The sequence below is a fragment of the Peromyscus leucopus genome, chromosome 8a, assembly GCF_004664715.2.
Source record: "Peromyscus leucopus breed LL Stock chromosome 8a, UCI_PerLeu_2.1, whole genome shotgun sequence".
In the NCBI taxonomy this organism is placed as follows: domain Eukaryota; kingdom Metazoa; phylum Chordata; class Mammalia; order Rodentia; family Cricetidae; genus Peromyscus; species Peromyscus leucopus.
In genome coordinates, this window is record NC_051085.1 from 12,136,549 (window position 1) to 12,416,072 (window position 279,524).

At 40.7% G+C, this 279,524-nt stretch overlaps 1 protein-coding gene across 2 annotated transcripts; it reads right to left on the reverse strand.

The window, feature by feature from the left end:
* Positions 1-17,865: 17,865 nt before the first annotated feature.
* Positions 17,866-194,518, reverse strand: Hs3st5 (heparan sulfate-glucosamine 3-sulfotransferase 5). Of its 2 annotated transcripts, none has more exons than XM_028855550.2 (4): positions 193,643-194,518; positions 129,370-129,476; positions 23,541-23,679; positions 17,866-19,666 (listed from the first exon to the last, which is right to left on the reverse strand). In XM_028855550.2, the coding sequence occupies exons 3-4, from the start codon at positions 23,645-23,647 to the stop codon at positions 18,733-18,735; spliced, it is 1,041 nt and encodes a 346-aa protein (XP_028711383.1). In that variant the 5' UTR covers positions 23,648-23,679; positions 129,370-129,476; positions 193,643-194,518; the 3' UTR covers positions 17,866-18,732. The 2 variants fall into 2 exon arrangements, with proteins under 2 accessions (XP_028711383.1, XP_037056192.1); XM_037200297.1 differs by having other exon boundaries at positions 129,366-129,476; positions 193,643-194,516.
* Positions 194,519-279,524: the final 85,006 nt, after the last annotated feature.

Here is a 279,524-nt window from a genome sequence, read left to right on the forward strand (position 1 = left end):
GGGCCCGAGGAACTGAGTCTGCTGGGGGAACAGAGAGGTACAGAGAATGTCTTCAGGCAGCCTACCTTGTCTTCTGGCACTTGTTTCCTGTGGTTGAGGGTTTCTGTTCTCTCTCTGAGCTGGAGCTGGGGCACAGCAACAACGAGGGAAGGGAGGTCAGGAGGGGATGGTCATGGAGAGGGGGAAGGGAGTCTGCAGCTGGTATTCTGTTCCAGTGCGAAGGGACAAGCCTGAGGGGTTGAATCTGCTGGGGGAACAGAGAGAATGGAGGTCTGTGGACAGGCTCTCTGTAATCCTTTTAAACAAAACAAATATGTTAAGTAAAATGGAATATCTCTTCCCCCCATCTACCATCCTTTTGCCATTGATTTCTATTCTCAGAAACCTTTGCCCATTCCCAACAGGCAGTGGGAAGTGATGTCAGCATAAGACAGCCTTACCTGATCACATCCAAATAACATTTTATTTATTTATTTATTTTTGAGAGACTTGCTGTGTAGCCCTAGCTGGCCTCAAACTTATGACCATCCTCCTGCCTCAGTGTCCCTGTGATAAGAATATGGTTGTGTGTTGCCACACCTGGTTTACACCAAACTATTTAAGCCTCTGGTTTTAGGATGAGCAAAAGGGGTGTAAACAAGGTGTTTAGATAGTCTTGACTCAACTTGCTCTGTTACTGTGTATTTTTTGCTCACTTCAGACTGCCTCTATTTCATTACAAAAATCAAAATGAACCCACCAACCAAACCCCACCCAAGCCCTTTATACCATAGTGCGTTAGGAAGAACACAGGTAGAGGATAGAGTGGGAGTCGAAGCTCAATGTGCAAAAGCACTGGCTGGGTAAGTATGAGTCCCTGAGATCAAACACCCAGCACCCAGGCAAAAAGCTAGCCATAGCCACGGGCAGTAACTCCAGTGGTGTGGAGGGCAGGGACAGCAGGCTCTCTGGGGCTTGCCATCTACCAGCCTAGCTCCTGGCTCAGGGAGAGACCCTTTCTCCAGAAAACAAGGCCAAGAGGGATAGAGCACAACAGTTGACATCTTCCTCTGCGCTCCGCACATGTGCACACACATGTAGCCACTCACACATGTTCACAAAAGCCACACCCATGCATTTTACTCTCTTTTCTCCCTGCGTGCAGAATAAGGGATCCCTGGTCCTTTCCCAGTGTGCCTTGTCTATCCCTTTAGTCACGACTTATTTCCTCAGCTCCTATGATGTGTTGGGCACTGCGACCAAAGACAAGTGTCCATGTTACTTTCTGATTTCCCTCAACTCCCTTGCTGGGGGACAGAAGAGAAAGGGAGGAAATGGGAGAATCCACAAGAAAACGGAAGAAAATAACTAATGGTCGGGACCACCGAAGCAGAACTCCGAGGCTGAGCGGAGGTATAGTCAATACCGGTTCAGGTTTCTAGATGAGGGGCTCACCATTCTTCACACCTTCCCATACAGTCCCCCTAAACAAACAGATCGAAGCGCAAACATCCTGCATTGATGTTGTAATTAAAAGTAATAGATTCCATTCATTCCCAAACCACAAATTACTCTATGAAAAAGCATATGAGAATAATTTTACCAACCAGCTCTAGAGGAAATGATTTTCCATTGTCTTGTGTAGCTGTTTCTTCTGAATTGAAATGATCTTTCCTGGAGGGAAGAGGGGGGGCACTAGCTTATAAGACTCAGGAAGCTCAGACTGTCACAGGAGTCAAGAGGTCCCTTTCCAAGGTTCACATGCAGTGACCAGTGTTGGGTGACAGGCGGCTGTCTTCAGTGGGGCCTGCACCGTGGACAGGGAGGTCCATGGATACATTTGTGAGCCATCACTCATGCTGGATGGGCCTTTCAGAGAAGCAGCTGCCTTTGAGTTACTCATGCCCTGCAAGTAACCCCAATAAACTGGTTGGCTCACCAAGCTAAATTTGGGTGGAGTCATTTCTTTGGTCTGTCCTTGGTGCCTTACCTGTGGTGAAGAGGCTTTTGTTCACATCTCCCCAGGGAAAGTCACACTACCCACAGCAGTATCGATACTCTTAAAAAACAAACCCACAAACAAACAAAACCCCACTGTTGCTCAAAGTAGATGACAGGAGTCAGTTTTAGCATCTTCTTGTAGGGCTGAACACTCAGGATTGCTCACAATGGCCATTAAGTCATTGGGAAGACTATGTAAAGCACTAAATATTATCTAATAAGTATCCACAATACTTGAATTATAAAATGTATTTATTCATGAGCTGTCCATATTTTTGGAAAAATGTATTACTAATTTAAAAAATTAAAATTTAAGCAATTTTGAAATGGGGCTGGAGAGACGGCTCACTCAGAACAGTGACTGTGCAGAAGCACGAGAGCTGAGTTTAATCTCTAGTGTTATTATATGAACAGTTAGGTGCAGTGGCAGGGGCATGCAATCCTAGAGCTGGAGGGCGAGGTGGAGGCAGGTGGATCACCGGGGCTCAATGGCCAGCCAGTCCAGTCCAATTGATAATCTCCAGGTCCCTGAAAAAAAACTCCTTTAACAACAAACAAAATAACAAACAAGGCTGGGTTGGTGGTATTCTTAGGTAGAAGCCAACAAGTGCCCTCCCACAAAAGGTGGAGACCGCCCAAGGAATACTACCTATGGTTTCCACATCCGTGTATGAATGCATTTGGACACACACACACACACACACACACACACACACACACACACTCACACACGAGCTCACACATTTTGCTGTTGCACTGAGTGACCTCTCTTCTAACTTTGTGGTGGTGGTGCTTATTAGAAAGAAAATGCCATGTTTTGTTGTAAGAAGAAACAATAACTCTGACTCACAAAATTACATCACCAATGGTATGGAAATAGTAGTTGAAATGTTACAGGACAAATTCCTTTGGCTTATTGTTCAAAAACTTTACTTGCTTACAATGACAGTAGTTTTCCTTCCTTCCTTCCTTCCTTCCTTTCTTTCTTTCTTTCTTTCTTCTGATCAAAGCACTTGGAAGACAATGGGTGACAATCAGTCATGCCTTGTAACTGGCTCACACAAGCTCTTACAACACGGCTGATAAATAGGAATTTTAAAAGCCAGTTGTTAAACACATAAATTAACATTTAAATCACACAATGATAATTAAATACAATATGTTAAATTTAACCCTAAACACAATCACTAATAATTTTTTCCCTGTTACTGTTATCTACACTTCAAGGCTACTCCAATTGCTGTGTAGTAGGATAGACTTATGGTGTAGTATAAAATTCTTTTGGATGTTTCCCTGAAGCTCTGTGGGCAGGGACTGTAGGGTGAAGCTTGAAACTATGGTACCTGGAACATTTACACCACAGGTATCAGCAAATGTCCCAAATCTGGTCTATTTACCCTCAAGACAAAAGGTGTCATGTACTCAGCACCATGCCGCTCAAGCAAGTAAACAAAAACACAAACCAACACTCTCCCTTCCTCCTGTGTGGAAAGTACTGGCTAAAGAGATGCACAGAGTATTTCTGGAGGAATACAAATCCACTTTCATTTGAAGTGGGTTAATTAGACTCTTACATAAGGAGAAAGAGCCTTAGGTACAAATCCTGTGGATGCCCCAGGGAGGCGCTGTCTTAGTCAAGGTCATTCCTGCTAGTTGGGGACAGCTTGTTATGGTTTGAATGTGAAGCAAGCCCTACAGGCTCCTGGGTTTTAATGCTTGGTCCCCAGTTGATGGTGCTGTTTGGGTGGTCTTAGGCAGTGGGGCCTAGCTGGAGGAAGTCAGTCACTGGGAGGGGGTGGGCCCAACTTCTAGTACCTCCCTCTGCTTCCAGATTCAGTGGGACGTGAAGAAAAATAGGGATTTCCTCGTCTTTGTCTAATTAATTTTTTTTTTTTTTTGAGATAGGTTCTTGGTAGGTCTCAGCCTCACCCAGTCTGATATCAAACTCCAGATCCATCTGTCTCTACCTTCCAAACGCTGGGGTCACAAGGGTGCCATGACCCTCAGCATCTCTGGGGATCTTTATGGAGAAGCATCGGAGATTTTCTACGATGTATGGAATGCTCTTCCATTGCTGTTTCTTGAGGCTGCTGTAATAGAACACCTTAGCAGAAATGTGTTTCTCATGTTCCAAAGTGAAGGCTGCAGCATGTTAGGTCTCCCGGTCTGCGGCGCTCTTTCTCTGCCATCTTGTTCTGTTCTCAACATGACGCACACAGAAAGGCAGCCTATCTGGGTTCTTTCATAGGATACTGACTCCCAGTCTCCTCCGGAAGTCAGTACCTTGTAACACATCACACCGGCGGCAGGTTTCAACAGACGAATTTTACCCATTTGCCAACGAGCATCTATCAAGTCTTCATGGTCCAGCTGCTTCATGGATTATTCAAGAGCAGATGGTAACATACTGAAATCCACAGACGAGGTTCTGCTCCAGCGAACTGCTTTCCTTTCAGAAACTTCAACCGCCATACGGCCATGTCCGTTTGTGTCTCTACTGACGGATTGCCCTCAGACAATGCTGAGCAGTTCTCACAAAGGCTACATGGAATACAGAGCCTACAATATTCACTATCTACCCATTATAGAAAAGAATGTGATGGTACCTGAAAGAGACCCCTGGACAGTGGGGGTTTTCTCCTGGACCCCGGATTTGGCAAAAACCACACCCAAACACTTATTTTCACAGAGAGATTCTCTATTAAGTTGGGAAGAAAGGTTAAAGTGGTTACTGTCTGACTCAGCAGCAAATGATCTTGCAGATGTGATTTTTAGGAGGAGGAAAAAGGGAGTTCTGTGTTAGAGTGGGCTAGGATGCAGTAGTAAAGGAGATAGGGGATGAGGGAGAAGGGGGCAAGGGAAAGGGTGCAGGGGTATTTGTCCTCGAGGGACAAAGGACTGCCTCTGGATAGAGGGGAGACAGACATGGCACAGAGACAAATGGTGGTTTATAAAAGTAACGGGGGAACCCCGTGTTAGGATGAGATGTTTAATTTTAATTGGGCATGTTAATTAGGTGAGCCAAAAGAGGCTTCTGATTCAGACTTTGGTAGTCAGTCTCCGGAGGAGGAAGTGGCCAAATAAGGGAATAGACCTTGGCGGCTAGTTTTAGGAAAGTATTCTAACCATTTTTTAGCAAGGCAGAGGGAATGGGGGAGAAGGGCAAGGCCTGCCAGAGCCACATGCGCCAGTGAGCTAGTGTCCCTTAAGTAGCTGTTCTAGACCCTGCAAGGGACACCTGTGACTTCCCTTCAGGCAAGCGTAGATGTGACAGAGAGGCTGCACAAAGACAGCACGAGGAAGCCACAGGCCAGCGTCACCCTTGAATATTGATGCAGACATTTAAGTAGAAGATTAGCGAGTAAGTACTTCCCCAGAACCCCATTCCCAGTTTTCGGACAGAAATGTAGTCACTGATTCAATGCCGCATACTTCTTTGCTGTCCTTGCTGACTGGATTTTGTTGTCTGGAGGTCACGATGTTTAGGGTAAGAGATGCAAATAGAAATTGTAACTGATGCTCTCACCAGGCTGGTAGTCAGTGGTAGAGGTCGGCACTGAAAATAGCTTAGCTCCTGAGGCTTGGTATTGATTAGGGTATCAGTGAGGCTCTGGAAGTAATTGTGAGGCAGGGGCTCCCGAGGGCTGCTTCTTGAGGGCTAAGTTCCTTGCCTTGGACATCATCATTTTGCCCACGTGGAGCCTAGTCCATGGGTACTTATGAGGAGGAGTTTTGTGCTGTGTACTGTCACATTTCTTAGGTCTACCAGATGGCCTTACCATCAGCCTCTTTGGGGTTGGCATTCTGTTGACTGCTGTCTTTTGCATCCTTAGCAGTGAGTCTAGCAATGACTGCTTTTGATGATAGGAATTGTGCACTGTGATCTTTGTGATTCTTGGGGTCAGCACTGGGTATAGTCTCAACAGTAAATGGACTGATTACTCGCTGAGCATCCAACAGTCAGCAGGGTTTACTCAGGCAAAAAAAAAGGGACCCAAAGGATTATGGGTAAAGTGAGTAGCCTGCAAAAGGTGTGGATATAATTGTTGAGACTTATGGTCACACCTCATATTCTTACCTCCCAGTTTTCCATTATGATTATGATTAAATTATTATTTACTGTTCTTGAGAAATGGGTCATGGAAGTATGTTGCTGGCAACAGTTTCTGCTTCCCACTTCGGAGTCCTCTGTTTTCTGTTGATTTATTTAAATACCTGATAAGGAGCACCTTCTAAACAGAGGTGTATTTAACTCGCAGTTCTGGAAGGTCAAGGACATGACACTGATGTTAGTTTTACCCCAGTGCAGTCGTTAAGTTAGGCGGGCTCGCAATGGTGGGACTCTGGGCAGTAGCAAGAGATCGCACTGACGGGCGCTGAAAGAATGGCTCGCCTCGTAACAACTTGCTTTTGCAACATTTAACTTTGAGTCCCATGAGAACTGCCTTAAAACCTTCAGAGGGTAGCATCTCCTTTGGTCTAAGTCCATTCGTTCAGGCCCCACCACTTAAAGGGCCATCAGCCATCACCTAGGATCAAATTTCCGGTGTAGGTGCCCCTGGAAGACAAGACACATTTAAGCACAGCAGGACCTCGTTCCTCCCACAGTAGGATGTGTCTCTTGCTAATTTTCCTTAGACACAGCTCAAGCCACCTTCATGGAGGTGACTCTGTTAACCCAAGAAGCAGCAGTACCGAAGCAACGTACTTTAACTCGCTTTCACACTTTCTCCCTGTTCTAGCTGGAGAGAGATTTTTGTTATTTCATGGTTTGGGGATGAAAGATGCCATGGGTGGGAAAATCTTCAGCAACCCTGAAAGTGTCGGAAACTTTCAAAGAGGAAGGAGTACATGCTTTGAAAGCTGAGTTAAAGCCCTTCTCTTCCGAGCACCCTCCACAGCCTCAGGTCTGGTCTTTTCAATTTGGCTTTTGAAGTTCTGTTATCTTTCAAGCTTAATTCCTCTTGGAGTGTGACCAACTTACCAGAGAAGCTACATTTTTCAAAAGGAATATCGAAGCCCAAGCATTCCATGGGAATATGGATTAGCAACCCTGCACTTTTTCTCTTGTTTGCTCTGTTCAAAAGTGGATTCTCTTGCTGGTCTGTGCTTCTCATGCTTTTGTTTCTCAAAAGAATTGATCAGGATGAGCAAGGTGAACTCATTGAAAGCACTCCTTGACATTCTGATGTGAAAGAATTTATGTCAAGAGGTGAAATTATGTATTCTCAGAGGTCAAAAGGCATGTGCCACTACAAGGTCAACAACACCTTGTATCCCAGGAAGGCTTTGAACTTTCAGTCCCCCAGCCTTCCAGCTCTCTGTGATTACTGAGCTGCTTCAGTAGGCAAGTTACATTTGGTTTCAGTGCTGAGGCTTGATCCCAGGACCTGGCATGTGCAGGACAAGCACCTTCCTCCTGAGCTGCATCTCTGGAGTGTCTACCACCAGTTTCTGAAGTCCCAAAGTGTTCAGAGTGGGATGTGTCAAGATATGTGCTATGTGCCAGAGTTTGCAGGAATAGCCATTGAACTTGACTTGCAAACAGTGTCAGTAGCCAAAGTCTGGCCTCTTATGTTAATGTGAGGCTTTCCTTATCTTCCCCACAGTAGACCACATGCTACATGGGCATATCAAATACCATCCTTAGCTGCTGGCCTCTGAATGCATTGTGCATCAGGTACAGCTTTTCTGAAAGCAGTGAATTTTAGAGATTGTTGGCACCATTTAATAAGTAGGTGACATTTTTATTTGAAATTTTATCATCTACTGTGATCTAAATTATGCATCAACCAAGGAAAAGGGGATATAGATGACATATTTGCTTATAATACAGAAGAAATGTCAAAGACATCATTTCACCAATTATGGTAAAATTACACAGCAGTAATGTCAATACTTACATTTTAGGACCTAGCTTTCAACCCAAGCTGTATATCAGAATTACTTTGGGAGATTTAGAAATAAACATCAAAATGCCTAGGCTTTTTCCCAGAGATCAAGTATATTGGGTCTCTGAAAATGTACTTGAGAAATCAGTTTCCAACATTCCATACAGCCAGTATCAAAAACCCATGTCTTGACCATCAAGGAGTCAAAGAAAAGAATTCACCCTTGTCTGAGCATCTTAAAGCCTGTATTTCTGAACTGTTTGCAAACCAAGAACCCCCTTCTAGTTTCCCACCTTTAAATATGTTTTTCCTCCTTGATACCCTCTTTAGAGAAGAACAGTGGGAGACAAGGAGCTATTGCATTTTTATTTGTCACATTTAATTCAAATAAGTAAAGGAATATTCATAATACAACAGTTTTTCATGTTTGACATGTTCTCTAGGTTTCTAAAGAATTATTATCATGTTGTACACATGTGACACTGGAGAGCTTGAGAAGCTCCATTCTTTGCCTTGTGCTGTAAAGCTGGGTTCTCAGGGTTCCTGCCTAGCACTTTGAGGTTATGAATGTGGCCTTCCTCCATGCTTGCTACCTTTCTCACCCCAAGAATTTCCATGAAAACAGTTCTTTCTGAGTGCAGTTGTGGCCATGCGATAAAAACAAATAGAGCTGGGCATCGTGGATGGTAGGGGTCCGCATTGTGAGATCTGGCCTCTGCCTTGTCACTGACCACTGTCTGTCATCAAGCTTTCTGCCCCTCAGCTCTCTTTTCTACCCATGGGGGGTAGAGACTGATTCAAGCACCTCCTGCTTCTCTGAGAGAATTATCTACAAGACACTGAAACAGTTCAATGAATAGATGCCAGTCTTGCCTGCCAGTCTGCCTTGCTGGATAGATGTAGCTCTAGCGGCTTATGTAGCTAGAAGTCAAAAGCTTTTCATGTATTTATAGCTGTTGCTTCTTTATTTGGTGGTTGTTCAAAATCATTCACACATCAAGATGTGTTCCTAAAAAATGTACCTGTGTCTATATTGTCCAGTCAGTGTCTAGGAGGCACTCATCAACTAGATTGATTCAGAGAATAACATTTTTAATTTGCAGCCGGCTCTGCCATTAAAAAAATAGGAAAGAGTGGATCGTCCTTAGTCTGTTTATTTGCACACTCAGAACTTTACTCAAGCAACAAGCTTCTGTCATTCTTTAATTAGTATGTAATAGTAATGATTTCCCAAATGTGTCAAATTGAATATGAATGAAGGTTTTTCCTAATCAATACTGGGGGAATGGTTTATCTGTAGATTGCTGTCATTCTCTGGAGTCCCTGTCTTAGGAACTGCCCACTTCATATCCACCATATTGTGTCTGGCACTTTCCCAGGATAAGAGGCATTAACATGCAACAGAGGTAGAATTCAAGTATAATTAACAACAAAAATGAGCTCTAATTTCTATGCCATTAGTGAACTAAGACTTTCACTTGTAAAATTATAAAACAATGAATATTCAAAGCATTGATTTAATGGGATGATAATGGCAATTACTTTATTGTTTTGGTCATTGTTTTTGAAACTTACAATTTCAACACATGCTTAATTAAGTATAAAACTGAGTAGCTTAATAGGGAGAATTTAAGGACCCACATTACCTAGGGCCAACAGCTCTAACATAAGTAGGTGTCGACATTTGCTGACTTACTAATATATATTACAAAGCATAGAGGACAGTGCCATTTGGTAGCTGACATAAGAGGGTCTTGAAGACTTGACTTTGAAGTTAGCCTTCAGTGCTTAGAATTTGCACCTTGCAATTTAAAGTATAGTGGGCATTTTGGAGTCCAGCGAAATCCTGCACTGCATCTAACACTGGGGACCATGTCTGTCTGGTGAATTGACCTTCAAAGGCCAATTTCCATAAAGGATCTTAGAGTCTTTTGGCTGAGAACCCACTACAGTAGAAGAAAAAAAAAAGAAGATAAATTTAAAACATCAGTAAAACTCACATCATAATGAAATAGTGATTCATTCATTCAATTGATCATTGCTTATTAGACATCTATCAGTGTCTGAGTGTTGCGTACTGTCTATTGCCTGGATGTGTCTTTTGCTACAGCCTGGTGCTACTCTGAGAGGATTATGACTACTGACATGGAGTGAGTTTCTTTGTTGAGTCTTCTTTGGATGGCTGTGCTACAAAAAGGGAATATAAAACAAGGAAAGATGGGTTTGTGGGTTCTCTCTCTCTCTCTCTCTGTGTGTGTGTGTGTGTCTCTTTTTCTCACTCTATGTGTGTGTATGTGACACATACACGTGCAAATGATTATCTACCCCTCCCATTGTAATATCTCTTTGGACATTTGGAAGCTGGTGTGTCAACAGAGCTAAAAAGTTTCCAGGGGGTTCTTGGGAATGTTTTGGAAGCCCATTGCAGGGGCTGGGCCTACATAGTTATGAACCAGACAAAGAGAGTAAAATACACTTAATGTAAATAAAGAATTTTTATTGTATATTTTACTATTTTAAAAGAGTTTGAAAGAAAAATTGGAAAGTAATCTTTTAGTGTAGCCACAAAGTACACAATAATTTGGCCCTTAATAAACTCCACCCAAAATAATGGCTTGTTAGGTTGCAGGTGTAGGCACAGGTACTATCACTGGGCATGTGTTCAGCTCTCCCACTGTAATTGTGAGCCCTCACTTCAAGTACTTTTTTTGTCTGGTAATATTTAGATCTTCAGTTAGAGTTCCCAAGGCTATTCCAGGATCCCACAGGGAGCTATCCATTCCACATTTTCAGAATTTAAAATTGTCAGTTTTTGTCCTGAATAGTTAAATACCATTTTAACATTAATGACAGAAGCTCAAACATGAAAGATAGAGACAATCACAGCAGATAAACAACTGGCTTGTTTTTAAATATCATTGTGCTTTCAGAGAAACCTGATACAATTCCAAGATGAAAAACTTCTTCAGGTCAAGACAAATGTAATGTAAGAGTCACCAATGAGCCACTGTTAGGGAATTAATGACAATCACACACACACACACACACACACACACACACACACACACACACACACACAAAATCGTATGTCCATGTGCTCAACCACACAATGATTGTGCCTTCCTATGCACAGTGGGTCAGCATCTTTGTATTGCAGGGCACATATCTATTCACTAGTGATATTTCTTGTATTATATGGATTGAAACTTTAGGCAAGCTGTGCTGTTTTCCTTTTTATTCATTTGTTTGTTTATTTGTTTGTTTTCAGATGCATAGTCTCTGCTGGCCTTGAACTTGAGATTCTCCTGCATTAGCCTTCATAATGCTGGGATGACAGGAGCACACAACTCACTCTGGCTTGCAGGTTGTGTTCTGTTATCAAACTGTTTCCAGGCTGGTTGATATGGTTTTGAAATATTAATGAACTGAGTGTGTCTTTTCTTTTGCTTGTGCTCATAGTTTGGCTGGACAACAGCTTTGGAATTAGCATTTAAAAGTCAGCTGCGCAAATTTGACCCATTACCATTATCAGAAGAAAGTCTTGAATTAGCCCCATAGTGAACTGTTACCATTAGCTTCTTTCAACAGGCTTTCAAACACAAATACATATGTCAGTAAGTGTTACCTGTAGATTAAATATGTGCCTACTCTAGCCTTAATGGTAATTCATATTTTTGTGTGCACTCAATACATGTTAGTATTTAAAGTTGATTAAGTACAAGAAGTTGAAATGCATCCAGAAGAACAAGATTAAAAACAAAATTTAACAAGAAAATTGCCACTTGAAATCCTTTTAAGAACTAGGTGGATATGTACAATAAAAAGGACCAATTATAAAGCTTTTCTTGACAAGTGGTCCTGAACTGCAATTCTGGAGGGATGCTTTCTGTTCCCATCCTCAACTCTTAGCTTTCCTTGGTGCCTTTCCTAGTAACTGATAGGTCCTTCAGAAACTAGGAACATAGTAGATGATCAATAAGTGCTCTTTAATTCCATTAGCCTTAGGGGAGAGAATGTACTATGCTTTCCTGCAGAACAGGTTTTCTGAGGCCTTTTGAGTGGAACCTGGGATAAATGGAACAGCACCAAGGCTCCTGGCCTTTGGGTACATCTGATATTCTAGATCGAGTCTGGAGTCCACAGATTTGAAAAGAGAAAGGATTTTTATTTTTTGTCTTTTCAGCATTGAAAATAATACTTTTAAATGTATTTAAAAATATTGGGCTGGGGAGATTGTTCAATGGGTAGTGTACTTGCTGCACAAGCGTGAGGACTTGGGTCCAGATGCCCAGGACCCACATAAACATTGAAAGGTTATTGTGGTAAACCTATGATCTCTGTGTTGGGTGTGGTGGTTTGAAAGAAAATGACTCCTGGAGGTAGTGGCACTATTAGGAGGTGTGGCTTTGTTGGAGTGGATGCGGCCTTGTTGGAGGAAGTATGTCACTGTAGGGGTGGGCTTTGAGATCTCATATATGCTCAAGCCATACCCAGTATCTCAGTTCATTTCACATTGCCTGCAAAATGTAGAACTCTTAGCTCCATCTCCAGCACCATGTCTACCTGCACACTGCCATGTCCTGCAGTGATGACAATGGACTGAACCTCTGAAACTGTAAGTTAGTCCCATTGAAATGTTTTCTTTTATAAGAGTTGCCGTGGCCATGGTGTCTCTTCATAGCAATAGAAACCCTAACTAAGACACTTGGGTTGAAGGAGATAGGAAACCTTGAAAGCAAGATGGCTTTCAAGTCAGCCTAGCAAATGGGTAGGCTCTGGGTTCAAGGGAAAGTTCCTGTCTCAATGTATAGGTGGAGAATGAGCACGAAATTCACCCGAGATCAATTTCTGGCCTCCAAATGTGGGTACTTACATGTGGTCTCATACACTTGGGAATGTGAACACACATGTGCACACATATGTGCGCGCACACACACACATACACACACACACACACACACACACACAAAAGGTTATATGAACAGTACTTGGCCACAGAATTCAGTGGCAGTTCCCACTATAACTATGTTTATAAACTTTGAGACTTAATTGAGAGGTCCATAAGAAATAAAGTCTTTCTTTTTATTTTTACCACAGGACAATGTCTCTAGAAGGGTTCCTGTGTGCATTTAATAGGCCTGGCCAACCTAGGAAGTGTGCAGGGTTCCTTTTTTTTTTCTCTCTTCAGAACTGCTGTCTGCCACATGTGGAGATGCCCTTGGGATCCGTGTCTGTGGCCTCATCAGTTGTTTATGACTGCAGAGCACAGAATGATCAAACACAACCACATTTTGCGAGCGCTTCACTTTCCCTTATGGTCTGGGTCAGTTTCATATGGCCGCTATAACATATCACCACAGTTAGTGCCTGAGAATCACATAAACGTGTTATCTTATATTTCCCTAGGTTTGTAAGTTCAACACAGATCTCATTAGGCCGAAATCAAATTATTGTCTGAGCTGGGCTTCCCTGTGTTGCCTCCAAAGTAAATTAATTTTCTTCCCCCCCCTCCCCCAGCTTTTAGCTGCTGAGCATATGCCTTGACTTGTGGCCCCCTTCCCCAACATCAAAGTCTACAATTTTACATTTCTCTATTATCATTCCTACCTCTCCTGCTGTCCTCCTCTGCCTGGATCTTTGATTCTCAAGAACGCTTTTGATTCTGTGAGGATGGCTGAGGGACTCTAGGACAGCATCTCCATGTAACCCTTTCCCAGCTTTCCTGCTTCTGCTAGACTCATTCATCCCCTAAATTTTGCTCAGCTGTTTTCTTCATTCTGCTGTGCTCACATCCTGGAGAGACATACCATCTTCCAGCATGGCCTCCTTTGTGCCTTTTTGTTCTTCTCTTCCGAAGCTGTTTCTTCTCCTAGAGCTTCTCAATTTTGACTCACCCATTAACACTATGAACTCTGGTGGCCACACTGTCACCAGGTGTGACCAGAAGGTTTTACTCTTAAAGAGCTGTATTAAAACTACGATCAAGATCAGGGTTCTCTCCTCTGACAAGCAATCATTACACGTTTTCTTTTTTTCCCTCCTGTTTTATATCTAAACTTCAGTGCTAATTGATGAAAGGGACAGGTAGTTTTGTCTGACCAGATTGTTCTCTGATGTCGTGAATGGGAAGGGAGTACAAAGTTAAGGCATGTTCATTCATAAATGTACATGGTCAGCTTATTCTTCAAAATGGCACCACTTGTCAATTTGAGTCCCCTGTCCAGAGGCTGCTTTTGAGGACTAAGTCCTTTCACCACGGCTCTGGGAAAGTCGGCAGGCTAACGTGGCTCACAGACTGGTGATAGAACTAGCCTGGAAAGACCAAGCATGCTTACTTTGTGGGACTGGAAGGACTTGCCTTTTCAACCAAGCTGCTTCCAAGAGACACACTGGTAATCGGGGTCTGGGGCTTTCTATGGGACATGCACAGTGCTGTCCACCTTTGCAAGGCTCTACGGCGTTTCTCATTATTATGAACTTGTGCTAGGATTCATAGAAGGGATGATACAGTTTAATTGTATGCCAATTTAAAAACTTGAAAATAGTGTGGCCGGAGAGGTGATTCAGCGGTTAAGAGCGCTTGCCACTCTTCCAAAGGACCCAGGTTCGGTTCTCAACACCCACATGGTGTCCTCACGTGCACCTGTAACTCTAGCTTCAGGGGGTCTGATACCTTCTGCTGACTTTTGAGGAAGCCAGGCATGCACATGGTGACACACACATTTATGAAGGCAAAATATGAAGGCAAAAATTATGAAAGCAAAATAAAAATTAAAAAAAAAACACTAAAAATTGAAATGTAAAGGAACTATATGATGTATAGTAAGGCATCACTAATTAGAACATTATCAAAAGATCCTACTTGGCTACATTTCACTTTTGCACTAGCTATTAAAGAAAGGTTTACTAGTAAAAATGCATCAACAGACACAAGGAGATCTAAGTCTTTTCTTAAGAAGACACAGTGGTTTGAAATACCTAAGTAATATCAATTTGAATTTTTTTTTTTTTTACTACACTGCTGTATATCTTGACTCTCTCTGGCAAGATCTGCTCTATATTTATTTGAAACTATTCTGCATTTCTACCTCTCTATCTCATGTTGCTAAGACTTTGAGGTATTTTGTCGTTTTTAGGAGGGGTGTTTCTGCAGTTTTCAATTTTGCTTACACTGGAGACTCTTCTCCATAGTGAGAAATAGCTGGCAAGTGTGTAAAAAAAAAGAGTGCAAAAGATTCCAGCAGCAAGACACTAGGATCAAAATCCTGGCATGAGGCTGATGAAGGCAACCTGATTTAGCAAGTACCTAATGGGACAAATCAAAAGCTTGTCAGCAGAGCTAGAATTTGGACTGTACTTGGTCACTACCCTCGATTGAAGTGTCTACAGTGTCTCTGATTCTCTGTGCTTCTCCTCTAGGATGATCCTGGTATCATGTTAAACACCCTGGGCCATGTTCCCAGAAGGTTACATTGGCCTTATGAGTAACACACTGCCTGGCAAAAGACCATTCTTCATAGTCCATCAACATAAATTCAGTAAATGTAAGGTCATACATGATTATGAGGGATCTATAACCCTTTGAGTAAACATTGTTAAGTGTGGATTAAAGTATCTTAGACATCTCTTGTATTGTGTGGCACTTAGTGAGAACTTTCAGTCCTTGAATCAAGTATGGCTTTATGTGTGGTGATTTTAGGTGGGCGAGGAATCGACTTGGGATTTTAAGATGTCCATCTTCAGGTCTGGGCACCTCCTGCTCTCTCTCTCTACCTTGGGTTCTATGTATAATTATAATTGAAATTCCTTTGGTTCCAAAATGGTGCTCCAACTTTACGATCCATTGGAAATGTTATCATTGCTAAACTCCCATTCTGTTTCCAGCTGCAACTATATGACAAAGCTATGCAATGCCGCCAAGGCTCTGGGAGAAATGCAAGGTGTTCATGCTGGAAAAGCAATCACTCATTAAAGAGAGCTCTAGTGGAGTGACCGTAATGAGCTGTGGATTTTTCTAGTCACCTGCTCCCTGTCTGATGATAACAGGACACCTTTTTCTAAACAGGGGGCCTTCCAGTCCGCAGTGGAAGTTTGCTCTTAAGTCACATGTTCTTTACTTCTCTACCTGGCTTACTTGGTACTGCTGTGATTGCTTTTCCAGTGAAATGAAGCATACTATCCCCAAGTTCTGCCATCTGAGGCCCCGGCTCTGAAAGCTTTGAATTAACTCATTCACAAAGTGCAGCAACTGGAAATCATGACGCCTTTGGTTTCCTGAACTTGTTGAGCTAAAACTGAAAGCATAAAGGTTGGCTGAAGTCAAATGGAATCTTAGACTAAAGTCTGATTATTCCACGTGAAGCATTTTAAACCTCCCTTAGGAGGAAAAGTCTGTTTGCTTGTTTGTTTGTTTGTTTGTTTGTTTTTTCAGATCAAGTACAGCATGCATCTGATCATTGACTCCTGAATGTTAGAACATCACTAAGAGTACATTTCTAATTTCTCATGGCATAATTAGTAAGAATTTGAGGTGATAGATATGTTAATTAGCTTAGTTTGATCATTTTTCATGGCACTACAAAATCACATTATTGTTTCATATGTCCTAAGTATAACTCACCAAAGTTTGCCAATATATGATGATGAGAAACAAATAAAAAAGAAAATATATAATGGAACACATTAGTATTGAGGCATTTCAAATCATTGGCTGAGGCTTAATCTTAGAAATACCAGTGTTCCCATGGGGTATAATTCAATAGTTACTGGTACAGGTCCATATTATTGGTATGGTGCTCTTGTAGTACCTGTGTGAGATTAATACTAATCCAGTGATTATGTCTTGGAAGGTAAGATTCAGAGAGCATGCTCGGATGGTTAGCTGAGAGTTGAGACACCAGGAAGAATGAAGCAGGGTTGTGTATTGGCTTCTTTCCTGCCTTGGAGAGAAGTGACTGACATTTAGACCTCAGACATGCCTTCCAAAGTCATTCACTGCACAGTGAGGACCTGCTGGCCTGCCAGTGTCCTGCTGGGGGATGAGTGTCCTGGTAACTCAGACAGAAGAGGTGATGGCCAAAGTTGTGGCTGGAGAGACCATCCACACTGATATTGGTAAAGAAAGGGCTATTTATTTAGGAAAGATGACCATCGAATCACCAGACAGGAGAAAGTTGAGAAAACAGACCCTCATGACCACAAGAGGAAATCACTGTGATTCTCTATGCAGCCTAGTGTTCAGCAGGGCCTTCTCAAACATTTCCCCCTTGCTAAGCATCTACAGTTGCAGATGAACCATTGCTGGTGTTGTAATAACTCTTTCTCCCCTTTTCTGAATGGCATTCAGGCCAGAGTCTCTGATGTTCTGAAGGCACCCAATTTAGTGCTACATTCTCTGGGCGGGAATGTGGGTCATCTGTCTGTTTATGGCAGGCAATGCTGTGCGATTTGATCTCATAGCTGAGCAGATGAAGACATTTTCCTGTCAAAGAGAGTTCTGGAACCATTATTGCATCTGTCCAGCACCAGCAGCTCTCAGTACAGCGATCACACATGTGTTCTAATCTTATTTTATTTTATTTCCTGGTATGACTGTGATTAGAGGTTCAAAGACAATTGTGAGTCTTCTGTGGTGCTTCCCCTTTCTCCTTTTCTCTCTGGCACAGCGGCCTGGGAATTCTATGTACATACCTGGAGTTAGAACAGCACTGGAGTTCTCTGACGTGGCTGTCCTTCCTTGATTTCCAGAAGGGTGAGACGTTTGTAGAGTGTTCCCAACCTCCCCTTTAAAGTACACTTTCTCAGGGGCTTGGAAATCTTATGGTGAAGTGAAGCTCTCCACATTCCCTCTAAAGGACACAGCTTCTACTCTGGAGGCCAACAGGGGGTGTACCCACAGCGCGCGCGCGCACACACACACACACACACACACACACACACACACACACACACAGAGCTTCCACGATGAAGGCCAGTGGGGGGGTGCACACAGTAAAAGGAGTTTTTAAGAAAAGTTGCACATAGTGTAATTTTAATCCATTCCATTTTAAATACCACAATAAATTTAATTTTCACAATAAATTAAATAGCCATATTCAGTTTACAAAATAGAATTACTTAGTGTGAAACTGATATTTACATCATTTACAGTATGTACAGGACATTTCTCTTTGCTGACATACACGTGGAAGTGAAAGGACTGGACTTGCCGGCACATGATTGACATGCTACAGATGATACCATGGTCCAAACAAGGAAACAAGAGTGCAAAATCACCATAGGAACTTTGGAACAACGTCCATTTTATGAGATAAGACAGTCTTTTAAATAAAAAGAAAATAGTGTATTCTGTTTTCATGGCACCAATCCAGTATCTGGATTAAAAAGCCAGCTTCACCTTAGGACAAAACAAAAACAAAAACAAAAACAAAACAGAAATGCAAAACCATAAAACTGAACCGTCTACTTCCTGAAGCTTTGTAGCCACTGGTACATTTTCACACATTCATCTTTTGGCTTAAACCTATGAAAACGGCGGGTGACACGTTCCGAATCAAAGGAAGACTAACTCTTGAGAATATCTGAAGTCACTTTCCCCCAGTCCCACCACCTCCTCTTCTCATTTGTCAATAGCTTAAAAGATGCAACTATGCAGGCAGCCACTTAGTATTTATTTTATTTTTTGTAAAGTTTCAGTAGAAATTAAAAAGAATTGATCTTATATTTGGTCACACACTGCATATGTACAAGTATTCATGGAGAAATGAACTGGGGAGCTGCGTCTGGGAAAGTGCGTATTTTAATTGAGAGGAGATGCCATGTGTCTCCAGGTACAACACATGGTGTTGTACAATGTGATATTTTAGGGCCAGTTCAATGTCCTCCCAGTGATCTGGTAAAATTTTTGATTAAAAGGATGAAAGAATTTGCGCAATTTGGTAATGACGGAGGGGTCTACCTCTGGATGGATGCGCCCCTTGCTGCCCGCCAGGCACTTATTAAAGATAATGTTAAATCGCAAACAGTAAAACCCTCTGGTAGCATTGAAATATAAATTGTACTGACTTATCCTCGGAGGAAGGTTTAAGAACTTCTCCACGAGCTGTAGTTCAGGCAGAGGCTCGGTGATGAGGCGGTCTCCGTCCACGACGTGGAACTGTTCAATCGGAAAATACTTGAGCCAGCGCTCTAGATGTTTGGTGTAGATGCTGGTCCTAACCGCTTTGTATTTTGTGTTCACCTCGCAGGTGTTAGGGTCTATGGCTAGCTTTTCGAACTTATAGTATGTTTTGTTTTTCCTTTCCTTCCCCTCTAGCACCTGAGTGTAATCAGAAATCGCTCGTGTGGTCGGCTCCCTGACAATGATCAACAGCTTGATAGATGAGTTCATTTTGTAAATCCTTTCTGGAACCTCTTCCGTGATGAAATAGGCCGGGCTCTTTTCAATTGTGATTTGCTGAGGGTAGGAAAAAGGCATCTTTTTCCTGTACCACTCAATGCCTTTAGCATAGTTCTCATCATTGTCGAAGAAGTGGATCTCTTGAGAAGCTTTGACCACTGCAGGATGGAGGTTCAGCATCTCTAGCAGGGCCCTGGTGCCCCCTTTCCGCACCCCAATGATAATGGCTTTGGGGAGCTGCTGTACCAGGTCATGGAGGCGAACCTGCTCCTTGGAAGTGTTGCCTTTCCGGAACTCATGCAGCAGACCTCTCTTAAACTGTAGAGCCCGGAGTGGGAACTCAGCCTGACTGTGGGCGCCACCAAATCGGCTTTCAACAGGGCAAATGGGCTGGAGCCTGAAAGAAAAGAGAGACATTGTAAAAAACTCATTGCCGCTTAACTTACTGTTTTGCATCTGCACCCAGACTCAGAGTCTACATGCATAAATAAAGCCACTGGGTCCCAGGCTGCTGCAATCCGTAATGAACATATGTTTGGGAAATTTTATGTTAAGCAACCCTGTATTCAGTGGAGCACACATAATTGATGGGATTTTTTTTTATTAGTGCTCCTTAAAATTTTTATTCACCAAGCACTTAATTGACTACGGCGTGTACTTATGCTCACAGTACAGGATAGACAAGTGACACCTGCCATACTAATAGCTTTTTAACAGCTCACCAGTTAAAATCATTTAGAAAATCGGGAAGGCAGAAGATTATCATCTTTAGCTAGGGTGCTGAAGGGCAAAGAGGAGACCATTTACTTCAGGCATTGGGTGCTATTGTTTCTTTCTCTCCTTTTTTCCCCTTCTCCTTTGGCAGTCTAGCCCCATTCACATGGCAGTTTAGCCTTCTTGAGATATAATCTGAGACGGGGGCTCCAATCCCTGCCCTTAGCTCTTTGAATCACCATCATGCAGAACTCCAGTCTTGGTCCTTGCTGAACTTTTTATTCTGTAAGAATTTCTGCCCTGTGGCCTTGGGGGACAGGTAGAGGAGTGCTCTACTTAAGATTCTCTTTCCATTTCTATCTAAAAAGGTCAAGAGTATGCTTTCATTTTGCTGATTTTAGGAACAATCTCAAGCATCAATGTTCTGCATATGACCCACCACACCTGAGACCAGAAATCTGAAAGAAAGACTTTGATGGGGCCATAAATCCCAGATTCTCATCATCATACAATTTAAGTCAGGAACTAGAATTTATAAGATAAGGAATGCAATGGACAGAGCCAGGAAGAATGGACAACTATTTATACTTTTCTGAGAGAGAAAGATGTGGTAATAGCCACAATGATATCAGAAAAAAGTGACTAATATATATATGTATGTATATAGTTAGAAAATTGTGTTACTTTTGTACATAATCTGATGATAAACTGAAAATTCACTGTAATTAATGAGTCAACTAGGTTGACTTAGGAAGTCCTTTCAGGTTTCTTGGTCAAAGTGGATAATACTAATCAAAATGGCTATTAAATTATTCCTTCCAGATGAAATTTTCCTGTGACTCCAGCAACTTGCAGCCTCTCTCCTTCTCTGTGGCAATGAGACAGTCTCTTGCTTCTCCAAGAGGCCCATTGTATCTTCAAGCCATGCTCAACTGACTTTGTTGAACTTAGGGGGATGGTGTTGAATTTGCTCTGTTAATCTAGGTCTCTATTAATTTTAGAGTCTTTATTAATTTTTGTAACATTTATTCTGTGATTCTTGAAACAACTCACACTCATTTCAGAAAGTTGAAAACAATGGAAATCTATTGTAAAAACAGGGCTTACCACTGTTTTTGCTGTGATAAAACACCCATGGCCAAAGGCAAACTTGGGGAGGAAAGGATTTATTTCAGCTTACAGTCCCATATCACAGTCCTTTCCATCATGGAAGGAAATCAGGGTGGGAGCCCATGGCAGGACCTTGGAGGCAGGCACTAAAGCAGAAGCCTTGGAGGAAAGCAGCTCACTGGCTTGCACTCATGGCTTGCTCACTCTGCTTTCTTAGGACCAGCTGCCGAGGGGTGGCGCTGTCCACAATGGGCTGGGTCCTCCACATCAATCATCAATCAAGAAAACGAACTATAGGCTTGCCTACCGGCAAATCTGATGGAGGCATTTTCTCAGTTGAGAGTCCCTCATCCCAATGGAGTTTAGCTTGTGTCAAGTTGACAAAACAAAAGAAAGCAAATGAACCAGGACAACTACAGTTAAAAATTTAGGAGAGTGTGAATTGATAAATTTTTGGGATTATTATGCTAAGATTCTAATTGGATGTTACAAAGTTGTCAACAGATACCTAGTTAAAAGTGTTTTTGATTATGCCACCCATGAAGATATTATACATTATCCTTTTTGCCCTACTTGGGTTCTGTCTTTGGAGCTAGCCCTAATTCACTGAGGTATTCATTGACAGATTTATCTCCTAGGCATGTAGAATGGTGCTAGTACTGTTTCTGTGGGCACGGCAGCAATGTCTCTCAAGTGTTTTCCTGTAAGATTTCATTCTCTTGCCCGACCCTGGGTGAAAATGTCGACAAGGGCATCTCTAGAAGTGACTGTGCCAGGATGGAATTCCCTCTGTCTGGAAAGGGCTGCCTTCCTTCTGAACTTCCTCCTTCTCCCTACTTCCTACCCTGGAAGATTAAACTCTACAGGACAATTGCTTTGTGGACTCCCCAAGTCAAGAGTACATGTAACACTAGGAGAAAATGTCCCACTGCCCTTCTTCCCAAAGAGCAGTTCTAAGACTGCTAGACCCCAAATAGAATTTTAGCATTGGAAGAGACAAGGGAAGTAACCTCAGGCTTCCACCAAGAAAGCAGTCTCCAGTTACTAAGGGTAAGCCTAAAGAAGCATGTGTCATCTTCAGACATAGTCTGTTCAAATCTTAAGCAAGGGATTGTGAGAAAGGCCACCAAACGATGGAATTTCTTATACAAGCCCTCCCACCAATGAACTGAGAACACTAAAGATGGGAACTGCTATCAGCTGATTAATAAATGTGTTCATAACTATAAGACCATTTGCTCAATAAAATGTCAATGATTGGCAACTGAAGGTGTTGGGAAGACTTCATATGAAAGTTCTGTTATTGACATAGGTCAAATGTTGTTACCTCAAGGCTTTTTACTATTAAATGGCATGTCAAGAGTAAGCATTGGAATGTCAGCACTGAGTGATAAGCTCTCAGCTACGCCAGTCACAGTTACAAAGTGGGAGGAATTTTAAACTGAGAAACATCAAAGGGGGATTAATGTTTCCCAGTTAAGATGGACACTGGCTGAAGCAAAGCAAAGGCCATTGCTGTCTTGTAAAACATTGGAACGATAGGATACTGAGAAGAAAACGCATGCTATTTTCACTTCAAAACGTGGATGCATTTTCATCAACTTTGGGGACTAAATCCAGTCTGTCACCACAGGAATTGGTTTAAAAATAGCAGCTCCTTATTTCGGAAATTAAGTCCTCAGTATTTACCTGTCACCCCAACTATGGAACTATTAAGGTACATCTTAGGGACACTCAACTGTCATGACAGGGACTCTAGCAGCGCCCAGCACCTCTCAACAGTTTGTCTATTAAAAGCCAAACCCCAACTCTGTAATTTCCTCTTCATGGGTTTTCCAGTGCCTTCTGGGCAATCATTCTGTATGACAGCATCCTTGTCTGGTACCCGAAAGCCAGAGCTAATTAACAGAGTTAAAAATCCATGCCTGTAGCCATCTTTCCAGGGCAGGGGACTGTAAACTCGATGAGCTTCTTTACTGGTGCATACATAATTGTTCACGGCATCAATTTCAAAACGAAGAGACATAGTCCTATCTCTACCGTGCTTAATGGCTGAAGGTCAGCACCAGATACACACAGGTCATATTGGGTTCTAGTCAGTGACAGCATTATTTATCTATCTATCTATCTATCTATCTATCTATCTATTTATTTATTTATATTTTATTCATTTATTTTTAAGTACTCAGCTTTATGCCTTCTCTGAGAACAAGTGTCAGCGCTCACAGAATACAGATGGATTTGGATGAAGCATCTTGATTTGAGCTGTGTGGAACTTGTACCTTTGAGGTCCTAATGAGTCAAAATCAACAGCACAGCCAAGTGTGTTTCTTGAGAGTCTTGAGGGACAAAATAACAAATGTATCAACTTAAAGTTATAGCCCAAGGAAGGTCACATCAGGGGATATGTAAGATTACATGAGTAGAGCGTAGACTTAACCACCTACCTATCCAAGCTCCCAACTCTGGCAACTAGATACAGCAGGCTCCCAACGGCAAGGCTTCCCAGCACCAGGAGCTTCTGTCTCAGCCACACCTGCTGTTTGAATAGCATGGCCCTCCATCAACCTTCAGGACTGCCACGGCCTGAGAGCAGAGAGAAGGCACCTGTCAGCAGTTGTCATAACACCAGCCAGAGGTGGAGACAGGGGATTAAGCAACAAAGAGATCAAACACCAACATTGGCAGGTTTCACAGTGTAATTGATTTTAGCCAAACTTACCTCTTTAAAAAAAAAAAAAAAAAAACTGGCCCATGCTATATGATCAACTATTAATTCTGTGGGAGAATTATGCAGATTTGGTCAGTCTTCAAGAATTTCTGAAGTGCATAAACACACACACACACACACACACACACACACACACACACACACACAGACACAGGCAGATAGAGTGTAGGTCATCCAAAGAATATTGAAAAAAATGAGCAGCCTGAGCTTTATCAGTAAAGCAACAAATTGATAAGCTGCAGTTAGAATAACAGGATGAATGCTGAACTTCTGGCTTACTGGTCATTTTGGGCATAACAGTAGCATCCTTAGCTCATACCTTTTTGCTTGGCTTTGGTTGTGAACGGAGCAAAAGGGTGGGACTCAAAGTGACTGCTTCCTGCGTTCATCAGTGGTGAGTGTCCAGCCTGCCTGCATTTGAAGACACTGGCTCCAAGGAGCTTTCTGATTGCCTTCCTGTCTCCTCCCAGTCCAGGATGCCGGAAACACACTTTGACTAAGTGGTCCTACTGTGTGGCCTCCCAAAGATCCCAGGGGAATGGAATAGGCTGGGTTGCATCAGGCTTGTTTTTACCTCACCAAAGATGTTTACCTGGAAGATTTGTTCTCTCATACATGAGAAGTGTAGTGTAGTAAGGCTTTACTTCTGCCATTATTACATTCTGGAATATATATATATATATATATATATATATATATATATATTATATATATATATATTCCCAATTCAGATTCCTTATTGAAAATAAATCTAATCCCTTTCAAGATGCGATTTTTTGCTTCTTATTGAAACTTAAAATAGTAACCTGAGAAAATGGAAGGAGAGCTCTGGCTGGAAAAGATCTCTCTGCAAAGGTATCTTCACCGTCTGTTATGTGAAGATTCCTGCCATACAGAAGGAGAAGGTTGGGGTTGTCAGGCTGACCTCTACTTTCATTTATCAAGAGACTGCTGAGTGCCAATAGCATTTTCTACTATTAGAGTAGGTACACAGAGATTTCAAAAATGTTCCAAAAGACTTTCAGTCCTTCGGCAACTGATCATGTGATTAGAGAATCGGTGGAATGACCAGAGAACACCACCCATGTCTCAATAATGTGTGAATAAATGTTGGGGAAGGAAATTTAAGGAAAATACCAGAGAATGTAGGCTCCATAAACATTCAGTTTTTATTTATCAAGGAGACTGTAGGAAGTCATCCAAAGAAAGGCCATAAGAGCAGATAGAGGATACCCATGTGCTTGGCTCTGTGCTGGGTGCTACAGAGAATCATGAGCAATTAAACAGGCACAGTCCTTGCCCTCTGGGGATCTATACTCTAGCGTAAAAGTCACATGGTAAGTCAACACACCGACACAGGATTAAAAGATACTGGCAAATTATATTACATGTTACAAAAGAAAATTATAGGAGGAAGGAAGTAGCAGGGAGCTTATGTTCTCCCTGCAGGAGGGAGAGTTGAGTGACACTGAGGAGGAGAGCAAGGAGGCAGGAGGCAAGGTGGGTGAGAGGCAGAAGAACCATCAAGCGTGGGAGCTGGGGTCGGAAATGCTTGGCTCTCGTGAAAGGGGAGGTAGGTGAGGCGGGCACAGGGGTTAAGGAGGGGAAGGAGAAGGGTGTCTGTTGGGGAATGAACGGATGCACCTGTAGTTTTGACTTATCAGGCTTGCCCCGTAGGCAAGAGCATAGAGAAGAGAAAGAGGATAAAAGGAGGTTTACTGGGGTGGTAAGCGCATTGTCAAGATGCTAGTTCAGGAAACCCCAAAGAAGGAAAAAACAAACCTGTGAAGTAGATGGAGTTTCACAGACAGGTAAAGGGAAGCTCACAGTTTTGTCTCACTTCCTCTGGCCACAAAACTGCCAGCTATCAGGAAAGTAGAGGCAGTACCCACGGCATGTGATTCAGAACTTTCCTGAAAGAACTACCAGCCTCTCTCTGGGATGATTCCCAAGTGCCTCAGAGCCACAGCTTCAAGCACGGAGCTTCGGCCCATGCTCAAATGTGAACACTGCTTGCTGAAAGACAGATGCACAGCCAGGTGAGAACCAGCAATGCGGTCCTGAGGTTAGAATCTCTGGTGCTATGCGATGTCTTTCTGTACGCTGTCAATATGTGTTGCTCCAAATGGTTAATAAATAAAGCTGCATTGGTCTATGGCAGGGCAGGATGGAGCTGGGTAGGAAAATCCAAGAGAGAGAGAGTGAGAGAAGAACGAAGAGTGGGAGGAGACGCCAACCCACCATCCAAGGATCAACACATAATGGGACACAGGTAAAGCCAGGGAACATGTGGCAATACATAGATTAATAATTATGGGTTGAATTAAGCTGTAAGAGCTGGCTAGCAAGAAGCCTGAGCCATAGGCCATATAGTTTGTACTTAATATTAAGTCTCTGAGTGATTATTTTGTAAATGGGACCGTGGGGCCAGGTTGGACCTGAGAAACTTCCAGCTACACTCTGGACCTTCCTTTCCTTAGCCCACAAGATAGGATGGCTTGTGACCTCCCCATATGCTGTGGTTTGAATGAGAAATGTCCTCCATAGGCACAAGCATCTGAATACTTGGTCATCAGCTGGTGGCAGTGTTCGAGACAGTTATGGAACATGTATGAGGTGGAGCCTTGCTGGAGGATATATGTCACTCTGGCTTTGGGTTTGTATGGCCTGGCTCCACTAAGTTGCCATGTTATCCCCACCTTGATGGTCTCTATGCCTCTGAAACAGTAAGCCAAAATAAATCCCCTTTTCTCCTAAGTTGCTTTTGGACAACTGACTTTTATCACAGCAACAGAAAAGAAGGAAAACATCATGCCGTAGTAAGAAGGAAGTAAGGGTTCTCTAAGTAGCAACACCCCTCCAAGGCTTATTGGCTTTCCTCACTAAAGGATTACACATCCTTTGTGCTTTAGTGTGAATGAATTATATGTGCATTCACTGAAAAACAGTGAGAGCTAAGGAGGGCAGCTGTAAATGGGACTGATGGGAAAATGGCCTCAGTGGAAGTCACCAGCCTTCTACAGAGGACCAAGAGAGCAGGCTGTGGAAGTAGTTTGGCTTTCCCAGGTATTTATACATGGTACCCACACCATCCTGCTCAAAAGTGTATGACACAATGCTTCATCTACTGTCACAGCTCCTCACTCCACCTGTCTGTCTTCAAGTCCACTCCTCCTAACCTTTAAAATTCAGGATACATCCTGGATCCTGCAGGAAGCATTCTCCAGTGGCGGCTCCTGTCCAGGTTCCTCCTTGAGTAACACTGCTCTCTCCTTCCTGCGCTCAAACCACACAGACACCTCACTGTTCTTAAATATTTGATTGTTGTTAACCATCGCCATCTCTGGGTTTTACCACCACGTCTCAGCAATGGGCTAAGCCAACTGGTGGAATTTACGATCATTGGAAAGCTAACTGAAAGGACTTGAGCCTGATTCAGTCTGTTTTGCTGTCTGGGCCTGATGGAGACACCTCAGAGACGCACCCATCCCCATCCTCAGAGGCGCCAGGCGGATGGGTCTGCACTAGCTTGCATTTGTAATCCCAGGTGAGAAAACCACCTCATGTAATGTTACTTTCTACTACCATGTCTGGCCACCCTTGCCAGTGAATTCCTTCTTGACTTGTTCTGTCCAGGCACTCGGCTGTCCTCACACACCTGCATTATTTTTTTAACACACAGATGTGTTCTCTGTATTCTTTTCCTATAGGATTACAGGGCCCAGTTAACCTTCCTAATTTAAGCTGTTTTGTCCCTGCCCTGTTTGAAGGTTGTTTACTGGACCAAGTCGAGTAGCCCAGGCCTTTCTTCCCAAGGGTTTAGTGTGATGGCCAGCATCTTTCCCTTCTGTGAGTTGTCTACACTCACCTCTGTGCCCACTCAGCCACTTCCTTATTTCTCTCCATCCCTTTTAGCTCAATGCTCCTGTTAGTGTCCTCACTGGCCTGGGGTATCTTTCCTATGTCTCTCCTTTCAGCATTCCCAAGTCTCATGGATTGTTTTTAGAAGGGGTGATCATGAGGGAAATATTTCAACACGGTTCCCACAAGTTGGTAGGAATGGATGTGGTCCACTCTTTTGGCAATTAGAGGGCCAAAGGGGAATCTCTAGGCCTGGGAGTAGAGCTTGGAAAGTATTTGCTTATGTGGGTGAGTGAGGTACTGAAGTGACCTTGTGGTTGGACTCGGCTTAAGAATGGCAAGGAAGGAAAAGTGAGAGAGAATGTAAAGGCTGCTGAGGAGGTGGTCCAGGTCTTAGGGACTATAACATATTACATTTACTCCTTGCCTGTAGGAAGGCTTATGCAAGCCTGTATGCATTAGGCTGTTAAGCCTGACTGACCCCTGAGGTTATTTTTTCTATGACCCCTGAGGGTCTTTCAATCTCACCCTGGTCCAAGCACCTCAACTCTAGACTCTGATCTCTGGACAAGCCCAGATGTTATCATTTGGATTTTTCTCTGTGGGGTGTGCTGATACTCCCAATCTACGTTCCAGTTCAGCTTTCCTGTGTGCAAGATGCCTTAAACACGACTGCTAGGATTTTTCTCTAGGCTTCTGTTTGACGAGCAGGTCTACTCCTCATACTGATTCCTCTCATGCTATATCTGGCCCTTCACACCATTCAAACACCTTCGTGTCTGCTGTGGCAGTGAGGGTGTCTGAATGTGACATCTCAGCTGCTGTGGAGCTGCCAGTGACGCAGTGCAGACACCACAGTCAGGTGTCTGCCAGGAGCACTTGTGAACATCTTGGTTTAGTTTTGTCGTGGGAACCTTCTGAATTTCTTTTTCCTCACCTGTAGAGTGAAGATGATCATGTCTGTCTCACAGGGTTATCAGGACATGGACCCCAGGAGAGAACTTTGTAAGTGTCTTAGCACTTTACAAAAATGAATCTTAATTAATATCTTGAGGAGGCAAATCAATTAGTTCTTGCAATGCATTTTAAAAAGAAAAGGATAGAATAAGTGTAGTTCTCATGAATAGTATAATTGGATTATGAAAAACATAGGCCTATTTTAAGCATAAATAATTCTTAATGGGATCTCCTATTAAATATTTAAATACTAATACTGGAGTTTCTATTCATGCAAGATGGTGGGCATGGACACATGTTCATGCACATATACCACACAGTCAATGCTCATCTTGGTGAGCTAAACCCTTTTTGAACTTTTGAGGGATGGAGAGGTCTCACCAACATGTCCCAATGAGGGTATTCAGGAGAAAAACAGTGACATCATCTTCTACTTTATAGCCAGTAACAGGGATGATATGAGAGCAGTCCTAGAATAAAATTTCCTCAATAAAAAAAGATACTGGCTTATGAGTCAGGATTCCTTTATGTTTTTCTATACTATGTTTTTCTATAGTATCACAAAGTGTTCAAGAGTCTATAAAAGTTGGGATCTCGAAAACTAGGAGTTGTCCCTCTTAGTCTGGGAATATGACAAAGTGGTATAGATTCCATCTTTATGGGCAATGGTATTAAACTAGGTAGACAATTAATGATATTTTAATAATAGTTTATCAGAGCAGTTGTGATGGCTAATTGTGATTGTCAGCTTGATTGGATCTGATTTTAACTAAGAGACGAGGTTCTAGCAGATGTGGGAGGACATTTCTTGGAAGGATTGACAGACGGGGAGGGAAGATTCCCCCTTTAGAGAAGGCATCACCTTCTGGCAGCAGTCCAGATAGAAAGGGGTCTGAGGGAACTGCAGGGCTGTTTTTGCCTGCCTGCCTTCACTCCTGATGGCAAGTGCCTCTACTTTGTCACTGCTGTGGCCAACTTCACTAACATACAGCTTCTTCAGCCTTCTGGTTTTGACTGAAGGCAAGTGTCTCTCCAGGACTCCTTTAGACCATCAGCACCAGAGTGAGAATCTGAGGCATCCAGCCTCATGGTCAGAGCAGCTCCCAGGACCCTATTACAGATCTTCCTTGCCGTAAGGGCTGAAGGTTCTCAGCCACTCTAGTGTGCAGACTGGTGTTGTTGTGATACCCAATTTGTATTGTGCAAGCCAGCCTAATATGCTCCTTTTATAATAATCTGCATTCATTCTAACAGTGACATTCCTCTAGAGAACTCTGGCTAACACCCTGTTACATTGGTAACAGGTCATTTATAAATATTTTTAAATGTTTGTAATGTATTTTTATGGGCCTACAGTGAAATTGAAGTCCTTACTTCTCTCTTGTTTTTAATCTCTCAGTATCTCATTTTGTGTGTCAAGAACAGCACAGTTACAGTTTCTCCCGATCCAGTAAAACTTCCACAGACATGGTGTATTAGCTGAACACCACTGAGTATCTGCCAGAGAGTACGTGGCCAGAAATGACAAGCTGCAGAGACATCTGGCTGTTTCAGTAAAACAGCACTCAGCAAAGAAAGACAATTCCCAAGCTGCACCAAAGATATGAGGGGATTCAGAAATAATAATGATACAGATATGTTCAAGTATTGCTCAAAGGCTTGTAGACACGGGTCCCGTAAGCCCCTGGTAGCAGTAACAACAATAATGGGAATAATAGCAACAGAGTTCATTAAAACAGCTGAACTTCTACAGCAGAATTACTACTGGAAAATCATAGCCCTCTTTTGAGTACCAGCTTAGTCGTCCCAGGAAACAGCCTTCAGAGGCAGAAGAGACGTGTGTCTATGGGCACCAGGCTCTGTTCTGTTCACGTTTATTGTCTGTCGTAATGCAACAGACTTGTAAAGTACAAGCTGTTTTATTTTATTTTTTTGGTTGGATAATGAGGAACAGAGAGATGTGCAGATTACTTACCCAGGGGCATGTGCTAGCACATGCAGAAGGAGAATTTAAATTCTGAGTTCTGTGACCTCAAAGGACAGGGCTCCTTGACTGTGGCACCACTTAACTCTCCAGATGCTCACCCGGGAGACTCTTGGAAAACACTTATTCATGGACGGACCAGTGCAGACAACAAAAGAACTCCCCTAGTAATAATATAAGTTGTCCTTGAAACTTGAGGTAGAAGATGAAGAGATGGAAAAAACCAAGAAGAAAAAGTTTCTATGGAAAAGAGAACCAGAAAGGGAAACAATTGTGTGGTTTCAACCCTATTAAAGAAGGAGGAACGTTGGTAAGCTATGGCAATCAGTTTAAAGGGGGAGGAATGTTGCTAAGCAAGAGCAGTCAAATCAGTGGAAGACAGCACTTCACAGCTGTTAGGCACCCCCTCTTTCACCACGCCGCTCAGAATGCAGACTCCCCAGAACCGCGAGATAACTTGCGCTCCAGCTCGTCCCTATGTAAGATTTTATAGTTGATGATGAAAATGCTGGTTTTGACTGCCATCTGTCACTGACTCGGGCTATCACATGCTGGTCTCCAGAAGACCCTAGTGAAATCTGGTGAGTACCTTATATCATCACCGTGTCCCATTGTGCCCCGCCTCCAGCCCTTCCCCTGAGTACTGTAGTCCATGGCTCCCCATCTGCCCACCAGCTTGTCCTAGAGGAAGCCTTGGAGTGCACCAGCCTTGGTCTTTAGCTCAGCACACTTGGTCCCATCTTTAGTGCACTGTTATTTATCAGGGCTGTGGCTCAGGTCACTGTCTCTCTTAAACTAACCATTACGGGCTTCTAAGTGGCCGCCTCCTATTAGTTTTGCTTCTGCCTCAATTTATTCTCCACTTTGATGCCAGATGGACCTTTGGAAATGGAAACCTGATCTCGTTGCCTCCAGGCTTAATACTCTTTAATGGGTCCCCCTCAGTGAGGAGGTTTGAAAGGGTCCTTTACCCCTTTCCACCTCACCCCATCCCCCAAATCTACACTTGGTAACTTCAGCACAAAGGACAGCGTGCCATTCTTCTCAATTGGGCGTGGTTCATGTGGTTTCAACACTTTTCTTTTGAGGTTCTTACAGCCCCTAAACTGTAACTCAGAGCTCTGTGAGGAGAGCACGAGCCTTCACTGCCCGGCTAATGCTCCCTCTGTCTCTGTCTCCCCTAGGAGTCTTTCTGGTAACCTAGGCGTGGCTGAGATGGTCTTTCCGTGGGCCACTACAGCATCCGCCACAGGATTCTACTTAACCCCCAACGGCTGACCTGTGTGTCCTTCCGTAACATCAGTGTTGTCAGATTAAGAGTGTGTCTTTCCATTATTGAATTATCACCAGCACTTAGGGTCGCAGATGCTCAGCAAACAATCGCTGAATAATCAAATCAGTCAGATGGGATGGACTTTAATATCCTGAAAGCTGTGACACCTGGACGCCACCTGTCTTTAACTGAATTGAAACACTTTATCTTTGCATGGTCCTTGCAGGCTCATCAAGTGCCGTGTGTCTGAAAGTGACCTCGTGTTCCTGCCATTTGGAGAAAACCTGGGTACTTATACATCCTTTGTCCGGATTGTTGTTAACATTTGGGTATGTATTTGCTTTATGGCCCTCTTCTGGCTATGCGACCACATAGTAATTTTACTGAGCCATTTGAAAGTAAGTGGCAGATGCCAGCCTTGCAGCATCAGAAGGCCCCCTACGAAGGTCCCCAGACCTGGGATAGAGGGAGGACAGTGGCATTTGTGTTTCAGAGGCTTGGGAGGTGACGTGGTCCTGTCAGAGTCTCGAACTACCTCATCTGATTGTAAGCTGCCAGCCGTAGGCTTCCCACAGCACCGCTCTGCCTTTCAGGGAAAGTTGAGAGCTTTATAGATCCCACCAGTGGAAACTGATGTAGCCCCACCTTTCCCTAAATTCAGTATGTGAAGTTTGAGGAGCTGTGTAACAAAAACAAATCAAACAAATAGACAAACAAACAAAAAAGGAAGAAAGAAGCCAGACTGACAGAAGGAGGCAGAGAAAGTATTCCCACAAGAGTTCATGTCACATGTACTTTACCCCCACTCTAAATTTATTTAAAGAAAGAAAGCTGAGAAAGCAACTCGTTATTCTAACATGAGTGGTGGAGGCTGGGTAATCCCATCCACTGGCATGCTACAATTGCTCTTATTGCAAGCCAGTTGCCGTGTGTGTGTGTGTGTGTGTGTGTGTGTGTGTGTGTGTGTGTGTGTGTCCATGTGTACTCATATCTCTCTGTGTGTATGTGTCTCTGTCTGTATGTCTCTGTCTGTGTCTCTCTGTGTGTCTGTTTGTCTTTTTCTGTGTGTGTGTCTGTGTCCATGTGTACTCATGTTTCTCTGTGTGTATGCATCTCTGTCTGTCTGTATGTCTCTGTCTGTGTCTATGTTTGTCTTTGTCTCTCTGTGTGTGTGTCTGTGTCCATGTGTACTCATGTCTCTCTCTCTCTGTATGCGTCTCTGTCTGTATGTATGTCTCTGTCTGTGTGTGTCTATGTTTGTCTTTGTCTCTCTGTGTGTGCGTGTGTGTGTCTGTCTGTCTGTGTCTGTGTGTGTATCTGTGTGTATGCATGTCTGTATGTGTGTGTTTGTGTGTGTGCATGTGTGTGTGTGCATGTCTGTGCATATGCAGGTCAGATGCAGATGTTAGGTGTCTCAGCTATTCTACATGCTATTTTTCTTGGACAAGGTCTCTCACTAAACCCAGAACTCACTGATTCAGCTAGACTAGCAGGCCAGAAAGCCCTGGGCATCCTCCTGTCTCTGCCTCCTCAGCGCTGCTGAGATTATAGATGTGTTTTGCTCCACTTGGCTGTTTGACTTGGTGCCCAAGACCAAACTCGGGTCCTCATCCTTGAGCACTTTGCTGACATAGCCCCATTTCCTGCCCCTTTCAGCCACTCTTAAAAATTAGGTGATAGCCTGGTGGGATGGCATACAGCTGTGACCTTAGCTTTCACGAGGCAGAGGGGGGAGGACTGGCAATTAAAGTCCAGCCGAGGCTACATGTATTTAAAATTAAATAAATTGTAGACGGCAATACGCACTAAAATCTCACCGTTCCCTGATTGTCTTGGTGCATCTCACAACTATGTGTGCTTTGGAGGTTAAGCCAATTGTTCTGTATGGTAGGAATGCTGCACATCTCTTCCCAGTCCCTCATCCAGTAAATCCATCTTCACAGCTTAAAATTCCATATTAGTCCATTAATGTTTGCAGCTTAAAAAGAGCAGCAATAGGGTGCTTCCTGTAGCAGAGACTTGTAGACACTCAAGCTCTCCACCCTCACTGAGGTCAGCTTGAGTGTTTCCCAGCGAACACTACTTCTGTCTCTCGTTACTTAGGCCTTTTTGAAGACCTGATTTCCAAACATGTACAGTGATATGATCCTGTTCGTGTGAAAATCAGGCTGGGTGTCATCTCTTCCCTCCCCCCTTACCCACGTCCCCATTCTCCTGACTTTCTCTCAGACCCACTTTCATTTCCAAGTCTCTGTGACCCTTTCCTCCTGTCCCCTGTGGTCCTTGTCCCTGTCTTTCTCTGCCTCCTTCTATTTCCCCATACACTGCCAATAAGTATGTTTTCTAAATAAAGAGTTCAAAGAGCAGACAATGAAGAAAGACTTTTTTAAATAACATTTACAGCAAAATATAAATAAATTCATTATAAAACCTGTAATTAATAAAACTATAATATAATCTACACTTAGTTTGCATGCAAAATGATACTAAATCTATTTATAATATAGCAGGCTAATATTTCTTAAATTGAAATATTCAGTTTAGTATTGTTAATATGCTTCAAACCTGGGGAGATAACTCATTGGATAAGAGTGCTTACTGAGAGTTTAGAGGACCTAGGTTTGGTTTCCAGCACCCACAGGGTGGCTCATTTCCACCTCTAGCTCTAGGGTGTCTGCTGCCCTCTTCTGGCCTCCACAGGCACCAGGTATGCATAGGATGCACATACATACATGAAAGGGAACATCCACACACCCATAAAAACACAAAATAACAACAAAAAACCAAAACCCACAAAGAAATCCTTCCCCAACCCTTTTCTTTCTTTCTTTCTTTCTTTCTTTCTTTCTTTCTTTCTTTCTTTCTTTCTTTCTTTCTTTCTTTCTTTCTTTCTTTCTTTCTTTCTTTCTTTCCTTCCTTCCTTCCTTCCTTCCTTCCTTCCTTCCTTCCTTCCTTCCTTCCTTCCTTCTCTCTCTCTCTCTCTCTCTCTCTCTCTCTCTCTCTCTTTTTATTACCAGGAACACCTTTCACTGAATGCCAGATCTCCCCTGAGAACTGGGAGAACTCCATCAAATACTGATCTAGGATAACCTCTTATGTTTGCAGTCACCAGGAAGCACCTACTGAGTACCTACTATGTGTCAGGCACTGCAGCTGATCAATGGGTAAAGTGCTTGCTACATAAGCATGAGGGAGTCCGGCTCCCCAGCATCCACGCATGTGCTATCTATCTGTAATACCACTCTGCAAAATCACTGCAGTGCTGGGGAGGCAAAGCCAGGCAGATTCCAGGGCCTTGATGGCCGCCAGCAAGTTTGTCCTAGACAGTGAGCTGTGGGTTAAGTGAGAAAACTGTGCTTCAAACCACAAGGTCGACAGTGACAGGGGAAGCCCCAGAAGGCAATCTCTGTCCTCTTTGTGTGTGCCTGCACATACAAGTGCACTCGTGTGTGGACCCACGCTTTCCCCCCGAGAAATGGAGAATAAGAGAATGCTGTATTCTTCCTCTCCAAGGTCAATTCTTGATGAAAGTGTGAGGAAGCGGCATCTTTGGCTACATGCAGACCCAGACCCTTTTAGGCTGGCAATGAAGGAAGCTCACTGGTCAGGGGCTGCTGGATCTGCACCTTACCTCCTCTTCGGAGAGGCATGGCCTCTTCCCCAAGCAGCTACAATCACACCACTGTCCACAACTACTGCTCTTCCCTCAGCTAGACTCTTGAAAGCTTCTTATGAAGAGTAGGCTGGGCGCCGTTAGACAAGGTTGTGACAACTGGCAGACACGGGCTGTGACCTGGGCATGCACAGGGGATTCTCAGCTGTGCGAAGGGTGGCATGCTTGGTGCCATGCCTTGTGGGCACTGTCTCCCACTAGTGTTTCTGGAACAAGGATGTCAGTGTTTTCAATTTGCCCCATGTCCATCCTGCTGCAGTCCCCAGCGTGTGGGGTTCAGCTTTTTCACAGTGATGCTTCCTTCTTTTTCTCCCATGTGACTTTAAAAGGCACACACTGTCATAACTCTAGCACACAGGTACACAACCGCCTGCTTCCTCTTACAGAACTGGAATCCCCTCCCCCAGTGTTTCTCTACCTGAGTTCTGTGATCTTCCCTGGGGCTCACTGCTTCTTTGGGTAACTAACGGTGGCAGTGGTGCTGGAATCTGCCCATAGGAACAGAAGTAGTTAAGTTTCCCGTGTGCACTCTTTACGGTAGACTCTGTGCCCATGAGGTTAGTGTACACACACACACACACACACACACACACACACACACACACACACCTTCAGAGTTTCATTGCCACAAATTACTGTGAGAGACCAGGGACATATCTATTAGATAAATAAGAAACAAGAGGAAGCTATCTCTGGAATTGCTGTTTTCTTAAAAAAAAAAAAAAAAAAAAAAAAACAACCACCCAGAAAGCTGGAGCTGTACCATCCACTTCCTGTGTGATTTTGAATAAGTCCCTTCTCTCCTTTACCCTTTCTGATTTTTCACATAAGAAACACAGGACTTGGAAAAGAGGGTCACATTCAGCAATTGCTTCTTGGCCGAAAATTCTTTGATTTCAAGATATTTTATCTGCTTCGGTTGCACCGCCTGTTCCCATAATGAGACTGGGATCCACTAGAATGTTAACAACTGCAAAGTGAGGGGTGGAATTCATGCCTGAGGTCATTTTCAATTTTTAATATCTTATTACCCCTCAGTTTTAAACAGAAGTAGCCTCGTTAGAGATGGCTCCACCACATCACACTGCCTATTACTGTGGGAAGTAATTGTCTGCGGCTAAGACGGGGACTCTCTTTGAAAAGATACCGACACTTGAGAAAGATCGCTGATTAGCTTTCAATTTGTCCTGCTGTCAGGAGCCCACTGGAAGCACATTCTGAGGAAATTAACTGAGGGCAGTTAGGAAAGGCTGTCATAAAGAATTTGCTTTTATTCTATTGTGAAAATCAAATAAGGGTGCAGTGATGAGAAGAAATGTGTGCTCCAGAGCATCAGAGCAGCCCTGGGGGGCTGTGTTTGGTATCAAGGCCATGTACAGGTCCCTGTGGGTATCCATGGGTAATAGCTGAAGCAGAAAACGCCTCAGTGAGGATGTTCATAGTTGCTCTATCAAATGGCCAAGGAGACTTCCAGCTCTTTCTTCAGTTAACCATGGAGGGGTCAAAGTTAGAAATGAAAAGGAAAAAGATTTCCACCATAACACAGACTGCAAGTTAGTGCTGTACTGTGTGGAACAGCTCTGAGCCTCTTCCGACTTTTCAAAAGGTTCTCAATTCCATTCACTGTCTGATATGGCACATCCATTATTTATCTCATTTCCCATCATCGTGTTGTCTGCGGGCTCTGTCTGTAGCAGGATCCTCAGGTTGCATCTGTTATGACCAAGCTGAAAGGGGGCCAGTTATTTGTGCAGGAATCTCATTTAGTAGAAAGGCAGGGAAACTGAACTCCATCTTGGCCTGGAATCCCCATCGTTCTCAATCTCAGGGGTTCATTGGCATATGCAACGGATGTCTGGGTCACCTTTAAAGCTGCATTTTACTGGACTTTAACAACAAAGAAATGATGGGCATAAGACCTTGTATTCTTCATCCTGTAGATGAAGCAGCGCAGGCTGGCTTGAGTGTAGCACTTATGTCCACACAGCTAATACCTGGCAGAGCTCATGCGACAATATGGCTATTTTTACTATTAGTTTCTGAGCTGGAAAAACAAATCGTTTTTCTATGAAGATTTGGCCTTAATTTTTAATTCTGGGATTCAGACACCTATTAGTGCAAATTTAATCCTGGGATAATGTAAGTTTTGAGAGAGCACTAAAATAAATTTTATTAATATATAGAGCTTAGAAAAGATGAAAGACGTGTAAACTAATTTTGAATTATCAAGTGTTGTGTGTGTTTTTTCTTCTTCTTCTCTCTCTCTCTCTGGCTGGATTAACAGTTTCTTTCAGAGAGATATCCTCATAGAATGAGAAGGATTATAATACACTACTGAGTACAACAAGAGAAATAAACCAGTTAACTGAACAGTTTCCTAGAATGAGAGTATGAGGTCAGAGTACTAATTTCCCCTCCCACCTAATACAGTTTTGTCTGGTTTTTATTTTGGACTGACTTTGTAAGTTTTCCTAAGTTAGATATTGTTATTTTAGCTGATAATCATTCAGATTTTTCACATTTACTGATATTGCCTCTCACTATGATGCTTTCCATTCTACTGTTATCCGGTTCATTGGGATATCATCCACAGGGAGTACACCCTTCCAAAGGTGCAGTTGGATAGGTTTTAATTTATTCACAGAAATGGAGCTGTGTGGTCCTCAAAACACTAAGTTTAGATACTTCCATCTCTCCAGGAGAGACCCTGTACCTCTTGGCTGTCCAGGCATCCCTGTCTCCTGCTCCCAGGCCCAGGCAACAGTGGCCTGCTCTTGCTTTCACTATTCTGTCTCGTACTGAAACCCTTCCATTTTCCTTCTGCCAGAAGTTTCCACCTGAGCTCTTCTATTTCTCGTCCAACAAACAAAGGCTTTGCCATTTGAAATCAAATGCAGAACCATTTCCCTAAATTTCTTTCCCTCCCTCTAAGTCCAAAGGACTTTGGATAGTCTTTAGCAGATGATCTAATTCCTGAAGGGCTTGTTAGCTGTTGAGAATAACAGGGAGACGAAAAGAGTAGTTTAAAAGAAGAGAGACCTGACGAAGTTTTCCTCCTTAGGAAATTAGTCTTGCTGTGTTACTTCAGCACAGATTGGCTGTTAAGATGGTTCATATTCAGTGAAAATGTGTTAAACTGGTAAGAACCTGGAATGTGAGGAGGAGTTCATGGAGACAGTGCCCAGGAGGCAAGCTCTCACTCACTGAGTGTCAAGCACAAAGCTGGATTACTGCCAAAGGCGGTGAAGATTTTTTTTTTTTTTTTTTAACTATAACACAGGCCAGAGGGATTGCAGTACTCCAATTGTGTAGAGGCGACTGGGTGTTTCAGGAGGAAACTAGGGATGTGTGATGTCAAGCAGGCTGGTATTCCAGCAGTCAGGGAATGGAGAACGACAGAGAGCGAGAAGGGGGTGTTAAGAGTGATTTGTCTGTCTGGCTTTATTAATATCACCTATCCTAAGGATAAACACACTTCTCATATATTCAAGACGGAAAGTAGATTTGCAAATTGGAGAAGAAATCCATAGAAATTAGGCCCTTGCCTTGCCTCTCAAGTAAGGAGAGAGAGAGGGAGGGAGGGAGGGAGGCAAAGAAAAACTTGCTACAGATCCCTCCCCGAGGTTCACATTTGAGACAGCTCCAGGTACTTGAGGAGACACTTGTGAGTGGTAGAAGATTTGTGTCTTGAACGAGCAGAGAGAGGATCTCGCATTGCAAATTTCCCGAAATAACCACTCAAAGTTGGGGCTCAGGGGCCTATTGTCAGTCAGAAACTCCTTTGGAGGCATCCAGCTGTCTCAGGCAGGCATTTTAAACAAGGCTTATGTCATCCCGAGACAAGGGCTTCAGCTAGTAGAAGCACGCCAGACTGAAGTAATAGCTGTTCAATGTCCTGTGCCCCAATCCTCTATTTGAAAACTCAGGGGTCTGGGCTTTCGTTTGCTGTTTGTTTTGTGGTCTGTGACTTCACACACAGTGACCTTCTTGTTTGTGATCTGTCTAGATTCTTATTTTATCAAGAACTGCACTGTTTGCATTCTTTGAACCCAGGGTTCAACTTTAGTCCTCAATGCTGATACCAATTGTTAGGCCACAAAATGCCACTCCCCTACCCACCCTGCACCCCCTTTGCCACGCCCCCCTACACCCCACCATTGGTAATGCTGTGGACTGCGTTCTAAGGGGAAGCAGGGGAAGCCGGCCCAAACCAGGCTGGATTCTTCTCAACTGAATAACAGAAGGACTGTTTTCTGGTAAACAGAATCCCAAACTCAGCTTTCTTCTGGAATCTCCTGAGGCAGGTTTCTGTTTGTGGGAAAAGCCACTGCTTCCCTTATCTGCCTCCAACAGCCAATATCTCTGGCAAAGGGCATTTAGTTCCCGATTAACCAGAGCAGCCTACAGCAGTTCCAAGTTCCCATACCACTTCCGGCCCCTGCCTTCCTTCCTACAAAGCTGACAAGGCTTCTTCTGTCCGGTGCTGTTTTCTTTAAAACCATCCCCCAGTCAACTCTTTCTGCTCACGGAAGTGGTCTGGTTTGGTGGTTTCGGTGTGCCTCACTTAGACGAATTTTTTTTCTGTCAGTTGTTATAGACCGTGATCACCTGGGGTCACGTGGGAGGCACGGAGAGGGCACTTAAAGCCCAGGAGCTGGAGTCACAGGCAGTTGCAAGCTGACTGAAGAAGGTGCTGGGAACCGAACTTGGGTCATTTGCGAGAGTAGTACTCACTCTTAGCTGCTGAGCCATCTCTGCAGACTCCGCCCCCTTTTAAAAGATCTACTTTTATTTTTCTGATGATATGTAAGTGTCTCCGGGTGGGTATGTGCATGAGGGCCTGGTTTCCATGGAGGCCAGAGGCTTTGAACCCCCTGAAGTTTAGTTACTGGCAGTTGTGAGCCACGCATGTGGATGTGAGCAACTGAATTTAGGTCCTCTGCAAGAACAATCTCAAATGCGAGTCATCTCTCCAGGCATCTTTGCATCATTTTAATCTTTTTATTGCATTTACTTATTTATGTGTGTTGGGGGAGTTGTTGATACAGATTTTAAATATGTTGGGGGGTTGTTGATACAGATGTCAAATGTGTTGGGGTTGTTGGTACAGATGTCAATGTGTTGGGGTTGTTGATACAGATGTCAATGTGTTGGGGTTGTTGGTACAGATGTCAAATGTGTTGGGGTTGTTGATACAGATGTCAAATGTGTTGGGGTTGTTGATACAGATGTCAAATGTGTTGGGGTTGTTGTACAGATGTCAAATGTGTTGGGGTTGTTGATACAGATGTCAAATGTGTTGGGGGTTGTTGGTACAGATGTCAGATGTGTTGGGGTTGTTGATACAGATGTCAAATGTGTTGGGGGTTGTTGGTACAAATGTCAGATGTGTTGGGGTTGATACAGATGTCAGATGTGTTAGGGTTGCTGATACAGATGTCAGATGTGTTGGGGGTTGTTGATACAGATGTCAAATGTGTTGTTGATACAGATGTTAAATGTGTTGGGGTTGTTGATACAGATGTCAAAATGTGTTGGGGTTGTTGATACAGATGTCAGATGTGTTAGGGTTGTTGATACAGATGTCAGATTGTTGGGGGTTGTTGATACAGATGTCAAATGTGTTGGGGGGTTGTTGGTATTGATGTCAAATGACAACTGTCAGGTGTCTTTCCTTTCCCCCCACCTTGTGGTTACAGGTTACAGGTGGTCAGGTTTGCTGCCAAGGACCTTTAACTTGAGGTCTCTCACTGGTCCCTTTGTTCCATTTTTATAGAGTGGCAACTGCTTCTTTTAATTTACAAGGAAGAATGAAATGGCTCTGGCCATTTGAAACCTATGCTGCCGTGATAGTGAAGGGCTCCACAGGGAAGGCACAATTCTGTATGTCCCTTGTAAACATTGCCCTTGGTCTTATTATTGTCAACATGATACATTATAAAGCAAAGGAGTGTGTGTGTGTGTGTGTGTGTGTGTGTGTGTGTGTGTGTGTGTCTGTGTTATTTGAGATAGGTTCTCAATATGTAGCCCTGGGCTAGCCTGGAACCTCCAGAGATTTGCCTGCCTGTGTCCCCTGAGTGCTGAGATTGAAGTTGTTTGCCGCCACACTGGGCAAGGCAAAAGGATTTTGAAGACTGCAACTGAGGTTACTGATGAGTTGACTTTAAGACAGAGAGATCATCCAGGTGGAACCAGAGTAACCAGAGGAGCCCTTTAAGAGCAGGGTACTTTCTCTAGCTTGTAGCAGACACGGTTAGATGTAAATAAGCTAAGGCTAGACATGCCTGCCAGCGCAGTGAGGCCAAGATGTGGAGAGCTGCTCAAGGGGCCAAGAGTAACCTCTGCCTGGCTAACTGCCTGCAAGAGAACCAGGATCCCAATCTTTAGCCACAAGGAACTGGATTGCATTCATTACGACAAGAGCCTGAAAGCATATTCTACCCTGGTGTCTCCAGTGAACCTAAAACTGGACTCCAGCCTTGTGAGGCTCCCAGCCCAGCATCCACCTGTTGCTGGACCTCCCCACCCACAGAATAATGATAAGCTCTTGGATGACGGTTATATTAAACTGATATGGTTGTGGGCATTTTTTTTTTCTCCAGCAATAGATAATGAACACAGACCTATTCATTAGTCATCTGTAGCTTTAAAGAGAAAATAAAAGTGCCTTTTTCCCCTTGAATCTTTTCCATAGAATACTAAGTGTGGAAAATAAAGCAAAAGCTCACCTTCAAGAGATAAATTGTACCCACAACAACACGAGCTCTTATGCTTAAACTTCGAACAGAGAGGATAATGCAATTGAGCGAGTTATTGGCAGGCAAAGGTCAATTCACTGAAATGTCAAATACTTTTCAGTGAACAGGCAGATCATTATATCTGACAAGTCAGTCCTCGCAGTTATAATTTGCAAGTCACTGTCTTCTCTGTTCCTCTCTCAACAATTGACCCCTCCACATCTCTTCTCTAGCCGGACCCACATTCCTCAGGGCCGACCTGTGGGCTCAGAAAGGGCTACCCTGCCACATGATGCTCCAGGTCTCTGTCCCAAAGTGGAGACCCTGTGCATGTAGCTAACTGTTGACATCCCCACACCTTTAGTTTCTTCATAATTTCCTATCCAGCTTCATATTTGTTTTCATTTTCATAATCTTGAACATTTTTACTTTGAGACAGGGTCTCTAGTAGTCCAGGCTGGCCTTAAATTCACTATGTAGCTGAGGATGACCTTGAACTTCTGATGCTCTGGCCTCTATCTCTTGACCCCAGGCTGTAGATGTTCCATGCTTGAGAGGTGTACATCTCCACTCTGCATTCTATGCTCAGTGAGAACTGGTGCATAGAGACCAATGATCATTGGCTGAATGAGTGAGTGAGGGAGTGAACAGTGAACTCACACCAGGTTACATTTTGCTTCATCAAGTAGCAACATTTTCATTTGAGTGTACTTAGCGGGAAGGGAGTTTGGGGAGCAACTGGTAATACTATTCAGAATAGTATTGCAATCACTTATTTAACTCACCTTTAACAGAACTCTTAGCATTGGTATCGAGGCACACGTGGGTTTCAAGATAACACTTGCCCTTCTGCCCAGTCTCTCCACTTCCCTCACCGCCCTTCTCTGTGCAGAACAAAGCACAGCATGCATCCAGTAATCTTCCTAATAGCAGTGATGGGTTTTTATTGATTTCCCCTTTCTCTCATGGCCTGGCCCCCTTCATGAGTTTATTTATTGCTTGGTATTTTATGGAGCACTCTGCACACAGATATATCATTGGATTCTCAGAGTAAACTGAGTTTTAATTGGCACCCCTACTTTGAAACATGGAAACACTCAGAGGAGTTAACATGCACTGCTCTAACATCTTGAAATGAGGAAAAAACAAACAAACAAACAAAAAATGCCAAGAAATGTGGAAGTTGTAGTTTCTTCTGTATTATTTCCAAGTGTTAGGACGGCTAAAAGCAATCCTAGTTAGGGGTTTCTATTGCTATGGTAAAACACCACAACCGAAACCAAGTTGGCAGGAGATGGTTTTCTTCACCTTGCAGTTCCATGTCAGAGTTCATTCCTGAGGGAAGTCAGAGTGGGGAACTCAAACAGAACAGGAACTGGGAGGCAGGAACCTGGAGGCCAGAACTGATGCACAGACCACAGAGGAGTGCTGCTTACTGGCTTGCTCCTCTTGGCTCAATGGACTTGTTTATTTATATACAACAGGTCCACCACTGAGGGCTAGTACCAACCACAGTAGAGCAGTCCCCACACATCAATCCATCAAGAAAAAGCCCCTCAGGCAGATCTTACAAAGGCAGTTTCTCAACTGAAGTTCCCTCCCCTCCCCTAGCTTCTGTCCAGTTGATAAAAAACTGGCCAGCGCAAGTCATTGCCTCCCATTTTATTATTGAGTAAGAACACGCATTCATCATAGCCGAGCGAGTGGGAATGACATCTGGCCCTTGCACAGAGGGAAGTCATGGGTTAATGGCATGATCTTAGTCCTCAGCTAATTCCTTATCCTCCTGGCTATTTTCTTAAAACATCACTTTTGAGGTTTAGTATCTATGGAAAGAAAAAACCTTTTAGTGATTTCATTAGAAATAATACTAACCAGAATAATTGCTAAATTGCTATGTTTGCTGGATAACTCTCGATGAATTTATAGGATTCCAGTGGTAGAAATGTTGTTCACACACACCCACACATGCATGTGCATACTGCTGAGGTACTTTGTGTCACTCCTAACACGCGCAGTTGATTCCATCCCTCCGGTAACATATGGTCTTTGCCTTAATGACCTTCAGCAGTACTTTGAAAATAAGAAATGAGATATATATATATATATATATAGAGAGAGAGAGAGAGAAGAAACTCCAATGCTGGTTGGATGGACACTGTTATTTGTTTGGAAACCCAGTACATGTAGAGTCCATCCTCTGCCAAAGATCAGGAGACTTGATGATTTTGAAATGGGAGTCATACTTGGGTTTCAAAGATTTTTCTCTTCTAAATAAAAGGTGAAAAGAATGCCATCTGCGATTTTAAACAGAACAAATAAATAGGGAAAAATTAATCAATAGTTTTAGTGGAGGTTGCTTACAGAGATGTGAGCATCTCCCACACTTTCCATCTGGATGAGGACATTGGCTTGTTGTTATTTAGATGTGATTGACATTATAATCTGACAGTCTGGGCTATTAGTAGATCTGGTAACTAGTTGTATGCAAAGTCACAGCAGTATTTCCCCAGCTGAAGCTTAACAGAGGGACTTAACTATGAAGTCAGAAACTAATGATGTAAGGTTGACTCCTAATGTGGGAGAGAATTCTTGGGTAAAGTCAGGTTTATTAACAGTGAGAATAAAGTACACTCATGACATAGGACAGAGCTGAGACACTGCCCCTGATTCCGTTGTCAAGTCCTGCTGTTCTGTCCAGGGCAGATGGGGACCAACCGCAAGCTGCTTCATGTTGCCTGATCTGGTCCTTACTCGCCTCCCAAGAGAGCGCATGACGACTCTCCCTCAGCTCTTAAGGGGTCATATGTGCAGACAAAGCCACGTCCTAGGGCTTGTACCCCAAAGTCATTGACTGAATGGAACAAATTCCCACAACAATCTCCTTTTCTCTCTACATTTGCCCTTAATTCACTGATGAACGTGAAACATTGAGAGAACTTACATTGATGGGCATGTTAACTGTGGAAATGCTGAATTCTATTTTCCAGTTTTAGGAAGCTTAATACCTGTCCCCAGTTCCCTGTTGAGTTGCTCTGCTCCTCCCTTTCCTGTTTCCTCTTGTATGCGATGAGCAGATTAAAAATAAGAACAAATGAAATAAAATGAGGAAGTTCCAAGATAACCAGACACTGACCAGGAGATCCCTGTTGTCAAAAGCAAATCCATGTTCATAAAGAATTATTAAATGAGTAACAAGTAAATAATGATGAAGTCACCTTGCTAATTAACTTCAGGAATACAGTTGTGGCCTCAGCCGTGCCCTCCTGAATTAGTCTCTTGCTTCTCCACCAGCCATGTAACTATTTCAAGAATGTTTATGCAAACATATTACTAACACTTCGTTATTTAGGAAAAATAAAGTGGTGAATACTTCCCTTGTAGAGTGAGAATAATGCTTTCGCTTCAGGGGGGGCCTAATGAGAACACCACTTTCTCTTTTAGTCCCTATTTATTTTCCAATTCTTTGGGGACTAGGTGGTATTTAACAATGAAACAAGCAGTGTTCTCATGTCTAATTAAGATTTTCTTGTAGGATTAATAAGTCATGTCTCATTAGCCCACTGAACTGGCGGTGTTAATCTTCACCTTGGCATGCTAATCTTGAAATGAGTTTGTGGATCAGTATTGAAGGACGTTGAACAAACAGTTTGATGTGAACCAATCTGAGTCAATTGAAATGTATCTCCACCCACAAATGGGTCCTTCCAGGTATAGTAAGCACTGGTCTGGAGTGGCCACCAGAGGCAGCCACCATCTTTTCCCTTTCCAGCAAAGAAAGCTGAAAGCATCCTTGTCTTCTTCTTCCTCGGTGACTTGCTCTTCCTTCTGTGATGACATTTTTTTTTCCCTCGCACATTGGAGAACTCATAACGTGGCCAGCACACAGGAATCTTGTTGGGTTTCTGATGGAGACTGGCAGGATGCTGTGCTGTTTATACTTGGGGCTAACTTTCTCTGAGAGGAATAGGCTTGAGTTTCGTGGCACAGTGGAAGGTAAAAACAATGTACTTCAAAGTTTTATTCACCTGAAAATATCCTAGATTCTTCTCCCATTTTTTTTAAGATGACACCAATTCAACAGGCCAAAAATTGGAGAGGGAAGTAAAACAAGGTGTTCTTTCTCTGATTCTAACCAGACCTTCCTAAAATTGAAGAACAGCGCCAGATCATCTCTTAAGGACATTCCCTTTTTAGAATAGTCTTGCTTTAGTGAAATAATTTGTGCCTACCTCCAGGAAACCAAGTTTCTTTTCTTTGCGGTTCCATCCCCAGTGCATTGCATATGGTGGGTTCTTCCCACGTATTTGTTGAGTGCGTGAACAGAGCAATAAAGGCTTTGTAATTGTCAGCACCAGCTGAGTCCTTCCAATGAGCTCAGTCCTAGGAAAGTGCTCCTTAAGGAGTTAATGCTATCATTTGGGAAATTAAAATAAATAACCTGAAATGTAGCGTGCCTGCTCATCCTGTGTTAAATGAGTGATGAATGAAACAGATTTGGGGGATCCTAGGAGGTTGAGGCAGTCATGCAGACCTCATGATAGGTTGACCTATAGGAATGTGGTGGTTATATAATAAAAGTCTTAATTTGGTAGCCATTTTGGTTTTGACAGCTGGAAAAATATAAACACAAATAAAACCAAAAAAAAATCAATATATATGTTATATTCTTACCAGCTGCCTGGCGTTTCATATGCCTATAATGACATTTTGCTTTTTGTAACCTCATGAGAGTGATGTGACTATCCACTTTTGACAAAGCTAAGGCCCTGACAAGCTTACCAATGGGTCTAATGTCTTGTAGTAAGCACAAGGTGGAACTGGATTTGAACTCTAATCTGACTGGCATCAACTGCTGTGACCCTCCACATAGACCGTGATGCCTAAACAAAAAATATGCTGCATGACCGGAGAGCCTGGGTCTCAGGCTGGATGCTGAATGCTCTTGGCACACATGTGTCTGTCGGCCTTGCTCCTCTCACAGAGCTGAGAACATCCCACGTGGAACACTGGGCTTCTTTTGCTTTCTAGGATTGTGTGTTCACAGATGCTTTGTCTTACCTCTTTGTATGGCCCCTTTATATTTGTCTGAGCTAACACTCCCTAGGGTCAATTCTGACTTCTGTTATAACGTCCTTGCTCATTTTCCCCCAACTTCCTCCCGACTTCTGGCTCTGCCTTGCCTGCTGCTTTTGTGTATAGCTATGGATCTGTCTTGTGCTTCCCCTTTTCTGCTGTGCTTCTTTAATTCCTTTTATTCTTGGTGTAGCCTCCTGGTTCTACTGTATCCATACCTTGTAGCTCAAGCCACCCATGACAAAAGGGACACAGGCAACCCAAGCTGGGGTATGAGCTGAGCCAAGCTAAGGAAACAGAAATGAGCTTTTCTTTGCTAGGAGATGACTATGTGGTTTGGTTTGTGGTAAAGAATGGACATAGGTTACAGAGATGGCTCGGGTGGTTGCTGACCTCTGAAATCCCAGTGCTGGGTGACGAAGAATAAACAGACAGATCCTGGAGGCTCTCTGGCCATCCAGTTTAGACAAAACAGTAAGTTCCAATTCCAGTGAGAGATTGTGTCTCAACAAATAAGATAGAAAGTTATTGAGGAACAAACCCAGTGCCAAGGTCTGAACTTCATACATGTGAGCATGGGCAAGCACACCCTTGTCTCCACATGAATATGCTAAACACAAGTACAAACACACACACACACACACACACACACACACACACACACACACAGAGAGAGAGAGAGAGAGAGAGAGAGAGAGAGAGAGAGAGAGAGAGAGAGAGAGAGAGAGAGAAAGTTCTGGCCATCTAGAGGTTTGGGTGGAAGGACTGACATTGAGTTCAAGGCCAGGCTGGACAGCATTGTTACAGGCCAGTCAGGGCTGCAGAGTGAGGCCTCATTTCAAAAGAAAACACACAAAAAGGAAGGAGTATTTAAAAGGCAATTACATTAGACAATAGACCTTGGGGAAAGACAGACTTGAATGTATGGATGACAACGTAGGAAATGGAGCCCAAGCACAAATGAATGAATGAATGAAAGCTCATCAAAAAAAAAAAAAAAAGCTATTTATGTTGAAGGAAATGTAGGTCCTAAACAGCACTGACAGAGACGGAAGGTACCAGTATCTTTACAGAAGATGAGCGTAAGGACACCAGGCAGGGCACTGCTATTGATTCATCCAGACCAGACACACCAACAGCTTGCTTAAGCAACAGCGAGTGGAGAGATGTGGCAACGGAGGAAAGGAGATGAGCGGAGAGCTATTTTTAAGAAAAAGTCATTGGGACTATTATAAGGACAATGAAATATGTACAGTTTTAGGATTCCTTCTAACCTTGAAATGATCTTAGTTCTTTGGCAGTGCAGGAAGAGGTGTATAAGGAAAGACAAGCCAGTTGGAGCGTTCCACTCAGTGTTCTCAGCAAGTCAGACTTCACGGGTGGGAGACGATAATAAGGAGTTGTACATGTGGTTACAGTGTTATTTGGGGTTAATCATTCTTGGATTTTCTTCTTTTTAGTTTTAAAACCATGAGCTGAGATTTCTCAGAGGTGTATGAAATGCTTGAAGACAAATTTCTATGGAAAACATGTGACAGAACACTTTCTGAATTGGTATTAAATGTAAAATGTAATAAAAGAATCGGGGTTATTTTTTTACTCCTTTTCCTGAGATGGCTAGATGATATATCTTAAGGCATATACATTTTTACTGTAATAATCTTGAACATGTGTAATGATGGTCCATATTAAATATATAATCCTTCTCCTTTTTTTTTTTGTATAATCCCCATCCCTTGAGTATGGGCATGACCTATGACTGTACCTGGCCGATAGAATGTGGTAAAGGTGATTGGGTATCACTAGTCATTTTATGACATTGTGTATAATTGTGTCTCTAGTAGGCTTGAGTGATTCTTTTTTTTTTTTTTTTATTCCTGGCTGTGCAGAAGAAAGTTTAAATGGACCTGTAGCTACTGGAAACTAAACGCTGACAACAACCACATGAGCACAGAAGGATGTCTTCACGATAGTTTGGATGAGAACGAAGCCCTGGCTAATGCCTGGCTGGCAGTCCTGTGACACCCTGAAGCAGAAACCAACTAGACCATGTCTAGGGTTGTTTCAAACTCAATATCTTCTTGTCTCTGCCTCCTAAGTTCTGATGACAGGTGTGTGTGTGTGTGTGTGTGTGTGTGTGTGTGTGTGTGTGTGTTTATCCACACCCAGCTATGCATGTCTCTTGGCTGTAACATGTGTGGAGATTTCTTATTCGGGATAGAGGATCAGTACAATTCAGTTTGGTTCCCTCTTCTGTTGCCTCTATAAACAGTGAGAAGAGCTGTCATGCTAAGATCTATGTCATTCTGGACTCCTGACTGTCTCTTAGGATGAACACACAGCATCTAAGTGCTCTGCATACTCCCAGGCCCCACTCCTTGTCATTTCTTCTTTTCCATGCTTCATACCCTCCAAAGAAGTGAAACGCAGAGCTCACAACCCAAGCCTTTCTTCAAGGCCGAAAGCTATCAGCAATCACATGAACCCACTTAGGGAGACAGAGAGAAGACGCTGTTTTGTCAAGGACAGGGACAGATATCGAAGGAGGGCAGGATGGATGGGGTGCTGAGCTGAGGTGGGGAAGTGCGTGGGCCTTTGCTCAGCCCCCAGTTAATTCCGTTGTTGTGCCTGGCGTGAGTGGTCCACAACTTACCCCATCTAATTGCAGATGCACTTGTATAACTTGCTTATCACTTCCCACCTGAACTAAATGTTAACCCAGGCTTGGAGCTTATTTCCTCTCCCTTATCCTCTACTCATGTCCCACACTATCTCCCTAAAATGCAAATCAGACTGATCGCACAGCATTTCCTAGTAGCATCCAGAATCCACCCTGGTGCAGCACTCAGCGGTTTTCTTTAGTCTGGCTGGCCCTTGTTACACCTCTCAGGAGACCCCCTCTGCTATGCCGCTACCGCTCACTCTCTGTTTCACTAAGGTGCAGTGAAAATTCACGCTGTTTCCAGATTTCTATTTTTGCCAAAGCTGTTCTCCCCATGAGGCTTGCCCTCACTCACCATGCATTGGGCTAAGTTCGCCTTACTCTTTATGATCCAGTGGGCATACAGCAAGCCTCGGGAAGCCTCCACAGACCTTTTAAAGAGGATTGTAAGGGGTGGAGCCAGAGGTGGGATGGGGATCCAACTGGGAGAGCATCAGAACTACTGAATATCACTCATTTTCTCCAAATGGGCAACACTTTTCAGCTTGTCATCCAATTGTGACTTTAGTGAATATGAATGTGAAGAAGTTCTAAAGCTTGTTTCTGGCCTCCTCAGCAATAACATTGTGAAAATAATATGTAAATTTTTCCTCTGGGAACATCTAATTCCCCATGCAAGTCTCCACATGACTTCTGAGATGGCTAGAAATACCGAAAAATTAAAAGGGATCACAAAGAGTTTAGCATCTGAACATTTGCCCAGCTGCAGATGTTATGGTTGTATTCCTGTTGCCACGGTCTTGTTAATATGTGTGAGATGTAAAGAAAGTCAGCTTGGGCTGGGTAACTAGAGAAAAAAAAACATCGGACTATGTTTAGACATCAAAACTGGTCTAACTAATTAGTAAGGAAAAGAATCAACCAAGTTTGGAAATTTACTAGGAACATGGGTGCCACTAGGGGGCTCCCTTACATCCCACAATCGTTGAAGGCCTGACCAACACGGGGGTGGGGTGGGGGGTGGGGACGGACGGACAAAATAATGACTAAAGCCGCTCTGTCACCGAGGGTATATGCCTTGTTCACATAAAGCCTGAAAATAGGACTTTATTATTTTAAGGTTTGCCGGAGTTAAAAATGCATTTATGATAAATAATTTAGCAGCACAATGTAAATATGCACCTGACAGGGAATGGCACACTCTGTTTCATTGTACCCAGTCTCTTCAGCATCATAATAATAAATAAAAAACCCCAAACTTTCATCTAGCTTCTGATTACTTCTCTTTCCGAGTAACACAAAGTAAAATGATTAAAAAAATTCCCTCTGGGATAATTCTGTCATATCGATGAGTCATCATTTGGAGCACTGTTTACTGGTGTGAAATATTTATACATCTGTGCATTGAGACACATAGATACATATACAATTGGGGGTGAAGTTAGTTAACAAACGCACAGAATGAATTTTTAAGACTGTTAGAGCACCAGTCAAAGAAGCCCGTGCCAAGCTTGGGCCTGTGCAGATGTGTTTGCTGTTGGAGTATTCCTTATTCGCTGTTCTTAAGCAGCTAAAATGAAAAATGTGTTTGACAACTTTCCTCCCTAAAACATTTAGCCACATCTATGACATTCTTGATTACTAAGGAATGAAATATTGCTTTTTTATTTTCCTTTATAGGTTGTGATTTATCATTGTTTCCACAGGTTTTCAAATTATAAGAATAATTCACTATTGTTTCTATTCTCATCTGATGTTATGGCATAAATATTTTGCACTAAAAAGTGTGAGCCCTTTACGCTGAGGAAATCAAGATTATTTAAAGCCAGGAGATATGGGAGATGCAAAAGAGATGGCAATTTCCCTTTGTTTTCCTTTTTCAAAATTCTTTTTCTCTTTTTCTTCTTTATCATAGTATCTAGTTATGTTCTTTTTTGAGTTTGTTAATTACTAACAATTTAAATATTGAGTTTAACTATTCACAATGGACAAAAAACAAGACCTGGAGCAAATTGTTTGGTTTTGTAAATGATTCTCTTTTTTTGTATATGTGTGGTTGTATGATGTGTATGGCGTGTGACTGTTCACATGTGTGATTGTGTGTGCATGTTCATATGTGCTAGTGTGTGGGTGTATGTTCACATGTATAGATGTGTGTGGTGTGCATGTGTGTGCATGTTCACATATGTGGGTATGTTTGTGTGTGATGTGTGTATGTTCACATGTTTGAGTATGTGGTGTGTGTGTGTTAACATGTGTTAACTGTGTGAGTATATGGTGTGCTTTTGTATGTATACATTCACATGTGTGAGTAGGGGTGTGTGCATGTTCACTTGCCTGAGTGTGTGTGCATGTGTGAATTCATGTTTATATGTGCAAGTTTGTGTGTGTGGTATGTGTTTGTGAGTATGTATGTTCACTAGTAAGTGTGCGTGTGTGTGTGTGTGTGTGTGTGTGGTGTATTCATGTTCACATGTGTGAGTGTGGTGTGTGTGCATGTTCATACATATGAATGTGTGTGTGTGTGTGTGTGTGTGTGTATGTGAGTATATGCATACTCACATGTAGGAGTGTCTCTGTGTTCGTGCATGTATGCCCATGCATGTGGAGACCAGAGGTAGATGTTGGGTACCCTCCTTGACCGTTCCTCATTTTATTTACTGAGGTAGGGTAAAACTTGATTCTTGAGTAAATTTTGGTCTAGCCAGCCCAGCCTCCCCAGGGATTCCGTCTCTGGCTTTGAGCAAAGCAACTACAGGGACTCCTAGCATGTGTGTAGGTGATTAGGATCTGTGCTCTGGTTATAACTGGGTTTATACTCACGTAGTTGGTTTTAGTTTTACAAAGACCAATGCATGGCTTGCTTGTGTGCTGCCTTCTCTAGCACTGTAAACACGCATCTGCACCCTAGAAAGGAATGCTGGGAATTCTTAAGACTGTCTTATCAGTCAAATAAAGAACACACTAAAATGCTTAAGGTAGTTCACAGGTGGAGTTACAGGCTTTTGTTTAAGCAGGAGGTTTTGTTTTTTGACAGTTCTCTTGATAAAATTTGAATATGATTGCATCAGACAGACAGACAAACTGCGCAGTCAAACAGAAACTTTCAACTTGGTAACATAAGGTCTAAATGAAAGATGAGGAAAGCACAGGATGGGCATCCCATGTGGTGGCAGAAACAAACGTGTGACCAGTGATTGATACTGTGTCACACATATGGTATTATACGCATTGCAGACTTCACGTACACTGTCACACATATATTATATGCATTGCAGACTTCACGTACACTGTCACACATATATTATACGCATTGCATTGCAGACTTCACGTACACTGTCAAATAATTTTCACCCATTGTCTCAGGAACGTCTGCACACAATATTTTGAAATGATATTTGTATTCTGAGCATAAGAAAAAGACAACTAGGAATTTCTTGATGAATGGGCATATTAAACAGCTATGCCAATTATAACACGAAAGGTAAAGTATTTATTTCTATCCTGAACAGTATTTTCTGAGTTAACTTGAGTCTATCCTGGAATGAGTAATTATTTAATGACATTGATATTTATATTGGTGGTTTCAGTACAAAGAGTGACTACAGAAGTTAGTGTTCCAGGAAGGCTAATTCATCTTGCATTTATGTACACACACATATATATAAGTGTATACTCACACACATATGTGTATGTATTATATGGGTGCATTTCTCCTTGAGCAGCTATGAAGTCATGTACTTCTGATAACGCAGTGGACTGCAATCCACAGTCTCTGTCGTATCAGAGCTGATCATGCTGTAGGCGTTGTTAACAGCTATGTGTCTGAAACCAGCGATAGCAAAGATAGCAGTCCAGTGAATGACAGGAGTCAGAGATGCCAAGAGCTGGTCTGTGGTGATATTTTATTTGTATATTAATAAATAAAGTTTGCCTGTAGATCAGAGGACATAGATAGCCATTCATAAACAAAAGTCAGGCAATGGTAGCACATGCCCTTAATCCGATCACATGGCAGGCAGAGCCTCTGTGTATTCAAGGACACAGCCACGCTGCGTGACACATGCCTTTAATCCTAGTACCAACCATAGAGAGCTGGAGGTCTGTATAGACAGGCAGTGATGAGGAAGTGAGGTGGCTGGGCCTTAGCCAATGAGAAGGCAGAACAGCAAGGCAATAAAGGCGTAGGTTAAACAGGAAGAAGCTACATTGGCGTGGTGAGTAAGGTTAGCTGTGTCTATCACTATTTCCCTGATCTCTATGACTTTCGCCCCCATATTTGGCTCTGTGTTTCTTATTTAATAAGACCGTTTAGAAACTTGTCCACACTGGTCTAGACTTCACAGGCAAAAGGCGTTGGTTTTGGCCTGGTTCCCTTTGCTGCAGAATGACCCTCATTCTAGCCCCAGGAACACCCTGAAGAAAACCTCTGATATGTTAGTTAAGCTCCAGGCCAAGCAAGTTCTGCTTGTTTTAAGAGCTATAGGCTAATTGGAAGTATTTTCAGAGCGGGAGATGGCTTACTGGTTAAGAGCACTGGTTGCTCTGCCAGAGGTCCTGAACTGAATTTTCAGCAACCACATGGTGGCTCACAACCATCTATAATAGTATCTAATGCCCTCTTCTAGGCACTAATATGTAAAATATAAATAAATTTTAAAAAATAAAAAAGAAAGAGATGGGGGGGGGAACCTAATCTAAAAGTTCCATCTGCTTAGGTCATGGGGCACATCATTTGTTTTCCCTGCTTCTAGAAATGAACTATCTTCTGAAAATGCCTCCTGCACATTCAGGACATCTAGTCTAGAATCCTCTCACCCCAGCAGCCCCACTCCCATAAATTTTGTTTCAGGTCACTCTTTCATCTTTAATCCTATGAACAAAATTTACAGATCATAAAATTGAGACTATTACCAAGATCCTTCACTAATCAAGAACAACAAAAAACAGCATATTCACAAAATGATGTTTTCTTTATGAGTCTGTGCCTAAGGTCACCGAATCAAACTAAATGGATGTAGGTTTCCATGCTACTGCGGAGGAGATAGCCAGGCCCATTATCGGTTTATTAGGGTTTTCTCTAATCCCAATAGTTATTATAAATAATCCACACATATTGGCAGGTGATGGCCCCTCTCCCTTTCCACACTAATTTCCTATTCTAATTGCCTAATATTGGAGAGACCATCTTGCCCAGCCTTGCCTATGCAGTAGAAATCCCCACAGATGTGACCCAAAGCTCCATGATTATTACAACTCCTGGCCTTTACTTATATTGTTAGTCAATATTTGCAAGCGTCATAATCTATGAATAAGAAAGGCACAGCTCGGAAAAGTTCTATAATTTAAGGGGAAATGTGGCTGGCCTTTTTGTAGGCTAAAGGAGAGGAAAGACCACATCACGCTTCCTAACGTATATTTCCTTTTGTCCTTTATTTTGGTTATCTGTGAACCACAGCCTCTAAAAGTAAACTGATTCTTTTATAATAGTTTTGGGGCATGAGATGGAAGTTCTTATATTAAGGAAAACATATATCATGAGCTTGAAACAACAGGTTAATCTGCAGGCAGGTCACACGCATCCATCCTCACATCCCCCGTCATGTACACAATCTTCTCCTTTTCTCCCGTGTTTCTCCCAAACCTGGGTACTCTGGGCCATTTTCTTCAAGCAGAGACTGCGGACGACGGACTGACATTCTACCACACCTCCGTTAAAGAGAACATTGTTGATGTCTGGACATGTGTAGTCTTGTGGAAAAGAGCCTTATTTCCCTCATAGACAAGAGCAGCCGTGTGGCTAGCAGTATTTCCCCAGAGATAGTCTGATTTTAAAAAAAAAAAATCGATATCAACTCTTGACACATTTTCATTTACATCAGCACATGACTTTCAGTCAGGGTCCAAATCAATAGGCAGCTTTTAACACTGCCTGGCTCTTTCTTCCCATCGGGCGGCAGGCAGGCCATTTGCCTTAGCGTACCATGTTTCTTCAGGACGAAGTTTAACTGTTTTTTTTCTGTGACTAATCACAACAGCCTAAACTGCAACATTAATCACATGACCATTTCCTTACCACCACTTACAGCCAATTGACTTTTTACTTAGCGAAACCATTTGCCGAAGGTGACAGTCATTCTGAAGGGGTCAGAGGTCAACGGGGGGAAAAGAAATATCTAGCTCTAAAACTTCTTAGGGTAACACTATGCTGGACCGTCGTTACAAGCCTCAGACTTTGTGGGAACTATCTGTAGACGAGGTAGAGACTGAGTTATTTGAAATGGAAGTGTTGCTGAGGGTCCTGGTATGTGGTCTGGAGACTTAACCTGCCCCTCTCTTTAAGCTACAAGTCATAGAGTCACTAGTGATTGGCAATTTGCTTTCTCTGACTTTTGAAAGTGGACTTTTTCTTTTGATTTTTCAAACTAGCTTGGAAATTCAGTTAGATCTTATGGCCCACGAGTTTGGCAACCTCTGCAGTACTGGCAGCCTTCAGTAGATGTAACACGTAGTTCATTACTGCAGTAACTCGGATTTCTAAATAATGAATCAAATTCGTACATTATTTAGAACCCACACAGGGGTTATTCAGCTGAATAAGCAGAGACTTGCAGAGGTGTACAGCATATTTTTCTAGGGCAGTTCACCAGCAACAGAGTAACATGCTTTAAAAGTACATGAAAAGGCAACCTCCTGTATGACGTCACATTCTATTTATAACACCCTCAGACAGCAATAGCATCTTTTTCAGACTGCTGCTCGGTGAGATGCCAGTAGCTTCTGATGCTCCCCCAGAGCGTCCTGTTGATGAGTGCTGAGTGTGGAATACCCCCACCCCCGCCCCGTGATTTACAGGGAAGTAAGTATGTAAAAGGAACAACACTATTTTTAGGAGAGAAAGTTGTGGGGTGTCTCCTCTACTGCCTCCACATTCTGGTATATGCATGAACTTCTAGGCTTGCGTATAGCTGCACCTAGCCCATCCTTCATCAGGTTTGGAACGTTCCCAGGACATGAGCTAGGTGGAGCCTCTGACATATGGCATTGAGGTAGAGCAGATCTGTTGATATGGGGGTGTCCACTGCTGCTCCGAATCTCTCTTCCTGTCTTTCCCACTTTAGAGCACAAGGGCTGATGTTTCAGATGTTTGGGGCATCACATGACAGGTACCCCATGCCTGGGAAGAATCTTGCCTCCATGAAGGAAGATGATGGCAGAGATAACAGAAGGTGATAAACCTTAACTGAAGTAAGTACTCCCCAGGAAGCAAGCTCTAGACATCTGGCCTCAGGATTTATGTAGTATTTATCTCCCCATTTAGAAAGCTCAGTTTATGGTACTGAATGCATGTGTCTAAAAGTCACACACTATACCCTTTCTTCAACTCAATCATTAAAGTTGTATCATCATGCTGGCCTGTTTTATTGCAACTGGGGCTCTGTGTAAGAAGTCTAAAGTCTGCCCTCTTAAATAGGCATTTCAAAAAATTTCTCACCTTCAGAAAGTGGGAGGCTCCCCTTCCTCTGGGAAACATGAGTAGTCAGCCTAAGATAGATGTTTTTTAAAAAGTCCCAAATCAAGTTTTTCTTGGGATTGCACTCTTCCAGAGATGCCTCGAGATATTCTAAAGCATTTTCAAAACAGTCTTGCAGCTCACCTTAACAACCAGTGCTGCCCTGGTAGGCAGAGTGAGCGTACTTGGAAAAGAACCAAATTGAATTTACTACACCCTCAGCCTCTGATGGCTTCTATTCTTATGCCCGAGCGAGTCTCAGAACTTGTTTCTCTTTTAAGGCTTTCTTATGGAGCAATATTTATGAGGCATCATATAAAGAATTTTTTTAGACATTTAATAAATATGCATTCATTTTTAATATACTTTGAAGTTACATAATAAATATAACAAGCTATGATTTTATGAATACTAGATTTTGGATGAGACTGAAATGGTTCCAAAGGGAAAGGCAATTGAGCTGATTTATCTTACGTGTGTGTGTGTGTGTGTGTGTGTGTGTGTGTGTGTTTTGCCTGTAGTCATTGCACCATATGCTTGCAATGATTATAGCAGGCAGAAGAGGGAGCTAGAAACCTTGGAACTGAAGGTACAGGTGGTTATGAGCTATCATATAGTTACCGGTAATTGAACTCCTGTCCTCTGGAAGAGCAACAAGTGCAGGCCCATCTCTGCAGCCCCCAAGAGGAATTATTATTTCAATAGGGTCTAGAGGGCAAGAAAATACCCAAACATTCTTGGCCACTGAATGTAAAGTGCATTCAGAGGAACCAGCATTCTGTTTTTTGGATGTGTATACACACACACACACACACACACACACACACACACACACACATATATATATATATATATATATATATATATATATATATATAGAGAGAGAGAGAGAGAGAGATAGCGCCTATGTAGCCTTAGCTGTTCTGGAACTCACTTTGTAGAGCAGACTGGCTTCAAACTCACAGAGATCTACCTCCCTCTGTCTCTCCAGGGTTGGGATTAAAGGCATCACATCCCTGCCTGGCTTGTATTTTCAATGTCGTGTATGGTGCTCCAATTTCTAGAGAATACTTAACTATTTTATCTTTTTAAATATTGAAAAATCCTGCTGTGCAAAACAGGGTGGAGTTTGACTTTTACTTTAAAGATATCTCAACTACAGGGATTTCTTTATGCTAGTTAAAACATATGACGAGGGGTCGGGGATTTAGCTCAGTGGTAGAGTGCTTGCCTAGCAAGCGCAAGGACCTGGGTTCAGTCCTCAGCTCCAACAAACAAACAAACAAACAAAACATGACGAGCAAGTGACAGGGCTTGGAATTGTACTCCATGTCTCTAACCCTTACTAACACCAGGAAAATGTGTGCATTCAGATATCCAGTGAACAAACGCATTTCCCCATTCCCTCCAGTGAACAGCTGTACTTGGAAGTTAGGTTTTGTGATAAGAGAATTCACTGGTCTCTTCCCTGGGAAGAAGAGTATTAAATTAGCATTGTCCGTGTCTTAGCTCCAGCCCCACAGCTATTACCATGGGCATTTGTTCAAGTTCGCCAGCTCCGGGATTTCCCAGCCTTGCTCTCAGTTCCACCACTCTCCTGGGCCTGCACTTGGCCTCATCTCAACAGATATCTTCAGCCCTCATAGACAGGGCTGGTTTTATTTTAGTTCTTCACTGGATTTTGTTTGGCTGTATAGAAGTCAGAGCATATATGCAGGTGCTCACCTGGAAAAGTCAATACTACTTCTCCGACAGCCACTGACCTTTTGACGAATGTATGTGCAAAGCAAATGGACCATACTTTTCAATCAGATTACTCACAGACTGAAGTTCATGTCACCAGACCATTTTTTTTTTGTGGCTTTGAAGATTATCTTCCCTGGGTCAGGCTTAATTTACACCCAAACCTTATTTTCAACCTTTTAATCCATGCTCTTTGAAACTGTAACAGATCTCAGAACACATTCTCTGGGATCCCATTAATCTCCATGGTCTCCAAGAGCATTTCCCCAAAGCTCCATGGCTGAGACAAGAAGAGTGAGTCTGTGTGACCAACTCAGCAAGCATTCTGCTTTGGGGGAAATGTGATCTCTCTTGGTTGTCAACAAAAACTTCAAGTGACTAGTGGCTATTTTATTTTGAGGGGATTCAAGGTCAACAGAATAATTGTGAGTGAAAAGCTTGATCTGCAAGATGGACACATGTATTAGGATAATAAGAGGGGCTCGAATGCTGACAGACAGCTCAGGAGAGCTGAAATGCTGTGTCCTCCCTCCAGAGGCAAGAGCTCAGACTGAGATTTTCATGCAAACATACTTTGGTGGATGTGCTACTTTCAGGTTACTCCCAAGGGTTTGGTACTTTTAGGGAGTTGTATGCATAAATAACCAGTGCACTTACGCTGTTTCTTATGATTCTAGTATAATTCTACTAAATCAGTTCACTAAAAATTGGTATTTATTAAATTTTTGATACCACAATATAATATGGGTCATATTTTGTGTATTTGATACTGCGTTTTTATTCAAAGAAATATAGCCATAAGCAACACTTTTCCTTTGTTACCATAGGAACAACGTCAGAAAACAAGATTCAGTGAGCTGTGGGGACTTATCCTCATGGTCACTACTGAACAGACCTCCTTTTCGGGTGACTGTATAAATTTGACACAACCGCTAGCCGAGGTGGCTTTTAAAGTTACATGATTTTATATGTAAGAGTGTTTCTCCTGAATGTATAAAGGTGTACCATATTTGTGCCTGGTGCCCAGAGAAGGCCACAAGAGGGCACTGGATCCCCTGGAACTGAAATTACAGATGTTTGTGAGCTATGGATGCTGGGAACTGAATGCCGGTTCTCTGGAAGAGCAGAAGTGCTCCTAACAACTGAGCTGTCCCTGTAGTCCTATCACTGTGTAGCCCTGGCTGGCCTTGAACTCACTATGCAGACCAGGCTGGGCTTCAACTTACAACAGACCTCTTTGCTGCTGTCTCCTGAGTGCTGGGATGACAGGTGTGTGGTATCATACCTGGCTTGTTTTAAATTTATAAAAATACCCCAGGAGTATTTTGCACTAAAAAAAAAATTTCCGTATGATTCTGCACAGGTCTGCTGCCCTACCTGGAACACAATACATCCTACACAATTGGATTTTCCTGGGACACTATTCTGCTGGTATCACAACTGCCTAAGTGAGAGAGCAAACTCTCACTAAACAGACAATGCAGATCTGTGAAATAGGTTGCATACATGTTCTTTTACAAGTAGGCTTGGTTACTTATGGCATTAGCAAAATTTACATTGATTAACCAGTAAGCCGTAATGTTGTTTTCGATCTGGTCTGAACAAATCAATTTTACTTAACACTTTAAGTTTTTTTTTTGGCTTTGAGGTATTTAGGGTAAGTAGGTATTATATTGCCGGTGGGAAAACGCTACACTTGTAATTAAGCAAAGGAGGTAATTTCACCCAAAGAAGAGAGATTGAGTAAAGTTTTCTAGATAATGGGATTCTCTGAAACACAAGGACTGTGTCCGCTTGAAGGAAATCAATTACATTGTCATCTCCAATGCGGCTAATCTAAGTGCAGTCATCTCTCTGTTGAAGTCAGTCATGAGACAAAAAAAGAGCATTCCATCATGTAGAAGAGAGAAAAGACCCCAAAAAGACCGCTAGTGAGAGAGCCTGGCATGGAGTCAGATTCCCATAACATTCCTTGTCCAAATGAACAAAAAAAGGCCCGTGTAAAACTCTCCTTTCTCCACTTAAAATACACTGCACTTTTCTATAACCAACAATACAGTTCAAAAACTTCATATAATGGGTGTATTCTGCATTTCCACATACATCCATAGCAATCTCTCTCTCTCTCTCTCTCTCTCTCTCTCTCTCTCTCTCTCTCTCTCTCGTGTGTGTATAGAGGACAGAGATCAAACTTAAGTGCTATTCCTCAGGTACCCATGGTATATCTTTCTTTTGTGACAGGGTCCCTTACTGGCCAATATCTCACTAAACAGGATAGGTTCATTGGTCTGTAAGCTCCAGAGATCCACCTCTCTTCATTTCCTCTGGGCTGGCATTACATGCATGAGCCATCATGTCTTGGCTTTGCTTTTGGTGTGTGTTTGTATGTATGCATGCACTGTACATAGAGGTCCATGTCTGGTGTATTTCTAAATTGTTCTCCACCCTAATTTTTGAGGCAAAATCCTTACGGAGCCTGGGCTCACCAGTTCTGCTAGTCTGGCCAGCCAGCAAGTGCCAGGGACCCTCTTATGTCTCTTCCTAGGGCTGAGAGTACAGGTGTACATTGCTACCCCTGGCTTTTTCATGGGATCCAAACTCAGGCTCTTCTGCTTGCACAGTAAGCAGCTGACCTGCTGAGCCATCTCCCTGGCTCTATAGCCAGCCTCCTTCTTTTATGCAGTTGTATTGGTTTGGGGGCCACTGGAGAATAACTGCGTAGGAGTGAGTGTTGTCAGTATGGGAGAGCATTTGGGATAGAGTTGAAACCTTCGCTTTGGCAACAACTTCTACCTTGCTGGCTTAGAGCTGGCACTTCGCTTACAGTGTGAATGAAATCACTGCTATGGCTGTTTTGAAGGGCCGGGCACTGTGGAGAATTAGAAAGCCAAGACACGCTTCCATTCCTACACATGACTACTGAGGAGGAAGTGCCTGGACAGCATTTCTGCTGGAGAAAGGTTATCATGTATGATACACATTCTATAATGCATTTTTGCCAAACTTTGGCTTTTGTTATGAGTGCTAAAATCAGAAGGCCAGTAGATAATATGCTGAAAAAAATTCCATTAAGCACATCTCAGAAATTATACAAATAAGACTCACACCAAAAATGGCACTAAAAACAAATGGGAAGCAAACAGAAGTTTCATACTTTCTCTAAATCAGGCCACTTAAATAAGGAACTCTACAGAAGTATTACTATATTTTCATGTCTATGTTTTCCTTGAGTTTGAAATCCTGCTTTAAAAAAGATTTTTAAGCTGGGCAGTGGTGGCACATACCTTTAATCCCAGCACTTGGGAGGCAGAGGCAGGCAGATCTTTGGGAGTTTGAAGCCAGCTTGGTCTACAGAGTGAGTTCCAGGACAGCCAGAGCTATGGCGAGAAACCTTGTCTCGAAAAACCAAAGAAAAAAAATGATATTAAAAAACAATGCTTCTTGAGCAAGTGAAAGAATTTTGACATTTTAAAACCAAATAGTGTACCTGCCAGAGAAATAGGCTAAAAAAAGAGAAACCATATGATTCACTTCAGTAGGTAGCATGAAAAGCATCTGACAAAATTCAGTGCTTGTTCCTCGTAAAAACATTAGCCAAGTGAGGAACTGAAGGATATTTTCTACTCTTAAATTTTACTGCTATTTTTAATTTTCTTTTATGTGTATGGATGCTTTGCCTGCATGTATGTCTGGGCACCACACATGGCCTGGTGCCTGTGGATGTAAGAAGTCATTGCATCTCCTGGAACTGAAATTACAGATGGTAATGGGCTGCCATGCAGTGCTGAGGATTGAACTCCAGTCTTCTGGAAGAGCAGCCAGTGGCCTTAACTGCTGAGCTACCTCTCTAGCTCCCTGAATGAGAGTTTCTTGACTTGATACATTTCACCCACAAAATGCCAACGGTAAGGAAAGGCTGCCAAGTCTGATGACTAGAGTTCCATCCCTGGGTTTCACTGGTGAAAGGCGAAAACTCCTACAACATATCCTTTTACCTTTCCCAGTTCACTGGAGCATAAGTGAGTCTCCAGAGATGACTGACTGACTGATTGACTGACAGACTGACTGATTTAATGAATAAATATAATAAAAAGCTTAAAAAACCCAACTAACATTATACATATTAATAATTTCCTGCTGTGGGATGGTCTGTATGTCAAATCTGTTGCTCTGATTGGTCAATAAATAAAACACTGATTGGCCAGTGGCCAGGCAGGAGGAAGTATAGGCGGGACAAGGAAAAGAATTCTGGGAAGTGGAAGGCTGAGTCAGAGAAACTGCCAGCTGCCACCATGACAAGCCGCATGTGAAGACACAGGTAAGCCACAAGCCACATGACAAGGTATTGATTTATGGAAATGGATTAATTAAGCTATAAGAACAGTTAGCAAGAAGCCTGCCATGGCCATACAGTTTGTAAGCAATATAAGTCTCTGTGTTTACTTGGTTAGGTCTGAGCGGCTGTGGGACTGGTGGGTGACAAAGATTTGTCCTGACTGTGGACAAGGCAGGAAAACTCTAGCTATAATTTCCCTCTAACATCGGGAATAAGACTAGTACAGCTATCTTTATCACGTCTACTGAACATTGTGTTGGGATTCATAGCTAGTGAAATGGGCAAGAAAAAGGAAAGGCAGATGGGGAAAACAGAAGTAAACTGTCTTTCTTTGAAGATGATGGGATTATCTATGTAGACGGCAGATGAAACGGAGAAAAATGGTCTTAGAACAAGAGACTAGTGGTGTTGCGGAATTTGAGTTCAACAATCAATGTGACATCAACGGCATTCAAATAGTAGAAAAATATGGAATACTTGGGAAATAATTCTTAACAAATATTTACAAAACTTATCCAATAGTCCCAAGACACTGCTGAGAGAAGCTGAAGAAGAGTCAATAATAAGAGAAGTGATGTAACCTTGGGGAGGTTTTCTTTCGATTGTCAGCTTCTCTGAATAGAGAGTCAACCAGGAGAGTAACCTTTGAGTGCATTTCCAGGAGTGATTAGACTATGGGGGTGGTTACAGATCTGTATACTTTTAATTGATTTTTATTTTATGTGTGAGTGATTTGCCTGCATGTATGTGTGTGTACTATGTGAATGTCAGGCACCTGCGAAGACCAGAAGATGGTGTCAGATTCCTGGAAATGGAGTTACAGATGGACCTGAGCTAACACGTGGGTGTTGGAAACTGAAGCTGGGTCCTCTGTAAGACCAGCAAGGCCCCTTAACCATTCAGCCATCTTCCTTGTCCCATTCATGCTTTAGTTCATTGATGACTTTGAACTTTGAATAGAGAGGTTGTGGAAGCATGGAGAGCAGAGCCTCATTGGAGAAAGGAGGAATGAGTTTGGAAGTTGTATCTTGGTCCTCTCCTGTCCCGTGACTCCTCTTTGTTTCCTGGAAGCCATGAAGGAAACCGTTTTCTTCTATCGTCTCCTTCCACCTTGCCAGGGGCTCAAAAACAAGGAAGGCAGCTGAAAACGGGCTAAAGGATTTGAAACTTAAAGCCAAAATAAATATCACCTCCTTTTAAACTCTCTCTCAGGCATTTGTCATGGAGATGAAATTCTGATTAACACAGGCTGGAAAACTCAATATTGTCAGTCCATAGGTTCTATGTAAACTAACTTATAGACACAATAGCATCTGAATTTATATTCTGCAATCTTTTTTTCCTCTTTATTTTTGGTAGAAATTGGCAAAGGAGATTTGAAATTTTATAGAGCCTACAACAAACAAAAGAGATTTGAGAAAGAAAAAAGTTGGATAATTATATTTAATTTTAAGATATATTTATTCAGCTGTTCATTGATAATAAATACATAATTGAGCATATCATCCATGTGAGGATGAGCAAGTAGATAAATACAGCAGAAAAGGGAGTCCAGAAAAGAACACACAGCTATCTGGTCAACTACTCTTTGATGAAGGAATTCAATGGAGCAATGATGGTCCTAGAAATACTGGATATCCACATGTAAAGCAAAACAGAGCAATGTCTTGTAATATATGTAAATGTTAGCTCAGAATGTACCAGAGAGCTAATGGACAACCCAAAGTTATAAAACACGAAGAACACAGAGGAGAAAAATCTTTGGGTAGATAATGCTTTCTAATATATTTACAGTTAGTAGTCAGTGTGTGTGTGTGTGTGTGTGTGTGTGTGTGTGTGTGTGTGTGTGTGTGTGTGTGTGTGTGTGAAAGATGTGAGGGGCAGGGAGGCAAGAAGGGGTAAATGGGAAAGTGTATATGTGTGTGCAGGAAGGTAACATGTGTATATGTGCAACATGCAGGTTTTCCTATACATATATTTAATGTACCTGGATATATAAAATATGCAGAAAAGTAAATATACAGATAAGCTGGATCCATTCAAGATAGGGGAAAACACAGAGTCACGTAAATAGAGAAATCTTAATATAAGGAATGACTAAAATTGAGATTGGAGAAATCAGGGATTGGTTAAAAGTGCTAAAGAGAAAGCCACAGAATCATTTGACATAAGGGACAGGTAGCACCCCAAATGCTGAGAGAGAACACACAAGAAAATTCTCTCTTGTCACCTGCCCAACTCTAAGAGGGTGAGATACAGATTTTGTCAGAGAAGGCATAGCCTTGGCTCAAGGGAGGTGGCCTTGGTCCAGCAATGGCACTAGCTGTCTGCAGTCAACTCTGTAGAGTAGTAGGGGAGTCAATCATAAAATCATAGTAGTCACAGGAAATGTTCCTATGTCAGCCATCAGAGGATACTCTAAGAACCGCCTGTACCTGTAGATGCTGACCTTGCCGGAGCAGGGTGCTGGAGGAGCATCAGTACTGAGCGTGCCTGTTTAGTGCACGCAGCAGAGCCCGGAAGTACCGCCTACCGTCCCCCCCCCCCCCCCCCCCCCCCCCCGCCGTTATACCTGCACAGTACCTTCCTCTGACAGAGCTCGGTGTGCTGCTGGTGAGAAGTGTTAAAGAGCCTAGGTCGACTCTCATAGAGCAGGCAGAAAGTGTGACGATATTGGACCCAGGTCCACTCTCATGGAGCAGGCAGAAAGCGTGACGACATTGGATTTGGAACTAGCACAGAGACGACACAGGACTCAGGAAATTTCAGGTGGCAAAGCAGGGTAGATGTGTCTTGATTGTGGTAATGGCTCCACAGACATATGCATATATAACTTACCCAAACCAGTGTGTGAAATAGACAGAGTTTCTTTATGTCAACTATACCTCAACAGAGCTGTGAAAACATTTATAGAGTCCCTCTTGTTCTTTTTGAATAGAAGTAACTTTTATATGGATGGGGCACCTATGTGGAAGATAGTTGTATCCCTGTGTCTAAGTGTGAATGTACATATAGATGCATGTGTGTATGTGTTTCAAGTGACAAGCAAGTGGCAAATTTGCTGAGTATTAAGTAGCCCTCTCCTTACTCAGAGTGAAATCTCCTAGGGATCTTGCCAGTGGATCTACATCAATTACCACATAGGAGCACAGGTTGAGGAAGTTGACTTTACCTGTCTGTCCAGTGGGGCAGGAACTAAGCTTCCCTTGTTAAAACTGTTTCAGGAGCCTTCCATGAGACCCTGTGTTCACAGGTGCCAACTGTCTGGCTACATCACAGAACCTCTTTCCTGCCATGAGCCATGACCTGCTTCCTGGCTTGACTGGACATCTCTAGACACTAGTTCTCCTCTGTTAGGAGAACTGACTCAAGGTTGCTGCTCACGGGGACGTTTAGATTTCATGCTGGGCTATAGCTCCATTTGCTAACCATTTCAGTTTAGAAAGCAGTGACAGCCCTTTCTGTCACCTCTAGTTCCTGCATGGTGGTAATTTTACATCAATTTGATAACTACCTAGTGCTTATGATATGCAGGCATTCTATTAGTTATTAAGCCTTCAACAATAGACACTGCAAACAGTCTTTAACTTTGTGGTACATACACTTTTGTTAAAAAAAATAGCTGAAGAAAATATAAGCACAATCCCTAACATAGCTCCTATAATGATCACTTATCATAATGTGGAGATTCCTCTCCCAACATGCCGTGTTTATCTTCAGCCAGGATCATTCTAAGCTCCTGAGGGCAGAGACTCAGAAATGATACCCTGTGGTCTTACCATTCACATGAGAACACTTAACTCTTCAGATAAGCTCTGGAGAGATGAGCGCTTGTCAGAGATTTGGTTTGTTTTTCCTTTGGCCTAATTTAAATTAATCGGTTTAAAAGTAATTGGCATTGTTTGTGAGCTACGTAACTGTAGCCTAGAGCCCACACATTCTTATAGCCCCCCATCACCGTTCCCACTGCTCACAAAAGAGATGAAGCTCCTTGTGGGGTCAAGGATGGACTGGGTGGGCAGAGATGGGGAAGGGGATTAAGGCATGCATCAGTCATCAGTGTAATCAACCAATCAACCAATCAAACGTGTTTGTGTGTGTGGTGTATGTGTGTGCAAGTGTATTTGTGTGTGTGTGTTGCACATGTCTGTGTAAACACATGTGGAAGTCAGAGGAAGGTATTAAGTGTCTTCCATTTGTTGTTTTTCAACTTATTCCCTTGAGGCGGGGTCTCTCACTGAACCTAAAGATCTTTGTTTTAGCAATGCTAGATGGCCAGTGAGTTCCTGAGTGATCTACTTGTCTCTCCCTCCCAATGCTGTGGATGCAGGCATGCAGCATGCCTAGCTTTTATTTGGGTGCTAAGGACTTGAACTCAGGTCTTCATGTTTATATAGCCATCACTCTTTCTCACTGATCCATCTCTCCAGCTAAAAACACGTTTTTGAACATGACTTTGTTCTTAGAATAAAGCCAGTCCTGTAGGGAGATGGAAGAGCCTTGTACAAATTCAGCTTGTCCTTACAGGCCTTGGCTTGAAAAACTCCTGGAGAGAGACCTCCTGCCTTTGGAACAGTGCTAGTAGCCTTGAGACCAAAACAAAATCATAAATGAGTTGTGTGTTGGTCTCATAGTTAGTGAAGGCTCTGAAGAGCTATGCTTCCCAGGATGTTCAAGAAATTGAAAATCTGAAAAGAAGGATTTGAGGGAAAGTGGCTACAAATATGTGAAGATGTGATGTGATATGATCTATGGCAGACCATTAGAAAGTTCATGAAAGTAACAATAATTTTAAGCAATTGCCCCTTAAATTTACACATTCTAAAATACAACAGCTTCTACTCTCTTAGTAAAACATTTAAAGGGGATGTACACCTTGAGTACAAATTTGTAACTACTAAAGGAGCTGAACATTTTGGTAAACTCTTTTAAAAAGGAATGTGCAAAGTCCTTGCTGTCAATATTATTTTTCAAAAATTTCATAGCAGCAATTACATTCAGTTAATAATTGAGCTAAAACACATAAAACATCAATTTGTTGATTCTCTGTTTTTACTCAGTAAGTTTATAACGTAGCCTACCTTCACTCCAAATTACAGAGAACATGAAAAACTGGCTGCTTGTGTTTAGTAAAGTGTCATTTTGTACTAACTTGGAAAAGAGGACATGCATGGGTCTGGAAGAAAATAATATTTGGTAATGCAGCATGGAAGCAGTGTGCCTCTCAGACAATTCTGTAATGGTTTTGATAGAGCAGAACTAATTCAGTGCTTTCTGGGCACAGTGCACCAAAGAGAAATCTCTCAATGAACACTGCAAGGAGATGACCCATATTTGTATTGGAAAATAAAGCATGAAACAGTTTCAGGTTCATAACAGAAACATCCTTAGGAAATTAGATACACAATGTTCCTCAGGTATTAAAAAGTCATTTCAGATAACTGGCACACCTTAGCGAAATCATTTACACATCATTTTCTAAGTCATTTATTGGTCTGCAAACAGAATGGCCTGTCCCCACACAGAGCATCTGTCTTCTGGCTCCCATACAGCTCCTCGACCATCACCTTCCCCCTCTCTCCATGACACCATCCAGGTCAGAATGGAGGAGAGCTTCCCCCAAGACAGGTCCAGGGGTCAAATCCTATCGAAGCATGGCTTGTGATCCAAAACTGATCAGCGACCCTTTCCTTCTTTCTTTCTTTCTTTCTTTCTTTCTTTCTTTCTTTCTTTCTTTCTTTCTTTCTTTCTTTCTTTCTTTCTTTCTTTCTTTCTTTCATTCTTCTTTCTGTCTCCCTTCCTTCCCTCCTTCCTTCCTTCCATCCATCCTTTCTTTTCTTTTTTTTAAAAGAAGCCTGTGTTTTAATCTTATTTCAGTCTTAAACCCAAGAAACTCCCTGAAAGGGTACAAACATTCAACACAACATTGTCTCGGTACATTTATCACTTAAAAACGCTATCAAGAATTTTATTATTTTATTCTACATTATATACAGGTCATAAAAGGCCACAGCAGTTTTTCAACATATAAACCCTTTAAAAGCAGAGGGCACTATGAAGGATAGACAAGTATCAAAATGAAGTCCAGTAATGAGGGCGTATGCTCAGTGTAGTGTTTTTGAGGCATACCAATGCAGATACCAAGCTACCCACGTTTAGTTTATAACTATTCTGTAGTTCTTCATGCCTAGTCATTTATGGCACCACATGAGAGAGCTTCCCACTGCCAATGTCAGTGACAGAAAAGTAAGCCAAAGAGACTGTTGCTGGTTCTTTCACTTGGAACTCTCCATTCTGAGGGATTTTCTTAGAGTATGGTTTAGTAGCTTCAGATTCTTAAGCATGTAATACTGTACTGTCCTTGAATAATAACTCCAAAGACATTGGTTTCCACTCTGAAAACACAATCTTTAAACCTATAACTGGTATCAGCAGATCAATATAAAAAAATACAGTACCAAGCTACATTGGTATATTTCCATATTAAGAACTTCAAAATATACTTATCACTGAGACTATAGTCCTTGCATTAATTTTCAGTCCACTATGAAAAATTATCTGCTGCATGTAAACATGTCTAAATAACTATAGGTAAAATACAATCATAAATTACTGTAAAAGATAATAAAATATCTTCTTTTAAAAAACAAAACAATAATAAGCTATTACTGCATTGTTTCTAATTTTATGAAAATGGAACAACCATGTGGTTGTTGCCAGTCCTGAGTTCATTTGTAATAAAAATGGCCCTAGTTCCTGGTTAAAGTCAGCAACCAATTCTTCTGCTGTACCAGTACACTTACTTTCTTAAAAGTAAATATACTAGATCTTTACTACTTAACTATAACTTTGGGACCAATTATAGGTGTTCAGTGTATGTGTGTGCAAGTGCATGGGAGCATGTATGTGTGTATTGTGTGTGTGTGTTTGTGGTATGTATGGATGTCTGCATGTGTGTGGCACATGAAGATATGTGGGTCCATGTATATGTGTGTGAAGACCAGAATTTGACATCAGTTGTCTTTTTTTCCCATTTTCTCCACCTCATATTGAGGCAGTATCTCTCACTTGAATGCAGCATTTACTGATGTGGCTAACCTAGTCAGCCAGCTTTCTCTGGGACACAATCTCAACTTCCTAAGTACTGAGATTACAGGTAGGGCCACCTGGCTGCCTACATTTCCATGGGTTATGCAGACCCAAACTCCGATTCTGAGTTTGTACAGCAAGTGCTTCACCACCGAGGCACCTCCCTCGCTTCAGAATCTTAGTGTGAAAATTCATGAACCTTTCTGTCTCCAACAACTGCCATAACTCTTTAAGCTCATTTTAGAGAAATACATATTTAGTTTACGTGTATATGTGTGTGCCTGAGTTTGTGTGCACCACAAAAGTGCCATAGTAGATGGAGGCCAGAAAAGGGCATCTGATTCCTTGGAACTGGAGTTATGCAGTTGTTAGTCACTAGATGGGTGCTGGAAACTGAATCTGGGTTTTTTTCTTGCAAGAGCAGTAAGCACTTTTAAATGTTAAACTACTGTCCAGCATTCCCAAAACCCATTTTAAAATCTGTCTGTAGCTCTGACTTCCTTTTTCTTCCTCACCAAGTTCAATATTACAATTCCAGAAACAACTTTTTCTCCAATTTGCAAAAAGTATTTATTTATTTACTTTTTTTTTAGACAGAGTTTCATGATGTAGCCCCGGATGGCTTGGAACTTGTTATGAAGACCAGGCCAGACTTGAACGCACATAGATTCTCCTGCTTCTACTTCCTGCATGAGAATTAAGAGCATGCTTTACCACTCACAGAAGGAATTATTTTAAATTTTATTATATTTTTATTTATGTCTCTGTGCGTCTGTGGGACGTGTGGGACATATGCACATGTGTTGGGGCAGGGGACATAAGAGAGAGTTCCTGGAGTTAGAATTACTGGTGCTTGTGAGCTGCCTGATGTGGATTCTGGGACCTGAACTCAGGTCCTCTGTAAGAGGAGCAAATGTTCTCAAAAATCCAGAACTTCTCACTAAAACCCCCATTCTTTGTCATGTTAATTGACCCTCTAACTGTTCCCGCATCTTGCCTTATGGCTTAAAGTACATTGTCAGCTCTGTGGTTCAGCTCTGTGATCAGGCCTTGGAAACACTCAACACCTTCTTCTTCTCATTTGCCTTGTTCTACTTTATCTGGCAAACCCCCGGCCCTGACACTGTAGGCAGAATGCCAGATCTCTAAATCTGTTCCTTGGTGATCCTTAGATGCCAGCCCACATGGTGAGGGAACTTAAAGCTGCAGGTAAGACTAACGATGACATTGGGCTGCCCTGGGGATGGAGAATGCCCTGGGTTATCCAGATGATGCCGGTGTCACACAGGAGGCGAGAGAAGGAGCAGCGTCCTGGCAACCTCAGCTAGCTCAGAAGAAGAGCAGGATGCTGGAAGAGGCAGAGAACGGACTCTTACCCAGAACACCCAGAAGCGGGCAGCACTGCTGACACTTAGGCTTTTGCCCAGTGGCGTCCATCCTGGACTTCCGGCCTCCAGCAATGTAAAACAACACGCTTGTGTTGTCTCAAGTTCTGTGTCTGAAGTGCTTTCCAAGTAACACAACACCACTGCCCATTGTGAAACTCAGTTACCAACTTAGGCCATGCCAGAACTCGGAGAGCTTATCATGGGAAAACATACAAGCATGCTAATTTAAGGCCTCCCTTCAAGATGACCACACTTTCAGGCAATCTTATCACATGTCTCCACAAACCCAAATTTCTCCATTTGCTGAGATGATTATTTCACAGCTTCTTTGCTCAAATTTTTAGCTCTGCCTTTCCACAATTTACTCTTGGCTTGTGCTAGTTACTTCACAGAAAACAAACAAACAAACAAACAAAAACAAAAAACTCAAAAGGGACTGTCTCATGTTCCTGCCTTTTCCTTTGTCTACTTCTGGTGCTACATATGTGCTCAGTTTTCCACACTTTCCAGTGGATGGACTGTTTATGAGGCAATGGAGAGACAATCCCTTCCACTGCATGTTTGAATGCATCCCTTGCTGTGGATGATTGATTGATAAATAAAACGCTGATTGGCCACTAGCCAGGCAGGAAGTCTAGGCAGAACAAAGGGAGAGAAGTCTGGTAAGTGGAAGGCTGAGAGGAGGAGACGCCAGCCTGCCATCCAGGGAGCAACATGTAAAGCCATGGAACACGTGGTGGCATATAGATTAACAGAAATGGGCTGAGATTAAGTGTAAGAGCTAGACAGTGGTAGGCCTGAGCTAATGGCCAAACAGTTTAATTAATATGAGCTTCTGAGTGATTATTTTATAAGCAGTTGTGGGGTCCGTGGAGCTGGGCAGGACTGGAGAAAACCCCAAATACAATCCCTCTTACTTAGTACTTCCCAGGAGCTCCCCTAACGGCAGTGACCTTTACTTAGCAGCTCAGAAAAAAATGTGCTAATGTCTTACTTCTAGTATTCCTTTCACCTGCCATGTCCAAAATATACAGGTAACTGTCTTCATACCAGGGTGCCCTGCCTCCAGTACCCTGTGTCCTCAAGAGATTAGATCACCTCAGTGTAGTCCAGTTATCCTTCATCTCTCAGCTGGAGGGTGCAAGGACCTTTCTGCCAGCAGATTCATGATTCTTAAGGCTTCATAATCTTTTTGTCTAAAGTAACGATAAGAGTTAGCTATTGTCTTATTTACTCTTCTATTTCTGTGATGAAATACCATAACCAAGGCAACTTAACAAAAGAAGCATTTAACTGGGGCCTTGCTTACAGTTTTAAAGGGTAAGTCCATGACTATCATGGTGGGGAATGTAGAGGCAGGCAGGCAGGCAGGGATGGCACTGGAGGAGTAACTGAGAACTTGTATCCTGATCTGCAGGCAGGAGGCAGAGAGAAAGAGACTGGGTCTAGCCTGAGGTTTTGAAACCTCAAAGCACATTTCCAGGGACACACCTCCTCCAACAAGGGTGCACCTCCTAATTCTTCCTAAGCACTCCCCTACATGGGAGCCAAGCATTCAAGTATATGAGCCTGTGCTGGCCATTCTCATTCGAACCAGCACAACTACGTTCTCCTTTGCGGTTAAAAACAAATATCTCCTACGACAAGAAGAAAGTCCAGACTGGTGTGTGGGCGCCAGACACCTACATCCTTGACCACTGACCAGGTTGGCCCACCTTTTACTATTTCCCCTTTCATTTACTCTAGCCACTGCCAGGTTTGTCTTTGTCTCTCCCTGATAAAAGCTTCTGTCCAGCTCGGGACATGGCTGGCCCTTCTGACTGAAAGGCTCTTCTTTCACTTCTGTTTGGCTGTCTCTTCTCCTCATAGATATTTCAATTAACGTGTCATCTTTCGTGAGAAGGCTTCACTTGGTCACCAAACAAGCCTGAAGTTATTCTATTATATTACTCATGAAAGTTATTCATGACACCTATCAGTACTGACATTTCATTTCTCACTCACTCATCCATTCATCTATTTATTTTATGCTGTCCTACCAGAATGCATATCAGCATACATTTTAATGGATTTTTATGAATAATCCTTCTCTTTGTAAGCCAGCTTTCCTGTCACTACAATAGAATGTATGATATAAACAGCCTAGAAGGAGGCTTTTATCTCATGTTTTTAGAACTTTCAGTCCATTATAGCCAACCTGGACTCTTGGTCCATGGTAAGCACTATGTGGTTGTTTCCTCTAAACTGAAATATTCCCTCATGGAGGGAGGAAGGAGGCTCAGAAAGCTGTTGAAGCTTACAAGGTTCAGGAAACTCAGAAAACTTACAAGAATCAGGAAGCTCAGACATAAGATTCATAAGGACCCTCTTCAAAGGCTATGCAAGCAGTAACCCTTGCTGGGGCAGAGTTCAGTGGAAGTGCCTGCAAGTTGGTCACAAATCCAGGTATGCGGCTTTTATGAGTCATCACTCATGCTGAAATGGGCTTTTGGGTGACACCATTGGCTTTAAGTCACTCATGTTCCTGTAGGTAACCAGTAAATTCTTTGGCTCACCAAGCTAGATTGGGTGGGATTGTTTCTTTGGTCTATCATCAGTTTCCTATCTGGGGTAAATAAACATTTGTTCATGTCTCCTTGGGAAATACTATACAAAAATGATGTATAACATCATGGTAGTGGGAGTGTGTGGGAGAAGATTGTTACCATATGACCAATAGGGAAAAGAGTGAACACATAAAAAGGGATCAGGGCAAGATATGTGCCCCACCTCCAAGACAGCACCAGTGACATTTCCCTTGACCAGACCCCACCTACCACAGTTTTCTCCACCTTCTGACAGTCTATTCAAAATCTAAAGATCTTTTATTATCTAGTATCTAGAAACAAGCACACACACACCCTTTAGTATGCTTTACCAGTCTGGCTGATTTTCAATCTAATCAAGTTGACAACACTGACCATGACTAGTTAGCTTTGTTGAGGCAGATTGTGGGAAAGATTCCCGTCAAAGTCAGGTTTATATGATCACTTCCTTGTCCTTGGAAATAGTTTGGCTTTAGGAGTCCTGTAACCTTTGCTCTCTGCCCAAAGTTGATGCTCTTGGAAAAGAGGTGGGGCACCTGCAGCAGCCATCTGTATTGAACCTATGTCAGGACTAATGCTGGTAATAAGTACCCTGGAGGAGCAGCTTGTATCCTCCTGAGAATTCCTGCTTTTGCACTTTTGTCCTGTGGTTATGGGGGCAGGCTGTGAGTTTTCTCTGCACTTGCTGCATATGCATTTGATTGGTTGCTCAGACTGAAATAGAATAATCTCCACGGTGAACAAAATACACTTAGTTCTTTAAATTACCATCACACCAAGCATGTAGTCGGTTCTCTATAATAGTTTGATTTGCTGATGGGCTTTCTAAGGAGTCGTGAATATTTTTCGTCTTACTGGATTTTCCTTTCCTCTGTGTATTACAACACACTCACTTTCCACCTTATTCATCACACTGTGATTGTTAAGTGCTGGCAGAGAGCAAGGGGGATAATCATTCCCATTTCTGATTTATGGAGAACGTTCCTGAAGTTTCCTCAATGGTAGATGGTAATAGCATGAACTCTGAGAGCTTTTCCACAGAGTCTTGGCTGCTGAAGATCCAGCGGGACCCCATAATAAAGTGATCTCCCATGGCAAGGTTGCTGGATGAACGCTGCGGGCTTCAGTATGCCCTTGGCATTAGAATCATATGTTTTCAGGAAACTGCTTTCGTGAAACCTGACTACGTGTAAGTAATAGGTCTATTTTACTATTAGACACATGTTTTCCTGATTGGTGCAATATTTGTGTTGTGATATTTCTTTTCTTGACTGAGTTCATTGTATATTATATAAATGAAGCAATAGATATTATTGAGGTGACAAAAAAGATTTTAAAAAAGCTGCAGTTGAAACACAACCCTTTGAAAAGAGGTCTTACTGACCCCTCTAATTTAGTTTTGGCCCCAGGAACACACGCTCCTTCTGTATTAAGTGGGTACGTGAACGCAGAGGCCTTTGAGTCATAGACTCATTCTGCAGATTGCTTTTTGCTATTGTTCTTGCAAGTTTTATAAATGCAAGAAGGGTGTCGCACAGCTCAGGACTGTCTCTCTAGTGTGCTGCAGTGTCTATGCAAATGCCAAACACTTACATGCCATGGAAAATGTGAACTTTCAGTCATTATCCATTCACAAACCAAGAATCTCAGCATTTGGACTTAGGATACACACACACACACACACACACACACACACACACACACACACACTCACACACATTTAAAAAGCCCTCTTAAACGTCCCTCTTCTCACCTGAAAAAGATGTGAAATAGCGCATGAGTGTTAGCATGGTTGAAGCGTGGTATGTATATTCATGCCCCAAGGATAAATTTTTCCTCAATTCTGATTTTTCTGACTAGACTAGAAGAGTGCCTCGTATCTACATTCAGAACCAGGAACAATGGCTTCAATTAAAGTTTGGGAATGAGTGTCCACAGCGAGTGTGTGTCACGGGAAGCTGGAGGCTTTGAAGCCCTTCGTGAATCACACTGCTTCCTTTCTCTTAAAAGCTAGCCAAGTCTCCATCATCTCGGGCTAGTTCTCTGATAAAGAGGAGGGTAATGTCCTTTGTCTGTCCTGCCATTGTAGTGATGATACAGTGCTAATGGCTTAGGCACCGGGATGAAGCGAGGCAGGGGCCACATTGCCATCCACTGGCCCACAGCCCCAAACTTGCTCTTAAGCCGAAATCCTCTGATACACCCGAAACCACCCTGTGCCATACTGTGATCTTATTGAAATCATTTCATACGTCCAAAGATGCTAGATAACCCTAGAAGTGGCTCTCTTTCAAAGAGGAACTTCTATTTTTTGTGTTTGAAATTCTGCTAAGCAGTGAAGCCGGCCTCGGTGACTGTAGGTAGTAAATGACAGATAGGGTGGAATAGCAGCGCTCCATGGTGAAGGCTGGATGTTTTAGTGTCTGTGACCCGATCCAAGGGCTATTTCTAGCAGTTTGTCATTTAGTGCAGGGAAGGTTAGTGAGGTCGAGGTGATATATGATCTCCCATGCTCTGAACTTCTCATTGTTCTTGCCCCTACAAGTCTCATTAAGAGCGAGCCTTTGTCTTGATGCTGGAGAGTACAATAAAACAACTTTCTTTTTGCGTGTGTGGCTTTACCCTTCAAACTGCAATATAAAGAAAAGCCAAACTTGAAGCTTAAAGTATTTAGCTAGTGGAATTTAGGGCATCTTTATTTTTACCCACAGAAGGAGAAAGGAGCTTTAGAATTCTCAGGAGAAAATCAAATGAGCTCCTGTGTTTGGGACTTTCAGAGAGAAGTGTCTCAGCTCTAATATCATGATAAATATTTGGTTCTAGCAGGGAATGAGGTTATCTTTAAAAATGTCTTAGTCTCTCAGCACACGTTCCTAAGGCAATACAATTTGCAAAAGGATGGAAAAGCTGAGGAGACAGAGGACAGCGGAAGGGAGGAAAAACTTTTCAGTTTAGGAACTGGCGGTCCTGAGCTCCAGCTTTGCCCTGGATGGGCTAAGCACAGTAGGCCAAGATAAAAACAGCTCTTAATCTGGTCCTTTCGCTACCTGGATTTTCTTGCTTCAATTTCGCTAACAACCTTCACAAATACTTCTGCATCTCAGGTATTTCTGAATGCTAAAATACTAAGTGCAGCCAAAATACCAGATCTTCAAGTCTGCCTGTGCCTAAGGCTTTTCTAAGTTGGTCAGCCACTCCAGCATTATGAAAAGCTTTCATAAGCGGTGTTGTGGGTTTTCAGGGTTGAGTTCCCCTTCCCTCCTACCTTGCTCATCTCCACCTACTCCCCAGCTCTTCCTCCATTCACTCAACACCAGAACTACTGGAGGAGCATCTTAATTGGCAGCACTCCATTTCCCCTTCTAGCCTGACTAACCTTTCTCAAGCCTAAATAACAGCTTACTTCACCTTAATGGATGCCTTTCATTCTGGGTTTGATGCTGTGTGTTTTTATATTTTAGTACTTCTTGTATGATAATTACCTATTTACTTATTTGTCCTCCTCTCCCATTTGGTGAGTGAAAACTTTTCAACGGAAGATGGTAAATGAATGCACAATGAATGAACTGTGATGTGAAACCCATCCTTTGGTATTCCCATTGTTTCGGGGAAGGGCAGATAGAGCTGAATGGTTGGCTGCTATCATCATCAGGATGTCAAGTCATCATTTTACTGGGAATTAAGAATACCTATCCCAAATGATTGGAAGAGAATAACTGACTAACTGAAATGATTTTAATTATCAGAACACTCAAATTAATCTTGAAGGAACCATTTCTTTCTAGTTCTAAACAAAATAATTTTAAACGTGGCTTCATGTGAGAGTTCCTTTATAATTGTATTATATAGGAATGTCTCTCCTTTGCTACTGATGCTTGTTCCCACCCCACATGGTTCACACCTGAGTGTCCTCTCTTTCTATTGGACAGCACAAAGGGACCCTGGAATGGAAGAATCAAATACTGCTTCACACAAGATCAGCGAAGATGAGTTTGAGCTTGTCACATCTTAGTGAGCTATCTCTGGACAGCATGGTGGTGCCCTTTGATCCTGTCATCTCTAAATTATTAGTTCCTTTCCTTACAAAGCCACAGGGAAGTCTCAAATAAGATGACATGTAATGTGAAATTCTTTTGTTTTGCTAAATTTTAATTTGAATTTATTATTATTCTGTGTGTATGGCGTGAGTTTGGGTACAAGGCTGTGGCAGGCATGCAGAGGTCAGAGGGCAACTTTCAAGAGTCTTTTTTTTGCACTGGGCGGTGGTGGCGCATGCCTTTAATCCCAGAAGTCGGGAGGCAGAGCCAGGCAGATCTCTGTGAGTTCGAGGCCAGCCTGGTTTACAGAGCGAGTTGCAGGACAGGCTCCAAAACTACACAGAGAAACCCTGTCTTGAAAAACCAGAACCAAACCAAAACAAAAAACAAACAACAACCAAAAAAGAGGACTGGAGAGATGGCTCAGAGGTTAAGAGCACTGACTGTTCTTCCAGAGGTCCTGAGTTCGATTCCCAGCAACCACATGGCGGCTCACAACCATCTGTAATGAGATCTGGTGCCCTCTTCTGGTCTGCAGTCATACTTTTTTTTTTTGCTCCCTCCACTATGGGTTCTAGGGATCAAACTTGGGATATCAGATCTGTGGAGCTAGCACCTTCACCTGCTTGCTGGGTTCTCTTGCCAACTTTTGAACAGCTAGATGCTAAACAAATATACTACTAAATGTGCTAGTAAGGGCAGACAAGCAGTAATCTCAAAGTATCAATATTATTAATAACTGGTTCATCAGACAAACACTTTCCATGAGATGCGATACCAAACACAAAAGGATCAGTCACTCTTTTATCTCCTTGGCTAACTTGGCGGAATGGAAAATAGAAAAATGTCTGAAGAAAGAGTGAATGCCAGTGTACCCAGCGGCTGCTTGGGTGCAATCAAAACAGGAGTGGTTGAGTCGGGCTGGTTGGGGTTTTAGGAATAGCTGTCTCTGCACTAAGTAACTGTGCCCCAGTTCACAAGTGTCTCACTTTACATAGATAGTTATCTCTAGGAGTGGAACTAAAGGCAATACAGGGGACTCGGACAGCATCCAATGCCTCTTCAGTGTCCCATATCCCGAAAATGCCTAGGCAATCAATTCCGCACATTATGCCTTACAGGGAACTAGGGGAATATATTAATATTATTGTTGGATCAGAAAAGAAAGACAGCTAGCAATTAAGATCACAGAGGCACCTAACGATGCTATTAGCATTCAGAAAGCCCTCTCAGTGAGCCAAGGCCTGCCTCCTTTATTCCTTAAGTGACAGGCTGCCCACATGGTGACCAGATTAACCAGTCACTAGGCGGGTGACCTTGAGGCACAAACTTCAGAAGAGAAGCATGCAGGGAGAAATTGAACTGTAGTCATGTAGGAAAAAAAACAAATAAGAGACAGACCTACGCTTTGCTTTGGAAGTTTCATGTTCTTTCTAGAAGGTTGGTGGCTGCAAACAATTCCCGTATCTCTTAAGAATCAGAGCTAACTGAATTAAAAACAATCTACATATGAAAAGCAATTTTAGAAGGGTTAGGGACTTTATTTACCATTGTCTTAACTACTGATTTCCAGTATTCTGATCAAGAATGTATGGCCAATACAGTAAGTAAACTCATTTTTTTTTTTTAAAGCTTGAGGACAATTTCATGAGCATAAACTCAAGGTTTTAAATCATCTCGTAGATGGGACAGAAATGAGATGGTAGAATGCTGTGTCTCGGGCACGAACCTTTTGATGAGCTATTTCTGGTTCTTCTCTGCCCAGGTGGTGGGAGGGTGCTTCCCATTCCTTTGAAAGCAGGCATGAAGGGAGACAGTGCCCCGGCTAGAGATACAATACGTGGTAGAGGCTTGCCTAGCCCACGTTCGACCATGAGTTCTATTCTTGGTGTCACATGAGAAGTTAATGTCTCAGAGGCAGGGGTTTCAGACCCAGGAGATAGCTGCCAGTAACATCCTTGCTGTGGAAGTGTAATGACCTGAGTTTGGATCCCCAGCAGGCAAATAAAAGCTGGGCAGGCATTGAAATCCTCATGCTGAGGCATTGGAGGAAAGGCAGGCAGGACTCTGGAGACCATTGGTTATACCGTCTAGCTGAATCAGTGGGCTTCAGGCTCAGTGAGATACCTTGTCCCACTGACAAGGTTGGGAGTGATAGAGAAGTCAACGTCCATCCACCTCTGGCCTCCACACACTTGCTCATGTACCCACGTGAATATCTACAGACACCACACACTGAAAGCACAAAAGAAGAGGAGGGCCAAGTATATACAGAAGCAGATGGGGAGTGGATGGCCAAAAACTTAAAGGAGGAAGCAGAATGTAGAACATCTGAGGGAAAAAATCTGTGAGAGGCAGTCTCACGGACCGTAGCTGTAAAAAGCTTTCTTAGCATGCCCAGTCCATCTGGATTGACAGTTAGCCATATCAGGAGACATTGCCCATCTGATGGATGTCAAACATTGTAGAATGTGATGATTTAAGGGTCTGTCCAGAAAATAATGTGATATTTCTTTCCAGTGTTACTATGTAGACTTTGAGAAACTTTAGAGACAGTGAAAGGATCTATAAATTAGAATTCAGTTGGTCCAATAGGAACAACTGCTTAATGTTGAAAACATCATGGACAATCTGGGAGAGTAAATAACCACCAAAACAGGGAACACTGGTTATAAAAGTATACTCTGAGATTTAGGGATGTTCATTCAAAAGATTGAGGAATGAATAAATTATTTATTATCATAAAGTCACAAAAGATCCTGAGCACCTCAATGTAATCAGAGGCTAAACTATTCCACAAGTTCACCCAGCAGATGTTTATTGGCTACTGGCAGCTAGGATTTGTGCTAAAATGTTAGGAGTGCACAGTGTGCTGAACAGATTAAACAAAAACAAATAAACGCTTACCTAACTTCATTATGAATTTATTTGTAGCGGTTATGACATACAGTTAACTCTCACTTTCACAAGATTCCTACACAGGGGCAGTGATCTTAGGTTTAACTAGGGAGATAACAAAGCCCAGAAAGATAAGACATCCACAAGTCAACACTATGATTCTCATCAAATTTCCGTGAGCTGAACCATACACTGATGGCTTTCATATGTATTTCTAAGTTTGCATGATACTGTTTTAGTGTGTGTGTGTGTGAGTGTGTGTGTGTGTGTGTGTGTGTGTGTGTGTGTGTGTGTGTGTGTGTGTGTTACATGGACAATGGATTTGTGGCACAGGATAATATATGTTCATGTGATGACAGTTCGGTCATTTTAAGTTCAGTTGGTTTCAGAAACCATGGGACATTAATGATTGATCCAACATTCTGAGAATATTACTAGCAAGTTACATAAGAAGTATACATTTTCTTACCAGCAAAGTTTTGAAAAGGGATATTCAGAGAAACATGAGAGCAGACATTTTCAGCAGGAAATCATATTGTTCTTTTTCTTCAGGATTGGAATTCTAAGACTTAAAAAGGGAGGTCTTACATGCTTTTCTCGGGAACCCAGTAATGTACACCCATAATTGGAGGAATTTTGGCTGCTGGGAATATAACTTACCATTTATTATAAGCCAGAGGAGAAAATTGATTTTAGCATTCTGGAAGAAAAATTGCACCTTTGGTTCTGAATTACTTCCCCACCAGCACAGAGCCAAATATTAATGTAGATTTAAAAGGAAGAAAGAAGTGCTCCAAGCCTAATGTACTTCAAGCTTATAAACTGAAATTTACTCACCTTAAAGTACGTGGGATTTCCTGGAGCAAAACTACTGCTATTATTTTTGTCTTGCTGCTCTGACCACAGTTTATGTAGCACAGAGGAATGTTCTAAGCTGTTTGGGTGTAATCAGAACTGCAACTTCTATGAGAGGTTGTCAGTAATGCTCGCTCACTCTAGCCCACACCCCACACCCCACACCAGAGTGCTACCCCATGACTTAGGATTTCTGGAAACACCATGATCCATGGAGTCTTTTCTGTGACTTGGTGCTTCAAACAATCATTTATTGTCCATGAATTCTTTAAAGATTTTTTTTTTTTAATGACAGCTGGGGGAGGGAAGCATTATTTTCCTTTGGAGCTGTGGCCTTTGGTAGGTTGCCCATGCTCCAGTGCCAACCCAACACAATTGCACACAGGTAACACAAACTGGAATCTGCATTTTTTTTTTTAAATAAAAGGCTTGCAGTCCGAAGGTGGACATGCTGGGAGGGATCTGGTGGGAGTTGTGGGGGGAAGGAAGGGAGGAGCTTAGGTTAAAAACACAATTTGTATATTCATGAAATTTATAAGAATAAATAAAAGCACTATGGAAAAGAGAAAATGCAAATGGGAGAGAGCAATCTAGTCTAACAATGGCAACATCCTGGGTCGTGCTTTTTGAACCTTTTTCTTTGCTGATAATGAAAATTTATTATTATGAAAAATCCAGTGCCAGTAATTTATTCCTTTACTTTTTAATTTAATAAGACATTATTTTAGTTTTCTTTCTGCTGCTGTGATGGACACAGTGACCAAAAGCAACTCGGGGTAAAAAGACTTATTTTAGCCTGTAGCATATAGTCTGTCACTGAGGGAAGCCACAGCAGGAACTCAAGGCAGGAGCTGGAAGCAGAAACCAAGAGAGAAGTGCTTCTCACTTTGCCTCCAGGCTCATATCCAGTTCTTATCCAACTCAGAGCCCCCTGCCCAGGGGTGGCATGGTCCACAGTGGGCTGAGACCTCTTACATCAATTATCCATGAAGAAAATGCCTCACAGATATGTCCACCAGCCAGCTGGATGGAAGCAATTCCGCTGTTCAGATTCCCTCTTTCTAGGTGACTCTATAGATTTGTGTCAAGCTGACAGCTGAAGTACACTATGACACCTGTTAAGAGAATATTTATAAATAAATAATTTATCCTATCCATAGGATGTCAGTGCATGATTATACAGTTTTTAAACTGACCATTACATTTGAATATTTAAGTCATTTCCAATGTTTGGTAACTATTACATCATTCCTTAGAGATATTGCCATAAGTTGTGGAAAGTGACTGTGTATTTTTAAAACACAGGTATACAGTGTTTTGAAGTATCACATGGTATCCTACAAATCGTCCAATTTTTTATGTCAGGTAAAGAAGAGAAATAAGTGCAAGTTTAAAGTTATTGTTTATCTTATATTTGCTTGCTCAGCATTAGAAATTGTATGTTGGGGTGGGACATGATTCTAGCTGATGAATAAAGACAGAGTTAGTTTTAAACCTTAGCTCCTACTTCACTTCTGCCTGCTGGAAGTCCCATCCCAATCCCAGGACTGCCACTGTCTTCCTTTGTTTCTCTAAGTATTGAGACCACTTTTTCCTCTAGCTCAGTTCAAGCACCAAGCCTTGTGTGTAGAATGAGTCTAGCTTGCATTGTGCTGAAGAAGACAGCCAGGGGGGACTCCCTGACACCCTTCTTAGCTGGATTTGCTAATGTCGGGTTCTTGATGTTCTGCTGAACCCTCAGGGCCATGCTTTGGCCTAGAGAAAGTCTGTTGGACCCATGCTGTCCCCCAAGGAAACAGCTCACTGTGCACATGCATGGCTTCCCATTCCTTGACGAACAGTTGACTCTCAGCATTCATTGCCTGTACTGGGAGAGAGAACTTTACATAACATCTTCTGTCTTCATAGGTGGAGGCTACATTTCAGAACAGGACACAAGTCTGTGTCAGGAAAGAAATCGCCAAAGCACACAGTAGGAACTAATCCTTGTTATCCAGTTTCAATGAGCTGGGTACTTGGAACTGTGTGCTGTTTAGGTATTTGTAATGTCTTCAGTCCTGTGTGCTTCTATGATTTCCCCTTCTAAACCTATGATATTTCTGTCAGCTCAAGATTGGATGAGGATAAAGCACCTAAGATGTTTAAACTATGCTTTCATTCATATATATCACAAATACATCATAAAATGAAGAACCACCCGAGTGCCTCCCATATCTGAACCCACTTCTTTTGGAGGGGTGTATCAAGGGTAAAGTATAATGATGAGTTGAGGGTCATAATAGTACCACTGTACCCACAAGGTTGCATCATGGATGTGCACATCACCCAATCAGCAGTGGTATTTGCTCTAGCATTTTTTCTTCTTTTTTTTTCTTTGGTTTTTCGAGACAGGGTTTCTCTGTGTAGCTTTGCGCCTCTCCTGGAACTCACTTGGTAGCCCAGGCTGGCCTCGAACTCACAGAGATCCGCCTGGCTCTGCCTCCCAAGTGCTGGGATTAAAGGCGTGCGCCACCACCGCCCGGCCTGCTCTAGCATTTTATATACATAATCATTAAGTCAGTAAAACAATATGTTGTTCCACTTCATACAAGTATATGTTTAGAGAATTTTATTTATGTCACCCAGATTAAAATGCCAAATCTGAAGGCACCTCAGAAATTGTGTTGCCTGTGATATTCACCATAGAAATGAGAAAATTGAGGCAAGGTTAAGTGACTTGACTTCCTTCATTTTATATATATATTTTAATATCCGAAAGCAATTAATAATTTGGATTAAAACGTAAATAGGATCTTTGTCTAAAAGAAAAATTATCTAAAAAGTGTCATGAAGAGGAAAATAAAGCTAATGACTATTGTTTAACTGAAAACATCCCAAAGTCTTGGGCCTGGCACCCAAAGTCCTGGCTTGTTCATTTGTTCTTAATGTGAGGTTTCCATTTTAGCTTCTAGCCTGGTCAAGTTCAAATATAACTAACATGTTTCTATGATCATGTACATATACCATGTGTTCAGGCATGCTAACCCGTGGTGTGACTGTCACACTGGGCTCTGAAATTGAGTCCCAGTTTCTTCCAGACAGATAGGCACTTCCCAGACTATGCATCCCTGGCTCACATGGACTCTGGGAGGTGCATGAATGCATTTTTTTCCAGTACAGAATGCTACTTTATAAATGTAAGTCTGCTGCATTTTTTTTCCAGTACAGAATGCTACTTTATAAATGTAAGTCACTGCCTTTGTCAGTATTGGGTAACTCAAAAATGCTTTGAGCGCCTGCCTCAAGATGCCGTAAGTCTGCTCAAACTGCAGAGATGTCCCAGAGGGGAGCTGCTGCTGTTGATGTGTTCAATAATAGGTACAGAATGCTAGCTGCTTACTTCAGTCTTTTCTACGGTTCCCACCTCAGCTACCCTCCGAGGCTGAGGTAGAAACTGGCAGGGCCCTTAACGTTTCCACTTAAAGACAGTTGGCCAGACAGCCCCACTTCCCACTTCCAGAGTTTGCCTCTGGAATGCTTTCTGAGCCCACACCTTAGCTTTGATTTCCCATGGCTACCCAAATCATTCCATTCAGCAGTTAGTGTAAATGATGGCCACTGTGGATTCATACTAGAGCTCTTACCGCTCTTGGTGTTCAGCACTGAACTAGACCATGACCCTTGACAATCCTAAGACCCCAGCACAGGTCAGGCCTCCCTCCAATCTGGAAGGAGTGAGAACCTGGGCCAGATGCATACACATCTGTGGCTGGTTTATCAAATCTTTATTCTCTCAGTCAACAGCATCTTATGCTCCAAATGTTTCCAGTGATCATACCCACTTCCTGATGCTAACCACGCATGTCACAGTTAACATGTTTCCATTACTATGATCAGTAATTGGACAAGCAAGTCTGTCCAGGATCAGCTCTTTATAATTGGTGTGTTGAGGGGAAGCACATCCAGACAGCAGGGGAATATACTCAGTAGGAGAATATCGGCCTCTCTTTCCTGGTGAGACAGGGTGACAACTCTTAACAGACAAGGGGCCATTTTATTAACAGTTATCTATTGCTTTTCATATTTACATTGTTTTGGGCCATTTGATATGTTCTTCCCCAGAAAATTGCTTGTTTATAGTAAAGAAATAGTCTCTGAAATGACTAAATTCGATGGAATATTTCACAGCTTGGTCTACAGGGTGAGTCTAGTCCATGAAATAAGCGTTTTGCTGTAGTGGCCACTTTTGCTGGAGATATAAATTCATATATCTCAAATTTTCATTAAACTCAGTCTGGGAAAAGCAAATGAAATGTACTTATTTTTTTCTCTGGAAGATACAGTGTTCCACTGAAACATGTAAAAGGAACATAACTAATAACCCTATGATTTTATTTTCCTTTTTTTACAAGTAGAAAATATATTTTAAAATATGAAGATATTTTTAAAGTTAAAATCTCTTCAGAAGCAATTGCTATTTTAGATTTGTGGCATTTCATACAAAGAGCAGTTTCAGTTGATACCTTTAAAATGGAAAAAGCATGCACAATTTGGAAACTTGATTTTTTTTTTTCAGTGGGAGGGTAGAATTTCCATTGCCTTTGCAGATAATTCTAGAGTTGTTGAATAAACCGAGAAATCCAGCTCTAAAATTTAGGGTGACATACCACACAATTGTAGGTATATAAAACTTGACTTTTGTCTGGATAGAAATCACTGGATTCTAGAAAACAAGGCTTTACATTTGCTAGCACTTTGTGAAGGGCGTTAAATATTCAGATCAAAGGGCACTCTATTTCTGGCATTGTCTGTCACCTCGGTGACCATGGCAGCTGATTTACTTGCTTGTTTTTTAGTTAAATTAGTCCTTTGACAATGTCATACTTGTATGTAATACATTCTGGTGACTTTGTTCCCTGCTCTCTCATCTCGCTCTCACCCCTACCAAACCTACCCTTGCCTGTCTCCTTCCAATACATCAATTTTGGTTTTGTTGTGTGACCCATTCCATTTAATCAGGACCGTCTGTGGCACTGCTGGATTGGGACTATCTGTTGTATCTTGGGAGGGTCACCAGTGGGTACATTACTAAAGGTAATGACACCTCCCCCATTCCTGGAATCTTTCCCTGAGTCCCTCTTCCATCCTTTCCTGGCTGCTGATGCTGATGCTGCCTGGTCTGCTTGTGCAGACCCTATCCAGTCATCCATAGTTGGTAAGAGTATGTGTCTGCAATGTCTGGCATGGTCCAGAAGCTGGCACTTTGTGGTCCTCCCTATATTCCAGCTCCTCCAATCTTGATGTCCCCTCTGCTGAAATATTGCTTGAGTCTTGTTCAGGGAAGACAACTCAGCCACCACTTAGTGTAAACATCTTGTACAGACATAAGACTCCATCAAAGGCAGGTATTCAGAAATTAATAATCTGGTCTTATATACGTTCCTAGTTAAGGCAACAACATAATGAACGCATATCAGGAACTCTAAGTGGTACTCCTCCCAATTAATCAATGTGCACAGCTTAGGCAGAGCACTCAGCTGAGGCACAGATGAAACAGCTCAGCTTGGTCTCCATCTAGCCTTTACTGTGGACTCCAGTGAGCACTTGGGAACCCGCTTGGCATTGTTTGACTCTGCTATTAGAGCCAGCTATGTGCTGGTTACTCAGCCCCCAACCCCATTTTTTAAAAATCATATGCACATAGCCAAGAAGCTGACAATACTAGTCTATATACTAGAAAACTTCCCCCATCCCGAGACTGCTCAGAATAATATCTCTAGGAAGACACTGAAACGACATAGCTTTATAGGAATAGCTCTATCAAGAAGCTCCAATCAAAGAGCCTAGTGAACCGTATGTTCTTGCCTTTTTTTCAGCACAGTTTAGTCAGTTCCTTAAGACACTCAGCAAGAAGCTACATCTCAGAAACATTCTCCGGTTGGATCAGGAAAAGAGGCCCAGCACACATTCTGCCTGAGCAAAGTTTGAGGTCTGGAGGAAGGCATGTTTACAAAATCAAATACAAATAAGAAACAGAGGACTTCGTGTGCTTTCCTGAGAGAGCCATTCATAAGCTGCAATTCAAGCTAGCTCTAGTAAACTTAGGCAAAGGTCTAAGCGGTCTTTCTTGCCCAGCTCCTTGCCTCCAGGTGTCTTCCTGCCTGTCTTGTCCTCTGTTCAGGGTCCAACAATGAGAAACACTGTCTGCATAGCCAAGTAGAGTTGGGGTGAAAACAAAGTCGCCTTCACTTACTCTCTCTGTAACTTTGGGCATGTCACTTAAACTTTCTCAGCCTCACTTTATTAATCTGTAATGTGGGCATAATATCAACTTTGAGATTTTTCTCAAGTATGCGATCTATGTAAGGATCATGCACAGAACTGAGACATGGTGGATTCAATACTTGACAGTTGCTCTGTTGATACCAGTGTCCCTGGATGAGCAGGGGCAGTAACTCATCCCTAGAGCATTTCCCTTTCACAAGACATTTCTTCAGAACAGCAGAACTCTCCTGGCTCAAGTTGCCCATTTACTTGAAGCATCATTCGGGGCATCCTGACAGGCTGCTGGCTGAACCCCTATCTTCCATGGGAGCACTCCTTCTGCCCTTCAGATGAATGCACAGGAAGCTGTGAGCACTGAGCATGGCCTAGAAGAATTGGGTTCAAAGGAAGGTTTTGCCAGTTGTCAGCTGTGTTCCCTGGGGCACATCACTGTTTAATCTATCTTAGTCCAGGCTTTCTATTGCTAAGGTGGGGACTTAGGATATATCAACGGGTTCTCAAGAGGATTATATGGTACAAGGTCTGCAAATGGTGGCTGTTAACAGTCAGCACTATAAAACTTAAGTTATTACTCTGATCCATTCTTGGCCCTTGTCATGGAGCATGCCCCCAAAATGATAGAAATTTCTTAGCATGAAGCTACAAATAATAATTCATTTGGCCAACAACAAGTCAGAGAAAGAGAAAACACACACACACACACACACACACACACACACACACACACACACACAAAATAGGACACAGGGACATTTTGATTGAAATGCAGGTGTTTGGCATTCCTTTGGCTAGCCCAGAGTGAGCATCATCGAAATTATCAAAATAACACAGACAGCATGGAACAGGATGGTGAATCTGTGAGACATGAGGCCGCCGAGTGAGAGAAGATAAGCACCTAAGTTCCCACAGAAAGATGAGTGGCTAAACTAACATGGCATGTACACTTAGCAGAATATTACCCAGTCTTTAGAAAGAAAGGACATTTAGACAGAATGCAAATGATGACTCCTGAGTACATTATGGTACGTGATATAAATCAGTTGCAAAGGAGCTTGTAGTACAGTACTCAGAGTCATGATAGAATTGTGGGTGATGGGCTGTGGGAAGAAAAGAGAGGAAAGTAATGTTGATTGAGTAATGGTGTCTTAGCTATAGAAAGTGAGAGTTCTGGAGATGATAGCGCCCATACAACAGCATGCATGTGCTTAAAACTATAAGACTGCATGCCCAAATGCAGTTAAAATGGTAAATTTTAATTACCATTAAAAACAAAAGCAACAGTACCAACAACGGTAACGAAGTAGGCACAAGTAGCCATCCTGTATAATTAACCTAATTTATGGAAAGTGCTAAAACAGAGCAATAGTCTATTACAATGTAAAGCCATCAACAGTTACAAAAGATCAAGAGAGAACTTTTAAATGAATTATTTTCTCAAATGTTTGTGTCTGTGTGTGTTCATGTGTGTTTATGTGGGTACGGTGTGTCACTGTGCACGTCTGGAGATCTGAGGATACCCCCAGGTGTCTGTCCCTACCTTCTCTGTGTTTGAGACAGAGCCTCTCTTGTGGTCTGCTGTTATATTCACCAGGCTGGGGAGCTCCTGTCTCTGCCTCTGTGTTCCTTTAGAAGTGCTGGAGTCATAGACCTGGCTTGTGTGCTTTGATGTGGTGTCTGGGGATTTCCATTCAGGTTCTAACACTGTGTGGCAAGCACTTTGTCTACTGAGTCATGTCCAAAGCTCGACAAAGAAATTTTGGAGGTGAAATGAATTTCTGGTATTTCAGAACATTTCCTATATCTTGAAATATTTTGCAGTGTTTCTCTAACCATGTGTCTTAATTAGGTATATTTTATTATATGCAAATTTTATTTGACATTGACAGTTAATTTTTAATTTTTTTGGTTTTTTGAGACAGGGTTTCTCTGTGTAGCTTTGGAGCCTTTTCTGGAACTCACTCTGTAACCCAGGCTGGCATCGAACTCACAGGGATCTGCCTGCCTCTGCTTCCCAAGTTCTGGGATTAAAGGTGTGCACCACCACTGCCCAGTGACAGTTAATTTTATGTGATGACCTAGCTAGGCTGTGGTAACAGATTGTTTCACCAAATTCCAGTTTAGACGTTACTGTGTGTGTTTTTTCTTTTGTTTATTTGTTTGTTTTTATTTTTGTGATGAATATGTAAATGAGTAGGTTTTGTATAAAGGAGATTATCTACGCAGTGTTTAATTTTATGTTTACATTTTTTTTTTTTTTAGGATCTAGGACAACCAGACATTCGGTCAAAACTCAATGTTTAGTGGGTTGTTTTCTAGATTACTGTAGAAATAACCATCTTATTCAATAAGAAACACAGAACCAATGCAAAAAAGAAAGCCAAGAGGTCAGAGCAATAGCTAAGAGCTAAAACCTTACCCTTTCTCTCTCGGTGTCTACTTCTAAAGAGACTATTCTGTGTGTCTGTTTTATAAAGACTCTTCTGCTCTTCTCATTGGTTGTAAACAACCTATATGACTGCCTCATCACTGCCTGTCTGTATAGACTCCAGATTTCTAGGTTGGTATGATATAAGCGTGTGTTCAATGCTGGCTGTATCTTGAACCACGAGATCTACCGCTCTGCCTACCAGTGCTGGATTAAAGGCGTGCACCACCACCGCCCAGCTTCTGTGATGGCTTGCTATTAACCTCTACACCACGCCTCAGTTATAATGTGGATGGACCTTTAATTAACATACAAACAACATTTTAGTACAAATAAAAATCACATAGATTAAAAATTGTTAATGTTTATTGCAAAAAAAACTGATTATTGGGTGGACCTCATCCAACTAGTTGAAGACCTGAGTACAAGAGGTTGAAGGAACTCAGCATGCTGCACTTCCCAAGGTTGGTAAGGTCTAGCCTTTGCACAATTACACTCTGTACTAGCCTTTTGTTGGGTCACCAGCTTTCCAAATGGAGCTCATACTGTTACTTCCCTGAGGCCTTTGGAGTTGCATGAGAATTACAACACCAGCTATTCTGAGTCTCCAGACTGCTGAGTATAAATCTTGGAACTTTTCAGCTTCTAATCATGTGGACCAATTTTTAAAAGTCAATCTCTTGCTCCCTTCTTCTTCTTCTTCTTCTTCTTCATCATTAGAAAGTGAAAGCTTGTGCATGCACATAAAAGTATGTGTTGTGATGTGTGTGTGTGTGTGTGTGTGTGTGTGTGTTTGTGTGTGTGTGTGTGTGTGTATGGTGTCCTTTACTCCCAGAGACATATGTCTCCTTGGTTCCTCTCTCTTGTAATACTGACTATCCACCCTCTACAGTGTGGATGGGCTTCATGAAATCAGTTGAAGAGCTTCAGAGAAAAGAAAGGAATTCTGTTTTCAGACCACCTTTCCAATCAATACCACAGCATCAACTCTTGTTGGAATTTCCCACCTGCTAGTTTTCCCTGGAGGTTTAGGACTTGCCAGGCCCCCAGTTGCATAAACTTTCCAATCACCCCAGCCCCCTAAGCAGGCACAATACTTTTGATTGGTTCTGCTCTCTTCTTGGGAATCCCAACTAAAACATCCATGAAGTTGCTTGAAATTACCTGGGAGACTTTATGAAAATCTAGACTCTCAGTTTGCATTCTGGTCTCACTGAGTCAGAATGTCTAGGAATAAGATCTGACCATGAATAGTTTTCAAAGGCTTATTTCTGCCATGAATTAGAGAGATCCTGCAACAATGTCTTAATCTGGTTAGACAACCTAATTAAAAGACACAAGCCTTTTTTTGTCCTTATTCCTGAGCATTTTATATAAGTAATGAAACAGTTAAAAGCAGGCAGACTTGTCGAAATATAAGTGTCACAGAGGACCATAGGGTACTGATCTGAACATGGAGGACCCCAGTCATCAACAAATTCTGATTTTGTACCTATAGCAAGTGTTGTTCTATATCATACAGATAAGGACACATGCCTGAAAAATTTGCCCCAACGAGCTGACACTGGAGCTGGAGGAGCTCAGTGAACAACCAACTCGACACAAACCTTCAGTTCACATTCTCTCTCTCTCTCTCTCTCTCTCTCTCTCTCTCTCTCTCTCTCTCTCTCTCTCTCTCACACACACACACACACACACACACACACACACACACACACACACACAAGCTGTTTAGCTGATCACTCGTTGGACTCCAGCCAGTAGGTTAAAAACAAATCCAAACAAAATAAACCTGTAGGTCGTATGTGTGCTTTTGTACATATAATTCACTGTTCCAAAGTTGAACAGTGTGCTGGTTGACTAAGACAGCTGCTGAGAATAAAACGTACTAGAAAACAAAATAAGCAATTAGCTCCAGTCTGCTGTGAATGCCAATGAATGATTCTGGGCTCTTCGAGACACTCAGCCTTGCTCTCAGTGACCACAAATATTAGGTAGTCATGGGTGTTTCAATGAGGAAAAAGTGTGGCTAAGGGCTCATTGTTGTAGAAATGGCTGCTGATCAATTCTTTTTGTCCTTTATAGGACAGACTCCAGGAAAGAACAAGTCAAGATTCCAACTTGCTTCCTTGCCCACTCACCAGACATTCATTAAACAGGGATTTTACCGGTATCTGTCTCATAGATTCTGTCAGAGGCAAATGGAAATCTAAATTCCTCAGCACAATGACAGTCACGGGGCCAATTCTCAGGCATGCCAACCAACATCATAAGTATGTGGCACCATCATTGACCAGGCGTTTCTCCAGCAACTGAAATGCAAGACAAAGGAGACTCTGCCATGGAGCTGCAATCCTAAGGTATGTCGGGAAAAAGGAGCATTCAAAGATGCAATGCGCAGTTCTTAATATTGGGAGAAGGCCTAGGGGGTGCCTCTGACAGGAGTCCTCTGGGGTGAAGAAATGAAGGAGCCATCAAGGAGGATGTTTGGTGTGATTGCAATCTCCCAAAGGCAGTTTCAGGACAAAATATTTGATAATTATAGTAGTAATATTAAATTCATATAACAATATCTGTGTGAAAAGTAGCTATGATAATATTGATCATCAAAACCTTTGTACAAGATTCAAATGTGTGAGATTATTCCTGCTAATATCATTAATAGCTCATAGGAGTTTGCCGTTCCATTCTTTGGTGGAGGTAAAACTGTGAAGCGTGTATGATTTTGAGAAGGATGGAGAGTTATGTCAGGTGAGGCTGCAGAGGAGTCATATAGATTCTCCTCTCCTAGGTGAGGAGGAAAAGGTGCATGTGGCATCAGTAGAAATAGCAATAGGCTCTTCGAAATGTAATCAAAAATATGTATAGCTATCCAGCAGCACCTGTCTCATGTTGTCCAATATGGTAGCCACAGGCTATTTAAATAGAAAATAACTACAACTGGGAAAATTTTAATTTACTTTACTTGGTTGAACAAACAAAATTTCAAGTGCTTAATATGACTGTTGTAGAAGAATATTATTTTAAGATGTGTTACATTTGTTTATACATGGAATATTTGTTGTAATGATGCAAAGATGTGTTGCATTCTTTTATGTTGCATTTGTTTAACTCTGTGAAGCCAAGTTAGTTTGCTTGTCTAAAACACCTGATGGTCTAATAAAGAGCTGAATGTCCAATAGCAAGGCAGGAGAAAGGATGGCAGGGCTGGCAGGCAGAGAGAAGAAACAGAAGGAGCAATCTGGGAGGAGAAAAAAGGAGCAAGAGAACAAGGAGAGGAGGATGCCAGGGGCCAGCTACACAGCCACCCAGCCACCCAGCCACACAGAGAGCTACATAGTGAGAGTGAAAGTAATATATACAGAAGTAAGAGAAAGGTAAAAGCCCAGAGGCAAAAGGTAGATGGGATAATTTAAAGTTAAGGAAAACTGGCAAGAAACAAGCCAAGCTGAGGCCAGGCATTCATAAGAAAGAATAAGCCTCTGTGTGTGATTTATTTGGGAGTTGGGTGGTGGGCCCCCCAAATGAGCAAAAGCAACAACATTTTGGCATTCCAAAGTGAGGCCGTAGAAAGCTGAACATTTGACAATTACTTCTTTGTACATCAGCCACTCACATACGAATGTTCTCACTATCCTAAGACATTTTATTGCAATGCACCTTTTGTTTTACATAGTATCTTTCCATTCCACTTAAAAGCACTTCACAGTGGAAAAAAACAAAGCAAAACCAGACAAATAACGAACGAAAACCTTGTTTAACACTCTGCTGAAATGTTTGAAATCTACTTCTATAATTATCCAGGTAATTGCTGGCCTATGAAGAACTCTAATTCAGTGCACAAATGTTTCACAGAGAAATTTAGGCCTCATCCTAGAACACACCCATTTATGCATCAAAGTTCTGCAAGTGATTTTGGAAGTGAAACCTGGAGCCATGTTAATGTTCCAATTGTCTCACATTTCAGGAAGAGCTGAAGGCAAATGTCTACTTCCACAGATTTCCAGAAAGAAGGTTGAAGGAAATGAAATTTGAGTAGACAATATTTGAGGAGTGAATTCAGAAACACAGGAAACAAAGGTGGGAGTAGTCTTTGTTGTATAAACTCGACGAAAGTGACCTTTCAGGGCTGGAGAGCTGGCTCAGAGGTTTAGAGCACTGGCCGCTCTTCCAGAGGAGCTGTGTTCAGGTCCTAGCACCCACATAGTAGCTCATAACAGCATGTAACCCCAGTTCAGAGGATCCTGTGGTCTCTGTTAGCCTCAGTTTCAAGGCAACCATTAACACACATGCAAGAAAAACCCACATAAAAAGAAAAAAAGTGACTTTTATAAATTTAGGGCATAAAAAATACACTCTTCATCTTTTGACAATTTTTTAATATGTTAAAATACATAACATACTGATCTTAAAGAGATATTTTGAAAGAGCACGAAGCACAACGAAAACTGTTTTAAGCAAAGAGCATGGTGTTTACATGACCCTTAGAAGCTGGGAGGGGACAAGTTGAGATCTAAATAAAAAATACTTTTTTTCCCAGGGAAGTGGGAGGTGGCCTCAGTGTTTAGGTGCTTTTTGTACCACATGGGGACCTGTGTGTGGGAAAGCCTGGCACATAGGGTGGGCTTGTGGTTCCGTGGCTGAGAAGGCAAGCAGGTGACTCTCCAGGGCATGCTAGGCAGCCAGTTAGCTGACCCCTACCTAGCCAGCTGAGCTGATCATACACAGTTTCTCAAAAACAACGTGTGAGGGGCAGCACCAGACTTCTGGACTCCCTACACATAAGTACAGGTGTGCAACCCCCTACATACACATACTCACATATACACTTGGGCATACGTACACTCACTTATATACACAAGCATACGTCCTGCCCACATGCACACATATACATAGACACTTGAGCATACATGAATTCACATATACACACACACACACACACACACACACCCCTACCTTGAACATAAATACTTGAACACACATGCAGCACATAAACACACACATACACACATGCACCCACATATGCACACACACATATACATTTGAACACATATCACATACACACGTGCACGCACTCACAACACCCCCCCCCACACACACACATGCACATACACAATTGTTTCGGGAAGCTCACTCTTGAAGAGCTCATATTTTATTTCTGAGTTTGCTCAAGCCCCAGACAACTATCAGCTATGACTGATTTTCTTTTCCTATAAAAATGTATGAATTTTGCTTCTACAAAATTATTCTCCGTTGGTTTTTTCTCTATTTTTTTCATTCTGTTGAATAAAATTCATAGCCAGTTGTCACTGTAAGACTTGAATATAATCAGGTGAGCCTTCAACAATAGTCTGGTGTGCCCTTTCATTGACGCCAGGACCACTGGATGTGAATCCCACCTGGAATTCTTCTATTGGCATTTAGTATGTTTTCTTCTTTTGTTTAATCTATTACATGTTATGTTACCTTATAAATATTTTGTATTTTGTTATATTTATGTTCTAATTTAAAATTTTTGCATATTTAAGTGTCATTTTCAATCTTCTCATTGCTCTTAACCTCGTGAAGAAATTCTCAAATATCATCTACTAACAGACACTAAAAATGGTAAAATGAGAACAATGAATGGCCTTCAGTGGCCCTGAAAGTGTGTGGATGGCCAAAGAGGCCTTAATTTCTCCATTACACTTTGTAACAAGTCTGTTAAAAAGACTCGAGTTCCTGCTAAGATTTCTTAATGAAAAAGACTCTACGTTTTGTTTCTTGCTCCCTCAATGAATTACAACTTTTTGACAAATGCGGTTTTGTTTTTAAACAGTACATCGACTCTTGCTACTTATTTATACACAGCGCACAACATAATGCCTGTCATATCTTATTATGCCACAGAAATGCTGGCAATGAAAAAGATCACACTCGTGTTTGCAAAGCTGTTCATTAGCCAAGGTGGTCAGAAAGGCAGCTATTCCAAACTCAGGCAGACACTGGCAGGCAGGCCTTTTCCAGGCCCGTCCCAATCAGAGCACTTACAGGCTGCCTACCTCAGCCTAAGAACAGCGGTAAACAGGAGTGCTGTGGCCTGAAGCAGTGGAGAGGGCCTGGCCCACATACAGAAACAGCTTTGGCCGGGTCCAAGGAAAAGGCACACTGATAAATAGTTAGGGACTCTGTAAATATTAAACAAGTCTGCATGGAGCCATATGTGCACTTGCTGAGAACAAAGGCTAGGCTCTGCTGGATCTGAAAGGCAGATGGAATGCTGGGGCCTGGGGTGCCGCCTCCTTCACTACCGGAAGCCCAAGCTCCCTTTCACGCCGGGTCTGAGTTCAGAGTTTGATTTTCTTTCAGGAACTTTTCAGGGAGAGTAGAATGTGACCTACATGACGTCCTGTTCTGGCTTGACTCTTTTCTCCATAGTTCTTGTCGTCCTGATCTCTGGCTGGTTCTCAAATATCGTCTTCTCTCTCTAAACGCAATTACACTTTCCATGGGCCAGTCTCTTCACCCTCTCAATACACCCTCATCTTTCCCAACTCTGCATTTCCTGGGTCTGGCCTCCACACCTCCCTCCTCCTGAGCTCTGCCTCCAAGTTCTCTATCTTCCCCCTTCAACATTAGCTTCGCAAAACTTCTCAAGACCTGAGCCCATACCATGAGTCCTGGAATTCAAGCGATCCTGAGAGTTTCTGTAATCCATGATTCCACTGCTCATCTGAGAACACAGATTGACAAGGAGAGAGGCCCAAGCTGGCTTCAAAAGATAGGCTTTTGTTCTTCTATGGTTATCTTCTCTCCCATTTCTCTCTCTCCCAAGCCCTCTCTCAGAGCACAACTTGGTTGTATTTAAACTATATGATTTTTTGCAATCTGTGTATTTAAAAAAAAATTTATCCCAAAGAAATGACTCTTAGTAGAATTCTAGTCTGAGAGGAGGAAAATGGGGGATCTTATAGGATCCCAGGAAAGTTATTTTAAAGTTATTACTCAGTCAATACTTATTGAGTACTTATTGTATATTATTTACTATTTTAAGTAGCAAGCATGTAAGTCAAAGGCTTGGCGGGGTCTACTGCTGTTGTGTTTTCAGATAGACATGGCGTCCAGCTTACTGCCTTCTGACTACTCATGTTGATATCTATAGATCTGGGCTGCTCACAGCCTTGGTCAGAGAAGCTTCTGCAGTGAGCGGCAGTCAGTGCAGAAACTCATAACTATTCAAAGTGCTGAGAAAGAGTGACCGTTGAATGCTCAGCTATGAAGGGGACATTTATATCTGTCCCTGTCCCCAAAGGCTCAAGGAAGATTTTTGGAAGAAAGTGTGAAAAGAATGTAAGAGCCAGAGGATGGGGAGTTATACTATGAAATGCTTTAATTTGGATAGTACGTGTCCGTTGCACCCATGAACTAGTAGCAGCTGTGGTTACCTGCACGAGATTGGTACAAGACAGAGCCCATCATCGTTCCGGCATGGATGCGGGAGGGGCACAGGAGGGTCAACCTCCAGCTGAAGAACTGTTGTTAGTTACTGCTTGCTGTGGGAGGTGGGATTATTTTATTCAATGGGGTAGCCATTGAAAGGTTGCCCACACTACAATAGAAAACCTCATGGTCCTATTCATGAAGGAAGTCCTAATTAGCTCTTTGCATCATAAAATGAAACACAAAGACACAGACGCTTAAGAGAAACTTCCTGGGAGGGAGAAGGGTTTCCTTAGGGAGGTAGAAAGTGATAGGAATTGAGGTAAAAATGACCAAACCCCATTATATACATGTAGGACATTATCAAATCAAAAAATACAAATGTCCAATAAATATTTACTTGAAGAAAAAAAAGAAACAGAAATGTATATAGGATTTTCAGCAGCACCAAAGAAGGGATTCTCCATGGGATAAAGTTGAGGTATTCAAGGGACTTTCCAGGAAAGAGGTTATGAGATGAGTCTGGAGTGCTCACAGGGGTTCTTACAGGCTGTTGGTTGAGGGGAGAGAGCATACAAGCTTAGGATATGAGAAACAAAGGGGGATGGGTGAAGGGGTGGGGTACAGATGTTTAAGGATGCATCAAACCAAGAAACTGACATATCCTGAGGCTGGAGAGTTCCGCAAGGACTTGAACAAGGCCAGGTCAGACTTGCCATACCAACAGTGTACAGCAGCTCCCACTGAGGCCAGCCGGGCGCTCTGTGAGCATCACAGTCATGGTCCTGTGGTTTGGTTAGGGCTATCACAGCTGTCTATGTACAGGTGAAGGAACTGAAGCTGTAAATTAAAACAACTCCATGCAGGCCTGGTTCCTAGGTCTGACCCAAGGTTCTTTACATAAATAGGTATGTCTTAATAATATCGCTCCCCCCCATTCATAAAGGCCTCTGGTTAGAACCCAGTTTGGGAGACTCAGGGAAGCCAGGAATCCTGTGTTCAGCTGCAGGCAAGGAGAGTTCTTCAGTGAAAGGAGGCCATTCTGATCCCACTTCAGTGCTTTACAGCCCTGGCCGGAGGTGAAATCACCGGGAAACGCCTACCTGGGTCTCACATCAGACATAGGCCTTAATTGGGTCTGCACATTAAGTTTTTAAAAAGTACCTTAGGTAATTGTAGCATGTGGTCAAGCTCTGCAGAGACCGCTAGTGTTTGGGGAATGTGTCATTATTCTACAAGTTTCCTTCTCCCTGGCCTTTGTCAGTCTCTCTTCCTGAGTGTTGGGTGACTTTAGTTCCTCACCACCATCATGGCCCACTTATAACTCTGATATTCACACAAACTCTCCAGGCATCTGCATCCAGGCATCCATATGAAAAGGTGGTGGGCTGAACTAGGCAGGAAAGCTCAGAAACCTAGAATGGGACGGGGGCTGACAGAGGCGAGCCTGGAGACATGATCTGTCAGTGTTGTTAGCCTGGGGAACTGAAGTGGGGGACCATGAGAGGTAGAGAGCCTAGGCCACTGAAAAGATTAATGTGGGGAGGATACCGTGGGCTTGTTTATTAAGCCCTGGGGAAAGGTTATAGACTACAGTAGCCTGGGTCCACTCTTGCAGAGTGTGCCTCCTGATTTCCTACCGTCAGCCATTCCTTCCTCAGGTCACAGCACTGCAGAATCTAGCTTCGATCATGACTCAGATACCAGCCTGGGGACACCAAGAGCAGATCCTATCCAGCCATTTAATGTCTTTTCCTTCTGCTGCTGGGATCAAAGCTTACATAGGGGTAAGCATTCTACCACCCAGCTACAACCCCAGTCTAAGCCGAGTGTTCTATATCAGGAAACTGAAGTCGGAAGAAAATAGATGTTGCCTGGGAACAAGGATTGTGCTTAAGTGAGGAGGAGGCGGGATGTTGATCAGGGCACTCCCCAGACAAAGGGAAGTCAAACAAGGGGGCGGCCCAGGCATCTGGGAGCGGTTGAGGAGGTAATGGACACCAGTCATCCACTGGAACCTGAGCAGACCCAGGTGGGCAGACATGGAAAGCCCCTCCGCGGCTCTCCCTTGCTCACACAGGGGCTCCTGTCTGGTGCTGCGAACCTGCTAGCCTCCCTCTCCTCGCCGCTGGGACTGCCACCTAAGTCTCAGCCAGTTCTCAGGCACCCGATGCCATCCTTGCTGGGCCACTGCCTCCTCTTTCACAGTCTAGGGTTCATTTCTTCTTTCTTGTACAGCAACTTATTGATGGGCATTTCTTGCACACGCCAGACATGCTTTTTACTTTGACTTCATTTTTCTGCCCTTGTCTGGAAGGCCCTCCCTCATAGCCCGTGCCTTCCTTTCTTGCTGGCTTCATCTTAATCCATGTGCTGCTTTTTCAGTGAGGACTCCCCTGATGGATCACCGCGGCCAGCCCTGCCAGCAGCTCCCGTTTCTTTGTCTTTCTCCACGTGATTCATCTTCTTTCTAAAATCCCTCAAGTTGGTCTCCCCCACCACAACAGCAGAGACTTCTACCCTTCACTTTGTCTCCAGAACCTCACATTGAGACTGATACACAGTAGGTGCGCGGTGCATATGAAGTCAATCCTGCCTTCCGTGTGATTGATTGCTAGGGCAGCTGTGTGAGTATCTCATTCCGTCTCTGCCTGCCCCCCACCTCCGGTTCTTGCCTTTGTATCTCTCACAACGTCTTATGATGTAACATTTCTGTTGTAGTAAAGGAAATTGGGCATTAACTGGAAGCCCTTCAGCTTCTTCCCCAGGGCCACTTCATTTTTTTGGTTGGTGGACTGTTGGCTGCAGGAATGTGCAGCCCTTATGTTGTGTTTTTGGCACCGGATAGCTTCGTGTTACAAATCAAAGCATTTCTGGCCGTTGGAAGCCTTGTTTAGTTCAAGCGCAGACTGCAGCAGGAAATCCCCCTTTCATTTGCATATAAGGCCCGGGGACATTTTTCACACTTGGCTCTCACCACCTTTTGCTTATTTTAATTATGTTATTTATGGAGTCCCGAAAGTTCTGGTATTTTTTTTTTTTTTTTTATGAAGGACTGTTGGGAGAGAGAATATCTTTTTTCAATATTTCGCCGTTTCGATTTTATTTACTAGGAGAGGATAATGTACTCTGCTGAGGAACTATTACCAAAGTGTCTTTTACCTAAATGGGGATGTGGGTGTGGCAGTGAAGAGCACCTCTGCTCTCTACTCCAACACCTCTGATAACAGCATCCTGAATAGAAACCTGACTACTCTCTTCCTGAACAGGCTCTCTGGAAAAGTTTTTTTTCCCCTCTTAATAGTAAAATTTCACTTCTCCTTTCATCTCTCAAGCATCCCGTTTACAATTTAAAAGTACAGAAGCCACAGTGGGTGAACTCAGCTCCGGGGTGCTAAGAAACGGCGCTGCTTGTGGAATACCACTCAGCTAAGGTAATCAAGAGGCGCACACACTTACACATGGTGCAGAAAGATCTTCCGAGATTCCAGATTGAAGTGACACACTGTTCTGTTGCCGGAGTACCAAGTATTGGGCTAGGGGTTGCACTGTTCCATTCATATAACCCCTGCCAGATTGGCCCAGCAGTATAAAATTGACCATACAGAAGTATGAAATGCCACACAGTAACAAAGAATGAGAAGGCTTTCCCATGCGACTCTGGCGATCTCCCACCAAGGAAAAGAGGTCATTTTCCAAGGTGAAAGATGAGCTTTCACCTGAACAAAGTTCTAGCCAGACACTGGATCGTTTTCTTTGTTTGTTTGTAATATGTGGGGAATAGACAAGACTAGAGTTTCTCATGTGTGTTAGTTAGTCTTGATTGTCAACTAGATTGTATTGAGAATTGCTTAGGAGATCAACACAGCACCTTTCCCGGGGTGTCTGTGGGTGTTTCCAGGGATGGCTGACTAAGGAAGGAAGAGCTGCCTTGAGTGTGGGCAGCACCTTGCTATAGCATGGAGGAGGAGGAGGAGGAAGCCCCCTAGTCCAGGCACTCTGTCCCTGGTCACCATCGTGTGAACAACTTTGTTCTGCTGGACTGTCTGTCATTAAGGGCTGAAACCTCTGCCACTACCTGCCCAGCAAACTGCTCCTGCTTTATACTGCTCAGGTGTTTTGTTATGTGACACAAAGATTGATGAATACATCAAAAGACACAAAGCAGTGGTTACTATAAACAGTGGTAACTGTAACAGCGTGGCATTGGGCAACACTGAATCACCCCAGGACAGCTTGCCCCCCCCTCCCCTCCCTTCCTCCCTCCCTCCAGTTCTCTTTAAACTCTATTCATTCAGAGGGGTAGCCTCACTTGGATGCTACTGGTCTCTAACACCTTCCAAATGTTTTTTTAATATGCATCACAGTAAGACCCAGATTGCATTTTCTGACATTAGCCTGGAATTCAATGACTTTAGTTTCTTTTATATGTTTTTCTTTTGGAGGTAGGGTCTTACTATGTTGCTCAGGGTACGCTGAAACAACCCTCCTGCCTGCATCTCCTGGTTGCTAGGAATACAGATTTCTTTCAAGGTTATTTTGAATTTATGGAAAGGATTACTGACTTTCACCTTTAATAGTGTCGTACACATTCACATCTAATAAATGCATTTAGGTAAGAAGGTTATTTGCACGGCATATTAAATAAATATAAAAATACATGTTGATCTGGCTGAAGTCAGGAAGTGGGTGCTTGATTGGCTATAATTTGAGATGTAGGGGATGTATGCGATGAATCAGAAGATGTCTGAGGTCCATGCACCCTGTTATAAGACTCACTTGTGAATCTAATGATGACTTAGGGAGCCAGGGACTTTGCTGACTCCCTGTACCCTTCTCTTGGCTGTGACTCCACCACGCGGCACCTGTATCTTGTTCAGATCTGCTCCAAGTGCGTGTAGACAGAGAGGTGGCAATCAGAAATGCAGAGAGGTTACTTTGTGTGACAATGGCTGCTCTTGGCTTCCTAACAGGAAGTGCAGGACAGAGGAAGAAAGGAGAATTGGGGAACTAGGCAATTCTACATTAACTAGGTGTATGATTCATGCAAGGTATTTAATTTTTGTTTGTTTTAGTTTTCTCAACTGCAACCCCTCAGATTGCTATAAGAATTAAATGAGATATTCATAAATAATTACATAACATAGGATGAACAATCATCCCCAGAACATATAAATTATTTCTTGATAAGTAGTACCTCCAATTCCTAGAGAAACATAAAAAGCGTTTTGCAAATGATCAGATGGATAATCTGGCTTCATTACCTCATCAAATGGACAAGTCAACGACACCACAGGACCAGGGCCTGTGTCCCTCCACCTCCCTGGCCTCTGGGAATCTCCACTTACCAGAAACCAACTGCAGGAAGCTGGACTGATTCTAAATCCATTCTTTTTTCCTGTCATTGGAGGATCAAGCTGTAATCAGGGCATTGTCATGCACAGCTAGGGACAGTCTGGTACATTAACTGAAAAGTTTTATCATGTAAATATAGACACTAAATTTGTTCTCCAGCATATCAGTAAATCAATGATGAAGAAGTTATTTTTCAGATCTCCAAATTCCATGTAATATTTATAGCCTCTGAATCTATTTAAAGCTAAGCATGGCAGGGATAAGAAAGGGTTCCATAAGGAGAGAAATAAATATGCTAAATGTGTGCAGTATATCTGTCCTAGGAGGCTCAAGTATGCGTTATGTAGTGGTGAGGGCCTGGGCGTGAGAGCTAGGCAGCATTTCCCTGGTTGTTCTTTTTAACTATAAAGGAAGGTGATAAATTATAAATGTGCCTGAGCCAGGCAAGTATGACAGTTTTAATTTTCATTTTAACAATATGTACAATGCCGAATGTATGAAACGCAGTTGGAATATGACAAGATCACAGCACAGTGGAAAAGCTGAGCTGGGAAAGTCAGCTTGCCCTACCTGCCTATTAGCCCCTGTCCTGTGGAGACCGTTTAGGGACTGCCAATATTCTCAGTGTCTTGCCACTTTGCTGTCTAGGCTCCATCTAACATAAAGGCTCATTTGTGTTTCTAAACACAAGTTTGCTATGCATTCCAATGGCCACTAGAATGTATGAGTAGATTACAGGTCCTTATCATTGAATAAAACAGATATTTTCTTGCTCCTTTTCTATCATGTGTTGTCTCCCTCATTTCCTATCGCTGGCTGAGTATAATGTTTTGGAATCTCCACTTTTCCCCGTTTAGCTCTCTCAGAATACTGTATTGACCTTTAAATTTTTCAAGACTTACCCTACGTCCCTCTTTTCATTATCCCTGATCCTTAAGCTTTTCTGCTTTGAGGCATCATGATTTGGTTATTTCAAGGGTGACCATATTCTATCTTTATAGAGGATTATGAGCCGAGGGTGTGAGGATCAAGCCACTTAGTGGGCTTGTATAATTATAGCTAGGATTTAAGAAAAGCAAAAAAAAAAAAAAAAAAATCCTGGATAAATAAGATCTAAAGTTAAAGCAGGCAAACCATAAAGGAATGAGCAGACTAGAGTAGCATCAGAAAAGAACGGTTGCCTTGCCTTGTTCGTCCGACACCTATCCCATATGGAGACTGAAAGTGGCCATGTGGCTGGCACTCGGTTCCTGGGAGGTGAGGACGGTTGACAGGAGGGAGGATGGAGAATGTGTGAGGGTGGGTGGAGACAATATACACGGAGCCAAATGAAGCTTTTGCTTTCTGCAATAAAGAAAGAAATAGATTTCAACCTTGGGGCTTTCTTTGTTAAGTTAGTGGATGGTCCCACCCAAGGACCTTGGATGACACTCAGTGTTCTATGGTATGAAAAAACACAGCCCTCTAGCGACAGAGCCCATCTAGAAGACAGTGATCAGACATATGCCTTAGCAGTGTTGGGGTGGATAATGTTCATTTACAGCTTGACTAGACTGAGAAGTGCATAGAAGACATATTGCTGGTGTGGCCATGAGGGTGCTTCCAGGGAGGTTGACCCGAGGAAGGAAGACCCAGCCTGAATGTGGCAGGCACCGTCACCTAGGCTGGGGTGCCTGACATAATAAAAAGGTGATATTAGGTCGAACTGTACCATTTATCTCCCTCTGCTTCTTGATTGTGGACTCAGTGTGGCCAGCTGTCTCAACTCTTGCTGTCATATCTTTGGTGAGCCAAAGTGACCCTTCTATCCTTGAGTTTTTTTTTCTTCAGGTATTTTTGTAACAGCAACAGGGAAAGTAACTAATAGAGACACATAAGCAGAGAAATGGACATGGTAGGTGGCAGGTTCAGAAAGTCCACAGACTATTTTCAGCCCATGATGACCCCATGCCAGATGAAGGACAAAGTCTCTGGCATCATGGAGGGCTGAGAACTCAGCACAACTCTGGCATTACTCAGTTTCCTCATGGGTAAGCTAAGAGGTGATGCCTCCTCCCAAGTGCTATGACAGCATTTGTACAGTATCTGTGACAGTGCCTGGCACATAGCAGCTGTTCAGTAAATACTTGTGTCCGTCTTACCCACTGCTCTGCCATTAGTCATGCTCTAAATAGTGGGAGCGGTTAGAGGCAAAGGTTTACTTGTGGGAGTGGACCCTGTGCCCTTCCAACACTCTTATGGACATTGCTGCTGGCACTGGTGGAGATGACGATTATCTGCTCATCCCTTGCTTACCTCCATCTCTCTAAGATCTTGATTTTTGCCTCTGATCTACCTTTCGCTTCTTGACATCCATTGTTATTTATCCCGAGACTTTTGATTTTAAACCTGACATTATTCTTCTAGACAAACTGTGCTATTGCATTCTATCTGTGTTCCTTCAAATTTTAGACTCAGAATCGATGTGTGCATACTTCTAGATCAGTGGTTCTCAACTTGTAGGTCATGACCCCTTTGGGGATTGAATGATCCTTTCATAGGAATTGCCTAAGACCATTGGAAAACACAGATATTTACATAATGATTCATAACAGCAGCAAAATTACATGTATAAAGTAGCAAAGAAAATAGTTTTATGGTTGCGGGGGGTCACCACAACATGAGGAACTGTATTAAAGGGTGGCAGCAGTAGGAAGGTTGAGAACCACTGTTCTAGATGATTCTTGGAGTACCTTCCAGTCACGTGTTGTTCAAACCCCACCTCTCCAAAACAGGGCAAAGCACTTTGTGCTGACTTTTCATCATCCTTTCAGGAACAGAGTTCCATTGTTATGAATGATTCACTCTCAAATGATTTAGTGTTTCATATTTCCTTACAAGTGTGATTTTCGATGCATTCAGCAGTGAACCTGTACCTAGTCTAAGTCAAAAGCTGAAATGCAATGACAACATCCAGGCATCCTCAAATCAGGACAATATCCAGGCATCCCCAAATCAGGACCATATCCAGGCATCCCCAAATCAGGATTGGGCATGGTGGCAATAGTCACTTAGGGACACAGGCTTCTGGATTAGAGGGAGGATACAGTAGAGAGAGGTCAGAATGACTCACATGGTTAGGAATGAGAGGCACTCACCCGAGAGAGGTCTCATGGGAGGTCTCAAGTTAGTAGTGCAGGTGGGGTCAAGAACAGGACATTCACAACATAGCAGCAGATGCAACAGTGAGAAAGCAGTCTCAAGATGTCTGAGAATTGCAGATGAGAGGGTGTGCTCATGTGGGTACTACAGGAAAGGTCACATGACATTAATATGGCTGTCTGCCACCAAGCCACAGCCCTATCTTCTGGGCTCCTCCTCATTCTGACTATGGTGCTGTATCAGTCCTAGTTGAGTTATAAGAAGTGGTGGAATGTGATCTTGGTGGGGATGTTGCACTATGCTTCAAGCCCTTAAATCAACAGTCACCTGAAAGGAAGGTAGATTTTCTAAAGGGTTATATTTATTCAGATTATGGTGGTTCTAAAAACCTCATCATTTTCCACGAGGAAAATTCATCTGATTTGGATATGAAAATTTCTTTCAGAATTTACATTAAAATTGAAAAGGAAAGTCAGAACAGGTTGCATCTATAGATACTTCTTTTTCTAAGACAGTTCCGCATGATGCACTCTTTATTATTACAAAGTTTCTCCCGCTGACTAACCACTAAGATGGCTAAGTAAGACATCTGACATAGAGAGTGATTAGCACAATTTAAAGAACCATCTCTTTAAACAATAAAATTAAACAAATGTGATCACCTTTGTCTCCTACAGAGAGATTACTAACTGTCTTAAGTTGACAAAATTCTGAGGGAATCATGTTTTTAAAGAGTGTGCAAAGTTGGGTGATGAAACCCCTAAACTAGTCCTCAAAGAACGTGTTTCTCTCTGTTTTAACTTGGATGGGGCCAAAGAGAAATATGGGTAATAAAAGATCTATAAGAGTGGAGAGTCAGAGGCCATGGGCACCAATTGTTCAGAGGATCCTGTAGGGGGTAAGCAACGACCCAATTCCCCCAAAAGGCAGAAAGCACTTGAAATTCCAGAGGAATAGTTTCATCACTACTCTTCATCATGGACTGATAAGTATGTCTTATTATTTCTTTTGTATGTGATAGATTTTTATTATAGTTATTATATTTATACATCAATACTATACAGTAGGTATTAGGACCACATAGGAAGAGATGAACGACTGTTTATACATCATTGGCATATGGAAGTTATCTCTTCCTCCTGGTGTATAATATGGTAAAGAATTTGCACTCACACTGGATGGCAAGTGTGGAGAGGTTTTTGAAAGCATATTATTTGACTACTCAGAGACGTAGGCTCATATGGAGACTGCCAAAGAATACTTTCATGCCTCCCTTGCAGCTATTTGTGGTCATGTGACTGAATTAGTACTAATAAAATATGAACTGAGGTGATGTATGTAACTCCACTTAAAACAAAGTTGTTTCTTTCGTTGTTGTTATTCCTGTTGCCAGATCAGTGAATACGCTTCAATCCTGAAGATGAAGACTTTGGCTGAAGATAATATGGAGGGAATAATGTTGGGATCAACCAATGAAGTGCAGCTGCACCACCAGCCTGGGCTGCTCATTCTAAATTGCTAGGTAACTGATAAATCAACTTCTATAGGCTGAGCACCCTAATTTAGAAATCCACAATCCAGTATATTCCCAAACCCAAGCTATTCTGAGTGACAGCATGATGCCTTACTGGAAAAATATGCACGATAAAAGTCTTAAGCTTGCCTAAAAGATATAATATGCAAGATTACCACCTAACTTTGTGGATAACAAAACAGATGGATTATATATCTCATTATAATATGCAAGTATTCCCAAATGAAAACGGCCCTGAAATCCCAATCTTATTCCAAGCATTTCATATAAGTAATACTCAACCTGGCTGGATATAGCTCAGTGTTAGAATGCTTGCCTAGCAAGGACGAGGCCCTGGGGCTAATCCCCAATAGCCCTGATACCTCTCTCTAGTATATTTAATCTGTTGTCACAATGTGGCTGTATTGTGGCAAATGTACCCACTTTTATCCCGATGCATGACATCATTATTCTAGAATACAAGCATATCCTTAGGATGTTTCAGTTTTAAATTTCAGTTCTACATAACCCAAAGTCACTTTTCTAGACACAAATTCTTAGGTCAGGAAATTCTCCAAAAACCGTATTTTAGGAGGCAGAGTCTGTCATGTTACAGCCTGGTGTGGCTTCAACTCATTCAATTGTCCTGCCTCAGCCTTCCAAGAGCTTGGATTATAGATGTGAGCTGCCCTGCTTGGCTAAGAGATGTTTTAGAAACTGAGCTATAACTTCTAAAATCATATGTAAAAAGCTTAATACACATGTAGAAAGGGGTAATTGTTTTTTAGATAGGGTTTCACACTGTAGCCCAAGCTGTCCTAGAAATTACGACAATCCTCTTACCACCCTGCCCCCATCCACATGTCGGGATTACAGGAGGCCATGCTCTGCCACCCCTACCCCTAACCACATGTGAGGGTGACAAGTATGAGTCACCATGCTCTACTTCAAAGTTCAATTTTGTTTTGCTATATGACTATGGCTGACCTGGTACTTAAGAGCTAGATCAGGCTGGCCTTAAACGTTCTGAGATTGTCATTTGTCTGTGTCTCGAAGGCTGGGATTATAGGCAAGCACCATCACATCTTGCTAAAGTTTAATTTTATCAGTTGCTCAGAGGCCGTCCTGAGTGAATTAAAACACTGTTCTCAAATTGTGGTAAATCCACATCATCTATGGGATCCAGGTTTAGGAAGCTGTTAGTAGTAAAAAGAGGCGGTCTTGAGGTACAGCTCCTCTTCTTTGTTTAGGTCATCATGCCAGAGATAAAGATATAATGAGACTGTCCATGCTGAAAAAGTATTTGGACACTTTTGGCTAGTGTCACTTTTAGATATGACAATTTGTGATCTATAAGGAACAGAAAATGGCCAATTAAGTTTTTCTTGGCTGTTATCAAGAATTTTTACTGAAAACTAGTCTTTTGATTAATAAATCAATAAACAGAGTTGATTTAATAATATATTTTCAATACAATGATTTGCTTGGAAAACTCTATGGAGTGTGTTTGAACCTGTGCCATTATTGGTTAATTCTGTGGTATTTTCATTATTGTAGGTGTCACATAGCCTACATGCATATAACATTCAACATAAAGGACACAATTCAGCCCTCCTAACACCGAGTTGTGCACAGCATAGAAGGACTTGCTCAGGGTGACTTAACATCTTTCTAAGAAGGCAATACCATAAGTAAATATGTGAGATCCAGCTGCTGTTTTGACTAAGTACATCAAAACAAGTAGTTATTTAATACACAAGTAAGCACACAAACACAGTCTGCAGGTAAGAGCCCCCAAGAAAGCTCCTATACTTGGACTTCAACAGACTGCATGAAACAGTCCTGGGCTGTTTTCACTCAAGAGAAATGTGGGGGTCTAGGAGTGGTGGCACAGGCCTTTCATACCAGCACTGGTGTGTGTGTGTGTGTGTGTGTGTGTGTGTGTGTGTGTGTGTGTGTGTGTGCGCGTGCGTGCGCGCGCGAGCATATGTGTATGGCAGAGGTAGGTGAATCTGTGTGAGTTTGAGGCCAGCCTACTCTACACAGTGAACACCAAGACATCCAGTGCTATGAGATCCTGAATAGAGGGGAGTGAAGGAGAAAAAGGGAGGGAGAAAAGAAGGGACAGAGGGAAGAAGGAAGAAAGGGAGAGAGAGAGAGAAAGAGAGAGAGAGAGAGAGAGAGAGAGAGAGAGAGAGAGAGAGAGAGAGAGAGAGAATACAAAGGAAGACTACTGAGGTCTAGGAGATGTCTCTAGTAACTGCAACAGAACCCTGAAAGAATAATTTTGGTCATACTTGTTTATTCACTATAAACATGACAGAGAAGAACCTAGAAGGGACAACCGAGATGTCTTGTACAAAAAAGGTCTTGGGCATTTTTCACAGCTCAAAATATTTTGCTTTTTTTTGAAAGTGGAAATGCCAATGTAACTAAGAATCCAAACATCCTTAACGCCCTTTACCTCATGTTGTAATTGCCTGTTTAAATCATGACTAAGAAAACAGAAAGCACTTATTGTTTTGCCTCTAAAAATCACAAAAGGCCATTTTTAAAAGTTGTTTAAAACCAAGCTGATTTTGGTCAATGAAGCGCCTACGCATCTTGCTGCTGGAGGAATGATACACACTTTACTCACTGATGATATCAAGGAAAGATTTTTGGTATTGTTTATTTTGGCCCCATGATTTAATCCATAGAGTAGCTGTCTGAAACCTCATAATAGCAATCCTTTCTATGACAGGGTTCCACTGTGCTCGCTTTCAGATCAAATGTCAGCGTTCTTTGATCTTTGTTGCTCAGATGTTCTCATTACATGCAACAAAATCCAGCAGGTGTTTGATTGTTTAGCCAGCATTAGGGAAGGTGAGCTGGGATTAAATTGTTATGACATAGCTTTGTTTTTAGGCCCGCTGACTCGGGCTGAATTTGGAATAATTGTGTTGTGGCAATAGCAATCTTGCTAAGTACAATAGGACTCTGGAAAGCTTGGCTCGAAGCTAATGGACTGCAGCTACCATCTGCAGGATGGAAACTAAATGCCTCTAAAAGAAATACTCATAAATGTAACTAGCCATCTTGTTGATTAGCTTTCTGGTGGGTAGGATTCCAGTTGCCTCAGTGAACCGGCCCAGCCTCTCTCCCGAAGGCAATTGTGGCTGAACAAACACTTGTTTCTGAATACACATTTGCCCTCTAAGTTCCAATGCATTCAAAGCTCCTTTAAAAGAAGATACAATCAAATTATGCAAAAATGTAGAAAATTATGTCAACATTTCTCCAACTGTAAATTAAAAGAGGGTAACATAAGCTCTTGTGCCAGCGTTTATTATAAGGTCACATTTTCTAATCCAGTGCACTTAGCATAATCATGTATCCTGTTCTCTGGGGCTGGAAATTTCAAATGTACATTTCTTAATTTATTCAAAATACAATTTTAGCATCAAGTCTCAATATTAGCACACAGTTTCCTATTTTTTTAACATTCAATCTTTGTGAGCATATTCTATGTTTCATTCATCCTGTTTATCCATACAGAACATAACATGCTAACCACATATCTTGTTAAAGATTCACTAGCTGGGGCTGGGATGTGGCTCAAGAGGTAAGTCACTTGCCTACCATGTATGAGTTCTTGGGGTCAATCTCCAGCACCATGTGCATGCAAACACACACACACACACACACACACACGCACGCACGCACGCACGCACGCACGCACGCACGCACGCACGCACGCTTCCTCCTTATTAACACTTCCACATTCTTAAATTTGGATGAATGTTTGGCTTCAGAATTTTAAGTTTTGAAGACTTCATTCTTTTCTGAAATTCTGTGACAGGTAAAATTTTAGGTAATTAGGAATTAGTCTATTACTACCTGAGCCGAACTCAGACTAGATTTTTATGAAGAGGGAGGAATCTAAAACCCTCAGGCAATTTCCAGGTTGACTTTTCCCATCGTTCTCTTCAGGATTTCATCTTGCAGCTCAGAGAAATCCAGAGGCAAGGATGGATTTGCAGAGAGTGCCCAGGGGTCCGGGGTCAGCAAGGTTGTTCTCCACCTTTATATACCTTTTCCGTTCCTGGTCCATTCTCCCTGTGTAGGAGCTGTCCTCACAGCCTGCTCCTTGACCAGTCAGTTCCCATCTCAGCAGAGACAGGCACAGCGACTCCGCATCACCGTCTTGGCCGCTGCACATTTCAGCCAGTGCTGGGAGCTGTGCTAGCCACACTTCTGTGTCGCTGTAACTCACTGGGGTCCAGTTCAGCTGACTCTGGGGATCTGCCTAATAGCCTCGCCACCTTGGCTGCTTTCCATTAGCTATGGTATGCTTATCTCTCTTTCCTTCTTCTTGAGACACGGTCTCACGTATCCTACCTAATCTGGCCTTAAATTCGCTATGCAGCTGGAAGATGACATGGGATTCCGATCTTTCTGATTCCACTTCCCGAGTGCTGGAATCCCAGGGACGTGCCACCAGGGGCTTTAATCAGTGCCGGAACTCAACGCTAGGACTTGGTGTTTGCTAGGCCAGCACGCTAGCGACTGAGCTGCACAGCCAGCGTCTGCCATAGCCATCTAACCCCAGCTCAGCCGGTGCTGCATAGTTTTTTCCCTCCCTCCTGACTCTGATAAACTGAAACCTTGTCCTTCTGCTCTGGCCAGTGTGTGGGATCCTGCACATCTGCTGGAATATTCCAGGAGCTGTAGTTGACTTGTTCTGTCAAATACCTCCTCCTTGCCCCAGCTCACTTACTTAATAGTCATAATGTGGCCACTGCTGCTAAGATAGTAGGCTCCACCCCTGGGTTTACATTTCCTTAGGGTAGCTGGGACATATGTTCTGGTATGTCTCATATTGGTGAGGAGTGTCAGGTCCCAGCCTCAAGTCTGCCCTTTATACATAACGAACTGAATGGTGCTCAGCAACCCCATTAAGTAAAATAGGTTGGAAAATCAAAATGTTCTATCTGAATTGATTATACTTCCAAGCACTCCAACTGTCTGTTTCTACATTTCCATTGATAATATTTTTTCTCTCCCACCCATCCATTGAAAAAATCCATTTCCTTACATGGCTAAGTTTGCCTGTGGATTATTTTCATATTTGTATTTACAACTAGACAGATTCCATCATGGCATTTTGGTGGATGCATTAAGGTTCTGTTCTGGTCTGTCATGCTTTGCTTTATGTAGATCTGATCAACTCTTTCACACCCAGGTAGGTAGGTAACATAGAAGCTAAAACTATTGGCTTAGTTCCAAATTTAAATGCCTGTCACTCATTTCTTCTGCTTCAAATTCCTTGAGTCCACTCCTTTGAACTTTTATTTGGTCATATCAATAACTCATCAATAACTGCTTTACAAATAGTTAGCGTCTCCCTAGTACTCCAAGCAATCCTCCAGCCTGAGCAGGACCATTTTACAGACGAGTAAACTAAGATCCAGAAAGGCTCAGATTAGTTTGCAACCAGATCATGTTTTAAGTGGCTAAGAGGAAATAGAGAGTTATTTAGGAGACTCATGGGCACTAGATGAATGAAATGCCAGGGGCCATTCATTGGGGAGCAGGCATGATTTCAGGGAGGCTGGACAGGAGGTGGACAGATGCATAGACAAATCCAGATGCTGAGACATTAGCTTTTGGATGGTACTCTCAGTAAACAGCTGGGAGGCAGAAGGGGATGGTGACATCCAAGTGTTAAATGTTATGTCTGGGACGGTGCCTCTCTTGCTCAGCTCTGACCTTTTACAGTGTGACCAGAGACATCTGTGATCAATTATTGCTGCCTGCCTCAGGAGGCAGGAGGGTGGGGGGTGAAGTGGAGCACGCTTGTTTTCTTATCCAGCTCATCTTGGTTTCAGATCAAGTCCTTCCGTGACTTTTTATAACTGAAGGGAAACTTTAAGAAGGAATGAGCTGGGAAAATGTGGCTAGGATGTGTCACAGCAAGGCAAATCGTAAATATGACTTGCTGACTATACTTGGCCAAAGACTGAGTGGCTGACATGATCATCCTGTGCCCTGACATCTGATTTAGTCTCTGGCTGTTAATCCTTTCTCTGACTCATGCCACTGTTCCCCTTGTTGGGGAAGGCAGGGGTAGCAACACTCCGCAGGTTGGCATTCCTGCTTCAGATCCTTACCGGGCATGTATCGTCTTCCCAAAGTCCACTTCATGTAGGGATAGGCGCGGATTCCTTGATTTCCTCTGCCAAGTATCATCTCACAGGTGTCTTCCACACTATTAACCCATCTTCCCCCTTCCCAAGCACCTTCTGTCCTCTTAATTCTCAACCCTCTCATTTTTCCCCTTAAGGAACAAATTTATGCTAATTATTTTGTAGCAGTGTGTTTCTGTTGTAACACGAATATAGTTATTATTAGTTATATTTTATTATAATGCTAAATTTTGATGGCTACTTTATCTTGTGGCTTAATAAAGTATCTTTCCCCTCAAACCGTTGCCAGATTTTAAGTATCTCATAGAGTTGTAAATAATAGAATGTAAATAAATACAAAGGAGAAAGGAGAAAATAAGTGAGAAAAGTAAAGCTTGTTGTATTATTAAAGAAGACAAGAATATTGACTGTGTATTAACCAAATCAGTGGACTCTAGTCAAAAGGAAAAAGAAAAACACACAAGCACATTCATCCAGTTCTACTAAGCCACTGCAGGACAATATGGATGGATTCGAATCCCTGCTTTGGTTCTTACTAGATGAACCCTTAGACAATATATCTAATTTTTCAGATTCTGACTGTCACTCTTTTGTCAAATGGATGCCATCAGAGTGTTACTCTCCTGCCTGTAATGAGGATTAAATGGGACCAGAATTCATGAAGGTCCTGATGCCAGTGTCTGGATCATCCTGAGACCTGCTGATCCTGATGCGGATAGGTGTGATGTGGGAAGTGGGAGGCAGGGTGAGAGGCATTATGCATCACTCTACTATGGACCAGGCCATGCCAAGTGCTCCTTAGCCCTTCCCTGAAGCAACCAAGCCATTATGGGGAGATGCAGAGTTCCCCAAAGGACCCCATCTATCATGTACCTAAGTGATGTTAAACACTCTTGAAAGGAGACTTCCCCAAACATGATCATCTTCAGATCTCTTTTAAACACAAATGTCATATTCTAAACTGGCCTTGGGCTTAGTGTGAAATGAAATGATGAACACTCATAGATTGAAGTGGAGACTGAGATTTCACAGGGAGTTCTTATAACCCCCTCAACTAATCTGCTGCGTTTTACCCTGGTGTACCAGTGTGAACTGCCTGTAGAAATGAATGAGCTAGTCTGAGTGGACGATAGTAAATAACAGCCGCCAGGAAAAAAAAAAATTCCCGAGGAAAATTAATTTTCAGCAGTGGAAGAGAGCAGGGCACAGGACTATGCTGCTCCTGATTCTGATTTATAGCGCGTCCCCTCTTCACTCACAGTAATGAATCACCGGCTCTCCCTCCTCAGTCTGCTCCGAGTTTGACTCCACAGATGTAGATGCAGGCGCATGAACTTCTTTCCAGTTAGGAATTTCTCTTTGCTATGCTTCACCATTGCCTTTTCTCAATGTTAAAAAAAAAGTACCAGAAAGTAATTGTTTAATGATGAAAAACCCATTGTGATCCAATGTAATGTTGATACCTATTCTGGTTTGTTTTCTGCGGCTGTGATAAAATGCTAACCAAAATAATTTGGAGAAGGATGGGATTTTTTTTTGTCTTGGCTTAAACTTCCATGTCACAATACATCATGGATGAAGGCTGAGGGAAAAACATGGAGGCAGGAGCTGAAACAAGACCTTGAAGGGATACTGCTCACTGGCTTGCTCCTCAAGTCTTGTTCAGCCTTGTATAACCCAGGACCTCTGCCCAAAAGTGACACTCCAAATGTGGGCTAGATCCTTTTATATCAATCAATCAAGAAGATGTCCCCCACCCTTGCCTACAGGCCAGTATGATGAAAGCAATTCTCCAGTTGAGATCCCCTCTCCCCTGGAGACTCTAGTCTGTGTCAAGTTGACAAAAACTAATCAACACATTATTGTATTGTGATAAGCTTAAAATGTATATTTTCACAGGTGGAAAAATCATGTAATTATCTTAATACTATGTTTATAGAATGTGCTGCTGGGCCATCATGTTTCCCGGGAATTGGACTCTTGTAGTTTTCTTTTCTTTGCACTCGGGCTTGGTTAATGCTGGCCTCTCGCTATGAAAATTTTCACAGATCTTGTTGTCAAGTACAGAGGTTACACTCTCAATGTTCAGACTATTTCGCCATGTTGCAGCATCTGACATTATTGGCTGTAGCTGTTCAACTGTTTCTTGTGAAATGTCTTTCTCCATTGGTCACCATGCTAAGCATTCTTCCCATCTTCCCACCACCCTGATGTTGTTGCTTCTCAGGCTCCTGTGAGGTTCTTTTTCTTCTATGGGTTTCTTCTATGGGTTTTTTCACTGTGGGTCTGACTCTTCCCACAGTGCGCTCCGCTTTGGTCGCCTACCCTATGGCCCTGACTGCTGCCCTTGCTAAATGAGTCACGTCTTCACCTAAGACTTCTTTTCTGAATTCCTAGCCAGTTCCTTAGGGCTTCTACAGGTTCAGCATTTAGACATCTTTCCTGTCTCATCTTCTCCCTCTTATCTTTCTTTCCTTCAGAGAGGACATTCGGATTACAGGACCGTTCTAGATCACTGCGTGTGATGTTCTCTATCCATCATCTCCCTATTTCTACTGCTAAGATTCAAAATCAATCCTGTGTTAGCTTTTATTTGGCTTATTGCTCAAGTCTTCTAACCATTCCAGGTTTTTTTTTTTTTTTTTTTTTTTTTTTTTTGTATTTCTATCCAATTCATCATCATATTGCACCAAGAATGGCTTTATTTTTAATTAATTAACTAATTAGCTAATTAATTAATTAATTTTGTGATAGAATTTCATGCATCTCAGGCTGGCCTCAAACTAACCATGTCACCAAGAATGCCCTTGAATTGCTTATCTTCCTGCTTCCAACTCCCAAGTGCTGGGATTAAAGACAGGTGAACTATACCTGGTTTATGCCATGCTGAGATTAAGCTCAGTACCTCATAGATCCTAAACAAGCATATTACCAATTGAGCTACAGCCCCAGGCTAAGAGTGACTTTTCTAATGTACAAATTTGATGAAGGCACTTAAATTAAAAACCATCCAATGGCTTTTCAACAAGCATTATGGTGGTTTTCAGGAGCTGGAAGGCTGAGAATGGAAGGAAGGGAGAAGATTATATTTAATGGTAATGTGTTATAAATTTCAAATTTCCTGAGGGAGCTTGATTTTTCTATTTTACATTACAATTCATATATCAAACCCTTATGTTGTACATACACACATGTATATGTATATATAATTTTATTTGTCCACTATGCATTAATAGAAAACAATTATAAAATAAGGATATTTGATGACTGCTAATTATTCTGATAAAGTCCCAAGTACAGAATATGAGTCTTAATAGACCAGTCACTGCTTACCTTTGCAACATTCTCTCTTTTTTAATTTTAGTTTAATTATTTATCTTAATAGCTATTTAGTATTACCCTTATTGGGGTATATTAGTTATTCAAATTAATGGGTTTGACATTTCCAGATGTGCAGACATCACACTGTCCTAGCTCTTGATTCTTGATGTGTTTCCATTTTTTTTCTTACTCTAGTCTTCTAAGATTCCAGCATCACAAGGTAGGTCTAAACCTTCCAATGCTGTCTCTTGTGCATGGTACATCCTGTTATGTACATTACTTCCCCCTCCTTTATCTCTTGATTCCTATGTATCTACTTGCCAAACTGTCCCTTCCTCCAAGAAGCCTTCCTGGGGTGAACTCCATCTCCTGTACAATCCCACGGTGCCTGAACTTTCCCTCCATGTTTGATGCCATGTTTGTTTATCTGGGTTTCATTCAACAGCTTCATGTTTCCTGGGATAGCATCTGGATTATTTGTGATAGAGTTCTCGTGTCTTGCCCAGTGAATAATATGTAGAGGACACTCAAGTCTTGGGGCCCAAAGAGGACCCCTACATTAAAATAAGTAAAAGGAAGAATAAAATTTGTCAAGTTCTAATTTACTTCCAAGCATGTGTGCTTGCTTGTTCGTACTGAGAACAGAAGCTTTACTCTCCTGAGGTAGAAGTACTCAGCCAAATGACACACCTCTCATAATGGAACACTATCACTTGCAGACTGTGTTGACTACTTTTAACCTGTGAAGCACGTTACATGCACCATGCCATTTTGTCGTCAGTGATTTGTAAGGCAGGGAATATAAATTTCTGCATGCAGCAGATGAGGAAAACAAGGTTAGAGGAGGGGAATTATTTGGCCCAGGCCAGTTGATGGAGCTAGGATTGCATGCAATATTCAAAGTTTATAAACAGCCATTCAGTCAGGTGGATTAGTGAGTTTAACAAAGTGTATTCTGATGGATGCATGCACAGCTGTTCAATTTCAGTAAACAGTGATAGGAGCCATTTTACATTTGGCCAGGCATTACTCTCAGCCTGGCAAAGTGTCCTGTATTACATGGGAGTCTGTGATTGGGCCACACAGAACGTTTTCTAGCTTTTCCTCACAAGATGCTGGAATTTCACTTTTCAGTGGCAAGAGGACAGAGCACAGCATATGGGTGATCTCAAACACCTTACCTTGAACAAAAGAAGTCACAGTTTTATGACTGTAAAGTTCAAAAGACAACCTGAACTCATCGACTGTGTCTTGTTGGGAGACTGGACTGGGGTGGAGACACAGGGTGATTAGTGGAATGTTTGTGACTTTTCCATAACGTCCAACCCATGCTCTCACCACCTCCAACACCCCTGAAAAACTGACAATCACTTTATCAGAATAAAAATCTGGCCCAACTGGAAAAAATTTGTGAAACATTTTGAATCATAACACTGCAAAAATTAACATTTGCTCCAGTCATATCAGTAAAATAAATATTGCAAAATGGAAAATATTTGCTGAAGAAACAAATATGTTTGAGGAGAAAACAAAATTTCCTTTGGCAGCATTTACTGGGTTGGAGGTGGCAGTGTGACAACTACTGAAATGTAACCAAATTTATTTATGAGCTTGGTTTATAAAAGAGCCGGATTTTTGATGTTGTATTACTTTAAAAAGAAACCTACAGAAAAAAATTGTGTCAGAAATAAAAAGGTTGAGTCTTTACATTGTTGTCTTAAATGTCTCAACTGTTGTAAAAATGTCTGCCCCATAATGGTATTCAAAATATATGTGATAGGAGTGGGTGGGGAGTGGAGTATGATATTATCAAAATATGTGATATTATTATAGGAAATTCTCAAAGGCTAAATATATTCAGAATGCATTTGTTTTTTCCTATCTTCTTCCATTATCAATAAGTTATTGTTTGCTTTATGTATATCTATAATATCTTTTAAAATAGCTTTTAGAAGTATTAATTCCTACTCCAGATAATTGGAAAAGACACCTGGGTGGGTGGGTAATATTTTTTACAGGATTGCTTTGTCAGGACCTGAGATTGAGATATATCTATCTGCTATATGAATGTATAACATGTATTAGATACTATTTGGAGTATTTCTGATCAATCTTATCATGTGGAAGTACAATGAATATTTTTTAATATCTGATTAAATGAGAAATTATGTATTCTTACTATCTTAGTACATACACAGCAGGGAAGAATGTCTAAAGGGGAGAAATCTCTATCAACATTTTAATATATCACTTTACAAACTATCTGTAGGTTATTGAATATTCCTAAATGACTATATGAAGTAACAAATCATTTGTGATGAAGGCATTTAGTTTTAAAAGAAGACTTGAAAGTTATTAGGATTTAGAAAACAACTTAAAAAAACCTCTCCTCCCCCACTACATTTAGGGAAAACATTGAAATCAAAGTATTATTCTCTCTGAAGAAGTAGCTATACATTTAACTGGTGTCAAGAAACCTTAGGAAATATTAGCTTTTAGGGAAAAACACTTTCAGTTCATATTTTGTACTTTTAAGTAATATATTCCTAGTATGGCTCTGAAGCCTGTCTAAACCACCATTAACATTTGAAAAGAAACTTCTCTGGTTCTTACCAAACAGAAATAAATAATGCCTGACAACGGCATTAGGGAACATAAACATAAAATTACCCGTTATTAAAAACTGAGCACATTTTTCTCGAAGAAATATATGACTCAGCTATAAAATAGTATGTTTGCCATTCACACTAATGTGTCTACATTATGTTCAATCTTCTAAAAAGCTGACATGGAAAATAATGGTGTAATAAACTAATTCATCATAATGTGCAAAAGAAACGGCTGGAATAAATTGTAATAACCTTTCAAAAACTAGCAGCTTTTAAAAGTATTAATTCCTACTCCAGATAATTGGAAAAGACACCTGGGTGGGTGGGTAATATTTTTTACAGGATTGCTCTGTCAGGACCTGAGATTGTCTTTGGACTCAGCACCGATCATTTAGTACTAAATGACAGTGAATCTTGCAAATGGGTCTTCCTAGATGGTGTTCGCCATAAATTACCAGACCCAACTCCCCTCAAGGTCAGCTGCACGAAAGGGCAGGTATCAAACGGCCTTTGTGGAGGCCCAGAGCGGTCCTTGGGTTTCTCATAAATGGACAATAGTTGTGTTGGCTGCCATAAAATCAACTTAATGGACTGACGACATAAATTACCATCAAACTTTGACAACATTCCCCTCTGTAAGAGGATGGAAGCATGCTTTTATATCAAAGGTGAGGAAAATGGATAACAATATGTTAGCATTTTTATTATAATCATAAATATTTTAACAATGCTAAGTGGGGAATGAATTAATACTAGAAGCAACCATTTGTCCTACCCGATGCATTAAAAGAGTACCCAGGTAACACTGAAGTTACTGCCTGTGTGTAGTGTCAAAGGAAAGTTCCATTGACCTGACAACGTTTCTACTAAACACGGATAATTAGAGCTAACACTCCTTGCTTTCTAGTCTATTTTATTCATGTCATCTGTGGGGCTTGAATGGAAGAGCCAGAGTCCCGAATCCTCACTACTTCGGCTAACTCATTAATTCACCTTCCCTACAGCTCTTGCTTCCTATCTGCAGAAGTAAAATAATTGTTACACTGAGACATTTTGAAGACAATTGAATTAACCTTGAGAAGAAAGCACTGTGAAACCCTCATATCAGGTAGAATACCTTATCAATGTATCTGTAAAAATGAGCTGCTCTACCCTTAATTCACGGTTGTAAAAAGTCAATTGATAGAAACTATAACAACAGGTCAACTAAGAAGCAGGAAACTGAAGGTAAATGGAACTGTTTGGGTTAGTTATTTTTTTTACTCATCCACTTATCCCGCCATCCTGCAACAGTATTTATTAAGAGATATTATGCTAGAACAAAGCTTAACTTCCCGCCTCAGCTAGTTTTAAGAGCATTCATTTTCTCTTGAAATGCAGGAATTTAACTGAAGATTTGGCCAAAATAAATGATGCATTAAAATTATCTTCCATAATGGTACTTACTATTCTGAATAGTGTATATAATGCTTCATTGTAAAGTACACAATCCACAAGGGGAGTGTGCTTTACATCCTCATAGCTAGTCACAGGGTGGCTGGTCTTTCTTTTTGCCATCCTGTCTGTTTATTTCTTTTTCTCTGTCGCTATTGCCACGTCTGTCCAGAACCCGGTCGCCTTAGGCCTGAGTTATTGCAGCAGCTTTGTGCTCTGATCTTTTCCCACCAATCCATCCCGCCTTGTCCTGCCAAATTAATCTTTTTAAAAGCACTACTTTAATTAGGCCACTCTCCTGCTCAAAAATTTTCAATAACTGCCACCACATGGAGGCCAGAGGACAGGGTTTGGGGAGACTAATGCCTTTGGGTGTCTGGCTTTACCTCCCTTTCCAGCTATGTTTCCTGGAGTTTTCCCTGTATAAAAACTCCAGGACAAGGTTTTTATTGTCTTACAACCTCTACAAGAACCTCCCTGGCCAGTGCCTTCATGTTCTCTTCAGATGTAGGAAGGTTTTTTTCCCCCCTGTCAACAGACAACCCCTCTAGCAACAAAAAAATGGATAACAATATGTTAGCATTTTTATTATATTTATTTTATTATATATTCTGTTTGTTTTGTTGTTTGGTATTAACTTTAACTTATTTTGCTATTATAATATTATAAAATTTTGTGTCATGTGATTGCTCACTCATTAATTGGCAATGATCTTGGAAGGCAGGGGTTTCTGAGTTCTCATTATCTGCCAATGGCCCCATCATGGAGTTAGGGAGTAGCAACACCCAGTAGACACGTGCAATGAAGGAATGCAAAGGGCTGCCCTAGGCCTCTCTTAAGATCAGGGTGGAAGTCATTAAGTTAGGTCACATTGTAACTTGGGATGTTTCAGAACAACTGTTTATACTTGTGAGACAGTTTTCTCCAGTTTAACAAATCTACTTGCATGGTTTGGTTCCTTGTGAAAGTTTAGATGATGAGGCACAAGCTGAGCACATGGATTTGCAACCTCAAAATCTAACTTTGAGGCAAATCATGGGCAACAATAACATAAACAAAAACTAGTATAGAGTAACTGAATAAAGGGTAAGTTTATGAAAGTTTTCTGCAGCCATAAAGCACACTCACTTCTAAAAAAAAACTGAAATCAATGAAAAAATAAATTAAGAGAAAAAAGGTATGAATTACTTAGTCTGAAATCTTTTTTTGTTTTTATTTTGTTTTGTTTTATTTTTTGAGACAAGGTTTCTCTGTGTAACCCTGGCTGACCCTGGCTGTCCTGGAACTCACTCTGTAGACCAGGCTGGCCTCGAACTCAGAGATCCTCCTGCCTCTACCTCCCAAGTCCTGGGATTAAAGCCATGGGCCACCACCACCTGGCCTGGAGGTTTTATTCAGACTATAATATTCTATAGTAAATGGAATAGGTAGTATAGATCAGCAAGACCTAACTGGCCAGTAACGCTGTACCTTATGTAGTATATTTTCTTGTACTCACAGTTCAATGTCCTTGAACCTTAAAATTCTCTAAGGTGAATGGAACCCACATTAACTTTGAATTCATCTGGAAAAGATGGGATGAATGGACCCTTTTGAATTGCTTCTTAAGATGATGAATTTAAATCTCCTAGGTATGGTATCTAGCCCAGCACCTGGCATATTAATAAATAGTAGCTATTTTTATTGTTTTTATTTTGAACGTGTCTCTTTCACTCATCACTTCATGGCTTACCTAAGAATTACAGAGCATAAATACTGGAATCAAAACAAGCATGTGTCTGAATCACAGCTTTAGCATTTATTATCTTATTATTTATGAAACTATCTGAGCCTCAATTTCCTTCCTGTCTAAGATGGTGAAATATCTCTATGCAGTAATATTTTGAACATGCACAACATACACACACACACACACACACACACACACACACACACACACACACACCATACCACAAAATAAAAAATCATAGAAACAAAAACAAACAAAATACACCAAACCAAACGAAACCAACAAACATTTAAAAGTGTCACGCATTGTGCTTACTAGTTTTATATCAGCTTGTCCCATGCTAAAATCGTTTCGGAAGAAGGAACCTCAGTTGAGAAAACGCCCCTACCCGATTGGTCTATAAGCAAGCCTGTGGTGCATTTTCTTGGATGATAATGGATGTGGGAGGGGCAATCTCATTGTGAGTGGTGCCACTCCTGAGCTGGTGGTCTTGGGTTGTATAAGGAGGTAGGCTGAGTAACTTTTAAGGAACAAGCTAGTGAGCAGCACTCTTCTATGACCTCCTCATCAGCTACAGCTTCCAGCTTCCTGCCCTGACTTTCCTCAGCAAGGAATGTGACCTCAGAGCTGTAAGCTGACATAAACCCTGTCCTTCCCAAGTTGATTTTGGTCATAGTTTTTTTTTTTTTTTTACCAGAGCTATAGAAACACTAAGACAGTCATGGAGCAGGCACCCATGAATAGCAGATGCAATACCTGAGTGTTTTCAGATAATGCTGTTCTGTTGTGTGTAGAAGAGCACATGCTTATGAGCACTTTGAGTAAAAGAGGAAGGAAAACTTTCTCCATTCTGTCTTAATTCTTTGTAATAGTACCACAGATTGGTTTTGTAAACACCTGTTTTTGGGAAAGAGTACTTGTATAGATACTTAAAATTTACAAAAAAGTTTTGTAATTGAGGGCTGTATCCCCCCAATATGCCCCAGAATGACTATTTGTTGTTATATTCCTGTAATCATTATCTTTGCATCCGACTCTTCCATCAAGATGCTTAATATGTAGTAATAATGATCAATGCCACCTCCTAAGGAGGCTATTAAAAACCTCAAATGGATTGCTGGCATTCTAAGTTGGTATTTTTAGAACTGCTTGACAGTCAGACTTGGACAGATGGAATTGAGCCATTGATTATAGATTCTCCATCTCATCCTTAGATCTCAGGAGCAGAGATCTCCTTTGGGTAAGCTTTTACAGTGGACACATTAAAACTATTTCCTCATTTCTCTGGTTTCTAAGATATTGGTGAAGATTATCTTTGAGGTTGCCTGTTCTCACATAGGCTAAAATACAGCTTTGTAAAAACAATCTAGGAACAGGCATCTGAAACAATGGACAAATAAAAGGATATGAAGAAACAATGGTAACTCTATTAAATCTAAATAAAAGCATTATGCCATATGTTGAGATTAATGAGCTCTTATCTTAATTCAGTAGGAATGCAATTAAGTGCTAAGAAACAGAAAGCATCTCACAGTTTTCTGAAATTGAGATGGTTTTAGTATCAGAATAACTGAAGTTTATGCTTAATCGTTCACCAAATATATTCACTTCCCTACAGCATCTACAAGGTCAAACCCCAGACTAACATAATAGAAGATCTTAGGGTGTTTCCAGGCATGCTGGGCAGTGCACATGTACTATCTATTTATGGGTTGTTTTACTCGTAAGGTTCCAAATGAATAGTTTGCCAAATAACAACTTATTAAATAAGATTCCATATGTTATTTGAGTTCCGATGTTTTTACTCATTGATTTAGGTTGGTTAAGCAAGGAGTTAGACACAGAGTAACCAAGACAACTCCATATGTTTCTCACGACAGTTAAAAAAATACAAGTCAGTGGTTAAACATCCTTGAAGCTGCAGCTAAGTTCTCCCCGTTCTCCAAGGAGCTAAGGTAAGGGGAGGACTTTGTGAGCTGGAACACAGGTATCTTGAAAAGCCAGGTTGGTACCCTTAAAGGACTCTGGCTTCATTAAAGTATCATGAGCATTTGATGGTCTTCTCTAGTGGGCCTTTAAGTGGAACTCAGGAAGAAAAAACCCTCAAAGGGAGATCTGTTTTTCCATGATTTGTCATAAGAAAAAAGAGTCACAAACTTATGAACATGCCACCCTACTTTATAAATATACACAAAAGCTTTGTATAAAAATAGCAAACCCGAGATCACTCAGAGCTCTAACTTTTTCCATTTGTATATCACTAGAGTATACTCGGATTGCTCTAACTGTAAAGCAAATCTAAGTTTTGTGTCTCTTCTGCATCTGCTGTTGAATTCTTTCCCCAGAAAACCAAGAACCTCCTGTGTTCTTGGTCCAATGACACTGTCAAGTTCCTAGTTTATAGATTATAGCCATGTAGTTACATTTTAAAACACAAATTTTAAAACAAACAAAAACCCAAGAAATAGCATATTCTGGGTCTCTGACATTTAAGAACTGAGAACTGAACAGCATTGGATCAGAACTGGTACTGACTCTTTCCTACATCTGTTCCCAGAATCTCTACACAGTGTGGTGTTTCTGTATCTTTGGTCTTTGGTTTTCTTTTATAATGTCTGTATCTTGACCATTGTCTTCCAATAGTTTTGGACCATTTGTGGACGTCTTAGCTTCACCAGTATTTATATATATCTAACTTATAACTGTAAGTTGTTATAGGAGCTCTGATAATTTTAATTCCATTTGCAGAAGATATTTTGATTCTCATAATAATGTCATGTGGGATAAGGAAACCAAGGTGTGAGGGCATATGATATGCCTTAGACTACTTAAAATTAGTGATTAAATAGAGAATCTGAATCTAGGGCTCACTTGTCCCCATGACTACATAGAGGCAAAGTTGAATTTAAGCTGATTTATCTACAACAAAGTTGATTTCTCTACTACAAGCCAGTGTAATTGCTGCAGAAGCATAGATCCAATGTATGACTTCCTAGACAAAAAGTGATTCCAAGATGGACTACTCAGCCATGTTGCAGAGAACTTTGTAAATTCTCCAAAAATAATTTCAAAAATCTCTCATCTAAATTTTATAGTTATTTTCTGAAATAGCATATCCCCCTAAATTTTACAGGTTAACATTTAGCTTGGAATACCATGTACAACCTGCACCACTGCATGGGATACAGGGTAAAAGGCAGAAGGCAGAGGGCTGCCTCTTAGGGGATAAGAAGAGATGAAAATGTGTTAACTAGGGCTGGAGGGATGCTTCAGAAGTCAAAAGCACTTGCTGTTCTTCCAGAGGACTTGAGTTGTTTTCCTAATGCCCATATCAGGCAGCTCACCACTGTCTGTTATTCCAGCTCTGGGGGATCAGATGTCTCTGACCTCCACAGGCACCTGCTGTACAGACATATATACCAACACATAATTAAAAATAATAAAAATCAACATTAAAAAGGAATGTGTTAAGTATTTCTGCTGTTTACATTACTTGAGTTGTCCTAATTATAGAATGACCCAGAGTATAAAATATATTTTATTCAATGTCTCAAACCAGAAATGTGTGAGATAAATTTTAGTCTCTGGACCAAACCAAAAAATAAAACAAAAGGAAAACAAACAAACACAATCAAAATAATCCAGTAGTTATATTTATCCCATCCAAGGTAATCCATTAATAAAATGTATTTACCATCAACTAAGCATTTTTCACATTCTTGAGGCTAGAGAGATGACTCAGCAAAATCCTTGTAAATCCCAAATTCAACCCTCAGCATCCTTGTGAGAAAGCCAGGAGGATGGCATCTGATTAAAACCTCAGTGCTGGAGAGGCAGAGTGAAAGACGAGGCTATCTGAAGCTTGCTGGCCATCCAGTCTAGCCAGATTGGCAGGTTCTAGAAACAGTGAGAGATCCTGCCTCAAAAGCTACAGTGGAGCATGATCAATGAAGACACTCATTGTCGATCTCTTGCCTACAGACACATCCACTACATGCATACACATCTGTACACAAGCAAGCACATACACAAATTTACATTCCGATTCTGTCTTTTTGAGGAGTGGGGGATTTAACCCAGGGCCTTGTATACACTAGACAATCCTTCTACCATTAAGCTACAGACCATCAACATGTCTTTTGAAGAGTCAGATCTTGTATAATTCCATAATACTTTAGTTTAAAAGTTCATGAATGGAGGAGAAAATGTTTCATCATTACGATATCAACTAATAAGTAGGAATCTATTGTGTCCATTGATTTGAAGCCTAGTCCCTACGTCAGACACTTTCCTGCTGATTTTGCCTCTCTCTGTGTTTTCAGACAGTAATCTAACCTTCTAGGGCCATAATGCTCTTATTTTGAAAAATAATGAAATAAAGATATGTCATCTACTTTCTAGTATATAATCTAAGAATTGACCGTAATAATTGTTGATGGTTTAATATGTCTTAAACCCTCTTGTAAACCTTTCCCCCAAAACCTTACTTAGTCTTAAGAGCAATTCAACAACATGCATAGCATTTGTCATTTTTTTCATAGTATGTGTCCCCTCAAGACTCATGCGTTAAGGCTTGCTCTCAGCTGGTAGGCTCATAACTTTGAGGTGATTGGACTGTGTAGGCTTTCACTCAACCACAAACAAATCCTTTAATGGATTAATTATATTATGTAATGTTGGGAAGTATTTGGAAAGTAGAGTCAGGCTGGGGAAAGTAGGTCATGGAGGGTGTATCTTTAAAGGATTCATCTTGTCCTCCTGGACCCTTCCTTCCATGCTTTCTGATTTCGGCCTGCCATGAGCTGCTAAACTTCTCCTTACCAAAACTTTCTGCTATAGTGGTTACCACAGACTCAGAAACATGGAGTAAACTGACCATGAACCATAATCACTGAGGCTATGAGCCCAAATTACATTTTCTTCATGAAGTTGTTTATCTTTGGTATCAGTCACAGTGGTAAAAGCCTACCAAGAGTCTTATTATCCTCAGTTTTGGAGACAAGAAAATTAAAGTTAGAATGTTTTAACATAAAGTCTTACCAAGGGCCCCCAACTAGAGATTGGCTGAGTAGGTACTCAAACTTACATACTTCAAATGTATACATTCATAATCGGTTCACCTTCCCTATCATAGGAGAACTAAGATGAGCAGAGTTATTTGGGAAAGTATTGTAGATAGTACAGACATCAAAGACAAAGGATTTCTGTAATCAAAAAAGTAATGATATGCTTCAGTAAGAAGGTAATGAGAATATTAAAACTAGAGAGTGGGGGGAGATTAACAACCATGTTGTAGAATGTTTTAAACACTCAAAAGACCAGGAAGACATCATGCTGGAGGCCCATCAGGAGTTTCTGCACGGACACTTCTGTGTCCATGCAAGCCTGCCTTCAGAGTGCTGGTGAGGTAGCCAGTGTGACTGACCATACATAGTTGAAGTTAAGAAGGTTAGAGAGAGGGCCTCTACATACATACCTACATTCAGACACTTCTCAGTTACTCCAGTGAAGATTATCTGGCTAGTGGGTGTCCCATGGCCTCACCTCACCTGCTGGTTGTCTTGGGAGTTTTTCTCCTTTTGAACACCTGGAAAGTAATTATTTCAATCAATTTTTGAAAAAAAAAATTGTTTTTCTTAGTAGCTGTGGTTAAACGTTTGTTATGGAAAGAGACATAACCTTAATGTTAGAAAACATTTTCCCTTACGGTTATTCTAGTCCTTTTGTTAAACATTTTTTTTGATAAGAGCCATAAATCACAATGTGCACCTTGACCCCAGAATACAATACACAATTATTCATTCTACTTGATTGGGAGAGTTTTAAAAATGGGGACTCTCACACACTTTCAAATAATGTTCTCAAACAGAACTTTGTTTCTTATCTGTACTCTGAGAACTTGATGTGAGCATGGCTAAATGTATTCTCTTTAAACATGCTACATTTTGTGCATCTCTGTGCTGACCTTTTTTTTAATAGATATGATGATTCTCCATATCAATCATTCTTACCTTTGGCTACAGGCTGCCAGGAGACAAAAGAATTCTCTAGCTTCAGAGTACATGTTTGAATCAAAACTAAAGTGTTACATGAGAGAGAATACGGACAAGACAATATGGGGCAGGTGACATAGACTAGACTGGAAAACCCTTTGAAGGTGACAATTACTATATCAGGTTACTACTTAGAGCATGTGTGACTTGTACATAGATTGTAGGAAATTAACATATCATTATCACTAGCATGGGTCAATAAGAGTAGACACAAATCTGAAGTGGCCCAGAAATCCATCTTCATTTGAGTACAGGAGATTCTAATATAATTAAAACACAAAGCAAACACATACACTTGAATACACATAGACAGACAGACAGACAGACAGACAGACAGACAGACAGACACACACACAAAATACATTCACAGGTTCCTTTTATGAGTGTTTTATTTTATTTCATTAATTGCTTGAGAGCTTAGTATAACATGTTTTTGAATATATTCACTTCCCCTTCCCACTACACTTCTAAGATCCATGCCCCTTCCCTACCCACCCAACTTTGTGTCCTATTTTTTTAAAAAAAATCTTTCAAGACTACTTTAGGCTGCCCAAATTCTTGGATGTGTAATCTTCCACTGGGGAGTGGACAGCTTGCTGTGGGTACACACTTAGTAAAAATTGTCTCTCCTTCTCCCAGCAGCTAACAATTGCCAACAGGAACCTATGGCTAAACGCAGAAATTCTTTTTCTTTTTTTCAAGACAGGGTTTCTCTGTGTAGCTTTGTGCCTTTCCTGGAACTCGCTTTGTAGACCAGGCTGGCCTCGAACTCACAGAGATCCGCCTGCCTCTGCCTCCTGAGTGCTGGGATTAAAGGCGTGCACCACCACCCAGCAAAAATGCAGACGTTCTTTAAGAAAATCCACGAGTCTAAAAAAAAAAAAATTACTGTAACCTCGGCTAATATCAGCAATTGACCTTATTGAATTCCTTCATTTATTACCATATTGCCATAAATTATGTACAGTTCTTCACTTGAGGTCTTGTCAATCCTCTGCCTCACATTCCCAGGGGAGGCCAGAATTCTAAAGCAATCAGGGAGGAACAGGTGTACTCTGTTACTCCAGGGCCGGTCATATGTCCACTATGACTGCCCAATAGCTAGGAAAACAGGTCAGTGCTTGTGAGAAGCTGGCATATGCCCAGGCCCGCTGACCTCAATGAGAAACAAAGCAAAGCCCCATCACCCAGCTTCTCACTTTGTTTAATAAGCTAGAATTATTTTTCAAAGATCTCAGATAAACAGAAATAATTATAATTATGAATAATTAAAACACTAAACTGAAGAGGGCTCTCCACATTCATTGCACGGTGCGCTGGGCCCCTGAGGGCAGCATCTTCAATTAGCTTAGTTTTACAACAAAAGATAAATGTGACAATCAGTGATTGCAGGTATTCAGTTCAAGTAAGAAAACAAGTTAATTCACTGTAAAATCACCTCTCTCAAATCGTGGGGGCCCTACACTCTTTGGCGTTCAGCATCTGTTCTAATTCTAGGGTAGAGAAAAACAACAGATGATGGAGGGAAGAAGAGAGTCTGCCTTAGAAGCTGTGAGTAGAAGCATGCGGGCTTCATCAGTTATTCCTATTAGGCAGCAAAGCAAGTAACCGATAACAAAAAATGGTTGTGGACAGCCAGGCGTGGGCCAGGGAGATGGTTCGGTAATGAAAACACTTGCTGTGTAGATGTGAGGATCTGGGTTGGGTCCTTGGAATGCACATACCCTGGACACAGTAGCCTGGGAGACAGAGACAAGAGAATCTCCAGGAGCTCACAGGTCGGTCATCCCTGAGTACACAGCAGGGCAGCACAAAGTGATCCTGTCTCAAACAAGGTGAAGGGTGAGGACAAACACTCCAGGCTGCCTGTCCTCTCACTTCCACCGGCATACCAGAGCACATATGTGCCTCCACCTCAAGTTCTGGAATTCCAGTCACCATGTTCTTCCCTACAAGCACTTATTGTTAGTTTATGCTAGGTGATCGTTGCATTGCATTGTAAGAACTAGCAGATTCAAAAATAAAAACTACACACAAATGTATTTCTGTAGTCTCTCAGATATAATCTTTAGACTATGGATGCCTACATTTTATGAAGTGAAATTTTGTGTGTGTGCTATTTCTCACTATTCTCAATTGTAATGGAACTTTCTTAAAAAATTTGAAGCACAAATTTAGATATCTTTCTGTTCAGAGCTCTTTCTGTAAATGTATATATACTACATACATAATTTTAGTAAAATGTATCTGTTTTCTTTTTGCAGTATTAAATTGTATTTATTACTGATTTTTTTCTTAGATATTTACGGGACTAGAATAAATTGCAAGTTGTAAGAGCATTAGCAAAGCAGAAAACAAAGCTTTGCATCCAAGTTTCTAGTAAACAGATGTCTTCACTCAGATTCAACACATCTGGCTACCATGACCCCACAAGGGCCATCACTTACTGTATGTCACACTGGGGAGGGACCTTCAGCCTTTCATTCAGCAGAGGAAAAACTCATTAGACACTCAGTACCAGTGGCTTCCGAACAACAAACCTGGAGGGTTTTTTTTTTTTATTCTGATTTTAATGATTAGTTGTCTGTGCCTTGTATTTAACTGAAATGGTTATTTAGATATTATATTTAACTTACACACAATTAGCTGGAGTTTGGTGCTACTGTGTCATCCGTTGGGAAACTAATTAATGATTAAGGCCACTCAAGCAGGGCAGTGAAGGGTGGTAGTAAATGTATCAGAATCCATCTGCATCCATTGTTGATTTCAGCTGGGCACTCACAGTTTGCATTGAATGCTGACGTGCCCTTGACACTTCAGTTTCATTCAGGAGATATACAATAATATTGCAGGCAGTCTATGGCTAAGATGAAAACTATGTCAATTATAAAGGGTATAAGCTTTAGATATTAATTTGGTCTTAATACATTGAGGAGGACCTGCTGGCCATAGCAAATGATTTATAACAACAGCATAAACAGAAAATATTTTCAAGGACATTATTTTTTTATGGGACTTTCCTTGGAGTGTGGTCAATATACCCAATGTCACTCCATTGAAGAAAGCTGATTCAACATCTCCTAGCATTTATCAGTTGCAATAGCTTCTTGGCCAGGAGTGGGACATTTGTTCCCATTTCCCCTTCTCCATGCTTGGATTTTGTCTAGCTTGAGCTTGGACCAATTTTGAATTTAAGTTATGTAAACAAATAGAATGGTCTACACATATGGGAACTTGGAGATCATGGGTCATGAAGCAGAACAAGTTTCCCAGTCTATAAACTCTGAGGATCATCTAAGCCACTCCAGTAGCCAGCTGGAAGGGTTTCTTGCTGTATTTGAAAACTACAGTTCTGACTGTGTTGGGAATAAAAATCTGTGAAGCTGTGTGTGCACCTGACCATTTATAGCTCTTGGTACTGTTTATTAGGTTCTGAATATGAATAGGGCACTGAGTTCAATAAATACTTAATGAGGTCATATTAGGCTCATTTTCCAGATGGATGGGTCAAAGCCTGGAGGAGGTAAGGCATTCCTCTGGGATCTTGAAATCAGTAAGGTGTAGAGGTGGGTGTGGTGATATTTTATTTGTACACCCCAATAAAACTTATCTGAGGATCAGAGGAAAAAGCCAGCCACTATATGAAACATAGAGGTCAGGCACTGGTAGCACACGCCTTTAATCCTAGCTTTCAGGAGGCAGAGATTTATCTGGATCTCTGTTGAGTTCAAGGCCACACTGGGAACAGAGCCAGATGTGGTGGCACACACCTTTAATTCCTAACACTAGTTAACCATAGAGGTCTGGAGGTCTGTACAGACAGACAGGAAGTGATAGAGCTGGACAGAAAGAGGAAGTGATGTAGCTGGGTGGAGAGAGGAAGTGAGATGACAAGGCACAGAAAGGATATAGGTGTGAATATACAGGAAGTACTCTCTCTGGAGGCCAAGGAGTTGGTAAGGTGAGGTTGGCTATGGCTTGTCCTATTCCACTGATCTCTCAGTTTTCATCCCAATATCTGGCTCTGGGTATTTTTTATTAATGAGACCTTTTAAGATTAATGTTACCGGTGGGAGTCAAAGTCTCATTCCAGAGCTCACTGGCCCCAGGTTCTACTTCACAGGGCTGAGAAAGCACTCTCAATGGGAGGAATTCCAAAGGCTAACATCACTACCTCCTCAGCTTCTGTCACCTCTTCCACAGCAAAATGCATCTCTCTGGCTGTAATAGTGCAAGTTAACGAAGACTAAAGTTAATGAAGACTAAAGGTATCTTTTTTTTTTTTTTTAGCATTCACCACTAAGATTTGTTACTACAATAATTTTAGTACAGTAGCTGTTACTGATAGAAAATACTGACCAAAACCAAGTTGTCGAGGAAAGGGTTTATTTCAGCTTAAAGTTACAGTCCATCATTGACTGAAGCCAGGATAGGAACTCAGCTGGAACCTGGTCACAAGGCCTGAAGCAGAGACTGTCTGCTGCTTACTGGCTTCTTGCTTCCAGGTCCACATTTAGCTACCTTTCTTATAACTTCCGGGACCACCTGCCCAGGGAGGCGTGGCACCACTCGCCCTTGGCTGGCCCTTTCCACATCAGTCAGTAATCAATAAAACGCCCCACAGTCCTGTCCATAGGGCAATCTCAGCTGAGTTTCCTTCTGCTAGGGATTTCAAGTTGGCTGCCGTCACAAGTTCACTTCTTGTCAAACTCCACACACCAACACATCCTTCATTAAAGCCATAGCCTTTCCTTGTTCTCAAGATCTCGCGTTAATATCATAATATAAAACACAGTATCGCTTTTAAAAGTCCCACAGTCTTCCAAGAATTTTAGTAGTGTAAACATTCCATGGCCTTTAACAAATTCTGATAACAGGAATCGGAATGTGGTGGTTTGAATGAGAAATGGCCCCCATAGGCTCACAGATCCCAACACTTGATTCCCAGTTGGTGGCGCTGTTTTTGGGGGTGTGGTGGAACCTTGGTGAGGTGTAATCTTGCGGCATGAAGTCCATCACTGGCAGCAGGCTTTGAGATGTTATTTATAGCCACATCTGGCCTCCAGTTTGCTCTCTCTGCTTTGTGTTTTCAACTGAAGATGTGATCTCTGAGCTTCCTGCTCCTGCATTCATGCCTGGGGCTTGCTGCCAGGCTTCCCCTGCCGTGACGGACTCTTATCCCTCTGGAACAGGAAGCCCAAATAAATTCTTTCTTCTCTGAGTTGCTTTTGGTTATAGCATTTTATCTCAGCCACAAAAAAAAGGAACACACATGCCTTCCATGCCCATATCTGCAGAATTTTCTAACGTTTTACTAAAACCTGTGTTCTCTATTTTTTAAAATGAATCTTTATTGATGGGGGCGGGGCCTTTGTTCTCACCATTCCCTGGCAGTCGTTCAAGCCTTTGCACAATCCTTACCTCCCCCAATAACCCTGTGGGTATGGTAATTGAGAGCAGGCAGCAGTCAAGTGCATCCCTTCTCTTTTCCACTAGTGCTATTGTGCGGCATCCCAGGGTATCTTTGAACTCTACTGCACCGCCATGACCTCAGCTACCATCTGTTTCCGTTGCCTCCCTTTGTTCCCTCGGCTTCCTACCTGGGCCCATTCTCTGCACAGAATGTGGGTGGCAGGTAGAAATTCCCCTCCTAGGTAGAGAATTCCGTTGAGATCAAAGACAGTAAGCTATTGATTTTCAGCTTAACATTTCAAATATCAACCATTATCTTAACTCGGACATCCTTAAAAGGCCTGGAGAATTGGAACCACCGCAGAGAGCACCTGCAACAGGGGCCCCACTGAGGACAAGAAGAGACTGGCATGCAGGCACATCTGTCTTACTGATCTTGTTCTTCTCCTCCTTTCCTGGCTACCATCTTACCAGAGGCAAAAAGGTTTTTAAATGACTGGAGGAGGACACTTCCTGAGAAAGCAGTGTGAGATTTTTAGTTCTGTGTTTCATCTATGGACAGTGCTGTGAGCTGCAGCAGATGCTCCTCACCGATAGGGGAGTGGGTGCTACCCAGACCATCACACCGAGCCCAATGGTAGACACAGCCAACTGTATCATCACTGTCATACTAGAAGTGTTAGCAAGCCCAAAGAGAGTCCATTTGGAGGAGAGTCGGGGCTACTTCTATTTCGCATCAAATTAGAATTATCGTGCAATAAAACTGATCATTCTTTGAGGAAACAGTTGTACGGAGTCCAAGAAACAACAGAACAGAGTAAAGGATAGATGAAGTTGACTGTAGTATCCCACAGTAAACTCAGGCATTTTGTGTCCTTTTGTGTTTGCTTTGGAATGTTAAGCAGGTTGGATTCTTTTTAAAAGAAAACATTTTATTCAGAACATTCTCCCATGAAAGCTCTCTTTGACAAAGTGTCATTTTTTGATGTATTAGTACATGTCTGCCTACATTTTATATTCAAAAATGGCAAGCAATGTTTTAACAACTTTTGACAAGCCCAGGGAATTAAAGCTCCACAGAGGCAACTCTTTTAATGTAATGCTATAGCCTATTTTGTACTTTCTATGTTGTACGTTAAGTCAAGCTCTGGCATTTTCAATTACGTCAACTTACACTTGAAAAAATACAGAGCAATTAGAGATGAATAATGAGAAGGCAAAGTCACCTCACCTGCAAAATAGTTTTAAGTACATAATTCTGAAATTTGTTGAGAAGGAGAGCCATGGATATAATATGAATGAGTGAATTGTAAATGAGTAGAAAGAAAGAATTCAAAGATGTTTGAAATAAAGCACTCAGGGAATCAGGGATTTCAGCTACCTCTTAAATGCATCTATCTACTAAACTATAACATTTCCAAACAAGATCCTCCATTGTTGACACAATTCATTCCTACCAGAAACCTGAGAGGGAAGCTCACAGGTATCCCAAACCAGCACGTACAGGATCTGTTGCTCCAATGGTCCCTCCTGTGTCCTCCTTTGGTGAACCTATAGAATGGACATCCAGATTCCTCCCCTGTCTCCTCTGTCCTCATGTCACCTGACCTTGCTCACTCTCCTACCTGGCTTCCTCTCACTTCTTGACTTCTTTCTCCACCCAGAGCAATCAGCTGATCAGCAGAAGATTTGTCACTTGTTTGGTGACAGCTGGATGTCCCTTGTCCTTAGATCTCTCTGTCAATTCTTTCACTTCATGCCCCTCCTCTAGATCTTCACTGTTTTGCTCCTGCCCATCAAAGTCCAGATCATACCATGATGTGACTGCCTCTTTTCTAGGGTATATCCTCCACAGACCCTAGGCTCCGTGATGGCTGACCATGTTGACCTTTACTGCACTGTTTGGAACAGTTCTTGGATTATTTGAGAGATTCTTCAACACTTTTTAAGAGGACCAATGAACCATGGGAAGGAGAAGTTTATGTGTGACATATATTTTTATATTTTTCCCTTTTTGGTGATAGTACAGATTACTAAATATAACCACATTAAAAAGTGGTTATACTTGGGTTTTCACCTGTTAACATTCCCAATTGTCTATTTCATTTAGTTAGAAAAAGTTCCACATTTTAGTGCATGAGCATTCTTATAGCCCCCTTCTACAAAGAAAAGCACAAGCAGGATGATCTAAGCACAAAGGGTAGAGACAACAGGATAGATTGAAAACACCAGAAAAAATTGATGGAAGCCAAAGGCTAACACCTCGAGTTACTAAAAGTCCTGCTTTAAATGATCAAGTCATTATAATCTGAGAACTTTCCCATGAATCTTGTGACAAGAAAAGGAGAAAATGAAACACGCACCCATTAGTAGGTCAAGGAAATGGAGCCGGAGAATAGACAGTTGTGCACACTGTTACCAGATGATGAGGAGTTGCAGTAATCAATATTCTCTTGAAAGGCCTCAAATCTAATGAGGCAGCTGTGGATAACTAAATTAGGAGCATGACAAATTCAGAGAATCAGTTCAGGGCCCTTAGCATCCAAAATTCAAATAAGCAGTCAAAGTGGGATTGCATTAGCTGACCTCTGTAGACTGCCTCTGAAATACAGAAGGCATTAGGAAGAATACCTAAAGTAATGCCCACCACAGCCTAACAGCTTCTAGGTTTCACCGATGCCTTTGATGAGGAGGAGTATAGACCCAGGCCCATGGGGAATCTGGCTGTGTGAGGCATGGGGGTGGGGATTGGTGGACAATCCTTGGAGGAGGTTAGCACAGCACTTAACTTTTAAATTCAGCTCAAAAGTGCTTTTCTTAAGCTGCAACGTACAATGGGTTTACAGAATGCTACCCTCCGCAGCAAACATATTCTAAAAACAACTTTTATCCCCACATAAATCACTTACCACAGCTGCTCTTACTTAGCTTTGTAGGTTTGTGTTGCGTGGATGGTCTGCCTCTACATAGAGGAGATTCATTTTCTGCGCTTTTAGTCTTTCATGTTTGTCTCTTAAGCAAACCTTCTGTTTTGAAACACATTCGAATATTTTACTGGGAGCACACGGGAATCGGATTTCCTTTGCTCTTTTCTGGGCTTCCAGGGGCCAGCATGTGGTGCACAGTGTGTGCTTCCAGGAGCACAAGGTTGGGAGTCATGGCTAGTGAACTAAGCACACTGTATCCAGTCCCTACTGAGGAGGACATTTCTGTCATTAGACTACACTTTCATCATCACAAGGACTGTCCTTCCCACCTCCACCCCTTTCTAATTGGTTGAGAGCAATTCTCGTTTCAAATGGGTTTGGTGGAATCCAAGGTCTCCACACTTTTTCGGACAATATGTCTTTTATCAGATCAGCAGAAACAATATGAAAATACCTGTCACAGTAATTTCAAACCTCTGTCAACGCCAAATTATACACAAATGATCCATAGTTGCAAAATGCCCTTGAACAAAGATCTTTTTTTTTTATTTTCTTTCTTTCTTTTTAAAATCATGACTGATATTTAATTTGGAAGTTTATGGCTCAAGCGTTTGATCCCAGCACTTGGGAGGCAGAGGCAGGAGGATCTCTGTGAGTTTGAGGCCAAAGCATAGTGAGACCTTGTTTCAATAAATAAAGATATAAATTTGAAGGTTTATTTGACACACAAAAGCAAAGAGGAAGTTTTAAGTGAGTGTGACTGGACACAGGACACACACCCAAGACTGGTGACAGAAGGGGTGGGTGGGTGGGTGGGGGTGGGGTGGGGACCTTCCCTGACTGGGTGAAACTATAGGGAAAGGCCAGTGTAGGGAAAGCCAGGTTTCAGGAAGAACTTTTTCAAGAAAGACAGCAAATGCTGTTGAGAATGTGAATTAGAGATTTTGTGAGGAAAAGCCTCTTGTGTCTTGTGCAGAAACTTAGTTTTTATTTTTATCTTTAATCGGAACCAAAAGAACAGTTTTGAAAGAGCTAACACTGCTTTCCATTCACGCAGAGCATTCAGTATAGACGGACGCCTACTCACAGGTATAGACAACATTTCATCTAACTCCACAGGGATTGAGGATGGAAATGAGTCAGGCTGGCACCAAAGCAGTCACCGAATGCCTACTTAAGGCAAAGGATGAAACACATCCCCTCATCCCATACCATCCCCCAAAGCAAGAAAAGATAGACTTTTGAACATATATGGGTTTTTCAAAAGGCATTGAAAAACCTATTTATAACCTGCATTAGGAACTCATTTTTTGTACCTATGTCCCAATTCTTTTCTGTGCTCTTCAATTATATGCTAGTCACTTTCAAGAAGCTGTGGTTCCCTGGGTGAGTGAATTTAAAAGTTAAGTGCTTCCATACCTCCAGAGTTGAGGATTCTATTCCCAAACCTTCCTCTGTTCCTTAGCCTCTCATTTGTAGCCATCCAGGCCACCCCTCAGAACCCAAGTTCTTTCCTGAGAGCTTGAACCTTCTCCTGTGTTTTCCTACCAGATGCTGGCTCCTGACCCCACACCTACAATCCTCTCCTAGCTTTACTGTGAATTACTGCACACATAACACCCATATTCAAGGAAACAAGTATGTATCATAATAGTGTTCACATTTTTATGTGAAAGAAGAACGCTTGAAATAACTAGTAATAGGAATGCATGTTCTGATATCCAGATACTTTCCTTTTGAATTCTTCATATTTCAGACTTAATCTATGATAACATAATGAGGTAGCATTATAGTCACTCAGGGATTCCTAAAATTGGGACATTTTAAAGTGTTTGTAATGTTCAAGTAGGTCTCCGATAGATGTGAGTACGGTGCTGCCACTGATGAAGAGCCTCACGCAGTATAGCTAAGGTTAGCAGTATTCTACCTTCAAAGAAACAGGGCAGAGGTTTTTACTGGGTCCTAACTGTAGGGGCCACACTGTAGCACTCTTTGTCAGCACCTTATGGGTTTCTCAGCAATCAAAACAGACACGGAGGAGGTCTCAACTCAGATCCGTTTCCAGAACTTACCTTGCCAGCAAAGGACTTAGTCCAGTGAGAGGGCTCCTGTTGGCAAAGGGGTCTGTCTTCGGTAAGAGCTGCTTGACACTTGAAAGGCTGTATTTATTTGGCATTTGAAATTATAAGCATGCACTGAAAGCAGCAAACTGTGAACTTACACTTCTGCAATGATCCATGGGATAAACACAAAAGAAGGAAATTTCCTGAAATGATGCCTGTCTGTAGACAGCCAAAGTCATGCATTTGTGCATTCATGTTGGAAATAAAAGGACGTACAAAACATTGTTTCAAATAAGAAGAAAAAATGGAATAAGTCCAGTTTGTCTCTAACTTCAGCATTGTCTCTAGCAGTAATTTATTTACCATAATTACTTATTTACTCAAAGTTATGCTGTGAAAAACATTTACTTTTACTTTAATTTTTTTTATTCAAGTATACAATGATAGGCAGCTGGTACAAGTGGCTCACATAGTTATTTTGATTTTGAATTTTATATGCAAGAACATAGGTTGCCCAAAAACAATAATGGAAAATAAGGTTTATTTGTAAACAACAAAAGACCAATTTACTTTGCTACATGTACTATAGAGACATCCATTTATGAATGGATTTTTAGATTATGAAAAATGATTTCTAAAAGTGGGACATTTTTAAAGTGTGTGTATTATGCAAGTAGGTCTCCAATTTGGCATTTAGTCTGGAAGTTTATGACTCAAGCCTTTGACCCTAGCACCTGGGAGGCAGAGCCCAGCAAAATCTATCGGCCGATCAACCTTGTGTGTGGCTAATAAGAATGACAAAAATCCCCAAGCAAGGAAAGCAATCATGAAAAAAAATTCTCCAATTATTTATGCAGAAGAATTTACTATTTGAACTTGCCTCCTAAATTAGGAGAGAAAATGCATGGAGACAAGAGGAGGTATAAAGTCTCCCTTCCCTGGAGGTGTAGCCATTCCCTCAGAGATTGCAACATTCTGTCCTGCAGGGAAGTTCGGTAAGAATGAAGTAAATAACTCAAAATAGCTTTAAGAAGTCCCTGCAACTGACCAGATGTACTAGCCTCCTCCCACCCCAAGAGTATATAATCAGTAAAGACTGAAGAGCGTCATTCTCAGATAGGTGAAGCTGAGAAGACTCTCAGATAAGACAAACTGAAAAAACAAAACAACAACAACAATAACAATAACAAAAGAACTGCTTAGCAAAAGCTCCAACTGAGTGGCCTGGAAGAAGCCAAGAGATGAGCCAAACTGCCTAGAAGAAACCAAACCTAACTGTCTGGGAGAGGCTCAGACCAACTGAGCTACCTAGAAAGGACACCCTCCAAGTGGTTGAGTGGCCAGCAGGCTGTGCAGTGTGCTCCAGGTTTCCAGCTTGTGTGAGCTGTCACCCCTGGGGCTGGGCTTGGGGATGCAGCTGTCTTTGAGTCATTTCTGTTCCTGTAAGTTCCTCTCACCCACAGTCCTGGAACCCCAACACAGCTCATTGGTTCACCAAGTGGAATTTTGGTGCTATTCTGCACTTCAGTTAAGTTCTGCCCACTCCACTCCCCCCCCCCCCCGCCGCCATCTCTCCAGGAACAGTGTCACACAACAAACACCATTAGAAGACTCTGAAACTGCCCAGTGCAGGCTTCTAGGAACACCAAGAGAGTAATCATTGGATACAAATGAGTCATGGTGGATTTTCACTTTTCTTTTCTTTCTTTTCCATGCCTAATTCTCTCTCTCTCTCTCTCTCTCTCTCTCTCTCCCCTCTCCTCTCCTTTCTCCCCCCTTTCTCCCCTTCTTCCCTGTGTGTATATGTATGCACACACACAAACATGCCACAGCATATGTGTGGAGATCAGAGGACAACTTGTGGGAGTCCTTTATGTCTACCAAATGGGGCCTTGGAATCAAACTTGGATCCCCAAGGCTTGGCAGCAAGTGATTTTACTTTTACCTTGCTGAGCCATCTCACCAGCCCTTCAGTTTATTCTAAGATCCTCCCTATCCCACACAGGCTGAAATCTTTGAGAGGTAAGGCTTCGGAAAGATATTGGAGAACGATATATTAAGAAAAATTTATTTTATTCTAATAGTTTTGGTTTTTACATAAGACTGTCTTTCAAAATTATTAGTTATTTTATGTTGCATATGTTTTCGCTCCACGTCTTTGCATCACGCATGTGCAGTACCAGTGGAGGTCAGAAGAAGTCATCACATTCCCTGGGATTGAAGAGCACTGTGAGCCATCAAGTAGCTGCAGGGAATCAAACCCTGGTTCTCTGGAAGAGCAGCCACTGCTCTTAACAGCGGATCTATCTCTCCAGCTCCAAGGCTCTTGGTCATTTTAAAGATGATGAAAAAGTCTTTTAGAGAATAAAGTTGATTGATACCTTTGTACAAAATGCTGTGACCCACAAGAATCTTTTGGCACCTTTGAAAAAGAAGTAATATTTACCAAGTATGTGACAAGCTCTTTGATAGTAGGCATTTCTCTTGTTTCCAGTACTTGCCAACTTCATACTAGGAGCTGTGTGAGTTACTTGGAAGATGACCTGGACATTGAGTATGGGGAATGTCTGGGAGCCTGTCTTCTCTTGATTTTTTCATCTGAGCTTCATATGTCCAGGATGGAAGTTCAGTGAAAGAAAGTATTCCCCCCCCCCCGATTTGCTGAAGTGTGTCACTGTATTTGGGGTGTGAATACATGAGTTCAGACCCCATATCCACTAACGTCGGCATCGACTTTACTTTCACTGGTTCACTGAGATGTTGGCATGTGCCAAATAGTAACCACTGAAGATATAACCGGCTAATTCTCAAACTCTATGCAATGGAGGCATTACCAGATTGGTAGTATTCTAGTTAGGATGAGGAATTGAGCAACATACCTTTTTGCCTGAGTGACTACTCCTATTATATTAAATACTGGCTTGACTGTGCTTAGGAGTCCTGCTCCATCACAGTCAAATAATTTCCCTGGTGTCTGACCCAGATCTCATCTACACCCTGCTCTCATCCCAAGTTTAGAGGTCCTGTTTGCAAGCCTTGCTTCCGTACTAAAGCACATCTTTCTTTTGATTTCTCAGTGTGAGCTGCCATCATGAATTGCCATGGATTTGGTAGCTCTTTTTTTCTCATGTTCTTGGAGGGTGGAAAGTTCCAAACCAGGGTGCCAGGATGGTCAGATTCTAGGGACCGTTCTCTTCTTGGCTTGAAGACTACCACCTATTTTTAGTGTACTCATATAGCCTTACCTTGGTGTAGGTTCATAGGCAGATCTCTCTCCCCCCTCTTCATGCCCCTTCTCTCCTTTTCTCCCCCCACTCTTCCCCTCCCTCCTCCTTCTACTCCTGCTTTCCTTCTTTCTCCTCCTTCTTCCTTCTCTATCTTAACTATCTCCTAAAAAGTTCAGTCTCTTACACTGAGAGATGTAGCATTTTGACATATGATTTCACATTTTAGTGTGTAATTGGTGTAAGGACACAATACATCACACTTTTCCGATCACGTGATTCACTGACACACTTGCAGGAACACTTCTTTGCTATCCTGTTTCCTGCAGTGTTTTGACTTCAGTCATTTAGGGGTTAAATATGCACATCTAGGGCCAATGTGTATTGGACTGGAAGTACTGTTAGAATCTTTGTAGACAAGCCATTCTGCTGATGGGTTTTCCCATGAAAATCTTTCCCGCATCGCTAGGTTTCTCAGAACATTCATCCTTGCCAGCCATGATTGATCAGAGTTAACACTGCATAGCAGAATACAAACTTAGAATCATATACACAAACCTTTCTACCTGTGTGACTTGGAGAACTTTTGAAATTCATACAATAGATGCATACAATTATTGTTTTCCTCTGTTCACTGAATCTTTGATATACAACATTTCCTGAGGAGAAATTTTATAGATACTATGTGACCTTGCAGAGTGTCCAGTAACCATTACATTTGTATGGTGGTTCCTTACAGGTAACTCTGGGAGTCATTATTTTGATTAAGCAATGAGCCGTAGTTAGTAACATTCTGAATTATTCCTTGGGTTATCACAAGTATTCCTTAAAAATTTCCAGTTGAACCTTAGAATAAAAAATATATTTTCTAACTTGTTTACTACAAATGCCACAACAAAATCCCTTCACTATCAGTGGCCCTTGTGTTACAAACAAGTTGCTAGGAGTGTGATAGTGAATCTTGTAGGACAAGATACCCTGATTTGTACCAACATCCAGAAGATAGACTTGTCTACTGCAGACTTGATTAAAATAAGTCCCAGGATAACAACAATGTGAACATTTTAAGAGGGCTTCCTTATTAATGAAAATATAGACTTCCTGACTCAAGGACATCTTTCCTCTGGAAACTTAAGAAATTCTGATTGTGTACACACTCGCGTGTGTACATGGTATGTGAGTGCCTGTCTGTATGTGCATGTATATGTGTGTGTGTGTATGTATGTATGTGTGCATATGTGTATGTTACTGTTTTCCTCAGACCACTGAAAATGATATCCAACATTCCCAAGGAGAAATTTTATTTATACTCTGTAACTTTGTAGAATCTCTAATACATAGTTATATGTATATATACTTATACATATATCTAGTTATATGGTATTTACTTATATGTAACTCTGGGAGTGTGTGTGTGTGAGTGTGTGTGTGTGTGTGTGTGTGTGTGTGTGTGTGTGTGTTTTGCTATCTTGGATTCCATTGTTCCTATTGTAGAGAGTTTTTTTTTAAATGTGCTTCATTTGTTTTACATTTTAAGAGAAAATAGTGAACTTTATTTTATAGAACTACTAATATATAAATAACATTGTAAATGCAAGGCCACATTTAAAACAAATTCAGAGCAGGTCCATAGGAACTTCTTGGAAATAATATAATAGGTTATCATTGTTAGATTTCACATTATTTATGAGTACAAAATATAAATTATTTAGACATGCCACCCTTAAGCTGCTAACAGGCACACATTTAGATTACATGCATAATTCACTAATTCAGTGTGAACAGATATTTTCACTAAATGACTAAAAAGTAATCACTTTTTGCAATACTTCTTTCATCACTAAAGTTTTCTGTTGCTGGGGAAAAACTGTGTCAAGTAGTTTAATTTAATTATTTTTATTTTCTTTTTTTCTAATAAGGTCAACCTCTGTGGGGGAAAAATGGTAGAGAAATGTCTGAGGTCAGGCACAGGGATGTGAGTTCCTGCTTTGCTCTGGTATTAAGGAGCTCCGAGAACTGAGCAGGTTGCTTAACCCCAGGAACAAGCTTTCTTATCTTTAAAAGGAAAGGCTAATGTAAAATTAGATGGCTCAGCCGGGCAGTGGTGGCGCACGCCTTTAATCCCAGCACTCGGGAGGCAGAGCCAGGCGGATCTCTGTGAGTTCGAGGCCAGCCTGGGCTACCAAGTGAGTCCCAGGAAAGGTGCAAAGCTACACAGAGAAACCCTGTCTCGAAAAAACAAAAAAAAAAAAAAAAAAAAAATTAGATGGCTCCTAAGTTCTTAGAGGTCCACTCACTTTGTGACTGTAAGCGGTTCTTCCTATACTAGACTCAAAAAAAAAAAAAAAATTAGTCCCCATGAGAAAGGAAGACAGGAAAGGTTATTCAAGATGAATATTATCTTTCCTATGGTTCCAGCAGCCAAACCTTGTCATTATTAAGCACACTCCAGGTCACATGCTGCAGTTATCCCGGCTTTGATGACTAACTTTTTTTTTGTCATCTCCCCTGGGCCCCAGGGTCCTCACATCAAATGTTGTTTTTTATGTGTCTCTTAGGGTCTTTCCAAATGAGTTTAGCGTTCAAGTAGATAGACCCAGTAAAGGAGATTAGCCTCCATGAAGGGAACAGAAAGCAGAAGTGGGGATTTGTTCCCTTTGCATCTGTTTGCTTGAGCAGGGGCACTGACTCTCTCCTGCTCCTAGACTTTTATACTGATCATCTTCCCTGGTTCTGAGTCATCTGGACTCGTTCTGGAATTAAACTTCCAGCTTCCCTGAGTTTCCAACTTGACTATTAGGGCACTTCTGTCCTTATAATTGCACAAGCCATTTCGTGTTTGTGTGTGTGTGTGTATGTGTGTGTGTGTGTGTGTGTGTGTGTGTGTGTGTGTGTTGTGTGTACATGGTCTCTTCCTGGTTCCAACTCTGTAGTAGAACCTCATACACAAATCTGTCCTGAGAACCCGAGTGCTGCTATAACAAATATGTCCAAATGCAAAAGTGCTTTCTGAGCTAAGGAAAGTGTTGTGAGTGAGTACAGGTTGGGAGAATTTTGAAATACTTACTGGGAGAGTTAAAATTGTTAATATGGAATTTTTTAAGGTGATCCCTGTGAGGACTCAGGAAGAGAGAATAGAGAAATGTAGAGGAGCCTCCTTCTTAACAGAGAATATAGAAATATAAAATAGCGCAAAAATATGGATGAAAAGGCCATCTGACAACCCAGCAGGTAGAAATAAGAGACACATCTCTGGACCACAGGGAACAAGCAACCCATGCTATAAGGTGGCAAAGAAGCTCTCTAATTGTATTCATGTTCAAGTATTTTGTACAAGACAAAATTTTCAAGCAATGAAATTTGATAATTAGCTGGAAATTTTCTTTTCTCCCTTTTATAAAAGAAAGATTTTTTCCTCACATATTATATCCTGATTAGTTTCCCCTCCCTCCACTCCCCCCAGTTCCTCTCCATCTCTCCTTCTACCTAGATCCATCCTCTTTCTGTCTCTCATTAAAAGAGAAACAGGATTCTATAGGATAATAATAAAATAAAATATAATAAGATAAAACATAGGCAGTTATAGAGACAGAGATCATTCACACACTGAAGAATCCCATAAAAACACTAAATAAAATAAATGACAGCCCATGCTGTTGAGGATGTAGAGTGGGGGGGACACTCATCTGTTGCTAGATGGGAGTACCATCTTGTACACCCACTATGTAAATCAATGTGTCAGTCCCCTAGGAAGATGGGACTCGATCTACCTCAAGATCCAACTATACTACTCTTGGGTATATACATAAAGGATGCTTCTTCTTACCGCAGAGACACTTACTCAACTACATTTATTGCTTCTCTATTCATAATAGCCAGAAATTGTAAACAACCTAGAAGTCCCTCAACAGAAGGATGGATACAGAGAATTTGGGACATTTACATAATGGAGTATTACTCAGCTGTTAAAAAATGATATCATGACACTCACAGGTAAATGGATGGACCTAGAAAAAGTTATCCTGAGTGATGTAACGAAGACTCAGTAAGACAAATATGGTATGTATTTGCTTCCATGTGGATATCAGCTGTTAGGTCACTGATAGCCAAGGTACAACCCACAGAACTACAGTGGTTAGATATAGATTAAAAGACTGGGCAGATAGAACTTATTAGGAAAGGGAAATAGAGCAGATAGCTTTGGGTGGGTGGGGGGCAATAGAACAGGGGGATCAAGTGGGAGGGAGAGTCAAGAGGGGACAAGGAAGGGAACACAGGGATAGATAGCCAAATTTAAGTAGCATTTGAGGGGTAGTAAGGAAATCTAATACAGTAGAAACTTCTCAAAATGTATACATAAATGAAGGCAAACTAAATGAAACCACCAAAGAATGGAGGAGACCGAGCCTCAACTGGCCATCTCTTGTCACCAAATGAAGCTTCCAGTACCAGGATTGTGTTACATCTAATTGCATTTTTGGCCAAAGGGGTCCTGTGGGAACCCCCAAACGACCCAGGTTGTTGCCAAGACTATACATTGCTCTCCATAAACAGGGGAGCTTTCTAAACAAAGTACATAAGTAATAGCTTGGATCATCCTACCTGCTCATATAGTAAGACACAAGATAAGAGAAATGACTTGAAGATATAATTATTAACCAAAAGGAAATCAAACCTAAACATTTGCTAAATCCTCTATCTCTGCATATTGCAGGCGGGGGGGGGAGAGAGAGAGAGAGAGAGAGAGAGAGAGAGAGAGAGAGAGAGAGAGAGAGAGAGAGAGAGAAGAGAGCACCATAGTATGGCCAAGCGTCTGTTTCAGAATAGGATAATGAAGGGGGTCTGGTTTATAGCACCCAAGAGGCTGAGGTGATGGATGACAGCTCAGTGCACACAGCATTATTTTATATCAGAAAAAAGGTATGTGTGGTTTCTGTGGCTGAGTTCAATTGTAAAGAGGTTGCTTCATATGCACAAAGCCCCGGATGGGTTCATTTCCTAGCATAGACTGAAGTGGGTGTTTTGGCCTATGCACATAACCTCCAGCACTGGGGAGGTGGAAGCTGGGATTGAGAAGTTCCAAGTTCAATTCAAGGCCAGCCTAGGCTACATGAAACCATATAGCCTAGACTATGGACTTAAATCAGTATCTATCTAAGTGGGAGAGCTGCCAGCTGCACTGGAGGATAAGAAGACAGAAGGAGGGTGCTTAGACATCTTCAATTTTAGAGGCAGTGGCTAAAGATTACATTGAACTATGAGTCTATGAGCACAGCCTGTTCGTTAGTGGGTGAAGGTAACCCCAAAGGTAACAAAGAGATGCTCAAGATTCCCCTTTCATTAAAATAGTTTACTCGTACTGACACATTATTTCTATTCAGATGTGGGGTACATAAGCAATTTTTAAAATGCTCCTATTTCATTTCCCACCTTTCTATCATTTCACTATATTTGCCTTTCATTTCATTTTAACTCATTGTATTATAATTTTAGTTTACAGACATAGTTCCTGCTCTCTAAATGTGCATCTGTTATTTATTTTTTCCTTCTCATTGACACAATGTTTTATTTTTCATCTCATCTCTATTATCTAGAACATGTTACTCTTTGTTTTTGTGTCTCTTCAGCTAGATTCATTCTTGAAACATGTGTGATCTGTTGTTGTCTTCTGATTAGAGAGTTTACAACTATGTAAGAAAAGACTCAATTAGCCTTTCCTTCTAGTGTGATCTGGCTGGGTTGTTACTTTAGGAAACCCTGGTATTAGTGCCCTTAGGTTCTTCTTTGAGGGTGATTAAATTTCCAAAAGAAGATTCTTTGAATATATTTACCAGAAAAGCTAATTATGGATTTTTTCAACCTATTGGGGAGTCTGAACATTTTGTAGAGAAACTTCTCAATTAATTCTTTGCAATTGGGCTCCTCTATTCTACCCTCTGCTGTATGGTCCCAAGTCCCCTGGCTTTGCTCTTCATGGCCTTTGAACAGAACTTCATTTTGCTGGTTGCAGGAAGCACAGGCATGTCATGGCTCTTGGTCAGTCTTCCTACCATCATGGGAGCATTTACCTCTCAATTCTAGAGACATATAACCATTTCCAGCGGCTTTGATAAGTTGTTGGTAGAAAGCGGCTTGCTTCTGGAATTTTTCTGGATTCACGTTCTCACAAATCAGCATTCCTGAACTTGCTATATTTTCTTCCACAATTGCACCGTTTCCAGATTGAATGATGTGCTGAAGTTGTTTGCAGTCCCATGCTTTTTGGTCTTCAATTTTTTTTTTACTAAGCTTTGCAAAAATAGTGATTATAGCACAACTACCTTGTTCCCAATGAAATCTTCAGCAGGCAGAGCTGTGTCAGGCATTTTAGAGGGTACGAGCAACTAGGAGGGAAGGAATCATTACTATGTGAACAAGGCTCCACCAACTAAGCAAAGTCACTGTTGATCCTATTCAATGACTCAACAAAATTCTTAAGTATTGTTTTCTATCTTAGTGCAAAGTTATCTGTGGAACTCTGTGGTGTCCTAGAACTTTTGAGGATATCTTATTGATATAAATACACCATCTAGGCTAGAACAGAGTGCCAGCCTCTACAAATGACAAAAAGCTCATCTGCGGCCGATACTGCCATCTGCCCGTTTCCACTTAACATGTATATTAGTCCTCTGAATAGATTATTAGATGTTGAAGGTCACTTTATGGTGACCCTTTGAGTATGGGGTCATCACAAATAACCTCAGTCTGCAGCTGTGACCAAAAGGGAAAATGACTTCAACTGCTGACACATGCCCTTGGTCCAGATACAATAGGGACTAATAATATTAAATATAGAAAACAGGGACAAAAGAAAACACGGACTCACAAAATGATCCATTGCATAGATCCTAATATGTTTCCTGTGATGGGGAGGCCTTCAAAATGTTCATGCCAGAGGCTTGTACATCTCCCATTCATTTTCTCTTGATTTGTGTGGTTACCAATCACAGAGTAATAATTACTGTAAAGTAAAACTGTGGTTAAAATTGGTAATGTTTTTACTCAACCCTGCTTTAATGGTTACTTGCACATAGTACTGTATAATTAGGCTTTTTACTCTGCTTGAAGGGAAGATACACAAAACCAGGACCCTTGCTTTATTAGCGAAATGCTTGAAAAGGTAACTACAAACTACAATTACATGTCTTGAAATGAAAGTTTAAAATAATACTCATTATGATCCAGGGGGCGGTGATACATGTCTTTAATGCCAGCACTCAGGAGGCAGAGGCTGGCAGGTCTCTGAGAGTTCAAGGCCAGCTTAGTCTACAGAGGGAGTCCCAGGACAGTCAGGGCTACCCAGAGCCCTGTCTTGAAAAACAACAACAACAATAGTAATAATAATAATAATAATAATAATAATAATAATAATAATAATTAGGTTACATGATAGTCACTGTGTTGTCTCTTATGTAATCATTACATGACAAATCAGTTTTAAAGTTAACTCCAAAAAGAAATCTCTCTTGATGAAGAGCAAACACTTATTTCTGTAAAACACTGAAGGACAGCATGAGAGTAAAATTCTATAGAATCAGTGGTGCAGAGGCAGGTGATGCCTAGTTTTTGAAAATAAAATAGTGGCTGCTGGCTAAAGGGTTGAGATTCTGTGCTTCCTTTTATATTAGCTCCATGAATGATGGCATCATAGCTTGCACTCTCTCAGTGGTTTCTTTTCATTTTATTTAACTGAAAAAAATTGAGTCTCATGTAGTTGAGGCTGCTCTCCAGTTTACTACATAGTCAAGGATGACCACAGACTTCTGATCCTCCTGAACCCATCTCCTTAGTGTTGGGATTCCAGGCATATGCCACCAGGTCTAGTTTTATCATTGCTTGCATTGACAATCTATCTACCTAGGGCTTCATTCATGTCAGACAAGCAAGCTCTACTCACTGAGCTCACCCTCAATCCTCCATCTTCATTTCAATGGCTGCACTAAGACAAATGGGAGACTATTCAAACACCTCCAGACACTCCACCACTCAGTGTCTTGCAGTGCCAAGAGCTGGGGCTTCTGATAGGTCTGGTCCATGGTGGTCCTCTGCTTACTTTACTGCTAGGATCCAGTGATCATCTTGAAGCATGCTTTCTAATTAGATTCCTTAACTACTGCAGGAATAAAATTGACCATATTTTTATTTGATGGATTATGAACACATCTGAATCACAGCAGCCCAGGAGCTTAGTTTTCAGGGTCTTTCAAAGGTTTGTGTTGGCAAATTCTCCTCCAGAGTGAACGCTTTTATTTTACTGTTTGGTGTCCTATAGAAACAATTGTTTTCAAAAGAAAGAGAAAAATTTCATTATCAACTTTAAAATTGATTTTTGTCATGCAATCTTTACATAATAAACAATGAATTTTTAGGAACATGATAAATGTTATTTGGAACAAGGGTTTAAAAACTTGGAGAAATTATTTTATATTATCTTCATATCATATTCAGTTAGTGGTGGACCCAGAATTATAAAAGTTTTGAAAGGAACACTTTATTTTTTTAAGATTTATTTATATTTATTATGTATATAATGTTCTGCCTGTGGGTGTCCCTGAAAACCAGAAGAGGATACCAGCTCTTCTTATAGATGGTTGTGAGCCACCATGTGGCTGCTGGGGATTGAACTCAGGAAGAGCAGCCAGTGCTCTTAACCTCTGAGCCATCTCTTCAGCCTGAAAGGACCACTTTAAATTTAATATGTGCATATGGTTTCCTAAACAGCATGGTAGTAACTGTAATTATGCAAATTGCACTCAGGAGTCAGATGCTGTTCCAAGCATTCTGTATATAACCTGTTTCTTCCTCCGGATCACTTGTAGAAGCATGTCTACTTCCACCATATTTTACAGATGAGGGAAGTCTATCCTGAAGAAGACAGTGTCTTTAAGTGGCAAGAAAGCAAGACTGGTCTTATGTAAGGTACACTCTCTGCCAGCTACCTTGTTTTTAAATATAACTCCTTCCACTTAGGAATCTGAGAAATATTTAACAGTGACACACTCAAAACCACATTCCAAAACAAGGGCTCATTGTCCTAGGATTCTGAAGTGTCAATTCAACAAACAGCACCCAAAATCCAGAGTGACATTCACTGTGAAAGTTTAGGGGTTGGACTGCAGCCTCAGAGGGAGGGCCTCAGATCATCTATGTAAGGCCACAGCCCCATATACCTTGTGGAAAAGTGATCCCAGGATCCTGTCTTTTAACCTTGCGTTACAAAGTAAAGAGAAACAAGTTGCACCAGTGTTTGAGAAATAGCCTGCCATGGTCTCCCCTCCAGGTATCATACCACAAGCTCCTATGCCAACTGCGGTTTCTATGAAGACATAGCACAATTGTTACATTCTAAGTTCTTTCTTTTGTATTTCCTTAAAAAAGATTCTCTCTCACACATATACATACACACACATACATATATACATACACACACACACATATAAATATATAATGAATATTGCATTCATGCACTGTTCCCAGGGATGAACCCACATGGATGGGTAGGGAATGAAGAATGACAGACAGATGGACATATGAACAGAAAGCTAGAATTGGGTGGTCTGAGACCTCTAATGGAGAAACTCCTACATCTCAGAAACTCCATGTGGTGCTACTGGCTGAACAAATAAATAGGGTTATTGCATACAGATGAACAAGGAGGCAGGGTTATTGCATGCAGAAATATTAGGTGGTGGGGTTATTATATACAGCTGGATCAAGAAGACAAGTTTAGCCAATCTTGGTTGGAGCAATTTTTGTAGGGGAACAGTCTTCAGACCATAAATATCTGGTGGGAGAAAGTGATGGTGGACATTTTCTGCACACACTATCAACATTCACACATGGACCAAAGGAAGGCTTTGCTATTTCCCTCTGATCCTCACCTCCCAGGGGTAGGCAAGACTTCACCATTCCTCCATGGGTCTGAGGCTCTGCGGTCCTTGACATGGCCATGCTTATATCAACAGTATACATTCATTCACACCAGGACTCCATTCATTCAGGCCTTATATTCAGAATGTACTTGGAATCATCCTGCAGTGGAGCAACAGTGCCCCTATGAGACAGCACAGCCTAACAGATACAAAGCCCAGAGCTAGTAATGACGTACCTCTTTGAAAGATATTGGCCAATGGATCCCACAGACCCCCAAACAATACAAGCTATTGCCATTGCTCCTGGTGACCCTCTAGAACTTGACAGTCAAACCCAATTGCTATATACATATACATATATATTTCAGTCACAGAACATGGAGAAATCAAGTCAGTACTGCCTTGGAAGCTTCACTACTGAATAGTATTCATGGTGCTTGAAGGTGCTTTGCAGCTTACTATGGGGGAACTATAATCACCAGGCTTACCCACCTGTAACTCTGCAGCTACAATAACAACTAACCTGGCAAGATATGTTCACGGGTGTAGTAGTGGCACAAAGACCATGGGAGTAACTAACCACCTTCTGATGATGAGATTTCTTATAAGAAAGCCTGCTCTGTAACATGGAACACATAGCTGGTACCATTATTAGAGCCAAGCAATGTTTCTAGATAGGTTATAGGTGTTAGGGAAGAACATAGTACTATTGTTTTGCTAAATAGACACAGTATCAAACTGACTCCTTATGACTTATAGTTACAGCCATAGATTAGTGCATCTCTCAACCTTCATCAGAGAAACTTCTTTTTGTAGTAGATGACTATTACCAAAGAGGCCCACAACTGATCAAGAGGCAGAAAATAAGAGACAGGAGTGTTCAGCCTTAAATGGGACATCTATGTCACACACACCCTCCTCTAAAGCCTTGGGGACCATTGTGGAAGAGAGAGCAGAAAGATTGCAAGATCCAAGGATAGGGACCCTCTTCAAAGAAACAATACTTTATATACACGATAGTGCTGTGGGACACATTAATTCACACTGCTTGTGGCAGTATGCGTAAGACCTGCACAAGCTGAAGCCAGACAGAATCCCAGCCTGAAGTAAAGAGTTAGCAACTCCATCCCATTCTTAGTGGGACACTATTGCAATTGATGCTTTCTGGGAGAGGGAGAGTCAGTTTTCTTAAGGGTGTGGCCCTTGGCAAGTTGACTACGTTATATAGATGGCCTCATACCCAAGAGTATATGGGCAGCACAGATTGGACTTGGTAGTTTGTCTAAAAATATTAAAAAGAGGACATTACCTGTGGAAGTGGAGTGAATCTCCAAATATAAGCAAATACATCATAAGAAATCCACAAAGAATTAACATTTAAAAATAACAATAGTAGCATGTATGATGTTGCGGAGTTTTACTGTAGATTTTGCTTTGTTTTTATTTCAGATGATATTCTGCTACCAGCTAGTAGTCTTGGTTGAAAAAGACAAAAAAAAAAAAAAAAAAAAAAAAAAAAGCCCTACTTGCCCAATCACAGGATATATTAAACCAGCAAGCTTCTGTTAATAAGTAACGTGTGAGATCTTGGAGGCCACAGTTGCATCCATCTGCTTTTTGATGTAGGGATCAGTGGTGTAAGAATACACACACACACACACACACACACACACACACACACACACACACACACCTTAGATCTCTAGATGGAAAAAAAATCTATAATTGTGCTTGAAAATGTTCAGGAAGTGTTTGTAGATGAAGTGATACATGAATCACATGTTGAAGATAAGTAACAACTTACAAGATCAATTTGGTGAATTATTTTGAGTAAAAAGAAATCTTTACAAAATATAATATGTCTAGTTATGTTTGAGGTTTGGGGGTCAGCAACGACTGTGACATATATAATATGTGTGTGAATAGGTGTTGAGTAGGGATGTTATATGGACTCACATCATTCTGTCTAGTTTAAATACAGGCATTAACCTTGTGAAATTCATTATTAGTTTCACTGTGCCTTAATTTTGTAATGTATATAGTAGAATAGGGTTTCTCAGTGGTAAATTAAATATTACAAATCTCTCAGTAGAATGAACACGTAAATGCTATTAGTGGAGATCCATAAGTGTTAATAATTGTTACTTCCCCAATGAGTCATCTCAATTCCAAATAATAAATATCATCATTTGACTGACATTTTACATACCTATGACATAATAATAACAGTAAGAAATATGGAATTATGTTCCTGTGTCCTTTTGGTCAGTTACTCTCTTCTGTAAATAAGAAAGCTATTCCTATAGGGTTATATCCCAGCATAGACATCATTTCTGAAGACATTCTGCCCAGTCCAAGGAAGCATTCTTATTACCTAATTAGACAGTTGATGGAAACACCCCAAACATAACTGAAATAGATACTTATTGTCACTGGAGTCCATGTGTCTATGCTTTAGAAGAAAAAATGCAAAGCATATTCTTGGAGAGAAAAATCATATTGCTGGAAACAAATTCCATTGGAAGGGATAGCTTAAAACCCAACTCTTAATTTTAATTGAATTCATTTAGACATTTTATCATTTCATTAACAAAATCTGTAATGCCTTAAATAATTAATTCTTTAAAAGCTGGCTCCCATTAGCTGGATAATATTAAATCATCATTTTGAGAGAGTAAGTGCAGACACACAATCTTCACAGTTAGATTGCAAAACAAACCACATTCCACCTAAAATTTTGAAAGAATTATGAAGTCTTGCAAACCTCTAGAGGACTGTGTGTTAAAGGTTGAGGTAGGGTTTTTTGTTTGTGTTGCTGGAGGGCTTCTCTCCAGGTTCCCCAAGCCCCGCAGTCCCACAATCCACTTATAAAATAATCACTCAGACGCTTATATCACTTATAAACTGTATGGCCGTGGCAGGCTTCTTGCTAACTGCTCTTTTATCTTAAATTAACCCATTTCTATAAATCTATACCTTGCCACGTGGCTGGTCTTACCAGAGTCTCTACATGCTGCTTGTCCTGGTGGTGGCTGCAGTCTCTCCCCTCCTTCTTCCTGTTTCCCCAATTCTCCTCTCTCTTTGTCCCGCCTATACTTCCTGCCTGGTCATTAGCCATCAGTGTTTTATTTACATAGAGTGATATCCACAGCACTTCCCCTTTCTTCTTTTTTTAAAAAGGAAGGTTTTAACTTTAACATGGTAAAATTACATATAACAAAACAATTACCGAGCAAGAATTATAGTTACAATATTAAAGAACATGTCTTATCTATCTTATATTTGTGAGTTTAAGGTTTTATAGCTAACTTATCTTTTATCATAACTGAGGAAATTACGACTATCTAGTCTTCAACCACATCAAAGACCTGAGAAGGAGCATAATGGTACCTGAGAAATGGTAGATGGATGCAAGCAACTTTCGGGAATCTTGCAAGAGTAGACCAAGACAGCTGGCAGCCTGGACAGTCACCTAATGTTTCTCAGCATTGTTGGTGCATTCAAATTGGCTACAGGCCTAGAGTATCTGACAGACCATTTTTAGAAGCAGGAATTTTAAGAGACCATCTTACCCTGTCTTGGCAGAGTACAGTAGTCGCTTTCCTTGTGTCCCGCTTGTCCAGAAAGGACAGCATTGCATTTGTACTGTCAGCTATCAAGGCAAGGGCAGTTCTTTGCCCAGTAGGCCATTTTGTGCCAAAAAGACAAACTTCCAAATGGAAATGTCTTAGAAGCCCAACATTCTCTCGGGATCAAATTGGTGCAGCCAGGAGCAATTGTGTCTCACGTCAACAGAATTCTAAGTTATTTAAATGCCATATTCTCCAGGTCTATGAAGTGTTTGAAGATTACCTATCTATCTGAAATATATCTATGTATACCTAGAAGACTTAACTAACATGGCTACAGATATGATTATCATAGATGACTAATTATTAATCTATTTTTTAATTATCCATTACAATTTTAAATGAGTTATATAAACATAATACCTCAAACAAGAATAGAAATATATATATATATATACAGTATAACAAAATTAACTTCAAGTTTGTATCAATGAACTAAAATTTATACCAATGTAAAACATTTTAAACATAAACTAAAATCTATACCAATGTAAAACATTTTTAAACAAGTTGTTCTTTAAAAGTAGGTTCATTAATCTACCCTTTTATCTTATCATCTCCATATCCTCCTATATATCATATCCCCTTTTCTTTTTTAGAAAGAGATCACATTTATAATCAACCTGTTTTAAATAAAAATATTGGTTTTTCTCTGTCCCACACCAGAGGGCTCTTCTGATTTGGGACACAAGAATCCCTTAATCATTTTTTTTTTAAAGCAATATGTCTGGGTTTAGAGGGGGAGTGAGCCAATTCCACCTCTAAAGCCAGCTTGGTATATTTGGGAATTTGGGCGTAGCATCTCTTACTACTTCCTGCTGGAGGGGGGCGCTGTATCTTATGGGGACGCAAAGAAAATTTTAGACCTATGGGGTAGTCCGTGAGGCTGTATTGTGTGAACCAGTTGCCTTGAAACCGATCTGGATGTTGGATCATCTGGGCCATGGTGTCATCGGAGTCCTTTCAGGGGGTCTTGGCTGGTGAAACCTGATGTATCTTAATCTGGAACAAGTCCACAGCCTCTGGCTTTCTGTGGAAACAAAAGCAGAACCTCTTTTCCAAAGTAACATATCCTTATATCCAAATTTTGAAGTCAAGGTACCTTTAAAATATACATTTTGGCATAACTCAACAGCTTTTGTAATCAAATGTTTTTCTTTAGTTATGAATATCAAAGAGAACATAATCCAGATTCTCTGTGTGGTAGCCATCTTTATGTGGCTTATGTTTTATATTACCTTGAGCCTTGAGCCTATTGCTTTAAACTGCACCATTATAAGCCTGAAACGGCGCTGTGGCTGCTGGCTCTGCCCATTTCAGCTTCCCAACATGGCAGTGGTACGTTTTCCGCCAGCTCTGGGAGTCATCAAGTCTCAGAAATAGTGGGTCTAAGCTTTTATCAAAGCAGCGTGTAGCCCAGAAACCTTTTTTTTTTTTTTTTTTTTTTTTTTAAATAATAGTAAAGACTAAATCTACCACACAGCTTAATGTGCCGCTGGCAGACGCCTCATTTCCGCCATACTGTGGGTCAAACACACACGCCAGGAACCCGCCAGTGTTCAAACCCGCGTTTTGCAGAGTCTAGCTGCCCGTATGAGACAAGAAGCAGGAACCTGGTTTTGGCTCTGTTTAGAATTGGTTATTAAATATTCTCAGGTTTAAGGTGGAAACTTGAGCTGTTGGGCGCCATTTTGTTGCTGGAGGGCTTCTCTCCAGGTTCCCCAAGCCCCGCAGTCCCACAATCCACTTATAAAATAATCACTCAGACGCTTATATCACTTATAAACTGTATGGCCGTGGCAGGCTTCTTGCTAACTGCTCTTTTATCTTAAATTAACCCATTTCTATAAATCTATACCTTGCCACGTGGCTGGTGGCTTACCAGAGTCTCTACATGCTGCTTGTCCTGGCGGTGGCTGCAGTCTCTCCCCTCCTTCTTCCTGTTTCCCCAATTCTCCTCTCTCTTTGTCCCGCCTATACTTCCTGCCTGGTCATTAGCCATCAGTGTTTTATTTACATAGAGTGATATCCACAGCAGTTTGTTTGTTTGTTTGTTTTGTTTTTGTTTTCCAATTGGAATTTAATAGCACAGACTGAGTTCCATGATCGGCAGATCTTTCCTGGGTCCCTAAAACAGACTATCTTGGAAAAGGAAAGCAGTCATGTTGGTAGAGGGAACTAGTAGCCAAAAGGAAAGAAACTTGATGTACTAGGGGAAATGAGGTAGAAAAGGAATGAGTTTAATGCATGGCTAGACAGACAGACCAGACCCACTGGCAGTGCCACAGAATACATTGTATGTGAATTCACCAATAGGGAGTGGTAAGGTCAGATCTGTCAATTTCTCCAGCCAAAGCTTGCAGATTTTAAAATATGTGAATCCCTTGTACAAGCCAAAGTCTGCAGGAATAACAGAGATTCTGTTTTCTTGATGATTCTGTGGGTCTGTGCTCTCTGGCCTGTGCTAAAATGAAGAAACCACAGTGTGTGCCAGAAGCAGTCATGTGTAATAATTTGTTAATAATATGGGAGGTTGAGTAGATTAACCGAGAGTGTAGTATTTCTGATTGTATACCCTTGTTTCCAGGACAAAGTGAAATTTAGTTGGTGAGATCCATATTAAATTATGTTATGTCATGCTCTTCATGAGTTGGGATGGGTTGGGAGAACACAGGACTATGACAATCTTTCCACCCTGGCCCACCACTATATGAACTTTTGAGGGAGAATGAAACATTGCATCTTCTAAGATGATTCGCTGAACTGGTTTTATTTATCTTTGACTTTACTCTTAAACGGTAGAGAAGATAGAATCCAAATTCCAATGGCAGCAGCTAAGAATGAAGAAGTGGCCCTTGAGAAGTCCCTTCTTCAGTGGCCCCGAGCTCAGCAATTCTATTAATCCGATTCCCACTACCAAGTAGCCAGGTTGGGCTCCACAGAGAGACCCCAAGTTTGTAAGAGTCTAGTCTGAGCATACACACCAACAGGCACTCGGTGCAATTGTACTATGTGGCAATGATAAGTCACTATATGGCTATTTTTAAAACTTACTGTTTTTTTTTTTTTTTAAATAGAGTTGTGATGTTTTTCTATTAAGAGGGAATTTGAGGTCATTGGGAGAGTGTTCTGAAAATCTTGAAAGGTTTAGTAATGAAGTAGAGCTACTCCACAATGGGAAGAGAGAGTACCAATAAAGCAGAGCATTATTTTAAAGGAGAAAAAGTAAAATCATCAACTTTTTCTCTTTTTGTTTGTGGGTGCCTTGAAATGAGGTAGTTACAGCTTTAGAAAGCAGACAGCCTGAGGCCTCAGGACTTCACCCAGCTGGCCAAGAGGCAACAATTAGACTGAATGGAGAAAGGCAAGACCGGGTTTCAGGAACAATTAGCACCTTTCCCTACACAGCACAAATAAAGGAGTGGCTGAGCAGCTGTGTGAGGAAATCCTGGCACAGCCCTGCAGATGCCCAGATTACAAAGCATAATTATGTGACTGGAGAAACCACCGAGGTTACTTGGACAGCATTCTGTTCTCATTGTGGACTTCATCTGACTTTATAAATCATAGTCAGAAAATTAGTAACTAATGAAAATAACTGTTATTTGCGCACATACATTTAACAATGCGTTAATGGCACAATTACAGGTTGTATACCTCGTTGTCATGGTGGTTAATGTCTACGGAAAGCCAAACACCTGTCCATGGGATATGTGCCCATGATACTACTCCCTGGTAAAGCTTCAGTACTGTATAGCCATGGAGTAGTCTATAAATTGTTGTTTTAAATCACAAATGTTTTTCAGACTTAAAACATCATGTGTGGTTTCAAGCATATATCTAGGGTAGCTGCCCAGGTATGGAACCAAGGGAATAATGATGGATAAAATTAGGAACCTTTGTGAGTGGGAGATCTGCTTTTGACCCCCACCAGCTTTAACTCCCAGAAAAGCAAGCCCTGCACCTTGCCTGGGCAGCACAATAGAGCCAACCCCATTGGCAGAGGTGTGGATGGGCCAGCCCTGAAGTTGTGACCTTGAGAGAGCTGTCCCCATTACTCATCTGACATGTGGTGGCATGGGCTTGGGAGAGATGCCATCCCATCCCCTGCCTGTTAACACTCGAAGCAAGTGGGAGAACTGGCCCTGAAGTTATAAGGGCAGGAGAGATCTGGCATGAAATCCTCTTTCCTGAGGACTAGCTTTCATAATACTGGAAGGTGCTATGCAGGATGCCAGGAAAGGAAAGCATTCAACAATCCTACAAACTTCAATGGGACAAGCAAGGTATGATATCCCCAAGGGTGCAATAGTGGTACTCAATGTCTTGTCAGTAAACAGCAGTTCTCTGCTTAGACTTAAGGACCATATAACAGAAGGGAAATTATGCCTGGTACTGGAAACCCAGTCAATTACTCAGGGCTAGTGAGGTCAGGGAGTTTCAAGGAGAAACTAGTGCTGCCATTTTATTAAAGCAACATAATTTTTAACTGCATTTAAAGTCTTTATCTTTATGCTCACAGATAAGTGTAACTCTCAGCTTTCATTAAAAAAAATCTTTACTTTGGAACAGATGGAGACCATTAGAGAAAAACCACAAGTGGTCAAAATGCAGGAAATAACTGGTTGCGAGTTGTCTAGCCCAAATAAAAACACGAACAACAAGACCCCTACACCTAAGGCTCAAGGAATATCACGGAAGAGGGGAAGAAGGACTGTAAGAGCCAGAGGACCAAGAAATTTGCTATAAGATTTTATGTTCTAGATACAGTAGACACTACACCCATGAAATCTCAACAATGGCTGCTTAAACAAGCCCTGAACAGTGGCAACACCAGTTGATATGCCAACACTGATGGAAGAAGTCTCATGGGGCCCCACCCATAGATGAAGAGCTATAGGTAATTAAAGACTGCTGAGAAACAAAGAATTAGCCTTCCCCAGGGATGAGCCCCCAAGAGGTTGTCCAGTCCCAAGTGATCATCCCTAAAAAACACATACATACATGTAACACTAAACAAATATACAGATTGGGCATATATTTATGTAACAGTAACTAAAGAATAAAAGGCCATTAAGTTCTCGAGGAGGGGAATAAGAGAGATTGGAGGGAGGAAAGGGAGGGGGGAGATGTTGTAATTATGTTTTAGTTAAATAAAAAAAAAGTATGCAGTCTTTGTTTTTTTTTTTTTGTTTTTTTTTTTTTTCAGCTATAGGACCCAGGAATGTCTTTTTTTTTTTTTTTTTCAAGGACTTAGGAGATTTTTCTTTTTAAGGCAAACATAAAAAAATAAGGACAGTAGTTCCTGTCCAAATGAATGATTCTAACTAAAGGAAGTATCCTTTTCTAGCTCCCCGGGAAGGTAGACTTAACTAGTGAGTCTCTTGTTTCAGTGTGCAGCAGCCTTTGTTACAAAGACATGAGAATGTTTTTTTTTTTTTTTTTTTTTTTTTTCCTTTCTGGATAAATCCAATGAATTAATCCAGAGGGTCACTCCAATTATCACACTGTAAATGACCAAAGTGCCACAAAGCCCTCTCATTTGAACACTAGTTATTATTTACCACGAAACACACATGTAATAAGTTGTATAGGATTGGCTGTAGGAATGGTGAGACTCCTCTGTCTGCATAGCCCAACTTCTCTGCGATGTGCATGACCATTCCATGTGGTGACTATTTCGTGATTAAAACATCCTCCACATCCTTGATAGAGAAGATTTCTATACAATGACAGAAATGTTCTCTGCTGCCTTGATACAGAAGATTTCCACACAATGATAGAAATGTTCTCTGCTGCCTTTCTACAGAAGATTACTGGGCTGTGGGAAGATTTAGTTTTATTAGATTTTTCCAACACCACCCATATTCCCTTTTTGGAATAAAAATTAAATTTGTATATAATTGGGAAACATTTGTTTTCAGTGTTTTGCTTCAGGTTTAAAACTAACTCAAAAATGTTTTTAAACTCCCAATGATCTTACAAAAAGGATTTGAGAAATTTTGCCTCAAAAAGAAGGAAGGAGCTGATGTCTTTCATGCTCCACATGGGCTTCCTCATTTCTTCTTATCTGAACCACGGAATTAAAACATTCTCGATTCTCTCAAGAATGCCGTACAACCAATGTCACCCTGTATACCCAGGAGAGAGGCTGAGGACCGGGAACAGGTGTTTTAAGGCTCTGGGGCTCAATTTCCTCATGAAAATCCAGTTGAGAAAGACTGCTGGTTAATAAGAATAGAGGCGATGATGCTGATGGTTCTCCCTCCAAACTTCCCTCCAAATCAGACTCACAGATGCAATAGTAACCTGCCATTCCCACTTAGATGTTTAATAAAGACCTCAACTCAATGTGCTCAGCATTAAATTTATTTTTTTCCCCTCTGGCAACCAGCTTCTCAAAATGTGCGTACTATGCAAGTTGATGGCAGGTCACCCTATTGTTCTACTTGTCATATAAACAAAACAGCAAAACCTGACAGTCATTCTTGATGCTTTTTCACCTATGAGAGGGCAATCTCATTGGCTCTCCCTTTCTCCCTTGTAATTATATCCAACACTCTGTACTCTTCACTCCTCCGCTGCTGTCACTCAAAAGTATATATATATATATTTGCAGTGGATTTTTACTAGTCTCTCTGCTCTGCCTATTGGTCCCATCCTGTCAAGTCATCGTGACAGGGCAACTTGGAATATCTGGCCTCATCTGGGCACACTTCCCTCCCTACGACTCACAAATATCACATGCTATAGCCTAAGGTCAAAACAGCCCTTGGTCCGGATGTTTCTTCATGGTATGTGGCTCACTTTCTTTAACTTTGTTCAAATGTGTACTTCTCAATGAGATGATCTTGAACTCCCCATTCAAAACTGCAACCCATTTTTCAATCCCTGGTCTCCATCCTGTCATTCCCTTCTATAGTACTAATTGATTTCTAATGCACTAGATAATTTGCTTATTTATAATGTTTCTTACTATTTTATGACTCTTGCATTTCAAGTTCTTGGTTACACAGGAAATAGTGGATGAATACTTGAACATGTGAAATGAATGGAGTTTGAAACAAGCAACATGATGGAGGTTGTATGCTTGGGGAAAATGCCCAACTAGGTTCATTTTGAGGTCAGTGAGCAAAAAAATTACAAAATCCTCTCCTAGGAAATCCCAAGTCCAGAGTATAGTCACAGATGGCTTAAGATTGTTAGTGGAGTCAGCATCAACGGAGAACAATGAAGCTAGTGTCAGACAGATTCAGAGAACCTTATTTTAAGGAAGAGAAGGAGAGAAAAAAAATTGAAGGCCATGTTCTTCCTTTCAAATAAATATGGATGGTATCTAGCAATGAGAAATTCTATTGTCCTTAGTGAAAAAAACCATCAAAACTCTACCAACAAGGTTCCAAGGGCTGTGCCACTGCCAAGGCCATCTGATCTGAGGGGCCTGTACTCTTAACCTGGGCCATGGTGTGGTCTGGTCCAGGGCTGCTGCTGAGGGCCATGTCTGGGTCCATGGTGCTACCACATTCGGGTTCTGTGTTGATGTCTGTGGTCCATGATACCACCAAAGGCCACACAGTGCTTTGGCTATGTTGGTGTACAAGGGCCATGCCGCCACTGGGGCCATGCTGATCTGGGTGGCCTGTGTTGCCACATGCAGTCATGGTGTCCTCTGGGTCCAAGCTGCTGCTGCAGGCCATGTCTGGGTCCTTGGCCCAGCAGCAGTCAGGGTCTGGGTTGATGTCCGTGGTTTCTATTGCCACTGTGGGAATGAGCCTGGGCCTTGGGCTGACCCACCTTAACATCCAACCCATCTATGAACTACTGGATTGGATGAAGGGACTGGTCCTATGGAACAATAATCACAGGATCTCCCTGACTAGTGGCAATGGCAGAACAGCCGAGAAGAGTTTCAGTGAGAGCCCATTGATGATGGTGTGCCTGAGGCCTTGCAATGAACACTTTGTAGATGATGCTGATTGGACAAAAGGATAGACTGCTTGGCACACCCGATACCACTAGGATGAATGGAGAGGTGTTAGAATGATTGAGGAGTGGTGTGTTTTTTTCCCAATTAACCTTTTGGGGGTTTTCTTGGGGGACATGCTAAAAGTGTGAGGGGTGGATATGGAGGGACTGGGTGGTGAATGGGATTGGGTGTATGATGTGAAATCCCCAAAGAATCAATAAAGGATTATGTTAAAAAGAATCCCCACCAACGTGTTTGGAGAGATGGTTCAGTGGTTAAGAGTACTGATTGATGTTCCAGAGGACCAGGGTTCAATTCCCAGTACAATATGTCTCTCACAGCATGTGGCTCACACAGCATGTGGCTCACTTTCTTTAACCTTGTTCAAATGTTTATTTCTCGAGGTGATTTTGAACTCAGAGTGTTTCATAACTATTTGTAGCTCCAGTTCCAAGGGAAGTGACACCCTCTTCTGGATTCTGAACACATACATGATGTGCAGACATATACATAGGCAAATCATCCAGTTATAAATAAATAGACAAATGGTAAACATTTTAAGCCTTCACTAACAAAGTGGTAATGCAAATAACTTAAATTCTGACATTATCTTCCAGTTTTACAAGTGATATCTTCACTTTCTTAACCAAACTTGAAAGAATAGTTGAGGTGTGGTAGTGATGCATTTTGTAATGAGAAAGAATGTGAGACATGTGTGACTGATGTACATTTTAACTTTAGCCTTTTGTTTATCCTTTGAGGAAGAATCACAATCTTTTTCTGAGTATGCATCTGATGACTGGGCTCCTTATTTTCTTTCTTGCTAAGCTATAGCCAGTATTTTAATATCTATAAATCACAGTCCATATCCTTGGTGTTGTGCCTGAAAATTTTGTGAGTAGAGATTCTTTGTGTGTGTGTGTGTGTGTGTGTGTGTGTGTGTGTGTGTGTGTGTGTGTATGTGTGTGATACTGGGGACCAAATCCAGGGTTCCCTGCACAACAGGGCCGCTATAGTCCTAACTTCTAATATGTATTTTGAATTATTTTTTTTTTTAAATTAGAATACAAGTAGTAGATTTCATTATGACACTTCATAGATGTAACATGCTCCTTCCTACCGTTCAGCCCTGTGCTCTTTTAAGGCTGTCCTTCTCCCCAAAGAGGTCTTCAGTCTTCATATCACATGGATTTTTATCCTTTTTTTCTCTGCCACCCTTAAAGCCTGCTCCTTTCCTCCCATGACCCCCTTTTTAGTTTCATCACACACACACACACAGTACACATGCATACATGAATACACACACAACAAGCATATATATATTTCAATTTAAATTTAGAATGTAGGTTTTATATACTAGAGATAACATGTGGAATGTGTATTTCTGAGTCTGGGTTGCTTTGCTTATTACATGATTTCTATTTCCATTCACTTTCCAACACATGTCAAGATTTATTTTTAGTTTATAGCTGGATAACGTTCTGTCGTCTGCATGTGCTGCAGTGTCGTCTTTGTTCCTGTGCTGATAGGCGTTTAAACTGGGCTCATTTCCTAGCTATTGTGAATAATGGAACAATAAACACGTATAAGCAGATATCTGGCTTAGAGTCCTTCAGATATGGCTTGTATGGACATGTGATAGTTGTAGGAGTAATCTTCACACTGATTTCTGTAGTGACTACGTGATTTCCACAGAAGCTTCATAAGTGTACATTCCCAGCATTCAAGGGTAATGGCTCTTCTTCCCTTATGTCTTCACCAGCCGCTGTTGTCGTGATTTTTCTTACGGCAGTCATTCTCGCGAGGGTGCAACGGTACCTCAAATATGTTTGAATTTGTATGTCCCTTATAACGTTGAACATTTTCTCAAGCATTTATTGGCCGCCTGGCATTCCTGTTTTTGAGAACCGTTTTTCAGTTTGTTAGTCTGTCTATTGATTGTATGATTTGTTTATTCTGTGTTTAATGCAGTTTTATGCAGTTCTTCATATTTTCTAGAAATCAATTGCCTGCATGTCCTGTGGTTGTCAAAGGTCTTCCCCCCCATTCTGTAGAATGACTTTTTATTCTAGGGATTGTATCATTTGCTATGAAGAAAGTTTTTAATTTCATGTAATCCCATTTGTCAAGTTTTGGGATTATTTCCTGTGCTGTTGGAATCATTTTTAGAAGTCCTTGCTAATGTCTATGTCTATAAGTATTTGACCTATGTTCTTCCCAGCAGCTTAAACGTTGCAAATCTATGAGGGCTCTGATCCACCTGGAGTTGACTTTTGTACAGCATGAGAGAGATGGGTCTGATTTCACTGTTCTGCATGTGAATATCTGATTCTTCAGCACCATTTGTTGAAGTAATTTTTTTCCCTCCAATGTATTTTGAAACCTTTGACAAAATTATGCAACTATAACTGTGTGAATTTATTATATTCTATTTTTCTACATGTCTTTTTTCTGCTGATATCATAGTAGTATTTCCATGATGCTCAGCTTCTACTATTGCTTTAAATTTTAGATCTATGGTTTCAATATTATAATTTACACTGAAGTTAAGCTTTAAAACAGGATTTCATGTCAGTCTTGGAGACAGTTCTTGGATAATTTTGTACTATAAGGATGGAGACACACAATTTTTAATCTTTGAAAAATGATTTTCTTTCATCTTTAAGAGTCATTCATGTCACTTGGATAGAGCTTTCTGGAATTTTGCCTTAATTTTTTTCAAAGAACCAAACTTCGTTTTCATAGAAATGACTCTTTTATTTCAGTTAAGTTTATAAGAGTTAGTAGCCATTTCCTTAAAATACATAACCACGTCGAAAATACAACTGGTACAAATAGTTTGGGTACAGAGCTGGAATTTTAGCTCTAATATTGTTCTTAGGGTTAAGGATCACCAGTTTATTATAAATGCTGTAACTACTTGGGAATAACGAGGTGAAAGACATTCACAGGGCAGGGGACTTGAGGTGCAGAGTTTCCTTTCCTTTCCAGTCATGAACTATCCAGGCACGCCCTTGCCAACTCGTCACGTTCCTGCACCAGAGGTCTTTAGTCTTGTTAAAGACGTCTAAATTTGAGCTTCATTACACAGGTGTGAGTGATCAAATCATCTGTCTTTGGCAATGTAGATCAATCTCTAGCTTCTTCCTCCTCTCTGGGTGTTTGTAGGCAGTGTCTAAAGTTTTATGTCCATTAATCTCATAATTGTTTCTTCATAACTTTCCTTCTCATCCCCTCTCAACACCCAGTCATTACCAGACAATAGAAAGTCTTATGATCTAGCATATTATGATGTTCTTAGGAGTTTTGGGTGGCGGGAGGGGAAAGAGTAAATATATGTTGTATTAAAGTGGAAATCGCTGTGGTACTCTTAATGAATACGTTTCTTTCTCTGCTTTCTCCTTTGAACTATTTATTATTTGAAGGCTGCTTTGCATTTGTTTGTTTATTTTAATCTTTATTCACAAAGCAATGTTCAGATATTTTTAATAAGTGAGGCTGTCTGGATGCAGAAAGATAGTCGCATGTCTTATTCTATAGTGCTGTTCAGCTATAAAAATGTTCTAGCCACAGAACTAGACATTCAGAAATAAAACTACTTGTAAGTTGTAGTAACTCATACAATGAAATTCTTATTAACTGAATTTTGGGGTGTATAAACCAATCACCCAGCCACAGACTAGCCACTTTTGTTATAAGTGATTGGGGAAGTTACATAACACTCTAAACCAGCATTATTTTTTTTTAACATAACACACTAGGTAGATAATACCATATCTTAACACAAACCAATACTGTGAGATTAAAATAAGATAATGCACTAAAGCATTTGTAACTTTAAATCAGCAGTCAAAAAGTCATAATTCAGATGAGAGTAAATGTGTAATATTAATAAGGGAACAAAAGGTTTCTGCATAACAAAAGAATCTTAATAAACATACATAGAGAGAAGTGTTAGCTGGAGGTTTTATTTCATCCTGAAGGATGTTGGGAGGCTGGGAGCATTCACACACAGCTCATCCTTCTCTTCCAACTCCAGTGGAGAAGGTTATGGCTTAGGAACACGAGGGACACTGTGAAGTCCATTAAAAATTACCCCATTTCTGTTCACAAGCTCCTAACGCTGTCAGCAAGGGGGAATTTTCTTGTACAAAGGCGGGCGGGTTCAGTATATCACATCCAACCCTTTCCAATAAGGTTATTTACGGCAATTCAACTCACAGCTTCCCGAGGTTTTGGCAAGATCATAGAATTGATTCCCCCGGCAGAAGCCAGCCGTGTAAATCACGTCACACACTTCCATTGTCACGACTGTTCTTGCACAACACCAGTGGCTCTATTTCTTTGTGTCTCAGAGTGTCTTACCATTTAGTTGTATGGCCTTTCTTTTTATAATTCTACCATTTTATATTACTGTATTCTTTCTAATATTTTTTAATAATTTTTTTTAAAGTAGAGTGACTCAGAAAATGTTCAACAGTGAAACCAGGGGCAAGGTGATAAATGCTGATAAAACCAGGGACAAGGTGATGAGTGCTGTAGATGAAACACTTTTTTCTTTCTTATACACAAAAGGTACCAGCTGATATTAAAAGGAAAAATAATTCAGTCTTTGCTTCGAGGCCTCAGAGCACTTCATTAGAAATAGAGAGAGATAAGAAGCTGTGTTAGAGCAGCTGAGAGGGCTTGCGGAAGGACCGCCTCGATGGTGGTGACCACTTCTTGCAATGGACTAAGTGAAAAGCCCAAGCCCCAGAGACAGATCCAGGCTACAGTGCACTGCAGCTTACTGGCTTTTCGTCTTTTAATTGACTTTGGTAGAGAGTTTTTTTTTTTGGTAGGAAAATAAAACACTCTGTCATTTGTTATATCATTTATTCACACTTTCCTACAGGCCAAAATATTCAAATATTATATCATACCATATCATATTTTATGAAACCATCACTGCAAAAATAGTGTTCTAAACCATGCAATTCAGTACTATGTTTACAATAAGATACTGGATGGTGTTACAAGTAGTTTTAGAAGTAGAAACTGCATATATATATATATATATATATATATATATATATATATATATATACTTTGTGCTGCCTTGGTGTAGGGAGGAGGGGCTTGGATCTGCCTCAACTGAATGTACCAGGCTCTGCTGACTCTCCATGGGAGACCTTGCCTTGGAGGAGGGGGGAATAAGAGGTGGGTTGGGGGGATGGGGCTGGAGGACAGGAGGAGGGAGGAGATGGGAATCTGTGGTTGGTATGTAAAATGAATAGAAAATCTCTTAATAATAATAAAAAAGAAAAAAAGAATTCCTGTTTCTAAAAAATGGTCTGTCAAATATTCTAGACCTATAGCCAAAATGGATGCCCCAACAGTGCTGAGAATCTTTAGGTGACTGTCCAGGCTGCAGGTTGTCTCTGTCTATTTTTGAAATTTTTTAGAAATTGATATTTACATTTCCTGTTTTCTCAGGTAATATTATTTTCCTTATTAGGTCTTTGATGGAGTTGAAGAGTAGATAGTTACAGTTATAATCCTCTCATATATCTTAGATGAGAATATTTCAGACAATAAAATTAGATTCTTTAGGATAGAATAGCTATTTGGAGCAATCTCTGTAACATGCCATTAACTATGTTCTGGACATTTCTGGATTTTAGTGTCTCTTGTTTGATGTTGTTCTTTCTGGTTGTATTTCTGGGTTTGTTTATGTTATTACCTTTCCCCTTTCCTGGACAATACTTGATAATTGTTCCTATTATGTATAGTTTTGTATTAGGTTAGAACTTTCTTATTTAGACAAAAGGGGGAGATGTAATGGATAGCTGTTCTGTCTATGACCTTAAAACACCACCCCTAGAGATGTAGCAGGTAACTGTCCTACCTACCTATGACCTTGAAGTACCTATCCCTGGGGCATGGCTCGGAGCTACCCTTAAGACCTGTGATGCAGGAAGGCTGCTCTCTTCTCTTCCTGATGGGACTTGGATGCTGGGACTGTCTCAGGCAGAAGAACAGCATGGGACCATTCCTTGCCTTTCCAGGACCCTGTAACAATTCTCCGTTCTGTCTTGTGAATTTTCCTTTCTTAATAAATCCCTTTGCTCTTTAAATAGACTCCATGGATTTCTCGCTTTAGTAGAGGGTGACAGACAGACACCCAGCGTTTACCACTGGCCTCCACACTTCTGAGCTACACACACACACACACACACACACACACACACACACACACACACACACACACACACAATTTAGCAAAAAGGGGATTACAGTTTGATGCTGCGGGGGGGGGGGGGGCGGCGGGTGAATTGAAGGCTTACACAGGCTAAGCACACATTCTAGCTCTGAGCCAGCTCTCCTAAGCCCAGTTTCCAGTTTTCAGCAGGAGTTAATAATGCAGTTACATTTCCTTCATACCATTTTATGTGAAGTGTTTTATAAACTGTAAAGCAAAAGGCAGAGAGATATTAATCTTCTTAGGTTTTTTTTTGCTTAAGATCAGAGGTGTCTCAGATGACAAGTTCATCCTCAGATATGATGGTTACAGGGTTACACCTGTAAGAGAGCATTCATTGTTCCCGAGCACCAAACGCAATGAATATAGTGAAGACAGGCTAGGCAGGGCGAGAGATGAAATCCAGGAGGGACCACAGCAATGTCTGGCATGAGACTAGCAGACATCAGGCAAGTCTAGTTCACTGGAATTATGGGTAGCAAGCAGGATTTTCAACATCATTTCATTCTTGTTAAAATGAATGAACATTAGGGTCCCACATTTTGGGTTGCCATTGAAACCTCTGCTGTCAATTTGGGTCAATTAAGAAGTTTCACAGGGAGATTCTGTCACTACTTTTGTTTTGAGAATTATTAATTACATATCTGAACCTTTTCCTTACTTCGTTATTTACGTTTGCATCCACTCCTCCTCCATTTCTATTCAGAAAAGAGCAGATCTCCCACAGATATCAACAAATCATGGCAAATCAAGTTGTAGTAAGACTAGGCACTTCCTCATATTAAGGCTGGGCAAGGCAACCCAGTATGAGGAGTGGGGTCCCAAAAGCCAGCGAAAAAGTCAGAGACAACCCTGCTTCCACTGTTCGGCATCCCACAAGAAGACAAAGCTACACAACACAGTCACATATATGCGGAGGGCCTAGTTCAGTCCCATGCAGGCTCCTTGATTGTTGGTTCAGTCTCTGTGAGCCCCTCAGAGCCTAGGTTAGTTGATTCTGTGGATTTTCTTTACTCCTCTGACTCCTACAATCCTACAACTCCTCTTTGGTAGGATTCCCCCAGCTGTTTCCATCAGCTGCTGGATGAAGCCTCTCTGATGACCATTGGGCTAGGCACCAGTCTATGAGTATAGTGGAAGATCCTTAGGCATCATTACATTGACTTTTTTTTCCCAGTTGTGTTAGGTTCTATCTTAGGCCTGGGCTGGGCCTTGGTCGGTAAGCAAGGACCTCTGTCTGAAACACTGTCTGGATACAGTTCTGTATGTGCTTATAACCCCACCACTGTAGGGGGTGAGGGGAGAAAGCAGGCTTGCTGGACACTACTGGCTTCCAGGCTAGCTTCAGGTTCAATAAAAAGAACACTCTGTCTTGAGGAAACATGATAAAAAGTGATAGAACAACCCACCTGAAATCCTTCTGTGGCCTTTTCACATACTTGTACATATTCCACATGCATATACCACACATTGGCATGTGTACACATGTGTACCTGCACTCATACAAAAGTAAAAATATGCATGTCTAGTTTTCATTTTATTACTAAAAATAGTTTTCTGCTTTATATTAAAAAGTTCTGTGCATAAATTTAAGATTTTCCCCTCTGACCCAATTTTCTCATTTAAAAAGATTTCTCTTCCTACATTTTCTTTTTTGTGTTGTTTCAGCTTTTCTATTGAGCATTGTTTTTCTTTTGCCACTCACTAAGTGGTCCTAGAATAAACAATTTGGTATTCAAATTCTGCATCCTCGTTGTAATAAAAAGAGAGTTGTTAAGCAGAAAACGAACACTGATCCATTCCTGGTTCCATTTTTATTTTCAATTGTTTAGAGAAATAGTGATATGTGCTCAGATTTAAGTGGATTCAAATTAACTATGCCTGCATCAGTTTAAGAATCATGAGTAAATTGGGTGTAAGGCATAAGGGTAAAATGGGTAGGGAGATGATGGGGAAAAGTTAAGAAAATAGAGAAAAAAATCTAATACCACTTGGTGTGTGTGTGTGTGTGTGTGTGTGTGTGTGTGTGTGTGTGTGTGTGTGTATGGTGGACAGTGGCTTGACTTCAAGTTTATTCCATTTTTAAGGTACTAGAAAATTCTCAGGCAATAGCATAGGGCAAGCTTCCAGTGTGTCTGGAACTTTAAAACAAAATCCACGAAGTTCATGCTTACACTAGACATTTGAGAGTCATACAGAACATGTCTGGCCTTTGACTTTTATGCCAGGTGGCAAAATTGATGTCGTTCAAGGCAAAAACCATCAATATCGCACTGTGAATAGACCAGGTGGAAAAAAGCAGGAAGGTTGCTAGCATGCTTAGATAAAATATTCATTACTAGCAGTAATTACAAACTGAAATTAGGAAATAAAAATTCCACATGAGCAGGAGTGATTTTTGTCGCTCCATTCATCTGTGCACCCCTCTAGGTATAGTCTACATTTTCATCACATAATTTGAAAGCAAAAGCGGGTTGTAGCCTTGGACTTCAATTATATGAACCAAAAAAAATGCATTTCAAAGATCCGTGATCACCATTCATGTCTTAAGGGAATTTTAGCTTTTTCTTTTCTTTCTTTTTTTTTTCTTAGCTATTGCAGCAGCGGCTCTGGTTTCTAAGAAAATGATGGACCAAAAATTAAAATAAAATAAAATAAAATAAAATAAAATAAAATAAAATAAAATAAAATAAAAACCTATCAGCACTTCTTTAGCTTCAGAAATAGCATTGTAAACATCACCTAACAGAATGGGAGCTGGATCATTAGGGGTGCATTAAATGGCTCAGTGCAAAAGTTAAACTGATGTTTCATCCATTTCCAGAAAGCAAACGGACCCTCTGATGTCCTCGTAAGAGCATGTACTAAACTCCATTAAGGTCTGGGCCTCCTCTGCACTGCTCACCTCTAGGCTTAGGAGGGCCCAAAGGCAACACAGTCCCATCACTCAGCTGAGGTTCTCCCAGAAGTCACAATGAACAGTCATTTGCAACTCGCTGGGCATTTGAGCTGTGAACACGCTAACCAGGTAAGACAAGAGGTGCGTGGCTGTATAGTCTGCTCTCTTCTTTGTCCTGCCTGTGTTTCCCAAGGCAGCCTTCGATCTCTGAAGACAGTATCTATCTTCTACTCTTATGTCTTGCCTTCTTCAGGCTAAGCATGCCCACTTCCTTTAGTATACACCATGTCGTTTTAAAGACCTAACTCCTCCGAGTACATTTAATGCCTGTCTCGGTTAACTGTAACTTTTTCTTTTGTAATGTGCTATTTGAGGCATGGATCCCATATGGCCGACTGAGAGTAAGACATGCTAATACGCTCATTGTTCTTAATACACTCTTATCACAGACATAAAGTGGCTTTATTGTAAGATTTTTGGCAAGTACGTCACTTCTCTAACTCACACTGAATTAAGAGAATGCTTAATATCATCCACAGGAGTGGTCTCAGGTTCCCAATGCACCCTCCCTTAAAAAATTATTAATTAGCTGGGTGGCGGTGGCGGCGGCAGCGGCAGCGACGGTGGCACACACCTTTAATCCCAGCACTCAGGAGACAGAGTCAGATGGATCTCTGTGAGTTTGAGGCCAGCCTGGTCTACAGAGTGAAATCCAGGACTGGCTCCAAAGCTAAACAGAGAAACCCTGTCTCGAAAAACCAAAAAAATAAAAAATAAATAAATAATAATAATTAATTTTGTTCTTCAACAATTTTATACAAGCAGATAATATGATTAGTGTCTCCTCCTCACCTCCCTTATTTCCTTCTCAGCACTATCAGTCCTATCCACCATCACTAACAACCTCTTTCCCAGGCGCATAACTCTTGGTTTTTGTTTTGTGACCCATTTTTACTTTAACCAGACCTGTGTCTGTGGGCATCTGATTGTAGATGTCTACTGGAACCTGAGGGTGTCACCAGTCACTGTACAGCCAAAGGCAACGTTTCCCCTAATCTTGAATTTATCAGAAACAAACAGAGCAGCAGTTAGAGGTCGGGTCCCCTGAGCTCCTCCTCCATCCATGCCAGACTGTGGCCGAACCCATTCTTGCGTAGCTATAGTTTGGAGTTTGCGCAATTGCAGCTGTTGTGAGTTTGTGGCAGCAATGGCTGTGTCTGGTCCAGACGACAGCACTTCACAGCCTTCTTTACCTTCTGGCTCTTTCACTCCTTATACCTTCTGTTCCACAAGGTCTCTGAGTCCTAGAGAGGATGGTGTAAATGTCTTGTGGAGGGTCACCCTCCTGTCCTCACCTATCCTCAGCATGCTGTGCAGCCACAAGTCTCTGGATTCATCGCCGTTCACTGGAAAGAGACGATTCTCCGATTTAAGCTGAGAATAGCATTTTTATGTACTTAGCATTTTTATGACATGGTCTTAATTTAGCTATAGAACCTTTGTTTTTTTGTTTTCAATGGACAATGGGTCTTGAGATTCATCATTATTTCATTTCCTCTGATACGGCCTAGGGGTTGTAACAGCCAGTCAAGAGGTTTCTGAGTTTTCACCATGTGACTGATTTCTCATTTCAGGTCAGCTGGATGCCTGATTTACAGGGAAACACTTGTTTCCAAGATTCACTCAGAAAACTTATCATCATTATCATCATCATAATAATAAAAACACTTTTATAAAACAACACCCATTTGTAATAAAATCACCTATACATTTAAATTCATATGGTGCCTTTACAAATGAGTTTTCTTTCTAGTAACTTATGTAATTTTGTGGCTTACAAATATCTTACCTAAAATTATTTCATATTCCGTTAAATCAAGATAGCATTTACCAAGACATATGTTTAACTTTATATAAAGAAAAATGTGTTAAAATCAGTTTTCATTAATAGATTCCTGGATTACACAGACGGACCAAAAATGGTTTCCATTTTTGGTGCTGCAGTGGTGTGGAAATACTTGGCACCACAGACTCCGCTTGCAGAATCCAATAGAATTCAAAATAGACGGAATGCTGAAGGCTTTGGAATAGCAGAAAGATCATACAAGGTAACTGCCGATTGCTGGAACATAATGAATGTGAAAAAGTGTCCTCAAGTGACACATGTAATGATGTGTGCTTCACAGGGCTTTACAACATTACAGGAAGCCCCTTAGAAAGACACACTGCCATTCTGTGGTTTGCAGTGACTGTGTGAGCAATGGCAACCAGAGGATCACGCTTCAGGCATGGTATGGAGGGGTCTGTAATGGCTTCTCCTAGACCCCAGAGCAGAGGACTTTCATTCGCGGAGTCCTTACTTGCCATAAGATAAGCTGGTTATTTGTAACCATCCCTCTTCGTAGTCAGCTGGAAGTGGTAGGCATATGACCACAGTGAGTATCCCTCTGAGGACATTGGGACTCACCCATCAGCCTGGGTTAAGTCTCGGGAGCACTGTGTGATGGTGATGGTCGAGGGTTCAAAGCTCTACTGTACTTTCAACACGGGGAGATCCTGTGTGTAGTAAAGAAATATGAGACTATGTGGTGATGGTGATGATTTTTTTTTTATTCTTTTGCTGTTTCAGAGGAAAAAGATGAGCTTTCTTTTACTACTCATCACTTAAAGTCTAAAACTATGACATCCACATTTGCAACCTATAAATCCTGGAGAGAAAAGAAAAGGCAAGGAGCCCTTTATTTCCTCCTAATAAGTATTAATTAGATATGTGTGCTTTTATATCTAGCGATTTTTCAATATGTTCAATATGTAACTGTTGAAGAATAGTCTTCTAACTAACACAGACTTGTTTACTTTCACCATTTCATCATAGAAAATTTTTCTTCATTTTATCTCTGTCCAAAAATTCAAATGAAGGCAATTACGTTAAAATTCACTGTCTGGTTTTACACCTTTAACTCCCATTGCAGCTGGTTAGTGAGTGTGATTTAGTTAATGTTTCCTTTCGGCTTCCCTTCCAGACATGAGTTTTCTGGCCCTTAGAGCAAAGCTCTGTCTGCATCTCCCTTCGTTTCCTGAACAATATTCTAATTTGAGACATTTCCCCTGTAACACCTGCCCCCAGATAATCTCAACAGAAGTTAAATAACAGACCCCCTCCACCCACCCGCCCCAGGCAGAGAAGAAGTATGCCAAACTCCCCACTTGGCATTCGAAATTCTTTTACACAAATTTATCCCTATGAGACCACAGCATTCCTCAGTCCTCCACTTAGAGTCTTGGTTCACATATTGAATTCTAGCAAATCAGGTGTTCTTATCTTCCGAGGACCAAGACGCCCTGCCTCTCCCTTTGCCTAAGAACAGTGTTGGGAATCCTTCCTTTCTCATTTCCATGCTTTCTCTGTCTTGACTTTCATTTACTCTAACTGCCCTACTGGGAAGCTTCACTTTATTTTCCAACTGGAGTAATTTTATCCTTTCCCCCGGACAAGTGAAGATTTCCTTCTGCACCTTCCCATAGCACTCACCAACTTTTAACTGAAATAAATTTGGGGTTACACAAAAGTTGCAGAGTTCCCATAGTACCTACCCTCGAGTGAGTTTCTAATGTTAACTGCTTACATACCCACAGCGCAAGGATTGAAATGATGCATGCTACTAAGCAAATAGACGTTTATTGGATTTCGTCATTTTTTTTTTTTTTTTTGCTGAATGTGCTTTTTCTGTTCTGAGGTCAAAATTTAAGCTCCCACAATGCATTTAGCTGGTTTCCTTCGTCGCCTCCAAATGGTGTCACTTCTTTAAACTCCCCTTCTCTTCCGTGACCTCAGCAACTCTACGTTATGCTATCATTTCATTTTGTACAGGTCTATTTCTTCACTCTGCTGCAGATGGCCTGTTGTGTCCATGTTTTCTGTGTCTCACAGTACCTATCACATGATAGGCATTCCATAATTACAACTTAACTACGTGTCAGAAACAATTAGAAAGGACAGTGAGAAAAGCTACCTAATTAAACAATGATGTGTGGTTATGAAGTCATCCAAGTTACTACAAAGGCTAGAGAGAAGAAGCTATAAGACAAAATTCTCTCTGCAAATATATTTGAGGGCACTTTCCCTAAGACACCAGAACAGGCTTCCCTTCCAGCTCTTCATGTGGTGACCTATAGGAAGGGCGGCCTTTTCAGCCAAGCATGTAGCCTGACCTGCTGGAGTTAATCATTATAGACTTTGTCTTCCATGTTAAGGATGGATCCTGGTCTCTTGCACAGACTACTGAGCTAAAGTAATTATCCCTGCCTCCTATATACCTTGGCTCTGTCCTGTAGCTTTCTGTTGAAAACTCTGGACAGAGAACTCTGGTCCTCCTGTCTTGGGCCCTGTCATCCAGCTGATTCTATTCCAAATTCCTCACACAGATGGCTGATGATGGTGTCATGATACCTTAAACCATGATGCAAGCACTCACCTCCCGACTAGAGTCCCCGTTGTCTGGGTTTTGATGGGCTCTGTCATCATGGCCTTTCTGGCTCTATTGCAGCCAGGAGGCTACTTTGCTGACAGGACCATGCTTTTTGCATAACATCACACCCACCAGCTCTCTTTTTTAGTCACTACCTTCTATTGCCAAGTCCCAGCATAGTTCAGAATTGCGCCCATCCTCTTTATGGTTCAGTTGTCACTATTTCACTTTGGTGGAGACCTCAAATCACTTTTATCTGCCTAAGCCTACCCCTCCTCCTCCCTCCTGTTCTAAAGTCTCTATGTGTCTTTTTCCTCCTCCCACTTTACTAGCTTTGGACTGGGAAGAGTAAACTCATCTTTCCAGGCCACAGAAGCTTTGGTATGGTTTGAAGGGACCCAAAGGAGGATGCTTTTCAATATGAAACCCATGCATCATTAGACTGAGATCTTCCACAAGAATTCTGAAGCATCTATGGATGGGATAGAGAACAATTGAACTGATACATGTGTTTTAACTGGAGCATGAATGTATAATTTTTCACTTTCTCTGGGATGCTGTACTGCAAAGAAGGACCAGAGAGTAGGGTCCCACAGAGGTGTTTTGACATCAGGCTTAATAAAGTATGAAGAACTCTTTAATAAATAATGTTCTGCTTGGTTAACAAATAAAGCAGAATGCACTGGCTAGACTTTGAAGTAAATCAAATCATACATGCAGCTGTGTGACTGGGTAACTTGCAACAGTCTCCTCACAGTAATTCAGCAATGCTCAATGCAACAGTGCACAAATAAGACCAGCAAATCATAAATGCAAGTGCCTTCAGTTCAGATACACAATGTCAACTTTTAAATACTCCAAAGGCCCCATGTAGTGAGAAAAGCTTCACTGCTGTTGATCTATAAGCATCCTAACGATAGCTTTAATCTCTCTAAGACCCTGCTACATATCCACCTGTTCACACAATGGCAGGCACATAGATACACATATGTCCTGTCATCTCATGTCTCTTGCCTTATTATATACAGGCAGTTGACAAGAATAAACTAGGAATGGGATAGTGTGTGGACAGGCTAGTTTATTCAGCTAAAATTATTTCTGATCAACTTTTTATTATGATCTAAAAAAAACTTAAAGAAATAGAAATTTAAAAGAAAGGAATGAAGAAAGGAAGGGAGGGAAGGAGGGAGGGATGGAGGAAAAATGGACCATCCTCCTTTTAGAAATGAAAATGAGGTGCAGTGCTCCTAAAACACACATGAGCATGGGGAATTAGCAAGTTTTAGACAGATTTCATAGGTACCTCTTCAGTGATGGTTCTCAGAGTTGTGGCAGACAGAGGGAAGCTTGGCCTGTTGGCTATTTGCACTTCTCTGGATGCTGTGTGCTTAAGCTTCTGGTCCACAGAGCTCATCTCATGTTGTAAACTGATGGACAGCTGACCAGTGTCAGCTCAGCAGGACTCACTGACTCCAGCTGTTCAGCGGTCTGGAGGGACAGACTGTCCTGCTGCCTGCCATTCTGGTTGGCTACATTCTCCACTCACTAAAGCTTTGGCTAGAAAGTCAACCACTATGCAGTAAGATGCGACTAATACCAGGCAATATTTTGATGAAATAACTTGCTGGGAGGGTTCCGTTTCAACTCCAAAGCCATGCCAACCATGCCCATATGCCCACATTTACACACCATGCCAAGCCTGTTCTGTGGTTATGATGACAAAACCATTAAGTTGCCATTTCAATCCTTTCCCAAAGCTATAGGTTTAAGCACCATTCACCTGTGACTCAAAGTATTCTTTATTAAACAATAGCATTTGAAAAATTTTACCCTCTATATACCTATATATACATACTTCTTTAATAGCATTTGAAAAATTTCACCCTCTGTACACTTATATATACATATTTCTTCTTCTTCAAGTTAATGGAAACTGAAAAGGAAGGACCAATTAGCATTTAATGTCACATGGCAAGATTTCAGTTTTGAGTAGTTAAAATGAAGGTGATCTTTATCTGTTGAGCCTTGCAATATACTTTACGTGAGACATGCCCTTGAATTCCAGTGTTCTATAAGGTTGGCAATAGTTTCTGTATTTTGTGGAGGAGGAAACTGACTTAGCAATTGAAGGTGTCCAAGGTTATATAGCTAGTAAGAAGAACTAGGTGTGTGAGTTCTAATCATTCTAATCCCAAAGTTTATACTCTCAATTATTATTCCACACTATCTTGTATATTACTGGAAATCTAAGCATACACTTAGAGCAGTCATCCATAATAGAGCAGGGCTTCCTGCCCTAATTACCCTACACTGAGATGAGTTTAGAGTTTGCCCGACTGCATAATTCTAAAAAGAGAAAAGAAAAAAAAAAGCCAAGCTATGGGGCTGGAAGATGGCTGAGTGATCGAGAATACTAATTTCTCTTCCAGAGGACCTGGATTCAATTCCCAGTACCAACATAATAGCTCACAACTATCTGTAACTCCAGTTCCAGGGGATCTGAAACCCTGACACAGAAATACTTGCAGGCAACTAATAAATCATTCTCCTTTAAGAAACAAAAATGAGGTGCTAATGCATATACACTAATACACATAAAATAAAAATAAATAAGTTACATAAAAATTAAGCTAAATACATCAACATTTTGGTTTCTAGGAGTGGTGATTGTTATGCAAATTCCAAACCATATAAAAAAGAATATTTCCTTTTCATTCCCTAACAATGATGGAATTCCTGTTTTCTTCACAATTGTGTTTGATAGCTACCCAAACATGTACTGGTAGGAATGATTTTCTTAAAAGCATCATGCTCAAAACCCCGATGTTAAAAATGGTGCTTGTGTTAGAAAAGAGGAAAACCTGGTTGATACAAAACTCAGTCCAGCTGCAGGCATGCAGTTCTGAAGCGAAGACATGCCTCCTGATGAGCTGGGTGCCCAGCAGCTGGGGGAAGTGGGGATGAAATACCCTAATGGGGCCCTACCAGAGAGTAGGATTGGTTAATCTCTGTCAAGAATAAATGCCTAGTACTCCATTGTTCAAAGTCTCAACAATATATTCTTGCTATCAAAATATAAAATTTAAAAACTATTTACTAATTTATATCTGTATTTATTTGAAGCTTGTGCTTGCATTGACATATTTATATAGAAAATGTAAGTCATATAATGTCTATGTTAATCCATATAGAAATTTCTATTTATTATTAGTGCTTGTATAATCTGACTTTTTATGCATCCATGCTGTATTTCCCCCCAAAGCCTTAAATTACATTTGGTTCTTTGTTATCCTTAGAGCAGTAAGGAGATTGTTAAAAAAAAAAAAAAAAACTACTTTCCACAGTGAATGATTTATTATTCAAGTCTAAACTCAACACAAAAAGGTATAAATGCAAATACTTATTCACAATAAATGTGGTGCCCCAAGGCACTATTTCTACCTCATAAGTATTTGGATATTATATTACATTATATTGTCTGTCAAGCCATACTTCCACCGCATTATTTTTATTCCTTCCTATTTACATAATGTGCCAAAAGACAATGAGAGAAAAGGTGTATTGGGTTTTACTCAGCCCATGAGGCAGGCTGTGATTGTGAGGACACAGGTTGAAAGAGAAAGGACACGTGGCCCACAAATCCCCTTGTCAGCCAGAGAACAGTTCATCTATGAAGTGATTAAAAATGGAAGAAAATCTTTCTAAATCGCATTAATATCTACATAGGGGGAGGACAGGGAGAGACACCAGAGGACATTACTAAGGGCTTCAAACAACCATTCAAAAGTAAGCAAAATTTTGTTATTATTTTCCAAGTTTTTCCTTCATTGCTAATTGGAAATACATTAAATTAATTTTAGCTATTATTGAAAATAATAACTAATCTAAATACCTACTACTAGGATGCTAATAGCCACCACACTAAGAAGAGTGTGTATTTTCCAGTTGTTTTTGAAGCAGGTGTAGTTAAATGATAATTTTCTGTTAACTTGTTAATAGAAGGCATTACTTGAATACCACCATGGATACAGCAATGGACAGAGGCCCTGACTCTCAGTGTCTTATTCTCATGGTCTTGTAAGAAAGGCAGGTGCACAATGAAGGAAAAGAGGTTGTGTGTGCTCTCACTGTCAGAATAAACTGAATAGTTCCCAGAGTACTCAGCAATTCCTCTGACTCCAGATGTTTACGGCTGTGCTCTGTAACTATCATCATCAGTCCTTTAAAGCACTGCACCTAAATCATGCATACTTCTTCCTGTATTTAAAATTTAAATTATATCACTTAAATAAAGGGTATGTCTAGAAATAGGCATGAAAATGTTGTTCTGTACAATCAGAAACCTTCATTTTTCCCATTAGATAAAGCCAGGGTTTCATGGAAACTTAGTAGCCATTTACCAGAACTACATTTACAGTATTTTAAAATCTAGCACAATGCTTAAACTAAAAAACTGTCTTTGAAATAAATTGATTTAATTGTTTAATTTTTTTGCATATGAAACTGCCTAGGTTCATCTGGCAGTCTTTTTATACTTTTCTTTGTATTTTGAATATATGACTCCTCTGCTCTATTGAAATGGTTTTCCTGTGAGTTTGGTCATTTTCTTCTGTAAGGGTTTAGAGTGTTCAGGTGGTTCTACACTATTTCCTGAGAACTCTGAGGTCTACCCACCACAGATGTCACTCAAGTTGTTTCCTAAACTCAGCATTTTGCTAACAATTTTTCCTTCCACAGTTCATTGCAAAACAATACAGTTGTTTTTCATTGGTGCCAGATATATTCATTAATAATATGTAAGTCATTTCATGGATTTTTAAAAATTCTATTTATTTTTCCAAGATCAAAGTTTCCAATGATCATCCCCATCAAAAAGGAACAACCTGTTAGTTAACCCTGCAGAAGCAGTTATTAATATATGGAGTGAGTTCTGGGGCTTAGGAACATCCACCCACCAGACCTCTCTGAAATTCCAAGATATGGTTAGTGTTCTTTCTTTGTAAGTGACATACAATCCTGGTAAGAAAAAAAATAAAAGCATTGGAAATCCCAGCTAGAGCAATGTACTGAGAGGTAGATGGGACTGGTATTTACAAGAGTGAATTTCTTTCCCTGCTCTACTACGAACCAGCTTCCTGGACCTGCACACACCATTGGATCTGCACAAAATACTTTCCCTGGGACTTGTTTTTCACACCTGTAAAATAAAGATAATTGGACTTGCATTTCTGGGCTCCCTTTCAACTCCAACAGGCAGTGATGCCGCAGTTCTGACAGGACAGTCAACACAAAGGTAGTTCCTAAAGCAGCAGCACAAAATGAACTAAATTAGGGATGGCTGGTTTTTAATATGTATTCAAATTTAGACTTGCTCATCACTTTTTTTTTTCTGAGAACTGATTGAGAATTTCATCCAGTGGTTCCTTAAGCAGGAACTTTCAAAACTCGTTTACTCTAAAATTTAACATACTGGTTCCTGTCACTTAGACTATTTTTAAATGGAGATTTGCTTAATATGGCTGACACAGATTATAGTTATAACAATACTATGAACATTTAAAATTAATACATGAATTATGAAGTATAAGAAGGAATAAATGCATTTAAATGTATTCATTCATTGACCATCTAGAAATCTGTAGTATCATGTAGATAACACTGGTTCATTGACAAATTGTAATAAAACTAAGTAGAGGGGACTGAGCCTACTCCTAGTTAATACATGCAAGGGTTTGCTCTAATTTAGGGGAACTACAACGTGAGAATCTCATGTTTAAAAATTAATGCAATGAGGATCAACAAATGTGGGAAACAAGTGACTGACTTCTGAACTGAATCCACTTTGATTTCAGGACAATCAGACTGGCATGGGAAAGCATCTGCCAGGAGAGCTGGCACCATCAGCACCAGCCCTGAGCCCACTCCCACTTCTTGTCATCTTGGTCCTCACTCATCTTGTCTCTTGTCTATGCTTTCTGTCTCTGATACCTCTCTCGATAACACGTCGTTTATTTTCTTGTGATTGCTTTCCAGTATCTGTCATTCTCAACAGAGTACCCCAAGGAAGGAGATGTTTTTTGTCAGCTTGTTTCAATCATGCTTCTTGCATCCTCCACTAGGCTGGCACTCTCCAATTATTCACTATTGTTACTCCATTTGCTGAAGAAATAAAATATTCATTTAATTAGCATTTATCCAGGTATAGATCTGGATTCTCAGCTAAAATCACCAAAAAAATGCATGACCAATATGTAATTCTCATACAGAAGAAGAGACAGGCCTATCAGATCAGTATGGTTTGGAAAGCTCATGAGGATCGCTGGACATATTTATTGCCTCCTGTAATTCCCACACTCAAGAAATAGAGGCAGGGAAATTTGAATAAGGCTTCCGGAGACACTGACTTGAAACAAACAAGAAATGAGCTTGGCTGCTAAATAACGAAGCTGGTGAGATGGCTCAGTGAATAAAGGTGTTTGTCACCCCTGGTGACTTGAGTTTGGTCACAGGGTCCACATGAAGGAGACAACTGACTCCCAAAAGTTGTCCTCTGGTCTCCACATATACTCATCTGTCTCTTTCTCTCTCTCTTTGTCACTCTATCTCTATCACTCACACACACACACACACACAGAGAGAGAGAGAGAGAGACAGACAGAGAGACAGACAGACAGACAGAGACAGAGAGAGACAGAGAGACAGAGAGAGAATGAGGGAGAGAATATAAATAAATATACATATAATAAAAAATTTTAAAATCAATAAGTCCAGCTGTCATGGCACAGTGCCAACATGTTCGATATGTGAAAACAGAGCAAGCAGTGGAAGATCCAGTTGAGTTACTTCAGCAGAATCATGATGCTAGAAAGTCTGTGGCTGTAGGATGTTGCCCCTGACATGATCTTATCATCTGATTTTTTACCAGCCTCATATCACTGTCCAGAATCTGCACACTTAGGGTGAAGATGTGACTCAGTGTTCAAATGCTTGCCTGGTATGTAAAAATCCTGGTTTGGCTCCCAGGGCTAAAATACAAGTATTTACTTAAGGGTAAGACCAGGATCTCTGTACGTAGCTTTATGCCTTAAGTCATACTCAGATACGTCTACTATAACCAGATGACAGATCTTTCTTGAATAATGTAAGGGGATTTTTGCTCTGTAAAGTTGAGATTTAGTCTTTGGAAAACGAAATGGAACCAGCTGAGATGGCTCAGTTGGTAAAGTGCCTTGTCCTGCAAGCCCAGAGACATGAGTTCAGTCTGACGCTCCCTCTTAAAAACGCCAGGTGTGCTACATGTGCCTCTAACCTCGACTCCAGGAGCGGAGGCAGGTATCCCATAGGGCTCATTGGCCAGCCAATCTAAGAACTTATGAGTGCCAGACCAATGAGCAAGCTGTCTCAAAGCAGGTCGGTAACATTTCTGAGGATGACACCCAAGGCTGTCTGCAGGTTTTCACATGCATGAGCACACATATGTATGCACACACATATCAGTAAGAATTTGGAAAAATTAAACACATGAAGAGTCATGTAATTTAGAAAGACTAGGCAATCTAGAAAGAATGTCACTACAAAACAAAATAGCCTCATTAAATGTTTTTTTTTTTTTTTTTCCTGAAGTCATACATCACTAAGAGCAACGTGTTAAGTTTTCTGTTTTGAGTATTTTCATTTTTACAGGAGTTTCACACACCAACACACATTTTTTTTTTTACTGCTTCAGGACAGCTTCCTTGTAATTTTCCATGCTCTGTGAAGATCGTTATCATAACCACATTGCATTTATTACAAATAGGTACTCCATTCGAACATCAGTTTAACTGGATTCCATCTTACTGGCAACGCTAAGCGGCTTTGTATTAGAAGTAAGATGAGTTAATGGGACTCTGTTTGAAGGATGTGCTACCTGGACCTGCTGTTGCCCAGGTGTTTCTTTAAGGGGTCCGCAAATGAAGGGAAGAAGCCTGCTGTGCAGAGGATAGGAAAATTATTATCATTTGCTTTCCTAAATTGAATGAGAATTTTTGCTCAGCAGAAGCCTCTTGACTGCAGAAGTCTGAAATTGCGTCCTGCTGGTAAGAATGCCTGTGTGGGGTGGTGGGAATTTGAACATTCCACTTTCCTTCCAATCGGGTAAATTTTATGAGTTTGCTCCCAGCCTTATGGAAGTGTGCTATCTCTCCTTTACAAAGGAGAAGAGGTTTGTGACCCCTTTACACAACAGTGAAGAATAAATTATGGTTAGGTAAGTGTTCACTTTTTGCTTAATAAGTAATTTTAATAGATTTTTAAAGGGAGAAATCCTTTCTCTTTGATATAAATTTGAGTTAAAATTCTTTAATGAAGAAGATGGACTTTTTATACTTATTTTACCAACTGAACTTTCTACTTCTTGTACGCTAAGCTCATTTGCTGGGTAAATGTTTTTGGTCATTAACAAAATTCTATTTTTTAATGATTATATACTTCTGCTCTGGATTCCACCCATCAGCGTTCCTTAGCCTCTGCATTGTCTTGGTTAACGCTTTGGGTGCTTGCGGTTCAGTTTTTTTCTGATACTAAGATTTTGAACTCCTGATTGTTTAGGTTTCACAATCTTTGCCTGTCTTTCCACTTTCCCCTTTTAAAAGCAACTTGCTATATGTCGTGCCCTTGCATAAATATATCTACAAGTGTGTTTGCAAAATACTTTGTTTTAAAGAAAAAGAATAAGTGTATTTCTTTACATTTGCTGATATATAAAATAAATGTAATTTCTTTTCAAGATGTAGAAAAGTCTGTTTGTCTCGTGCAATGTGTGTAGCTTTGAAAGTCATTTATATGCCAGGTATGATGGTGCACGTTTTTAATCCCAGCACCCCGGCACTTGAGAGGCAGAGGCAGGTAAATTCATGAGTTCAAGGCTAGCATGGTCTACAGAGTGAGTTTCAGGGCAGCCAGGGCTACACAGAGAAACCCTGTCTCAAAAAAATCATTTAGCAATGTGTCATGCTTTTAAGTTCATATATTAACCTCAATCTCCTATAACTTTGGAGTATTTGTTGTTCCCTTGTGAGTAGATGGGGAGAGTAGTGTATATTTTTCACTTTCTCCCATTCTTTCCAGATGATATTCAACAAAAACCCTTCCTTTCTTCTTGTTCTCTTCCTATCTCTCCTTTATTTCTTTGGAGACAGGACATCAGGAAGGGTAGGATGGCCTTGAACCCTCACACATCGCGTCTCCTGTCTCCACCTCCTAAGTGCTGATGTTATATGTATGAATCACCATTTTCAGTATATGTCTTCATATACTCTTCAACAGGTCTGTATTTCTTACGCTCCTTTAATTTGACTTGTTAGATTTAAATGGCGTCTAGGCACTGAGAAGAGAGATACCAGCCATAGTGTTATGTATTCAATTACTTTGTATTACATACTATTTTTTTGTTCATCATTTTAGTTCTAGACTTTAATGACATTATACTTTATGTTCAAGTCAGTTCCAATCTTTGCATTTTGGATTTCGTTCTCTAGTTGAATACATCTGGTACTTACAATCGATCCTTTTCTGTTTTTGTCTACAGTCATTACTTGGTTGCTTGGAGTATTCCTTTTAGTGGTTCTTTCAGAAGGGGCTCCTGATAGGATTGTTGCCAGAGAGCCTGCACACACAGACTATTTACTTCCTGCTTTCAAACCTTAGTAGTGGCTTGACTGACTGGTTGGCCAACCAGGGATTCCTGCAACCATGGGAAATGCAATATTCCCACGGCACCCTCTTCCTTGTTGGATATCTCAGCTGCTACTGTTGTTATTTTAAGTTCTACCAAAATTCATCCTCTTGCAAACTTCTAACAGCTCCTTCAGATAAAGCCCCTCAAACATTTCCCTTCCCTGAGATAAAAGTGATAATTCACAGAAGAAAACTTCTTAAGAGCAGCGTAACTCCAGTCTCGTGGGCTTAACATTCTGTCCAGTTAATACAGGTCACCCACCATCCCTGCCATCCCTGCACTCTCCCCACAGCATTCTTCTGAATCATGTAGAGTTATCATTTAGGGACGAAGAGCGCTGCTGGGATATCCAAGGCAAAGGCATCATTTTAGGCTGAAGAAACTGAATGGGAAGAATCTGGGAGAGGTAAAGAGTTGCTTTTTTTTTTTTTTTTTTTTTTTTTTTTTTTTTATCATTAAGCCACTACTAGGAAACTGTCAAATTTTGGACTCCAGTGACTTCCACAAAAGGATTCTTTCCATTTCCTCTGCCCTCCGGAAATGCAATGATCAGAAGTGTTTCACCCCAGTTAAGAGGACACAGCAGATGCCTGACACATGGGAGGGTTCACACAGTCTGATAGCTATAGCTCCTTTCCACATTCCAGCCATGGAATGACATACAGGTAACCAGATGATGACTTCCAGCGGGTTTGTTGTGAAACACATACACTGCCATTTTATTTTCCTGTTTCTTTTTAAAAAGACGTTTACTTTTTATTTCTAAATATATGTCTGTGCACATAGACGTGGGTGATCGGGGAGGACAGAGGTGTCAGATCTCCTAGAACTGGAGTTACAAGTACTTATGAACCATCTGATGTAAGTGTTGGGCGGGAGTCAAACTCTGCCATCATTTTGAAATGTCACTAGCTTATGCTGAACATGTAGACCAGATCCTCTATTCAATACACTAATTTGGCCTCAAAAATCCATTAACGAATATTGTCATTAAATTAAGTAGATAATTACTTTGGATACATATGGAATGTACAAAATCCTAGGCCAACTGCAGCTGGTAGTGGTAACAGTGAAGCTAGCCATGTGATACAGTGAGAGACTTAAGAACAAAGACATCACACCAGTGCAGCACACACACACACACACACACACACACACACACACACACACACAATTATCCTCCAAGTGGAAGCATCAACACAGTTAGCAAATTCCTGAAAGCATGCTGGAGTCATCCCATTCAGGCAATAGAGAACATTTCGAAGGTATTGGTTGTCATAATTTGAAATTACTAGTGTTTGATAAAGAGGGAAGCAAGTGGAATTTTGTTCTCTTGTAAGATACCACAGATGAAGAATTACACCTAAAGATCACTTCAATTTAAATATCATTCTCATACTCAAGAAAATGTAGTGAAAGATACAAGACCTCACCCGAGACTACTTAAAAAAAAAAAAAAAAAACCCTCATGGATTTCCTCATATCAACTTTCTTCAATTTAATTGTTAGCTAGTAGGGGTGGTCTGCCTCTGTGCACCACATGCATGCAGTGCACCGAGAGGCTGGGAGAGGGCATCGGTGTGTTTGGAACTAGAGTTAAGAGACTGTTGTAAGCCGCCATATGTGCTGGGAATCAAACCCAGGTCCTTACAAAAAGCAGCCCGTGCTCTTCATCACTGAGCAATCTCTTCAGCTCCTCTCTCACATTTCTAAAATATCCTTTTTTCCAAATAACTAAATAATTTTCTATCCCTTTAAAATACTTTAAGGTTTATATCAAGGATATATCTTTTAATATTCCTAGAGATCATTATGCTAAGCAGAATAAACAGATTCTGAAGGACAAATGTTGCATGTTTTCTCATATATTAAATCTAGGCTTTGTGAAGGCCGAAAAATAGAAGGGGGACCATTTAGGAAGAGGAAGGGGACTCCAGAGATGTGATTTAAGACAGAGTGAAACATGTCAGAGGAGGGTTGGATCGAAGTGTGCTACATGCATGTACAGAATGTCACCAGTTATTCTGTGAAAATAATGCATGCTAATAATAATACCTTGGTTAGAAGGAGGTTTTGTAAGCCTGGAGAAGCAATAAAACATTAGATATAATTCTGGCAGTTGAGGATAGCTATCAATATTATTTGGAGTAAGTAATATTTTTATTCTTTCCAACTATCTCCAGATGCATTTCTATCCAAAAAATACAACAATCGGACCATGTCAAATATGCTTTTATAACTTCCTGTGTTTACTTACATTGACTATGAATATTTTTATTTTAGCAATTTTTCTATATACATTTTAATGACTTCTCAACATGTTGAGACCGATAAGTGCATTTTAATATCTTTATATGCCTCACGGGTTTCTTTATTATACACTTTTGTAATAACATTAACATCCCCAAAGTTCCTCCCATGTTTAGGTCTCACTGATGGTCCCTCAGTGATGCCTTCAGATTGATCAAGTTTGAGTAAAGCTAACCTTGACGTTCACTTCTGGATGGTAAAGGTGAAAGATTATTCTGTCCAAGGGAAATTATTGTTTTTTTTTTCTTAGATCCCACCACAATGATAAAACTTAGATACTCTTTTCACTTTTCATCCTTCATCTAGAAAGGGGTTTCTAACTCCTATCCTTACACAAACAACATTATTGCTAAATACTTGGTGAGTTTCTCCTTGGTCAGTCACATCTGACTAGGTGGCTGTTTACTGTTCTTGCTGTTAGACTTTTATATTCCAAGTTTAGAAGAGAAAAGAATTTGCGGCCCCGGGGGGGGGGGGGGATCCGGTGGGAACCCAACTGTAGGAGCTCAGCCATGTCTCCTTCCTCCAGGGGTGGGGGGTGGGTGGGGACCCAACTCTAGGAACCCAACCATGCCTCCTTCCTCATAGATTTCATGCCATTACCATCCCATAATGTTTCTGTCATTTACTTTTCCTGCCTATTTTGCCAAGCACTGGAACCACCTCACACAAGGACCTGAGACTCTGCGCAAAGTTTTCTTTAGGGACTGTAATTTAAGAACACGGTCTTATAAATATGCCTACCACAGTAAGGTAATTCACCTGAGGATGTGACTCAGTTTGTCCTCCACCTGCTCCTCTGCTAGGGAAAAGGTAAGAGGAAGGGGAATGAAGAGGGAGAAGTGAAGAAAAAATGATAGAAGGATCGGTAGGGTTTTTTGAATCTGAAAAATGACAGAAAATTAGTACTGACACACTATTATGTAATATTTTCAAACCTTGTCCAACTTTAAATTTATATTTTTATAAATGTTAGGGTTTTCATGATGTTTAGCACCCACTTCATACATAATCTTGAGAACAATTCCAATCACAAATGCATGTGAAATTATTATTTTAGTTAATACAATTCTGCAAATAATTAATTTTATCCCTTACAAATCACTGCCTCACCTTCTGCATCCAAATGTCCTCCATTTTCTACATGTGATATGAATGGTTAATGAGTGTAGCCAGAGGGATGTATGGTGATATTTTATTTGTACTGAAATGTGATTTTATTTGTATGTTAATAAATAAAGTTGCCTTGGGGTCAGAGCTAATAGCAAGCCATAGCAGAAGCTGGGTGGTGGTGGTGCATGCCTTTAATCCCAGCTCTTGGGAGGCAGAGCTAAGTGGATCTCTGTGTGTTCAAGGATACAGCCAGCATGGAGACACACACCTTTAATCTCAAAACCAACCATAGAAGACCTGGGGGTCTGTACAGACAAGCAGTGACGAGGAAGTCATGTGGTTGGGTTTACAACCAATGAGAAGGCAGAACAGAAAGTCAATAAAAAGGACAAACACACAGGAAATAGGTCTCTTGCAGAGGGAAGGACACCAGCAGCAGGAAGGGTAAGGAGATTTTTAGTCTCAGCTCTTAGCTATTGCTCTGACCTCCTGGCTTTTAACTCTGTATTTGGCTCTGCGTTTCTTATTTAACAAGACAGTTACATCTACAGGGATGAACTTCTTCTTGATAGTTTCTTTTCCTTTTCAGGTTTTATGGACCAAAATCTAGCAAATGTGAATGAGCACAGAGACTGATAGAGATGGGGGAATGGCAATCACACAGAAATCCAGTCAAAGGCCTTGATTACAAAATTACACACTTCACTATGAATACAGGACCTTTAAACCTTCAGGGACTCATCATAACTTTAAATCTGAGTTTGTCCCTGTGGGCCACTTCTGTAGCTGGAATATAAAAAGCAAGCCTTTTATAAACTTAAAGCTACAAATAATAAAAAAAAGAAAAAAACAAAGTTGGTAAGTGAGGTGTCGGAGCAGAAATCAATAAAGTGGCAGTCACCAAAGACACACATAACCTGTCATCAAATGGTTTATAAGGTCGGCCTGAAAAAGAATGAAAGCAGTAAGCAATATATTGAACAGATCTGTTTCTTTGAAATCAAAGCCTGAGTTTTCAAATGTGAAAAAGATAGAGCCCTGAGTATGCAAGAATGCCTAGTCAACCCTGGAAGGGCTTACCCTATTTTTCCTTCTAGATATTCTGTAACTAGAGCCGGTACCCCTAAGTGTCTGAATAAATTACAGCATCACACCAGACAGAGTAGCAGCTAGGGAGAGTAAGGGGGTGCTCTCCTTGTGAAAGGGAGATGCAAATTAGCTCATCATACTGAAATTAAAAAGGAATATTAATGAGAATTAATAATTCAAATTGGGGAGATGAAAAGGAAATGCTAATCTATCACTTCTGTGCTGAAGTCACTCTTGACTTAGTCTTACAACTAAAGGAAACTACATAAAAGCTGAAGTATAACATTAACTTTATAAATGAAACGTAAATGACTTTCAATTCCAGTTTCAGAGTTTCTTAAAGGCCCCAGAGCATGTGCATCAGGAGCGCCACCAAGGGCGAAATGTATCCCAGCCCTTGGAATCTAAGCCTTTGGAATATGTGCAGGGGACAGTACTTTGAAGACCACTCTCTGTGACTCTTGTACACATTGAGTCTTAGGACAGCTGTTTGAGGAGTTTTCGTGAGGAGAGAGGTCAGATGATCCTGACTTCCTCTCTGCACCCTTACCTCCTTGCCCTGTCTGGCTTACAGCAATGTAAGACCCACTCCATTTACTTCCTAGTTTTGCTGGGGGATGCACAAAAGTGCTTGTTTGTCTTAAAATTTAATTGCTTTTAGTTTGTCTGCTTTCCAATAACATACAATTAACTTTTGATGTAATTAACAGTTACTCAAGTTTCACTTACCTTCACATCTTCATGCTCATCCAGAAAGTTCTATATGTATGGAGGAGAGACTTCCAAGAATATGGCAAGTGGGTTGTCTCCTTTCCAAGGGTGTCAGCTGGCCTTTGAGACTCCTGAGGTGGGCAGCAGAAATGCCAATCTTAAGCCAGTGGGGCTTGGTTATCTCTAAACAGAGCAGAAAGATGGACACCTGGTCACATGTAATCTCCAATCACCAGGATCTGACATGGACAAGGTTACTCTCGGTAAACTAACAGCGTTTCTAAATTTAAATTTGGCTGAGGCTTGTTGCTCCCCGATTTAGCTCAGTGTTGTCATTTAAAATTTCATGACATTGTGAATCAGCATCACAGGATGACTCCAACTACAGAGCAGTCGGCTGGGGTTCCTATGGTGGTAACTGACGATTTTTTCAAACAATGAATTAAGTAGGATAGTTGCTCACTTTATTTTTGATATGTGGTGCTGAATTCATACCGAATTTCTAAGCCAAGGTAAGGTTGATGAGGTCCCTTGGAAATACATCTTCACACAAAAGTCTATAATACCCTGTAAAACATAAAGATGGGGTATTTTTACTAAGTCCCCATGGAATCTTCTCGCAATTTTGCTGTTTTCTCTCACATGGGCAATGCTTGCAAAGATAATTAGGCATACACAAGGATAAAAATCCTATCTAGTTCATATGTGTGGTAGTTGATGTTTTCCTACTCAGGAAAACCAAAGTTCTAGTGTCTTTGCTGAGTGACTTGAGCAGAGGTTAATAAATATTAACAGAAAAGGGAGAATAAAACACTTTAAAAATTGATAATAAGCCATGCAAGTGTTTTTCTGAAGGGGGAAAGGAAGGAAAAAGTACAGGTAAGTGTAATATCATAAGCAAAGTGACAAGTACACACTATAAAGCAAGCATGGAGGACCTTGCATGACAAGAGCTCTCATGGAAGAGGCCCCAGTGCCACTCAGCTACCTTCCTACTTCCTGTGCTCACCAATAGAAATAAGGGAGATCATGTGACCATGTCATAGACCACTAGCAATGGGAAATACACTGAATAAAAATACTAGGAGAACTTTTATTGATTAATACAAAGATTCACAATGCTTTTCACTTTTACACATTTGCTGAATAGGGCGAGAATACTTGGAGGTAGGTAGCCATCCTGTTACTATAATATAAAACTCAATAAGACTTCAGAGAAGCATAGGTATAGACACCTATGGATGAGCATCAGAGCCAATCCTACTAATGTTTGAAAGTTGCTGGTTAATACCACCAGGTTTGGGGCTGCAGAGATGACTCAGAGGTGAAGACCATTGGTTGCTCTTCTAGTGGACCCAGGTTGAGTTCCCAGCATCCACATGATGGCACACAACTACTGGTAACTCCAGTTCCAGGGGATCTGATGCCCTCTTCAGACCTCCTCAGGCACTGCATGCATGTGGTACACAAACATACACTTCAGCAAAATACTAATAAAACTAATAAAAATTAAAAAAAAAATACACTGGAATTTCTACTCCTTGTAAGGAGAAGGCTTTCTGGTGGACAATATCCTCTCCAAACTGCTAAGCGTGTGTTCTACAGTGACTGTAGTGATGTCTCTCTCCACTCTTTAGTGTGTAGTCTTTAATTAAGGGAAGTTGCCATTCTGTACAGTCAAGGATGGTGGTAAGTATTTGCCTTCTTTTCAACTCCTAAGTGGGTTATGGACATGTGGACTGATGGGACACAGGGAATGATAGATTTTATAACAAAAAGGAGTGGAAAGCCGAGATGCAGGTTAGGTTTGGAAGAATAGGGTCCATCATTGAAGAAGTTGAAAGATAGGGGCTCATTGTTGTCTCTGTGCCCAGATTATTACATTATTCAGATCTTTAGTGAAAGGATTTCAACTTTCACCTCAGAGTCCTTTCTTATGATCTTGACAGTCCTGTGGATTCTTTCACTGAAATACTTTTCTATCTGTCCCTTTACTACTGCCTTCCTTTCATCTACATTTCTTCCTCGGGCATGAAAAGAACTCACCATCTCTTTCCTTGATGATATCCAAAGACTCTTCAACACATTTCTCCCTGTTATTAATCACTGCAACATGTCCTAGAATTGTCTTAAGATTTAACACTTTAAGACATTGATTTTATGGCACCCTTCTGTTCATAACACAGGAGTTCTCTCCAGGGCATAGAAATAAGTCTGAGTTCTTCTAGATGTCCTAACCCCTTCTCAGTATTCTAGTTGGTTTGGTAGGAGGATTGGTCCTTATTCTGGAGGTATAACATAATTAACTCAAGATAATTAGTGTGCCCCACTCTCCAAAGACAATGAGATGGATCAGTAGATCTCTAGTCTGGGCTTTTGTTGTCCAGGAAAATGAATCACTTGTGTTTTACTGAACATTTACATGTAAACATGGAACCTGTTTTCTGCTACAACTGAATGCATAGACATGATGCCATCTTGGAATTATGAGAAGGGAACCAGCCAGAAATGGGGTAACCTCTAAGGTACCAGCATTGAGAAATGGGAAGGGGGCTGGGTGATACACATGTTGCTTCTTTCCTGGATAGATGTTTGCAGGAACAGCATGGGCTTTCCAGTTATCTGGGAGCTGAGAGCTATTTCTTGGTTGCTTCAGTTCACATTGCTGTTTCTGTTTCTTTTTATTTAAAAAAAAAAAAAAAACCTTTCAACCTATGTATCTATTTAGCATTTATGTACCTTATTCTTTATTTCACTTCTTATTCATGTTTACTTTTTCTTATAATCCAGCCCTCTTCCCCCAGAAAACATTTCCAGAGTCTCATATTTTTTGAAAAACTACATTATATTGGCCACTGTGGACACCAACAGAGACTCTCACTGTCTATAATTCCATCTCCTAATAACTCTATATTTTAATTTTAGTTTTCTAAATAACTGCAGACCTTTATTTTTTTATAGGTTTGTTTTTGTTTATTTATGTGGTGTTTCTGTGTGAGTATATGCCACGTGAGTGCTGCGGCCTGAACTGAGGAGCAATTAGATCCCCTAGAGCTAGAGTTACAGGTGGTTGCTACTGCCTGACATGGGTGCTAGGAACTGAACTCAGGGTCTCTACCAGGACAGTCCTTCCAGATTCCTGCCTTACAGAAAATCTGTCAGATATTCTAGGCCTGTAGGCCGAAGATGGATGTCCCAACATTGCAGAGGAACCTTCAGTGACTGGCCAGGAAGCCAGATGTTTCTGTCATTTCTATAGTATATATATACACTATAGTATATATCTACACTTCCTGATTTCTCAAGTAATATTATCTCCTTCTCAGGTCTCTGATGGAGTTGAAGATGAGATAGTTATAGTTACACTTTTCCTTGTTACTAAATTCAGAAAAGAAACTCACAAAAGAGGTATAAAGTATATAAGGTTGAGAGACAGAAAATCTTAAATTGTTTATGTAAAAAAATGTTTTGAGGTCTAAAAAGATAGTTTTGGGTTGGTAATATAAGTTATGATAAAAATGGTTTATGTATAAAACTTTGAATTCATCAAGATGAGATAGATAATAGAGTAATTTCTCTAAATGTGCCAAATACAAATAGACTGGATATTGTAAATGTAATTTTTACTTGGTGATTGTTCTTATTGTATATAGTTTTACTATGTTAGAGTTAAAACTCTTTTATTTAGGAAAAAAAGGAGGAAATGTTGCAAGATATTTGATTACACTGTGTAAAGCTATATCATTGTGATTGGTTTAATAACGAGCTAACTGGCCAATAGCTAGGCAGGAGGTATAGGTGGGACTTCTAGACAAAGATGGCCCGGGGACGAAGAAATGGGGTGTTGACAGCAAATGCAGAGGAAGCAGGATATACAGAAGGAGAGGTAAAAGCCACAAGCCACATGGCAGCATGTTGGTTAATTTATGTTATAAGACCTAGTTAGGAACAAGCTTAAGCTAAGACCAAACTTTCATAATTAATAAGTCTCATTATACCGGATTGGTTTCAAATTCACACTCCTTTTATAGCCTCCCCAGCATGGACTGGAGGCAAACTCCATTGCTTTGGGCTCCTGGATAATGTGGGTCTCTATTTTCCCCCTTCTCTCTCTATCTATTCTTTCTTCAGCATCACTTCACCAAAACCATGCCAATTGTTCAGTATTTAATATGGCTTTTTGCTTCTTTCTCTTTCCATATTATATTTTCCCCTGCATTATTTTCTTCTCTTAGCATCTAGTGTTATCTTTAATTTTTACAACTGATCATACTAAAACATTGCATAGAAACTTTCAATGAATTACAAATATTTTTGGGATATGAATAAATATTTTATGTACTTTCATATCCTCTAAACCTTGTGTTAATATCCAGCCTCTTTCTGGGTACAGTGGTGTGCACATGTAATCCCAGCACTTTGGAGACAATGTCAAGAACATTGTGAGTTTGAGACAAGCCTGGGTTGCATAGTGAGATCCTATCTATCTCAAACATTGAAAAGGAAACAAACCACATCACAGCATTATTTCCAGAAATTAAGGACCCTTTCTGTTTACTTCATTTTAGTTGTACAACTTTGAACAAAGTGCTTAATAGATACCTACCACTCCATAAATGTAAGTAACTCATAAACCGTATTATCAAGTTTTGCTTCATGCTTTCATTTCTTCATTACATATAAGCCGGTTGAAGGTAAGTATATATCTGGTATATTTGTTGGTAACTGACAGCAGATGCCATACAAGCAGCAGAGTTAAGAGGTATTTGATTTGTTAATGTTGATAATGCACTGTAGTTCCTTTTTAAAAAGCTGGTTTCTCTTCTCTTATAAATGGCTAGGTTATTACTTCTCTACATTATTAGAAATAAGCAAGGGAAAGCATTATTTTGTCAAAAATCAAGAAAAATAGAGGTATGTCTGATTCTTTGCTGAGAGGGCCAGGCAAATATCATGACAGCCTGCCCTAATAAGTCAGTTAAGAACTAGGTTTTGGTCCATGCTTTTTGGAACTGAGCAAGCAGTTTCTGAGGAAGAGTCACAAACAAAGGACAATCAATTTCCAACACTCCTGACAGCAAGGACAAGGAGGCCTGCTTGCCTGAGCCATAAACAGCTCAAGATGATAACCAAAAATGGACAAAGCCTGGGACTTGTCCAGGCCTGCCTCCAAATGGCAAAACTGTACCCTGACCAACCCCTGACTAGTGCTGGCCAATTAGAATGTACTAATATGATTGCTACTTGCTTAATCCAATCATATCTAAAGTGACCTAACTCCCCTAGGACCCCCCCGCCCCCCTTGGCTGTGCTTAAAAGGAGCCCACACATCCCTCTTTGGCTTTTCGCCATCTTGTCTTTTTGTGGAATGGCAGGCTCAGCATGCTGGAATAAAAACACTCTTGTTGATTGCATACGTGGATGGTGGTCTTTTATGGGGCTTCTCTAGGAACCCAACATATGGAAATATCCCAATGCTATGTAAGTTCTACAGATTAGTCATGGAGAATCTCTGTGCATGTGAACAGCCTTCCAACAAACTTTGAGTTAAATGATCAAACTCTCGTGCTTTCAAATATGGCATGATTTGTATTTAAAACCAGAGGCAAAATTCCCTATTTTTGATCATTAAAAAATTAAGCTTTTTGATTCATTTGGAAAGTAGTTACCTTGGCTACACATGAATTGCTGGATATTGAATATTCATCTGAAAGGAGCCAAAGAAATTTCAGTGATTTAAAGGTGGGTCTATTCTGTGATTCTATGACACGATACACTGAACTCACTCTCAGTGAAGGAACTATTTCCTAAGCAGTCTAGCATGAGAGCCTGCAGAGGAAGCCGACAGCAGTGACATAGGACACAAGGGAGGATGTATGTCAGCAGGAGGATGGTATCATACTTGTGTCCTCAGGGCTCCTGACTGTATCCACCATGGCTAGGCAATGTTTTCTGAATAAGAGACAGGCAGACTGGATAAGAAATTCCAAGGTTAAGAAATCAAGAAGCCAGGAAATGGACAGTAGAGAATGAAAATGTACTTGAACAAAATTCTTCAGCCACCAGTCCTGAAAAGCATTGTTGAAGTTTTCCTGGGGTGTAATTATTTAAGAAGTAACTGCCTTTGGTCTTCTACAGACTATTGTTCAGTTCTGTATCCTTTCTAGATAGTTCAGAGGATCCCATCTATTAGGAAGCCACAGAGAAGGAAAGATGGAAGGGAGAGTAGAGAAGGAAGTCATTCTTCATGAAATGAAGTTTGAGAATGACTACAAAGAGTTCTTGAAGGAAAAAAAAAATCAGAGAGCAGCCTATTTACACCTTTCCTCCAGAGAACAGAAAGATATTTCAGGAAGTCAGTGAATCATGACTTAATACTCAAGTGTTTTTTAACAAAATAGATCCCATCAGAGTGTTAGTCATGCTTTCATTTCTCCTGTGGCTCAGACTCCAAAGGGTAGGTAAACTCTGTACCATTAAGCTTTGCTCTTCTTTGCACATACGCATATTTATGTAAATATATATTCCCATAAATAATGAGCTTAACTGAATGATGAAAGAGTGAAGTCTTACACTCCACTTCTTACCTCTTTGTGCATGTTTTTCTGACTTTCTGGTGTGGTCAAACTGATTTCAACCTACAGAATTTTCTACTGGTAAGGTTTAAAATTTTCTTATTAATTTCCAAATCTACTGATAAAATTGAGTTTGTCTTTTTGCATCAAAACTTGAAACATATTCTATATGTTATAGTGCTAGCCTTTATGCTTCTTTTTAAAATGATTATTTTGTTAAGAGTAGGAGATTGCTGGCTCATGTTCCTATCTATCTGGGCTACTTCTAGTTTAAAGATATTGAGTACTCTTTGACAAGTTCCACTAACAAAAAGTATGTTTTTTCCTTATGTTTGAAAACTTCTCAAGGAGGCCGAAATATAATACTGTAATATGACAGACAAATAAATGAAAATTATATATGCATGGTTATCCCTAGATAATCAGTTTTCTGTGATTTTTTTTGTCAGTAGGCCACTGAAGGGTCTGGACACTCCCAATATATATCTAAAGAGATCTGAATATAAGGTCATTACAAGGATACAAGTGTGGACCACGATTAAAGAAACTCAATTTCTCTGACAGCAGGAAGGGGGGTGGCTAGAGTAGCTGTTAATTATTTAAAAGCCATTCTGATGTAGAGCATACAGAAATGCAGTTAGAATCACAGGGAATTTACAAAAAGAAGAGAAAGTCTGTGTCTCTGAGGTTAACCAGGATCCTATGCCCACCTAGAACCTGGGCAGATGTCTCCTTAAATCTCTCTCTGTCTGGATGATTTATGTCCCTCCCCCTGCCACAGTTTGTATTACTTAGTGACTGCCAAGCCACAAGGAGGCCCTGGGGAGGCAGAAAACTGAAGGATGCTGGTGTTTGGGAAATTGTCCTGACCAAGTGTGCTTCCTAATCATGAACTAACACTGCAGTTCACAAGGGTCAGTTCCTAGTGAGTGTGACCAAACTATTACCTCCTTCAGACTCTCAGAACACTAACATTAAAGTCAGCACCCTTGACCATGGCAGGTTCCTTAAGGACAAACTGGTTATACTGTTCATTCTAGATGACCCTGGCTGCCTGATCCACCCAGCATGTGGACACTCTCCACTCTGGCTCTTTTCTCTTTGTTTAAAAACATGATCAGTAGCCAGGCAGTGGTAGTGCATGCCTTTAATCCCAGCACTCGGGAGGCAGAGCCAGGTGGATCTCTGTGAGTTCAAGGCCAGCCTGGTCTACAGAGCAAGATCCAGGACAGACACCAAAACCACACAGAGAAACCCTGTCTCAGAAAAAAAAAAAAGAAAGAAAGAAAGAAAAGAAAGGCACAGACCACTCACTCAGAGACATCTCTATTCTTTACACTGTAGTGATAATTTGTACAAACCACACACAGCTCACAGCAGGTAGCATTCACTTTATATCGACATGCAGTTCAACTGTCCAATGAGGCTCATAAGTATTTATTGGACACATGTAGCTAGTTGAAGAATTGTGAATGCTTTTAGCTCTATTCATGTTTTAGAGAATAACAAGATGCCAAGGAGGTTTTTTCTCTTTGTTCCTTTGCTCCTGATGAGTCACAGTTGAGTGTTTCTCTTTTTATGTGAAGGGAAGGGTCTCTTGAGTCCAGAGACTCTATCTGTATCCCTTTTACAACAATAGAATGTTGGACTGGGAACAGAAGCTTATAAACGCATGGTGATGATCACTACACAAGGTATTTTTGCATGAGTGCAAAAGAGAAAAATGTTGCTAGCCTTTATCTGCTATCATTTTCATTTATTTCTGGCTCAGGCAAGAGAGGAGGTTTGTGTTCCTTCTGAGCATGAGCATGATGCATTTAGATACGTTTTCCATCACTCCACAAGATAAAACATATGCTTTGTAACAATCAGCACTACAATTTTATGCTGAATTGAAATATTTCAGACTTTGATAGGCTTAGCAGATACACGCACAGGGAAGACGGATGCCAAAGAACAGGCAAATGTTTAACGGTCTCCATCATGGATGCTGTTGGCTCAGGGCCCATGCTGTTGGTGCTGCTTTCTCAGAAAGTGAATTATACATCGTTATTATGATGGCTTTGAAAATAAGTTTATAGAGCTGTAGTCAAAGCCCAGCTCTGGAAAAAGCCCAGTTAGAACCGTGTTTGTTGTTGACCTGAGTTTGATCACTAGAACTCACATCAAAAAAATGTGTTGGCATGCCCATTTAATTCCAGGACTGGGGAGGTTGAAATAGGTAGACATTTGAGGTTCATTGGCTGGCCAGCCTTGCTGATGGCCAGTAAGACACCCTGAGTCAAGAAAAGGCAGATAGCCTCCAAAAGAATAGTACCTAAGTTTGTCCTGTGCTTTCCTTACCCAGTGACCACACACACACACACACACACACACAGAGAGAGAGAGAGAGAGAGAGAGAGAAGAGAGAGAGAGAGAAGAGAGAGAGAGAGAGAGAGAGAGGAGAGAGAGAGAGAGAGAGAGAGAGAGAGAGAGAGAGAGAGAGAGAGAGAGAGAGAGAGAGAACCACCTAACATAGGCTTGGGAACCGAACTCCAGTTTTCTGCAAGAGAAGTACATGCTCCTAACTACTGAGACATCTCTCCAGCCCCACAAATGGATTTACATATGATAGTTATTTAAATATCTACCGGTTTCTAAAGCTGAAGTTATAAATATGTTTTAAAAATTCTGGTAACAATTAAAGACTTTTTATGAGGGCTGAGGATAAGGAAACAAAGAACTCACCTTTCAGTTTATATTACTGAATATTTAGTTGACAGAATACTTTAAAACTAAGATGCATGGTTATATTAATTATTATCAAGGAAATGTTTAGATAAATCAAGAATGAAGCAAAATATGATTACTGTATTATTCATGAAATGTTCTCTGGACTAATGCATTGGGGGGCTCTCTGCAATCCAGACTGTCTAATGACCTGAGACAAACCATCTTTTTCCTAGTGTTTGCTAGACAACACTTTAAAAACATTATGAAAGTGGTGAGGTTTAGTTAGAGAAATGTATACTTTGCATGTTTGAATATACCTGGGCTTGAAAAATACCCAGTGCACCAATGCTCAAGTTTGAACCTTAAAGATTTTTGTTCCACTGAGTTGGGTTAAGGACCTAAAGCTTCAAACTGGGATAAAAATTTACAAAATCTTCCACACCTAAGAGTGTGTGAATCTGTAGTTCTGGTTTCAGCTCTGTTTTATACATGTACCCATAGTCATGCTGCATGTACATACCACAGTTTGATCTGGACTCTCCTTTGCAGTCTGAGTAGTTTTCCCAGGAAGACTGACTTGTCAACTACTACATCAGAACCCTGGCAGTCAGATTGCAAATTCCCAGTATGAACTAATAACGATGTCAGAGCAGAAAGAGGAACAGAAACACACACAAGCCCATCACAATAACAGCTGTCTAAAAACAGTCTTGTCCCTCTTGTCAACATTTAATAACAGAGTTACTGGCTGATTACTAACCTTTAAAAATTCTCCCACATTCAACGTAATTCAGCAGTTAGTAAGATGGTCACATAGTGAGGCTGCAAAGCTGGCATCATTCAAGGAGACACTTATTACAAAGAAGAGACTGCCCCATGATCATTTACTGAATGAGTGAAGCTGGTCTTATATACTGCTGACCAGTGGAAGAATTGGTCAAGCAAAATGCTAGCAGCTCTAGCTTTGCTTAGAGAAGGGTCCAGGCACTTGACAGTGTCTCTATGCAGAATTTCTGTGGTTTGGCCAAGGGGAAGAATGTCTCTACAGATTGGCCTGGGCATGGTTTTGCTATTTGGCTAGATGACTGCACTTCCATTCTGCAAGAAGTTAAGTGACAAAGAACATATCTAAGCATAAGCTTGAAGGAGAATGAGAAAAGAGCTAGACTACAACTTGGCGATTTAATGCTTCGATAACCCGTGCCCTGCACAAGAGATAGAGAACTAATTTCTTCCTTCTGCCTTCTTCCACCTAATATACGGGTAATTCTGCAGACTGTCTTCCTTTGACTCCATCTGCTGACAGGGTTCTTCAGCACTGCTCCAAAAATAATACACAACAATCTAGGCTACATGACCACATCAAATTTGTGATTTTCAGTTCTGTGTTTCCCTTTTTTCTTGAGAGAAAGATAAATATAACTTAACTTTAATTATTATATTTATGGAAAAATATCTACAAATGACTCAATAAAATCAAAGAGTTAGACAGGCCAAATTCACTTAATTACACACAGAAGTACCCAACATTGGTGCACAGAGGGTAATAGATAGAAAAATGCAGAAGAGTGTGCTGGCCCTCCCATTTGTGGGCCTTAGTATGACACCTGGGTTTTGAATTGATGACTTATTTTTTGTTTGCTCTAATGCTTTAGGGCTCTTCAAAGACTACTAGGTCATGCCATTTCCATTTTGATCACTTTACATACTTAGGTGTTAAGAACTGTTGAAGTCAGAGCTCAAGATACACTTACAAAAATGTAGGAAGCTTTCAACTATGGAGCTAAAATTTGAGATTTCTTTCTTTCTTTTCTTTTTCTTTTTTCTTTCTTTTTTTTGGAAGAGGGTTTCTCTGTGTAGCCTTGGAGCCTATCTTGGACCTCTCTTTGTAGACCAGGCTGCCCTCAAACTCACAGAAATCCACCTGCCTCTGCCCTCCAAGTGCTGGGATTAAAGGTGTGCGCTTTTAATCCACCGTCCGGCTCTTTCTTTCTTATTATTATTTGAAAGGTCTTTATTTACATTGTCCAAGTCTAGGTGATAAAAAGTCCTTGTTTTGGGATCTGCTGTCATTAAGTTTTGTTGTCAAGATGCACTCAAGCAGGCCTGCTGCTCTGCAGGCTGCTCACGTAATACATAATATAGGATCAATCCCCATATCATTCTTTAGTATGTCTGTATTTAGTCCACAGTGAATAGATTGGAAGTGTGGGTCAACACTAAGGTGTGAGAACTAGGCCCCATTTGGCTGTTTTTATTTTTCTCTGGCCTCCTTTTCTACAGTCAAAGTATTTCATCTAATAATGAAGCACAGCCCTGGGGACAGAAGTAACCTCTCACTGATGAGGCACCTGTAGTTGTATTTGAAAGGTTGACAAAGTCTCAGGTCCTGTTTGATTTTTGAAGGGGCTTTATATCCACAAATAGGGGAACTCATAGTCACTCATAAAATTAATTTAATTGTCAGTCATCTATTCAGCCAATACATATTCATTGCATACTTCCCTTTTGACGTGATTTGCAAGCAACCTTTGTGTTGACCTCAGTTTAAATTGTTTTAAGGCAATTCTGATGTTTGTATATACACATTCACACTTAGACACATGTATATGAGTAGTCATAGGCACATTTACACACACATACACACATACACTCATACACATATATACACACATAGGCATGCATATACAACACAGTCATGCACATAGATAAATACATATAAAACATAAGCAGACACACATATACATAAACACATACACATACACATATATAACACAAACAGACACTCATATATATATAAACATACACACATACATACATATACAAGACAAACTGGTATAACATATACATAAATACACACACATACACACATATATAACACAGACACTCATATACATAAATATACACACTTATTATTCATTGTAGCCATGGTTCTTCTTTGCCAAGTGACTTTAACTGACATTCAAGGGAGGTACCTATATTTTACAGAGATTTCTCTGTCCTTGAGTTAATGATGATATTTCTGCACTGGACATCCTGTTGTGTTACATTAATCAAGGTCACCTGCACACCTCCTGACCCCAGAAGAAAGGGATAATTCTCAATCTTACTAGGTTTGTCCTTTTACAATTAGCTGCCTTTCTCTCATTCACAAAGCATTAATTTGTTATTAGTTTTACTACTTTAGGACATTATTTTCAATTTATTTTTAATCTTCACCTGGAAATATCTCAATGAAATAAAATGATCCAGAATATTTCACTGTTAAAATCAAGACCATCAGATTCAGGGAGTAGGAGAGAACAAGTTTGACATCTACTAGAAGTCAAACACGGTATTGGAAAAGATTAACCAGAGTGATCCTTTGTTGCTAAATACAAGACCAATTGTCCTTATGTAATTCCTTCACAAAAAATATGCAGTAAATGTACAAATATATTTTTGTGATTTAAAGTATAAAAAAAGCCCACCATGTAATCTGGACTCTCTTTTCTATGTAATTATAGTCATTTTCTAAAGTGTCTGGCATGAAAACATACAGCCACAACTGTAGTTTGCAATAATTTCTCATGAAAACAACATCTCTGAGATCAACATCCATTATATTGCTCTCTGTACTCGACAACCCAAAACGACTTCAACTCCTTGCTGTTGAGTTGAGTATTGATGACAGCAGAGATGAGAGTCTGTGGTGCCCTGAGTTCACTCAGAATGTCATCCCAGGGGCCATCCCTGGAAGCTGCTGGGCTGCCCAAGGAACAAAGAGAGCAGAGGACATTTGTCTGAGGAAGTTTTGATGTCAATGGGCTGTAGGAGGCAATGGCTAGCTATTGACAGGTATGCATAAAGTAGAGTGAGATTTAACAGGAGAAAGAAATCCTGGGAGATTCACAGCTCTCAAATAGCATTCTTCCTCCTTCCTCAAGACACATCTACGTATTTTGAGAAACATCAGAACTCTTTTAGACTTCAAAGAAAATCCTTTATCTTCCTTATCTACAACTTCAAAAGCAAGATAATAATTACTTTTATGAAATGATTCTCTTCACTAGTTCTTGTTTGGGTGTTGTGGTGTGGGAAAGTCAAACTTTCTTTGGGGGCAGTTATACGCTTACTCGGGTTAAGAACAAATAAACATTGTCAATATTTTTCTTTTTTTCTCACCACCTCTGCTCTCTGCCTTTGTTATTCCTTGTGCTGTTTTCTGAAGGAACATTCTCTCCCCTTTATCTGCTGCCATCATGCATTCTTTCTATAACCACCTACTTTTTAAAGGAATAGATAAGCATCGAGGAAAACAACTTGCCATTCAGCTTTTCTGTTATGAAAAGTTAGGTTCTTATCAGGTAAAGTCATAATGGAGGAATGTATCTACCTGGTAATAAGATCTCACATAATATCCTTCACTATATTGGTTTTATTACGAAGGGCATCTTCGCTGGCAGACTCGGCTTCCTGCAAAGGCCTTTGAAAAGGCATGCTGAAATATCTCCAGCTAAATCATGTGAGGAGATTGGGATGTTGATGAGTTTTGTGTGGGGGTGTAGAGCAGAAAGCTCTTAGAATAAAGGAGTCACAGAAAGTTGCATGAGGAAATCCAAGAGGGTTAGGCACAAACCTTTCCACAGTCAGCTAAAGTGTGAATGTCTCAGGAAGACACACAGTGGCCAATACTATTTAAGCTAAATGCCCTTCATCATTATTTTACCATCCTGTTTTTCTTCTACCACACCACCAGTTACAATTATTCATTGCTTGGGGAGTTTTCTTTTTCTGTATTTACCAACAGGCTATATATTCTGTAAAGACCTGTGTCTTGTTTCCTTAACCTCTAGTTCAATATATCGTCTATAACTTTCCTAATGAAATGACTATCTATTGGGGTCTACTCAGCATATGAAAAATGATGAGTCCAAACTGACATAAGCTCAGTGACACTGATTTTTTTTAATATGGTTAAAAAAAAAAGCATTGATCACTTAGTAGGTGATTCACATGAAAATGATATTTTTTTTATTTCTATGATTATTATTAAATTTAATTGTTAATTAAATTATTATTTAAAACATTATTAAATTTAATTGTACCTATTTCTTATATCTTATATCTTATCTAAATGTGGCTGCTGGAAGATTTGAAAGGTTGAATCACTCAAAACATACTTTTGTTAAACAACACCTGTCTAAAGAATTAAATTTGATTGGATGGATGAATGAATTAAGGATATGTGCACTTAGAGCTGATACTACCAAATGAATGCTGTCTAACTTTTGATAGTCAAGGGCAGTTAGTCAACAATTATGATAGGCTTCATGAAGCTCTCATGTCTTTCCCTGTTTTGAAATCACTTACCATGGCTATGTACCTTTGTTTTCTGTCTTTCCTGATTCCCATTTCAAGGTTGATAATGAGTTGTTTAGTCATGGGAATGTTACTGAGCATGCTGTGATGAAAGTTTGAGGGATGATTACGCTGTTTAATTTTCTCTCTAGCACATTTGCCATCATGAGAACTTACCGAGAATGACTGGCTTATTTGTGGAGAGACATGCAGAACAGAATCCAGCTGCTGCAGTGAACCTACCTGCAACATCCCTTGCTTATCCCTGTTTAGAGCATCATACACCCTGAGGTCAGCTGACAGCAGATCTCTGAGTGGGTGGATGCTGATGATCACAGCTACAGTAATGTTGCCCTGTTGGTTAGCCAGACTTACCCAAATGCCTCTCTGACATGAGCATGGGATCTTCACTGCCACGCTTTCCTCTGCGGGACAGTTAACACTGGACACTAACTTCCATTCATACTTACTCTCTCACCCTGGCTTCCTAAATAAATATTTTTTTTTCACAATGGTCACAAATATGGGAACAAAGAAAGACACTCTAACAGGAGATGGGCAAATTCCCCCCAAAAGTGTAACTCATTGATTACCATGGGGAATCTTAGGGCAAATACCCGCCAAAATGCTAAATTGTAAATAAGACTGAAATACATAGCAAGATTCTTATTTTCTCAAGCAGGTGTTGATTTGTTAAAAGGTCTTCTTTATAAGTGTTGCTAGATTTTTATTGTTGTTGGGGAAGTTTTTTAATAACCCTCTTTATCTTGTCATGCTGCTTGCTGAAGAGAGGGCTGGCTAGGTTAGTGAGGTCATCACATTCTTTGTACTCAGAACTCCTGGGAAGGCCTGTCTACTGTCTGCTCCAGTCTTTGGGCTTTGGTGATGCTATATAAGGGTTGTGAGCATGAAAACTAGGATTATGCTTAGAGATGTAAAGGGAGAAAAGTGGGATGGTGCCCTTTAATACAAGACAAGACGACTCCAGCCGGTTTCGGGGAGGGGTTGTGACAGTTTTAAGTCAAAGAAATCCAAGAAAGTGAGGTTTTAATGCCATGAACAGAAATGGAAAGGTGGTCTGAACGAATAAACTCCAAGGTTTTGTTTGAATTCTCTTTACTTTGGAAAACCATACATTGAAAAAATAAGTTAATTTATTATTTTTTAAACAGTTAAGACCTTTCTGCAACGGATGTGTATGGATCATAACTTCATTGTTCAATAGACACCTCAAACAAGGCTTTTTCCTGAGACATCAATTATTACCCAGTCTACTGCAGTATAAAAGTATGCAGTATGAAATTCTAGAAGTAATTCACATTTTAAGTTGTACACTGTTCTGAATAACAAAATAGATTCATACTGTAGCATTCTGTGCCCCATTCCCTACCCTACCTCTCAGAATGAGAATTACCCTGCTGTCCAGATGTTTATGCCGAGTTACCTGTTAGCCACTTCGTAGCTGTCCTGGTTGTCTGATGGCATGTCACAAAACCACCATGAGTGTATGCAAGTGACTCTTACTGTATTTAATAATAGTCATGAAATCTGAGAGTTGGAGGCCCTAAGGTGTACAACTTGGAAGGGCATATCAACTCTGCCACTGTGTGGCATGTGAGGAAAATGTTGATGAGCACCCAGTACGTCACACACCCACTGAGGATCATGGCAGTCTTCTCCCACAGGGTGGGCGTCAATGCCACAAGTGTGTACAAAGAAATTTGCTGAGAACTAGAAACACGGTAGGATGACTAGAATGGAGGAAGCCCGGGATCTCTAAGACCCGTCATTGCTCATATCACTTAATAGCTGTATGACTGACTGTCAGCTCAACCATGCTGTTCTAAGGCAGAGAGAAGGATCTCATTATGGAGTGGTCAGAACCCAGGACTCCTAATCTCAAGATTCGGTAAAACAGTGAATATTAAGGGTGTCTGTCACAATGCTCAGACAGAAAGCTTAGCTCAGGTACAGAACCACAGTACTTCATGAAAATTAAAGGTTAAGCCCCCAGTCACTGTGAGTGTCGACCTGGTCCCCCATGCTGCACTCTCTAAGCTATATTCCAAAGTCAGGAGCTGTGCTGACTGCTCATGCAGTTAATTGACAGAATTCTATCGCTTATAAAGTCACTTTTGTGGAAGGTCGAAGAAAGTGCTGGTCAGCTGTAATTGACAAGGAACTTCGCAAGTAAGGGGGACTTGAATGTTGGAAAACTCAATAAAGTGGCCACTATGGGCTTGTAACGTAAGGCTCTACAAGATTACCCTGTGTGTGGTTCATTTATTATCTCAGGTTTCTTTCAAAGGGAAGAGAAAAGAGGTACATTCTTTAACAAGATATTTTCTATCTCATTTCTCTGGTATTTTCAGAGGCAGGAGGTGAAGGCATGTGGGTGTGCTTGCCTGAAGGTATAACTCAAGGCTTACAGAATCCTAGTTTTCACTAGCAATTCAGCCAGTGAATCACAAGGTGGCATCAAGGATTTAGGCACCATTAGGGTAGAAGGACTATAGAGAAAAAGGCCTTGTTAATTTCATATCTGTGCTTTGAAATTATAATACAAAAATTGATCGCTAATGTTACATGGGTAGTGTTTTGTCCGTAGTTGACCAGAAATACAAGAGAATTAAAAAGTAATTGTTTTTCTTTTTTAGTAATTAGAAAATATACCAAGACAGCACTGTGCTTTTGACATAAAAGGAGGTTTATATTTATAGGATAGTAATGTGTGCCCTTATCCACAGCTATGAGACAGAGATGGATGAGGAAAACCCGCTGGTTCCTTCTATACCCTGTGAGTAATGCTTAGCATTATTAAAAGGCAAGTCAGACCCATCACCAGCAACAATGTCCTGGAATGCAGCCAGCCCAGTGGCATAGATGGCCACACTGGAGCTCTACAGGTAAGAATAGATGACAATGGGACAGATGAGCCTATGCAGGCTGGTGAGCCGATGTGGAGACAATCACAAGCTGTGAAGACATCTACACCACTACCGTGACTCTGCAGTACAATTTCAATGGGCACTGTGGAGAGCAGTGCACTGCTGGGAATTGAGAAAGTCAAAAGTGCAGATTGCTCTGACATGGAGCAATCATGGAAAGAGACCTCGTTTTAAAGGAAAAATATCCAGCAAACCTGATGAAGAGTAGACTCCTGGAGTCCTGGATCCTGACCACTCCATGAGGAACCAAGAGAAACAAGGCAAGTGCCATGTATACACTGGGGAAGGAACACGCGCGCGTGCACACACACACACACACACACACACACACACACACACACACACACACACGCTACCCAAGGCAGGTGAGTGCCATTAGAGACAAACAGCTTTGAAAACAGCTTTGAAAACACCATGCTTTATATTGATAGATTTTTTTTTTTTTTTTTTTTTTTTTGGTTTTTCGAGACAGGGTTTCTCTGTGTAGCTTTGCGCCTTTCCTGGAACTCACTTGGTAGCCCAGGCTGGCCTCGAACTCACAGAGATCCGCCTGGCTCTGCCTCCCGAGTGCTGGGATTAAAGGTGTGCACCACCACTGCCCAGCCTTGATAGATGTTTTTGTGGAAGGTGTCCTGCAGAGATTTTTTCCAACAAGGCATGGTCCCATGGACAGTAGTGATGGAGTTGCCTGCGTCTGCAGGCTTCTCATGCAGGCACACTGATAAACACGGATAAGGTTTGGGTACTGACAACACCTAGAAATTCTGGGTCACAGTGAACAAATAGATGTTTGATATATATGTTATGGCACACTCTCCGTTAATAAAATGTCTTCATATAAATTTGCAGGAAGAGTGCTTCTCCAGCATTCAATTATTTACATGATTGCCAGCAAAGGAAAACGCTGCAGAGAGCAGTATTCCATGAACTAAATCACCAGGGAACTTACTGACGGCTTCCAGACGGAGTCATATGAGTCTTGTATTTTTTCAGATGGCTCTGCTTAAATCACAGTGTTTTTGAGGAAAGTGATGCTAGATATAGGTGTGACTTGTAATCCATCCGCACTCCACACACATAGAGCAAGCTTCGGAGAGAAATGAAGAAGGCTTTTCCACAAGTGTTTCTGGCAGACTTACTGCAATCTCTCTTCCACTCTTTTTTGCTTTAAAAGACAGTAGTATGTCTATAATCACTTAAATTAAGGCACATAAAAAGTGGCTTTAATGATAGGTTACACAACTACGTTTCCATTAAAGGAACAAAGGGGCACCTCCACCCCCTGGCTAACGCCTTATGCTCCTGGGCATCTTCCTACTCAAAGCCAAGTGTTCCCTGATTAGTTGGTTTAGACCTCATACTTCTGAAAAATTACAAGACTTCTAGGCTCAGCCTGCAAGCCTTCAGTAACTCTCTTGGTGATTCAGTTCATGGAATACTAAACACTGAGGATGGGCATCCCTTACCAACCGCAGCAACTACAAAGAGTCCACCATTGGCTCTGCTCTGCACCTTCAAAGAGGTGAAGTTCCCGGTCTAGCTAAATCCTTGCTTCACGTAGATAAGCAAAAAAAAAAAAAAAAAAAAAAAAAAAAAAGCCAGCCACAACGCTGAATGGAAAATTAACCTGGAATTTGCTCCTCTTCCACAGTCTGGTTTTATTTATTTCAGTAATCAGAAAGAGAGCAGGAAGAGGAGAATAAATAAAATTTCCTCTTTTCCTAATGTTATTTTGTTTTTAATCAAAGTTTCTATCCCAGTGAAGTCATCTTCATGTGTTTCCTACTTAATTTTGTTTCCTTTCTCATCCTCATGGAATTGGTAATTCACTCGACTGTGGGTTATTGAGTCTCATCTTTCAAAATGTTTGCTGAGGTGAGTGAGGTCCCTTCTGTCGTTACTCTTGCTGAAGCCACTAGTTCTTCAGTTTTGGTGAATTAAACCCAAGGAGCCACATGAGAGAACACTGTGCTTTCTGCTAGAGGTGTCAGTGTGAATTGGGGACATCAGCAATCCAAGCAATGTGTTAACTAAACGGCCATCGATAGAGCAGGCTGTGCTTTACCTGTTTCTTATGACAAACTCCTGAAAATGATGGATCTTCATGAGAGGAGACAGATAAAGAATGTAAAATTTCAAAGAATGGCAGATGACCGAATTTGAAATGAGATTCTAGTCCCAAGTGTCACAGCAATTGGCAGAAATGGGACTTGGAAGAAATCTGCAGATTGGGGTTTATAAATCTTGTGATCCCAAATTATCAATGCATGCTTTCCCATCAACGTAAGGAGCTACTGGACCTGGCTTGAATTCTGCTGGCTCAAAACCAATGGAGAAAAACTTCTTGGGGGTTTAGTACTCTTTTCTGTTGTTGTTCAGTTTCCCCATGGCCTTAAACATCATTGCATGTCAGCTTAGCATTCACATTCTTTAATATCTGTCTCCCCCTTGCTCTATACACTGGAAAACATAGTCTATGTAAGAATAAATAACATTTATCAGAGCTAAACATTTAATGAATTATTTAGTTGTTTTTTTTAAGTCTACAGAAAGTGTGCAGGCTAGTTTTATGTCAACTTGATATAAGCTATAGTCATCTGAGGGGCAGGAATCACAATTGAGAAAATGTAGGCAGGCCTGTAGGGCCTGTAGGATATTTTCTTAATTAGTGATGTGGGAGAGCCCAAATCATTGTGTGTTGTGTCATCCTTGTGTTGATGATCCTGGGTTCTATAAAGAAGCATGCCTAGCAAGCCATGAGGAGCAAGCCAGTAAGCAGCACTCCTTCATAGCCTCTGCATCAACTCCTGCCTCCAGGTTCCTGCTCGATTTGAGTTCCTGTCTAGGATTCCCTCAGTGGTTTGTCATTCAGTATACATAACCAAATATACCCTTTCTTCACCAAGTTGCTTTTAGTAATGATGTTTCATCCCAGCATTATTAACTATAAATAAACAGAAAGCTTATCTTTCTAACGGAATTTAAAAGCTTAGCATGGTTTGGTTAATAAAAAATAAACAATAAATCATTACTCTTGACTCCAGCAATTACACACATACAGGGTGGCAACCCTTTTAGAAAATGTACTTGTAATGAATCATTAGAAATCAAAGATTAACATTTTTCTTTTTAATACCATCTTGGGTATTCAAAAATTATAAAAGTATATGTTGATAAATAAGAAATAAGCACTATCAGTTTACAGAGTCCTGTTAGCTTGCCAAAGTTGACACAGTAAACACTTCAGACAGCTATCAGATAGTCTAAGAAGAGAGTTTGTGGTCACCAGATTACTATACATTACATCATTTGATTGATAGTTTATGCATTCATTGGTCAAATATCAAATGTCTGGCAAGGCAATGTGTTAGTTGGTTAGGTAGAATCTGACATGGTCCCTCCCTTCATGGTGCTTAGTCTAATCGTTTAAGCAATTTAATAATTATGACCAAATCATGTTTTGAGAGAAAAGCATTCAGTACTTGAAATAAAAGTTGGAGCTGATGAGAGGACTCAGCAGGTAAAAGGGCTTTGCTGCCAAGCCTGCTGACCTGAGTTTGATCTCTGGACTTCAAGGTAGAAAAACAGACCCAACTCCAAAGTTGTCATTCAACCTCTGGCCTCCACACACACATACACTACGGCACCTTCACACCTGAATTCACATCTACCCCCTACTCCCCACACATACAATCATAATGATACTAGAGTTTAAAGGTTAAGTGAGATAACCATGGCTTTAAGTTCTAGTATGTATAGGATTCATTTAACTTATGACTGTGCAATACAAGAAATCTCCATTTTAGTTCAGTAGCAGAATCCTAACCTACAGGCATTTCTCATGCAACCTTGTGTCTATTCTTTTGAGTATTGCCTTGCTGGGTATGCTATTGGAGATATCTGTTGTACTTTTGGTGGTCCCTTCTAACAATGAGAATGCTACCCAACTCTGAAATCTTGCTCAGTTTAGACCATTTAACCAATGAAACAAAAAATCATTTCCTCTTTTCTCTTCCTGCATAGGAAGAAAAGTATATCACATACTGAACCTTATCTGAACATCATTGGCTAGACCTATGCTTCTTTCATTAACATTCTTGTAGCACACTTGCACTAATTAAGAATTAATCTTTTAATTAATGGCATGGGGAACCTCTCACACACTTCTCTTATTCCATCAAACTTCCATTACTTGTACTTTCATTGTACTAAGAAATGTATTTTACTATAGTCAATCATGCATCCAAGTTACCAGAATTAGTCTGTTCGAGTGGCCATAAGATAGGAGGTAGAAGTCTCTTACACACCTCAAACACACACCTGTCACCCTGTCCTCAGCAGATCCTCTCTGGGCCTGAGATGGAGTACTGTGCTGCATTGGACCACTCTTTAGAGATGAAACCCTCAGTACACCAACTGCTAAGCACACTGGTGACACTGGTTCAGAGCTGGACCCCTTTCCTGGCACTATCTGTGACAGAAGGCAATTGATTTGTCTAGGGCATGCCTCCTCCCCAGGGCTGTTATCCTCCATCCAGTGACTGGCAAAGGTGGGGCAAGAGGGCCAGACCTCTTTCCTTGCTTTGGAACAACTCTGATGAGCTAATCTGGGTCAAAAGATACACCATCTGGCTCCTGTCTCGGGACAGTATTGCTGGTGAGCTCTCCTCTGTTTAATCTTCTTCTCTTATCTTCTCACCCCTGCCATTATCAAATAATATTCCAAACTTTGTGTCCATAGATTCCCCAGGAGTTTGTCTTCAGTGACATTAACAAAGAATGTGATAAGAATGTTACTCATTGTTTAAGACTGAAATTTAAGCATTTTTTTTTTAATTTTGTTTTTTCGAGACAGGGTTTCTCTGTGTAGTTTTGCACTTTTCCTGGATCTCGCTCCATAGACTACAAAGATCTACCTGCCTCTGCCTCCCGAGTGCTGGGATTAAAGGCATGCACCACCACTGCCAGGCAAAACTTAAACATTTTAATCCCCCAGTAGAGAAACAATTTTATAACCCCAACACTCCATTATGTCAAAATTTAATGTTAAGTTTAATACATTAGTATGTATTTGAGTTACTTGAGTCAACAACATATGTGATTTTTTCCAAATTATACATAAGTATTTTGGAATAGGAAGGAGATAACATAATTTATAGAGAAAGAGAAGAATTCACTAAGGATGTGATCATAGTAAACACTGTTAACTTTAAGATGACTAAATATTTGTCCTCTCTCCATCAAAGTTTGTCTTGTTAATTTAGGTGTTCATTCTCAGACTGTGTGATGGCTCTCCATCCAGGTGAGCAGAAAGATGGCTGGAAGGACAAACACACCAAGGCTGTTTAGCATCCACATCTGTGGATCCCCTCACTGCTCACAACTTCACTTGCTTATGCAGAACCTCAAAGCTGGTCTTTGAAGTCTCACAGAGGCAGAAGTTATTTTCTAGTGTTGTTAGTGAGTAAATGGAGACGGGAGTGGGGAAAATCTCTGTGAAATGATTGCTCTCAGAAGAATATCAGAAGCATGAGAAAAGAGCTCATGAAACGGAATTTTTAGCACTAAGACCTAAGCTCTGAGCAATGCTTCCATGGCATTATGATTGTGTCTAGCTTGTCCTGGAGAAGCACTGTAGAAATAGGGATGTGCCCTTGAATTAAAGAAAACATCACATGTAAAGTAGGTAGGGAGAGTGGTTTAAAGTGACTTTTAAAGCATTTTCTTCAAATGAAATCTAACACAGAAACCCAACATGTCAAACAGACAATAGAGAGACTAGATGTTTAATATTGGCAGTGTGAGTTGGGCATGTAATGTGGCACTCCTTTCAGACCCTGAGATACCTGTAGACAATATTTAGAACTCCAGGGCAGGTACACAAATCAATTGGAATGTTGGAAAGCTCTCAGCAGTAAGCAACCACAGCAAGCTTATTTTCATTTTTGTTGTGTTTTAGTATTCTCTTCTTCACAGCTCTTCCATATTCCCAGAAAATGGTTTGGATGGAATTGACTCCTTCTTGTCTCCGGAAGTGGACCCTGGTTAGTATAAGCCAGATAACATCTCATCTTCAGGTCACACTAATTGGTTCAGTAGTTCAGCAGGAACTACTGATTTTTGTATTGTGATGGTAACACAGGAAGTGAATAGGGCTGGAGCCAGCACTGAGCTGCAGTGAATATCAAGGCCAGAGTCATCCTAGCGAGTTCACTGCTGTACTGGATCAGGAGTCCACTGGAGTCAGCTGATTATTGTCTGTCCTCTTCAAGTCAACTCTTAATTGGGACTTCTGCAGGACTAGAGAAGTGTTGTGACTGCTGTCAGCACTATCTTAGCATCCACAAGGATACCCAGCACAAATAGACAGCTCTTTAGTTGTTGATTAGCACAGGTAAGAGCCATTGCTCAAATTCTGTGCTCAGCCTTATGTGGCAATTTATTTAACCACTCCAAGTCCCATTTCCTTTATTTTTAAAATAAAAGAGTTCCCCAGATTCATCACAGACATAACCCATTCTCCTGTGCATACAAAGTCTCTGTGACTTTGTGCAGATTATTGCTTGTGAGTTTGCATCTCAGACACACTACCAGGACTGAGGGTTGATGCACCAGTTCAGAGCTAGATGAGCTAAGTCCTCTGAGAGTTTCTATTAGCCAAGGGTTAAGGCAGCCTTGTTTCTGCCTCAGCTGATCACCTGATGTGAAATTATGGTGGCCCATAGAAGATGGATGTTGGAAGACTATGGAAATCAAGTAGGGTTATCATTGTTCATTTAGTAACTTCTTCAACATGGAACTGGGACTCAGGGTGATTGAGGGAGAAACTTGTGATACTTGAATTCCTAATCAAAATTTCTGTCTACTGATGGGTCTTGTTTAGAGTATGGAGAGGAATGCTTTCTTTTGTGAAAATGCAATCTGTCTGTAGTGGGTCTTGTTTAAAGCTGTGTGGTGATATTGTGTTCCCCAAAATATTGTGCACCCTAATAAACTTATCTGGGGTCAGAGAATAGAACAGCCATTAGATATAGAGGCCAGAAAATGGTGGCACACACGCCTTTAATCCTAGCATTCCAGAGGCAGAGATCCATGTGGATCTCTGTGAAGTCAAAGCCACACTGGAAACAGCTAGGCAGGGTAACAAGAGCCTTCAATCCCAGGAAGTGATGGCAGGAAGCAGAAAGGTATTTAAGGTGTGAGGACGAGGAACTAGAGCTGGTTAAGCTTTTAGGCTTTTGAGCAACACAGTTCAGCTGAGAGGCATCTAGTCTGAGGAAACAGGATCAGCTGAGGAATTGGCAAGGTGAGGTGGTTGTGGCTTGTTCTGCTTCTCTGATCTTCCGGCATTCACCCCAATAACTGGCATCAGGTTTGATTTTATTAATAAGACCTGTTAAAATTCGTGCTACAAAGATGAGCCTGACTGAGGTTTATTGAAAAACACCATCAGCTCTATCACCTTTGACCTCAGGGCAGGTTGGGAGCAGGAGCTCTGCCTTTTTGTAATTCCCATGGTTAAGGTTGTTTTTAGCCACAACCTAGAGAAATGTTACTATAAAAATACAATGCAAGTGAGCTATACATGACATGTTAGTATTTTGCAATTTTAAATTTCTGATAGATATATTTGATAAAAAGGAAACAAGTTAACTTAATTTTAGTAATATTATTTAGCCGTCTATATTAAAACCTTATTTTAATATGTTAAAACTATAAAAATTGAGAAATATTTTGACTCTTTTTTGGTTCTAAATCATTTTACTGTTGTTCATTTTATTATAATTATTATTTTGTGTATGTGTATCTGCAGGAGGGCATGTGTGTGTGTGTGTGTGTGTGTGTGTGTGTGTGTGTGTGTGGTTTATGTGTGATGTGAATGTGTTAGTGTGGATAGGTATACACCACAGTCCAAGTGTGGAGGTCGGAGACAACCTCAGAAGTCAGTGTTGATTTCTACCGTGACTGTTCCTAATCATTAGCTATGTTTCCAAATCAAGCACCTCTACCTACTGAGCCGTCTCACCAATCCTGGGTCTGAATCTTTAAAATCTGAAATGACAACAATATTCAACAATATTCAACAAAGAGAGGAATTGCTCCCTCCTAGAATTCTGATGTCAAGATTGAAGGAGAAGCAGGGACAAGTGTTATCTTAGGCCTCTGTTCATCCCTGAGGAGCCAACTTTCCCCTTCAGAAACCAGTGAGACTTTAATATAGTCCAACACCGGAGAAACAGAAAGAAGTAGAAAGTGAGGAGAGTGGAGAAGGCTGAGGACTTTGTTACAACTTGCCCAAACCTGTAAAACTGCTCCAGATGTTTGCAAGTGCCAGTGTTCACAATCAGAAGTCACCAAAAATGTTCCTGTAAGGAGTGATAAGGGTCTTGTACCCGGTTGGTTTGTTGACTGAAAAGGGAGACAGTATTTCAGCTACTAATCAATGTGTTTTTTCTTTGTAACTCTTCCTTCCCCCCTTTTTATTTAAGCAGACAGCAGTCCCTCTGATCACTGCTGCAGAGAAGTAGTAAGGTAAGGTGAAAAATAGAAATGCTCTCTTTAGTTCTTTTGATCTGTAATTCCCTTAGGGCCATTTAGAGATGTGTGAGATAGTTACCAGGAAGATAATGTGGATGCATAGGACAAATGGTTGGAACAGAAATGGAGACAGGAAGGGCAGCCCCCAGGCAGAGAGGCCAGAGAGGAAAACACAGAAGAAAGGAGACATTATAGAGAGAAGACCTGTGGTCTGTCTCCTGAGTGGAAGAGCCATATGGAGGAGAGTCAAAGCCCAAGAGGAAAATGATTCTGTGCAAAGATGTGTCCACGGGCGTCCCAAAAGACAGTCTGGGGGGTTTGAATACAGAAAGGGCCGAGGAGAGCTGTAGACTGATGCATAGTGTATGTCTGTGGCGGCCAGCCAGGCCCAAGAGTGAGATTCTCCCTTGTTCCTGTACTGATAAGTTGGCAAGTGAAACTTCCAAGTAAATAAATTTACATGTCTGGCTAAACTGGAAGGGTCAACATAGCCTCAAAACAGCAATCAGCTAGGACTCTGGAAAATACTGTGATGTCCATCAGACATCCCAGCCTGTGAGCTGAGAGCCATTCTGGCTGTGAGAGCAGCTAGAGTTCACAGAAATGACGACTCTAATTCACGTGAGTGGAAAAGCCTGCGCTGGGGTAGCCGTTCTCCCAGAGAGATGAAATCTTGTCAAACTCTTGTTAGGAGGCAAGACCAAGACTGGGCAGAGTTGGGTGAACAGAAGCAGTGAAATAACAGAAAAGGTAGAGTCAGAGTATATCCCAAACATTTGAGCTAGAACTGTTGAAACACAATTACACTTCCGAGGTGCTTATAAACTCTAGTACAGCTCTAAGTAAGCTCTTGACAACTCATTTAACACACAGAGTAATCCTACCCTGCATACAATATTTTCATTGTCATTTTTATAGATGAGGGACACTGTGTTTCAGGAAACCCAAGCCATTTACCCCAAGTCATGGGTTATGAAGAGCAGGGCCATGGTTTTGAATATACTGGGTTCAGCATCGAGGCATACATCTCTACTGTCAGAGACGAGGCTGAACAAAGCTCTGAAACTGATTAAACAAGGAAAAGCCTACTTAATGCAACGCTGAGATTTTGATATCAAGGTACCAGATACTTGATAACTTTTGTCCAAATGCCAAGCCTGTCTTTATCCCTTTATTTGTATATGTCTTAGAGATGAGTCTCTTTTTAATAAGCCATTATGGACTTCAGACCCAAATGCAAGTGTTCTTAAGCCCATCGTCTAATAAGTTTAGCTTCAGAGTCATTAAATGCAGAGGACTCCAATTGCCTTTCCTTGTTCACAAATGAAAGACAGCGACTGCCTTTATTCATATGTGTGCTCCTTTGAATAGCCAGTTTAACTCTGCGAAGAGAGCATGAAGATTCTTCTGTTGCTTTAGCGCCTGAGGAGTTAAGATTTCCTTGAGGGGAAATTTGAATTTAGATTAAAAACAAAAAAAGATTCCACTCAAAAACCACCAACTCTGTGTCGGCAGCATGATGACAAGCAGCAGGGTGGTGATAAATAGAAGCAGGGTCAGCTTGGCATTGCTTCACACTTTGGGAGGAGCAGGAGGTCCCAAGGCGGGAAGGAAGATAGACAAGGTATCTACAGCATGGAGTGATTTTAGGTTTTACCATCAGGGCACCATCTGGGGCAGGGCATCCCTCAGCAGTTCCCCAGGCTTGTAGTTGAATCCATTTGCTCCATCTCCTTGCTCTGGCTCTCAATGCTTGCTGGCCAGCAGTTTTCCTCCAGTAAAAACTGCTGCTTGTCCTGACCTCATGCCATGTTCCTGGAGTCCAGGTTTTGATCTTCTTAGCGCTGACCTGTCCTGCCCACATTGTTTTCTATTAAATAAGGGCTGTGTTGACAACCAAACCACAGAGTTCAGGTTACTGAGAATCATAGAGACGGTAAAGCAAAAATGAATAGGGGTTTGAGGTACAGATGGTGTAGAAAACAAGTATTTACAGAGAGGCCTTGGGCAAAGGTCCCCCTCACTCAGGCTCAGACTCTCATCTGGTGGCATATTTACTCTTGTATAATCTACTCTTGGGCCACATCACAGGGTCTGGCCTTTAGTAGTGGGTAACATCAGCTGCTGATATTGTTGCTGTGTTGTGGAACTGAGCCTTCAGATTAACTTCAATTTCCCCAGATTCTCCCCAACAGCCTTTGTGTACAATGTACTATTCTATATTTTGACCAACTTACCAGTTCTAAGTAACAAAGAATCATTGCCTGTAGCCAATAAAGCCATTTTGTATATGATTTCTTGGAGAGAGCTTTTGTGTTTGTATTTTATGACATTGTTGCTTTTTCCTTAATCCTTGACTAAATTATATGTCCATATACACATGCATACATATACAATATCACTGTAATATTGAACTTCTATAAGCACACACCATTCTCCCTTTACTAGACTGTAAACATGAGTCAGGACTATTTCTCTTGGTGTTCTGTCTCCCCACATCATTTATTTATTTACTTATACATAGTAGGAATTCAATTAACACTGTCAAGTCTCTGTCTGTCTCTCTGTCTCTCTGTCTCTGTCTCTGTCTGTCTCTCTCTCTCTCTCTCTCTCTCTCTCTCTCTCTCTCTCTCTCTCTGTGTGTGTGTGTGTGTGTGTGTGTGTGTGTGTGTGTGTGCACCACAAGCAGCACACTCAAGATCTAAATTAGAATCTTCGGCATTCTGATAAGTTCTATACTTCTGAGTTATATCTTTATCTCTCAAGGGGTTCTTTCAAGAAAACCATAGGATATAAGTGCCATCACAGGGTAAAATGGGTCCTCTCTTGTAACTATTCATTGTGGTGATTTCATAGAGGTAACATATTAGATTAGTACTTGGTCTATTAAACACTCAAGGTAAAAACCAGGAACTTATGCAGGGACACTTGGCTTAGTCAGGGAGGAAGGGACTGGACCTGCCTGGACTGAGTCTACCAAGTTGATCACAGTCCTCGCGGGAGGACTTGTCCTGGAGGAGGTGGGAATGGAGGGTGGGCTGGGGGTAAGGGGAGGGCGTGGGAGGGGGGAGAATAGGGGAACCCATGGCTGATATGTAGAACTGAATGGTATTGTAAAATAAAAAATATATATCACAAAAAAAAAACAATCAATATAACAAGTCAATGATTCATCTTTATTTACTAGAAGTTCAACCACTAAGATTATTTAAGAACTTTTATGGAGTTCTTAAATATCGACCTTTATCTGTCTCCATATCACTATATTTAAGGACTCCATAAAAATTCTTCAAGAATCTTATTTATTTATTTATTTGTTTGTTTATTTATTTATTTATTTATTTCCAGAGCTGAGGACCGAACCCAGGGCCTTGCGCTCTCTACCACTGAGCTAAATCCCCAACCCCCCTTCAAGAATCTCAGGAGAAAAGCCATCGTCTGCTCCAGACATCTGCAAATGTAAGGCACTACTATGAATATTTAACAGAAAGCAACCAATGGCAGTAAAATTCTGTTAACAAGTTGATTTTTTAAATATAGTTTTTTGATATAATTACATCATGATAAAGCTCCCAAGATCAATTAACTTGAGTTGTTTATTTCACATTATTATGTATGTTTATTGCACATAGGGACATCATATAACTAGTAACCTCAAGGGCCATCTACAGTTAAATGATGACACTTTCTCTAACCAAAGATTTGTTGGAATGCATTTTAACACCAAGAACTTTAATAACTTCAATCTGACAATGTTTTTATTTCTTTTTTTAAATTTTTTTTTTAAATTTTATTTTACAATACTATTCAGCTCCACATAATAGCCACAGATTCCCTTGTTCTCTCCCTTCCCTTCCCGCCCCCTCCCCTTCCCCCCAGCCCATCCCCCATTTCCACCCCTCCCAGATCAAGGTCTCCCCCTAGGACTGGGATTGACCCAATAGACTCAGTCCAGGCAGGGCCAGTCCCTTCCTCCCAGACTGAGCCAAGTGTCCCTGCATAAGTCCCAGGTTTCAAACAGCTAACTCATGCAATGAGCCCAGGACCTGGTACCACTGCCTAGATGCCTCCCAAACAGATCAAGCCAATCAACCGTCTCACCTATTCAGAAGGCCTGATCCTAGCTGGATCACAATGTTTTTATTTCTAATGAGATAGGAAGTTGCAAAATTAGGTATATTTGATCACAACCTTATAGCCTCAATCCTAAGATGTCAAATTATATAAAACTTCCATGGATATAACAACAGTAATAAAAACTTTGGGAATATAAAAAAATTATCAAATTGTTGAAATTCTTTTATTATGCTTATTTATTTTATTATGCTTGTTATGATAACGTTTTCTAAAATAATTATAAGTATATTTTTCTAAAGTCCCTCTTTTAAATATATGATATTAATTTAAAGATATGGTATTCATAACAAGATATAAAAATGTAGTAAAACTTTTAAGTGAAAAGCCAAGATATTATCACTGTAGTATATAGAATTCCGTTGACAAATGTAGTGGAGAGTTTACAGGGTTCTGGGAGACACTGTCATTGTGATCTTCTCAACAATTCACAGTAATCTAAGTGAAAAGGTTCTAGGTATATAAGGTTCTGAATCATATTCTTTGCTAAATGTTGGCCTTCAGAAATTGTGTGCTCTAGGCAACAGCATTGGCACTTATAAGGTGTCAAAGCTGAAATAGTAGATTCTTTTGGCTAGATGAAAATGGAGAGGAAATCATGCTATGTCCAGAACTGTTGTAAGAAATTTGGAATTTACTCTGAAGTCCCCAGGACAAGACTATCTTAGTTTTCTAGAATTCTCATATATGTAAACTCAGTTTGTGTGAGGTAGAAGCTGCTTACATATTGCCGTGATGGTGATGATGACTACAGTGGTCATGACAAGACTAATATGGATGGCATCTGTTTGAGCAGCTCGTGTGAGTTCTTACGGCAGAAACTGGAGTTCTAAGATATGAATAATGCCTGGGAGGGAAAACACATGCATGCAGTGGGACAGTTGAGCAGTAAGGTGGAGAGGGTCACTTGGTCACAGGCAGCCAGAGAGAAAACTAATGGAAAGCTGTTGTTTTGAATCAGAAAAAAGCTCAGGGGATGAAACAGAGAACTATGTGAAAGGAGAAAAGGGTCACCGTGTGGAGTGAAGTCACAGGAAACTGAGGGATTTTACACATCCACAAAGGTAGAGATAAAGATTCCCCAGCCCTTTTCCTAATGTACCCCGGCATGTCAGCTCCCAGACAATATTTCTGCAGCCATACTGAGTACAGATTGAGAGCCTTGGGGGGGGGGGGGGGGGGAGGCATAAGCCATCTGAGAAAGATGATTTCTGTCTTCATAAGACTTACTGTCTCCTGGATCGTCCCCTTTCAACAGCCCAATTTCTCTGATATTACTAGAGAATGAGAATTATTTTCAATGAAACAATGAAATTCCATTAAGAGTGTTTCATGGGGGGCTGGAGAGATGGCTTAGCAGTTAAGAGAATTAACACAAAGCTACACAGAGAGACCCTATCTCGGGGGAAAAAAAAAAAGCATTAGCAGCTCTTCCAGAGGTCCCGAGTTCAATTCCCAGCAATCACATGGTGGCCCACATTCATCTATAATGGGATCTGTTGCCCTCTTCTGGCATAAAAATGTATATGCAGATAGAGTACCAGTTACATAAAATAAATAAATTTTAAAAAAGAACCCAGTTTTTTTTTAAAGGAGTGTTTCATGCATTATTGATGCCAGTCCTAAATCGTAACATTGAAATTTCTCAATTTTTTATTGTACTGATTTTTAAAGTTTTAAATTATTTATCTCAATAATTGAGGTACAACTCACCCACTGAGAAGTAATTTATGAAAGAAACTGTGTTCAGACCTGAGAAGTCTGCCTTGACTCTGAATGAGACCTTTGCTGACTCCTTTAGGATTATTTTGGAGCATACAATTTTGATTAGCTTGTGGCAAAATACTTCCTCTCAGTTTGAACATGAAATAAAAAGTCTTAGCATGCTTCAAACATTTTTATATGTATACATACTTTAGGAACAGAATTCATGAAATACTGGTACATAAATATCAAGTACCAATACAAATAAAAAAAATCAAAGGAATTTAAAAACAATTATTTGGAATTCATGGGAAACAGTAGATTGTTGCATTTCTGGTTAATTGATATGCAGTCTGTTAATCATTTTGTTTTTATTTCATTTTTATTCAGACAATTATGGCTTTTCATTATTCAAAAAGATAAAACATACTTGCAATGACAATAATTGGTCCTGTGTATTGGGTTCTTATTTTATATTATGTTTTCTTGTTAAAACTTAAAAAAAAAATCTCATTAGTCAGTTAATAAGCAAATTATGCAGTTATTCAGACAAGAAAAATGCTATATGAACTTCTAACATATTTTCTGATCTTTAAAGCCTTAAAATTTGTTATTTCCAGGTCACTTTCTGCCTGACTTATTTTAGATGATCGTTCATGTCTTTTAAAGTTTCTATAATTGATTTCTAGCTGAAAAATAAAAATGAAAAGCTTTCTGACAGCTTGACTCCAACTGAAGTAGTCAGAGTGTTCCCTCAGGTGTTTACCTACAGGGTAGGTATTGTAGGCAGCATCCTAAGCCCTCCTGGGAAGGCTGGAAGTGGGTGGCATAGCACCATGGTCCCATTGAAAATTGGTGATAAGAATAAATGTGCATGAAGAGAGCTCCTCTGTTTTAATGTGCCAATCCAAGTTAAAAATGAAAAGTGATATCTTTACAGGGATAACGTTTTTCATGGTCATCAGGCAAAAGCTGGCATCATAGTCATGAGGGGAGCATCTGAAATACACAAGCCACAAGGAACACAGGAGTTCTCACAAAACCATCACCCTAAACATGTACCCTCTGCTGAGTCTTGAATTTCTTTCCAAAATGATTTTTAGGCATGTCAAAAAATACATTTATATGCTTATTTGTAGGAGTGGGATTGAACCAAGGGTTTATGCAAGACAAGTACTCTACTACTGAGTTATATATATGTTATTCCATCCCAAACAATTACTAAAACAAAATGATCTAAAATAATTGCAAAAGCTTCTTTAAAATATAATATCACTGTTAGTTTCAAAACCAAATATGCAGTTATATAATTGCCTGTTATGATATATTCATATGCAGATAACACATACTTTATTTAGTTCATTCTTGGCCTGTTGAGATTTAGACGGCTTATACAGTTTTCCTCTTAGGAACTATAGTGGAAAACATTGTCTATTTATCACACATTTAGAATTTTACTTGACACATTTCTGGAAATATCTATGGTCAAAGGGACATTTGTGATTTGCCTTTTGTCATGTATTATAAATATGCTTTTAGATGTATAAAGATATTCCTCCCAAAATTATAGGAAAGTGCTAATTTCTTCAATATTATTCCTGAGCATTGTAATTAATTTTAATCTCACAAGGAATGAGATGAAAAAACTTGATTTTCGATTGCAAGTAATTTTTAATACATTTTTATGTGCTTATTGGCTATTTTGACATTTCCTTGTCTTTTCAGCTTCCTATGGAAATGTCTTCTCATTTTTTACAGAGTTGGGAATATTTTTTATGGTCCCTTTGGTGGGCAACTGTGTATCAAATGTTCAGGGAAAAGCTTGGGCTGGCATTGTAAATTTAAGAGCTTCAGCCTATGGGAGGCATTTAATGTCCAGGAACAGATGTGATCACTCTACCCCAAAAACTTAGGAAGTAAACAAATCGTGTCTAGGACCCAAATACAGTAAAACAGTGACATGTGTAAGCCGAATAAAAGATAACACAGCAAAGGATACCTAACAAGAATTACTGATAAGGCATAAGGGGGACCAAGAGAGTGTGTCATGACAACAAGAGAAGATAAACTATTCACATGTGATGATGTGTGATTCTGCTAAAAGGTCTACAAAGCTTGTGTGGTGGGCTTGGGGGGTTTAGTTGCCTGGGGGATATTGGTAGAAAGCTGGAGGAGGCAATGGAGCAGGCCAGCTCAATCCCAAGTGGCAGAGAGCATAAGCATACACTTCTGTGAAATATTCTGACTGTGAAAGCAGAGGAAAGAAACAGGCTGTGACTGGAGAGAGCAACTGGGTCAAGTTTGGATACATTAGCTCATTTGGATATAAATATCCTTGCTGAAGACTGAGTTGCCTTTAAAGAAAGGCAAGATGCAATGTGTCCATCTTCTCAAAAAAATCCCTGGCCTAGGTCATCAATGGCTTTCATACTAAATTAAGGATTGTTTTCAAATCTCATCTTCCTAGATACAGCTATCACGGGGCCACTTGTCCTCTCTACTCCTGTCTTCCATAGCATCTCTACTAGTTCTCTTCTGTCTTTTCAGAGGGTATTTTCTAATTTCTTTGGGGACAGATCTTCCCCAAGCACTCATTTTTAACCTGTTTCATCCTGCATTCCCCTCCACCCCTATTCTGCAGGCTCTTCCAAGGCGGTCTCTTTTCCCTTATGCACAAATCATCATTTATATGGCAATAGTCGTCATATTTACACCTAGTTGCTAAGTAGTTCCAGCCTCTGAAAATGTACTTTCTACTTGATGGATTGATACACACTTTGAAACAAATATGCCTCAGGAACCCCAAACTCAAGAATCCCAACCTAAGTTCTTCTGGATTTACCACTGGTTTCTACTCTTTTCTACACTGATAACTAATAGATGTCACATTTGGAAATCTTTATGGCACCACCTTTTACCACTAACATATAAAGCATAGTCATATTTAGTTGTTGATTTGAAGAAATTTTGAGAAAGTAAAGGGTTAATGATAAAGAATCTTTAAGAATCAAGGTTGACCCCCCAAATGGAGTTAGTTGATAAATGTATGAAGTATGTGATGGCTGCAAGCAAGTTAAGTTTGATACTATAATATAGAGCTACAAAGAGTGCATTAATAGTGTCAAGATTACACTGGGTCCATTGAGTACAAGGAAGATTAACGATACAATCCTTTTATCCATACCAACATTTAAAGGGGGTTTTATCATCTGATAGCTTCTAATATTCATTGAGAAATTTCTGGTATTTATTTTGACAATAGTTCTAGATGAGATTAATTATTGCTGGGCTCTGGGCACTTCAAAATTCGGGTTGCCAACCTTAGAAGACAGAAAACCAGATGATGAGTGGGCCTAATGATGCTGATGAAAAAAGTAAGTAGCTTGATTTCTCAGGTATTAGTGAATATACTCACTGCTTGAATTCTCTTTTCTCAGGCTTGTTGGCATCCTTAGTTTGTCAAGAGGAAAATACTTGAATTCAGATTACAATAAGGTCTACAAATTGGGAAATATTTAGCAAAAAATTTGAACTTTTAAAAGTTGAAAAAGTTTTCACAAGTAAATAAGAGTCAACTTTTCTTTTGCACTTTGAATTTCTTTGGTTAAATAGAGAGTCATTAGCTGACTATATATCTAAGGTAAGAGAAAATCATGTGAAACAATCACTGACTTGACTGTCACTGTTTTATTATAAAATGTAATGTGTGGGTTTCTTTTCCAAAAATTCTCACAAGTGCCTCAAATTATGAGGGAAAGAAAACAACAGTGCTTCTTATCATGCAGGTTTGAGAACAATAACTTGCCAGTATTCATTTTTCTGCACTACAGGGACACCATCAAGAAGCTTTTGGAAATGACAAGTACTAACTTTTTCCAAAGAATATGTTTGATCCAACTTCTGCTGATGAAAAAGCCACTGAATGACTGACTATTCAAGACACTTGCCTTCAAAATTGTCAACATGATTGGCCAAACTCAGCATCTGGTTCATAACCAGGATACAATGATTGGTTCAACATTCAAACACAGTCATGGCAAAAATAAATTTCAATTGTGGACAGCAGGAGTACATCTACTAGATGCACTGTTTGGTACTTGATCCTCTCATAATGATAGAGAAAAATGACTCCCAAATTCATATACTTATGTCTTGACATCGAAGCCCAGGAATGGCAAATGTGATAAGATGAATTGATCTAGCAAGAGTGACAAAGGAAATAACTATCTGCTTATTGGTGCATAATTCAATAGCGATCAGAATGGAGATGATAAAGATGAGGAGTCAGCATGATTACATTATTTTTTTTGCAACCACAATGCAGGTATTTTCTTTAGTAAGGAGGGTTGTTACTTTCATGAAAAAAATTGTATTAAGCTGGAATCTTTTTTAAGAAAGTTAAAATCCTCAGGTGGAATAGTTTTTACTGTCCATGAAAATGGTTAATGTACTCCTAGACATAAGATATTCCTACTCCCTACCCCTTGTCACTGTTATACAGGTTAGGACACAGCTGTGAGCACCTTGAACATTTTGGATTCAGGTGAGTCTCCAGGCAGGAGGGTGAGACAGACCACAGTTCCAAAGGACTAGCTGAGAATCAGATATAGAGAAGGCTTGGGTGCCTTAGAATAATGGTAGTGGATATAATACAACTCCAGCCTCTAATATTTGGGTACTTGATTATTTATTTACTTTTATAATGTAGGAATTTGAATAAAAGAACAACTTGCTGGATTTAAGAAATAAACAGGACTAGCCAGACTGTTAAGCCAAGGTGTTGAGCCATTGGTCCTTAGAATTTCAGAGAATCTTGGAGAGCAGGTCATAGGACCCAGAAGCTAGGCATATCTACCTAATCTGTCTGTTTGTCTATCATATCTACTTGTCTGTCTGTATGTCTATCTATTATCTATTATCTATCTATCTATCTATCTATCTAGCCATCCATCCACCCACCTACCCACCTATCCACCCACCCACCCATCCCTCCCTCCCTCCCTCCCTCCCTCCCTCCCTCCATCCATCCATCCATCCATCCATCCATCTATTTATTTTGGCACAATATGCATGAATGAATACTCTTTCAGGAGTTCTAGGTCTTTAGTACAGGACATATGGCTTTTGAACACCCCCTGTCCTCAGAAAACATTTGTTACCACTCTTCTTTCCTCTAGTTCTCATGATGTAATACCCCATTTACACAATTAATGAACAGGAAACAATCTAATTATAGAATTTTGGCACCCCTCATATGTATATGCATGTAAGTCTCTGTGTTCTGTGTAGGTCTGAAGCTTTCTGGTGGACAGTAATGACAGATGTCCACTTTCTTCAATGTCAACAGTCACTAGGATTGGGATGGAAAACCTCTGGCCACTGGTTTCTGTCTGTCTATGGCTCAGGCACTCACACTACACTCCAAGCTCTCAGGCAGCCTTTGTGTTACTGTATGGGTCAATTTGCTTTTATTCACACTCCAAAGTAGCCACAGCAGGTGGAGGGGCTCACTTAATTTTCTCAGTTAGGATATTTGGGGTTCAAAGTATTGGGTTTTTTTTTGCCATTGCTGCTTTTCTTCATGATTTACAGAAATGGAAAATAAATAAGAAGCATGACAACCAGAGACATTCCCTAAACAGGCCCCCAATATCATTTGTCTATCTATCTATCTATCTATCTATCTATCTATCTATCTATCTATCTATTAATTGATTAATTAATTCTCCGTGTCTCTCACATCATGCCCCCCAATCCCACCCATCTCCTGTCCCTACCCCAAATTAAAGCAAAATAATATTTAGGAGAAAAAGAGGGAGAATAAAAGGAAAAAAAAGGGGGAAAATCTCATCATGAAGCTGCAGTGTGACACAGTGAGTCACAATAAACCCTTTTATTCATATGTTTTTATGTGTTGGCATTTATCCAGGAGCATCATTGGTCTGGTTTGAGGCCCCTGGTCTCTGCTACACCATTGACTCTGGGCCCTCACTGGGATTCCTGAACATCCCATTGCTGCCCTGTGTCTTGGAGATCCTGAAGGACCTCCCATATCCTTCCCCATCTCCACCTGTGCTCCAACCCGTGTCACAGACAGGGTGGATTTTGGGGTGGGCCAACACTTAATCTTGGTCCTGGGCCTGGGTAGTTGCAGGGTTGGTCCGCCCTCCAGCTCTCTGTCCTCACCACCAGGGGAAGCTCTCTAGCATTGCCCTGGCTAGTTCACCCCTGGCAGCAATGACTCGCCAGTTCTCCTGCTTTCATATCTCAGGGTGGGTTCACCCACACCTACTCCTTCAGGGCCAGATCTACTGTGTTGCCAAGGCGAGGTGTGGGGGCCACACTCCGGAGTACTACAGCTGATGAGGGGCAGGGACAGCTTTTCCACTCTTATGGCCTCAGGGCCGGGTCTCCCACCTGCCCCACATGTTGATGGGCAAGGGCAGGGGAAGGGCATGTCTCACCCTCCTGTACCACTTCAAGACAGATGAGTAATGGGGCTAGCTCTCCCATGGTCACAACTTCAGGGCTGCTTCACCCACACCTCCGCCAACAGAGCTAGCTCTCTATTGTGCTGCCCAGGTGACGTTCAGGGCCTGCTTTCCCAGAGTTCTGTAGCAGGTGAGGGGTTGGGTCAGGTTTCTGAGCTGCCGCAGGTGGCAAGAGTTAGGGGAGGAGAGAATTTTTTCCTCATCCATGACACCACATAGCATGCAATAGGCGTCTGGCCTGCTCTCCAATTTTCCCATCCCCAGGGCCAGTTCGCCCATGCCCCTGCAAACAAGGTCAGCTCTATCGTGCTACCCAGGCAAGGTGTAGGACCCTCTCTCCTGAGTGCTTCCCTCAGTGAGGGGCAGGGCCAGGTCTCCCTAGTGTTACAACCAGTGAGCAGCGTGGGGCCAACTCTGTACCTTACCTATTCTCTCATTTTTGGTGGTGTCAAGAGCCACAGACATCAACAGAGTCAGTGGCTGCATCAGGGCCATAAACCTAGACATGGGACCCTGCAGCCGCCCAGGCCTAGACTACCACGGCCCAAGCCACCCACCTCTGCTGTGGATATCATTATATATAAATAAAACACTGATGGCCAGTGACCAGACAGGAAGTAGGTGGCCAGGCAGGAAGTAGGTGGGACAAAGAGAGAGGAGAATGCTGGGAAGTGGAAGGCTGAGGGAGAGACACTGCAGCCACCGCCAGGACAAGCAGCATGTGAAGACGCTGGTAAGCCACCAGCCACGTGGCAAGGTATAGATTTATAGAAATGGGTTAACTTAAGATAAAAGAACAGTTAACAAGAAGCCTGCCACGGCCATACAGTTTATAAGTGATATAAGCGTCTGAGTGATTATTTTATAAGTGGATTGTGGGACTACGGGGCTTGGGGAACCTGGAGAGAAGCCCTCCAGCAACACACCTCAGCCTGCTCCTCATCTCTTCTGCTTTTCAGGTATGCCTCTGTTCATGGACATGAACCATTCTCTCTCTCTCTCTCTCTCTCTCTCTCTCTCTCTCTCTCTCTCTCTCTCTCTCTCTCTCTCCCATATCACTCCATACATTTGCTCACTGTAGTAGTGCTTGTGTGCCTGGTGACACAAGGTACCGGGCGGGCCACGATTTTCTTCTTGGAGCCTGGGGTGGACTGCCCCAGGCCAGCGTGTGGGTCTCCTTGTCACGTTTAAACTGTCATGGCCCCGGGCAGGAGCATACTACCTAATCGCAGAGATTATAGTAGTGCCCAAACGCCTGGCACCCGGCTCCTAATTGGTGCAGAGGTGTGGCTGGAGACCTCTTGTAAGCCTGGGCTAGAAAGTCCGGGCTGTGATCTGTTGAGTTCTGCTGCATCGTGTGTGTGTGTGTGTGTGTGTGTGTGTGTGTGTGTGTGTGTGTAATCCCTAATATTTTTATAAGTAGTAGTTTAAAACTCTTCTTTTTTAACTTCCATTCTAGCACAACACATAGAAGAAACTTGTCTGACGCAGCATGAGTTCTACTCTCACCAAATACTAGTTTCCTTTTCTCAAAGTGTAACTGAGGGCTACTCGCAGCTGCTCGCTTGACAAGCAGTGAGTTAGCAATGTGTCACCAAATCCCACCTGTTTCCTTTCGTTTCCTTGGGCAGCAAGTGCAGAAGGAGGAGCCAAGGAGCTAGAGGTACTGTGTCAAGTACCTTCTCATTTTAACATTTTAGTAGCCGGGGATAGGCTTTCATGAGAAGGGAAGCAGAGGTTGTTGTCTGGACCACTTCCTGACCGGCATGAAGCCCGCCCCGCCCGGGGGTCAGAGCTGACCAGAACTCAGAAGATGCTGCCTAGGCCATAGTGCAGTTCTCCAGCATCCCACGTTACAGAGATCGATTATGTTTTGAAGTTGTATTTTCATTTAATTATTTATTTTGGGTTGAGGGGGGTGGTGCAAGTGCCGTGTGCACATATGGAAATTAGAAGACAATTTGCAGAACTCAGCTCTCTTTTTTTCTGCCATGTGGGTGCTGGAGATTGAACTCAGGCTTGGCTGGAGATGCCTTTATCTGTTGAGCCATCTCATTGGTCCTCAGGAGTTCAAAACATGACAATAATATTATCATTCAGAAATTTTATTATTCGTCTTTCAAAATCTTATCTAAAACATGTCTTTCTAAAAGAAGTAGGAAATAGATTGGTTGAACGCCTCCTCTGTGCCAAATAGGAGTTTAGACAATGTATGGATTTGGTATCATACAGTCCACAGGTCTATGAAGGAGATATCTATTCTTATTTAAGGGGAAGAAAACAGATTCACTGTGATTAATCATCTTCCGTATTTTACAACTTAAGTAATAAAGCTTGAAGCTCTGATTCCAGAGTTTACATTACTGTATCAATACCATTGCGTTGTGAGAAGTTAGCCATAGAGCCATCAAACCAGTGATGGTTAGTGGAGGCACAGGTAACACTAAAGATGTGGGTGTTCTCTTTGAAGTTAAAACCAAGTTGGAATGTGTGTGTGTGTGTGTGTGTGTGTGTGTGTGTGTGTGTGTGTGAGGGCTCTGTGAAGAGACAATTATTCACACTTTTCATCATGTTCTCAAAGGGTTAACACATTTAAGGAGCCACTGTAATTAGTACATGGAGAAAATGACCGCCATTTTCCTCCAATTCTACCATATGGCATCTCAAGCTTATTCCCAAAATGCTCAGTTTTCTCCACTGATTGGAGGAAGGATAGAAACCTTAGAAATAAAGAGATTAAATAATAATGAAGCATACGAAAGTCCATTTAGCTCAGTCTGCTGTTGGGCAGCTGCCCAGAGCCCTTTTGGTTATCAGCACCCCCAGGGGCTATTGTAGATTCATTAATATAATTTTAGACTAGAAGATTCTTGGAGATCATATAGTCTGATTCCCTCAGTTTATAGATGACAAAAGGAAGACCCAGAGAACTCCAGTGACTCACATAACCTTTCCTGGCTTGATAATGGATACATTTGCCCAGGTATCAGTAGCTTTTGGCCGTCCTCAGTGCTTTCATGGTCAATGAAAGGAGAAACTTTGGGCTCATGTTCAAATCGACCATTCCAGTTCTTGGATTGATTTAGTATAACTAGATACTATTTAGCTCTGGGGCCTTAATCCTATTAGCCATGGTGGCACCACATCTGTCTGGCACCAGTGTGGTCTGGGGAAGATATCAGGAAAAGTTGAAATGATGCTGAGAATTCTTGTATTCTGAATTAGTAAACCTGAAAAAAAAAGATGCTCTTCTCAGATGTAGCTTAATGAGTCAGACATTGCCAGTTTCACTAATATTAGCCAAGTCATGACAAAAATCGGTAATTTAATTAGTCTCTCACAAATAAAAACATTCCATCCACACCATTATTTAAAGCATTATGATTTTATGGGTTTCTACTTGGTTGGAAATGAAGAAAAAAATATTTTTTTTAAAAAAGAATCTGTTTAAAATTCTAGATCTTTACACCTCTAGAAGATGAAGTGACTAAAATAACATTTTTAGACTGCATCTTTAAGTTTTATCTTGGTACATGCCCTTGGTCATCTGACATGATTCCAGCCACTGAAATAAATTGTATTTTGGAATGAAAACATTCTGGGAAGCTTCCTTGAAGTGGAAAGGAGGCAGTTTGTGGGTAGAAATACTTCTTGAAGTGGGACAAGAGGTTTTTGCGAAGCAAATTGGAACGGTCAGCCTCTACAGATTTCTGTTTTCTTCTGGTCAAGTGTTAATGTTTGTATGTACAGTTTTGTAAAACTTGTTCTGGCTTTAAAAATTAAAGAAATTAAAGTGTATGATTCTATCATGACATGTTTATACCTGAATATGAAGTTAAGTAGTTTGTGCTCCTTATAGGAAAAAAACAAGTTTCAATCATCTAAATGACATTCAAAATGCTTTGCTCAGAATGTCTGTGGAGAATCAACACTGAGGGTCTGGAGAGATGGCTCAGTCATTAAGTGCACTGGCTAATCTTCCAGAGAACCCAGGTTCAATTACAGTACACACATCTGTAACTCAAGTACTAGGCAACCCAGTGCATTCTTCTGGAATCTATGGGCACCAGGGATACACATGGTACACAGATATACATGCAGGCAAAATACCCATACACATAAAAAAAATAGCAATTAGCACAAGAAAGTAGAGAGAAAATATCTGTATGATTTGTCTGGGATTTTATGTTTCAAGAGAATGTTCTAAATAGACTCATTATCATAGTTTATCTCAGCATCTTGAACTCAGAGGGAGGTTTGACAGGCTGACACCTTCTTTCACTCATGATAAAAGTTCCTCAAGTATCAGACAGCTATAATGTGAACCTGTTGCTAGAACATTTCAATTAATTAATGATACAGGGGAGTTCATCTGAATAAGTATAATTGTCACAGAGTTCTTAATAGTAATTAAAATTTGGTACTCAGGCATTTTTACTTATTTATGTTACTCAATTCTGTGTATACTTTTCTCAGGTGTGGTAGATATTGTTCTCAGTTTTAGTGTGTATTGGTGTTTTGCTTGATTGTGGAGGACAGGTTTGTCATGTCATGACTGTTCCTGTGTCCTTTTGCCTATTCTACTGGTCCTTGTTGGTTTCTATGGTTTGGTTTCCAGTATATAATGTTTAAAGTCTCTTAAACCTTTAACCTATATTATTTTTATTTAAAAAGCCAATTATCATCAAACTTTAGCTTCTTTATTACTTATTGCTGATGCATTATTTCTTCCACTAGAGTTGTAGTCTACATTTTTTTTCTACTTTCATTAAATTTTGCCCCATCTTTGTTTGTGACCTGTAGGGCTCAGGAAATCTAATACGGGGTTCCAATTAGGCTTTCTCTTAGAAGATGATTATTTATCTAAAGACAAGCCTTTATTCATTTTCTTCATCTGCCCTACCTGAGGCAAGGAGTTGCCGCCTTCTGGAGAAAATGAATTTCTACTACTAATGCAATTCCTGCCTGCCTACAGGAGAGCCCTCCTCCACTACGTGTTATCTTTCTCTCAAATCTTTCTCCTTTCTCTGCAAACTAATAACATGATATCAACACACCAGAAAGGGCAGGAGAATGGTGATGATTTAGGTGGATAACAAAGGAGAATGATAAGCTACAGAATCACACATATCTGCACTACTTTTAAACATAGTTTTCTTTAATTTTTGAACAGATCTGTCATGAATTTTTTTATTGTAAATTGTTAGAAACTTTTAAGTATTTGTGTATTTGTAGGTGTGCGAGTCTCTGTGTGGGTATGTGCACATGAATTCAGGTGCCAGCAGAAGCCAGAAGAAGGTATTGAATCCCCTGGACCTGAAATTACAGATGGCTCTGACCTGTGCAATGTAGGTACTGGGAAGCAAAACTGGTCCTCTGGAAGAGCAGAAAGTGCTCTTGACTGAGATCCAATTCTCCAGCCTCTAGTTCTTTAAACTTTGCTGAGTTCATCGGCATCATCTAGCCCTGTGTCCATGGTTCTTTGTTCCACTATCGTGATTCACACTTTCCTATTCCTCTCTATGTATAGTAATTATTGACCCAATTCTGGTTTTGATGGATGATAATTACCCTTGAGGAATATTTACGTTATTCTAGTAGATAGTTGATTACTTTGCATAGAGCAAGAATCAAAGCTACAATCCTTCCATCTGGAGAAGACATAACTGAAGCACTACCTCCCTAAAAATCCTGTCATACCTTTTTACATGTTTCACAGAAAAAGGTATGGTCCCAAGCTGAAAGCAGCCCCTGTCTAGTATAGCATCACATATCGGGGCCATAGTGAGGTACAGAGAAAGCGCTGAGCTGGCTAGGATGAAAGTCCAGAGCTTTCCCCATGCTTTTCAAGTCTCAAACCCATTGTGGCCACTTATTTCTATGCCTCCGGGATTTTTGTCATCTGAGTCCATTCCCTAACCCCAGATCCATATGAGATTCCCACAGAGACATGTAGGACTCCCTCTACAAATTCTCTTCTGCTGTGACACATGTATTTACACATGTGTTTACTGAGATGACATTTGATTAGCGCAGTGACAGAGTGAGGCGTGTAGACATCACAGGAATGAATATTCTGGAGGCAGTAGATGCAAAAACCTTAAAGCGTAAAAACATCTGGTCAACTTTAGGACTTACAAGGTGGCTAATATGTGACTAGACTGGGTTGCGATAAGATTAGCCAGAGATGCATTCAGAGACATGTGAGAGCAGGATTAGGGCCAAGAACATCCTTGCAGACCACAGCAGAGCTCTCACTTTGAGGAAAAACACCAACATTTGAGGGGGGTGACATGATTAAGTTGAAAAATGATCATTTCAACTTCTGTGTTAACTCTAGGGGAGTAAAGGAAGAGGAGACAGGAGGATACCAAAACAGGGCAGTGGAGAGGTTATTGTGGAAAGGACAAGGGTAATAGGGCAGGCATGGTGGGGAGCAGTTGGCAATGTTGAAGATTGGGGCCAGCAGGTAGGTTATTTTGGCGGATCTGCTATGGAGTGTGAGGTACAGTGCTCTGTCTTAATGAACGATAAGAACTCCCCAGCTTCTACTGGGATGCAACAAAGTGATTCAAGAAAATTAACTAGAATATTGGAATGAGCTTTGGATCTTCATTCCTAAAATACTTATTAGAATTCTAATACCATAATTCTTGTATAGTTCTAGGGTGAGGTCCAAGAGAGTGTTACCAAGCTACTGATTGTATTTAATGTCACAGACTGGATTGACCATCAAAGAGTAAAGACAGAAAGAGAATGAGTCTCTGAGCTATGTGACACCCAAGTTAAATGGTTTAAGGATATGAAAGGAAAATATTCAGGATAATAAGAGAGATTAGCAAACTGTCTTCTGAAAGGCAAGTGAAAACCAGCTATGTTTAAAGAAACATGGAGCAAATGACTGTTATATGTGAGCAGATCATGGGAATGAGCAATGAGAAATGATCAGGTTTTGTGCAACACAGAGCTCCTGGTGATCCTGAAAGAGCTATTTTAGGCGAATGGTCAGGACAAGGTTCCTGAGGATCTAAGGAGAGAAAGTAGGGATGGAGTCTTGATGACTGCTTAGAGAAGTTCTAGTCATCAAGCAAGAGTTAGATGAGATGGAGTGTAAGTGTGGTATGGCTGTAGATTATAAGCAAGAATTAAATGTGGGGTTGTGGTTTGAGAGAGAGTAGGGCAAGGGGAAATTAATTAAAGTTGAAAGTAAATACAACATTTTTTAAAAATGCGTAACAGAAGGTATTAAAATATAAATTGAGGAAATAGGCTCAGGAATACAGAATGAAGTAGGTAGCTGAAGTTGTCCTTTGATCTGACCGGGAGTGAATCCACCTCACAGGCAGGAGCAGGGATCAGGGGCATGTGACCCTTCCTCAACTTATTGTAAGAGGTCTTGTACACCAGCAGGAAGCATCACCTCCTTTGGGCCTTATAGACCAAGGTCATGGGTGGGGTAAATAATACTACACAATATGTTACGTGCTGTGGGATTGTCCAGTGAAGGAGCTCCTTTGGTACTTCAAGATAAAGAGAGTGAAGTGATGTTTGGGTAACATTTAAAGATGAAATACATGAAATGACCTCAGCATTACGTTTTCAAATATTATCTTCATAGATCATATTTCATAAATGACAGGACAATTTCCAAATATAAAGGGGGTCTAATGGGCACAATTTCCCAAGTATCTACAATTGTTCCTATTGGACCACGTTATCCACCTTGGGTCAAGTCTTTGTTCTCTCTCATGTCCTTCTATTTCCACAAGGAAGAAATGAAGTGACATGCTTTTCAGCATGCAATCAGTTAGACATTGCAAAAAGGTGCTGTGGTGCTCTGGCGACCTTAGAGCAATCTGTAGCTCCTGAAGCTACAGTCTCAGGACAGTGTCTCTCTTGGAAAAGAAAGGGAATCCGTGTGGCGCTGGCTTCTTTCTGTTTTCAGCTTGGCTTTCCTTTGCAAAAGAAAGGCTATATGCAGAGAAATATATAAACCCATCTGCAAGGGGGCTGGGCATGGCTGAGGCAGGAGGATATGGAATATGAGGTCAGCCTGAGATGCAAACAAAACAAACAAATAGCAACAATGCAAAATTCACAAGGTTCTGTTTTTTCAGCTTAAAGTCTCAAGCATTTAGAGGTTCCACTCTATTCGTGATAGGGATGCATGCTATTAATCATTTCTAATTCTCGATTTAACTGCTTTTTTTTCTGAACTCTGTAGGACAGGGTAGCTGATAATGTCAATAGACTATAGACTGCCAGTGGTGAGTAAGTAAAAACATAGGATTAGGAAAGGATAAAAATACATTCTGCTCCTCTTACTTTCTTACAATAGGAAACACACTGTGGCTTTTAAGAGCAACACTATGAACAGTAACAGTAATTATATCAAAATAAAACTGTTTATATAAATGCAAATCTCAAGGTTTATTTTTTTCCTCTCCTCCTTTTTAGTTGTGGCAGTTTTATCATTTGTGTCTGCTGAATAAACAGACATGTTTCTGAGCATGATGTTTGTTGCACAAAACATTTCACAGGTGAAGGGAAGCAGGGAGCAGTTTCTGATAAGGGAATTCATTCTATACCGCTCCATGCTTGAGTACACATGTGGAAATTTCATCGACTCCAGGAAAAGCCATATGCAGATATTATTCAAGGATGGTTTAAAGGGTTAGTCCCAGAGGTTTATTCCTATATCCCTTCTTGAGTAAAAAAAAAACGCTCTCCTGAATGGCTGCTTGGCCTTAGGTTGCATCTGGAATTCCAGATGAACAAGAAGTGATGGCCCTTTTCTTCTTCCTTTTGCTGTTTTAAAATATATTTTAAAATTCTGCAAACATGAAAAGGTCATCATAATTGTAGTTGATGAGAGCATCACAGCTTTCATTTCTTACCTTTGGGGAAAGCAGCCTGGGCTGGGATTTGAGGTGGGCAGGTTAATGGGAGAAACAATAGATGATTAAACACAGCCACTGACTGGCAGCTGCTTCCCGACATTTGGGTTAAGTCATGAGGGAGGCGACCCAAACAGGGCAAAGGAGCAGGTTTACACGTGCTCTTCAATTATTCTTATGAGATTTATATAGCTCCATAAATGAACACCATGCTGTAATAAAAAATATGTCAAAATCAATAGAAATCCTTGCTGTTCAATTCTTCTGCGTGGATTTGAATGTAGGCGATTTAAGGAGTTATTCTTTTTTTCTTGTCATTATTACTAATTTCCCTGTCTCAAGAATTACCTTTTCTGTATAATTTTGCTTGCAAATTTAGCAGCTTTCCAAGGTTTGAGTCAAAAGGAACAGAAAAAAATTTTCTTTAGTAAATAGTAAAACACAATAAAATGAGAGTTGAAGTGATTGAGAAGCACAGGGGCAGATAGGAGGCCTTTATGTATTCATCTGAAAACACCAACGTTTCAGTGTCCTGTAAAAATTTAGTAAAGTTGGGGCTCTTAAGCTCTTATGAGGAACCTTCAATGGTTTTAATCACTATATTCAGATCTCTGCATCTTGACTTCTAGAAGTCTGGGAGCTCATGGCAGAGGGTGGGTGGGTGGGTACACAGTTGAGGTAGAATGGAAATGGACAGGGAGCAATAAGAACCACTGCATGGATTTACATTAAAAAAAAGAGGAAAGCTAAGAGGGCGTGCTTTATTTTCCTCTTCCTAAAATTTCACATATGCACACAGGCCTCAAAGGATTCCCTTTGAAAACAAGATGAAAATGTGTTCTCCATTGAAAATAAGAGAGGGCAGTTAGCTAGACCACTGGCCAGGAAACCCACAGTCCCAGAAGGACCCAGCCCCTATGGGGAAAGTTCTCTCTCCATTCCTTTCTATCTAACTGCTCCCATTCCACTTAGTGGTCCTCAACCTGTGGGTTGTGACCCCTTTGGGAATTGAGTGACTCATTCACAGGGGCTGCATATCAGATATCCTGCAATCAGATATTTACATTATGATTCATAACAGAAGCAAAATTATAGTTATAAAGTAGCAATGAAAATAATTGTATGGTCAGGGGGTCATCACAACATGAGGAACTCTGTTAAAGGGTCACAGCATTAGGAAGGTTGAGAACCACTGACTGAGATAAACAGGCAGCGCAATGCAGGATTACTTATCAAAACCAGGCAATTTTAATGGCAAGAAATAAGCTATAATCTCTTTAGCTGACTATTAGACAAAAATTCTGGAGCTACTTAAGAATGTTAACTGGGTTATTCCAAATCCATGTTTCCTTACAAGAAACATCAGCATCTAACTCAGTATTGAGATGTGTATGCTTGTGTGTTCACCTGTATGAAATTGAAAGACCATATTTTTTTTGTCTGTACAACTGAAATCCAGAGTATGCATACAATGAGGAAGTGCTGTTTCAGAAAATGCCCATGATTGATTCTTCAATTTAATGTGATAAAAGAGAAATAAGAGACATTGAGTGATAACATGGCACTCTACAATGGAATCACAGTTTCAGTGGCAACTATAACCCATTCTTTTTACTTAGGGGAAGTTAGATGGGATCTATGCTTTGCATGCGATATGCATTTCTGAGACTATGCAGTGATGGTGCGTAACAAAGCTGGCCCAGGTGTATGTTGGAATTGCAAGATGAGGGTGCTTTCTATCCAAGACAGATTTCACATTTCTATTAGCTCCCCCAAATTGTCTTCATTTCATTGCACGCTCAAAACTGCCTCATTGTGTTTAGACATGGCTCAGTATCGTAGTTCTTACCTTGAAGGGACAGGATAGAATAGACATAATGCATGCCTGTGGCAGTGGCATGGCAGGAGAAGGAGGGCTACCTTTTAGAAATTTGAAGAATTTGGACAGGTTGGCTCCAAACAATTTGTTCATTCGGTTGACAGGTATTTACTGAGAAATTACTATGTAGAGTCACTAGGGCAGGTGGCAAGAACCCTATGGCCATTCATAGTCCAAAGCCTCAGATAGCGTATGCGGCAGCTATGAGGCCTTTCCCCAGGGAATGGGAAAGGTAGAAGTCTTAGTCTGGATTTCTGTTGCTGCAATAAAGACTGCAACCCAAACAGCTTGGGGAAGAAAGGGTTTATTTCGGTTTACAACTCCCAGGTCACACTGAGGAAATCCAGGGCAAGAAATTTAGCAGGAACCTGAAGGCAGGAACCAAAGCAGAGGCCATGGAAGAATGCTGCTTCCTGGTTTGCTCTCCCTGGCTTGCTCAGCCTTCTTTGTTATATAGCTCAGGTCCACCTACCCAAGGTTCATGCAGCTCACAATAGGCTTGTCCCTCCCACATCAATCACTAATGCACCACAGGCCTGCCTAAAGGTCAATCTGATGGGGGCAATTTTTTTTCAATAGATTTTTTTCTCATCCTGGATGACCTTAGTGTGTGTTAAGTTGATAAAAACAAAAACACAACACAATGAAACAAGCAAATGACTACCAGAATAGCAGGGAATTCAAATTTAGAGTGAGAAAGAGCAGAACCAAAGAACATGGTATTAGAAGTAGGAAAGATTTTAGACAAGGAGGCCAGCCTGGGGAAGTGTTAGCTAAGTGGGGCCTGCACTTTCCAGGATAGAAGTGTTGTGTTCATTCATGCAATGCATGTGTGCATGTATCTGTGTATGTGGAGAGAGGTGTGCAGACAGAGACAGTGTGAGAGGAAGAATGTCATAAAATGTATTTTAGGCAGAGAGAAAGAGAGCTCAAAGAATGCAGGAAGGGCAAAATTGCCCAGGTGACCGAGGCATGAAAAGGTGAGGCCACATGGTGAAGAGCAGATTCAGAAGACCAATGGCTGTTTTATGTTGGAGTCAAAATTCTTCACCTGTTCCTTAGGGGGTGGTATGCAATAATTCAGGGGCAATGTGATAACTTGGGTCTCTCCACATGTGGTCCTCAAGGACACATAGAAACCTTTCATGGAAGTGTGGAGGTTTGAGCCTGAGTGAGGACTCTCGGCCAATGTCACAGAGCACGTGTCACGTAAGGTGAACATTTGGCAACAGGCTAAGATTCAGGACTCCCCGCTACCAAGCAGAGGGAGAGCAGGCACATGACTGACTGGGAAAGGGGGCCAAGGAGTTGCCACTGAAGTCCACTCAGTAAAATATCTCCAATTAGGTTTGCCCTAGTGACATAGTTGATTGTTAGTAAGTCTTTTAGAGGCTGAACTGCTCAATGATGTCAGATGATGTTCTCCTTCCTTCTACAGGGTGAGTACACTATGTAAAGTTTATTTCAGGGCAGTTTTGAAAACTTCAAAAAGTATGATTCTTAAAAAAGTTTGAAGGCGGTAAATATTATATTTCTTCTGTTCTCCCCAACCCCCTGAATGAGCCTTCAGAGACTCACTTTCAATTTGTATACCTTTGAAGATTATCTGACCTGCTTATTCACAATTCAGTATTAAAGCCAAAGTAGGGCACCACCGGCTGTAGACAGAGCCTCTAGGAATTATAACTAATGAGTAATAGTCATGAGACCTCAAATCATCACTAGACTGCAGTGCACCTATCAGCGTGAGTTTTAACAGGCTTGCGGTATTGCTCCAACCATAAACGTCTATTCCTTTAAGTAACTTAATAATTTTACAAGCTTGACAAAGTTCTTACTAAGGAGCAGTTTTTTTTTTTCAGCATGAAAATAAGGACCTGGTATTTAATTTTGAATTCAAAATCAGGAAACATACTCTAGAATTTGTGATAGGCCATTTTCCCCATTGGGTATCATTCAATACATCTCAATGATTCATCGTATCTTACCATTTCTCTGTCAACAGAGCAACTTCCACAGTGGCATGTGATGACATTCCTTAATTAAACCACCGGCTTAAAAAAAAGTCATAGTTTGTGAAGAAGAACACCTGTGACTTAAGAGGTAAGAGACATTTCTTGCCATGTTAGTCCTAGGTAACAGAGTTTTATCATGAGCATTTTGGACTATGTCCTAAAGGAATGGAAAGTTCCTTTGAAAAGTCACACCAGTTTTCTACTCAGCTTTTTCAATAGCTTGACAGCAATAAACTTCTTTTCTCTCCGGAGCTATAACCATCAGATTCCTTGTTTTCCATTTTGCTTTTGCAATCTCTTGTGGCCACTTGAAAAACAACTGCCACTGCGCTGGGCATTAGGGGGAGCGAGGGAGTGGGCAATCAAACTTGAAGAGAGGTAAGCCTTTAAATCTGCTGTCAAGAAGGGAAACGCTGGGCTGCCTCCCGCGGCTTCCACCTTTCTGAGCCCTGGCATGGGGTGAGGCCCCCCAGGGAACACCCTGCTGTGTTTTATCTCCTCAAAGTGTGGCAAGGCCCCTGGGAAAACACTGAATTGTTTATTTCAGATAAGCCCTGGACTCCTCTGTTCACACTGGGGAGAAAAAAAAAAAAAAAAAAAGAAGAAGAATGTTGATTAGCATTTTTGCTGGAGAAACTGGGAGATGGCAGGACATAGGAGGAAGGAAATGCCCTGGAGGGGAAAGCCAGCATGTGTTCCCAAATGCAAGGTGCTGATGAGAGGAACTGAAATCACTTGGGGGTTTACAATTTAGAGGAATGGGTTGAGGTTCGGGAGGTTTTTCGTGGTGCAGAAACACTCTCAAACTTTAAGTACCATATCCAGACACCATAGGTGGCAGAACATGGCAGCCCTGGTAGCTCTAGCAGGCAGAATGATGAAACCAGGGAATCTCGACTTTGAGGCCAGCATAAATATGAATGTGTATTTGTTTATCTGTTTTTCAACCCCCGTCATTTATCTGTCTGTCTATCTATTTATCTATTGATATCTATCTATCTATCTATCTATCTATCTATCTATCTATCTATCTATCTATCTATCATATATCATCTATCTAATCCAAAGTTGGAAACTGTAAGTTTCATATGTGGAGATAGTTTGTGAAGAAACAACCCATTCTAAAATGAGTTCTATATTGATACAAAAGCAAAAAACAAATCCAACCTATGCATTTTCCATGCCTTCTCAAAACTGTAATGTGCAGACACGGGCGTTTTTGCATCTTTGAACTCAAGATTCCATTTACAGGCAGTCTCTCAGAGTTGAATCCTGCATTCTTGCCATATGCCAGGGGTTAGGTCATTAATATGTAAAAGAAGCTGGTATCCAGAGAATTGACTTTATAATTGGAGAACACCAGAATAAACCTAACACTTCTCCAACAATGCCCTCCACAGCTCCCTGTTCTCTCGGCTATTAGGCCATGTCCAATTTTCTCGGTCTGTTGGAAGAAGCAGCTGCCTCGGTGTGCTGGAGAAACTTTAATTACGGGGCCTTTTCCTCCCACTGGAAAGCCTCTTCCTGTGGTTTGGAAGTTTGAATTATTCAAGTTCATGTTAATACACTGTGCTGAATGTGCAGCTTGCTTACTGGGGTGCACGTGGGACTGTTTGCATTCCGTGGATCTGATTTCTCTCCCTCCTCTGCCTTCCTTTCTTTTCTCATTTCGTTCTCTTCTCCTTGTAAGGCAGGAACCAAGGGACACTTATCACTGAGACTCACAGAAATCATGGGCAGAAAATCCAATGGAAGTTTCCCAAGCACAACTCTATCTTCCTTGAAATTCTTTTTACAGGAGGTAACATGATAGATAAGCACTGTGACAGCCGTTCTCAGAACCATTAAGTGTATTTCGTCCAAATCCAAGCCACACAATTGCTTTATCCCCCCTGAAAACTGCACTCAATAAGACCAACTTCAACCTTCCTGTTGAAGCTACAAAGCACAAATGAAGAGCCATGAATGCTGGCCTTAACTTCATTTTCATTTTTTTTTTAAACCAAATGCTGTGAAAATAACCAATTCTGAATTTCAGTTTTTGATTAGTCTTTTTAGTGATTTGCTCAAAACACCAGTCCTAATGTTCCTTTACTCTATTTTTTTAGTCTAGAGTTTAAGTTCTTCATTATGATTTCTCAACAAACAAAATCAGCATTGAGATGCTCAGGACGATGACGGGATTAAGAGTCATTGTGATCTCTGGGCTTGGTTGGTCTTTGAACACTTGCAAAGCCTCATAGGTTCTATTTCCTTGTAGTAGTGGGAACAATCATAGTAACTATTAAAAGTAGTAGTAGCAATGTGAACACTATCAAGAGACTGCATAAATCAAATAGATCATATTTACTATATTTTTTCAAAATTATGAGTATGAATTAAGCAATTTTACTGTCACTTTCACATCTTGAAGTGAGTATCATTATCAAACTTTCTGTTCCAATTTACTCAACTAAATGAAATTGCCTTAGAAATCAAGAGTCCATGATGCAGAATTCTCTTCCCTCCCTACAAATTAAAACTTCTCCATGGAGAAAAACAGCAAAAGCCAGGGAGAAGATATGCACCCAGTAAATGACTAGAGAGATGCAAGAGTCCTCGAACTCATAATTGAAAGCCTTGGTGCAAGTGACTGGCAGAGACATGCTGCTAGGGATTATTTTAGGTATAGAAGGCAAGGGTCTGCAAAGGGAACCACTGGTGGGTTTTTTCTTTGTTTGTTTTTTGCTTGTTTGTTTGTTTTTTTCCAGAGAGGTAGATTATTCAAGCAGAAAATGCAAACAGAAGGAATATATTCAAACTAACATTGCGTAGACTTTTTTTTTTTAAATCAACCAGTTTTTTGAAGTTTTGCTGTTAAATGATTGCATGTTATAATCTTTGAGCTAAGGGAATAAATCTCAGTTATAACTTGATAACAAAAAACCTGTCACTGTGTATCTCCTCAATCATATTCCAAGGAACATAAACTCTTCTAGACTGTGGTCTGTGTTTATGACAACAGAACCCCAAGAAAAGAGTAGAGGTAGGCACAAGTGTAACTTGGGGGTACACAGGCAGGATCCTCAAAACACAGTGATAACAAGGGATTCTCCAATGCACTTTGTGTCCATAGTACACCCTTACAGCCATGTGTCACATACTCATACTTCAGCCTATGACAGCTACACATATGATGGGGATTCCATGAAATTTTTTTTTCTTTTGATACAGGGTCTTACCAAGTAGTCCTGATTGGTCTGGAGCTCACTATGTAGACAAGGCTCACCGAAATCTGTCTGTCTGTGCTTCCCAAATTCTGAGCTTTAAAGTACAAACCATCACACTCAGGGATCCCATAAGATTATAATGGACCTGAGGGTTCCTATTGCCAGGGAGATTGGACACATAGCCTCACAGTATGCTGGTCATATTTTTGTGGTGAAACTACAATAACAAAACCTATTCAGTGCCAAACATATGTAAGTATAGAAGATACATACATTTATAGCCTATATGTAGTGCCCAATCCTCATGAATGATAATAAAATGTCATTGACTTATGTATTTTGAACTATAATTTTAATCTTTAGAGTATACTCTCCCTACTTAAGCAAAGATTACCGTAGAACAATATACCATATTATATTGGAAGTGGCCTTCAACATCTCATGGTCACCAGGCTCCTTGACTGCTTAAAGAGACTGTGTTAACTGACTGACCATCTAGGATATGGAATCATGCTCCATAATTTTAGCACAAGGACAAATCAGTGTATGCCAAGGGCCGTGGGAGTATACAGCTCTAGAGACCTACTTTGGAGCACTATAACCTAGTCAACAACAATGCACTATGCCTTTTACACTTCCTGCAAAGGGTAAACTTCATGTTAAGAGTTTTTATCAACATTATACTTGAAAAGATTTGAATATATATTAGCCAAATATATCATATTGTATTGTTTAATTTGGTTAACACAACACATATATCATAATGCTTTCAGGAATAATCTTGTTTCTATTTTCAATTTAATGTATAATTGCTGATTTTGAGTCTTCTGTTGTATTAGCTAACCTTGAATTAGCAAAAAGAGAGCTAATAAATTTTTTCCTTAAGCATGCAATTTTTGATCCATATTTCCAAGTGATTCACTTCAAGTTAGAACAAATAAGTAATTAACTTCAGAAGACAATACAGGAAGTCAAAATAACTAATGTCTTAACAGATCAGATGTCTCAGTCTGTCTGACAACGCCCTCTTCTTTGCTGTGAGTGGATGAGATGGCTTACAGGGTAAAGGCCACCAAGCCTGATGACCCCACTTGATCCCTGGAACACATGCTGTAGAGGGAGAGAACCAACTTTATGAAGTTTTCATCTGACTTCCACATGTGTGCCATGGCATGTGCCCTTCCCTCACACATAAAACAAAACAAACAGACAGATAAATGTGATTTTTTTTTTTTTAAAAAAAAGGAAATATGAACCTTTCATTTTCGGATGCTAACTCTCCCCTGGTGGAGCTGCTGCAGTCTTACCACTTACTATTACAATAACAATACACTGAGAAAACAAATAAAAATAAAAAACATGCAGCTGATGCATAGTAACTCCTCTTCAGAAGGGGCTAAAGATGAATGGAACTGGAGTATTTCTACTACAACTTAGAGCGTTTGGTTTTAGTCTCCATTTAAATCATACGTGCAACCATTATTCATATTTATTTTAGACAAACGAGGAAAATTGCACAATTAAGAAGAAGGAAGTGATCACTTTTAATGACATTTTGAGCATTAATCACTAAGATTCTGCATTAATAGTAATAATATCACTTTAACAATATTGGGCACTCACTCCAAACCAGCCTTGAATCTGAATTACTTATATATATATAGTTAATTTTATCATACAGATTCTTATTTTTGTCTTCATTTGAAAAATGAGGAAATGGAGGCATGGAAATGTTGATTATCCTTCTCAGGGCCTTATCTCCCAGAAGCTCTAAACTCACCCACGTCCTATGCAGGTGATGTAGCCCAACTTTCCCCTACAAGGCTTTCCACTATAGGTTGAACATCGTTTATGCACATCTGCAAATATGACATGAGAATAGGAAGGGCATTGTGTAAGAACAAGAGCAGTGGACAGAGAAGGAGGTGACAGGTCAGGGCAGTGTGACAGGGATATGGGCAAAGTAGAGGAGATGCTACAATGGAAATGTCACATGACACTCATCATGACACAGTGGCTATCCACCAATGACATTTTTAAAAAGTACAAGTGAGCCTGCAGTTGGTATAGCCACCACCTTTTAAAATCCATGTGATTCTCTCTCTCTCTCTCTCTCTCTCTCTCTCTCTCTCTCTCTCTCTCTCTCTCTCTCTCTCTCTCTCTTTCTCAATGTTATTAAGCAATCTCCTGCTGCAACAACAGGAAAAGCAGAGTCTTGATGAATAAGAAACCTTCAAGTTTGGCTCTTTCTATCATGGTGTAACTCAGGAGGCCTGAATAGAAAGAACAAGACTGACTTTCTAACGTGTATCCAGATCAAATATCCCTTCTCTAGACAGACAGAAACTGCTATGGCAAAACTGACCGATGGTCTCATTACCCCAATACCCTACTTCTAAAAGTGCTCTGTACTGGCTGGTTTATTAAAAGACATACCTCAACCCCTGCCATGAAGTGACTAATTGTGCACTACATTGAAACATAACAATTTTCCCTTTATTAGTGTCTAATTAATTTCCACTTAAAAGCTTCCAGGAATCCTCGAACTCTTCTTCTACTGAGACTAGAGCATGTGAACCTCTTATTCCAACACACATGAACACACAGTCACATTTGCATGGTCAATAAAAAATTAGTTTATTCTTGTGGAACTTGAGAAAGTTGGGAATTACTTAGAACCATCATTATAAATATCCTATACAAAGAATGTGCATAAATGATCAAACCATTAGAATTATGCAATCACATTTGCTAAATAATGTCTAATGGTAGTGAAATCAACCAGGAAACAGCATTTGATAAGTAACAATAAGTACGGATCCAAAAGGGCAGTAACTAAATGACAAAATTTACTGAATGTGTTTGAAATCAGAAAATCTATGCTGCGGTACATTTTATTTTGTTTCATAATGCACTCCACTAATCACTGGTATTATATTTAGGATTGATGTGGTTCTAAAAATACCACTAGTGTGTTGGTGTGTAGCTAGGTGGACATCACAAGGCTCCTAAAAGCATTGTTTTCTGAGATTTTGCCTTTCTTTAATATAAAAGGACATAAGACCATCAGAGTCTCATGCTGTTCACTTTCTATTTCTCTGAGCTCTTACTCTTAGAGCCCTGAGTGATCACACTGAGACAGAAGATAGGTAGGTAGAGGCCTGGATCCAGATATATGACACAAGTTTGGTCAATGTGAGTGATAATTATCTGGAGCAGGATAGACCGCTAAAGGTTTTATGGAGAAGGCATTTATTCCATCATTGTCCCAACTCTTTCCAGAATACGTCCCCTGGGTGCCTTGTCCCAAGATGACCAGGATGCTAGATACAGTTTCTACTCAAAGAAATAAATGAAAGCAATTCATTTTGATAGTGATAACAGTTGCCGCCCCGTCTTGTTAGAGCTAATAGCGGTAAAATCATTGTCTCTACTTCTCCCTACAATAAAGATACATGGCTCCTGAAGAACATGGACTGCACTGTGGACTTTGTAGTCTAAATGCTTTGCCTAATTATTAAGACAGAGAATTATGTTCCACACATATTCACTGGACAGTATCCGACACATAATGGGCCTTTAGAAAATGTTACTGGTGGAGTACCTGAATGGATGAGTGAATTATATTTCATCACAAACTTGGTTTTTCTAACTAACCTTCTCCTAGAGTTTTCAACCTGGAAATTACACATTTTCAAATATATTCCATAGTCAGGCTCGCAATACCACATTGCGTTTTTAACACTAAAAATACATACCCCAAAGACAATTCAGTCACCAGCTAAAAAAAGAACCCACATTGGGCACTGATCAGTGCTATTTATAAGTTTTCCTTGGGTAGGAAAAATGATGCCATAACCAACTGTAACTGCTTCCAAATCAGCAGAGAGTAGAGCCAATAATTCAAGAGACGAAAATTGCTTTGGATATTCATATTAAAATGAAAGACAAAATCTCCAGACACACTACCCATCCCTTCATCCCTGCTATTTTTAAATAGCCCCAGCCAGGAAGAAAGCACTTTGGACCACCTGTGTCTCCCCATTTTCAGCACCCTGATCTTGCCTGAGGCAGGCTGCCGAGACCCCTTCCCATTTCCCAGAGCTCTGCAAATGTTGAAGTCACAAGCTGCGCTGTAGTTTTTAGCTGATAAGATTATCACTTCTTGTGTATTTTCTTCTGGAAGATTGTGAAGGCCAGTATGTTCTGGAACTTTCACTTGCTAAGCTCCTCAGAAAGAATTGTTTAATATGTGCAGATTTTATACTTTGTAATCAGTGAAGTCAGAGAGGTTAACCAAGATGAAGTTTGTATTTTGCCAACTGCTTTCCTGTGGGCTTTTTCATCGAAGCTAAATGCTTTATGCTCTGGTCCCTCTCTTGATCAGTTCTTAAATACAAAACTGCCCTGTTGCCTGCCTTTAATCCCAGCACTCGGGAGGCAGAGCCAGGCGGATCTCTGTGAGTTTGAGACCAGCCTGGTCTACAGAACGAGATCCAGGACAGGCACCAAAACTCAAAACTACATGATGAAACCCTGTCTCAAAAAACAAAAACAAAAAACAAAAAAAAAACAAAAACAAAAAACAAAAAAACAAAAACAAACAAACAAACAAAAACAAAAAACAAAAAACCAAACCAAACCAAACCAAAACAAAACAAAAAACCTGCCCTGTAGGTAGCGTAATAGCGAGCATTGTAGCTTGTGTGCGAAATGAAAGGTGATAAAACTTCTCCTGTAATAATAGCAGTTGTGGAAGGACTGCTCCATTATTGTACACGAGCGCTCTTCCTTCAATTTTCACAGAGACACAGCAGAGTTATAAACGGCATCTTTCCTTAAATCCCACACTGGCCCATTATTCCAAAGTGATTCACTATAGCAAAAACACCACACGGTTTTTGTTTCTATTGTAATTACATTTTTAGAATCTAATTAGCACATCAGAAGTAGTCCTTTGAAAGACAGTAAACAGTGTGGATCAGCTTTCCTGGTGTGCCCTCTACCAATGGTACTGTCTGTTCTTCCTGGAGCTGGCCGGAGGAGACAGGTTCATCTTTTATTATTTACTTTTTTTTTTTTTTTTTTGAGCATCTGAATAATTGGTGGTGAGTCGGGTTTAAAGGGAGAATCCAGAAGTGTTTTACAGATATCATGGAAAAAGCCGAAAACAGTTGAAGTTCCATCCTGAAATTTCTCCTGTAAATGATCCCCTTTGGATGTAGCTCAGACTGAAATTGGGGATCACACAGTGAGGTGCAGAGGGATTTCACTCTCTTGAGGTTGCTCTGTTCTGTCTCCGGCTTCTCATCAGCCTTGTCCTAGGAGGACCGGCCCTACTGAGACCCCTTAATTGTTCCATTGTTCCAGGAGATTTCAATACCAGATGGTCTCTCAGAGTAGATGCTATTTATTTATTTTTTCCTTTTGAAATATATGCTTGTTTGGGAATACATTTTTATTTTTAAAATCATAGCCGGACAGTTTCTAGGTGACATTTGTGTTGACATCATCACATTTACTAAGAATCTTAAAAAATATTAAAAGGAGATAGCTCCTGTATCAGACTGTGTGGCTCGAATTTTTAAAAAAGAAAATTATTTAATTGAAAGACATTAGCTGTCATGGAAAGATGTTGTCAAAAATGTGTTGTAAACGACCTGTTTTTAAACTTTCTCCACTGGTCCTGCCGATTGCACTATGTTTATTTCGAGTGTAAAGGTGGAGCTGAGGACCTCACAGGGCCTGGCTCTGTGGAGCTGGGGACCTCACAGTGCCCGGCTCTAGGGAGCTGGCTCTCACCAGTGCTTTATCTTGGAGTAACTGTCAGAAGGGCATTCTTCCTCAGGCCCTCCTGGAAGCAGACTGACAAGCCTGTCCTCTAGAGATGATGAACATCGGGGGATGGATGTGTTCAGTCCACCTACCCTGACACAGCGCCGTGGCACTATTGCTAATTGAATGGTGTGTGACATCAGAGATCTTCCCTTTGAATCAAATGGCAGGCTAATTAAACAGAGCCATGTACATTTTGCATAAGGGAGCCAGCCAATCCCTGAACAGAGCTCCTGTTTGGTATTCACCTGTCAGTATGCTAGCACACTTAAGGCCTTGAAGATCTATTGCACTCAGCATCCATGCAGCTACAGGTTAGTACTGAATATAATGGAAAGAAAAGAATACAAAGTCAAGTCACTCATTAATTTGACAGGTATTTATGAGGCTGTGTGTTGGGCAGGCACTGAACCTCGGGTCATGTAGTCCACTTTCGCGTTGATAGATCAGATAAAGTCTGTGCCATGGAAAGGGCAAATCTGATTTCTGTGAGGCATTAGTAAGCTCTTATAATGCCCTTGTGGACAGGATGAAAAAAGGTGGGTTGTCTCATAGGATGATTGATATGAGTGTCGGATAAATGGATGGTGCCACCATGAAAGAGATCCATGATGCCAGGCCTGGGAGCTCAGAGTTCAGCTCTTTCTGATTCCACATTTGTTATCAGCGCCTTCAATGAAGACTTTACAAAGGGCCTCTTTATCAGCTTAGTGGAAAGTGCTTTGGCTCCAGGTTTAAGTTTCTGCTTTGACAGAAGCCAGGATTTAAAATCTGCAAGTGTCTGTATTCTCATATGTGAAAAAGGAATACCTATACTGTCATTACAGAGTTACTCTGAGAAGAAAAGGAAATGTGTGTTAGCTGAGCACATGCCTACTCACTCAAAACATGTTTCAAGGAACAACTCCTCAGAAGACACAGACAAAAACAACAACAACAAAAAACCTAGCTATTGTGGCCTATAGCAAAATCAAGATTTAAATGACCTTAAATAGTAGAAAAAAGAATATAATAACACTAAAGACATAATGAGGCTATGTAATCATTTTTAAGTTTCACAAGTCCTTTATAATCTTGCTTTTCAGTTAATTCTATTATAAAGTCTGATAGATAGCAGAGTCTTGATCCCTTTTGCACTGTGATAACAGTCTCTCTCTCTCTCTCTCTCTCTCTCTCTCTCTCTCTCTCTCTCTCTCTGTGTGTGTGTGTGTGTGTGTGTGTGTGTGTGTGTGTGTGTGTGTGTGCAAAGATAGTTATTTCTCATGGTTCTGGAGGTTGGGCCATCCAAAGCTCAAGGCAACCATATCTGGTGTGTATCTTCCTGCTGTGTTTTCACACAAGGCTATATTCAGGGAGAGTGTGCTTAGTCCCTTTTCCTTATTCTCCCATTTTCTTTTCTTATACATATACATTTAACAAAATAAAGGATGTAGGTTAAAAAAAGAGTGGCAACACTACTTTAAATCATAATTATCTATTTTCCATCACCACCCTTTCAATTCAGGTAATATATTTTCATCAAAGAACAAAACTTTGTATAGAAAATGGTAATAAATGGCCCTCATACAAGGAGGCATCTCTGGTGAGGACGTTAGGCCCAGGAAATTCATCCATAAACTCAAATTCCTCTTCAACAAGAGACTAAGTGCTTCATTAGGGCAAGAAAAATAAGACTAAAAGTAGAAAATAATATTCAATCTGCCACAATTACAGGCAGTCTAAATTCTGTGAACATATTTTTAGTACGGACAGAGCTACACCCATTACATTGAGAAATACAAGGTCATTTAGCCCACTGTCTTTCCTTCCTTTACAATCTTTTGTATGGTCTGCTACTTAGAGCACAGATACACAATAGAAGGAACTTCAAAATCTAATAGAAATATGTGACACAGATACACGGGATTATTCAAATAACTGACCCACTTCCACTTACATCTGGTGTTTTTTGTTGTTGTTGTTGTTGTTTTTGTTTTTGTTTTTTGTTTTTTTTAACCACTTGGTGTAGACCTGAAAAAGTTGTGAAGTTGCAAAGAAACTGCTTGGATATAGTCTGGGAGTCTCTCAATAATCATTTTAGCTTCTGTCACAGTAGACCAAATTTGTAGAGTACTAAGGGTCTCTGGCCTCATGAATATTAAGGATGCAAACATGGGTTCTGAGTGTCTGCATCCCTTCTGTGAAACTCCTACACTGACACTGATATTCTCAACATTGAACTCTCAGACAACATTGAACTCTCAGATATCAGAATATCTGTGGTCACATACATGGCAGAATCCATCAATGGACAATGAAACTAAAGGAGATCTCAACCCCAAAAGGCATTACATGCGGGGATGCAGGGTTGGATGGGGCGGGGCAGGGCAGAGATTAACACTTACCTTGACACCAATAAATGGCTACAGTCCTCCTAAAACAAAATTTGTTCAAAAAAATTTTTGACAAAGTTCCCAAGTAAAATAATGAATTAATTGACTGCTGCTTCAGAGGTGAGTTGCTGTGGAATAAGGCCATCTCTTCTATGACCACACACATCCTTTGCCGGATTCACAAACAATAGAAGTGTGTGTCTCACAGTTTTGGGGTGGGGAAGTCCACATCCAAGGCGTAAGTGCTGAGCATCTGGTGTGAGCCTTCCTCCTCTGTCTTCACTTGGAAGAAGGGACAGAAAGGGACCCAAGTTCGTGCCTGCCTGCATTTTAATTCTTAAAACCATAACTAGACAGATTCTAGGTGGTTCGTGTTGATACTGTCACCTCTATCTGAGAAGGTTTAAAACGTTTAAAACTATTAAAAGGAGATAGCTCCTGTATCCAACTGTGTGGCAAGTAAAACTTGGACTGAAAATGAAACTGGCATTGTAAAGAAACAGAGAAATGCAATCAGCATGCATTAAAAATGGAATTCTTACTGACTGTGGTGGTTTGGATGAGTGATGCCCCCATAGGGTCACATACAAGGACACTTAGTTCCCACTTGGTGGTGATGTTTGGAAATGTTCAGGTAGTACATCCTTGTTGGAGGAAGTGTGCCCCTGGGGACCGGCTTTGAGAGTTTAAAGCCTTGCTCCATTTCCAGTTCGCTCTTTGCTTCGTGGTCATAGTAAAGATGGGCTCTCTAAGCTTCCTCCTATGCCAGCATGCCTACCGCTTGCTGTCACGCCTCCCCACCAGGACGGACTCTTAGGCCTCTGGAACTATAAAGCAACATTAAACCCTTTCTTCTGTAAGTTGTACTCGTCACGACATTTTATCACAGCAACAGAAAAGTAACCAAAAACATGGATTATACAGCCAATATCAATCAATTATGTCACAACTGAGATATAGGCACAATTCCATGAAAAATTCTTCCTGACTTTCTGATAGCTGGGAGAGCATGATTTGTTTCTGTTGGATCAAAATGTTTTCCTCTGTCACTCTCTTTACTTAATATGGTATTTCACTTCGAAACTTTGTTAAAGGTTTTTTTTGAACAACTTTTGTTTTAGGGGGTTATAGCCATTTATAGGTACCAGGATGAGTGTTAAGCCCACCCGGCACCCCTGTAAGTAATGCCTTTGGGGCTGAGATCTCCTTTAGTTTCATTATCCATTGATGGATTTCTACCATGTGTGTGACCACAAATATTCTGATGTCTGAGAGTTCAGTGTTGAGAATATCAGTGTCAGTGTGGAGTTTCACAGAAGGGATGCAGACACTCAGAACCCATGTTTGCATCCTTAATATTCATGAGGCCAGAGACCCTTAGTACTCTACAAACTTGGTCTACTGTGACAGAAGCTAAAATGGTTGTTGAGAGACTCCCAGACTATATCCAAGCAGTTTCTTCACAACATTTTCAGGTCTATACCAAGTGGCAAAACAACAACACCCTCCCCAGAAAAAAAAAAAACACCCAGATATCGATGGAAGAGGGTCTGTGTCTGTGTCACATATTTCTATTAGATTTTGAAGTTCCTTCTATTGTGTATCTGTGCTCCAAGTAGCAGACCATACAAAAGATTGTAAAGGAAGGAAAGACAGTGGGCTAAATGACCTTGTATTTCTCAACGTAATGGGTGTAGCTCTGTCTGTACTGAAAATATGTTCACAAAATGTGGGTTTCCTTTATTTTTAAGTATAAAATTTGCAGCAGCTCATCTCACTCCTCACAAAATACTGTTATATTAATATTTCCCCATTAGTGGCCTTTTATAAGCCACTCGACTATTAATAAATACTGACCCAGGTCTGATAAGCAGCAATTTTTAACAGAATAATATCTCATGGTGGTAACTAGATATCAAGTAAAGATTCATCAAAATGAAGACTAAATTTTTATGTGTTTTTGTCTCAAAGAGGAGAAATGCTGGTGCATAAATAATCACATACACTTATTAGTGTGCCTAATTAGGGTCATGTAAATTAATGCATAATAGTTCTGATAAGTACCTAGTCAAAATATATTCGTACAGCTCTATAGCAAACACCAAGATGATAGTCACATATATTACATTTTAAATATTTTTGCTGCAACATTTAATCTTTTACAGAATCCTGATAATTAGGATCTTGAAAGAGACTAATAAAATATCGACACAGGAAATGCAAACGTATATAATCACCTCTGTCACAGCGCAGGGTAGAGTCAGGAGCAGGCATTTGTGGGCTTGGCAATCCATACGTTTTACCAGGTAGAAAGAGTTGAACAAAGGATCTTCAAGGGCATATGCAAGTGGAATATGTAAACAGATGCATAAAATCCCATACTGTTTTTTAAAAAGGCTCTACAAATTCAAAACCTCAGCACTGAAAACGTTCATAAAAATCTTCCCTAGATGAGAGTGATAGTTTTGAAAGCCTCCAGGAGCTGGTGATGGGACATGGACCAAAAAGTGAAAGTAGAAACGGTGTTTGCAGCAAGATGAGAGTGCATGGTTCTTTAAAATGGATTGGGGTGGGGTGGGGGCTGGGAGAGGGGCATGGGAGGAGGGATGAGAGGGGAATCTGTGGTTGGTATGCAAAATGAATAAAAAATTTCTTAATAAAGAAAAAAAAAGAATACAACTAAAAGCATGGGAGTAGGTCAGAATCAACAAGTGGACTCTGTTGAGAACAGCTTCATCCTTTGACAGAGAGAAAGTGGCCCCGAGACACTCCTTGCATTGCTCAGGATAACACAGTTAATAGTATAGGGTTAGCCATGTCTTCAACCAATCCACAAATATTTGAATTACATACTATGTTAGTGTGCAGTGGATAAAGAGAATACAACAGAGGACAAAAATGGTTTTGTTTCTCATGGAACCCCAGTTTATGTACTGAAAACAGCAAGAGAACCTGCAGCACTATGAGGAAACGCTGGGCGGCATGGGAACATTCAAGCCAGGAGTGGCCTTGGGCATCTGTATTCTGGGAACATAAACGAAGGCATAAGGAACCAGATTTGAAAACTCAAAGTCACAAAGGAAATACTGCTTATGGGGAAGGTGCCCGTGAGGACTTTTGTCATGTCTTTTAATGTAGACTTAATAAATTCTTCTTCTGAAATTACTTTCATACCCACCAACTTTATCTACTAGTAAAAAAAGGCCTTTCTCTCATATCTCCAAAATTGTGCCATTCTGTAGGCATCTAGTAAGTACTTTTTGTGAATAAGGCACTGTGTTAGATTTGAGCAACACAGAATGAGTGTGGTTGATGCCTTCCCCCCGGGAGTAACAGTACCACAGCAGACAAGAGGCAGGCAAGGGGTAGGTGCATACTATACGTCAGTACTGTGCACTAGTCTCAGTTCATAAGAGCACACCTGTAACTGCCAGTGTGTCTCAAGTAGTGCATACAATAAGACATTTGGGAAATAAAACCAGAACAGTGCTTTTAAGAACCTCCACATTAATGCTTCTCTGACTTCTTGTCACTTTTTTAAAAAGTTACTGTAGATGTTTAAAATGTCCGTTCTCTATGTGATGGCGGTATACCTACTCTTCTTTACTTACATAAAATATTAATATACTTGCAGAAATTTAAAGTAACTGAGAACTCTTGATTAATTAGTGCTTTCTTTGGGAAAAGATTTGTTTATTTTTTTATGTGTGCATTTTTTATGTGTATGTTTGTTATTTTATGAATTCATGTGCCTCACATGTGTACTTGTGCCTGGAATTCAGAAGGAGACATGAAGGTGCCCTACAACTGGAGTTTGAGCCATTTGATACGGTTACTGGGAAATGTACCTAGATATTCTACAAGAGCAGTAAATGCCTTTAGCTACTGAGGGCCCCATGTTAGTGCTGTCTTAATGACTGAAATCAAAATAAATTAAACAACGAAGATTGACTGAGGTGATTTCCCCACTGTCAGAATGTATAAATTATCTTATTAAGAGGAAAAAATCTTAATAAAATAGAAATACATAGTTGATTTTGATTATTTTTTTCCTATTCCAGATGTTTATGTCTAGTAGGGCTCATGTGCTAGGTACATTTTTATTTTTTTCTGAGATCATTTAACAGTGAAAAAGAGAACATTTATTAGAATCTGCACTGGCAAGTTTTTCCAAAGATGTTAATTTTATAATGTAAAAAAATTCATGCTATCATCTTCCAACATTCTCAGGTGCTTCGTACATGTCAGACATTTCAAAATAAATTTTCCTGTAATATCTTGGTTAGCCATCACAACTTGATAAGGTTGGGGATACTGTTATTCTAGTTTCATAGATGAGAATTATGGTGGTTAATTTTTATAGTCAACTTGACTGGATTTAGAGACACTGAGGAGATACACTGATATCTTTGCTAATGTTTTCTTTGGAAAGCCAGCTTCCTTCTGCGGGTTGTACAAATGTACTAGCATCATTGGGGAGAGGTAAAGTGTTGTCCAGAGGGCAAGATGCTCTCAGTTCCTCAGTTGCAAACCCGTTGTCAAAAGCCTCTAGTCAGCCCATGGGAGTTAATGACGAACAAGGCATCTGTGATTCAGTGAGTCCCATCCCTAGGGGTAAATAAGGTCTATATATTTAGCCTTGGCACCTGTTATGGGTACAATGTGAACTGTCCTTAAGAAAGTGCCCTTGTGTTAAGGTTACCCAGCAAGTAATACTGAGGGGGTGCTGCCTTTCAACAATGCTAAAAACACTATGTATTTAGCCACTGAAGGGTTGCTGGGGATAGGAACAAGTTTGAGGAAATAGCTAACTGAGGACATGCCTTGGAAGGATACGTTCCTAGACCTTCTTCCTTGCCTGTGATTTCTGGCCACCATGGGGTGGGCAGCTTCCTTCTTTCAGATCATTCCGCCGTTGTAGAGTTCCTCATCTCAGACCCTGAGCAACAACCCTCTGCCCGTGAACAGAAACCAAAACAACTCTTTTCTATTATTTGTAAGTCCTTTATATCAGACGTTTGGTAATAGCAATAACATTTAGTAACACAGTATTTATGGTGCTAGTGTATGTTTAAGGCACCTGTATTCCAAATAAGCCATTCTCTATTCTATAAGGACCAGGGCTGCCCACACTGCATGTTTTCCCAAATATGATAACTCTTAGGTTTCTTTCTTTTTTTATATAGGTTTTTTAAAATACCATTCAGTTCTACATAACAGCCACAGATTCCCTTGTTCTCCCCCTTCCTGCCCCCTCCCCTTCCCCCCAGCCCACCCCTCATTCCCACCTCCTCCAGGGCAAAGTCTCCCCCGAGGACTGAGATCGACCTGGTAGACTCAGTCCAGGCAGGTCCAGTCCCCTCCTCCCAGACTGAGCCAAGCGTCCCTGCATAAGTCCCAGGTTTCAAACAGCCAACTCATGCAATGAGCCCAGGACCTGGTACCACTGCCTAGATGCCTACCAAACAGATCAAGCCAATCAACTGTCTCACCTATTCAGAGGGCCTGATCCAGTTGGGGGCCCCTCAGCCTTTGGTTCATAGTTCACGTGTTTCCATTCGTTTGGCTATTTGTCCCTGTGCTTTATCCAACCTTGGTTTCAACAATTCTCGCTCATATAAACCCTCCTCTTTCTCGCTAATTAGACTCCCGGCGCTCCACTCGGGCGCGCGCGGGGGTGGGGTGGGGGTGGGGGGTGTTTCTTTCTTATCTACCTGGGGCTGAATCCTTGACTTGAACTCAGTTTCGGGACATGACCACTCTCCTCCTCATCTCTCCCAGAGGATGTGAGCATATGGCTGAGTTATCAACAGCATCCTGGGGCTCTATTCAGAATGGGCTAGGTCTCCCAGGACCATGACACAGGGCTGCCATGGGCCACTATCTGCTCATCACCACTTAGGAATGCCTGCCAAATTTAGGAGAAAGGAAGGGCAGTCAAGGTCTTAGAAGAATCTTTTAAAAGGCAAAAGCAACCTCATGGATAATTAAACACCATTCCCAATGTTAGAGCGACAGCATGTGTTCATTAGGTCTCCGTTGGCTTTCACCACCATCGATGACTCACCAGCTTTTCTATCCAAGCTGCAAACCCCACTGTTTGCTGCTCTTCTCTCCAAGATCAGCAAACATTTGAACTTACTCAGAATGGTGCTGAGTTATTTGGCCAAAGTGTCATCCTGAAGGCTATACTTCAGGTAGGTAAAAAGTATGCATTCGTCTAATGTGTGATGAGTCTGGCTGTCCTTAAGTATATCTTACAGGCTAAACCAGGTCATAAGAAAGATAGAAAGATCACTCATTTTAGTCAACATAATCTTCAAAATGTAGTCTCAAGGTAACAGTAACCTGGACCTGCTGGAAGCCACAGAAAATGATTATTAAGTGATCAATGGGCTATGGCAGCATATGAGAAATACTAAGGGAGGTCACGCTTAAGTTTATTAATGATAGAGTTTACCTGGTTTTATTTCTTCACTGTGGCTATAAGCAAAATTAAACCATCAATCATATTCCTACTTAAGTAAAACCTGGGACAATAATTCAGATACATAAATGCCAGGCTAAAAGACATTAAAACATCTGAAAAGCAATGAGGAATAATGAAAATTCCGTAGAAAAAAATCAGAGAGCAGATATTTGGGGCATAATATGGGGCTGGAAATAATAATTGGTCTTTTTTTCTGGATAAGCTTCAGCTCAGTGAGTCCATGAACTAAAGCTTTTTTCTAGTCTCCTTCTCATGCTTTTCATTCCTTTAAGAGCATTAGGGTGCATCTTCAGCCCCCAGTCCTTCATCGTGTGCCCAAATCACATTGTCTTTATTCACAGAGAGAGGATGTCACTCCATCTCAAGCAAGGACAAAAAGATCACATACTGGATCTCTCAATAGAGCAGCAACATTGACACTACTCTTGCTGAATTAGGTTTGATCATGTTTGAAATATGCCTGCTTAGGAAGAAGACGAATCAATGAGGGAAGCAGAACAAGAGCAGGTAATGGTGGTTATATAAACAAGGCACAGTGACACTTACAAATGAAAATGTAAAAAAAGGGGGGGGGAGAAAAAATACATTTAAGGAGATTCTTTTTCTGAGGGGAGAAGAATTCATAACACAACAAATGATTGGCTTCTGTAGAAATGTGATTCTCTGTTGACTTCAGAAAAGGGAAGAAATAGCTCACTGAATGGCCATTCCTTTCAGGGCAAAGCCATTCCCATGCATGCATATGAACATCCCTGGGCAAAACAGAAGATGCAAGAAGTGTTTTTCACCTCCATTCAATCAGCAGTTACCCAACAGCCAGCCAAAAGAAAGAAACGTCATTCTGCTATGATAAGGCTGTCATCAGCGAATACATAATGACTTCTTTCCATAATGCAAGATATGTTAAGAACCCATGGTGATTTCTTACACATATGGCATCATATGCTAAGAACCCATGGTGTCTTCTTCTTACACATATGTCATCATATATGAAGAACATATGGTATCTTCTTCAATGGATGTATTGTTAGGCACAGTATTGGGCTACAAATGAAATGGGGCATCCTTACAGGTAAATTTTATTGCCTCTACACTATATATTTATGTAAAATGAAAGTGCCCTCTAGTGGTTAGTGAAGATTTCTTTTAGATTTGAATACCTTCCTGCATAACCCACCTTTAATGGTTTATAATCACTAATTCTCAAGACTTTTTGTTTTGTAAGTTTTTGATTATATAGATATTATCCACCACTCCTTATGATGTTAGAAATTTAAACCTATACTACTTAAGTTTTAAAAAGTATTGGTTCATTTTAAAATAATAACAATGAATCTGTTAACATCAACAATATTGTTACAAAAGATATTACACGTGCAAATAAAAAAGTTTAGGAAGTTAGGAAAGTACCTACTATTTTATACATTTCCAAATCTACTTAACATATGGCTTACTACAGGCTCCTTGTGGACTGTCTTAAATGCTTCACTAGTCTATTGTCATGTGCTTTTTGTGTTGGTAGAGAAATAAAAAAAAGACCTCATGCAGATCTGTAGTTGAGAAGGGGAAAAGCAATTTAATATCTTTTATGTGATTTTGAGCATTATTCTTTATACTACACTCAAATTTGACAAGCAATAGTGTCTTAAAGGGTCGTTGTAATGTTGAATCTGAAACCATATCAATCAATTCCAGCACATTAAAATATATTGAACTATTTTTCACTTTAAATGGATGGATTTTCAGCAAGCATAAAGTCTAAAGTAATACACTGGACTCTTACAAAGTACTGGAGTGATTTCTGAAAATTTTCTAAATGTTGACACATTTCATTACCCAAAACTGACATTCATTAATATCATCAATTACTTCATCAGAAAAGCTGTCACACTAGCGGTGGCATAAATATAGATTTTATATTACTTTCACTTAAAATCTTGAGTGCTGTCATTATAAACAAATATTACTCACCTTGTTCGTTTCTTGACAAAATGTTTGTAAAATAACTAAGTATGAATAACGATACATTGTCAATTCTTCTTTCAGGTAAATAACTAATGAAAAAGTGGCTAGTTCAGCTGGCAACTCAAACAATTCATGTGACCTTTTCTCTCAGGAAAACATTCATATTGGTGTATGCAGCAGAAATGTTTGGTATGTATACTGTAATTCAGGACATAGCATATTAGTAAAAGCACACTTAAGGGTTGATAGTGTAGTTAGTAATTTTTACTGTTTCATTACATTCCTAAGTAAAGTTGCCTCTTCTTGCTCTCCTCTTAACAAGAATGCTTGACAATCAGTTTTGTGCCACTCACCACTTAGTTTTTGCACCAACCATATAAAGTACCAATGTAATGAAAAGAACAAAATCACTGTTGTTTTCTAAGACCCTTCCAACAATGATTAGAGGAATACAGGAGTCTATGGGCCACACTCTGATTTTTCCCCCTTTATGCTCACTGTAAATGTTTAACCATCAAAATGATCACAGACTAAAATCGTTCCACTTGACCCTAAAAGAAAAAGAGATAACTATGCTAAAATGTTATATGTGATGTACTATGTAGACATCCGGTTTAAATAAAAATATAATACATGATTTATAACATGGGAATCCAATAGGTTTAATAAACATCTCATAATTCTTGTGTGTTTGTTTGTTAGAAAACATGATCACTCGGAGAAATCCTGAATTCTAAGCATCCACTATCTGTCTATGAAACATACATTCAGATAAGATTGCTTCTTCGGTCCATTTCAAAATCTCCTCATTTCTCCTGAAACCCAGTTCTGATCATCAAAATACATGTCGTAGCAGCAACAACTGGAGAAGCGTGGAGGGAGCTATGTACAATTAACAGTAGTAGTAAGAGCAGAATGGCCATATTGCATGCCTGTTAATCAAGGAAAGCTTCCAAAAAATGTTGACTGGACTTCCATCCTTGTTGATATAGAAAATCCAAAGTAAGACATTGTGGATTTTGAGAAGTAATTCTACACATTGATTCCTAAGCCCATATTTTGCCATACCCATTGTATCGTCTAGGGTAGATTTGCTAGGACATCATTCTGATTGTTACAGGATACCCGTGACTACATACTGTGTTCAGTGGTTAAATCATATCAAAACTATTTCCCCTTCCCATATGAGAATACTGTAGATGGTCACATTTGAAAAATGTGTACCACACATGGATGACCCTGTGAAGGAGAAGTGGATGAGATCTACATGAGTGGACTGGGTGTGTGGGGGGGCATGGAAGAGGGTGAGGAGGACATGCAGAGATGACCGGCCACACTAGTGGAAGCCCATGAACTGTGGACTGGTGGCTGTGGAGCCCCCATGGGTCTGGACTAGGCCCTCTGGATACAGAAGATGGTTATTTGGCTCGAACTGCTTGGGGTGCACCCAGGCAGGGGGATTGGGATCTGTCCTTGGTCTTTGGGCAGGCTTCTGGGAATCCGGTGCCTATGGTGTGACGCCTTACACAGCCTTGGTGTAGTTGGAAGGGGCTTGGACCTGCTTAGGCTCAGTATGCTGGGCTCTGTTGACTCCCCATGGGAGACCTTGATTTGGAGGATGTGGGGATGCGGGGTGGCTTGGGAAAAAGGGCTAGGGGGTAGGAGGAGGTAGGAGGGGGTATCTGTGGATGGTATGTGGAATGAGTAGAAAATTTCTTAATAAAGAATAATGAAAAGAAAAAAGAAAAATGTGTACCACAACTGTTTTCACTTCTTTTCCCACATAATAAACTATTGAAAATTATACATGGATTTTTAAGAACTACAATAAAACTCCACTGCTGTTTTCTAAAACCAACAGAGGTCTAAGAGTTTTATTGCCATATTAAAACTTAATGTCTAAACTAAGATTAAAAACTGGATGTTTTGATGCTGGTCTAAAATGAGCACTCAGAGGAAATTAATAAAATAATTTTGATATTAAAACCCATGTAAAATGCTACATAGCATATGCAATTTCTACTTTGACATCTCTCTGCAAAGGTAAGGAGAGGGGAAATTTTGCATTTAAGTGTAAAAAGCTGATGAATTGGCATTTACTAGTGAGATGAAATTAGCTTTCTTTTAAAGGACAGTGTGCGATGTTGATAGTAACACAGCTTGGAAAATGTGTAAATACTACTATTTTAATTAACAGAGATATGAGGTGAGTTCACATTTATCCTCAAAGATATTTGTGTTTGTCAGCTTTATGTAGTGTAAGGGATTTATGCATTTTGACCATTTTGATACATATAACATTGAGATTTATAAGATAATTACTCAATTTGCTGTTTTAAGACCAATACAGTAAAAAATTTAATGAATTGCATCACAGTGGATATTTAGAAGATGTTTTAGAGAAGCACATTATTTGGGACAACATGTGTCCTGCCTCTGCTCATGGAGAAGAAATAAATAATTATCAGAATTGTCTTTATTTCATGAGATAAGACAAAAATGCCTATTAATAAAACATTGAGTTAAAATTTTACATACTAATAAGTATAGGAATATATCAGGAAAAAAAAACCTGGAGCTTTGCAAGTTCTTTCCAGACCCTAAGTCTCAATAACTTACTTATCCTTGTTTGACTGGCCTGTATAGTGGAAAATAGTCCAATTTTATACTTACCCCATGGTTCAGTGAACACGTAAATATAAATACAAGAAGAAAACAACTCTTTCACAATATTTTGACTTAGCCACTGAAGTACCTTGGCATCTGCTTCTTGAAGCAGGAAAAGCCCAAGTAAGGGAGCCACAGACAGAGCAGTGAGGTGGCTCTCCTGGCAGCGGCGGCGGCACCCCATATAAGAGCGAAACTGTGAAATGCCCTTAGAGCCATCCTCGCTCCCTGGGAGCTGATGCCAGGCTGTCGTGGAGGACCCATGATTCTCAGTCAAGAAAGTACAAAACAAGAGGGCAGCAGTCTGCAGAACAGCTTTGCAAAAACTGGCAAGAAGGAAGCAAGGGTGAACGACCTGGTTCCAATAAGCCAGGCCTTCTTGGGAGAGAACATTCAACTCCTCAGCACTCCCTCTTTAACAATGCAGATGCAGAGGAGGTAAGGCCAAGGAGGCTGACTTTCCACCAGAAGTCTCCCGGAGGCTGGAAAGGGAGTCTGTTGGTCATGATCTAAGAAGTCCTTTCTCATTACCTACATATATACCAGAGAAAGTGAACTCTCTAGAAGGCATTTTCCTCAAAACAACGAAGCTTCTAAGATGCTAAAGTACAAGAGAGTTGGCAAGGGATGGGTAATTAGTAGATGAAAACTCTTCTTATAGAAGTGACTTGTCAATCAGACATATCCATATATTTCTAAAGTATTATCCAGTATAATGAATTAAATAGTAACCTTGGATTGAGAATGTCATATATCCTTTTGTATTAAGCATCATCATTTTTTAATATGAAGCCCAAGAGACTGGAAAATATAGAACTACATTTGTCTTTGAGCCAAGATTGTTGAACATTTTAAGCAGAAAATTAAGTTTACATTAAATATTGCCTGCCAGGGCTTTTTTCCAATTTCTCTTCCATAAATATAAAAGTCGATCTAAAGAAAAGAGTTGCTAGACTTATTTATAGTTTTCAACAAGCTTTTCACTGAGGTCTGAAGGGTAATATGTAGAGAATCAAACTTATGAGCTAATGAAAACATTGCATGTGAACTTATTCTCTCCATACCATAGTAGCAGGGAAACGTTTTACCATGGAATGGTTGGGGGGGAAATTATGCCATAGTTTCCAAAGAAGACAAATCTAACTACAACCTCAAATTCTTATAGCTAACAAAACTCTTTCAAGTTTTCAAGTCCCTAGTAGGAGGCTCCTTGAGGATGATCAACACATTTATTGTACAATAGCACCCAAGGATGCTATTAATTGTATTATTTATATAATAGCATTCCAAGGATGTTTAATGCATTTATTACCTATAGCAACTAAGGAACAAAAGCTCTGCCTATATCAGATACCAATTAAGGATTCAGGAGAAGTAGATCAATAAGAAAATTTTTGGGATTCTAGACTCTTTACCTCAGAGGGGAAGGAAATCAAAAGTTTCATTCAGCTTATCTGGGTGATGTGTAAGGCTCTAAGAAAGGAATGTCTAGAGCATTACCACTCCAAGTCTCCAAACTCACATGTACTGTAAATGTATTAAAAATGCCTTTAGTAGTAGAAAGGCAACTTTATTTCCTAACCACATAGCTTATTTCTTCCTCATTGATGCTCAGAAAAATCTATTGCTTTTCAAGTCATTTGTATTGTAGATATGGCCTTGAACATGATTAATATTTGCTGTATGTATGCTTAACTGATGATAGAATTATATTCTCCCATAATTTTCAACAATAAGTGCATGTAACAGAACTTTCAATATATTTCCACTTATATAAACTCATTTAAGCAATCAAATGTCCTTTGGAAAAACAGAGTTTGGCAACTCCATGGTGTAAACTTGCAGAGTATAAATATCTCCTGAGGTTGAATAATGCAGGCAGAGGCACCAAAATTAGATGTTCAGGCTGAACAATAAATTATATAAATGAAGAAACAGAACTGTCATTTTTTATTCATTGAAACAAATACTTCCATTTAGAAGAATCAAACAGGAATGAAATATTATGTATAGTACATTGAAAACTACAGTATTGATTATAATGACCAAAATAAAACCCAAAAAACTAATAATAATTAAAAATATATTATGTCTTCATCCCCAGAGAAGTTATTAGGCCAAATGTGTGACTGTTAAATAATAGGATGCTGTACTATTTTGGTCTTCGTTTAAGGTAGGGCTAACTATACAGTGTCTTAAGGGAAACAATACCAGGTGTCATATGCTTTCATTTTGGCATTGTGATTTCATACTTGAAAATACATATACTAGTAAATTATGAGGACTTACTTCTGAGCAGAAAGATTATGGTTCAATTAAACTATTCTGTTTATATCTTAATTTTAAAATAGATCTGGCACAGCCATATCTGAATCGAATGGCAGAAGTCATAAAGCCAGCACAGCTGCTTGACAAAGATCCAGCAAAGCTGAGCTGCATGATGGCTGACACAACACCTTTGGTTTTCATCTCCATCTGTTGCATACTTTTAATATTCCTATAATTTGGGGATATTAGATTGATGGAAAATTCCTTATGAATCATTTATGCCTTCTCCCAGGAATGCTGCTTCTAAGCTTCCCCCAGGACAGTCCTGAACATACTATTCTGCCTGCTTTTAGGGAGATATCCTTATCTACTTGAAGGTCTTCCTTATACCTTGGAGGTTGTAACACATAAAGAATCCAGAGGTCTCTTTAGGAAGCTATGAGACATTCTTGGAACATCTGTCCCTGTACTTACACAGGAACAAGATATTCAAAACAAAGTAAGCTTAAAAAGGTCACCAAGATTTGTTGGGCTAGAGGAGCTGGCCACAGTTCAGATTACAAGCTTCTTCCCACTTTACATTCAGACAATTATGTGGCATATACCTCTGCCCTGCACAGAGACATATTGATGAGCAAAGTATGGAGTGAAAAGATGATAAATGAAATGTCAGGACCTCTCTCTCTTAGAAAAGTTAGCTCATGCAGAGCCACTATGGTGATGTATGACCAAGGAACAATAGAATGCCAGGATTAGACATATAGCAAATTCTATAAAGATATAAAATATAAACATTGTATTATGCCAAAATTTGAATAAAAACTGTAGCAGCTTTTGCCTGAGGATTTTTTCCTGGGAACTCTGATCACTAAGAGTTAATATTACACTGCTTGGGACACGGCAAAATACCCAGGATTGCTTGAGGATTTTGTTTTGGTCTAGTGTCCTTGAAGTAACCAAAGCTACCAGCCTGAGAACAGGCACTCATGTACCTCTAGATTCTTAAAATTGTGTTATGGGTTTAATCAGTAAGAATGATAACTTTGTTTATTAATGAGGTCAACACTTGAGGGAAAAGTGATTGGAAATGATAACTCTGTTCTGTCATAGTTTATTAATGATGACTAAAAGGTGAGCAAAAGGAAGTAAAACACATGTCCAAAACCAACAATGACATGATCTATATTTTGGAATATCATGAATGTACTTCTGCTTGCTTAACTTTGTATTAATAAAGAAACATTCTGGCTGCTAGTCAGTCAGGCTGTAAGATTCTCCCAACTACCGTGGCCTGGCTCACTTCCTTCCCCAGCTGCCAACTTCTTATATCCTCTGCTGGGACCTATCCCTCTGGGAATGACTCTCGTATGTTTCCTCTCTGTCCATCTCTCCTAAAATGAAACTAAGAAGTGTCCTGTGTCTAATTCATCTGTCACTGCTCTTGCATCCACCCATCTTCTGATCCTGCCCTCATCTGGAGCTGAACTCCAACATAGAGGTATTTGAAAAGTTACCACTACTTAAGAAGACATCCATGTGCAAAATACTTTCTACAGTCATTGCTAAATCATGGCTTGTTTTCCTAATTATTTCATTATTTAAGTCTTTTTATTTGACATTTAATATTCCCCTCTGAAAGTCAGTAGCATGAGCATTTTTGACTTCTCTTTCTAGGAAAAATTAAAACAAACTAGTACTTATATTTAGGCCAATACTACATTTTGCAAGAATAGTTGGATCTCTTGTTAAGTTTGAAACCTAACATCAAATCACACATCTGTTCAAAATCTAAGAATGATGGAGAACGTTTTAAAAAAATTTAAAGGAAATGTAAAACATTTATGAAAGCTAAAACACAAATGAGTGTCTGAACTTTTGAAAATTTGCTGAAACAACTAGATACCTAAAATGGAGACAAACAACAAACAAAATACTGGTCCTGATCTTCCCTGGTGCATAAAATATGGTTAGTCCTAACTAGAATGCAAACTATTTTCATTAACATACAAGCTTGATGTGCATCTTATTCATGATGTATCACTGGAGAAGTTCCTTGAGACAGATAAAGGTTTCTAAACCAAATACAAAAGTTAAATAAACAAACCACACAAAGCCCAGCAGAGCTGGCAATCTGCTGCTAAGGAAGCTGAGGTGAGAAGATTCTTAAGTTTAAGTCTTAGCTGGGTGAGATTTCAAATAGACTGTCAAAAGAAGTTTGGGGGTATAGTGTAAGGGTAGAGCACTTGACTATGAAACCCCAAATCTAATCATTAGTGCCACAAAGTGAAAAAAGAAAAATGAAAAGCTTATAAAAATATAGAATAAAGCATATAAAAAAAAAAAAACAAGAAAGCAAACACAGCTGAAGCAAAATCTAATAATATAAATCAATAAAAAAACCTAAACCAGGGAAATATAAATGAAAAATAAACCTGAATAGTAACAAAGTCAACTATACTGGCTAGTTTTATATCAACTTGATACAAGTCATCAGAGAGGATGGAATCTCAATTAAGAAGATGCCTCTATGAGATCAAGCAGTAGGCAAGCCTGTAAGGCATTTTCTTAGCTAGTGATTGATGGAGAGCACGGGGCAGCCCATTGTGTGTGGTGCTATCTCTGGGCTGGTGGTCCTGGATTCTATAAGAAATCAGACTGAGCAAGCCATGGGGTATGGTGGTATTTTATTTGTACTGAAATGTGATTTTAATTGTATGTTAATAAATAAAGTTGCCCGGGGGTCAGAGTTATTAGAGCCATAGAAAGAGTGTGGCAGTGGTGGCGCACACTTTTAATCCCAGCACTTGGTAGGCAGAGCTAGGTAGATCTCTGTGTGTTCAGGGATACAGCCAGCATTAGAGACATATACCTTTAAGACCTGGAGGGCTGTACTTACAGGCAGTGACGAGGCAGTCAGGTGTTTGGGTTTACAACCAATAAGAAGGCAGAACAGCAAGACTATATTAAAGACAAACACACAGGAAGTAGCTCTCTTTCGGTGAGGTAGGACCACCACAGGAGGAATGGTAAGGTTTTAGCTCTGAGCTCTGACCTCGTGGCTTTCTCTTTTACATTGGTTCTGTGTTTCTTATTTAATAAGACAGTTGGTTACATCTACAATGGGGAGCAAGCCATAAGCAGCACCCCTCCATGGTCTTTGCAACTGCATCTGCATCTGCCTCCAAGTTCTTGCCCTGTTTGAGATCCTGTCTTGACTTCCTTCAGTGATGAACTACAATGTGAAAGTGTAAACCAAACAAACCCTGTCCTCCCCAAGATTTTTGGTCATGATATTTATCACAGCAATAGCAACTCTAACTAGGACATCATCTCAATTGAAAATGGCCATAAGAAGTGATCAGGGGCATCATTAGAAGAGATAAACTCATGGCCAATAAAAATATGAAAACAAAAGAAACCTAAACATCATTCATCAGCTGGGAAAATATCAGCTTCAGTCACAAAACAATTAGAATCTCCAATCTGGGTGGCTATCCAATCCAAACATGGATTCTCATGCTCCCATGGGAATGAAGTTTCTGTATAAAACACCCTAACCACAACATTAAGCAGCTCCAGCCCTAGCCTGAGACAGACAGAAACATATCCCACCAGACATACAGAAGAATGTTCCTGGTAGCTTTATTCGCAAGAACCCTAAACCATAATCAAAGCAAGTGTCTAAGGACAGGTGAACAGACAAAGATGGTGGCATATCCATTTAATACATCATGCCTGGGTGTTAAAACTTAATGAATTTTTAAATTAATGGTGAAATTAGATGAGTAAATTTCAAGACAAATTATCTTAAGGAAATAAAGATGGGTTTCATCTGTATGAAGTTCTAGAACAAAGAACACTAACCGATGGTGGAAAAAAATCAGATGACTTACTGGGGGTAGATGGGATTTATGAGTACAAAGATATAAGGGGATAGGTAGAAGCATTCAATATCTTGACTATAAGAGTCATTAAAAGGATAGGAGAATTTTTTAAAACTGATGAAGATGCATATTTAAGGTGCATTCCTTTTATTAAATATAAATTACATATTTTGAAATGATTAAAATAGACTCTCTGATATGAATTAGATAAAGGCATTTTTCACATCAGTTAGTGGGAAGGCTATTTAGTGTAGACAGACAGATGGACTTAGGTTTCTGATTCAGTGGACATGGATTTATAAGTTCTCATTGCTGCTGCTGCTGTGCTGCTCAAATACCACATTTGAGAAGGTTGGCTTTATAATACACAGGGAAATAGTTACAGAAGGAGAGCCTTGCAGCAGTTGGACAGACAGCAATCATTAAAGCCACAATGCCTCTCTACTTAATGGAATGAAATCCAGCATTTTGAATAAAAATAAAAATGAGTTTTCATTTGTTTTCATGGGCTCAAGAACTCTGTGGAAACTCATATGGCTGTACGGCATATGCTTTCTTTCTCTGCCTCTGTAGATCAGTCAGACTTTTCATCAGATTCCCAAGAGAATACAATCAGAAAAAAAATTCAAAAGAACTGAAGTAACTTATGACCATCTTTTTCGTTTTAAAATTTCACGTTTTCTTCATCCATAAACAATAGGCACACATGGATGCTTACAACTTCATTTTTTATTCATGCCTAACACTCAGAAGTTTTAGACATGAGACTTGGCACAGATATTATGTAGGTCACTAACTGCAAAGAGGATTGATAGGCACATAGCATCCAGAGAGTAACTTCAAGAACCTTCTGGGGCAATAAAATTGCCTCTGTTAGGGCAATTCTTTTTCAAACAAGTTTGAAATGAAAATATTCTGTTTGATATTATTTTACCACATCCATCCTTCACTGTCCCCAGGTTCAATGTAGTGTACATTCATGTAAAATGAATAATTCTATTGTATACTTGGATAACATATAAACAATACAGCATTTATGGATATAGGATCATTTTTATTTGTCCAAATAAAATTTCATGTGGAGATATGTAAGCATTATACATGGTCAGGATTACTTATCAGTCTCTTGACAGAATTGTCAAATCTCATATTAGAAAGTGGCACACCTCTCCACTCACTCTCTTCTACAATTCTCCTTCTTCCTTACAGAAATACAAGGTGTATATTTTTAGTTTTCTGCTTCATTTGGTCTCTATCCTAGAGACATATTTAGGGGGTCATTTTAGCTTTCCAACAGATTTCCAGAAATCTCTCCATATTCAATTATTTTCCAAAAAATAGACAATGGTAAACACTCTCCCAGCTCTACTACTAGTGGATTACACACACACACACACACACACACACACACACACACACACACACACACATACATTTCACAATAAATAAAGGAAAATCTTTACATGCACAGTCCACTGATACATCATGAGGCAGAGATGGACAGAAAACAATCTGAGTGTCAGGTGTTATGAACATCACCTTTTTCTATATGCTCAATTTTATACAAAAGGTTTGATTTTTTATTCATTTATGTGTTTCAACAGGTTACAGTGTGTTCTAGATACCATATGCACATTGCACTGTGATGAAAAAGAAAACATTTCTTTTATCTGAATTTTGTTTCCTTCTTCATTTGCTAGTGTTTGCATAAAATCACCTTGCAGAGTAATATCTTTTCTCTCTTCTTGTCTGGACAGTTGCTGTTGGCTTTTAATTTGGGAAGTCTTACTGCGCCTCACTGGTTTCAGCTCAATTGTTCCCCCAGCCAGCAGAGTATTTCATCTCTACTGAAGGTCACTGCGGGCTGCCGAGGCTCTGAAAACACACCATATTTTCATTCTTGCTGCAGTCTACCCCTGCAGGGCCATTAAGAGAAATGGAAGCAGGCATGCGACTTTTTCTATTAACCATTATTGAGTTTGTTGTGATATAAAGTGAATTAGGCCATCAGCGAGCAAGGCTCCTCCATAGCGGTTATTTTGGTATTTAAGCAGTTTGCCTGTGTACTGATAATTATTTGCGTAAATTATACCATGTCATCTGCTTTTGGATGCTACTCTTCCAACCATGTCACTACCAGTTGCAACAAGCCAGTGATGCAGGAAGAGGCTGGTCTAAGGACACCCGTAAAGCGAGCACCACGTTGGCCATCTGTTGGAGGTGGGATGGCACTAAGCATAATGTGGACCTGGAATACATCCAGTATTGTTTATTCTGTCACATATCAAATGAGCGCTGAAATCAAATTGATGATTTTTTTTTTCCATTCTAAGGGGACAAGAAATGGAAAGCAGAAACTGAGCTGAGTTTAACTCTAATCCAAGTGCATAAGTGACAACTTCATCAAAGGGTGGGCAAAAAATGAATAAGAGAACATTTTACAAGAAAGAACTTAATCAGTGGGCCACAGATACACTAAAATGATATCTCTGTACTCTTATATTAATGTTACTACCAAAATCAATCTCTCCCGTGTGAGTAAGTTAAATAAATCATCATCGGGACAATTTATTTCTAAGATTGTAAAAGCAAAAAAAAAAGTTTTTTAAATTCACATTTCAGGACTTTAAGAATGTTTTAGATCATTTTATAAGTCAGTGTTTCAGGTTAGCTTACATAAAAGGAATAAACTATGAATCAGGAAGGTGTTTTTTATGTTTTGCTGCCATTTTTAAGTTTTAGGGCCATGAAATTGTCTCACAGTCAGCTTGAGAAATGAGATTTTTCTTCTAAAAACAAGTTACACTGCTGTGTTTCAGAGGGAAACCCACTGAAGGTTGATACAGACATGTGATTTAAGGTCCTAGAAGTTCCAATAATTTGTAAGGTGACTGTGCAAGTCATTAAATTTCTAATTCCCAGTGTCTTTAAAATGTGAAAATGCCAGGCTGCAGATTAATGTTTGACATCTTCAGAAGGCTGAAGCTCCTTTAAAATGTAAATCTTCATTTTGTTTTTATTTTTGTAAAGCACCTAGGTCAGTCTTGGAGGCAATTCCTCGAGGACAGCACGTGGTCAGTAGAAGCGATGTCCTCCTTCCCAGGTGACTCTTTGCACTGTGATACTGACAAAAGCAGCTTCTGACATGGTTGGAGTCCAGCTGCAGATCTTCCCTAAGAACGCAGGCTCCTATGCCTCCTCCTCGAGGACTAGCTTTCATCATGCCAGTTCGTGGCATCCAAGCTTCCTAAGCAGGGATGCAGCCAATATCTCTACTCATCGATGATGCCTACGGACTACAACAATGACCAGCATGGTGCAATCACCCTAAGGGTGCAGTAGTGGCATGAATTCCTTGCTGGTAACCAACAGCTCTCTAGTTGGACTTAAACATCACTCAACAAGGAGAAAATCATGCCTGGTACTAGAAACCTAGACAACTATTCAATAATAGTGAAGTCATGATTATTGGAGGAGAACCCAAAACAACTACTTTCCTAAGCCAGAGTTACCCTTAGCAACACTCTAAACATTTGTTCTATACCAACAGATAAGTGTGGTCCCCACCCCTTACCAAGGAAACTTCTCTTTAAAGCAGACAGAGACCACTACAGATTGGCTATGGTCAATCTGTAGTGGTCTCTAATCTACAATCTACATGCAGTACCAGCTGATATATCTCCAACACAACCCCTGCACCTAAGGCTCAGGAAACATCGTGGAAGATGGAGGCAGAAAGATTGTAAGGGCCAGATGTGGTGGTATTTGTTCCCCAAAATATTGTGTACGCTAATAAATTTATCTGGGGTCAGAGAACAGACAGCCACTAGATACAAAGGCTAGAAAATGGTGGCACTCACACCTTTAATCCTAGCATTCCAGAGACAGAAATCCCTCTGGATCTCTGTGAGTTCAAGGCCACATTGGAAATTGCCAAGCATGGTGACACACGCCTTTAAATCTAGAAAGCCAGCCTTTAATCCCAGGGAGTGGTGGTAGAAAGCAAAAAGATATATAAGGCGTGAGGACGAGAAACTAGAAGCATTTGGCTGGTTAAGCATGTGGCTGGTTAAGCTTCAGGCTTTCCAGCAGCAGTTCAGCTGAGAGCCATTGGGCTGAGGACACAGAAGCTTCCAGTTTGAGGAAACAAGACCAGCTGAGGAATTGGCAAGGTGAGATAGCTGTGGCTTGTTCTGTCTCTGTGATCTACCAGCATTGACCCCAATAACTGGCCTCAGGTTTGTTTTTATTAATAAGAACTTTGAAGATTCATGCTACAGCCAGAGGACCAGAAGTTTTCTGTCTGATATTCTGTGTCTCCTAGTAATGTCAGAAGCTACGCACCCATAAAATCTCACCAACATGGCTGCTTAAACATGAGCTGAACAAGGAGGATACCAATAAACATGTCAACATGTAACGGCATTTAGTGAAAAAAAAAAAAAGAGCTGTGATTTTGAAAGAGAGCAAGTAGGGTATATGGGATGCATCGGAATGAGAAAAGGGAAGGGGGAAATTAATTATATTATAATTTCAAAAACAAAAAAACAAAGACTCTTGCTGAAAACATGAGGAACTATTCAGCAGTTTTCAAATGCTATTTAAAAAAACCCTCAGTGTGGTGAGACATCGATGGATATGATACTTTAATAGTACAATGTAACATTTTATGCTCTGCTCTGTTATTTAACAGATATTCCTCGAGTTCTCAGAGTGGTAGCCATACTGCCAACCAAGTTAGGAACAAAATGTGATGTAGTGCCTTACTTAATAGAGCTTATTCTTTAGAGGGGAAGTGACACTAACATCAGGTACCCAGAAATAGTCACAGATTATCCTAAGGACTACAGAATAATGATTGTGCCTGTGGGTGGGCTGGATGGAAGAGAAGGATGGGAAAAGGAACTTACTTTAGAAGGCATGACTAGTGTTCTGCTTCCATATTATCTAGACATTAGTGCTCACCAAGAAGGAGGCAAGATGTCCTTGTTAACATCATCACTGTTGATTCAATGTGAAACTCAGAACACTTTATTCGATAAAGTGAGATCTTCTCCCTTTTGAAAGTTCATGTAGCTGGCGAGAGTTGAGCTTACTGCAGTGTGAGCAGATGCCGCCCCAGAACCCCTACCCTGACCTGCCAAGGCTCATTAATCTCTACCATCTAGCAGCTCACTGTTCACGGCTTCCCATCCTGGGAAGCGCAGTATAGTCTGTCCACATCATGTATAGCCCATGGCATAAGGTGATTAGAAAGAGTTTTAATGTCTATACTAACCAAAAGCATAGCCCATACTTTAATAAAATGCTAACAATGTTCCAACTCAATTTCAGTCTTCATAATTTCAAATTCCATGTGAATTACTTTCCTAAGTAACCTACCTAGTCATTACTGGCCTGCTCAGCTTAATGTGTTTCCTTCTCACCAACCATTCTCAGAACTCTAATCTCAGACACTTTAGATGGATTTACAGTTTTTTACATCTATTTATTTATTTAGTGTATACATGCATGCCCTAGCTAATCATGACATATGCATGGAAGTCAGTGGGCAAATTATATGAGTCACTTCTCTCCTTCCTGTACATGGGTTCCACGGGATTGAGCTCAAGTCACCTGAGTGGAAAGTGCCTTTACCTCATGAGCCATCTTACCAGCCCTCAGCAGATTATTTCTTAAAAATAACTGTCACGTGACAGAGACCTTCTCATGGGCCAACTTATGTTAGTCAAATATAGACCCTTGCTTCCGCCCATCAAAGCCTTGCACAACATCATCTCCTGTTTCTATAGTGGACACCAGCCTTTCAAGTCATCACTCTTCTGGTTCTGAATAACTTTTCTAGTACCACCTTCCTCCTGAAGGTTATGTGGAAGCTTAGAGCAGCCAGCGTCTTGGTTATCTGTGCTCTGGGATCAGCAGACCTAAGCCCCAATGTCTGCTTGGGCTCTCTTGGCTACTGCGGGAGCATGGATCA

What these genes read in the sequence shown, in the direction of transcription:
- Hs3st5 (XM_028855550.2), bottom strand. Translation starts at nt 23,647, where the DNA reads ATGCTATTCAAACAGCAGGTGTGGCTGAGACAGAAGCTCCTGGTGCTG. An exon ending in AGAGTTGGGAGCTTGGATAG is followed by an intron (nt 19,667 to 23,540) that starts GTAGGTGGTTAA and finishes CTTTTCTTTCAG; the next exon opens with GCTCCAGCCCATTTGCCCTG.